This window comes from Trachypithecus francoisi, unplaced genomic scaffold (assembly GCF_009764315.1).
Source record: "Trachypithecus francoisi isolate TF-2019V2 unplaced genomic scaffold, Tfra_2.0 Lachesis_group21, whole genome shotgun sequence".
NCBI lineage: Eukaryota > Metazoa > Chordata > Mammalia > Primates > Cercopithecidae > Trachypithecus > Trachypithecus francoisi.
Window position 1 is genome coordinate 33,316,873 of NW_022681467.1, and position 288,358 is coordinate 33,605,230.

Sequence of the window (288,358 nt, forward strand, 5' to 3'; positions counted from 1 at the left end):
ATCATGGCTCACTGCAGCCTTGACATCCTGGGCTCAAACAATCCTCCCACCTCAGCCTCCGAAGTAGCCGGGACTACAGGCATGTGACACCACACCTTGCTAAGTTTTAAAAATTTTTTGTAGAGACGGGGGTCTCACTATGTTGCCCAGGGTAGTCTCAAACTCCTCCACTCAAGTGATCCTCCAGCCTTGGCCTCCTAAAGTGTTGGGATTACACGTGTGAGCCCCTGTCCCCAGCAGCCCAGAGTTCTTTACAGCATGGCAGCAGGGTTCCAAGAAGGAGCACTCCAAGACATCAAGCACAAATATACCAGTGCTTATGCAGTCTCTCCTGCCTCACACATGCTAATAACCTATTAACCAAAGCAAGTCACATGACTAAGCCCAGTATTCAGTGTAGAAGGGGTACTTCACATTGGCATACCTCAGAGATAGTGAGGGTTCAGTTCCAGACCACCACAATAGAGCAAATATAACAATAAAGCAAGTCACACGAACTTTATGGTTTCCCAGTGCCTATAAAAGTTCTGTTTGCACTGCATTGTAGTCTATGCATTGTGCAATAGCATTATGTCTAAGACCATAGTGTGTATCCCTTAATTTTAAAATACTTTATTGCTTAAACAAGCTAACAATCATTTGAGCCTTCAGCAAGCTACACTCTTTTTGCTGGTGGATGGAGGGTCTTGCCTCCATGTTGTTGGCTGCTGACTGATCAGGGTGGTAGTTGCTGAAGATTGGGGTGGCTGTGGCAATTTCTTTTCTTTTCTTTTTTTCTTTTTTTTTTTTTGAGACAGTCTTGCTTTGTTGCCCAGGCTGGAGTGCAATGGCACGATCTCGGCTCACTGCAACCTCTGCCTCCTGGGTTCAAGTGATTCTCGTGCCTCAGCCTCCTGAGTAGCTGGAATTACAGGCATGCATCGCCACGCCTGGCTGATTTTTGTATTTTTCGTAGAGATGATGTTTCATCACATTGGTCAGGCTGGTCTCGAATTCCTGACTTCAGGTGATCTGCCTGCCTCGGCCTCCCAAAATGCTGGGATTATAGGCATAAACCACCACACCTGGCCTGCAATTTCTTTTTTCTTTCTTTCTTTTTTTTTTTTTTTTTGAGACAGAGTCTCGCTCTATCGCCCAGGCTGGAGTGCAGTGGCCGGATCTCAGCTCACTGCAAGCTCCGCCTCCCGGGTTTACGCCATTCTCCTGCCTCAGCCTCCCGAGTAGCTGGGACTACAGGCGCCCGCCACCTCGCCCAGCTAGTTTTTTGTATTTTTTAGTAGAGACAGGGTTTCACAGTGTTAGCCAGGATGGTCTCGATCTCCTGACCTCGTGATCCACCCGTCTCGGCCTCCCAAAGTGCTGGGATTACAGGCTTGATGGCCTGCAATTTCTTAAGACAACAATGATGTTTCCCCCATCCATTGATTCCTCTTTTCACCAAAGATTTCTCTGTAGCATGCAATGCCGTTTCATAGCATTTTATCCATAGTAGAACTTATTTCAGAATTGGAGTCAATTCTCTAAAACCCTGCTGCTCCTTTATCATCTAAGTTCATGTAATATTCTAACTCCTTTGTTGTCAGTTCACCCATGTCCACAGCATCTTCAACAGAGTAGAGTCCGTCTCAAGAAACCACTGTCTTTGCTTCTCCGTAAGAAGTAACTCTTCATCTGTTCAAGTTTGATCATGAGATTGCAGCAATTCAGTCACGTCTTCAGGTTCTACTTCTGATTCTAAGCTTCTTGTTATTTCCACCACATCTGCTGTTACTTCCTCCACTGAAGGCTTGAACCCCTCAAAGTCATCTATGAGGATTGGAATCAACTTCTAAACTCCTGTTAATGTTATTTTGACCTCCACCCATGAAACATGAATGTTTTTAAAGACATCTAGAATAGTAAGTCCTTTCTGGAAGATTTTCAATTTACTTTGCCCAGATCCATAAGAGGAATCACAATCTATGGCGGCTATAGCCTTATGAATGTGTCTTGAAAGCTGAAATTACTCTTTGATCCATGGGCTGCAGAATGGATGTTGTATTATCAGGCATGTAAACAGCTTTAATCTCTATCTCCTTGTACGTTGCCATGAAAACTCTTGGGTGACCAGGTGCATTGTCAATGAGCAGTAATATTTTGAGAGGAATCTTTTTTTTTTTTTTTCTGAGCAGTAGTTCTCAACAGTGGGCTTAAAATATTAAACAATGGTGAAAAATAAGTGTTATCATCCTGGCTTTGTTATTCCATTTATAGAACATAGGCAGAGTAGATTCATCCTGTGCTAATCTTTTAGTTATTTATAAGAGCCCTCGGGTTTTCTTTTTTTTCTTTTTTTCTTTTTTTGACACGGAGTCTCACTCTGTTGCCCAGGCTGGAGTGCAGTGGCCGGATCTCAGCTCACTCCAAGCTCTGCCTCCCGGGTTTACACCATTCTCCCGCCTCAGCCTCCAGGGTAGCTGGGACTACAGGCGCCCGCCACCAAACCCAGCTATTTTTTTTTGTAATTTTTAGTAGAGACGGGGTTTCACTGTGTTAGCCAGGATGGTCTCGATCTCCTAACCTCGTGATCCGCCCGTCTCGGCCTCCCAAAGTGCTGGGATTACAGGCTTCAGCCACCATGCCCGGCCGCCCTCAGGTTTTCAAAATGATAAGTAAGCACTGGCTTCAACATAGTCACCAGCTGCAGTAGTCCCTAACAAAAGAATCAGCCTGATCTCTAAAGATCAGAAGCCAGATGCTGACTTCTCCTCTCTAGTTATGAAAGTCCCAGATGGCATCTTCTTCCAGAATGAGCAAAATCTGTTGTTTAGTGTGCATCGAAACTCTGTTTTGTTTCATCTACACGAAAATCTGTCGTTTGGTGATGCCACCTTCATCAGTGATCTTAGCTAGATCATCAGGATCACTTGCTGCAGCTTCTCCATCACACTCGCTGCTTCAGCTTTGCGCTTTCACATTATAGACATGGCTTCTTTCCTTAAACCTCATGAACCAACCTCGGCCTGTTCCTAAGCTTTCTTCTGCAGCTTCCTCACAGCCTTCATAGAACTGAAGACAGTTAGGCCTTGCTCTAGATTAGGCTTTGGCTTAAGGGAATGTTGTGGCTGGTTTGATTTCCCATCCAGACCACTCAAACTTTTTTTATATTAGCAATAATCCTGTTTCGTTTTCTTATCATTCTTGTGTTCACTGGAGTGGCACTTTTAATTTCCCTTAAGAACTTTTAGGCCAGGTACAGTAGCTCACGTATGTAATCCCAGCGCTTTGGGAGGCCAAGGCAGGTGGATTCCTTGAGCTCAGGAGTTTGAGACCAGCCTGCGCACCATGGCAAAACACTGTCTATATAAAAAACACAAAAATTAGCCAGGTGTGGTGGCACATGCCTGTGGTCCCAGCTATGGGGGGTTCTGATGCGGAAGGATTGCTTGAACCTGGGGAGGCTGTAGTAAGCCAAGACTGCACCACTGCACTCCAGCCTGGGTGACAGAGTGAGACCCCGTTTGAGAGAGAGAGAGAGACAGAGAGAGAGAGGGAGAGAGAATGGTCAAAGTCCTAATCCCAGGTACTTGTGAATGTGATCTTATTTGGAAATGGGGTCTTTGATGATGTAATGAAGTCGAGAATCTCGAGTTGTAATCATTCTGGATTTAGGATAAGCTCGCAATCCAATGACAGGTGTTCTTATAAGAGAAAGGAGAAAGAGAATTGAGACACAGACACAGAGAAAGGTCATGTGAATATGGAGAGCAGAGGCTGAGATGGGAAAGATGTATCTGCGAGGTAGGGAACACCTAGGCTTGCCCACAGTCACTGGAAGCTGGGAAAGAGGCATGAAACTGATTTTCCCTCAGGGCCTCCAGAAAACCAATCCTGCTGATCTCTTGATTTTAGACTTCTGGCCTGTAGAACTGTGAGAGAATACACGACTGTTGTCTTTGGTCCCCAGGTTGTGGTAATTTGTGACGGCAGCCCTGGCAAATGAGTCCAGAGGCTTAGTGTATGCTGTTCCATTGCCTGGAACATGATCCTCTTCTCTTTCCCAAACGTTTTCTCAACTTGCCCTTTGGTGCTTATAAGTGGACAAATCTGCAGAGAAGAAAGGAGACCTTTTCAAGGAATTGCTCTTACTGCCTCCTCCTTGTCCTGTAACTCTCAGTTCAAATGGCACCTCCTGCAAGAAGCCTTCCCTGGGTTCCTACCCTTCTCTGTGCTCCCAGTTTCCTGGACCACCTGTGCCAATCATGCTGGCACTGTCTGTTGACATGGCTTGCTGTCTACTTCCCTACTGGACTGGGCACTCCACAAGGGCAAAGACTGTGTTCGTCCTCTCTTTGTGGCTGCAGCTGTGACTCGCACAGGTTCAGGCACAGTAGGGGAGTTCACTAATGTTTGCTGAATGAATCAATGAACAAATGTTCCCTTCCAGTTCTGCTCCACCTCTGGACTCCTGCCCCACAGGGGAGAAACCCTTTTTGAGAGCACCTGTGACATAATTCAAGATCACCAATATCAGGCGGGGGTGGGACATGCACGCTGGAGTCCAGCCATACCTCAGCACAGCCCTCCTGCCTGCATTGCCAAGGTCCTGTCAGAGGGGTGACAAACAGCTTGGCTGATGGCTTATAATGTCAGAGATGATGGAAACAGGGAGGCGACGGCTGAAAGAATGGGTTGGGGACGCTTGTCATAACTTTATTTGTGGGAGGTGAGTTTCTGTCGGCTGGGTGATGGATAGTGGCAGGGCAGGCACAATACAGACCCTGCCACTGCCTCTCTCCCCTTTCTCTAAGCCAAATGACTTTGGGGATGAAAAATGACTTTCTTGGGAGAACCTGAGGGAGGGGAACTTCAGGGTGAGGGGGCTGTCTGGTCAGCACCTTGGAGTGACTTTTGCTTTTTTTTTTTTTTTTTTTGCTGAGAGTTGACTTTTTTCTGGGACAGCCTGATAATTTCTTTCCTTCCTTCCTTCTTCCTTCCCTCCCTCCCTTGACAATAATCCCAGACACAGTGTCTACCTTGATTCTCCAAACTGCCCTAAAAAGAGTGTAGACTTTTGCAGAGGAGGAAACTGAAGCTTGAAGAGGAGAAACGACATATCCAGGTTCCCTGTGAAGTAAGCGGAAGACCTGGGATTTGAACCCGGGTCTAGCTGCTCTAAAGCCTGACCTCTCTCCACAATAATGTGATAAAAGGCCACAGGGCTAGGCACAGTGGCTCATGCCTGTAATCCCAGCACTTTGGGAGGCCAAGGCGGGCAGATCACCTGAGGTCAGAAGTTCGAGACCAGCCTGGCCAACATGGTGAAACCCCATCTCTACTAAAAATACAAAATTAGCCGGGCATGGTGGTGCACGCCTGTAATCCCAGCTACTCGGGAGGCTGAGGCAGAAGAATCACTTGAACCCGGGAGGTGGAGGTTGCAGTGAGCCAAGATCACGCCATTGTACTCCAGCCTGGGCAAAAAGAGTTAAACTCTGTCTCAAAAAAAAAAAAAAAAAAAAAAAAAAGCTACAGAAGCAGCAGCACGTGCCATGTTCCCTGGAAGAACCGTGAAGACAGCAATTAATCCAAAAGGAGGAAGTCAGGGAAGGCTGCCTGTCAGAGGTGACATTTGAGTTCGTCCCGAAAGGGGGGAGTAAAATGTTAAATGATAGAGAAATAAGGCAACAATTTAGGAAGAGAGGGTTTTGGGAGTGAGAAGATAAATGGAGAGGATTTGCATACATTTTTGTTTGCTTACCCCAAACCAGACACTGTCCCCTTTCTCTTTTTTATTTTTCTGTGTGTGACAGAGTTTTGTTCTTGTCACCCAGGCTGGAGTGCAATGGTACAATCTTGGCTCACTGCAACCTCTGCCTCCTAGGTTCAAGTAATTCTCCTGCCTCAGGCTCCCAAGTAGCTGGGATTACAGGCACCCACCACCATGCCTGGCTAATTTTTGTATTTTTAGTAGAGACGGGGTTTCATCATGTGGCCAAGTTGGTCTCAAACTCTTGTCCTCAGGCGATCTGCCTGCCTCAGCCTCTCAGAATGCTGGGATTACAGGCATGAACCACCGTACCCGGCCTCTCCTTTCTAATAGAGCCAGAATTTTGGGGGAGTTGGTAATCTATCCTGCTACAAAGAGCCATGGACTTTACCAAGCCATTCATGAGGTTCAAATTCCCTTGTAAGTGGCTGGTTTTGAAACAGGAATGAGAACAATTCTGATGAATGAAATAAGAGGAATGTTTGCTTGGGGACTTCTGGAAAATACTTTTTTATTTGTTTTCTTTTTATTAAACAGGATCTCACTCTGTCACCCAGTGCTGCAGGGGCACAATCACTGTTCACCGCAGCCTCAACCTCCCAGGTGCAGGTGATCCTCCCCCCTCAGCCTCCTGAGTAGCTGGGACTAAAGGTGTGCACTTCCACACCCAGCAAAGTTATTGTATTTTTTTGTAGGCAGCGGCGGCGGGGGGGGGGGGGGTTGTCATTTTGCCCAGGTTGGTCTCAAAATCCTAGGCTGAAGCAATCCGCCCACCTCAGCCTCCCAAAGTGCTGGGATTATAGGCATGAACCATTGTGCCCAGTTTTTGTGGTTTGTTTTCTGAAAAAGAAAGCCCCTCCTCTTTTGCAGGACATGGTCACACACATGCATGATGCCTAGAAGTGTGGCAGCTGCCTTGTGACTACACAGATGGAATTAATACATGGGTGATGACTCAGTGGGAAGATGGGAAGGACATCATTAAGCTGCTGAATGAATGACTGCTACAGCCACCATACCACGGAACTTAATCTTTGAGTTGATACATTTTTCTCACTGTTAACCAGCTGGATTGGTGGTTTCATTTTTGCAGCCTATTCTGGCTGATAGAAGAAATAAAGAGGGTGTCAAGCCTCCCAAAGGCCCCCACCTCTTAATACGATCACACTGGGGATAACGTTTCAACATATGAGTTTCAGGGGACACAAACATTTGGACCATAGCAGAGGGTACATGCATCGGTCACATTGCCTTGGTCCAAATTCTGACTACACCTGGCTGTGTGACCCAGACAAGCTACTTAACTCCTCTGAGCCTTGGCTCTATCATCTGTAAAATGGAAATAGAGAGGCTGTTAGGATTAAATAAGTGCTGAGTGTAGCACTAGCATGTGCTAAGCATTGAAACAACCACCAAAAAATTGAGATTTGAGGCTGGGCATGGTGGCTCACACCTGTGATCCCAGCACTTTGGGAGGCCGAGGCGGGCGGATCACAAGGTCAGCAATACAAGACCAACCTGGCCAAGATGCTGAAACTCCATCTTTACTATAAATACAAAAAATTAGCCAGGTATGGTGGCAGGCGCCTGTAATCCCAACTACTTGGGAGGCTGAGGCAGAGAATTGCTTGAACCTGGGAGGCAGAGTTTGCAGTGAGCTGAAATTGGGCCACTGCACTCCAGCCTGGGCAACAGAGCGAGACTCCATCTCAAAAATAATAAATAAATAAATAGGTAAGAGTGTCTGAGGACTTAGTCAAGGTCACAGAGTCAACCAGTATGGTGGAGGCAGGCTGCATCTCAGGCCTGAGCTCAGAGCTCTGTGTGTAACTGCTGCATCCTCCTGCCTCTGGAAGGCAGATTCACGGTGCCAGCACCAAGGCCAGGGCCCAGAGCTCAGGGTTGGATTTCTGGGTGCTGAATTCTTGCTGTACTCCCTGGTGTTGGCTCGGCCGACTGTGACTAAGAGTTGACTTTGCTTCCCTGCTCTGCATGCCCACCTTCCGCCCCCTCTCCTGAACAGTATTTCCCTGGGGCTCCCATTACCAATTTGCAGAGCAAAGGCACGCACAGGCAGTTCAGGGATGGCGCAAGCTCAGCGACTCTGGTATTATTTTTAATTCAATATTTTGTCCCTGTGCGCCAGCCTCCTTTATTGGATGAGAACACTGTTATTGGATCCTGCCCTGCAGGGAAAACGCAGGCTTCCTCAGACGATGGCAGCTACGTTGTTCTAGAGTCTGGTGAGTCAAGGCAGGGCAAGAAGGCAGAAGAGAGTTCCAGAAAATCTGGTGGTTACAAGCTGTTCTATGACACGCACAAAAAAATTAACATATGTATTATTGACCCTTCCCCTTCCCCTCTCTTCTAGGGAGGACAAAAGCCCAGGAGGCAGCCGTCGCATCATCCTCTTCCTTTCTCTGTACATCCGCTACATCCCTTGGTCCTACTGATTTCACCTGCCCTTTCCTTTATGTCCAACGTTACTCAGTCCAAGTCCCCAAGCATTTCCTGCCTCAACAGTTGGTCTACCCCATCCTCCCCTGCTGCTCTCAAACTCCTCCTTCTTCTTCTTTTTTTTTTTTTTTGAGACGGACTCTTGTTGCCCAGGCTGGAGTGCAATGGCACGATCTCAGCTCACTGCAACCTCCGCCTCCCAGGTTCAAGCTATTCTCCTGCCTCAGCCTCCCAAGTAGCTGGGATTACAGTGCGCACCACCACACCTAGCTAATTTTTGTATATTTAGCAGAGATGGGGTTTCACCGTGTTGGCCAGGCTGGTCTTGAACTCCTGACCTCAGGTGATCTGCCCGCCTTGGCCTCCCAAAGTGCTGGGATTACAAGCTTGAGCCACTGCGCCCGGCAAATTCATTCTTCTTACAGACTATCTTATATGAGTTCACGTAAAAGCCTGAGATAAGGAATTGGATGTACAGAATTTATTTGCATGGCCATCCCAGGAAACACCTGGAAGTAGGGGAGTGGGAAAGGAAGACAGGGAGGGGTAGGCAGCCAGGAAAAGGGTTATTGAGCAGGTTACACTGTGGATAACGGGGGCTTGATTCCACCAGACCTCTGGGAGCCCATGAGTAACACCTCGGAGTTCTCCTGCCTGTGGAGTGGGGGAGCCGGGTATTTATCTACTGAGTCCTATGGGGGTGGGGGTGTTCATTCTCAGGCACCTCTGACCTGCTTCACAGGTGGGAAGAGCGTGCTCCAGAGTTGTTAAAGAAAGTCTTTAGGTAAAGATACACAGTGGGCTGGGCACAGTGGCTCACGCCTGTAATCCCAACACTTTGGGAGGCCAAGGCAGGTGGATCACCTGAGGTCAGGAGTTCAAGACCAGCCTGACCAACATGGTGAAACCCTGTCTCTATTAAAAATACAAAAATCGGCTGGGAGTGGTCACGGGTACCTGTAATCCCAGCTACTCGGGAGGCTAAGGCAGGAGAATCACCTGAACCAGGGAGGCAGAGGTTGCAGTGAGCCAAGATTACGCCACTACACTACAGCCTGGGTGACAGAGGGAGATTCTGTCTTAAAAAAACAAAACAAAACAAAAAGACACAGTGCTGGCAATTGGAAGTCTGCCCAGTGCACACTTAAGTGTGAGGGTCAGGGGGTGTGGGTGAGGAGGCGCTGGCAGCATCTCTTCTATCAGACACAGGCTTTGACTTAAAGCCCGCTGATGGCTTCCCTCTGCTCTTTGGAGTAAAGACCCAAGTTCTTTGGGTTTTTTTGTTTGTTTTGCTTTGTTTTGTTTTAGAGGGAGTTTCGCTCTTTTACCCACGCTGGAGTGCAATGGCACGATGCCGACTCACTGCAACCTCCTCCTTCCAGGTTCAAGCGATTCTTCTGCCTCAGCCTCCTGAGTAGCTGGGAGTACAAGCACCCACCACCACTCCCAGCTGATTTTCGTATTTTTAATAGAGACAGGGTTTCACCATGTTGACCAGGCTGGTCTTGAACTCCTGACCTCAGGTGATCCACCCGCCTCGGCCTCCCAAAGTGCTGGGATTACAAGCGTGAGCCACTGTGAAGACCCAAATTATTTGCTCCACTCTACCAGGCCTCAGTGGGCCGGTTCCTGCCTCCTCCCCTCATCCCACTCTCCCCTCACTCCTTGGGTCCCAACCTCCTCTCTGCTCCACAAAGGTGCTTTCTCTCACCACTCCCTCTTCTTCGTGGGCCCACAGAGAGACTACATTTCCTAACCTTCCTTGTCCTTAGGACTGCTTCCTGGGTAACAGGATGAGGGAGTAAAATACACCACTTGCAGGCTATATACCTCTCACATGATCCTCCATGTGCTCCTTTCCCACCACAGATTGGAAGCAAAAGTCTTCAAGGTCCTAAAGGACGGTGAAGCCACAAAGTGGGAAGAACCTGGATGCCTGACCTGACATGTGGAAGGCCACAAGCCAAGCGTCTACATTAGACTGTTGCATAAGCAAGAAATAAACATCGATTTTGTTGTTTATTACAGTAGATAACTCGAATAATACAGTATTTTCATCCACATTTTATAGATGGCAGAAAAGGGTCTCAGAGAGAAAGTGGCTTTCCTAGGTTTGTACAGCTACAGCCTGCAGAGCTGGGATTCTGACTCCAGAATATGTACAACATGTAGCCAAGGCTGCTTTTCATGTTGTAGGCCTTCAATTAATATTTGTGGAATAAATGCAATTAAAAGTCTTGATTCCCTAGTTTTTATATTAAGAAACTAAAGGGAAAATAGTTCAAAAATAAATCATAGTGACCAATAATAATAATAATAAAATAAATAAAGATGTATTGATCTGCTGCATTAGATGGTAGGTTACTAGAAGACATGCTCTTTTTGTACTCATTTTTAAATCTTTCACGCTGCCTAGCACAACACTTGGTACACTGTGGGTGTGCAAACATGGCTGCTCAACTGAATTCTCAGAGACAGCCTGGACTGGGTGTTCCTCAGCTTTTTCAGATGGTGATGAAGAAGTACTTTTTTTTTTTTTTTTTTTAGACAGAGTCTTACTCTGTTGCCCAGGCTGGAGTGCAGTGACGTGATCTCGGCTCATTGCAAACTCCGCCAGGTTCAAGTGATTCTCCTGCTTCAGCCTCCCGAGTAGCTGGGATTTCAGGCGCATGCCACCATGCCTCACTAAGTTTTGTATTTTTAGTAGAGACGGGGTCTCACCATGTTGGCCAGGCTGGTCTCCAACTCCTGGCCTCAAGTGATCCACCCACCTCAGTCTCTCAAAGTGCTGGGATTACAGGCATGAGCTACCGTGCCCAGCCAAGAAGTACCTTGACATCATTGTCTCTCTTGCATACTACCATAAAATAGTGATAAATTAATGTTAAAATGAGTAAATATATAACTTTATACGAAATCAAATGACATCTTGTACTGGGCTCCACCATAAAAATTGGAAACAGGTGCAAAAGTTGGGGAAGTGCACTGGAGAATAATCACAAATGAAGGTACTTCTCCCTTCCATCCTTCCCTCCCATGATTGGCCTAAGACCACCAGTTCTCTGCTACTGGATTTTAGGGGTAGAATGGCTGGGTCCAGTTCACAGAAGTAGTCTACAGGCGCATAATTTGAAAACCAGTAGATGAGTAGGAGGGATCAGTTAATTAATGGACAAAGTTCTGTTTTCATATTTGCTCATTAGTAGCTTAAAACCAACTCGTGACCTCCCCAGAGCACACCAACAGGACTCCCTGCAAGTGTTTTTGTATTAGCTCCACTTCTGTCTCTATTTTATGCTCTTCTCCGAGGTTTTCTTTCTTTCTTTTTTTGGAGACAGAGTCTCGCTGTGTCACCCAGGCTGGAGTGCAACGGTACAATCTCAGCTCACTGAAACCTCCACCTCCTGGGTTCCAGCAATTCTCTTGCCTCTGCCTCCCAAATAGCTGGGATTACAGGTGTCTGCCACCATGCTTAGCTAAGTTTTTGTATTTTCAGTAGAGACAGCGTTTTGCCATATTGGCCAGGTTGGTCTTGAACTTCTGACCTCAAGGGATTCACCCACCTCAGCCTCCCAAAGTGTTGGGATTGCAAGCATGAGCCACCGCACCTGGCCTTTTTTTCTTTTTTGATATGGTGTCTCAGTCTGTCACCCAGGTTGGAGTACAGTAGCACGGTCTCAGCTCACTGCAACCTCCGCCTCTGGGGTTCAACCTCAGACTCCCGAGTAGCTGGGACTACAGGCACCCACCACCATTCCCGGCTAATTTTTGAATTTTTAGTAGAGACAGGGTTTCACCATGTTAGCCAGTCTGGTCTCAAACTCCTGGCCTCAGGTGATCCACCTGTCTCAGCCTCCCAAAGTGCTGGGATTACAGGCATGAGGAACTGTGCCCAACCAACTTTTCTTTTTCTTATATCTTGTTTTCATTTATGCCACCTTGTTGTGCTTTACATATCTTTGTCAGCAATCTTAAATCCTTTCTGGAATAATGTGGTGGTATAAATAAAAACATACAACATAAATATAAATGAATATAAAATGTAACAAGCTCTATAAAAACCTATTCCTAAAATATCAATAGTGGTTGCTTTTTTTGCAGAAAGAAATCAGATGATTAGAGATGTGCTGGGGGGGAATGTGCATCCTGTGGGGGCTGATGTGTGTGATTTTACAAAACCCAAAGTGTAAGCATTACAGATCACTTTAAGAAATACCATGGAGATAAAAACATTTTTTTTTTCCTATTTTTTTATTTTTTATTTTTTTTGAGGCAGGATCTCACACCCATCAGTCAGGTTGGAGTGTAGTGGTGCGACCACGGCTCACTGCAGCCTCAACTTCCTGGGCTCAGGTGACCCTCCCACCTCAGCCTCCCCAGTAGCTGGGACTACTGGTGTGTGCCATGATGCCCGGTTAATTTTTTCTATTTTTAGTAGAGACAGGGTTTCGCCATGTTGCCCAGCCTGGTGTGGAACTCCTGGGCTCAAGCAATCCACCCACCTCGGCCTCCCAAAGTGTTGCGATTACAGGCATAAACTACCATACCTGGCCAAAAATTATTTTCATTACTTACTTTTATAGATACAGATTTAATATATTTCTTTTATTATTTACTTCTCTAATACTTGTTCATGGTAGAAATTGAGGAAATACAAATAAGTAAAAAGGAACAAAATAAAAGTCATCCATACATATTTCACTAGTCAGAGATCACCACCACAAACTTCTTTAGGTGAAATTTGGATAGGGGGTAAAATTTTTGTATTTTTTTGTAGAGATGAGGTTTTGCCATACTGCCCAGGATGGTAGTGAGCCTCCTGCCTCAGCCTCCAAAAATGCTGGGATTACAGGCATAAGTCATCGCACCAGCCTTTTCATTTTCTTTACTCAAGGTTTGGAGAGGGGTTCCCAGCAGGGCTTAGAATAGGGCTTGGGGTCTGATGGATAAATGCTCCATCAGAGCAGGTAATGGGGGATGATGAAGAAGAGGAGGAGAAGGAAAAGGAGTACAGGAGGAAGAAGAGGAGGAGGGGGAAGGGAAGGAAGAGGGAGAAGGTAATGATGGGAACAGAAAGAATCTTTGAGGCTTGTGTGTGTGCCTTTGAGGCATTTGAGGGTAAACTGGGAATTGAGAGGACTGGACAGTATCTGCTGCCTGGTCCGATTCAGGGATGAAATCTAACCCTCCTAGGGTGAGATGTTGTGGACAGCAGAGGTGAGAAACAGGGTAGAAGCAGAACTGCCTTGGTGCCCAGACAAATGTAACTCAGCACTGAGGATGGCTGCCTGTACTCCACGTTTCTACAGGGCACAGTACAGCTCTGCTGCTATGGGCACCCAAGCAGAAGGCCATGCCCCTTCAGGGTCCTGCAGCTACTGAAATGCCTGGGAGCAGAGCCCTAGGTAGGGCAGCAGTGGCAGGGGTGAGGCTCCCCTTTCAAGTGACATTGGGGCTGCAGATACCAACGCAGCACCTGAGCAGAGAACCCCTGGAGAGGAGTATAGATGAGGCAGGAGTATACACGAGCTTAAGCACATGCAGAAAGAACACGGTTGTTCATGACAGCTGGGCTCAGATTCTTTTACTGGTGCATGTGGAAGCTCTTGAGTCAGAGAAAGTTAATGAACATCAATGCAGAATCATGTATGTGCTCAGAATGTCAGGCTTGGAAAAATTTAGATCTTTTAAATATATACATAGGCATTTAATTAATTACTTTAGAGACAAGGTCTCACTCTGTTGCCCAGGCTGGAGTGCGGTGGCACTGCTAGCTGTAGCCTTGACCTTTCAGGCTCAAGCCATCCTCCTACCTCAGCCTCCCAAGCAGCTGGGACTACATGTGTGCACCACCACACCTGACTAATTTTTTTCTAAACAAAAACTTGTTATTTCTATGTTTTCAATGTCAGGTTTATTTTCAAGAAAATGAAAGAACAGGAAAAAGATGCGTAATTTTCTGAAACTTCTGAGGTTGAGGTAGATCAGTTTTTCTTAAGGTGTGTCTTTCATAACACTAGTTCCACAGGATGCTAAAGGTGTTAGATGAAAAATAGCTTCTGTTATCAAATGGGTTTGGAAAACATTGGGTGAAACAGTTAAACAGTTTTCTTCCTACAAGACCGCACAGGGCTTTTCATATATTCATGTGCATAATGAGTCTCCCTGAGAAGATGTGAGTTTAACAACTACCCCTCTTCCCAATCTGGGGTGCTGGGACATTCTTTGCTTTCACTGTTGCTGGTGTTAATTTCACTAATAGCTGCTGGGAATGATTCAGGGCATCTAATTGGTGTTTATCAATTGCTCTGTTTATCAATAGGTCACAACGGCTACCAATGATAGAATTGCCACTTTTTGGTACCTAACCTGCTTGGACTTTGTATATCTCTTGCTACACCATAAATTGCCTAAAACGTAGGAGGTTAAAACAACAAAAAGCATTTATTATCTCACCGTTTCTGTGAATTAGGGATTTAGGGATGGCTTAGATGGGTGATTCTGGTTTCGTATGTCTCATGAGGTTGCAGTCACCTGAAGGCTTGGCCGGAGTTGAAGTCTCCACTTCCAGGATGGTCCCAGTGAATCTCACCTCCTGATATTCATGTCCTGTTTGGTTCCCTCCCATAATGAACAGGCCTGAGCTGTGCACTCCATAGGATATCATAGAAATAATGGACTGTGAATTCTGAGGCTAGATCACAAAAGATACTGTGACTTCTGTCCTGTTCTCTCTTGGATCACCTGCTTTGGAGGAAGTCAGCCGCCACGTGAGAACACTCAGTCAGCCTGGTAAGGAGACCTGTGCATCAGGGAATTGAGGTCCCCAGTCAACAACCAGTACAACTTGCCTGCCATGTGGGTGAGCCATCCTGGAAGTGAACGACATCATGACTACAACTTTATGAGAGACCCTGAGCCAGAACTATCCTGCTAAGCTGCTTCTAAATTCCTGGTTCACCAAAATTGTGTAACATAATACATGTTCTTAGTTTTTTTAAGCCACTAAGTTTTGGGATAACTTGTTACACAGCAATAGATAACTAATACACATACTTAGTGCCAAGGCTGTGTAATAAGCAACAGATTCGGCTCACTAGCTAAGGAATCTGCTTACTTCCCAAGCCAAAAGTGGTCTTGACCAATGTCCTTTCACTGGCCCCAAATGGTAATAGCACAAATAGTTCTCCCTGTCCTTTCATATTAAGCATCTCTGAAAGGTCTGACTCATGAGGGTTGTTGGTATGGAGCACTGATGACTGGCACTTCTCAGAATTAGGGGTTTATGCAATTTGTTTGACTCTTATGACTCATTGTGAGTCTGGTTTCATGGTTTTTCCAGCTCAATATCGTTTTTTATTATTTCTGTTTTAAAATTGGCTTTCTCGGGGTTGATAGCCCAACATTTTTTTTTTTTTTTTTTGAGATAGGGTCTCTATTGCCCAGGCAGTAGTGCAGTGGTACAATCGCGGCTCACTGCAGCCTCCATCTCCCAGGCTCAAGCGATCCTCCTACTCAGCCTCCCAAGTAGCTAAGACTACAGGTGTGCACAACCACATCTGGCTAATTTTGGTATTTTTTGTAGAGATGGGGTTTTGTCATGCTTCCCAGGCTGCTCTACAGCTCAACATTCTTGGCCATGGAATACTTTCTTTGTGCAATGGACACAGTTGGTCCTTACCAGTATTCCTTCTCCCTTCTTTCTAAGAGAGAGCCCCAGGAAAAGATGATCTCTCTTATTCTTCTTGCTGTTGTTGTTCTTGGAATTGCTGCTGCCATCCCATTTCCAGAAGAATAGTAAAATGAGCTCCAATGTATCTGTTACCCACCTTCAACAATTACAACTTACCAATAATTCTTTCATCGATACTTCCACTCAAATCCATACCTCTCCCACCTCTGACAATTTTGAAGGAAATTCTAGTCATCATATTGTTTCATACATAAATTTTAGTATGTATCTTTAAAAGATGAGGACTCTTAACACAATCACAATTCCTTTATCATACCTCAGACTCCCTTTCCCTCCCACACCAAATAATTCCTTTTCATTGCATATCCATGACTACTGAGTTTGTACGTGGCTCACAGTCTGTCTAGGGACATAAATTCTCCTTGTGTCTAAGTGAGATCTGTGCCTGCTGGGAGAGATAATTACTCGTTAGCAGTCAATAATCTCCTGTGCTTGGATCGTAAGTGTCAGTACTATTTGAAAGGTTAACTGAGCCCAAATCCCTACTGTGAAATGCACAGTCAGACAGACTTGGATTGGAGTCTTGCCAGTTACTAACTATGACTATGGGCAAGTAGCTAAACTCCAGATCTCAGTTATCACAATTATTTAAAAATATGACAGTACTGGGGACTCATGGACCTGGATGTTGGGAATAAGAAGCAGAGGGAACAGACTCTTCCTGAGCCCCAGAAATTGCATTCTGCTCCCCAGAAAACAGGTTCCCCTTTCCATTGTCCACTCTGTAACTCTTCCCCACCATTCAGGCACTGATTGGAAGGGTCAGGATTTCTTCGGCAGTGTTGTGTTTCAAATCAACCCAAGATTGTAGGGTAGGAGCTCAATACTGATGACAAATATATTTTATGAGTGTTTTTTCTTTTTTTTTTTTTTTTTTTTTGAGATGGAGTCTCGCTCTGTCGCCCAGGCTGGAGTGCAGTGGCCGGATCTCAGCTCACTACAAGCTCCGCCTCCCGGGTTCACGCCATTCTCCTACCTCAGCCTCCCGAGTAGCTGGGACTACAGGCGCCCGCCACCTTGCCCGGCTATTTTTTTTGTAATTTTTAGTAGAGACGGGGTTTCACCGTGTTAGCCAGGATGGTCTCGATCTCCTGACCTCGTGATCCGCCCGTCTCGGCCTCCCAAAGTGCTGGGATTACAGGCTTGAGCCACCGCGCCCGGCCGAGAATATTTTCTTAAAGGCTGTTCCAATAAATAATTTACTGGGCAATGAAAAATGGAGAAGGTGACTCTGATGACACTTTGGAGCATCTAAAGCGTGAAGTTTAGGGAACCTAGGCAGTCCATGGCTATTTAAAAGCTTTCTGGAAGGGGTAATTCTTTCACATTTCTTTAAAAGGTTACAGCCCAGCAGTTGGCTTCTTGAATGGTGCTCTTCTCCCAACTCTCTCCTGGATGCCACTCTGAAATCATTATCATCACGATTTCATTCTGCTTGGTGCATAGCACATAGCTCTTCTGAGCATTCTTTTTTTTTTTATCTTTAAAATTGATATAGTCACATTGTTAGGATTTTGGGTGAGAAGTAAAAACAAATTTTTTTGAGACAGGGTCTCGCTGTTGCCCAGGCTGGAGTGCAGTGGTGTGATCTTGGCTCACTGCAGCCCCAACATCATGGGCTCAAGCAATCCTCCCACCTCAGCCTCCTGAGTAGCTGGGATTCCAGGCACATGCCACCACACCCAGCTGATATTTTTATTTTTATTTTGTAGAGACTGGGTCTTACTTTGTTGCTCAGGCTGGTTTCAGACTCCTGGCCTCAAGTGATCCTCCTATCTTGGTCTCCCACAGTGTTGGGATTATAGGTACGAGGCATCACACCCGGCCCTTGGGTGAGAATTTGAAGGTATTCGAGATTATTATGACCAGGAATTAATGCATCAATCAGTAGATTAATTGCTTCATTTATTAAATCAACAACTATTTAGTGAGTACCAATTAAGCGCCAGGTACTGTGTTAGGTTCTGAGGTTATTGTGGTAAATGATGTAGCAATGTTTGGCCTTCTGGAGCTTAGAATCTGGAAGGGAAAGCAGTTCCCAAATGAGTAAAAAGCAAACAAATATAAAAACAAAAACAATAAGTGTTCTGAAGATAATAATCAGGAATGCTGATAGAGAATCTTGAAGGAAAGGAACTGTCTTAAATCTTGTGGTCAGGAAAGATTCCTCTGATGTGTGCGATTAAGCTGAGACCTGAAGAGTGAGCGCCCCAAGTCTCATCCCTGGGGGTTCCCAAAGAATTATTAATGGACCCTCTCATCAAAATAAAATGAAAATATCTTAATCTGGCATTCAAGTTTCTCCAAGATTAGGGTTGCCAGATAAAATAAATAATGCCCATTTAATTCTGAATTTCAGATAGGCAACAAAAAATTTTTAGTATGGTATTAAATATTGCATGAGACAAATTTATAAAAAATTCATTGTTTGTCTGAAATTCAGATTTAACTGGGTGTCCTGTATTTTTATTTGCTAAATCTCTTAACCCTCTTCATGAGCTTCTCCAGCCAGCCTCTTTTGCCTACTGTCCATCATTTCTTCCACACATTTGAAGCTCTCTCCACAAGGAAGGCTCCAATTGCCTTGTCTTTGCTTATGTGGTTCCCTCTGCCTGGGTCACCATTCTTCTGCCGTATCTTCTTGGTAAACTCTTCTTCCCCTTTAAACCCCTGTCCAGATGTTACTTTCTCAGGGAAACCTCTAGCAGAGCACATTACCCCCAGTTCAGGGTGCTCACCAAACCTGGTTCTTACAGGATTTTTGCCTTATAATTCTATGTTTTAGAACTAGTCTCTACAAAAACAGACAAGACTGAATGCCTAAAAAGTAAAGGTTATAAGGAATTATCTCATTCTTCCTGCCCTCTCCTTTGCCCCCCTCCCACTCAACCCCCTCCCCCCCCCCTTTTTTTTTGAGACAGGGTCTGACACTGTCACCCAGGCTGGAGTGCAGTGGTGCAATCTTGGCTCACTTGCAACCTCTGCCTCCTGGGCTCAAGTGATTCTCCAGCCTTGGCCTCCCGAGTAGCTGAGAATACAGGCACATACCACCACATCCAGCTAATTTTTTTTTCCTATTTTTTTGTAGAGACAGGGTCTCATTATGTTGCCCAGGCTAATCTTGAACTCCTGGGCTCAAGGGATCTACCCGCCTTGGTCTTCCAAAACTCTGGGATTACAGACATAAGCCACCATGCCCAGCTGTCAGCTCGCTCCTTATAATATTAATATAAGACATTCAGCACTTTTCTGTGCCAGGCGCGGTGCCAAGTGCTTTGCATAGAGCATTTCATGTCAACCCTCCGTAACCTTATGAGGTAGATTTGGTTGAATCTCCACTTTGCAGGTGAGAAAATCAGGTATGTAGAGGTGAAGTTCCTTGCCACTGTTTCCACATCTGTAAAATAAGACTCATATCAACATTTTCTCTATGAGGTTTTCTCCCAAACTAGAATGTAGGTTTCCAGAAGGCAGGAGCTTTGTTTTATAAACTTCTGTATCCTCACAGCCCAGAATTGGGCCTAGCATTGAGTAGGCTCCCAGTAAAGACTTGTTGAATGAATGAATGAATGAGTTATGTTACAGACAAGGAAAGTGTAATTTAGAGACAGAGAAAGTAAGTTACTCAAGGACCCATAGCTAGATGTGGTGGAATTTCCACTAGAACCAGAATCAGAGTGTGTTGGTAGATGTTTAACAACTGGCTCGGCTGGGTGCAGTGGCTCATGCCTGTAATCCCAGCACTTTGGGAGGCCAAGGCCGGTGGATTGCTTGAGCTCATAGTTTGAGACCACCCTGGGCAGCATGGTGAAACTCCATTTCTACAACAGCAGCAACGACAACAACAACAACAAAATAAGCCAGGCACGGTGGCACACGCCGGCAGTCCCAGCTATTTGGGAGGCTGAGGTGGGCTTGAGCCTGAGATGGGGAGGTTGCAGTGAGCTGAGATCCCACCACTGCACTCCAGCCTGGGTGATAAAGCCCGAGCTTGTCTCAAAAGTAAACAAAAAAACAATAAAACCCTACAAGTGGCTCTCTGGAAACACAACATTAACAACCCTGATTTGTAGCATTTGCTGATTTACATTGTATAAATAATCCTAGCATGGCTGATTTCAAGCTATCAACCTGGTGTCAATCAGCTTGCAAGTTTCCTGCAAATTTAACCATGGGCTTTTGTAAACCTGTCTATGCAAGCTGGCATTAACATACCATGAACTAGAACACAGGGGTCTCGGTCCGAAGGGTACACCCTCACCATTACTCTCTCCTGTCTTCCTGAACAAGGCACAGTCTATATTCTTGTTTGTTTGTTTGTTTGAGACGTAGTCTTGCTCTGTCTCCAGGCTGGAGTGGCACCATCTCGGCTCACTGCAACCTCCACCTCCCTGGTTCAAGCTATTCCCCTGCCTCAGTCTCCCGGAGTAGCTGGAACTACAGGCACGTGCCACCACACGCAGCTAATTTTTTGCATTTTAGTAGAGACGGGGCTTCACCATGTTGGCCAGGATGATCTTGATCTCCTGACCTCGTGATCTGCCCGCCTCGGCCTCCCAAAGAGCTGGGATTACAGGCGTAAGCCACCACGCCCGGCCCAGCACAGTCTATATTCTGATAGAATATAAGTAGGAGCGGGGAAGACACCCAAATAAATTCAATTCAATGCAGATTGCATAGGTGATCCTTTAAAAACATAAGCCCAATCACAAAACTACCTTGCTTAAAACTTTCCTTATGCTGTTAGCATAAAATCCAACCTCTCTCCCTCTCTCTCTCTCTCTCTTTTTGAGACAGAGTCTTGCTCTGTCACCCAGGTTGGAGTGCAGTGGTGGAACCTTAGCTCACTACAGCCTCTGCCTCCTGGGTTCAAGCGATTCTCCTGCTTCAGCCTCCCAAGCAGAGGCACGTGCCACCATGCCCAGCTAATTTTTGTAATTTTTAGTAGACATGAGGTTTCACCATGGTGGTCAGGCTGGTCTCAAACTCCTGACTTCAAGTGATCTGCCCACCTTGGCCTCCCAAAGTGCTGGGATTACAGGCGTGAGCTACCACGCCCATCCACACCTAGTCAAAATCCAATCTCTTTACCATGGCACACAAGGCCCATTATGAAACCTCTCCCTCTACCAGGTACTGTACTAGGCTCGGGGGATACAGTGGTGAACATGACATACACATGTCCTGCTTGCATGGAGCTTGCAGTCCAGTAAATGAGGCTGTCAAGAAACAAATAGTTAACCATTAAGCACAAAATGACAGACTGAGATATATATGTAGTGGAGAAGGTACTTGGAAAAAGAATAATGAGGAGAGAGGTTGCTTACCTGGACTGAGGGTGAATTGAAGAAGCCATTCTAAGAAAGTGACATTTGAGACCTGAAACATGAGAGAGTTGGATGAGGTGTGGGGCTGATGGCCAGGCAGAAGGGGAGAGGATTCATCATTTTGAGGAATAAGAATAATTTCTGTAAATTGGAGCCAGTGGAGATGGTATGGGGACCAAAATTATAAATATGAAGGGCATATAAATATAATGTATAAATATAAGTATAAATATAAAGGGCAGGGGTTTATGGAAGGAGGTTTATCCTTTGAAGAGGGAGCCTTAAGTCCCAGGTGCACTCTGATCTTGTTTAACTTTCTCCTCCAGACACCTTTTTATATCACCTGGGTAGCAATCATCTAGTGACCGTTAGACTTTGCATAGATGAACAGACACAAGCCTAGAGAGGGACATGTGATCACCAAGTTTCTCAGCCAGTAATAGTTGTATAGCCTTGGGACAAGTCACTTTTTGAGCCAGCACCATCTGATAGAAATTAGTGGGAACCACAAATGAGAGCCATATGTGTAATTAAAAATTTTCTACCAACCACATTTAAGAAGTAAAGAGAAACAGGTAAAATTCATTTTATAATATATGAATTTGACCCAATATATCCAAAATATCATTTCAACCTGTAATCAATATAAGTCTTAGAAATCTGGTGTGTATTTTATTTACACTTATGGCACATCTCACTTCGGAGTAGCCATATCTCAAGCGCTAGGTAGCCACATGTGGCTAATGTGTAAAGTGTTGGAAGGTGCAGTTGGCAGCGTCAGTTTCCTTTTCTGTGAAATGAGGATAAATGACTGGAAGCTCGCGAGAGCGCACACCAAGCACCCGGCACTCCGCCCTGGACACGGGGGGCGCGCCTTTAAGTTCGGTTTCTTCTGGTCCCTGCTCTCCCCTCCCATCCCTCCTTTAAGTCTCTGCCCCCGCCCCCTCAGGCTCCAGGCGGAAGCAACCCTGTTCCGAACGCAGCGCGCTTTACGGCGGCGCGTCCTTTTACCGCGGTGTGGCCGCCTCGCTTGTCGCGCGCACTTTTGCCCTATTGGCTCTGCGGCCCCGCTCGCCGCACTTTACGGCAGTGTGGCTGGAGCGGCGGCTGACGGGCCCGCGGTCTGGGAGTGAGTGCAGGGAACCGCAGTATTTGCTGGGCCGGGTACCATGGACGTGGGCGAACTTCTGAGCTACCAGGTATGAGGGGCAGGGAGGGTCGAGCGACCGCATTCTCACCTGGGCAGGGGTCGCAGGGGCCAGAGCCTTTTCATCTCACCTCCTCTCGCCTCACTCCCGGGCCCTCTAACTTCTCATGCCACCCAGGGTCTCAGCCCTTCGTTTTCCTTTCCTCTCCGAAGCCCTCCTGGGCCCTTTCAATTCATCCCTTCTCAAGACCTGCACCCTTCACCTCCTCTTCCTCACCCTGGGACCTGATTCCCTGAAACTCCTCTGAAACCCCGGACTATCTTTTTTTCACAACCGTGTCCTCTCAGCTCTCATGTCCCCCCAGTCATTGAGGTGATGGTGGTGGCGGCGGTGGGAGCGCCCTGATCGCTCTTGGATTTGATCTCCAGCTTCTCCACTGACTGGCTGTGTGGCTTTTGGGCAAGTCATTCACCCCATCTTTGAACGAAGTTTTTGTATCTATATGGTGGAGACACTAATAACTGCCTTAGTAGGGTTGTTTGAGGACTGTACCGTAAACTGATGTATATGAAAGCTGGTTTTAAAGTGTGGAGAGCTGTGCTTGTGTTTACTGCGATTTGGAGGAGATGTTGGGAATTCTAGCATGGGATGAGTTTCTAGGAATCTTGCTCAGGGTCCCCCTTGGCTAGGATACTTGTGGGGAAACTATTTGGGACCTAGAGAGCAGAAAGGACTTGTCCAAAGTCACTCAGAAACAAGGAGCTGGAATTTGAGCTCAGGCGTACTGACTTCCACCCCAAAGTTTTTCCCCCGCTTTGATTCCATAGGAGGGTCATTGTGAGGGGCAGTAGAGCTGCATTGTCGAATGTGATAGCCACTAGCCACATAGGCTGTTGATTGCTTGAAATATGAGTAGTCTGAATTGAGAAGTACTGTAAGTGTAAAGTCACATTTGGGTTGGAGATGAGTATGGAGAAAGTAACATTTTTATATTGATTACATGATCGTACTGATTATATCAATTACATTGGTTATTGGTCATATTGATTACATGATCATATTTTTGATAATGGGTGAAATCAAATATACTTAATTAAAAATTTTTATGTTGTTATTTAGAGACAGGATCTTGCTCTGTCGCCCAGGCTGGAGTACAGTGGCACGATCATTGCTCACAGTAGCCTCAAACTCCTAGGTCTAAGGTATCCTCCCAAGTAGCTAGGACTGCAGGCGGGGCATCATATGCTTGGCTGATTTTTAAATTTTTTGTAGAGACAGGGTCTTGCTATGTTGCCCAGGCTGGTCTCAAACTCCTGGCCTCAAGCAGTCTTCCCACTTGACCTCCCAAAGTGCTAGGATTACAGGTATAAGCCACCACACACCACACCCAGCCAATAAAATATGTTTAAAACCAATTTTAGGCCGGGCGCAGTGGCTCAAGCCTGTAATCCCAGCACTTTGGGAGGCCGAGACGGGCGGATCACGAGGTCAGGAGATCGAGACCATCCTGGCTAACATGGTGAAACCCTGTCTCTACTAAAAAAATACAAAAAACTAGCCGGGCGTGGTGGTGGGCGCCTGTAGTCCCAGCTACTAGGGAGGCTGAGACAGGAGAATGGCGTAAACCCGGGAGGCGGAGCTTGCAGTGAGCTGAGATCCGGCCACTGCACTCCAGCCTGGGTGACACAGCGAGACTCCTCTCAAAAAAAAAAAAAAAAAAAAAAAAACAATTTTAACTGCTTCTCTTGACATTTTAATGTATTTACTAGAAAATTCAAAATCACATATATAGTTCAGCTTATATTTTTGTTGGACAGCTCTGCAATCAAGAATAGGTGATTAAGAGCCATGAGTCTGGACCCCTAGGTTGCTGGCAATCTCTGTTTTGCTACTAACTGGCTGCTGTAACCTTGAACAAAATACTTAACTTCTCTGTGCGTTGGTTTCCTCATCTGTAAATGGGGGACAATGACAGTAGCTGCCTCACAGGGCAGTTGTGAAGCTGTTGAGAAATGTAAAGTGTTTAGACAATGCTTGCCAAAGAGTAAACATTCAGTAAATATTAGCAGTTATTTTCATACCACTCCCTCAGCCAACATACAAGAAATTGACCCTGGACGCTTAAGACATCATGGGAAAGAACAATTCAGCATGGGGAGCTATGTAGCCAAGAGATTTTTCTTTTAAAGACAGTTTAATTGATCGTGAAAGACGAAGGGAAATAGGAAAGTTATTAAATGAGTGATTGTATGCCTGCTTGGAATTTCTAGAGTGGCTAGCCCATTAAAGCTAGAAAAGGTTCATTCATTTGCTCAACAAATATATATTGAACACCTACTGTGTTCAAGGCAGTCTATCCACTGAGTATATAACACTGAATAAAAGACAAGATTCTTGCCTTTGTGGAGCATCTGATGGGAAGTTACAAGATAATAAGTAAACAAGACATTCAGATTGTGGTGAGTGCTAGGAAGGGAATATAGCAGAGGATGCTATACAATTGCACTGCTGGGTATAGTAGCCACTAGGCACATGTGATTCTTGAACACTTAAAATGTGACTAGTTTCGAATTTAGATCTGCTACATGTGTAAAATACACACTGGATTTCAACGATTTAGTATGAAAATAATGTACAATATCTTTTTTTTTTTGAGTTGGAGTTTCACTCTTGTTGCCCAGGTTGCAGTGCAGTGGCATTATCTTGGCTCACCACAACCGCTGCCTCCCGGGTTCAAATGATTCTCCTGCCTCAGCCTCCTGAGTAGCTGGGATTACAGGCATGCTCCACCACACCTGGCTGATTTTGTATTTTTAGTAGAGACGGGGTTTCTCCATGTTGGTCAGGCTGGTCTTGACTCCCGACCTCAGGTGATCTGCCAGCCTCGGCCTCCCAAAGTGCTGGGATTACAGGTGTGAGCTACCGCCACTGGCCACATGAAAATAATGTACAGTATCTTAACTTTTATGCTGATTAGATGTTGAATAAATAACACTTAGGATGTATTGGATTAAAGAGAATATATTATTAAAATTGATGTTGCCTTTTTAAAAACTTTTAAAATGTGACTACTAGAAAATATAAAGTGGGCCAGGTGCGGTGCCTCATGCCTATAATCCCAGCACTTTGGGAAGCCGAGGTGGGCGGGTCACCTGAGGTCGGGAATTTGAGACCAGCCAGACCAACATGAAGAAACCGTGCCTCGCTGGCCAGGCGCGGTGGCCTATGCCTGTAATCCCAGCACTTTGGGAGGCCGAGGCGGGCAGATCACGAGGTCAGGAGATTGAGACCATCCTGGCTAACACAGTGAAACCCCGTCTCTACTAAAAATACAAAAAAATTAGCTGGGCGTGGTGGCGGGCACCTGTAGTCCCAGCCGCTGGGGACACTGAGGCAGGAGAATGGCGTGAACCTGGGAGGCGGAGCTTGCAGTGAGCCGAGATCGCACCACTGCACTCCAGCCTGGGAGACAGAGCAAGACTCTGTCTCCAAAAAAAAAGAAAAAAAAAGAAACCCTGTCTGTACTAAAAGTATTAAAAATTAGCCGGGCGTGGTGGTGAATGCCTGTAATCCCAGCTACTTGGGAGGCTGAGGCGGGAGAATCGCTTGAACCTGGGAGGTGGGGGTTGCAGTGAGCTGAGCTCGTCCCATTGCACTGCAGCCTGGGCAACAACAGCGAAACTCTGTCTCAGAAAAAAAAAAAAAAAAAAAAAACCCACAGAAAATGTAGAAAATGTAAAGTTAGGTGTTTTGTTTGTGGCTTTTGTTGTATTTTTATTGGACAGCACTCCAGTAGAAAATAACCCCTGGGAGTTGGGGACAGGACCTTTTACTTTATGTAATGTGTTTGAGGAAGGACACAGAAGAAAGGATATTAAAGGACTGAAGGTTAAGAGGGAGCCAGTCATGTGAAGGGAGCAGAATGATTGAGGCAGCGAGAACAGCAAATATTGATATAGGCTATTGGTAGAAGCTGGTGCAGCCTCGTAGGGGACCAGAAGGAGGATCGATGTAGCTGAAACATGGGAAGTGAGCAGGGAAATGGTAAGTGACAAAGTTGAAGATGTAGGCATGTGACAAGACTGTGTAGCCTTCCTTGTGGGCCATGATGAAGACCTTGACTTTTGAGAGCTATGGTAGGTAGCTTCATTCAACCTACTTGTTCACAGATGAAAAGTGAACCTTAGTCTGATAAAGGGACTCACCTGAGGTTGTGGGCCAAGGTGGTGGCCAGAGTTGAAACTAGAATCCTGGTCTCCTTATTATTATTTTTTAGTGTTTACACATCTTACCACATTTAATCTTAATGACAGCACTAAATATGTTAATATAGGAACCTTCATTTTAAAGGTGAGGGAATAGGTATAGAGAATAAAAAACGTGTCCAAATTCACACAAGTGAAATGTACCTCAAGGATTCCAATCTAGGTAGCTTTGCTTCTTGAATATCAACACTTGTTTATTGTGTTATTCCAGAAGTATTTCACTTTGTCAATCTGACCCCTTTCCCCCTCACCAAGAGCAAATATGCCTAGCGCCTGCAGGTAGATTGGGCTTGCCGCAGGTTAATTTTCCTGAACTACAAAACTACTACTTACTTGCCTTCCTTATCCTGGATCTTGGCGTTTACGTTTACATTTTCTGAGGGTTCAACCTAAGAGTTTTAAAATGCAAATATGTTGGTTGCACAATAAGGAACTACAATAGTGGAACTCATTTAATTCAGGTTGACAACACTGAACTGAACCGGGTGACAGGGCTGAAACCTGCTAAGTCTGCTACTGGAGAGCACTTTCATCTCGCCAGCCTAGGGCAGGCATGCTCATGTTCCGCTGGCTAGCCAGGAGCGTCTCCTTCCCCATCGCAAGTTCCCCACTTTGGCTAATTGACCAGCCAGAGCCATTCGAGAGGTGAGAGGCCCACCTGTTAGGCACCAAAAACCAGCTCTGGGCCTTTGCTCAGCGAAATATCCTCAATTCAAGGGTAAGTTTCAGAACCCAAATTCAGAATTATGGTCTAAGGCTTGGAAAGCAGCACCGGTCCCAAAATCTACTTCAGGACCTTATTCAGGCCCTGGCTTCCTTATACCACCTGGCCTTATCTCAGAATCCTGGTCTCCTTATTTCCAGCTCTGTACATTCCCCTTGTGTTCTGTTCATTCAGTTTCCTTTTTGTAAGATCCATGTCCCTCTTCCTGTTCCTAAAAGATGGTGAAGTCTGGAATCTAGTTCATAATCGGTTGCACCCATCGTCTTGCAGAAAGTCATGAGTTTATGGATGCAAAAGTTCTTTGAGACCAAGCGTGGTCATTCACCCCTGTAATCCCAGCACTTTGGGAGGCCAAGGCAGGCGTTATCGCTTGAGTCCGGGAGTTCCAGACCAGCCTGGGCAACATGGTGAAAACGTGTCTCTACAAAAAGTATAAAAATTAGCTGGGCATGGTGGTGTGTGTCTGTGGTCCCAGTTACTTAGGAGGCTGAGGAGGGAGGATTACTTGAGCCTGGGAAGCAGAAGTTATGCTGAACCAAGATTGCGCCACTGTGCTCTAGTCTGGGTGACAGAGTGAGACCCTGTCTCAAAAATGAAAAACAAACAAACAAAAAAGCTCCTTGAAAACAGTAACATTTTGTAGACATGAAAGATGCTTTACTAACCAGCATGATCTATCTAAATCCTCCTAACAACCCTATGAGGAAGGTACTGTTATTAATCCCTGTTGTACAGATAAGGAAACTGAGGTACAAAAAAAGCACCTCCCTTAAGGCGTCTAGCCAGGTAGAGGAAGGCCAGGGTACCTGGGCAGTCTTACTTCATAGCTGGAGCTCCTAACTACTGTACTGCCTGCCTGCTGTATGCCAGATGCAGAACCAAAGTGTTTTCAGACAAGTTATCACATTTAATTCTCAACATGCCCTCTGAGGTCGGCAGCATGCCTGTATTATAGGAAAGGAAACTCAAGCTAGGGCGGTTAAGCTGCCTGCTGAAGGCCAGACAGCCAGTAAGGAGCAGGGCCAGAACTGAAGCCAATTGAACACCCAGAGGTAGTTTTCCATTTTGTTTTCAGATTTGAAAACTTTTTAAAGTTGAGGTATAGTCCACATGTCAAAGAATGCATTCATCTTATGAGCCTTTGGTTCTAGTTATCATTTACAAAGTAGACTCAGCACGACCACTGAAGTTTGCTTCTTGGGGACATAAAGGAACAAAATTGTCTGATTTAAACATCCCCATCCCTAGAGTTTGATTCAGTCTCCTGTGGGACTTTAGATTCTGCATTTCTAACCAGATCCCAGGTGATGCTGACACTGTACTTTGTGATCCCCTGGTCTGAAATGATCTACCTTCCTTGAAAAATTTTTCCCCAGCTGAGACATACTCCTCCCCTCTTGTGGGCATTGGTTTGCAGATTTTTGAGCTTAAGTTACACTTTTTCCCTGCCATTCAAGATATTGAGAGCAAATCACTTAATCTTCCTGGGCCTCAGTTTCCTCATATGCCTAATGAGGGGATTAAGTACGCAACTCTCTCTGAGGCCCCTTCTAGCTTTAAAATTCTGTGGTACTAATTATTTAGACCGGGGCTCCAGAGATTTCAAGGGATAAAAACGCTTCATGTGGTAGACTGAGTGGGGCTGAGAATCTGGGAGATTTGCGTTTTAATCCCACTTTTATCATTACTTATCTGGGTGACTCAGGACAAGTCACTTTCCCTTTCTGTACATCTTTTTTTTTTCCAGTTGCTTGTAAAATGAGGAGACTGGGCGATATAACTTCTGGTTCTTTTCATTTCCAAAATGAGAGACTAAGATGGATGCTGTATCTAAAATTCAGAGACTTAGCCAGGAAAAATATCATGCAGTGTCAAGAAATGTTTATTAAAAGTATTTAACATTTTTTGGGTGCTTACTACTTTTCATTTTTGAGGCAACTTGGTGGGGAGATTCCAATTTTCTGCTGAGATTGGTTCTTCTACAAGTAATAGAGATAGGCACTCAGCGCCTCAGTATATGCCGTATATCCTTGACATATGTTAACTATTCATTTGTGGAGATAGGAGAATTACAATATGGGCAGGAGGTGGTGGAAAAAGTCTTCAAGAGGAAACCAGTTATGTTCCCAATATGGAAATGTACTTTTTTGATGCCTTCAGGCTTAGACATCTCATCAAGAAGTGTGCCCAGCAGTGCCTTGGCTGAGAAGTTTCTGCTGGCATAGACGCGTGTATGAACTCCAGGGCACTCTCATTAAATCTAATTCCACAGATGTCTGGAAAAAGTTCTTACCTCTGAAGTTTTCCAATAAAGAATTCACATTTAGTGTGGCTTGTGACATGAGAGGTATTCTTTTTGAGGCAAATTGGGTTCAGGGACCCTTGGTTTTGGTGATATTGCAGACACCCACTTCTCTTGTCCTCTATCAGTAATATCTTAGCATATCTCTTGGATTGCAGGAGCTTACAGAAATATCTAAACTTGCTCCTTTCCCCCCTTAGTCTTTTCTTTTGAAATAAAATTGTGAACAATAATAAAGGGATATAAATAGTATTAAAGAAAATACTTGAGAAGCGGGAAAACTATTACCCTAATTCAATCAATATTTTTGTGTTCCCAGAGTCCTTACGTATTATGTGAGGCTGGAACCATTGCATATATACTATTTTGTGTTCTGTGTTTTTAATTTAACATTGCCAGGAATGTTTTCTGCGTTTCTACATAGCCTTCATGCTATTTTTAATATTTGCATACTTTTTGCTTGAGTGATAGACCATTTTCCCTAAATTGTTCTTCTATAATTGGATATTTAGGTGGTTTTCTGGTTTTTGTTCTTGGAGATAACATTGTAGTGAAGTGCTTTGTTCGTGTAGCATTTTTTCTTTCCCATCTGTCATTAGTGATTACCATGTGCCATCTCCTGTACCAAGTATTGCATGCACTGAAATTATTATGACATAGACCGTGGACATTAAAGAAGAATTCATAATGTAAGGAACAAGACAGACATTTAAAAAACTAGCTGTATGAATAAAAGTATTGTGGGAGCACAACGGAAGGAAGGATTGGGTATGGAAGGGGGATGTATTGATGGGGATGGATTTGGTTTGGTCATTGAAGAAAAGGGAGATGACACTGGAATCCTAGCCTTGATGAATGGGTAGGGATTCTGTGGGTGGTAAAGGACACTGGGGACAGTGATTCTTGACTGGGGTTATTAAGAGCAAAAGCAGGGGAGTGGTATGTTCAGAGCATTGGGTAAATGCAACAGTGGGTAAAAAGCAGGGAGTGGCCGGAGACGATGGGGGTCATCTCAGCTGCAGATGTGTGGCGCAATACATCGTACTCACGTGGAATGAATCATTGGTTGTTTTACAGTGCTAACAGTATACTGTTTGTGTGTGTTCCAATTTTATTACAATCTTTTTTAAAAAAAATAGAATCAGGGTCTCTCTGTGTTGTCCAGGCTGGTCTTGAACTCTTGGACTCAAGCTATCCTCCTGCCTCAGTCTCCCAAAGTGCTGGGATTGCAAGCATGAGCCACTGTGGCTGGCCCCAGTTTTATTACAATCTTGATAGAACTAGTTGTCATAATTTATTTTTTCCACTAATCTAGTAGGTATATAAAAGACTAGTTCAAGGTTGCTTTAATAAGCATTATTTTTTTTTCTTGTGTGAGTTTATCATTTGTATTATTGTGTGTCTCATAAGGTAGTAGTTGTAATTTCATAATTGAGTTTTTCTGTTTTATGGGTGTTTTGCTTGTTGTTGTTGTGTGTATAAGAAACATTACTGAAAATCTAAAAACTGGTGCTCAGATACATCCTTCATTCTGTGAAGGCCTCGTCCCAGTAGCCCTAAGAATATGATTCTAATCATGAAGTCATATTATATAGGCTCTTTTTGCATGTCAGTTTAGTACATTTTGAAGTTACTTTTTGTTGGAAGTATGACTATAACAGATAAGGATACAGAGCTATTCTCATTGGTAACATTTCAGACTGTTTTTCTCTTTCATCTCATGAGGGATTTTTTTCCTTAAGGTCACTTCCTCCCTTTGCATTCTTCTCATCATCTCTTTTTTCTGGCCCATTCTTCTCACACTTACACACATTCTTTACTAAACTGTAGACTTAGTATATGTCATCTGTGAAGGCATGCCTTTGTATATGCCCTGGTTGTTTCCCCTTCTGGAAAGCTCTTGCTCTACTATCTTGTTAGCTTGTTGGCTTACATCTCTGTGCTTTCATGTCAGACTTCAAGAAAATTGGGTTCACACCTGATACTTCAGTTGCTTACTCATTTTCCTCTTCTTTATTATCATATCTTGCCACTCTTGCTACAAAACCTACATTCTTTGCTTAACTTTTTATTTTGAATTTTAAACTTAGAAAAAATTATAAAAATAGTGGAGTTTCCATATATTCCTCATCCAGCTTCCCCTAAAGTTAACATCTTATATAACCATTATGTAAAGATCAAAACTAGGGAATTAACATTTGTGTAATACTAGTAACTAAACTGCACACTTAATTCAGATGTCATCAGAGATGTCTGGTCATTTTTCTGTTCCAGGTTTCGATCCAGGATCCCACATAATGTTTGTCATATTTCCTTAGTCTTCCTTTGTCTTTGATGTTGAAGAGTACTGGACAGCTATTTTGTAGAATGTTCAGAACCTACATTCTTGAAGTTGTCAGTGCTGTCTTTTGCCAGAGATTTTCTTGGGCCTCATTATTCTGGAATCTTCACTAGAATTTGACTCTGTAACCCTCTTCTTCATCATTTTAGAAAAATTCATTGATTCTTCTCCTTTCAGCATCTTTTTGCAGACAGCTCTTAGTTCACCATTCCTGATTGACGTTTCATGTGTGTACTGAACATTCTGGCCAGATGTTCAGATATCACATAATTCTCTGCTTCCTCTCCTGCCTATCCCCATGGCCAGCTTTGCATTTTAGTCAGGGGTGTTGACATTCAGCAGACTTGAAAGGAGCCTTGGAGCTGTTTCTCAGAGATGAAAGGGCTCAAAGATGAAAGACAAGCCTCTTTACTTTTTTTTTTTTCCGAGACTGAGTTTCACTCTTGTTGCCCAGTGCAGTGGCACAATCTTGGCTTGCTGCAACCTCTGTCTCCTGGGTTCAAGCGATTCTCCTACCTCAGCCTCCCAAGTAGCTGGGACTACAGGAATGTGCCACCACACCTGGCTAATTTTGTACTTTTGGTAGAGACAGGGTTTCTCCATGTTGGTCAGGTTGGTCTCGAACTCCTGACCTCAGGCAGTCCACCCGCCTCGGCCTCCCAAAGTGCTGGGAATACAGGTGTGAGCCACCGCGCCCGGCCGTGGTTCTTTTCTTCGTGGGTTATACAGTCTCATGAGCACAGAGCCTGCCTCTCTCTGAGAGTAAAGAAGGTGTTAGGATATGAAAATGATTAACTCACAGTTTTTGCTCTCTTGGAGCTTGCAGTCTAATGGGGGTGTATCCCAGATTTGAAATCCAAGTACAGAGTGTCAGTGCTGTCAGTGCTGTTATGGAGCCATGAACAAGATGTGGTGGCACAAAGGCATAAGCAGCTCTGCCGCTGGGAAGTTGGGAAAGGCTTTATGGAGGGAACCCTGCGTCTTCAGGAGTCTTCTCTCCATCCCTTCCTTTCTGCTTTCTGTTCCAACCACCACCACCTTAGTTTAGACTCTTAAGACTTTGTTGACAGGGTGTAGTGGTTCACACCTTTAATCCCAGCACTTTGGGAGATTGACGTGGGAGGATCTCTTGAGCTCAGGAGTTTGAGACCAGCCTGGGCAACACAGTGAGACCTCGTCTCAAAAAAAAAAAAAAAAAAAAAATTAGCTGGGCTTGGAGGTACGCACTTATAATCTCAGCTTCTGGGGATGCTGAAGTGGGAGGATTGCTTGAGACCAGGAGATTGATGTTGCAATGAGCAGTGATCACACCACTGCACTCCATCCTGGGTGACAGAGCTAGATTCTGTCTTAAAACAAAAAAAAAGAAGACTTTGTCAAGTAAGTAGCCTCCTGGCTGGTCTTTTACCATTGTGAATCTCATATTGGCAAGGTGAGATCCAACAGAGGCCAACAGAGAACACTGTTAGTCCTACCTAGTTCAGCTTCCTTGGAGACAGGTCTTCTTACTAAGCTGCCTCACTAATTTTGAAGGTGAATTTGATGAAGACAGCCATGCCTTTCTGCAATCTCTCAGTAGTTGTCATTGTTTAAATTCAGGGATTGAATTTATAAAGTTTAACTCAGTAGAGAAGTTTTCCTATATAAAAATGACTTTACTGGAGAATGTGGATGGTTCACAATAACTTGTCAGCGCTGTTGGAGAAAATACTTCAAAGCCTGTTAGGCATCCCTAATGTTTAGCATAGTGCATGAACATGAGCTCTGGGTCGGACGGCCTGCATTGGAATCCCAGCTCTGTTACTTGCTAGCTATGTGACCTTGGGTCCGTTAATTTAAGCCTCAGGTCTTCATCTTTAAAATAGAGATTGTATAGTAGTGTCTATCTCTGCCCAACCATCTTTAAAAAAATTTCTGCTTTCCTATCTTTCTTAAAAAAAGGATTAAATGAGACAATTTGGATAGTGTTAAGTAGTACAGTGCCTGACACATAGTGAGTGCCCAGTAAGTATTAGCCATTAATTTTCATTATTCATCTCATTACTAACAACACACATGCTACAGCAACATGGCGAAAATTTTTTTTTAAATTTACTTCTATAAAGCTGCCTCAGTATTCCCAAGGTCATTGGTCCCTTGGAGATTAAGGTTCAGGATCCTATAGAAAGAAGTGAGAACAGTTTGTTACCCACACGTGCCACAGTATAGAAACGTTCACAGTAGGTTAAAATACAACCTTATTCCACCACAGTTAGCAGCCATTGATATCAAGAATTATGTCATCACCACAGTAATTATTTTCCCCTGGTCTCTTTAAATATTACTAAGATATCTCAGTTTTCCTATTTTCTAGCTCCAAGAATCTCATTTACAAATTACTCCTTCCTTTGTCTTTTTTCCCCCTTAGTGTCCTAAAGGAAGTGGTTGGGTTTGGTCTGAGTCTTGTGTAGCTGTAGAGAAATTGGAATTAGGAGAAGATGTAGTAGGAATTCTGATACTGCTTTTATCTTCTCCAAGGTCAGCCATTTAGCTCTTTAGTATTTCAGCTGAATATTGGCATCCCTTGGAGATATTGAGGGTTTGGTTCCAGACCACTCCAGTAAAGCAAGTCATTTGGTTTCCCAGAGCATATTAAAGTTCTATTTACACTATACTGAAGCCTAATAAGTGTGCAATAGTATTATGTCTAAACAATGTGCATACTTTAATTAAAAATGCTTTGTTGTTAAAAACTGCTAACCACCATCTGAGCCTTCAGCAAGTTGTCATCTTTTTGCTGGTGGATGGAGGGTCTTGCCTCCTTTTGCTGGCTGCTGACTGATTAGGGTGGTGTTTGCTGAAGGTTGGGGTAGCTGTGGCAATTTCTTAAGACAACAATGAAGTCTGCTCCATCTGTTGACTCTTCCTTTCATGAAAGATTTCTCTGTAGCAAGCTGTGCTGTTTCATAGCATTTTACCCACAGTAGAACTTTTTTCAGAATTAGGGTCAGTTCTCTTAAACTGTGTGCTGCTTTATCATCTAAGTTCATGTAATATTGCTTTATCATCTAAATTCATGTAATATTCTAAATCCTTTGTTGTCATTTCAACAATGTCCACAGCATCTTCACTAGGAGTAGAGTTTATCTCTAGAAGCCACTTTCTTTGCTCATCCTTAAGAAACAACTCCTTATCCATTCAAGTCTGATCATGAGATTGCAGCAATTCAGTCACATCTTCAGGCTGTGCTTTGAATTCTAGTTATCTTGCTGTTTCCACCACATCTGCAGTTACTTCTTCCACTGAAATCTTGAACTCCTCAAAGACATCCGGGAGGATTGAAATCAACTTCTTCTAAACTCCTGTTAATGTTAATATATTGTCCTCCTCCCATGAATCATGAATGTTCTTGATGGCATCTAGAATGATGAATCTTTTCCAGAAAATTTTCAATTTATTTTGCCCAGATCCATCAGAAGAATCACTATCCATGGCAGCTATAAACTTATGAATGCGTTTCTTAAATATTTAATAATAAGACTTGAAAGTTGAAATTGCTCTTTGATCCATGGGCTGCAGAATGGATGCTGTGTTTGCAGGCATATAATAACATTCATCTCCTTGTACATCTCCATCAGAGCTCTTGGGTGACCAGATGCATTGGCAGTGAGCAGTAATATTTTTGAAGAATTTTTTTTTTTTTTCCTGAGCAGTAGGTCTTAACAGTGGGCTTAAAATATTCAGTAAACAATGCTGTAAACAGATATGCTGTCATCCAGGCTTTGTTATTCCATTTCTAGAATGCAGGCAGGGTAGATTTAGGATAATTCCCAAGGGCCCTAGGATTTCAAAATGGAAAATGAGCATTGGCTTCAATTTAAAAGTCACCAGCTGCATTAGCCTCTAACAAGAGCATCAGCCTGTCCTTAAGCTTTGAGGCCAGGCATTGACTTCTCCTCTCTAGTTGTGAAAATCCTAGATGGCCTCTTCTTCCAACAGAAGGCTGTTTTGTCTACATTGAAAATCTGTTGTTTAGTGTAGCCACCTTCATCAATGATCTTAGCTAATTCTTCTGATTAACTTGCTGCAGCTTCTACATCAGCACTTCTGGGTTCACCTTGCACTTTTGTGTTATGGAAGTGGCTTCTTTCCTTAAGCCTCATGAATAAGACTCTGCTAACTTCAAACTTCATGTGCAGCCTCCTCACCTCTCTTAGCCTTCATAGAATTGAGGAGAGTTAGGGCCTTTCTCTGGATTAGGCTTGGCTCAAGAGAATGTTGTGACTGGTTTGATCTTCTATCTAGAGCACTAAGACTTTCTCCATATAAGCAGTAAGGCTCTTTAGCTCTTTTACTATTCATATGTTTACTGGAGTAGCACTTTTAATATCCTTCAAGAGCTTTTCCTTTGCATTCACACTTTTCTGTCTGGTATAAGAGGCCTCGCTTTCGGCCCATTGCCACTTTCAACATCCTTTCCTCACTAAAGCTTAATCATGTATAGCTTTTGATTTAAAGTGAGAGATGTGAGACTCTTTCTTTCACTTGAACACTTGGGGCCATTGTAGGGTTATTAATTACTTAATTTCAGTATTGTTGTGTCTCAGAGAATAGGGAGACCTGAGGAGAGAGAGAGAGAAAGGGGAAAGGCTGGTTGAGGCAGTCAGAATGCACACATTTATTGATTAAGTTTGCTGTCTCACATGGGCGTGGTTTGTGGTGCCCGAAAACAAAGTAGTAATATCAAAGATCACCCATCACAGATTATCATAACAAATATAATAATAATGAAAGAGTTGGAAACACTGCAATTATCATCAAAGTGTGACACAGACATGAAGTGAACACACGATTTTGGAAAAAAGGCAGCAATAGACTTTCCTTTTCTTTTTTTTTGGAGACAGAGTCTTGCTTTATTGCCCAGACTGGGGTGCAGCAGCGGGATCATGGCTCACTGCAGCCTTGACCTCCTGGGCTCGAGCAATCCCAGAGTAGCTAGGACTACAGGTGTGTGCCACCACGCCCAGCTAATTTTTGTAGTTTTTGTAGAGATGGGGTTTTGGCATGTTGCCCAGTCTGGTCTCAAACTCTTGGGCTCAAGTGATCTGCCTGCCTCAGCCTCCCAAAGTGTTGGGATTACGGGTATGAACCCCTGTGCCCGACTGATAGACTTTCTTGATGCTGGGTTTCTACAACTCTTCAATTTGTAAAAAACACAGTATCTGCAAAGGGGAAAAAAAATGAGGTATGCTTGTAGTTCAGAACTAGTTTCTTTTCCATAGAATTCTAGCAGTGACTGATCTGAAAATGCTTTAGCCTAAACTTTAGAACTTCAGTTCCATTGTGGGTTGGTAAATGAAAATTAGCTTTTCTTCATCCTGGGGTTCAGTGAAGGATCTAGTGAGACTACTGCAGTGCCTTTCTATCTTTTAACTCATTTTGGATTATCAGCTGCTTGTAAGCAGATTATGTGCACTGGCTCTTTGGACTTCCTTTCAACTAGCTACCCAGCAATATCTAGAGTCGCTGAACTAAGAAGGAGTTGAAACTGGCCGGGTGCAGTGGCTCACACCTGTAATCCCAGCACTTTGGGAGGCCGAGGTGGGCGGATTATGAGGTCAAGAGATTGAGACCATCCTGGCCAACATGTTGAAGCCCCGTCTCTACTGAAAATACAAAAATTAGCTGGGCATGGTGGTGTGCACCTGTAGTCCCAGCTACTCAGGAGGCTGAGGCAGGAGAATTGCTTGAACCCAGGAGGCGGAGGTTGCAGTAAGCCGAGATCGCGCTACTGCACTCCAGCCTGGCAACAGAGCAAGACTCTGTCAAAAAAAAAAAAAAAAAAGAGGGAGTTGAAACCAAGCAGAGTATCATGATGCTTCTCTCTGAATATATCTGACTTTATTCCAAAAGCAGGCATGATTGATTATTGAACACTTTTGTTGGCATTATTATTTTTATTGCAGATTCTGGCTTCATGTTTGGCATTATTCATGTACTCATTCTGTTAATACATAAAATTGAGGATTGATGACATTTCTTTATTTGAATCCCTTATTTCCAGTTAAGAGCATCTCAGTTTAAAATTTCTTTTGGGATCCTTGATAGAGTTAAACATTAGCAGCACATCAGTCCTCTGCTGGTACATAATGTTGGAATGTGATTTTCTTTTCAGCTTTGCATAAAAAGAAACAAATTGTAGCTATAGTTTGTCATGTTATCTTTTAGCAGACGCTCTCAACACCAATGCTTCCATAATAGGATTAATGATGAGGGAAACTTTTGAGCATCTTAGGGTTACACAGTTATTCACAGAGAAGCTGAAACATGAAATGGGGGCTCTGGCCAGGAGTACCTCTGTTGGGCAAGGGAAGGTAAAGATGCCAAAGGATTAACAGAATGGTGAAACTCAGCAATAAACAAGGACATGAAAAAGACGTTATGATTGATCGAGGGTTGTAGCTGAAAGAAACCCATAATGAGGTTCCTTTTTAAAAAAAGGTGGCACAGATTGTATTGAATTGTACTAACTTCTTGTTTCTCTGGTGTCTTTGGAAAATGTGGTGCCCTTCAGAAACAGACTTTCCAGGTAACTGAAGCTTTTAATTGGTGAGATGATCTATTCCAGCTTCTTCTTTGTACACATGGGTAAACCAGAGAGCCCAGAGAGGGAATAACGTTAGGACCCCAATGATTTGATGACAAAATGGGGTTCAGGGCAGTGCTGTGTCCATGATGATGCTTCCTCTTTTCCATGTGCAGAACATATATTTTTCATCATTTCATATGAAGATCTTTCTAAAACATAAGCATTCTTGCCTTTCTCAGTAGGACACACTGTGATCTCAGGAGCATCACTATGTACGTGTTAGTTGTGCCTGGATTCTCTCATGACCTTTTGAAATGTAGAAAGCTTTTACTCCTGCACTGTGGAATGGTAGGGATTTTGAGTTCTTGTGCCTACTTTGTGGAGTTTGCATTCTTTTCCTTGGTGTGAGCTGTCACTCCTTAGTGTTATTGTTTGTTTGATAAGATATCTAACCTCTGAGGCCTTTTTTGCCTTTTCTTTTAATGGTGTTTTGAAAAGTTGAGGTTGTTGGATGAATGAAGCATTAGTATTCTTGGTCATTTTTGGATGAACTGCAAAACGTTTTAGAGCTCTGTTGCTAGATTCCAAAGTCTGCAAGATACTAGAAATCATTTTAGCCTGAGTAGTCTTTATTTTCCGTGTAGCTTTTCCTCTAGCATCTCTTTGCGCCTTCCCTGCTCCGCCCCCCGCCATCCTGGGGACTAGAGAACATCTGAGCAATTACTGTTGTCCACTAATCGTGAGTCTTTCAAGAGAAGCTAGCACTCACAAATAGGGCCTTTAACCTGGCCTTCTGTGGGGTGCTCCTTTCTTTCATGATTACTTATCTTTCTGGAGGGTAGCCATTTACCTGTCTGGTTGCCTAAACCCTGTATCTTTCAGTCAGCCTTATATCCAAATACACACACCCACAGGCCTGTGAAATCTAATTGTATGTCACCTCAGATGCTGTATGCTTGTTCTTCACCAGTTTATGCCTCTGCTCACTTCTTGTCTTGTGTCTGACTCTTGGCTCTCTGTCATATCCTACCTCTCCTTTCCCCTCCTCTCTAACACATACCAGTTTCTTTGGGCTTGGTATGTACATGTGCTCTCTGGCTCCCAACCCAGAGTCTATTATTAAGGGCTCTGCATGGTTGGGACGGCAGCTGCCGTATACAGTGTGCCTCATATGGTGTACCCTACCCTAGCTGGACCTGTAAGACCCAACCTTTGGCCCTAGCCCGTTATCTGACCCATCTGATCCTCCTGTGAAAGGACAGTTTGAGCAAAAACCCTGCTTGAGAAGCTTACAGATTTTCCAGTTCTGCACCTTTGACAGTCTGTGAGTTCTCCTTCTTGGTCTTATCTCCCTTTGCCATAGTTTCCTAGTCATTCACCAGCGGTTGGTGAGGAAATAGGATGTTATTTACCACTGTTTCTAGGGCATTGTGACATATGCTGCTACTCAGGCTGTGAGACAATTCAGATTTTGGGGGGGTTAGCAAATTTCATTTGGATTAGTGCTCCATATTGAACCTGTCATTCTTTAATCATTCCACAGGTATTTATTAAATCCCTACTAAATGTAAGGTATTATACTAGACACTGGGAATAGAGTGCTAAACAAGACAATTGTAGTCACTGTCTTTATGGAACTTACATCCAAGGAGGCAAGACAGACAATAAATAGCAATACCTAAACAAGCAAACACCTACTAGATAAATACAAACAAGATAATTTCAAATAGGAACATGAAGGAGAAAAATAGGCTGATGTAACGGTGTTGGGGGAGCAGTGGCTGTTTATTTTGGAAGATTCTAGAAGGCCTCTCTGAGAGGTGATATTTGAGCTGTGAGCTAAATCATGAGGAAGATCCAGACACATGAAGAGCTGTGGGGCTAGCAGTAAAGATCAAGGGAAAAGCCAAAACAAAAACTCTGAGGTGGGAACAGATTTGTCATGTATGGCCAGAGCTTGGTGAGTGAAGAGGGGACAGTTGATAAGGACAGAGGGGCCAGCTTCAGGAGGAGGGAGAATCCTAACATTTTTGAACTTTATTCCTAGCACAATAGGAAGCCATTAGGGATTTTAAGCTGTGGAGTGACACAATTTGGTTTATGTTTTAAAAGATGGCTGCATCTACAGAGGGGAGAGTTGTAGAGGAGCATTCTGGCCAGCTTAGCTGTTGGAGGGTGTGGAATTCACCTTTGTGCTGCAGAGGGCTGCAGCTGAAGCCGTGCTGTCCCTGGGATAATTGCTTTCCCGCCTAGGTTGTTTTCACAATCTCCACTTCTAAACATTTAATCTGTGTTCTGGCTTAATCAAGAAGCAGTGCTCTCCTTGTGCCAGGCTTGGCTCAGAAAATGTGGGCATGGTGCCTTTTGTTGAGCACCCTGGCCTGGAGAGAATGAAGAAAGCAGCCCCTTGTGGCCTGAGGACAATGCAGCTGACCCTCAGCACCTGGTAACTTGTAGGAAGCTTTAGAATCTATAAACTTGATGTGCTTCTGCAAAACAGTTGCAGATGGTCTGAAGTGATGATTAAATATCACTGCCGCTTTGCCCAGATCTGCTGTGGCCATCCTCTCCATGTCTGGTTTTACATTACAGTGGGTAATTAAGGGGGCACAACCATTTCTAGTTACTTCCAGGACATCTTTTTCAGTTGGCTTATGGGGAAATTACAGTTTCTGTCAGTTGTGTTAAGTGACTGCATTGAGCAGCGATTGTGAATGGCTACTTTTTGTGTTCAAAATAATACTAATACAAAACACTCAAACTTAAAAAGAACTGTCCTTAATGAAAGGGAATAATTGCCTGCCTCTGCTGTCTCTGCTGGATCTCCAGTGGGAGTTCTGCCATCAGACTTGTCAGAGTTGGTTGGCAGGGACTTTTTCTCCTGAGTTAGCACATAGAGTTCTGAACGGACAGAGATAACACAAATTAGCAAAGATACAAGCATATCTGCAGAGGAACAGATTTCCTTCTGACCAGAGGTGCCGTTGGTGGGCACCACCCTAATTTTCAATGCGTCTCTTAGCGCTGATGACAGAACTTTTCAGCAAATTTTAAAAAATGGCTTAAGCACCACCTGAGCTGGGCAGTTTTTATAAGATTTCAGAGTTTCAAAGGGCCTCAGGCTGCTAAGCCTGCCAGTGTAAAGTCACTGAATATTATAATCTCCCTGGCTCCTCACTGGGGATCCTCACACCTCACTCAGTATGATGAACTTGGAGACAGAAATTCGTAAGCTTCTGCCCCATTTTTTTGACTGAAGATTTCTTCTTCCATTACCACAAAACTTACAAGGACACGGAAGACTCAGTGGGGGAAAAAGATGGCATGTGCGTCTGGCTGACATGACGTGTGCCAGTGGTCGCATGGGGATTCCATAATGAAGATTGCAAATCACTTCCCATCCTCTTGGAGCCTGTCCCATAATTAGAAGATGAAACATTTTGTTTAAATTGGTAATTTCCCCCCCTCCCTTCTCTGAGTGCTTGAAACCACCATTAGAGCAGGCTGGAGACTGGTTAACTGATTCTGGGCTCCATGTTCTAGTTGTGATTGTCAGCAGGCAGTTGAGGAAGTCTTATTTTAATTAAAAAAGCAATTTTTAGCTGTGCTTCACCTTGTGTGAGGCAGAGGCACCTCTGACCGTGTGAACTTTCTGGTTGCTGAACGTAGTGAGCATGGCTTTTCTCAGGAGCATGACACCAAGCCTAGCCAGATAATATCATGAGGTGGGTGTGCGGCTGGCCTTGAGGTATTGTCTCTGCACTAATGGCAGATTTGCCCTTCATTTGACAGATTGGCTTTGTGTTTATGGGAAGGGCGTCACTTACAGGGATAGCGTGTTCCTGACTTGAAGTGAATGCAAAGCAGCTCATAGAGGAGCATGGAAATTTTCCTACTTTTAATGAAATAAAAGAATATTTGTTTTCGCCTTCCCATGAAACCAAGCCAAAAGAACAAAACAAAGGGCGGGGGACTACTCGGTATCAAAGCCCACTGAAAGCCAGGCTTTGTGCTGTTCAACTTATGTATGTTATCCCTTCTCATCCTAAAGGCAACCCTGGGAAGTCAATATTCTTAGTTCCATTTTGCAGATGAGGAAAGGAAACTCACAGAGGTTTAGTAACTTGCCCACCCATTACGTGGACGGTGGAATCTTCTTCCTAGAAGAGGGCTCCAATGGATGAAAGTAGGTTAAAAAAAAACGAAGAAGGAGAAGGAGAAGGACCTTCGGGAATAAACTGCCGCAGAATCCTACCATTACTCTACCTTGTGCTTGCCTCCAAGTCTACTCTGCCTGCCACTCTCTGTTGGAATTACTTGGTTACATACTTTTCTTCTCATTGGACTGTGAGTTGCTCAAGGACAGTGACCAGATCAGTGCCTGCCATTGAGTAAATGCTCAAAAATATCTCTTGACTAAAGAAAGGAAAGGATGAGGATGAATGAATGAAGCAGTGAATGAATGATTAAGTGACTGAATTTGAGTCTTCTCTAGGTATCTTTTTATATTGAGGCTTAGCACCTCCCCGGTTGCCTTTTTTCTTGCCTTTTCCTTGATGGGAGCAGATAAAGGTGTTTTGGTGAATGATAGTAGCCCTAGTCATCGATAACTCGGGGTTGAGTGAATCTTGCTTTAGGTAATAGTAGATGATCTTCATAAAAACCTGATTCTATTATTGTGTAATCTGAGAGTTGACTGGCATTTCTTTTAAAGGCTGATGTTGTCTCTGACACTAAAGCAGGAGATTGATTGATTCATTTATTTGCCAAAGATTTGTTGCAAGTCTACTGTGGACCATGATTGCTGTTTTCTCTTTAACCAGCCTTATAGGCAAAAAGTGAGAGTTCGTACAGAACAACCAAGTTAGGTTTTATTTTGTGTTGGTTGGATCTGGCCTATTCATTTCCATTTGATATTTTTCTTTCTTTCTTTAAACATTTATTGAGTGCTTTTTTTGGGGGGGTTAGGTACTTCCACAGCACTAGTACCCCACAACACTAGGATGGTTTTTTCCAGGGATGAAACTAAGGCTGAAACGGTGGTTATTTGTCCAGGGTCACACACTAGTGACAACAAACCCAGGGATTTTGACTACCAAAGTCCATTCTCTTTTCACTGTACCACACTCCCCTATTCATGGGACTAGTTTAGCATCAATTCCTTGTGTGTTTTATGTTTCTTACAGGCCTAGGACAAACATGGATTTCTGGAACAAAGTACTAGAGCTTGTAACAGTTCACTTGAGTTAAAGGAGCCTCAAGAAACAGATCTGTAGTAAACGCAGAAACCAGTTACAGCAAAATGATTTCTCAATCTCGTGGTGGTAGTATGATGTCGTAGAAAGAGCTTTAGGCTTAGACTAGCAGGCAGCATTTGAGTCCCATCTCCACTCTTTTCTAGCTCTTTGGTCTTTGGCAGTTTGCTAAGCAAGCCACCGCCCTTTGGCTTCCTTACTTGTGGAAATGAGAAATGGTATCACCTACCTAGAAGAGTTGGGTGGAGGTTAGAAAGATAATGAAAATGTTAAGTTCCTGGTACAGAGTAGGCACATAGTTAATGGTAACTATTGAATAGTTTGTATAATCGTTTGGTGAGGAAGCTGTAGGAGGAATTCTTTATGGTTTCTGTAAACCCCACAATGCTGTGACCTCGGTGCCTTCTAAGCAGTTTTTTGTGAGATTTATATCTGACTTTGCCTTTTGAGGCCCATTCTGGCTCACGTATGCAGCTTTATTTAAAAGAAGTGGCCGAATTCCCTTATGTACAGGGTTTTTCAGGCCATGCATCTTTGTGGTTTTTTGGTATGTTTACTGGAATTCTCAGGTTTCTAAGTAATTTCAGTCTGAGACAAGTGAGTAGAATTGATGTCAGGCTGCCTTAACACAGGTGTTATAAACAAGATTAAGAGGTTGTTGAAAAGATATCAGTGGAGCTCTGAGGCTAGCTCTCTGAAGTCATTCTGAATTGACAGCTAATGGGTAGTTTGCCTTGATGGCTCTCTTTGAGTTGGTTGTAACTGACTGGAGATTCACCCACAGAGGAAACTTGCTTATGAAAATTCACTTTACATTCCTTTATCAGAAAGTAAAGCTATAGTAATATGTAGTATTGTCTGTGCACTGTTTTTAGATTTTTTTTTTTTAAGGCAACCAATTCTTAAGTATTTTTGATACCCTAAGGCTGCCAAGCTTCAAAAAAAACTTTAAATAGGGGAAGATGGGTCAAAATAATTATTTTATTCTACTATTTATTTGTTTTTATGTATAAGACACTTATTTTCTTATTTATATTACCTTTGGTAGATCTTCTTCCTGCCCAGCAAGGTATGCATTTTGCCTATTTGGTCTACAAGATGCGCTTGCTAGGAAATTGAGTATCTTAAAATGTTCTTGAAGTGAGCAAGTGTTAATTTGAAATCACTTTGAAATCAATTTTATAGGTTCCCTGAGAGAAAGTTGTGGCGGTGTGGATAGAACTTGTAGGGAGAATTTGTAGGTGGCCAAGACGCATTTGTCCAGGCTGCCAGAGGATTCCTTTTGATCATCTACATGGCCAGGAGGTCAGGGTTCTCTTTGTTTTTTCCAGGTGGGGAAGTATTTCTGACACTGAATTGTCTTATGTAAGAATAACTCATTCACCATCCTTGTCTTTATTGGGAATGGAGGTATTTTGCTAACTTTAGTGGTTTGTAAAGCTTCTAGAAATAGTAAAACCTTTGAGTCGAGGAAAATAAAGTGCATCTTACACAAAAGCAGACATTAAACCATATCTTTTCGTTGTCTTTGATGGACCCATCAACAGGCATGTTTTGAGGCCATAACACCAGATACTTCATTCAAGCTAAGGGGGATAGGTAAATCAGCACTCAAGTGCTGGAAAGTATATTATATAATCTTGCTACATTTTCAGACTCTAAAGTACTGCCCATAATGTTGAAAAATATTCTTCTTTAACAAGATACTCAAGGGAAAGTTTCATGTGCGTTCTATCTTCCTTGAAATAAAGGTGGCAGCTATTGAATAACAGACTTATATGGATAAGTTTTAAGCTTTTGAAGAAACAGTGGTAGTGTGTAAGGTCCTAAGCTTTCTGAGACCAAAACCATATAAGAAGTCTTAAGGAATGAATAAGCAGGTGTTTGTAAGTGAATAAAATGGTTAGTGTCTCACACATGATCTGGTTCTCACTCATTCAGTCCTGGATCATTCATTCCTCTCTTCCTATTTCCCCAAAACATCTTTTCTTTTTTTTTCCTGTCTCTACTCCTGGTAGTATACATCCTTTTCCCCCAACTACCCCTGTTTGAAAAAGGAATGCAGTTTTACGTTTTTAGTCTTGGCAGTGACCTCAGAGGTAACTTGTAGAAAAAATAATTAAATGTTTCTTTGCCCACTTTGGTCTTAATAAAATCATGCATTGCTAGAGGCAGTCTTCCACTGGCTGGAGACTTCTCTGTTAACAGATACGTCTTGTAACATGTAGAAGCATTGTGTGGGTTCGCTGGTTGCAGAATGCATACTCCACCCTCCTCTCTTAGAAACTTATAAAGTATCAGCATTTGTATCATCCTAAATAGTAAAGTAAATTTATTGTATCTGAGCCTTGGTTTAAACCTATAAATAATTTTAAATAACTTTCCCATATTAATTTGTTATTTAATGTTTAAAGGTTCAGAGTGGACTGGTGTCAATGGTAGGTGACCCAGTGCTTAGTGTGGGTTCCTCTAAATGATATGGGGGAGGAATTTCTTACTGAAATCTCCATTTAGACAGATGACACTAGTCTATTCTGGACAGCAAAATTGCAAATAGGCAAGGAACAACTGCAGAAGGAACTCACCTGATTAAAAGCATGGGCAGAAAAGCAGCAAAGGGATTTTGGTGTTGGCTGAAAGATGATGACAGCAGGGAGAGCTGATGCAAAGTATGCCTTGAAGATGATAATTTCTGAGGTCTTGACTGAGGAAAGGAGTCTGGAGGTTGTGTAATACTGCTCCTACTAAGATGAGAGTTAGATTCCAGGCCCAGTTCTATGGCTTCGGTCTCAAGTATTGTCACTAATTTGAGTCTCAGTTTACTCATCTGTAAATTACAGGATTAGACTAGTATTCTTTGTCTGAATCTGAGTTTTACTATACTTAGCCTCTGAATATCCTTGATGCCACCATTGGAAAATTTGCCAGATTATATATAATTATAGCCCAGTGTGGTATAAAGTAAGTAGACAGGTAGATGGAGAAGAGATGAATTCTGCTTGGAGAATTCACCCTAGTGGCCCAAGGAACTTGGATGAATTCTGCTTGCCTGCAGTCACCCTAATGGTCCAAGGAACTTGGAGAATTTGCATATATTTGCTAATAGTAAATTATGATTCCTGGTGAGTTCATTGGTGTTACTTGTCCTCTCCCCTTGAATTATGCCACCTTCCTTGATCTCCAGTCTGATACAGATGCCCCATCCATGGCCTCTCTGTTCTCTATGCCTACTCAGCCACAGCGCTAACCAGAAGTTTCAGTAATCCTCCATTGACTTGTCAATGTTGTGGTTCCCAAAAGATTGAAAGCGCCTTGAAGGAAAGAACATGCCTTTTTTGTTTCTTTGTTTCTTAAACCTTGTGCTCCTGGCATGGAGCTGTGTAGGTGCTTAGTAAGGGTGCCCTGTAAAGCTCAATGAGGATAGTTCCTTTCTCATCTCCCCTTCATGTTCACAAGGGCCCGTATACATGACACCCATTGGCTATCAAGTAGGATTTGTCTTACTTTTTAAATGTAATAACCTCAGAAAAATGTTAGAAGACATTTTATTTTATTTGAAATGAGGTATAATCTGTAGGCAGAAAGATTTTGTTTTGTTTTCATCCTGCATTTGTTCATGACTGATATTTATACAACTTGTTTTTCTTTTTTTCCTTTTTCTTTTTTTTTTTTTTGAGATTGAGTCTTGCTCTGTTGCCCAGGCTGGAGTGCAGTGATGTGATCTTGGCTCACTGCTGCCTTGGTCTCCTGGGCTCAAGCAGTCCTCCCATCTCAGCCTTCTGAGTAGCTGGGACTACAGGTGTATGCATGTATCACTGTGCCTGGCTAATTTTTTAAAATTTTATTTTTTATTTATTTATTTTTTGAGACAGAGTCTCGCTCTGTCGCCCAGGCTGGAGTGCAGTGGCGTGATCTCGGCTCACTACAAGCTCTGCCTGCCAGGTTCACGCCATTCTCCTGCCTCAGCCTCCCTAGTAGCTGGGACCACAGGTGCCCGCCACCACGCCCGGCTAATTTTTTTGTATTTTTAGTAGAGATGGGGTTTCACCATGTTAGCCAGGATGGTCTCCATCTCCTGACCTCATGATCCGCTCATCTCAGCCTCCCAAAGTGCTGGGATTACAGACGTGAGCCACTATGCCCGGCCTCAATTTATTTTTTGTAGACACAGGGTCTCACTGTTTCCCAGACTGTTCTTGAACTCCTAGGCTGAAGCAGTCCTCTTGCTTTGGCCTCCCAAATTGCTAAGATTACTGGCGTGAGCCACATTCCATGGCCTATATGACTTAAAAACCTTTTCAACAGGATGAATAAAATAAATTATTTTTAAATTAAAAACAGGTGATGGTAAATTATTGTTTTGAAAAACAGAAAAATAGTTTTCATTTAAATTGGGTTAAGGCCCGGACATTGGCTACGAGAATCTTAGAGGCCTAGAGAATCCAGCCAGGAGGGCCTGTTGACAGCAGCATGACATATAATTTGGACTCTGTTGGGACACTTTCAGTGAATGTGTCTTTTTCTTTTTCACTTTAGTGAGTATGTATATGCTAATATATATGGAGCCAAAAATCTGTCTCTCATTGATTTAGGGTTAAGTGCCTGCTGTGAACAAGGCATTCTTAGGTGCCGAGATATTTATGAGATATTTATTAGGAGCAAGGGTCAAATCCTAGGATCCCTACTCTTGAAGACCTAGCTCATGATTTAGTAGAGGAAACAGAGACTTACTCACACATACATGGTGTACTGGGAGAGATCTGATACACCGTTGAGGAAGCTGACAAGTCTTACTGGAGTATGTAGAGGACTCTCAAGGGAGGTGACATTTGAGCAGGAGCTTAAGACTGAGTACGACTTCTCTAGTTGCAGTGAAGGGGGATGGAAGGTGATCTGCCATTTTTTGTAGCACTGTTTGCACTTACTCTATTCTAAGGCATCTGTTAATAACCGATGGCGATTCACTCCTGGGTCCCTCCCTGACTCTTCTTGGATTCCATTATTGATTTTTCCTATAGCAAGGCTTCCAGACCCTCTGCTATCCTGCTCATATATTCTCCAGTTGGTAATGTCTCTTTTAACGCACAGTAGCTAACTCACTGCTGTCGAGCTAGGGTGAGTTGGGTTTTATACTTCTAAAAGTGCACCCATACTATGCATTAGCTTTAAAAATAATTACAGCTGGTCATCCTGTTGACTCACTGAATAACTCTGTGAGAGATCTTGTTGACTTTCAGGTACCCTGTGAGTATTATAAACCCTTAATCTTAATCAACAGTAACAATATCAAAGAAGCACAGCCAGTTGGGCATGACTTGGTCTGCATGATCCTTGCTAGCTTCTGGTGGTCCCCCCAACCTTTCTTTCTTCAGTGTGTGCATAATCACACCATTTTGCCAACTTTCCTTCAGATCTTACTTTAAGAAATAAAACATTATAAATATAGATAAAGTCTCCTTTGCACCCTTCCCTAATCTCGTTTCATCACATACTCCTCCCTAATCCAGTTTCTCTCTTAACCTCCTTTAGAAGCAATCACTATCCTGAATTTGGTGATTATTATTCTCATGTACTTTTTTCTTACTGTTACTATTTATGCATGCATCCATAGATCATTTAACTTTGTTTCTTATTGTCCAGTGGTCATTCTTTAAATAACTCCTTGTGTATATGTGTGCCATTTCTCTAATGTCTATGTCCCTAGTAGTAGAACTACTGAGATAGTCATAGAATATATGCATCAGTGGTATTTGGCCTCACCAATTTGCTCTGTACTCATTTATACTTCTCTGTCAGCAAATATTAACAGTTCTTGCTTCCCCCTATCCTCACCAACCCTTGATATTATCAGATTTTTTATTTTTTCATTTTTGTCAATCCGATGATAACTAATGGTTTTATGTACATTTCCCTGATTTCTAATGAGGTTGGGCTACTTTTTATATGCTTATGGACTACTCAGTATTTTTTCATCTACGATCATCTTCTTATGTTCTTTGTCAAAAGCTGGCTTTAAATAATTTAAAGTCTGGCCAGGCATGGTTGCTCATGCCTGTAATCCCAGCACTTTTGGGGGTCAAGGCAGGCGGATCATTTGAGGTCAGGAGTTTGAGACCAGCCTGGCCAACATGAAAAAACCCCATCTCTACTAAAAATACAAAAATTAGTCAGGTGTGGTAGTGCACGCCTGTAGTCCCAACTACTTGGGAGACTGAGGCAGGAGAATTGCTTGTACCCACGAGGTGGAGGTTTCAGTGAGCCAAGATCGCGCCACTGCACTCCATCCAGGGAGACAAAGTGAGACGCCATCTAAAATAAATAAATAAATAAATAAATAAAGTCTGTTGTATATACAGGGCTTTGCAGTTTGCAATCAATGAGAGAAACTGTATTCTGTGCTTTCTTTCTGAAGTCCTGTATTTTTATCTCATTTTAATCTTCCTATCCCTTAGCCAACTAAAGTAAAGTTAGCCCTGTGAGATAGCAAAGCAAGGGCTGAGCATTTTTATAAATGCAGCATTGATAAGTCTAATGACTTATCCAAGGTCACGTGGCTCTTAAGTGATTTACCACTAGAACCCAGATTTTTCTGATTTTTGGTTTTCTGCTATTTGCATTGTACCACCTTACTTCTTTTAGATCAGTGCTGTTTTGTTGTTAAATTGATGTCTAACAGTCCCTCCAGCACCTAATAGAGTGATGTTCAGGTTCTTTTAGCTCAGTAAATACTTCCTTAATGAATGAATGGATGCTGATGGTTCTGGTGTAGCTGACAAAACAGATTCATAAGTGTGCTAAAATGGAGATAGTTTGCCTTCCAATAACTTTACAAGTAATCTGCCTATGTTAGTTTTGATAAAGGAACTGAATCAACATTCAGCTTTCTGATGTAGCTGTAGAATCAATCAGAGCAGATGTCAAAGTAAATCATGGACATTAAAGTATAGTTTGTACTTCTAAAAAAGAAATCTATACACCCTTTGGCGGTGAGATGAATGTATATTCAGGCTTTAACAAGGAATAAGAATTTTTTGGTAGGAAAAATGGATTAAGTAGTCTTCATGACTAGTGATTTAAATCATAAATCACATCCATCTTAGCTGTCAGCCAATCAGATTACAGATCATAAGTGAGACTGTAATTTTGCTTTTTGATACATTGATATTTTCCCCTTCATTGTGAACATTGATAAAGACCATATTCTCCAGTAATTACTGTAGTCTTATTGCCTGTAATTTTTTTTTAATTGGGCATAAATGGTGGTTCTCTTTTATATTTTGCAAAGACTCTCCTTTGGGATTTTGAGGAGCTCTTGATACCTATTTTTTCCTCCAGTAAAAAAGGTAGTAGGTTGACATAATTCATTGATCTTTTTTTGAAGCTAGTCTTGCAAATTTGCAGAGGTGTAGTATATATTTATATATTAATATCTGGCATTTTCACTCAGACGTTTCCTAAAAATATGATGATCATAACACCTTTCATTGGTATAGCGATTTGTAGTTTACCTAGGGCACCTTTGTAAGGTGTATTGTTTAATCATCACAACAACCCTTTGAGGTGAGTGGCATTTTCTGTCTCTGATTCCTTTGATCTCTAATTATGAACTTTGGCTGATGATAGTTGCAGCATTAGAGAGTGTGAGCTTTTTCATTTGTGGTGCCTTAAGCAAATTTGCAAGGGAGCCCTGATGTTAACTTTGGCAGGTTTCATGCCTGCAAATATTGATTGAGCCAGAAGTCCTAGTTGTAAAATGTCACCAGTGAATGTGCAGCCAGTAAAGGCAAGGGAAAACTCATTACTGCAACTCATCTGTAACTTCTGGGTCAGGCCACTCACTACCATCTGGTAAAAATGAATGTTTGAAAACTCCCTTTTATTCTGACAAAAGGTAATCAGAAGAGGTTAACAGCAGATGATTTCTGAGCATTTCAATTTGGTTAGACCAATGCATCCACAAGCGGGTTTGCGACATTCCATATGTCTAATTATTCCAAGAGGTATTAGAAAGCTTTAAAATTATGAAATTCCAAAATAATGGTAGGAAGGAATATGATTATGTGTGTACCCCCCTCCTCTCCTCTGTTGCCCCTTGCCCAACCGTCTTATTGAAAGTGTTTATTCTGAAATAGAAAAGGCAATTGGGAAGGAAGAAATAAGAAGCATTGCTGTCTTGAAAAATGTAATTTTTTTTTTTAATATGAGCGGGACTAGACATGTTTTACCTTTCCTTAAAGGGAGAAGTATTAGGAACCATGAAAGGAGAGTGTAAGTGGAAGGGTTTCTCCTCAATTGAATGAGCTTCCTAACTGAGTGATTCAAAGGTGGAGGGGGCACAGTTTAGGGAGGAGGTGAGTATCTGGTCACTGGAGGTGTTAGGAAAGCCCTGGTATATGCCTGGGCAGAGATATGTTAAAAAGGATTCAAGCCTAACATAGATAACTGGGTGAGATCAAGGGTGCCTGATGCCTGAACTGTCTCTAGATAGCCTCAGAATTATTGCAAGAAGTTGTGGATCCAGAAGTACACAAGCATTTTCTGAGAAATGAATACATAATCTCTCTCTCTCCTCTCTTTTTTTGTCAATGTGGACATTAAAAACACAAATTCAATGAAAAATATTACCAAATAATATACAGTAATTTATTTGTTTGTCGTCATTGTGTCTTAATCATTGGGTACCAAAAAATGGAAGTCTGGGGGACAGGTGGTCCTGTCATTTTTTTTTTTTTTTTCCTTTTTTTGAGACAGGGTCTGTCTGTGTCACCCAGACTGGAGTACAGTGGCACGACCTTGGCTCACTGCAGCCTCCTGGGCTCAAGTGATCCTCTCACCTCAGCCTCCCGAGTAGTTGGGACTACAGGTGCATGCCATTATGCTCTGCTAATTTTTACAATTTTTTGTAGAGACAGGTTCTCACTATGTTGCTGAGGCTGGTCTCGAACTCCTGAGCTCAAGCGAGCCTCCCCACTCTGCCTCCCAAATTGTTGAGATTACAGGCGTGCGCCACTTCACCTGGTTGGTCTTGTCAAATATTTTGACATTAGAAAAGGGATCCACATATAAAAACCTAACTGTTAGTGGTCAGAGTTCTTTCCAACCTTGAGCCTCTTTGATTTTTTTTTTTTTTTTTTTTGAGACAGAGTTTTGCTCTTGTTGCCCAGGCTGGAGTGCAGTGGCACGATCTCAGCTCACCACAACCTCCGCCTCCCTCGTTCACGCAGTTCTCCTGCCTCAGCCTCCCCAGTAGCTGGGATTACAGGCACACGCCACCATGACTGGCTAATTTTTTATTTTTAGTAGATACGGTGTTTCACCGTGTTAGCCAGGATGGTCTCCAACTCCCGAACTCAGGTGATCTTCCCGCCTCGGCCTCCCAAAGTGTTGGGATTACAGGGTGAGCCACTGCACCTAGCCCGCCTCCTTTAATCAAGTATGTCAGGAGAGATAGGGAGCTCAGTGTGGTGTTTTCTATGGACCAAACTGCTTCTGTACTTTAGGAACCCAGGCGTTTAGACTGGGCGCAGTAGCTCATGCCTGTAATTTCAGCACTTTGGGAGGCCGAGGCAGGCTGATCATTTGAGGTCACACTTTCGAGACCAGCCTCGTCAACATGGTGTAACCCCATCCCTACCAGAAATATAAAAATGAGCTGGGTGTGCTGGCACATGCCTGTAGTCCCAGCTACTTAGGAGGTTGAGACAGGAGAATCGCTTGAACCCAGGAGGCGGAGATTGCAGTGAGCCGAGATCACACCACTGCACTCCAGCCTAGGTGACAGAGTGAGGTTCCGTCTCAAAAAAAGAAAAGAAACATAGGCTTTTATGTACATGCATACATATATGCATACATGTCTGTGTGAAAGAGGTTATTGTTCTCAGCTTATAGACTGAGAAAACTGAAGCGTAGAGGGAATAACTTACTTTCCAGGGCTGCTGAGTAGAGGTGCTAGGATTTGAGTTTAGGAAAAATTGACTTTAAAACTCATTCTCCATACAGGTTATCACCGTTGCAAGCAGATTAGGAATCATTAGCTCTAGCAGTAATGAATTGAAAGCCTTTTCCTGTTGATGGTGGTTTATTTCTAGTTATATCCTGTCTAAAATAGCCACTAATCTGTGTTCTTATATTTTAATAGTAGCTTTGTTTACTTATTTACTAGTGGCTGCTTCTGGGTCCTCTTATTTTCTTACCAACCAGTTTTAAGGTAAGATGGAGAAAAAGAAAAAGCACTATATTGGGATTTAGAAGCCTTGTGGTCTTGCTCACCATAGGCAAGTAGCTTAAACTCACTCATCTCAGATTTCCCTATTCTATTAATATAAAGAGAGAGAAAGACTAAATTATCTCCTTCTCCTGGCTCAAATTACTGTCTTTCCTGTTGTCTGATATCTTGGAAACAGTACCTCATGCCCCATTTGGAAGATCCTTTTCTGAAGTTAGCCAAGCTCTTAAGTTCTAGATGAAGAATTCTTGGTTTGTTACAAGGTTTAGAAGGTTTCCTTTGACTTTTTCCATTTTCTTATTAGAATTGGACATCTTTTTTCATAAAAGTACCTTTTACAAATTATCCCCTTTCTTAGCCAGGGAACTTGGAATGTTGAGCTGTCTTTAGACACACCACATGCACACATTTACACTCGTACATTCTGATACAAATGCGCTCTTCACATTAATAATTGCATTGTGTGTTTTCATAATTTATCATAATGATGCTATTATTGCTCATTACAGAAGTTCTCTCCCCCACCCCCTGCCCCCAAGCCTAATTGAGGTCGAGACAGCCCATAAATGTGATAATATAGATTGCACGCTCAGAGGAAATGGGGTTGGTTTCATAGTGGAGTTTTAATTTAGGATTCGTTCTGGTGATGTAGCCTCTTCCTATGGTACATTACTTTGAGCTCAATATAACTGCATGTTCCCACAGCCCCTCATTATAGCTACAGCTTCTCACTGCTTTTTAATTAAAAAAAAAAAAAAGAGGAAAAAATGAAACCCAAAGCTTAGGTTGGATATTGTCTGGGTACGCAGGGAGTATCCTAGGCAGATTGCTTAATTTTTTTAACTCCTTCAGAGCTCTCATGAAGATGTCTTGATTTCTGTTTGCAGGGGTATGGTTGGAGCCACACACACACACACACACACACACACACACACACACGTGATAAGCCTCAAGATTATTGGCGAGTAAAGGCATCTGTCTATTATCGTGAAGCCTACTCTGAGCTTTGAGTGAATGGGAAACCTTTATCCTAGAAAGGCTACCAGCTGTGTGGTTGGTTGGTGGGAAATGCTTAGCTTTTATACCACTTACCACCTATTGGGAGTAAGGCAGGGAATTCTAGAAGATTGTAAAAACCCTTAAAGGCTGATGTTCGGAAGTTAAGAGTTAATCATTTTTCTCTAGTCCTGTGGGCAGCAGAGGCAGAGAAATGACTTTATTAAGAACAGTTGCTTTTGTCATTCCTTCATCTTGAGGGATTCCAGATACCTTTCAGATACCAAAACAAATTAGTCTCCAGAGGTGACTGGTAAGAATGGCTTAAGCCTGTTGGGATTGGTTGTGTAAGACACAGGGAGAGCTCAGCCTGAGCTGTTGACCTCTCTGACAGGCTGTGAGTATTACATTCTTTCTGTGGATCAAGAGCCCTTTGGCTTCCCTTTGGTGAAATCAGTTTGACAGCTCTGAGCTTCTTCCCTGCTTACAATTCTTGTTTTGTTTTATATAACCCATTGCTCTCTCAGTGGTGAATATTGGGTAAATATAAATTAGGAAGTTTATTTCTTGGTCAGGTTGTTGAGTTAGCTTCATAATTTTTAGTGTGAATCTTTCATGAACAGGCAGGACTTCAACTTTTTTAGTCCATATTTCATTCAATGTTGCTGGAAAGGCAAATCCATTTTAGCTTGTATCAGGGAGCTGGAACCCCTCAGTTGGAAATCCCCTAGGCCTGTGCTATTCAGTACTGTAGCCACTGGCCTCATATGACTGTTGAGTATATGAAATTGGGCCAGTCTGTATTGAGATACACCATAAGTGTAAAATACATACCAGATTCCAAGGACCTAGTGTGAAAAAAAAGAATGTAAAATAACAAATTAGTAATTTTTAAATATAGATTACATGTTGAAATGATATTTTGGGTATGTTAGATTAAATAAACATATTATTACCTGTTTCTTTTTAAATGTGGCTACTAAAAAATTTAAATTACATCTGTGGCTTGTACTATATTTCGATTGAACACTGTTCCAGATTGTTAAGCTCTGATAACAAGGCAGTGTTTGTCTTGTTCACACTTATGTGTCCAGTACCCATCACAGTACCTCATACAGTTGGCACTTAGTTGAAGAAATGAATCCTAACTCTTATTATTCAGAGTGGTCAAATCTCAGGAATGATTCAAAACTTTACAATTTGCAGTGTTAGTGTTTGAAAAAGAGACATTTGAGGGTTAAGAAGAGAAATGAAGAGAAGTTCTTACAGTTTTTGCCTTTAGAAGAGAAATGTGGAAATACACCATATCAGGGCCTTTGCATGGCGTATTCTCTGTTGGAGAGGGAGGTGGGAGCTGCTGTGTTGCTGAAGGAGCTGTCGCAGCTGGGTTCGGCTATGCCGGAGAGTTGTCATGAGGAGCTAAAGCTAAAGCTGAATACTGTGTGTGAGGGAGAAGGTTGGAGAAACAGTTGGTGAACTTAAAGGTAACCCTGTTAGGGATGTTATACTTACACACTATTGATAAAAGTTAACAGAGTTATTCTTGTCTCAAGAATCCACACTGGGCCTGTTTATCCCTGTGTCCCTATTTATACATGACCCTGTTGGAAGCCTGGGACTGGCAGCTGATTGCTTGAAGATCCTTCAAGCGTTGTAACTCTTTAGTAAGTTATTTGTTGAATTAATGATTTAAAAAGTATTGTTTTAATGTAACCAAGGTCTTATATGACATATTTATAGGTGAATGTTCTTGCCTGAAAGTTCCTCAGATCTGTCTCAGTTAGGGTCCTGGAATCTTGGCAGATTAGCAGTTTTCCAGAGGTCAGATTCAACTTTGAGAAGGGAGCAGGTTGTCTTTGCAAGAGTTTATTAAAAGATCTTAGGCATCCTGTCTTCCTGCTTATAAAATAGAGCTGTTAACTACTTCTCATTGCCAGAGATGTGGTGAAGATTGAAGTTCTGCAGAAGAAAAGTGCTATTTTAATGGGAATTTAATAAAAGAAACTCCTCCACTGACTTTTTTTTATTTTTATTTTTATTTTTATTTTATTTTATTTTTATTTTTGAGACGGAGTCTCGCTCTGTCACCCAGGCTGGAGTGCCGTGGCCGTCCTCCCCGACTTCTGAAATGTTTGTTTTAAAGAAGAGGATTGGAAATGTGTTCAAAGGAGACATTGCTAGTGTATTTTTCTATTTTGCATTTCTTAACTGTGGCAATATTTAGCTTTCTTCTTTTAACTGTGGCCCACTGCCTTTTCTTTCTCTCCTCGGAGATAAACAATCTAGAAATCTCCTTTCCGTGGAGAACTATGGAGCTCATGCCTTGACTTGGCTGCTGCAGTAGGCTCACGCTAATCAGAATCGCAGCAGGGCTTCTTTTATGAGCTTGAAAGAATTAGTCTTCCCAGAGGGCTGAAGTTCCTTACCTGCTGAGGAGCTACAGATTTCCAGTTGGAAGCCTGCCCTCCTTTAGGACGAATCTACCTTCCTTTCCTCTTCTTACATGTAAACCACCACCTCCTTTTTTATTGTAGCCTGTCTGTGATTACTGGCATGTTGCTTTCCTTTTTATTTTTCTTTTTTAGGGTAGAGTAGTAATGATGATAGTAGATTTTTGTAATTTTTGTCCTTATGGAAAATAGTGTGTGTTCATATGAAATTATCATCTAGCTCAGGGAGACTAGGAAGAGAGTGAAAAATAGCAGGTGGTACCCTACAAACGAAATTGTCGAATGTGAGTTTTCTCAACAATGTCATATGCTCAGACTTACTAAAGCACCTGGGATGTGGAGCAAGCAGGAAACATGAATAAAGAGGGGAATGACTTTCTACCACTGGCAGAGTACAGTTCAATAAAAGTCAAAAGGGGAGATGTGTAACATGTATAATAGAAAACTTTCTCTTATTACCAAACAACTTAGCAGGCTGGCAGTGAAAGTGGCATTTTCTTCTGTTTGGTAGTAACATACCACATTGCACCAAGCATATTGCTGGTGGGTGTGATTCCTATATCAGATAAAGAAAATCTCATTGAAGAATCTAACACAAATGTTTTGTTGGAGAAGACAGAATCATGTGGATTACCTCACAGTGATGATTTTATGTATTTGTTTAATACCATTATGGTTTAGAGTTCTTTCACTTGAAGTTCACAGAGGAAAGAATTATAATGTCCATTTACAGATAAGGAAACTAAGGTTTAGAGAGGTAGGCGACTGGCCCAGAGTCGAATCAGGAGTAAGTTGAGCTGAATGGAGACACTGGGCTGTTTGGTGTCTGGGCAGTGTTGTGTCTCTTCAGCTCTGAAGCCCCTTTCACTACTGCTCTGTTTTATTCTAATTTAATGGAAAACAACACTAAGAACTTCTTAATGGATTGCATTGTGAAAGTCAAAATGAGTAGCTGTAGTCTCAGCTACTCAGAAGGCTGAGGCAGGAGGATTGCTGGAGTCCAGAAGTTGAGGTCCAGCCTAGGCAACATAGTGAAACCTCATCTCTAAAAAGTAAACAACAACAACAATAAAAGGCAAAATGAGGTCCTACCAGAGTATGGTAGAAAGGTCCTTGGACTAGGAGTCTGGAAGTGCCAGTTCTGTTTTCAGTGGTGCGCTGATGGTTTTGTGATCTTATGTAATACTTGGCTTCTGGGCCTTTATTATTATTATTATATTTGATTTAAAAACTTTTATTTTTAATTAGCAAATAATTGTATATATTTATGGCGTATAAGGTGGTATTTTGATGTATGTCTACAGTGTGGAATGATTACATCAAGCTAATTAACAAATCCATCACCTTTAATATTTTTTCTGTGGTGAAAATATTTAAAATCTGTTTTATCAATTTTTAAATGTACAGTGCATTATTACTTATTCAGCATACAGTGCAATAAATTACTAAAGCTTATCTTCCTGTTTAACTGAAACTTTTCTTTTCTTTTTTTTGAGACGGAGTTTCACTCTTGTTGCCTAGGCTGGAATGGCACGATCTCAGCTCACCACAACCTCCGCCTCCTGGGTTCAAGCGATTCTCCTGCCTCAGCCTCCCGAGTATCTGGGATTACAGGCATGCACCACTACGCCTGGTTAATTTTATACTTTTAGCAGAGACAGGGCTTCTCCATGTTGGTCAGGCTGGTCTTGAACTCCCGACCTCAGGTGATTTGCCCATCTCGGCCTCCCAAAGTGCTGGGATTACAGGTGTGAGCCACCACGCCTGGCCTTACTGAAACTTTATACTCTTTAGTCAACATTTCCCTCCATTCCCTTCCTCCACAGCCGTTGGTAACGATTATTCTACTCTCTACTTCTATGAGTTCAGCTTTTTTAGATTCCACATACAAGTGAGATTACGAGGTATTTGTCTTTCTGTGCCTGGCTTATTTCACTTAGCTTAATGTCTTCCAGGTTTATCCGGGTTGTCTCAAATGTCAGAATTTCCCCGCTTTTTAGAGCTGAGTAGAATTCTATTGTGTATATATACTTTTTTAATCCATTCATCTAGTGACGGACACATAGGTTGCTTCCATATCTTAGCTATTGTGAATAATGCTACAAGGAATAGGGCAGATATCTTCTCAGCATACTGAATTCAATTCTGTTGGTTACATACCCAAAAGTGGGATTGCTGGATCATATAATAATTCTGTTTTTAATTTTTTGAGGAACCTCCATCTGTTTTCCATCATGGCTGTATTTATTTGTATTTCCACCAACAGTGCACAGAGTTCTCTTTTCTCCACACCCTCAACAACACTTTATCTTCTGTCTTTTTCATGATAGCCATTCTGATAGGTGTGATGTGATAACTCATTGTGGTTTTTCTTTGCATTTCCCTGATGATTAGTGATGGTAAGCATTTTTTTTTCATATATCTTCTGGCCATTTGTGTATCTTCTTTTGAGAAGTGTCTATTTAGGTCCTTTGCCCAGCCTCTAGGCCTTAACTCAACTCTTCTGTAAAATAGAATTGGGAGTGCAGTAGACATTCAGAAGTTACATATGTACTATTTTATATTTGGACTACTTGTGAGTAACTGTAGAAAAGGCTTTGTAATCTTTTGTAGATGTGAATTAAAACCAGGTGCTAAGAGGTTGACATTGGGAGTTACATCTTTTTTTTTTTTTTTTTTTTTTTTTTTTTGAGACAGAGTCTCGCTCTGTTGCCCGGGCTGGAGTGCAGTGGCCGGATCTCAGCTCACTGCAAGCTCCGCCTCCCGGGTTTACGCCATTCTCCTGCCTCAGCCTCCCGAGTAGCTGGGACTACAGGCACCAGCCACCTCGCCCTGCTAGTTTTTTGTATTTTTTAGTAGAGACGGGGTTTCACCGTGTTAGCCAGGATGGTCTCGATCTCCTGACCTCGTGATCCGCCCGCCTCGGCCTCCCAAAGTGCTGGGATTACAAGCTTGAGCCACCGCGCCCGGCCGGGAGTTATATCTTGACGAGTACGTGAGCCTAACCCAGCGTTGCCATCTTAAGATAGCTTTGTTGCTATTTCCATATACATAGGAACTTTTGTGAAACGGCAAAACTGTATATAAAAAAATTCCCACTGACTTTCATGGTATATTTATAGAATCATTAAGGATCTGAAAAATGACCACATAGAGCTTTACTCCATGTGGTGGGAGAAATTGTATGCTGCCTGCTTTTGAGTCAGAGAATTCTTGAAAGCTTTTAGGATATTTGCTGTCTGTGCCCTGCAAAGTCTTCTCTGTTTTTTTTTTTGTATTTTTTTGTAGAGTCAGAGTTTTACCATGTTGCCCAGGCTGGTCTCAAACTCCTGGGTTCAAGAGATCTGCCCTCCTTGGCCTCCCAAAGTGCTGGGATTATAGGTGTGAGCCACCATGCCCAGCTTCTATGTCATGTCCAGCTCTAAAATCCTATGTTTCTTTTCTCTCAGCCCAATAGGGGCACAAAACGTCCCCGGGATGATGAAGAGGAGGAGCAGAAGATGCGTCGGAAACAAACTGGTACTCGAGAACGTGGCCGCTATCGGGAAGAAGAAATGACTGTGGTGGAAGAAGCGGATGATGACAAAAAAAGGCTGCTTCAGATTATTGACAGAGATGGGGAAGAGGAAGAGGAAGAGGTAACGTGGCAGCGATGGGTGGGAGCTGAGATGGCTGGCCCTGTAGAATGTAATTTTGGGCCAAATACTCGGCTTGTCTGAGCTTCCCATCTTCATCTGTAAAATGGGGTTAAGAATTCATATTTCATTGCGTTAATGTGAAGGTTAAGTAAGTTAGTGCAGTTGGGGAAGCATCTTGCGAGATGTAAAGAATAAGACAGAGTTTTCAAATTATTCCTTATTATGTACTGTAGGGGAGGGTCAGGGCAGGCTTCCTGGATCTTACTGAGGACACATAGAAGGCACTTGTGTTATTACCTTTGAAAGAGGGGTCAAATTTTATCAAGTGGAAGGAAGGGCTTTTTAGGCAGAGAAAATGGTGGTATTAGCAAAGCAACAAAAGTGGAGAAGTTTAAGGGGGTGCCACATTGTTAGGTATTTAGATGTGACTGCAAAAGTACAGCTTAGGGAAGGAGACTCCTCAGGGCCTTTCTCTTTGCTGTTCCACAAGATGCCTTGGGGCCTTTCCACTGCTTCCTGCCTCTGGACCTTCGGACCTCTGTGCCCTCTGTTGGAATGCTCTTCTTCCTTGATGCTTTGTATGGCTGGTTTCTTCACATTCAGGTCTCAGTGAGATGTTTCCTCCTCCAAGAAGTCTTTCCTGTGTAGCCCTGCAAGCCGTTCTCTCATTCCCTCATCACTGTATTCTGTATATTGTCTGCACAGCACGTATCATGATTTGAAATTCTAGTTGTTTATTTGCTCATTGCTGTCCTCCTCCCAACCTCCCATGAAAACAGAGACTGGCTCTGTTCTGTTCACAGCTCTATCTTTGGTACCCAGAGCAATACCTAGCTCTTGGTGGGCCCTTAATAAATATTTATTGATTGAATAAATGAATGAAGCTGGGAAGAGTGGAGGTAAAATATCAGTGATTAAAAACAAAATGACCTTACCTCTGTGTCTTTTTAAATCTTTAAGTGTTAACTTGTATGTTATTTCACTCTGGCATTTTGTTCAATATGAATTATGGAAATAGAGTCTTAAGAGCCAGCTGTTTTTTGGTTCCCTCAAAGACACGATGCTAAGTTTGGATTTAAAAAATGAGGCTGGCGTGTGAATCTGAGAAGAAGAAAAAATGGATTCATATTCCAAAAAGGTCTTCACTGTGCTGTGACAGTAGCTATTTCCTTATTAGGATTTGTACTAGTGTTAATTTGGGGGGTCTGCCCCTAAAAGATCATGGCACTTTAGAAATATGTGGTGGGAAACAGTCCTGAATTTTTGAATTTCCTCTCTGAGGGCATCAGCCTTGCCAGGGCTTAGACAAACAGTGTGTGTAGCACATCCTCCCTCCTTTCCCTCCTCACCAGCTTCTGCTCAATCTGTTAGCCCTGCAGCAGCAGTTAATTGGCAGGTATAATTCCCATGTAGGGCAAGGCTGGTACTGGAGGATTAGGATAGTAGCTGTCATGGGTAAGTGGTTTCTAGCCTGGGAGACAGAAATGTAATGTGGGACCAGCCCTTCTGTTAAGGGACAGGGAAAAAGAGATCACTTTGTAAAAATGACACATGGAAGGCTACAAGTCCAGGAGTTATTTTCTCACTGCCACCAAAGTCCCATTTGATGAAAAACAAGTGATGCTTGCCCCTGTAAAGTCATGTGAACTTGTAAAATATTATTGTCCTTTTTGTGCTACATCACCAGCATTCATCTTTCTGAAATCTCCCTCTGGTTTCTGACGTTGAGCTATTGGAGATACTGCTGTGGCTGATGACTAAGACTGATAATTCAGTTTTCCCCTAGTGTTGGAGAGAAATTAAAAGAGGGAAGGCCAAACCCTGGAGAGGCTAGGACTTCGGAAATCCCGTGAGAGCTGTGTTAACATTAATGTGGTTTTTCTCCAGAGTGGGGCAAGATGTTAGCTAAGAAAAAGAAAAGTAGCAGATATTGAGCTTGCTTGAAAGTGAATTAACCTTTTCCTAGAAATGTTTTGATTATTTTAGTTAAATTCTAGTGGGATGTTGGATACATTGTGCCTGTTGCTAATAATAACCATAACAGCTTGCATTCATGTAGTTTACAAAGCACTTTTATGTACATATTTTCTTTAGGTCATCTCTATGACCTTGAGAGATACAGGTAACATTTTCATCCCTCCTCTCCCCTCCTCTCCCCTCCTCTCCCCTCTCCTCCCCCCTCCCTTCCCCTCATCTCCCCTCCTCTCTTCCTCCTTTCCTCCCTTCCTCCTTTCCTCCTTTCCTTCTTTCCTTCTTTCCTTCCTCAGATCTTCACTGAGTACCTGCTGTGTGCCAGACACTGGAGAGTCTACTTGTGCCACAGAACAAGTAGATATGGGCTAGCAACGGGGGTCTTTGCCCTGGTTTGGGGTTGGAGAGATTATCTGGGCAGATCCTGCCAGATCCTTACATAGATCATGTGAGGGGTTTGGGATTTTATTCTAAGTGTGTAGTGGATGAATTTAGGAAAGACTTAGGAGATAGAATTAGCTGGACTTGATGAAGCTTTGAGGAATATATTCAGCAAAGTAACATTGTCACATGGCTAGTAAGTAGTGAAATTAGGCTCTGAGTCTTGACTGAGCCAGGACTCTGATTTGTTTTTACCACATCAGGGAACCTCTCTTTAAGCTGTAGACCCTGGGGAGGAGGTAGGGGTTCGAAAGAGAACCTTGGGATCTAGGACTCATTGGTATAATCTAAGAAATGTGTCATGCTGAAAAGGAATTTATGGGTAGCTCCCACTTAAAGCCCAATATGTGGAAATAGAAATTTAATAATAGAATAATAGCTAACATTTTCGAGTACTTATAAAATTATGGAATGATTCAGTGCTTTCCAAAAGGATCTATTTCAGGTTCTCTTAATAGCAGTTTCTTTATTGCTTTTAGGCGTGAGTTATGGTCAATGACTACAAAGCTGTGAAGCTTTGAGTTGGGATAGTATTGAGAGAAGCAGGGTGCATTGCAGCACATTAATTTAAACTGGAAGGTAAACTGAAGATAAAATGTGAGAAATTTTAGTGTAGAATTTTTGGAGAAAAAATGATTTAGTTTTCAAATATTCGTTCTATTTGCTTTCATAGGTATTATTCCAATATATGAAGCCAGAAAATTCTGTATGGTCTACTAGCTTTTTTCTGCATTCTCTAGGCAGGGTTACTAAATGCTTGATGCTACTTCAGGATTCAAAGTACCTGTCTGAATTCCTTCTCAGCATCTGGTAAGGACCAGGCAAAGTAATATATAAGAAATGCTAAGCAGTGACTATAGCTAATTAGCAACCATTCTTAGTTTACACACTGTACAAAAACAGGCAGTAGGTTAGATTTGGCTCATGGGCTGCGGTTTGCCAACCTCTGCTGTAGGAGAAGATTAAGGGTCACTGTCACTGACTCAGAGCTTGACCTTAAACAATTCTTTTAAACCTTTCAGTCTTATCTTACATGTATAGCAAAGGAAGACAAGGTAAATGTATAATAATATTACCTAATATTATTGCTTACTCTGTACCCTACTGTGTGCTTAAGAAATATTTGTCGAATGAATGAGTCTTTAACACCTTTTCTTTTTTTTTTGAGACAGAGTCTCCCTCTGTCACCCAGGCTGGAGTGCAGTGGCACAATCTCGGCTCACTGCAACCTCCGCTTCCAGGGTTCGAGTGATTCTTGTGCCTCAACCTCCTGAGTAACTGGGACTACAGGCGTGTGCCTGTATTTTTAGTAGAGATAAGGTTTTGCCATGTTGGCCAGGCTGGTCTTAAACTCCTGACCTCAGGTGATCCGCCCATCTTGGCCTTCTGAAGTGCTGAAGTGCCGAAGTGCCCAGTAAGTGTTTAACACCTCAAACTGAATTTCCTGTGTTACAGAGAGTGGGCATTATGTGAGACACCCAAAGTGATATACCCAAAAAGAAGCATGTGATTACAGGCCCTTACTCCTCATTGTAATTGGGGAGACAAAGTGTGTACTGTGGCTGGGCACAGTGGCTCACACCTGTAATCCCAGCACTTTGGGAGGCCGAGGTGGGTGGATCACGAGGTCAGGAGATCGAGACCATCCTGGCTAACACGGTGAAACCCTGTCTCTACTAAAAATACAAAAAAAATTAGCCAGGCGTGGTGGCATGTGCCTGTAGTCCCAGCTACTCGGGAAGCTGAGGCAGGAGAATTGCTTGAACCTGAGAGGTGGAGGTTGCAGTGAGCTAAGATCGCACCACTGCACTCCAGCCTGGGCGACAGAGCGAGACTCCATCTCAAAAAATAAGGTGTGTACTGTACATTTAACCCAGAAAGATCAATGGCAGAGTGAGGTGGGGTATAAGAGCCACAGGAAAGTAGTGACAGTGAATGTGAAACCCCCTGGGGACTGAAGTTGTTGCATTTGTCTCTTTGTACCAGGAGGAGCCATTGGATGAAAGCTCAGTGAAGAAGATGATCCTCACATTTGAAAAGAGATCATATAAAAACCAAGAATTGCGGATTAAGTTTCCAGACAATCCAGAGAAGTAAGGTTCTGTTCTACTGACACCCTGTCTCCTCTGTGGCGTTTCGTTGGCTACTTTTGTTTTGGGTTTGGTTTGTTTTGGCTTTTGTGATTTGGGTCAGGAATCCCAGGATGACTCCCATGTTTGGGAAATCACTAGAAGGACTCCTAGGACTCAAAGTCAGTGATACTCAGGGCTGTGGTTTATTACACAGGGCACACAACAGGATCAGCAAGGGAAAAACACAACATCAGGTGGCATCTGGAGAAATTCAGATACAGGCTTCCTATGTTTTCTCCTTCCCAGTGGGTGGGATCATACAGACATGCTTCTTTCTTCAGCAATGAAATGCATCAACATGTGTGCAGTGATGCTGTCCAGGGAAGACCATTTGATTGAGACTCTGAGTTCAGGGTTTTGTGGAGGACTGGTCATGTAGGCATTCTCTGCCAGTAATAACTAACAAAATTGTAGGCTCCTGGAAGGAAAGCAGCTGTTCAGTGCCCTGGGCTGACAAAGCAGCAACCTTATCACGTAGGGAACATTTCAAAAGCCAAGTTCCTGGCTGCCAGCCTAGGGCCAGCCTTGTAAGCCAGCCCTTTTCAAGATCAGCCCTGCTATGTTAACTCTCCTGCATTATTCTTTTCAATGCCCAAAGAAGACTAATTGTGCCTGCCATTAGTGATAGCTTTACTGTGGAGATCATGTCAAAGACTCTGAAGTTAGACAAATATTGGTGTGATACACACATCTCTTTGAATAAGTCACTTCCCCTTTCTTAGCCTTGGGTGTCTCATCTGTGTAAAGAAATAATGCCTTCCTCACCGGGTTGTATGAAGATTAAAGGAGAATAATGGTAAATGTTTAGCTTAGTACTTGGCACATAGTAGGTGCCCATGAGATGACAGTTAAGGTGAGTTTTACTGCACTAGCACCTTGGTGCACTGTGAAGTGCTAATATGAGGAATCTGGCATCTTTCAGTCTGTCTTGAATCCTAACCAAGGGGACTTTCACATTTATACAATTTTAATGTTCTAAACCTCTTTCTCTCCCTATCTTTGTCCCTCCCAGGACATACAATTTTAATGAATCTTAATATGCCCAAGGCCCCCAGGCAATTAACAGTTGAGTAGTACAGTCTTTGCACTCAAGTTTATAGGTTACTAGGGAGACTGACTCTAAAGGCAAGGTAGAAGGAAACAGACACTTGAAAAGAGATATAAGCAGAGTTCTGTGGGTGCTTAGAAGAAGAAACAGTATATACCAAGTTGGGGGCTATTGAGGGCGTCACAGAAAAGATAGTAGTTGAGTTGAGCCTTGAAGATTAATTTTTATTAGGTGGAAAATAACACAGAAAGGCATGCCAGGCAATATGAGGAGCATGAACAGAGGCACAGAGGTGTCAGAGGGCACAGAGTCTTCACGGCAACCTAGTGAGGCCAGCGTGGTCAACTGTGTTGTCCCTATGCTGTGAATGAGAAGGCAGGGTGGGGAGAAGGTGGTTACTGGGCCTAGGGCCACAGCCCTCTTTGATAGTAGGAATAGCTATTAATAGAGCAGGGCCCAGCTTACCCAGCACCAGAGTCCTATCAGGTTTTGTACTGATCTCCACCATACAGGAGCACTGTGTGTGTGTTTGTGTGTGTGTGTGTGTAATTACATGAGTAATGCATGAATAGATTGTCATTCTGAAAATACCAGTGGTACATGAGTAGGGTGAAAAATGAAAGTTCTCCTTCACTGCTCTGATCTCTTTCTATTCCTCTGCCTAGAGGAACCTTGTGAACAGTTAATTAAGCAAATGTATTTGTTTCTACTTAAATCACACCGTACATATTCTGCACGTTGATCTTTTGGGTCATATAACAGATCTGTACAGGCATGTCTGTAGCACAGGCATGTCTACCTTGTGTTTTTTTAACTGGTGCATAGTATTTCATGGTTTGGAAATACCATGACTTATTTAATTATTTTCTATTGATGGACATTTGATTATTTAAAATATTGGCTTTTATGAAGAATGCTATAGTGAACCTACTTGTACGTGTCTTTGTGTGCATATGTTTCCATAGGATAGATACGTAAATTTTGAATTCCCGGATTGAAGGGTATGTACATTTTAATGATGGCTACTGCCAATTTTCTCACTCTATTTTTAAATTCTCGTCCAGCAGCAGCATCTCTTTTCCTGTGTTCTTGCCCACAATGCATGTGATCAGTCTTTAACATCTTTGCCATTTGTTTTGTTGTTATTTCTGTACTCAGTGGTTCCTGCATTATACTCTGTTCCTTTTAGGAGATTGACTGTGTCTTGTTTGTCTCTAGTGCCTACCACAGTACTTGCCTTGCTGTAGGTGCCCAATAAGCATAAGAGAGCTTATGTAGTCCCTGTTGTCTTTATTACGTCCCCATTGCTTGAACCTAAGGATACATTATAAAGAAGCTATGCTGCAGGTTAATAACACGGGAAATGTAAGAAATTCAGCTTACTTCTTTGAACACCAGTATTTCCTTTGCCCACTTGGTAGATACATGTCTGTCAATATGGAGCAGAGTTTCTGCAGGTTATGTTCACCATCTACATCTTAGGTACTTAGTGTTATAGTTCATTAACTGGCTTTAAGACAGTGTGATTTTATTTTAAAAAATCAGTAGTGTTTTTCATTCAGACAATGTATACAATATTTTAGTTTTAAAATCTGAACATATGAAAATTGAAATTATGCATAAAGAATTTTTTTTTTCATGTCAAAAAGTGGTTAGGAAACTACATTGTGTTTTAACCTTGAGTTCTTGAATTCTTACTGATGCAGTGTCTTTCATAATTCTCTAGATCAGCGAGGTGCAATTAAGATGAAAATTGCTAGAGCGTATTCGGATGAAACTTTCCGGTTGAGATCAGAAACATTCAGATTTATCTTCCCATATATCCAATTGTCATTTTGATTGCGTACCCAAAAACGCTTCTCTTCATTGGACTGCATTTCAGATTCAGTTGACAGTTCTCCTTATGCAACCTCCAATTTGCACTGCGCGATCTTTCTCCCAAATACCACATTGACTGGAGTGTGCTGTTTCCCTAGAAAGTCCTTTCATCATTCTTCTCTTCATTTTTGCAGGGACAGAATTACTTAGTTTACTGATTTTCAACCTTTTTGGTCTCAGGATCTCCTTGTACTCTTAAATTATGGAATATCCCAAAGTGCTTAGGAAATTCTGGAAAATACAAGAATAGACAAGCACACATTTCATTAGCCATCAGGGCAATGATGTCATCATGTCATGTAGCCCTTCAGAAAACTCCATTGTACACTCCTGAGAGAATGAGAGTGAAAAAGGCAAATGATGTCTTAGATATATGATAAAATAGTTTTGATCTTATCGTTCTCTGAAAGGATCTTCAACCACCCCGCTACCCCATCCTGGGGTCCTAGGACTACACTTTGAGAACTGCTGATTTAGTTCGATGGAGGGAGCATCATGTTTCCCCACCAGTGATTGCATTTAGGACTTGTCAATTTCTGCAGCTTTCCCAGTGTTTTTGAGCTTTGCTGGTCATTTGCTGATATTCACCCCTGTGGTTGAAGGAGAATATCCTGCTGGTCTGAAGCAAATGCACATGGGCAGGCTAGGAAAATATTCTCTGTCATATCAGATGGAATCGATGACCCCATCCTCAGCCTGGGTTACTGTTTTAATATGTTGCTCTGTTGCTTTCCCGTCACCTCTAACTTGATGCTTTCCCCCAGCTGTGAGTCATCTATTGCTGAAAGTATGCTTAATTCCTAAAGACAGTTCTCTGCAAATAGTAGTGTGTGCTTTAAATGAATAGGCTCATGAGTGGGCTGTGCTTGGTCAGGCAAAACAGAAGACGACTGTGACAGCATAACAAACTTGAGGGTACATAGATTCATTGAGTACTTACTATGTGCCAGCTATTATTAGGCACTGTATATATATTATCTCTTTTAATCCTCACTATAGTTTAGGAAGATAAAGAAATCAGGGTCTAGCAATAAGTTAGTTAATATTCTGTGTCTTCCTTGATCAGGTTGGGACACCACACTTTGTGTTCCAGTGACACTTCTCTTGGGTAGTGCCAGGCACCCTTATAATTAATTGTTTGCAATAGATTATTTATATTTGATGGAGGCCAGAAACAGGGATTATTTTATCTGTTATATCCTCAGTGCCTAACACAATGACTGGCACCTAGTATGTGCCCAGTAAATATTTGTCAATTCACTGTTCATGGCCACACATCTAGTAAATAGCATGGCTGGGAGTATGACCCAGGTCAGTCTCATTCCCAAGCCCAGCATTTCTCATGATATCTTGTTACTCACTTAACACTGGACCCAGTAGATTTTTGTAATATTTCCCTGCTTGCAATTTTATTATCTGCTTGTTTGTTTTGTTTTGATAATTTGCTGACTTCCTAAACTTAAAAGCATTGGGTTGAGACCATATTTGGAAGACGAGTCTCAAAGTTGGAAGGAACTTGAGAAGCACAGTCTATTCTACCATCTAACTCTTGTTATTATTATTTTTTTTTAAATATTACCCTTTATTAACTATCCCAGTGAGAAGGATCTAACTTTCCAAAGAAAGCTATTCCATCATTTGGCATCTTTGGCTTTTAAAATTTCAACTCAGAATGAGAAAGCATTTCAACAAATTTGTGTATGAAATTATCTAGTCTCCTTAGAATCTTGGTCATTTCCCTGAATTGGTTTCCACATCCCTCCTAAAAGATGGTTCCTTGAACAGACGTCACAAAGTTTTAGGGTCATTAAATCAGTGTAACTCTGTATTGTTCTCTTTTAAGTACCCTAAAACCACCTTGTGGCAGCTGTTTTCATCTCTGCCCCCATTTACAGGCATCTCCCAAGTTTCTGTGTTGGACCAAGGCCTGCGTCAGGTGCTGGATGTCCAGAGATGAATAAGGAATTGTCTCTGGCAGAACTGTCTCATGTTCTGATTTGTGTCACAGTTATGGTTCACTAAAGCCATCAAGTTCAGAAAGAAACATATGTGCCCTTATGAAACTGTGTCTCTTCCAGCCTTCACATTTGTACTTGACTTTTTGGTTCACTGCAGTTTTCTGTGTGGATCCCAGGTAATTTTCCTTTGGTTAGATTTGGCACATCATTATTGCCTGTCAGGAACTTTTGAATTGATTCTGTCAGCTGCTATGCTTACTGTCTCTTTAAGCTTTGTGTCATATAACATTTTTTCGTTTTGCCTTTTATATATCTTTGCTCATGTTATTGATTAAAAAATAATAATAAAATACTTGATCTAAACAGGCCTGAGCACAGACCCCTCCAGGTGACTGACAGTCTTTCACTTTTTTTTTTTGAGACAGAGTCTCGCTGCATCGCCCAGGCTGGAGTGCAGTGGCACGATGTTAGCTCACTGCAACCTCCACCTCCCAGGTTGAAGCAATTCTCCTGCCTCAGCTTCTCAAGTAGCTGAGATTACGAGTGTGCACCACCACACCTGGCTAATTTTTGTGTTTTTAGTAGCGATGGGGTTTCACTGTGTTGGCCAGGCAGGACTCAAACTCCCGACCTCGGGCGACCCGCCCACCTTGGCCTCCCAGAGTGCTGGGATTACAGGCATGAGCCGTCACGTTCGCTGTTGATCACCCAAATCACCAGATCTTGTCCTGCACTCAGCACGATTTTGTTTTTTACTGTTTAGTGCCCAGTCTCCCTTGCCGGTTCTTCCAAGTGAACTGGAAAAACCTTTTGTCAGGTTGTTCTCCAGAAATCTCGTATACACACATTCACATAAGGCAAATAAGCCTTAGAGGTTTGTTGAGGCCTTTGGGTTCAAGGATTATATAGATCTCCTGGCCCATGGAATATGTGAATCCTTCTACACCAGCCTTACTGAGTCATGATTCTGATTTAGCTTCCACACTTCAAGTGATCTAAAACAAATAATCTATTTGCAAGCAGAGAAGGGAGCCTTTTAAAAAAAAGGTATTGGGGGAAAATCTTGTTAAGATAATTATGAAATTTACTTGGAATAATAAGTGAGAACAGGCAAGGAAACACTAAAAGATAAAAACAACAAGGGAGTGTTTTGCAGCAACAGACATAAAACATACTATAAAGCTATAACAATGTGAAAGTATGGTCCTGACTCAGGAATTCACAGATGAATCAATGAAATGGAGTGAAGAGCCCAGAAACAGATTAAAGTACACATTAAAATTTAGTGTATGATAGATGACGTTTTTTTAAATCTGTGGGGAAAGGATAGATTATGGTATTGGAGCACTTGGCCAAATATTTGCAGAAAATAAAGTTAGATCCATGCCCTCTATCAATACACTAAAATAAATTTCAGATGGATTAAATATTTAAATATATAAACATAAAAGTACACCATAAAATATATCTTCTTTTAGCATAGAAAATATTTTGCTCAGGATACATGTAAAATAGAGTTCATAAAGGCAAAGATTTTGCTACTTGAACTTTTTAAAACCTTTATGTCAAAAGGAAAAAAAAACGTTATGTCAGAAAGCACAATGTACAAATTAAAGACACTTTATTTTTTTGCAACATAGAATAGAGATTAATTTCCTTAATATACAGTGTTTATAAATCTATAAACAAAATGAGCCTCCTAATAGGAATGGACAAAGAATAAATACAAATAGTAAACATTACAAGAATATTAACCATCTTACTATCAGAAATGCAAAATACAAAATGAGTTTTCTTTTCTGTCTCAAATTGGAGGAAATACTCTTTGTGAAGAGAGTCAGGGGAAACAGGCACTTCATGTGCTATTGGTACTTTTCTGGCAAAATGTATCAAAATCTATTTAAGTCATCATACTTTTTGACTTGGCCCTTTCCTTCCTGGGAATTTATCCTAACAGAATAATTAGGAATGCATATACATCTTAGTGTCATCTGTTAAAGGGGAAAAAATTGGAAATGATCTGAATGCCTGACAAAGGGGGATTGGTTAGTTAAATCACAGTATATCTACTCAAGGGAATACTACATGGCCATTAACCTATGATTTAGAACAGGGATTGTAGATAAGCTTAATCTGCCACACCCAGCCTGTGATTGATTCATAGTCTGTTCTTGGAACACTGTGTTGAAAAGGATTCTGAGGCCAGCCATGTCAGCTCAGCAGGGAAGAGTGCTGTGGTGAGTGAGGGATTTTGCCATGTAGAAGGAGAAGGACTTATAGCAGTTTGTCAGGTATTGGCTTATCCTATTGTAGTAGAATAATGATAAGGGGAATTATTTAGCCTATATTAACAACAGCAAAAATTGAATATAGAACTATATACTATATAGGCTTACTTTTGTGGGGTAAAGTCTGTGAGTTGAGAAAAATGACTTAAACATACAGGCAAACATACATGGTATTAAAGCAGTTGGTCAGACATTCACAGAAAATAAAGTTAGATCTTTGCCTTATATCATACACTAACATAGAATTTAAAAGTCTGTGAGTTGAGAAAAAGGCTTAAACATACAGAGTATTATCAATGGTTATTTTTGGTTAGTAGGCTTATGGATGATTTGTTTACGTTTTTGAGGGCTTGCTTTTCTTTCCCTGGTTTTCTACTAGAAGTATATTATAACTGGGAAAAAATATATAAGCATATAATTAAAAATACTAATGGAGAAAAACAATAATAGATGTCTAAAATATGGGCATGTTTTAAAGAATTCTAAGTCTCTAGATTTTGTTCCTTACTGACTGCAGATTTTTGGAGAAGCTGTATCTACCCAGACCCACAGCATCTGGAAGTTGATGAGTCCTGTGTGACTTCAAGAGTCCCTGCTTGTGTTGCTTTTCTTTGCGCCCTCGATTTAATTTAGTAGGCATCTGTGGATATAAGAGACAAAGATATAGTTCCTGTCTTTAAGAAGTTTACTTTCTAGAAGAGAAGATAGACATATTACAGTAATAGTAGCAGCAACAGTAAAGAGAACAAATAATTACATAGTGCTTTTTTATGCTAGACATTGTTCTCAGTGCTTTATATGTCCTTACTCATTTACTCCTTACAGCGGCCCTGTGAGACAGGTAACATTATTGTCCCTATTTACAGAAGAAACTGAGGCATAGAGAGGCTAAGTAGGTGGCTAAGCCAGGTTCATACCCAGATAGTCTGACTCCAGAGTCAGTTTAAAAACTGCTTCCTCTCAGTCACTCTCAGTCGGGTATTGTTCAATTGCCTTACGCCAGATTAGCTCATTTCCATCTCAGAACAAACCCTCCTGTCTTGTTCATCCAAGGCTTAATCGGCATTTCTTATATGTCAAACACCGGGGGAGGGCATGCAGCGTGAATGCAAAGTAGTTCTGTTCTTAGCGCCTGGGCGTAGGTTTGTTGAAAGGTTCAGGTGTAGAAATGTGAGTAAAGTATCATGCTGTGTAAAGTTGGTGGTGATTGTAGAATGCCAGAGACTAGGTCTGCTTTTCTTTGGTATCTGCCTCTGAATCAGCTCCAAAGAGGAGGGAGAGGGAGGGTATTTTTAGATACAGAAAATCTTATCTTCCTTTGGGTAAGGGGAATAACTGGCCCTTGATCTGAAGTGGGAAGTAAGAGAAACCCTTTTTGGATGGGTAGTAGGATAACTATGTTCAGGGCAACAGAGTGAATTGCCACACCAAGGGGTAATGGTAGCTAATCTGTAGAACAGGTGGGCAGATCGTTTAGTGCTGCAAAATGCTTTGGGAGCCTCTGAAAGGCAGCTTGTGACTGCAAGAGTAAGGGAACCCTGTAATGAGATCTGAATCCAAGATTGATTTCTGTAATGAGGAAATCGATTTCCCAAGGAAATTGTGTGACAGTATGATGTTTGGATGAGTGTACTTCTTGGTTGGTCTGTTACAGACACTTTGACAGATCGTCTTGTTGTCTAGATTGTTGCTGTTTGCTCCTCATTGCTGATAGTGCTCCTTTACTTCTAATGATGTCTTGTTTTCCCTCCTAGGTTCATGGAATCCGAGCTGGACCTAAATGACATCATTCAGGAGATGCACGTGGTGGCCACCATGCCAGACCTGTACCACCTTCTGGTGGAGCTGAATGCCGTACAGTCGCTTCTCGGCTTGCTTGGACATGATAATACAGATATCCTTTCAGATCTGACCTCAGTAGGAAAGCTGACATGGTGGGGAAGTGCTGTTTACTCTCTCTCCTGTCTCTCTTTGTAGATGTGTGCTGTAAAATCTGATGTTCTGTTTGCATTCTAATTATCTTCTATCTTGAAACACACAGTGCTTTTTACTCATTTGAAAATAAGTAAAATGAGGTTTTTCTCTATTAACAAGTCTTGCAAATCTTGGGCAATCCTTAATTGTCCTATTTGCTCTTATTATTACTAGAATTCATCGTGATATATCTGTTCACACATCAACAACTTTACTTTTTAGGATGTGGATTGGAAGGCCCCTTATGGGGGCAAAGCCAGACAGATTCGAATCTGTTAATTTAGGCATCTTTCTTCTAACTGATGGTCCAGTGGAGTTGAGACTAGAGAAGATAGTGAACCGTGGTAGAAAGCACATTTGGATGTCCAGGAGGACAGGGGAGCTATTCTGTTTTGTTCATTCCTATATTTCCAGTTCCTAAAAGCGACGCTGGCTGTAGTGGCTTATGCCTGTAATCCCAACACTTTGGGAGGCCAAGGTGGTTGGATTATTTAAGGTCAGGAGTTTGAGACCACCCTGGCCAACATGGCGAAATCCCATCTCTAAAAATATAAAAATAAAAATTAGCAGGACGTGGTGGTGCACGCTGGTAGTTCCAGCTACTCGGGAGGCTGAGGCAGGAAAATCTCTTGAACCTAGGAGACAGAGGTTGCAGTGAGCCGAGATCATGCCGCTGTACTCTACCCTGGGCAGCAGAGTGAGTGAGACTCCATCTCAAAAAAAAAAAAAGGACTGGGTACAACACATAATAAATAACATTTAATATTTGTTGATTGCATGTTAGACCTAAACAGACAATCTAGGTTTGACTTTCAGCCTCATTTTTGTGTGAAAGATGGTGCCTCTCCACAGCTTGTATTCTTTGCACAGGTAGAGTTAATAATTTTTGTCTTTCAGTGTTATTTTTATTTTTATTTGTTTTTAGAGACAGGGTCTTGCTTTGTCACCCTGACTGAAGTGAAGTGGCATAATCATAACTTACTACAGCCTCAAACTCCTAGGCTTAAGTGATCCTATTCCTTAGCCTCCTGAGAAGGGACTACAGGTGCATGCCACCATGCCTAGCTAATTTTTTTTTTTTAATTTAATTTTTTGGAGATGGGTCTTGCAACGTTCCCCAGGCTGGACTCAAACTCCTGGCCTCAAGTGATTTTGCCTCAGCCTCTGGAGTAGCTTTCCGTGTTACTGAGAGGATCAAAGGAGTGTATAAATGCTGAGCACAGTATTTATACATACGTAGTAGGCACTTAGTAAATGTTACTTGTCACTGAATCTGAATCGTGACTTCCAAAACCATTTTATACTTTATCTTGGCTATCAGATGTGCAGTAGCTTTATTGCAAAGGCTTTTGATGTGTCTGTGGACAGGGTTATGTTCATTAAACCAAATTTTCTTCTAGTAGTTGTTCTGTTTAAATCCAGATTTCCAAAGGTAAGAGACAAATGAAGTTAGTCTGCTTGAGTGATATTCACAGGGAATCTGCTGCTGCTTCATGTTATTTTCATCTTTCTGGTAATCTCTCTCCTGAGAGCATGTCTGACTAAGTTCTTGCCTGGCTGATAATTCTCATAGAAATAAATCAGTGCATAATTTTAATGCAGGCTTCTTGAAGGACTGTCTTAAGACATTTCTGATGCTTCATGTAATGTTAGATAGTATCAAGAATTGATCTGTTAGCTCCCAGATTTATGACTTTGTTCACCAGGGTTCGCTGTGGGGTTCTAGGTTGTATAAGGACCCTAGTTAGTTACCTTGTTACTGAGTGAGCTCAGTATATGGTCTCATGAAATTTCACTCAGTAGACCTGCTGTGAGTGCTCATGATGTACCAGGCACTGTGCTAGGCCCTTGGGAACCATAAGCTGTGCTGGTTGCTCAAGTAGCATCAGTCAGTAAATATATATTGGGTATTATCTTGGTCTGTTTGGGCTGCTATAACAAAATACCATGAACTTGAGTGGCTCATAAACAACAAAAATTTATTTCTTACGGTTCTAGAGGCTGGGAAGTTCAAGACCAAGGCACCAGCAGTTTTGGTGTCTGACGAGGGTCTGCTTCCAGGTTCCTAGATAGCTGTTTTCTCACTGTGTCCTCACATGGTGGAAGGAGTGAGGGAGCTCGCTGGGTCTCTTTTTAGAAGGACACTAATCCCGAAGGCCCCACCTCCAGGTACCATCACATTGGGGATAGGCTTCAACATATGAATCTGTGGGGGGATATAAACATTCCTTCTTTGGCGGGTAACTGCCATACGCCTAGCTCTATTCAGGGTACTAATGATCTTCACAGATTCAGAGACTACGAGTTCTAGTTGTTACTTCACATTTCAGTTCACCTACAGAAGGATAGATTTCAGAATCTGATCAGACCTTAGAGAGGACTTAGCTGAGCACCTTGTTTCTTTTTACTTAGTGACAAGTGTGAGGTCCAGATGTTGGATAGCTAACTTGAGGTTAAGATGGGCACTCCAGGTCTGTGATTTTCAGTCCAGTGTTCCTCCAGTGCACCTCGAGTCTTCCTGTGAGATTTACGACATTGCTGACAGAGTCGCATGGTCACCTGTTACCCTATGTATTAGTACAGAAATGATTTATTTTCTTTCTGGAAACACCACTCATTCTTTTTTCTATTCCTGCTAACTCAAAATAATAGTAACAGCTTTTGGAAGATACTGACATTTTGCTGATTCACCAGCCTGGCTCCTGCTGGGGAGAAGACTGACACACAAAAAAATGCTGTTCAACATCGGCATATTTGGGAAAGGCAAGGGCACAGATGTTCTAAGTTGTTAAGTTCTGGTCTTTAAAAAGGGAAAAAACACATCCGCCTATAATAACTTTGACAGATTGCCATTTCCCTCATGTTTTCTGAGAGCTAAACTGTTTTTTTTTTCCTCTTGTATGCCAACCTGCACCCAACTGCCCTAATGATATTTTTTAAAATCTGATTTCTAATTATGCCTTACATCAAATTTAAAGTGCATTTGAAATTTTTAAAATTACCTTAATTTTAATTAGAGGCAGCAATTAGGGTAAATGTCATCCTCCTCAAAGTACGATTTTTCTTGAAAGTGATTTCAGGAAAGGGTAGGTCCTCTTGACTTGCATCGACCATATTCTCTGTTGGTCGGAACGTTGCTCTCCCTGCAACACTGCACTCTGCTGCTTGTCTTATCTGTGATCTATAATGGAAATCTTTCTTCAGGAAACGGTTGTTAACAATTTACTGTTGTACAGCTGTAACTGCCCAAAACACCTTACCATGAATAAACAATTTCATGGCAGTAATGACTTAAATTTTTAATCTTTTTTAACTCTTCATTTATCAACCAAGACCATACATGGCTGGTTATGTTCCCAGCAAGCACTGGTCATCTTTGCTTTGTCCTCCTCTGCGAAAACATAAACTGTAGGGATTTTAATTGGATCAGAGGCTGGTTTGTTGTAACCTTAAGAGGCAGAGGATGTGAGAAAACAGCTTGTACCTTATCCTTTCAACCGTGAGAAGCAGCTTCAGAGTTTATTCTGGCGCTCTGCATCACTGCTGCTGGTGAGGGCTTGTCAGCGCTTCTGTGCCTCATCTGCCCCCTTGAGAGACTGGAGCCCAGCCATCGGTTGGCTGCAGAATGGATTCTGGTCTGTGGAGAGCATATCTTGGGGGTGGGGAGCACATACTTCACGTGGCTTTGGAGGGTTACTCTAAATCCAGTCGGAGGGAGCAGAAGGTGGAACCCAGCAGCTGCTGCCTTTTCAAAATAATGCTTTTTAAACACTTTTTCCTTTAAAGTAAATCATTAAACGTGTTTAGAGCTCCTTTCTTGTGAACCTTTTAGAGTGTTTCTATGGAAAAATAAAACCAAAAGTACATTTAAAGATATTAAAGTATTGCTAAAAAATCCATTTTTGTGGACTGCTTTAAGCCAGATTTACTCTACTGGCCCAAAGGAACAAGGAGGAATAAAAGGGAAAAAAACAAACAAACCACAACAACAATCACATGGTGCCAAATGGATAAATACTCTGTTTTTGTATGTCGCTTGCCATGTTCTCAATTTGAGTGGTCAGTGGAGTCCCTTCTAAAGTCTTTTTGGTAGATCACTGTTATTTACTGGGTTCCTCCTTTGTATGATAAGTGTGTTGGATGCTAATAAAAAATAATAACTCCAGTTTAAAGCAAAAACCCTCTAATTACCCCCACCCCCCACCCCCATGGTGTGTGTGGACAGTGCCTTTGGAGCAGTATGCTCAGGAAATACCACTGACTGGAGCCCTGACAAGGTGTGTGTCATCCCTGGCTTGGGGGTGTGGGGAGTGGAGATGGGTAAGCTTTTGACAGACGTGGAGATTAGCATGCATTTCAGGTTTATTTTTGTAGCTTCTCCCTTTGCGATGGAAATTGCCATTCCTCATACTTCGGATGGAAGCTGATGTGGTCTTGCTGGCTGCTCATGTCGTCACTACAAATTTATCAAGGTATCAGGTCCATGGCTTAATTAAAAACAAACAAACAAACAAAAAAACAATGACTACTGCTTCCCAGCTAAATGCCTTATTCTTTAATTAAAATTAAAAAATCCAGTAATCTGAACCCAATTTTTTCAAAGTCCTCTTTCTCTCCACCCCTTTGTGAGACAGAAAAATGAGGTTTCACTGTAATGTTAACTTAAGATACCAGTACATTGGGTTGAATGCTAATATTTAAGCAGGGAAAAATTTGTAAGTGGCAGAGTAGATCATTGTGCTGATGGGACAGCTCTTTTTGGTGTGGAATAATTTTAGGGAGTGGTCATTAACACTGCTCTTTTCCAAATGACTGTTTAGTTTTCTTCTGATTCTAGAAAACCAGGGGAACTTACAGAGTTGTCAAGTGAGTTTTGTGAAGAATTACTGTGGGAATTTGGAAAATAAGGAGATCGGTGTTTTAGATCAACAGGGATCAACTGAACTTGAGTAGTCTGGGTCTGAGAATACTAAAGTGGAACAAACTGACTGAGACTCACCATGTTGTCCCAGAGGGTGTTTACAATAGTCAAGGGTGCCTTGTGTTGCAGACCCAGTGCTAATGAGCAAGAATAGGGCTGGGAAGGGTTTGAGCCTCCTAAGGGGCTTTCTTCTAATTGGACTGGGAGGGAGTTGGTGTTTGCTCCATTGCTTTCCCGCCAGCACTGTCTAAGAAGACTTACGTATTTTGAGCTGTTATTTTGCTAGGAGCTATATTTGTCTTGATATTTCCAGAATTAAAATTACATTTAGAAGAATTTACTTCTTTTTCACATCTGTCATCTGACTTCCTTGATATGTATTGATAAACCACTTATTTTTTGGAGCCAATTAAATGTGCTCTGAAGATAAACACCTTAGGTTAAAAGTGCCAAAATGGCAATGTAGAAGAAGGATCTTTTAATGTAACTTGAAACAAACAAACAAACAAAACCTGGTACCAGATTAATGCAACTTTTGGTCTTGTTTTAGGTGAAATCTATGTCCCCGGAAGATTAGGGTGGTTGTAGCCTGCTTTGGACATTTCTCCTGTGGCATATTACTCCCCACTGGCATTTAATAAGGACTTAATAAATGTTGAATGAGTACATTTTCTCCTTCATATTAGTTTGATCTAGGATTGGAATAAGTGTCCAGTTTCATTCTAGGTAGCTTTGTGCCAGCTGCTTTTAAAGGAGAAAAAGACCATTTTGTCTGTTGTGAAATTCATCTGCATTAATTGAGCTATATCTAATTACTGTCCTAGTCTAGAACTTAAAGAAAAGAGAATTTTTTAAAAAGCTCACATTTATTACATTAACAGTTATATTCTCTGAATCTATACTGGTTTATTTGTCTTAAGAAAGCTTTTTTGAAATGACTTTTAAAAAGCCATCTGCTTAATACATCTTATTTCTCTTTCTTTGTTGTTGTTGTTTTTAATAACTTTGTTCCTTGTGGACTCATCTCATTGGAGATTAATGAGATTAATGCTTAGTTTCTGTACCAAGACTCTAAGTGGGATATGACCCCAAAACAAATATCCAGAGCCAAAAAATAGAAGTAAACACCACTCTTTTTTTCCAAGAGCCATTGTGTTATAGACCATTTTGTGCCCAGCTGGTCTTTTCTGCTTTACCTATTATTACACTAACTTATTGCCCCAGTAGTGGACAGGTACAGAGGGAGTGTGGGGGTGGCGTTTCTACTCGACATGACAAAACAGGCTATCAAAAACTGTGTTTTAGTAATTCGCAGGGAGACAGGCTCTCTCTTTTCCTATTATACTTGGACAGAAGAGCCTTTTACCTTGTGAAATGAAATTGTAACTACAGTGGAAAAACCTATCACCCATGCCCAGAGTCTGCTTGTGAAGAAATGCTGGAGGGATGGCCAACCATGCTGAATTTTCTCATCAAGATTGAGAGTTTGTCTGTCTTTAGTTTTGATTCTCATTCCTCTTTCTGGTCTTCAAATGACCTCTGTCTTCTGGGTCATATTATATTACCCAGGAGTTGATGATGGCAATTACAGACTTATTACTGCCTTGCTGAAATGCTGTTTTGTGACAGTTGGGAATTTATATAAAATCAGTTAGTGGTAGGATTGATGAGATGTTTACCAGGGCTGGTGGGTAGCTGATTTCTTGTTTGACTTCTCAACTGAGGCAGGAAAGGAGGCAAGTAGATATCCATTGAAACATAATAAGAAGCAAGTTTTCATGGAAAAGCCATTTATGCTTTTCTATAAAATCACCTTTGTCTAAAACGTTTCTTATTTTTTAAGTTTCTAGGTTTCATGTGACACATTTGTGAGCATGGTGTAAGAATAATCAAAGAAAAATGTGATATCTTGCCCGCAAGACCTGAGAGGCTGAAAAAGGACTTGATCAATCTGAATCTCTGTGGCATAGCTGAGATATAAAATTAAATCTTCCAGCCCACTGTGGCCCAGAAAGGGGGGACTATGCTGTTGTTAGCTTAAACTTTAGATTTTAGAGGCTTTTGGAAAAATGAAGGCAATAGTGAGGGCTTTGGGCATTCTGTGGGAAGACTTGACTAACAATCTATATTATAGTGCTTTTACATTTCTTGAGTATTTTAACGTCCTTTGCCTTTGACATACCTGATCTCATTTATTCCTTATAGCAACTCAGTGGAAGAGGCTGGGCAGAGACTATTACCCCAGTTTTACGGATGAGGAAATTAAGCTCTAAGGAAATAAAGGGGCTTGCACAAGATTACATGGCTGGTGATAATTTTGGGACCATTCAGATCATTAAAGATGTGAGGCAAAGATGAATATGATATGACCCTTGTCCTCAAGCCTGCTTTGACTCTTCATCTGTTGGTCTTTCAGATATACTCCACTTGTCTTTTTGAGGCTATCGCTTAATAATCATCATATACAAGTTAATAAGTACTTAATCATTCATGGTGTTATTCAAGAGATGTAAAGGTGACACTACTTACTGCATTATTGCATGCCTGATTTAGATCCTTTTTCTATAGACATTTATTTATTTGCTTTTTTTTTTTTTTTTTTTAAATAGAGACAGGGTCTCACTAGGTTGCCCAGGCTGGTTTCAAACTCCTGGACTCAGGCAATCCTCCCACCTTGGCCTCCCAAAGTGCTGGGATTATAGGCATAAGCCACCATGCCCAGCTCAGTTGTCCTGTAGCCATCTGACTCCACAGTGAGGGGATGGATGGATGGATAGATGGATGGATGGATAGATGGATGGATGGATGGATAGATGGATGGATGGATGGATTTAGGTGAATGTTGCCATACATATTAAATAAGCTTTTGAATGGGTTATGAACTTTTCAAGAGAATAAATATGGGAGTTTCTTGGAAGAGTGGGAAGGTGTCAACATTTTATTCTTTTCCCTGAGTCTTTTACTAATTTATGGTGGAATTAAATGATAGTTCTTTTCTCTGTGGTTACAGCAGGGTCAATAGCTAGAATTTACCTGAATGTAGCCGTATTTAAACTGAATGTATATCCCCTTGTGCATTAATATGAAATATAGTTGGCAATAGCATTGTTATTGAAATCAGGTGGACCTAACATTTCTCCCTTACTATTGCAGTGACCTTTAGATAACTTTTTTTTTTGAGACAGGGTCTCGCTCTGTCACCCAGGCTGGAGGGCGGTGGCACAATCTCAGCTCATTGTAGCCTCCACCTCCTGGGTTCAAACAATTCTCCTGTCTCAGCCTCTCAAGTAGCTGGGATTACAGGCATGTGCCACCACACCTGGCTAATTTTTGTATTTTTAGTAGAGACAGGGTTTCACCATATTGGCCAGACTGGTCTTGAACTTCTGACCTCAAGTGATCTGCCCACCTTGGCCTCCCAAAGTTCTGGAATTATAGGCATGAGCCACCACAGGCCAGAGAAGTTAACAACTGCTAGCTTTACCTTTCTTATCTGTTAAATAGTGCTTACACCGAATCTTATAATGCTGCTGAAAGAATTCCAGTAGCATAGCACCAGACATGATGCTGTGACTTTTAAAAATGGCGGCTATTATGATGATGACTATTTTAATTTTAGAGAGGGAGAACTACTAATTCCTACTAGTCAAGGGTAGCTCTAGGGTTTCTAGGGGTTAATTTGGTAGCCTGGTTATTTTTGCTGTTTTTTATTATAATTGGTTCAAATAATTTGTGTGTTTCAGTTTACTCTATATCAGGCACATATGTTGACTCTGTCAACAGCTTTCTGATTATTTTTTAGGTGAAGATGTTAAGCATGAAGGATTTTTGTCCAAAGACCTTTAAGCTCTTTGCTCATACTAAGTTTTGGGTAAGTATCACCTTTAAGAGTGAAGGAGTAGGACACAGAAAGCTTAATTACTTATTCATGATGGTCAGCTGGTCAGTTAGAAATGAGTAAAGCAAACCTTCAAGTAATTTTTCTTTCAGCAAAAGACCTGCATATAATACCCAGAACATCAGTTGTCAGCTAGCAAGTCCTGTCATTTTTGTTCATATGTTCTGCATCTTTTATTTTTCTTTTTAGTAAAACTGCCCTGATTCTGACCTTTGTTAAATCTTCTGGATTCTGTTGTATGTGGTAGCTTTGGAATAGGCCTTTCTCCTTCAGGCTGGCTCCCACAACTACCCACACATGCTGTCCACATGGTGGCTCCTGTGTGCCACCCCCATCCCTCACGCTTACCGTGCTTTAATGCATCCTGCACTCAGCTTTTAGCTTATTCTTTAAAAATGTTATTTTCTTCAGCTAGTTGCAATTTTCTCTCCCCTTTCCACTTCCCTCCCCTCTCCTCCAATCCTTTCTTCTCATCAAATGCTTTGTACATTCCAGTCTCTCTGCTTTTATTCCTGTGGTTTTGCCTTCTAGTCTGCCTGTCCTCATATTTTTAGTTGCCTGTTTTCTGAGCCGTCTTCTTCTTGCAAGTCATTACTAATTCCCCAGCTCCATCTGATTGCTCCTTTTCAGGACGCGTGTGGTTCGTATTGTCCGTATGTATTCTTCATTTGTTACGTGTTGGTTATTGCCTGTGGTGTATGGTTTTTAAAGTTGTTTTAGATGATCTATCTTTCTCATTTTACAGATGAGGAAACTGAGGCCCAGAATGAAGAATGGATTGGCCTTTATCATGTTCAGTGCTTTAGTCATCATGGGCATTCAATAAATGCAGTTTGCTGGAGCAAAGTATCTGTTTCTCTCTCTCTCTCTGTCCCGTTGTGTGTGTGCACCCGTGTGTATGTGAGAGAGAGAGAGAGAGAGAGAGAAAGAGAGAGAGATAAGAGAGTTTTCAGGTGAGGGAAAGGAAGCTTAGTTATAAGTTTAGTTCTGCCACCCAGTTTCCAAATATAACTCTCTCCTTCATGTTTCCCTTTCTTTATACTTCCCTTTCTTTTCTTTTCTCTCTCTCTCTTTTTTTTTTTTTCCTTTGAGACAGGGTCTCACTCTGTTTCCCAGGCTGGAGTGCAGTGACGTGATCATAGCTCACTGCAGCCTTGATCTCCTGAACTCAAGCAGGCCTCCTACCTTAGCCTCCCAAGTAGCTGGGACTTTAGGCATGTGCCACCACTCTTGGCTGATTTTTTTTTTTTTCCCTAAATGTTTAGTAGAGACAAGGTGTCACTGTGTTGCCCAGGCTGGTTTCAAACTCCTGAGCTCAAGCAGTCCTCCTGCCTTGGCCTCCCAAAGTGCTGGGTGTTATTACAGGCATGAACCACTGTGCCTGGCCCTGTACTTCCCTTTCCTTTTCCTATTTTTGCACAGTTTTAAATTCTCTATTCTTCCTTTTATGTTCATAGCAGTGTGACATTTGAGGGGACAGAGGTTGATGGGGACTAGCCCAATTCCGTATAAATTTTTCCCTTTGTTTTCAACCAATTATATCATGTCCTGATCTCTGAAGACTCCTTGGTGAACATCAGCCACCTCTTAGAAATGATTACTGCCTTCGAAGGTGAACTGTACAAGGTAGTTAAGATTATAGTGAGTTTCAAGAATTTAAATTATGAGATGAGGTTGAGGGTGTTGGCCTATTTCTCACTGGAAAAGTGACTTCCCAGGTGATCTATTTAAAATGTTGCAATCTGTGAAAATTCAGTGAACCTATGGACTAAACAGCCAGGAAGGCAGCGTAAGGAAAGAGACCGAGTGAGTCAGTTAACATTTAATGAACACCCACTGTGGGTAGAACCCTGTTGAAGAGTTGTTAATAAAACCGGAGTCTATTAAAGGTAAATGGTGATAAAGCAATTGAAGAGGAAACAGAAGGGAAGAAAAGTGTCGGTGCCGTTTCAGTGTGTGTGTTATTCCCTTAACATTTTTCACATGTGTCCATAGCCGTGGTGGATTTGCTTCAGGAATTAACAGATATAGACACCCTCCATGAGAGTGAAGAGGGAGCAGAAGTGCTTATCGATGCTCTGGTAAGTTGCACACCCTCTGGGGTTTTGCAGGTTTGTATAAGTTGTTGGCATTACCACTGCTATCGTCTCTGAGAGTGGGTACCAGGTGGAACTCCACAGTGAGGCTGGACTATGGTGAGACTGGAGTGAATAAGGAGAGAGAAAAAGTAGAGATATGACTGGGGCAGTGCTTTATGCTTTGGAACTGTGTCAGGCAGAGGCCTCGCCCTCAGTAAGTCTCTGCTGTGGGCAGGGCCATTTCTCATTCTTCTCACCACATCCTTTCACATTGGCATTATTGCTGCTGTTCCCATATACAGCCATGAAGCTGTGGCTTAGAGAGGCCAAACAAATGGCCCGTGGTCACACAGCCAGGATTTGAACCTGTGGTCTCCTAGACTGTATATTTTCTGCCCCTTTCTTTCCTCCTCTCTTTTGTTGCTACTGGCCTTTTTACAAAGAGCTTTCACAAATGTTTTTCTCATCTGGACTTTCTAATCCCAAGTGCCAGTGAGAACAGGTATTATTACTTATTTTACAAATAGGTCATCAGAGAGGAATTGGAGAATGTTAAAAATGAGAATAAACCTTATAGCTCATTGAGGCCAGAATGTCTTTCCCTGCCTGTAGAAGACAGGGCAGTCGATGTCTGTAGTCTTTTGAGGAGCCTTAGGCTAGGCCTCAGAATATTCTTCAGCTATTGATTCACGCAGCAGCCAACCCAGAGGAGTTGGTCTGTGAGGTGCAGCTGTGGCCAGGTGCCAGCTAGTCGAACTGCCTTACATGCGAGGAAAACCAGCTGCAGAAGTGAAGACTCCCACTGGGTTGCTCAGCCAGTCCTGTGACAGCTGATAAAACAGCCTGCATGTTCTGATCCCCCCCACAATCTGTTTCTACCGCCCTAGATTTCCTAGTACACTGGTGATCAGAGAGGGCCACAAAGCTGAAAAGGCACCCCAGCTGGCCAGTGGCAGAAGTGCATCTAGTCCAGCCCCTACCCTGATACCACCTGTGGAGCTCTGTCCACCTGCAGAGCTGTATCCTTCCTCAAGGCTCTGTGGATTGTTCTTCCTTCTGTTGTCTTCTCTTGTCTTTTCTCTCTGGTAAGGATGTTGGTATTGGTTTTGATTCAGTTAGCAGTTTATCAAAGATCACTACAGCCACTTGTATTAGAAGCACTTGGGGTGCTTGTTTGGCTACTTTCTAGTCCTACCCAAGACCCACTGAATCAAAATGGCTGGGCCTGGGGTCCCAGATGATCTCAAAACCCACTGCTACACTGCCCACCTCCTCCTCACCCTTTCTCATAATGTTCTCAACACTAGAAATTTCCCATGGCCCGTGCTCGCTGCTGGCATTTGGTGTGAATGAAGGGGTTGTGAACCCACTGGTTATGAAGAACTGGCTCTTACAGGGAGTGAGGCTGGAGTCCAGCAGGGCCATTTATGACTGAGTATAATGAAAATTTCTATGGCCATTTTTCTTTCAGGCTCCTTTAGAGAGCAAACTGCTACTTTTATAGAATTCAGGGCCTTTATTTTTCCTTTGAACCACTGTGCAGAAAGAAAAGGATGATGTTGGGAAGTCCTTTTGTTTTGAGGGGCATCTGAGGAAAGACTGTGGCACTTGCTCCTACTCTGTGTCCCCGCAGTGTCGTTTGTGCAGTCTTACCTTCTAGAGGTTAATTACATGGCCCTGAATGAGCCTTCCTGCCTGGTCCCTGGGCTGATTTTAATTACCATCCTTTGCCTGTCTGAATAGGGAAGACGAGAGAGGAACAGCTAGTCTGGCTGTTGCATGTAAAACGTACCCAGAAACAGCAATTCACATAAAAGTCCCCTTTGTTTTTTCCATGTTGCCAAGCCCACCGACAAAAGCTGCATCTTGGCAGATTTTATTGTTTGTTTGGAAAGAAACAGTTCACCCTCAGTCTGGGGAGCCATTAGGTAACTGCTATGCAGGATGTTCTGTTTGTTTAGTTTAGTTTTTATTATTATTATATTAGTTTAAGATTTTGACTCTTACAGGTTTATCCTGGTGGGGCTGGTAGGATTCACAAGCACTGAACATTCCTGGACTCCAGTAGATTATTTGCTTGTCTGCAACCAGTCAGAAGTCATCAGTAAATATCAGAGAACAGAACTGGCGGTGGTCTTCCATTTACTTTTTTTACTCTTGTGCTGCATTCGGGAAGAAATTTGATAAGTACTCTCATATTACAAGGGTTGAGTTGTCTTTGTAGTTTTAATTTGGGGCCAATATCTGAGGCCTAGAATTGCATGAGCAGAGGCTAGAGGGCATGTGGCAGAATTTATTGTGGTGTGCAGTTTGCAGTTATTGCTTTGGTCTTTTTCCCAGTTGGAAGTCCTAAGCAATAGGATAGCACATTTGTGGGGAAAGAATGCTGTCCTGGCATTCTCAGGGATCTTCAGGGTTTTAAAATTTGGTTCATATCCACTGTTGTTACTTAGGCAAAAGGCAAATATTTGTGCTTTGTAACAAGTTGATCTGGTAGCCTGTAAAATGGACTCTTTTCTGAAGAGTGGTAAACAAGAGGGTATATTGCTTTGATGGCAATTCTCTGGCTTACCTCTCCACAGATGACTTTGGACTTCTTGAGAGTGATGATTAAATTACAGTCATTTTTCTACTTGCCAGTCCCAAAACTTGCCGTGTGCTAGGTAGTCCCATGCCTTCGCTCATGCTTCGCCTTCCGCTTGCCTAGCCTTGCTTCTCTGGGGCTCCCTGGAATACTGCCTCTCATCTTGTGAGGCCTGACTTAAACTTCATCTCTTTCCTTTTGAGTTTTTTCCAGACTCATCACCTCAGCAGGATGTGTTGTTCTAGCGCTTTGTACATCCTGGCACTTGTCACATTGGATTATAGACGTCTGTTTATAAGTTTGTCCTTCCTGAGGGGTGATCCCCATCAGGAGAGTGGTCAGAGCAGTGGCTTTGTCACTTACCAATTCTGTGTCCTTGGGAAAGTTACTAACCTCTCCATACTGTTTCTTTTTCTGTAAAATGGAGATAACAGTAGTGCCTATCATACAGTACCAAAGTGAGGAACAAGTGAGATATGTAATAAGTTTTTAGAACAGTCTGGCACAGAGTAAACACCTGATAAATGTTGACCATTATCGTTATAAAGGTACTATGCCTGGCAGATATTAAGCGCTTAGCAAATGTCAGGTTAAAATTGTATGTATCATCTGCCACACAGTAAGATGTCTGTGAATATTGAGTTCAACAAACATTTTTTTCAGTTTAAAAAATATTTCAAAAACATTTTGTACAAACACTCAATAAAACCACATTTAGATGGGATGGGCCTAAATAAGACATGAGAGGATAGAGCTGTAGTTTTTTTTTTTTTTTTTTTTTTAAAAAGGAAGAAATAAGTCATGATAATACAAGGCAGAACATTGAAAACAGCTATGAGAGAGGCATGCTTCTGTGGACACGAAGAGGAGGGAGTGCTCGCTTCTGGTGGAATAATCAGGAAGGGCTGCAGAGCTGCAGGTATCAGCAATGGCCTCTGAAGGGGGCCTTTAATATGAGAGCATGTGGAGGTGTCCCAGCCTATGGAGATGGAAGTGTGGCTGGGTGGTGTAGCTGGCCAGTGTCTAGGAGCCAGCATTTGCTTTACAGAAACTCTTTATAGAGTTCCACAAAAGTGGCTTTGATGTGGACTACCAGGGGACTACCCTCCATACCCATTCCTGCACTCAGTTAACCCTACTGAAATGTTAAACTTTGAAGCCCCATCTCGGTTTGCCTTGGACTTGGTTGACGATGGATTTGTGCTGCCCAGGCGAGACTGAGGTTGGCCAGGTTTATGTTGCTGTAAGGGTACTTACTGTGAAAATTCCTGGATCTTATTCCTTCCCATTTCCATTCATGTTCTCACCTTCATCTGTATTTGTTTCAAAGCAAAATTCATTTGTTCACTAAATGTTTATCGAGCACTTGATGTGTTCCTGATTCTGGAAACCAGGTGTACAGCTGTGAGCAAGCCTGACAAAGCCTCTGTTTTTGTGGAGCTCACATGGTATGAGTGTAGGGAGAAATAGTAGATACATAAACAAGAAAACTGTCAGAGAGTGGTTCTCTGTTTAAGAGAATTAAAATAGAGTGATGTGAGATAGAGTGGCTGGGAAGTCAGGTTGGATTAAATAGTCGGGCCAGGCCTGAGTTCTGAAAGAAACCAGCCATTCAGAATGTTCAAGAGCAAGATGGGAAAAGGGCAAAAGACATAAGGCAAGACTGAGTTTGACATATTCAAGGAACAGAGAAGGGGCCAGTCTTGTGAATGTACAGCTGGGGTGAAGGGAGAACGCAGAGTCAGGGCCAGACCACATTGGGCTCTGTGGGCCTTGGTGAAGAGGTTGGGTGGCATTGCCAGGGTGAAGAGAAGTAATTGGAGGATGTAAGCAGAGGAGTGGTGTCGTAGCCTGACCAGCGTTTTAAACAGGGCATCTAGCCGCTGTGTGGATAATGGACTGGAGGGACAAGAATGGAAGCTGAAAAGTTACAGCTCAGATACAAAAGGCCTGAGTTTTGTATTATGACCATGTTACTGTATTATTCTCAAAACTTGTTTGATCAAGATTCAGTGGGTATGGGTTTTATTGTTATTGCTGTTTTTTAAATATGAAATTTCTGAAACTCCTAGTAGGCAGAAAAACCCCAGTCTAACTCTTGAGAAAGCTTATTGGCAGATTGTACCAGATAGAAAAAGAATCCTTCAAACCCTCTCATCTGTCTCTTTTTTATTTCCTCCTCTTCTCTTATATCCATCCTCTTTGGTCAAGTGAAGATGATGTCTGATCGTGCCCTTGAACTTTATCTCAGTCGGACCTCCCGGAATATTGTTTGGGAGGCCTGCTAACAATCAGAAATAACAAATGACTTATCAGAAAACATCACACCCAAGACAGTCCTGATTTCCAAGGCAAGGGTTCTCTGGCTGATGCTTTAATCCCTAAGCAGGATTTGTTTTTAGTTTCAGACTTTGTCACACGTCCAGAAAATTGAAGGTAGGCCTAAGGGGCTAGAGGGAATAGATCAGAATGCTAATTTGTACTTTTACTCAATGATATCCAGAGCTATGCATAATATAAATATTTTTTGAAGGTTTTTCTGAACTAAATGTATTTTTACTGCTTTTGGCCTTCCTGCAATCAGATAAAATTGCATTTAACCCAACTAAACTTAAAGTTTCACAGTTTGCAAGCTTAAAAAGGGGTTGGATTTCCGTAGCAAGAAAGAAGATTTTCCACTAGCCGGAGGCCCGTTATCCATAACCATTCAGCTCTAGGACTTAAACGCATTGCTCACTGACAGTGTCCCCACCACCTTCTAAACAGCAGAGATGGGAAACATAACTAAGAATCAAAGAAAGGGAGAAAAATAATGCAGATAAAGCGGCAATAAGCAATTGAAATTGGTGAAGCAGTTTGCAGAACTGGCAAGCAGTGTGATACCCACTGGAGTAGTGGTGTCTGCTGCTTTAGGATTCAGGGAGATTATAAGTCAATCAGGGTGATTTAGGGAAAAACATACTGTGACATGGTTCATATTTTTCCCCCAGATGTTTTTCTGTTTTCTCTTACATACTCAAATTGTCCAGTTAATTAAGGAAAACATTGTAGTGGATTTCTTTAGTGAAGCTTTTGCTGGCTGTGAGATTTGAGAGCAAGATTGTATAGCTCTTGGCACAAGATGGGAAAGCAGCACTTTCCTGTGTTTACAGGCTCCCAAATCTGGCATCAGTGTTTCTTCAAATAGTATCCCCTCCTTGTTCCTCACACCAGGGCATAAAGGAGAGCCTAGAAAAATCTAATTCATTTGTGATTCAGGTATCACAAATTAGTCAATAATTTCATGTTTCCCTTGTCCACATATTTCCCTTACATCTCACCCAGACAGAGTAAAGAGTCCATGTTTCAAGATCTATGCCGCCTGCCATTGCTTGCCTCCTTAAGCTCGGTTTGAATTGTGTCTATAGAATACTTTACATGCAAGGGCTCTGGAAGTATTTGGTTGGATGAGATCGTTTCCTTCTTTTTTCTCCCTCATTCTCTCCCCTCATTGAAATAATGGGGGATTATGGGAAAAAGTAGAGTTGGAGTTGGGTACTTCTGCCACCAGCTTTGTGACTTCAATCAGACTAATTAACCTCTCAGAGCCTTTACTTTCTCGCCTGTGAAAGATGTGAGAATTACATGAGGATAAATGGAGCAATTACAGTGCACAAACTATGTGTTCCATCAGTTTATTTAAATTTAGCAAGATTTACTGAGTATCTGCTGTATAGAGCATTGTAGTAGACTTAGGATATAGAAAGATGAATGAAGCAAGGTGCCTGTCTTTCAGGAACTTGGCTTTTTCTTAGCCAGTGGAAGAGAGGAACAGTGAATAATCAGTTATCAACAGGGTAAAGGGCTAGATTCAAACCTTCTACTTGATTCTTTGAGCAGCTGCCATGGACTAGACCTAGGGTAAGGCCTGTCACATATTTTCATTTACTCTTTAGAACTTATCCCCATTTCATAAGTGAGGAAACCAAAACACTGAGAGGGAGGATGACAAAAATATGCAGCAGACCGTGTCTTCAGATGTGGCTTTACTTATTGGCTGTGCTTAAGAATCCGTTACCAGATGGATCATCCCTTCTCGATGACAGAAAACTAGGTGTTTCCTTAGTTATCTTCTTTGGTGTGCCTCAGGGCTACCTAAGGGCAGTCTCCCTAGGACACAGATTGTGCACAGGAGGTACATGAAGTAGTAAAAGCATCATTTCACCTAAGGAGAAGGAAGCCTGGTTTTTGCCTTTGCCTCCACTGCTCCATAGCTGTGTGGTCTTGGCTGAGTCACTAACGTCTTGAACATCAGCTATATGGTGTGGCTACTGAAAGTTTCTTGTCTGTCTCAACATGTCTGACTCCATTAAGGGAAATGCAGTAGCTTTCTGTGCATCCCATACAAATAGAAGATATTTTATTGTGTTGATTATTCCTTTTAAGAGGGAACTATAAATTCTTTATAAGTAGTAGTTTCATAAAAGCTTAGCAAGGAAACAGGAATGTTTTGAGGTCAACATAAAATGTGACTGGTGAACATTCCAGCGAAACATCTTTTGGTGCATTGGCCTAGAAATGTGTTTTGGCTTGAATGAACTGCTGACCTGACTTAAGATGGCATTCTCGTGAGTTGTCTGAGTACCACAGAGAAGGAGAAAGAGCACAGGGCTTGGTTTCAGATGGTCTGTGTTCAAGTGCTAACACTGTCACTCACCAGCCTTTTAACCTTGAATTTTACTCTGTCTCCTTGAGCTCCAGTTGACTCATCTGAAGTTAGAGAGAATGATGCCTGCCTTTTACTTACCTCAGGGTCACTTTAAGACTTAAAAGAGATAATGGGATGGAAGAGCACCTTGTAAACCATAGATTGCTGCTTTTTTACTTACTTTGTTCATTCAAATAGTGGAGAAGTAAGTATGGGAACGGGAACATTTTGGGGACCATTTTGTAACATCCCTCTCTCCTTTTGCTTCGCTGTTCTTGCAGGTGGATGGGCAGGTGGTAGCACTGCTGGTACAGAATCTGGAGCGCCTGGATGAGTCTGTGAAAGAGGAGGCAGATGGCGTCCACAACACTCTGGGTGAGAGGAAGGGTGCTTGCCATTGCCTGAGTTGCTTTGTGTTTGTTTTGGGACTTTGTGCTCATTTCCCTTCCTTCTTCATAATAGAGTCAATAGCAGGAGTGTTTTCCTTCCTTCTGCTCCCAAACTGCCTTCTCAGAAGTGAAGACCTTTGTGTAAATTTCATATAACTGCAGCTTTGGTTTGGCTTGTGGGTAATAAAAACAGAAATCCACGAAGTAGGTAACCTTCCTAGTCAGAAACTGCTGGCTCTGGTTAGCAGGCCTTTGCCTCCAAAAGTTAGGATGAAGTCTATGCTGGTTAATTTTGTTTCCTTTGGAATGTGTATATTTAAACATTTTAAATCATTTTAAGTTGGTTTTTCTTATCACTTTCCTTCAATGGAACTGCAAACTTGTGGGCCACTCTGTACCTTTGTAGGACATTTTATTTGAAAAAGAGTTAGTGTTTCTTTCTCTTCTTAGGTATAGACTACCATGTAAACTGTGAGTTGAAATATTGCTACTACTTGACTGTCCCTACATCAGATTTTCATTTAAAATGAATCCTCTGTAGTATTTCTCCTCTTCTCCTCCTTAAATCTCCCCAGTCTTTCCTTTTGTAAAGTTGTTGAACCAATATCCTATTTAAAATTGTGTTTTGGGGGTAGCCCTCTTTATTACTGGTCACTGTCTTGTAAAACCAGAGATGACATATCTGTAAGCAGAGCTTGAGAAATGAACGAGGCCCAGTGGAAGCAGAAAATTTGATGAGATTAGATTTTTATTTTTAGCTCCCTTGTGTACCACGTATTTCTATTGTAGTTCTGGACTCTTTTCCTTGAGGATTATCATAAAGAAGGGGAAAGATGGGCACCTGGGGGTAAGAGGAGGATCACAACACTCTGTAATCTGAGTTGGCTGTAGTCTAGAGCCAGAATTTGGCATTGCCATTTGTTAGCAGAATGCTGGATTTTGTGGTATCAAAAGTCTGTTAACTGACTTCTGACTGTCTGTTAATAAAAAGTACCAGCCTGCCAGTCTACAGAGATCTTTTTGCAGCTCGGCCAGCTACTAACAGTTCAAGAGATTCTTCCCTCTCTCTCGCTTATTGAGTGCCTGGTGTTTGTCAGGCACTGTGCTAGGTCCTAGGGTAGATTATGGTAAAGTAGGCATGGTTCTGCTCCTGACAGGGCAGACAGATAGGTGAGTCTTGAAAAGAAAGGAAAGACAATGCTGGGTGACAGATGGTATCATAGGAGTCAGTGAAAAGCACTGTGGGAATGAAGAAGAGCCTCCAAATTGCTGGATAGGAGCAGCTAGCTCCTGTGCGTGACTGTGGCTGAATATGAAGACAGGTGCATTTTGACAGGTGGAGGAGTGGGAGAAGGGCCTTCAGGCAGGGGAGTATCATTTGCAAAGTCATGACTGGGGCTGGGATTTGAGGAAAGACTGGAAATGGCCTGTGACAGTCAGAGGTGGGAGATGGAACTGGAGGAGTAAGTTTGTCCAGATAATGGAAGACCTTGTAAACCATGGCAGGAAGCTTGGATTTTGTTCAAGTGAACAATAGGAAACCATCTAAAATAGAAGCAGAAGAATAGGATAAAGGCATGGAAGATTAAAACGAATGAGTTGATTTTTGTAGGAAATGGCAGAAAGTAATTCAGGGTGTCGTAGTGCTCTTCATCTCTCAGGGTTTCATTGCTCCTCTGCTCCCACAGCTTCGTGCTTCCGCTGCCTGGTCATCCTTTAACTTGCCACTGTGGAGGCTGATGTGGGCAAAGGAGTGAGAAAGAAGATAGGAGGTGTGGTGATTTCTTCAGCCCTTTCTTCTTCAAAATTCACACCCAGTGTGTTCTGGGTATTGTGCGTAGGGAACACAGAAGGATAGCTGTTTCATGATAGTAACATATTCCAGGATATGGAGTGGAAGAGGGGCTGAAAGAAATGAAACCGTTTGATATTAAGGACTCCAGGTGATTAAAAAAAAAAGTTCTCCTTTTTAGTATCATAGTCATGCAATAACTTTTTTTTCCTCCTAGTTTTTAATTTTTCTATTAAGCAACACTTTGGCTATTGTAGGAGATAGCAGGACCATATATATTTGCTTCCTAGTACCTGGGAGTTACCTCTGCCAGCATGACCTTTCTCCTCTGTGCATGTTATTTTGTTCAATTAAAAAGACCATACTTGCCTGCTTTGCAATATTCTTGCTTCCACCTGATGCAGGGAAGTAGAACTGCAAAAGGATGAATCAGGGAAGGAAGAGACTCGGAGTTCACCAGCCCCTGATTTTTCCCTAAGGCTTTTGCCTAACTCCCTGTCTCTTTGGTTATGGGTTTCTGGGACTCATTCAGGACTGGGTGGAACTTCTTAGGCAGATATCCACCCTTTTGTGTGTTCTGCTCTAGTGTTCCCTATTAGCATAGAAAATCTATCACTTAGCCCTTTTGTGAGTTCCACCATTTTCAGTTATGAGTTTTACTTATAGCATAACTGGAAGAAGAAAACCACAGCAACTCCCTGGTTAATCTGAAAATGACAACCCAGCATCTGGCTGGGAGGAATGCAGGGAAGTGGGGAGAGGAATAACATGCCTGTCATGGGAAGCAAGCTTGTTGCAGACAGAAACAAAGTTGTCCTCCCAAATGACTGGTGTCTGTCTCCCTTCAGCTATTGTGGAAAACATGGCTGAGTTCCGGCCTGAGATGTGTACAGAGGGTGCCCAGCAGGGTCTTCTACAGTGGCTGTTGAAGAGGCTGAAGGTGAGTTTGGCTGGGGGAAACTGCAGCTCACACCTGTCTTTGCTCTGGGCGTGATTGATGCTGGGTTATTGGCATAGACTGTTATGCTGGGCCATATGATCTAGTTTGGGAAGCTTCTGGTACCTCTTGCTTCTTTCTTCTCCATTTTTGTTTGTTTTAAAACAAGAGGCTTTAAAAATAGTCTTAGTACCTCTGAAAATACAAACATGTTATAAATACAAATCCATGTGATACAGAAGGTATAAAACTGAAAAGATCCCCTCTGCGGATCGCTTGTAGTCCCCCTTCCCGGAGGCGTCACTGTTAATATCATACCCATTTCCCAGAAATCTTCTGTGTATGCAGGGGAATGTGTTTCTCAAACAGAATTATATACTATTTTCTTATGCAAGTTGATCTTCTCACTGAACTAGTTGTTGCCTAGTCAGTATTCCACCACACAGATGTACCAGAATTAATCTCATCATTCCCACTGGTAAGTTTGTACTGTTATCAACAGTGCAGCTGTGAATACAGTAGTCCCCTCTTATCTGTGGTTTTATGTTCCGCGTTTTAGTTACTCACAGTTAACCATGGTCTGAAAACAGGTAAGTATAGTATATACTAAAAGGTATTTTGAGAGAGAGAGACCACATTCACAAAACTTTTATTACAGTATGTTGTTATAATAGTTCTATTTTATTATTGTTGTTAATCTCTTACTGTGCCTAATTTATAAATTAAACTTTTTTTTTTTTTTTTTGAAACTAAGTCTCACTGACTCTGTTGCCCAGGGTGGAGTGCAGTGGCGTGATCTCAGCTCACTGCAACCTCTGCCTCCTGGGTTAAGGTGATTCCCCTGCCTCAGCCTCCCAAGTAGCTGGGATTACAGGTGTGCGTCACCACGCCTGGCTGATTTTTGTATTTTTAGTAGAGATGGGGTTTCACCATGTTGGCCAGGCTGGTCTCAAACTTCCGATCTCAAGTGATCCACCCGCCTCGGTCTCCCAGAGTGCTGGGATTACAGGTGTGAAACACCGTGCCTGGCCTATAAATTAAACTTTATTATAGGTACATATATAGGAAAAAACATAGTAAATATGGAATTTATCTGTAGTTTCAGGTATCCATTGGGGGCCTTGGATCCTATCCCCCACAGATAAGGGGGGGACTACTGTATATACAAACTTTTTAAAGTACACATTTGTCTCAGTTTATCTGTATAATAAATTCATAGAAGTAGAATTGATAGGCCAAAGGCTATGCACATTAACATTTTTTGTAGTATTGCAAAATTATTCCCACTGATTTATCACATCCCACTGATAGATCAGCTGCCCCACTGATTGAGAGTTATCTGTTTCCCTCTGCTTCTAGCTAATCTGATGGTGAAAACTGGTATTATTTTAATTTGTAATTTTAAAATCAAGTGAAGTGTGTTGGCTTCTTGTTGATTAGCCATTTGTATTCATGTCTTTTAGCTTCATATTTATATTCTTTGTCCATATTTCTATTGGATTGTTCATTATCTTTCCTTCTTAGCATAGTCTTTGTGATTGTCTTTTTAACAGTTAGTACTGTCTAATAGAGTAAATGGGGGAAAGAAGAGGCAAGAGCTCCTCTCAGAACAGTTTTAACCAAAGGTGTGATGGGAGGCAGTTTGGAACTGCTTATATGCTACTGAAATGGTCCTCAGGCAGGCAAGGATCCCAACTTTTTGGTGAGAAGGAGGCACTTGTTTGTAGCTAAAGTCATGCTCTAATGAATGGCTTTGCTCTGCTTCAGAGTGTCATAAACATCCAGAAAGTCTGGGCTGTATCAGGTCAGATTTGTCCTGCACTGTCTTGGCAGGGCTAAAGGAGAAGGTTCTGCCTAAGATATCATATGCTCCTTGGTTTTCTCCATTTTTAACACTCTAGTCTTTTCCAATCGTGTTTATTCAACCATTTGTTCCCATTAAATCTGTAACCTTGATTTACATAACATTGGCTCAAGGATGCTCAGCTAGCCCAGCTGCTACCATTAGTGGGTATGGGCACATTTGCCTAGCAGAGGTCAGTAAACTATAACTCCCTCCAACCCCCATCCCTCTTGCCTTTGAGTCTTGCATCCAGCAAGTAGTTAATTCGTGCATTGTCATTTGCAACTTCCTTTTGACCTCCTCTCTTGAGTCTAAATATCCTTTGGTTTTAGAACTAGACTTGTTTCTCATTTAATTTCCTTTACATCTCTCTAAACTCAGTTTCTTCTTTCCTCAGTATTCAACACGTTTTTATCCTCCAAAACCTTGAGATGTTTTGGGAGCAACAAGTGGAAGAGAGGAAAGTAGAGCACTGAGTTTTAAGGGGGTGGCGTAGATGTCAGGGACCTGAGTTGTTGGGGGAGTAACCACAGGTTAGGGATGCAACCTTAAAATATACAAAATAATTCAATCCTTTTTTTTTTTTTTGTCTCTGTTATGTCAGGACAGATTTTTCCAAGTTACTTGAGACTTAATACTCATTCAAGGATCTTCATTAAACTAGAATGTCAGACCTTCTGCCTTTTGAAAGTTGTTGAAACTTCCCAGAGTCTTTTTTTTTTTTTAATTGGTAACATTGGAAGGGAAATTGACTTTTGAGTGTGTGACTTGGATGCCATTACCCTTATGATCATAATGAAGGGGCCCATTTGATAGTTTAGCAAACTATTGATTCTTGCCATATAGGCACTGCATTGGTGTGATCCTCAGGGCATAAACAACCAGGTTGCTGTCTCTGAAACAGTTTTCAAGCTTTTGGGGATATTTAAACATCAAAATGCTGTTTGGGTTTTTTACTGGTAAGCAAGTGCTTTTAGAAGAAAACTGTACTGCCCAGGCTTAATTAATTCTTTCATTAATTAGTTAATGAAATAAAGTCCTGCTTAAGAGTGAGGCCAGCAAGAGGGCATGTCCTTCACAGCAATGCCTTGCTCTTATTTCTCATAATCGAGGGACGTACTTGTTATAATCTTCACTCTCTTCAACATCGTGGTGACTCTTCGTGAGTCCTGGACCCAGATCCTGACTTTCACTTATTAGCTGTGTAACTGTGGGTAACGGCCTCTTAACTTTTCTGGCCTGTTTTCTCCTTTGAAAAACGGGGATCATACTCCCTGCCCTTCCAATCTCACAAGGTTATTGTGAAATCAAATATGAGAATGCTTTTAAATTGTAAAGATGTTATAGCAGTGGGTTTCAGCTGGGGGTTTGTATTAAGATCACCAGTGGAACTGAAAAAATAGATTCCCACACTGTACCCTAGACCTACTGTCTTAGTCTCTGTCTTTGGTATATTTTAGAAATGTTTCAAACACGTGATTCTAATGTACAACTCTCACTGAGATCAACTTGTCTCTGGAAATGTGGACCTTCTTGTTAACGATTTTACTCTGGAGACAAATTTAAAAATCCATTTTCACTATGCCATTCCCCATTCAGAAACTTACCTGGAGTGATGCTGTGCCTTCTACATCAGATCCCACCTTCTCTGCCTCTTACCCTGACCCAGTTTGACCTTTTCATTTTTCAGTTTTGAAACATTGGCCTTTGTTACCTTTTAGATACCTTTTTTTTTTTTTTTTTTTTTTTTAAATCTATCCCCTGCTCTGCAAAGGTCAAAATTATCTTGACCTCTGTGTCTGGCTTTGTTCCTGCTCCTGACTCTATCAGGAATGACTGGCTCCTCTCTTCCATTCGTATTTCTAAATTTTACACACCCTTCATGAAACAGCTTAAATCCCTAATCTTCACTTTTAGAACTAAAAGGAAATCTGTAAGTTCTACTGTAGATAAAAAATTTAAAATTGAAACCTGTCGATATTAAGTGCCTTGCCCAAACCCCTGTAGCTAGTTAGAGATAGAACTAGGATTAAGACCCAAGCCTCCAGAATTTTCTTTATGCCCCCTTTCCATAGTACTTCGCCTCCAGCCTGTACTGCCCACTTTCTTTTATAAAAAAATCAACCCCTTCATCTTTTTCCAATGGGTTCTCTTGTGAGAGTTAGCCTATCTGGGTTCTAGCATCTACCCGCAACTGTGTGATGCTCTTGGAGCATCTTCTCTCCATCTGTAAAGTGGAGATGACTCCATCACCTGGCCAACTTGAATATTCTTATGTGTGCTGATTTTCTTTCTCCAAATATCTCTAAATTTTATAATTACAAGGACTGTGTCTATGTCATATCTGTATCTCCTTCCAGCTGTTCTCAAACTGTGTTTCCCAACCAGGAGCATCAGCATCACCTAGCACCTTGTTAGAAATGCAAATTCTTGGGTCCACCCAGACCCACTGAATCTGCAAAGTTGGAGTAGAGCCTGGTAGTCTGTGTTTTTGTTGTTGTTGTTGTTGTTGTTGTTTGAGACGGAGTCTTGCTCTGTCGCCCAGGCTGGAGTGCAGCAGTGCAATCTTGGGTCACTGCAAGTTCCGCCTCCCGGGTTCACGCCATTCTCCTGCCTCAGCCACCTGAGTAGCTGGGACTAGAGGCGCCTGCCACCACACCCAGCTATCTTTTTGTATTTTTAGTAGAGATGGAGTTTCACCGTGTTAGCCAGGATGGTCTTGATCTCCTGACCTCTTGACCCACCCTCCTTGGCCTCCCAAAGTGCTGGGATTCCAGGTGTGAGCCACCGCGCCTGGGCCAGTCTGGGTTTTAATAAGCCCTCACGGTGATTCTGATGTAAGCTAAAGTCTGAGAACCAAGGTCCTAGAGTACTTATGTCTAGATTACTTGATAAAACCTTGCAATTTGACTGATCATCCCATATTTATTCAGTAATCCTTGAGTAATTCTTAAGTGAGTGACACATTGGTGACAGCATTGTAGTGTTGGATTTCTCCTTTTTGTACTGGTAACCTAGCAGTATATAGAGATATTCATGGATCTCTTCATCCAACAAATCAAACCTCACTAATTTATTCTAATGAGGATAAAAACCACTGCAGATGATTGCATTAAATGGATTAACAGATAAGTAGATAACAGTAGTGTGAGAGATGCTGCATCACAATTAATGTTTTTAATGGGGAATACAAGCTTATTAGGATGTTACATACTATTGAAAATAACAGCAAAACCAAGTGTTATTTTTCTTTTCTAAAGAAACAAAATTAAGATTACCTCTTGTTACCCAGTTAAACCAATGCTTCAGAAACAGTTGCAACATTCAGTTAAGTTGTATTTTATGTACAACTGGTTGATGCTAAAGTTCTTAGCCTGTATGACCAGAGGTTGGGATTTTGTAGGGCACAATCTGCTTTGACAATTGTACGGTGCTGTAGATATGTCTGAACCTGCCCCATGTGTTCCAGGTATCAGAGGTGAGCTACAAATATAACCTGCAGCTTCTGGCTGTGGGTGGTAGCATAATTGTTTTGTACTTTCCAGAAAAGCAGCAGCTCCCAAAAAGGTGAAGTTTAATTTTATTCAAGGCTAGTACATGCTGAGTACAAACCTATGCATGACTCTATAATTACTCTGACAGCTGAAAGATTTAAGAGAGCCAGGCTCCTGGATGGAAGAGAACCCTGCAAGTTCCAAGTCCCGCTGATTAACTTTGCAAAATCCAAGAGACTATACCTGCTAAGTAAAATCTCCTTTCTCCTGATTTTGATTAAATGTCTTTGAAATTTGGCAGTTTGGTATTGTGCAATCTCTGGTTGAGATTTAAACAGAAATAAAATATCCTTTGTAAGCTTTGTCTTTGGCTAGACAGGAAAGATTACTTTCCTTTCTTCCCACCTGGCCTAATTTCTTCTATTTCTTTTCTACCAGATTAAAACATCTGGTTGTCATCATCATCATCATCATCATCATCACTAAGTTTTCACCATCTGATATGAGTTTCATGTATTGACTGCGCACTACATGCTAACGTGTTTTTCTAAAACCTTCTTTCCTTCCTTTCTTTTTCTTCTTTTCCTTTCTTTCTGTCTCTCTCTCTCTTTTCTTTTTTTTTTTTTTTTAGGCAGGGTCTCACACTGTTGGCCAGGCTGGAGTGCATTGGTACCATCACTGCTCACTGCAGCCTCTACCTACCAGGCCCAAGTGATTTTCCAACCTCAGCCTCCCAAGTAGCTGGAACTTCAGGTACACACCACCACACCTGTCTAATGTTTGTACTTTTTTTTAGAGATGGGGTCTTACTATGTTGCCCAGGCTGGTCTTGAACTCCTGGGCTCAAGTGATCCTCCCGCCTCAGCTTCCCAAAGTGCTGGGATTACAGGTGTGAGCCACTGGGCCTGGCCACATACATTATTTCTAATCCTCACAACCCTGCCAAGAGGGTGCAGCTATCCCCAGTTTACAGATAAAGAAAGAATCCCAGAGAGAGGAAATGGTGTTGCTCAAACCACATGGGAACCACGTGGGAGAGCCTGTGAGCACTGGGCCTTGGCATCTCTGAAGCCACCTCCTCTCGCCAAGCTGCTTCCCAGCTGGTACTGCTTTTAGATTCTGAAGCATTGCAGAGCTCAGCGTTGGGGAGTTATCAGGCCTCATCATTTTGGTTTCCTGATTAGATTCTTCCTTCATTCCAGTTTCTCAATCAGAACTTACGTTTTAATTAAAAGATGATGAAGTTATCAGTCTGGTTTTTAAAAACTTACTTTGGGTAGATTGGAAACTCTTAGTAGTGTCTTACAGCAGAAGGTGGAGATTTTCTGCGGAACCAGGAATTCTCAATAGCAAGAAACTCAGCTGGTCAGTGCCTGTTACGTATATACCAGTTCCCTTAGTACAGCCACTTCATGAGGAAGATATTAATTTGGCCAGTCACATAGCTGGTAACTGTTAGAGCTGAGATTCTAATGCAGATATTTCTGGTTATAGTTGTCAGAAAAACTTGTGGTACCTACTGTGTGTTAGGTACTTTCATATTATGTTTTTAAATTGTCATAGTAACTCTCCAAATAAGTGGGGTTTTTTTTTTTCTATTTCTTCTTTCTTTTTTTCATGTCAGTGCCCTTAATTTAAAAAGTGCTATTTTTTATTTTCATTTTACAGATGAGGAAACTGAGATCAAGAACGTTCCTTGGGTCATGGATTCCCGTTGTCAATTTACGATGTTCTTAGTGTCTCAGTAATTTTGTTTTTACAGCACCGCTATGCCAAAAAGTACCTAATAGTCTCGTTTATTAAGTAGTTATGTCCAAACCATTTAATATGTATTTATGTCCTTACAATTTGTTAGCCATCTGAGAAGATAATACACACAAATTGAAAGAAAAAATATTTTTATTTCATTTTTAAATACCATAGTTACTTCCTAATGGTATGTGTGCCTTTTGGGTACTACTCAAATCCTCCAACTGAACACCACCGCCGTCATTCTGATTTCACATCCATTTTCACAGTTATTTTTGTCAGAGCAGCTATCCAAACACAGCTCCACAAAGATATGATGTCACCGGAAGAAATGTACCTTGAGCTTCTAGTTAATGCAGTGCCCAACAGATGTCACATTTCACTGTGTTCTCCATGAAATTTTAAAATATCCTGTGGTGAGTTCAGTGTGGCACCCCAGTTGCCACAGCACATAGTTGGAGCACTGCAGACTTGTTCACATAGGCAGTGGCGTGCTCATGAGTCAGCCTTAGGTGTGTCTAATGCCAGATCCGTGTGTTTTTTATCTTTTTTGAAATTTGACATTTCTACAGAATTAATTTTAATTCAATGTAAGGTTTTTAAATGCCACAACAGTGGACAGGGTTCAGATCTAAGTCACCCCTGTTTGTTCTCTTGCTTAATTCTGTGTCTTCCCTATAGCAGGTGCCTAATAAGTATTTATTGAAAGGAATAAAAACTGCCTCCAACTTGAAAATAGGAGCGTACAAAATTGAATAAAGGACAAGAGGCATTAGATCCACAGAAAGGCCATGGCTCTAATGACCTACTGTCTTTTGGCTTCTTTCAGTTAAGTATCTTGTTTTAAACAAGAACCATGGCCCTTGCAAAGCTAACGTTTAAGTTGGTGCGGCTTAAATCTTTTAAAATATAATAGCAATACTTGGCACTTATATAATTTGAGTGGGAAATTTTATTCGCGAATCCTTGATTTTGATAGGGATGCTTACTCCTTGGCTTTTCACCTTCATGTTTTGATTTTCATTAATATGAAACCATTTTACTTAAAGTGAAACATACCACAGATTGCATTAAGCCCTGACTATTATGCTGAATTTCTTGAAACAAGGCTTCAAGCTTGCCCCGGGAGCATATCTTACATTTAGCACATGTAAGACCTTGCATTTATAGATCTTTTAACCTAAGATGGTCATACTTGGTCGACCTCCTGAAACCCTGTAGGCTGCACTTAGCTTGATGAGGGAGACGTGCACAGAAAACTGAAATGATGCTGAATATTGCTTGATTAGGTGCAACTCTTCCTCTTTAAGTACAAAACCAGTGTCTAAACAGATCTGTGAATGGTGGTAAGGTGATGGAAGTGTTAGTTCCAAAATAAATACTTCCCTTGTCTTTTCCAAGTACAGAAATTCTTTGTCATTTCGAAAACACAGATAGGTAGCAAAGGTTGCTGCTGATTAATAGTCATTGTTTACGTGCCTGCATTTTAAGGATCATGGACACCATAAATAAAAGCACATCACTGAGACTCGCTCCTCTCTGTGCACCTTCATCCAGGGGGCAGTGATAATGGTGAGATATTTAAGTCTCACTACCGAAGCAACAGTGAGGACAGCCATGAAAGATAGTCTGTGCAGTAGATGTGTCCCCTCTGAAACTCCCAAGTAGCAGAGCATGCAGCAGGGAAAGAATGGTGGGTAGTAATTTGGGTGTTAAAATATTAACACATTTTTGCATATTTAATGTGGTTTCCTTTTTAAATAGTAGGCAGATTATGGCATGCTAGCAGATAGGTTTATGATTTCACATTAAATTTTAAGCATTAAAAAAATCCAGAAGGAACTACTTTGTGATAAATACATTCAGTTAATCAAGAATTGCTTTCTTTTCAACTTCTCTGCTCATATATTAACTAATTTATAGCCTAATTTCATGATTGTAGCTTGTGAATTAAGCTTCATGGTGAGTTTTAGTCTTAAAAGTTCAAAACTCTCATTCTTCTAGTTCACATTTGAGTACTATGGGCTAGACATATATAATCTCTGGACTCAAAATGGGAAATCTTGGAAGTCTTTACCGAGGAGGTAACCTTAATACCTGGGCATTAAGAATGTGAGAACCATTGTTTCAGTCTGTCACTTTACTTGGTTCTGGTCTCTTGAGAGCAGAGGCCAACGTTTTCCCCCTTAACTGCCTTTTCCCTTTCTAACTTCTCCTTCTCTCTAACTCAGATCGTAGTACTCATGAAAAATTTGTCCTGGGGAAGGAAGCAAGACCCCTTAATATTTTTCTCATTTCTCCTGTTTCCCCATAGGCAAAGATGCCTTTCGACGCCAACAAACTGTATTGCAGTGAAGTGCTGGCCATATTGCTCCAGGACAATGATGGTGAGGCGCCCTCTCAGTATTGATATTCTGTTAGGATAGGAGCCAGGCTTGTTTCAGATCATGACAGCAAGCTCTCTTGCCTTTGGCATCCCCTTGCTCTCCCTCTTGCTCCCTGTGCTGCTTTTGTACTCTGTCAAGCTGTATTGATTTTGTTTGCTGATGTATCAGTGTTAGACGGCTGTAAAATCTGACAGTTAGGTTCATTTTTTTTTTCTTCCTCTATTTTTTTCCCCCTTTTAGAAAACAGGGAATTGCTTGGGGAGCTGGATGGAATCGATGTGCTTCTTCAGCAGTTATCTGTGAGTAATTCTTATGCTTCCTCTCTGCTGTAAGATACATGGCCTGCTTTGAATGGGAGGTGGAGCTGGAAATTGTGGGAAGGAATGAGTCATGTGCTGCAAGCCATATGGAGTATGTTGGCAGATTTGAGGGTTATATGGAGGGACATGGTTTGCCTCCTTTTCTTAGTCATTTGCTCTTTATGGCCAGACATCACTGTGTGTCAGATATGAATTTTCTTCGTCTTCTGATATGATATTGTCAACTCAAAAAAGATGTGCCTCCTGCTTAAGTGTGTATGTTTTGGGCCAGACATACCAAATTATTTTCATTTGATCCACTCCCAAGATTGTTCACCAACCTTCCTTTCAGTCTGCTGTGAAAATGGAGTATGTTCATTTAGGATCTGAATAAGCTCAAGGAGTCCAAGTTCCACTGCAGTGGGGTGGGGGTCAAGGGGAGGATAGGGGAGGATGTGGTGCTGAAGGCTGGAGTGAGAACTTGGAAACTGCCATTTTCTCACTGTAAGAAATGTAAATCCAGTTGAAATGTTATTCTGCTGGCATTCTGAAAATACTGTTAAGATTTCCTCTTACAAGTTTCATCTGTGTTATTCTAAAAACAGGACTGAAAATAGATCATTTGGATAAAATCTTGAGAGTGTTGGGAGAGTCTGAGATGTCAGTTTGCATACAGCTTCCATCTTGGTGCCAGCAGCCTGAGTGGCTTGGCCTCCACCCCAAAAATAGAGCTTTGAAATGCGAATCTGTTTCCAGTTCTGGGAAGGTGCTTAGTCCTTTTCCTGTGAGACTATTGATCTTCTCGTAGTAGACTGTATGGGTATGCATATACTGTTTAAAGGCTTCTCTTAACATGCCTTACATCTCTGGCAAAAAGAAGGCTTCTGCTGTAAGCCCCCCATGAATTAAAGCCCCAGCTCCCCTGTGAGGGAATTCAGTGGCCTTGATTGTCAGGAAACGCTTCCTTATATTGAACCATGATTCACCCCCCTGGATTGTGGTTGCTTTTAGAAGGGGAAGAAATGAGATATGGTTGGGTTGGGCAAGTGGAGGGCTTTGAGGGTAGTTGAAAGTTGTTTCTCATCCTGGATAATGATTTCAGGGGTGTTCACTTCATTCATTTAGTTTTATATGTCCTTTATGGAGTTGTTCTGTATCTGTGTTATATTTCACAATAAAAAGGTTTTGGTTTTTATTTGGGTTTTGGTTTTTAAAAAAAATCTGCTTGCCTGGAACTGTCAATTACTGATGGACCCAGTGGTCAGTTGAGTGTTTTGGCTTTTTTTTGTATTTATTTAATATATGTGAATTGTTTAGTTTCTTTAAAATGGAAACTGATGAGAATTTTGTTTGTGAGCTTCTGTTTCTTCAGCCGTAGAGTTATGACCCACAGGTTTTAGAAATTGTTGGATGGAGGCTCATGAAAAAACATTCTCTTACAGTTCTGTGCTTTGTGCTGTTTTTGCTTGACAGGTGTTTAAAAGACACAATCCCAGCACGGCTGAGGAGCAGGAGATGATGGAGAATCTGTTTGATTCCCTCTGCTCCTGTCTAATGCTTAGTTCTAACCGTGAGCGCTTCCTGAAGGGCGAGGGTCTTCAGCTGATGAATCTCATGCTCAGGTATGTTTCGAAAGTCCTAGTTTTCCCACCTTTTTTGCCTGACTTTTCACTGTTAGCTTGAATTCAAGAGCATGTAGCTATGGTCATTTATTCTGTTGGGTTTCCTAGACTTTACCCTGAAGAGTAAAGTCTTCAAGCATGAGGATGTGTTTGTGTAGGTATGTGGTCTTTCCTAAAGTTAGAGTAGATGAATAAAAAGTATATTGTGTTCTGTTTGTGCCCTACTGTGGTGGTTGCTAATATGTCCACTCCATTGAAGGACGTTGGTGTTTTTCCTCTCCTTCCCATAGTGTGTTAGTTTTGGGGAAATCTAGTCATTACTTCTAAACTTGGACTAATTTTCTGTATATATCACATAGACCTATCTATGCCATATGTTTTTCTGTATTTTTATTGAAAGCAGTATATCATTCGTATTTTTCACTCCTCATTCAGTAATGAGTTGTACATGTGCTATATGCCTCGCTTAGGAAATATGAAAATGTGCAAGATAGTTCCAGAAACTTTTATTTATAGTACTTTCCTTGTATGTCTTATTATTTATACTCTAGTTCCTGAAATTGGATCTTATATTAGTTTCACAGTTATTTTGTAGAATCCTAAAGTTAGAAGCAAAAAGGGAAGAGGAAGCTTATACTGATAATTCTTGAGACCCTGTCTAGGAAGGGGAGTAGAGAAGTGTGTGGGGAAAGGCTGAGAGGATAACCAGAGTGTGCCATAGGGTCAAGGGACTTTAAAAAAAAAAAGAGCATGTTTATGTGGTTGGAAGATTCTAGTCATTATGAAATTGTGCCCTACAGAAGGAGCAAGTTGAGATTTAAAGAAAAAACAAGAAAGAAAGAAATGGAGCCAGAGTCTGCTGTCTTAAAACTTCAAGTATACTGAAAGCTCTGTTGAACTAAGATATTTCTTTGGAAAGGTTTTTCAGAAATGTGATATATATTTGTTAAATAGAATTTAGAATACTAGCATACAAAACTGCTATTAAAACATTGACAAGGTACTATGTTAAGTGCTGGGCATACACAGAAATACCTAAGACAGAATTTCTGTCTCCACAAAGTTAGAAAAACAGTTCTGTGACCTAAACACAGCCTGTCTTTGGGTGTATATTTTCTTCTAGTCTTTTCTTCTATAATTTTTAACAACTTTTTAAGCCTGCCACACATACGATTTTCTATATTGCGACATTTCAAACATAGCATGCTGTTTCCCGTGCTGTGAATAATCTTCATGGGAGTTTTCAGTAACTGCATCATGGCCTCCAAGGGACTGTAGCTTAGTTGGTATTCTTCTGTTGGCATTGAGGATATTTCCAATGTTTTACCATTATAACAAATTCTACAGTGACCATTTTTGTGTTTAAAATGATGTTAGGATTATCCAGGTACAGTAAGTCCTCACTTAACATCATTAATAACATTCTTGGAAACCACAACTTTAAGCGAAATGATGTATAATGAAACCAGTTTTTCTGATCATTGTTACAACGGTATTATTTGAGGATCTGACCTGCTGTATCCCGTTTTACTTAAAGTTGCCATTTCCAAGTCTATCTGTGATGTTAAGTGATGACTTATTGTGTATATTTCTAAAACATCTTAAAAGGCTTCTGAAGGGCTGGAGGCACAGTAGACCTCTTCATTTGTCCAGTGCGTACCAGACCTTGCATTGACCAAAAGTCTTCCTTTGAGGAATTGCTTTCAAAGACAATTTTTTTTTAAAGTGCAGAGCGGGGCATGAGAAATTACTCAGAGGCCTTTTGTGTTTAGCTGATTTTTGCTAGCTTTACTCTCTTGAGTCTTTTGTTTATCTCCCTTACCCTTCGAATTGCTTGTCCTTTTGTTGAAATGACCCACCTTCTCTCAAGTAAATAGCATAAATAGAAGATGCATTTGGCTTCTTGAGTCTTCTAACCTTAACACAATGGTCTGAAGAGACTTTTCCTTAAGCTTCTTAAAGGTCTGAATTGCCAGTGTCTTTGGATGGTTGAGTGCAAATATGAAGTGATATATTTCTGTAGCATATGGCTTGGTATTGCATAGCAGTGGGGAGCTGAATAAATAACCAGAAATATGGATTATTCAAACAGGAATGCTGAGATTCAGGGAGGCTAATTAAAGGAGAGCTCCAAAAGACTTAGAAACTGTACCTCTCTAGATCTCCTAACTTTTCATTTTTGAATGCTGAAGTTGCTGTTATATTCATTCTTTTGCATTAATTAGCTATATTAGCAGATTCAGCATTTCCTTTTTTCTCTTTCCCATACTCTTTGTTCTGTGTTATTTTTCTTCTTCAGACTCCCAAATGGAAAGTTTAATTGGGATGGAATATTTTTTTCCATACTATAGTCACCCTTTCTGATCTTCTAGTAAGAGCTGCCAGGTGGCTCTTTGTCTAGAGAGAGCCTATTCAAGACTAAGAAGCTGTAACACTAGAGGTTCAGGAAAGTGTCTGTGGTTCCATTGCCCCTAAATACAAATCTTTACTTTGACTCAGTCTTTCATCAGACAGTTGTGAAATGCCTACGTGGAGAGGTGGCAGTATGGAGGAGGGTGGAAGAATGGGCCTGGGACTTGTAAGTGTGGGTTTGGAACATGCTGTTTCACTTATTAGCTCTGGATATTTGGCACGTTACTTTAACCTTTGTGACCTTCTCATTCTCAGTTTTTCATCTGAAAACTGGCACTAATAATACCATATTTACAAGGATTTTGACAGAATTAAACTATATGAAGTATCTGGGAGAATTCTACCGTTGCAAAACACTGCTAAGGTACTATGTTAACTTTCTATGTTAAGTGCTAGGTTTATACAGAGATGCACAAAACAGGGTTCCTGCCTCCAAGAAACTCAAAGTCTAGTGAGGGATGCACACATTAAATAACTATAATATAATTTAATATGGTGACTCTTCAGAAGAACAGTTACTTTTGCGTGTATGTACTCAGTGAATTTTTTTCCTTTCTGATTATTGATAAGGAAAGATCACAGACAAGATACTCATTGATACATACTCCTTCCTTCCCACATATGCCCTCCTTCCCACACATATGTGCACACACGCACAAGCATATATTCGCTACCAATTCAATATTTTTATCTACTTTATTGAGGCATAATTTTTATACAACAAAATGTATGCATTTTAAGTGTACAGTTTTGACAGATGTTTCCACCACCACAGTGAAGACGTAGAACAGCACTATCGAGTCGAAATGTAATGTGAGATAGGTAATTTTACATTTTTAGTAGCTACCACATTTAAAGGGTTAAAAGAAACAAAAATAATTTTAATAATATATTTAACAGTCAAAAATTATTTCAACATGTAATCAATATAACAAAATTATTAGTAAGCCATTTCACATTCATTTTTTTGAGACTTAAGTTTTCAAAATCCAGTGAACATTTTACATTTACATCTCAATTCAGATGCTAAATTTTCATCAGAATACTTGATTTGTATTCAGGTTTCATAAAATTTAGAGTTGAAAACAGATTCTCATACTTAAGTTTGTCCAAAGAAACTTAAATGTTTTCCAGTAAGTCCGGTATCAATTTTTAAATTTTAAACTTAAATTTATTTAAATTGTATTTAAAATTTAGTTTCTCAGTTACAATAGCCACATTTCAGATGCTCAGTAGCTACACAGTGGCTACCATATAGGATGATGTATCTACAGATCCTTTTTATCACTCCCAAAAGTTCCCTTGCATGCCACCAGGCCCGGCTAATTTTTTTTTTTTTTTTTTTGAGGCGGAGTCTCGCTCTGTTGCCCGGACTGGAGTGCAGTGGCCAGATCTCAGCTCACTGCAAGCTCCGCCTCCCGGGTTTATGCCATTCTCCTGCCTCAGCCTCCCGAGTAGCTGGGACTACAGGCGCCTGCCACCTCGCCCGGCTAGTTTTTGTATTTTTAGAAAGATACTTTTGGCAAAGATGGGATTTCACCATGTTGCCCAGTCTGATCTTGAACTCCTGAGCTCAAGCTATCTGCCTGTCTTGGCCTCCCAAAGTGCTGGAATTACATGTGTGAATCATTGCACCTAGCCAAATGCCTCCTTTTTCATTTCTGCTTTTTATTTATTTGATCTTCTCTCTTTTTTTCTTAGTCTGGCTAAAGGTTTGTTGATTTTGTTTATCTTTTGAAACCTTTCATTTTGTTGATCTTTTGTATCTTTTTTTGTTGGTTTGTTTGTTTCATTTATTTCTGCTCTGGTCTTTATTATTTCTCTTCGTCTACTCGTTATGGGGTTGGTTTGCTCTTGCTTTTCTAATTCTTTAAGATGTTATGTTGTTTATTTGAAGTTTTTCTACCTTTTTGTTGTAGGTGCTTATTGCTGTAAATTTTCCTCTTAATACTGCTTTTGCTGTATCCAATAAATTTTGGTATGTTGTGTTTCCATTTTCATTTGCTTCAGACTGTTTTAATTTCTTTCTTAATTTCTTCATTGACCCACTGGTTATTCAAGAGCCTATTTTTTAATTTCTATGTTGAATAGTTTCTAGAATTCCTCTTGTTATTGATTTCTAGTTTTATTCCATTGTGGTCAGAGAAGATACTTGATAGATTTCAGTTTTCTTGAATTTTTAAAGAATTGTTTTGTGGCCTAACATATGAACTATTCTTGAGAATGACCCATGTGCTAAGGAGAAGAATGTGTATTCTGCAACTTTTGGATGATATGGTTTGTCAATATCTATTAGGTCCATTTAGTCTAAGTACAGATGAAGTTTGATGTTTGTTGATATTCTGTCTGGATGTTTGGTCCAGTGCTGAAAGTGGGGTGTTGAAGTCTCCAGCTTTTACTGGGATCTGTCTCTCTCTTTAGCGCTAATAATATTTGCTTTATCTATCTGGGTGCTCCAGTGTTGGGTGCATATGTATTTACAGTTGCTATATTCTCTTGCTGAATGGGCCCCTTTACCATTATATAATGACCTTCTTTGTCTCTTTGTCTAATTTTTGTCTCGCTGTCTATTTTGTCTGATTTAAGTCTAGTTCCTCTTGCTCCTTGTTGGTTTTCATTTGCATAGAACATCTTTTTCCATCCTTTTATTTTCAGCCTATATGTGTCTTTATAGGTGAAGTGTGTTTCTTGTAGGCAATGGATTGTTAAGTCCCATTTTTTTAAATCCATTCAGCCACTCTATATCTTGTGATTAGAGAGTTTAGTCCATTTATATTCAATATTTTATGTAAGGACTTACTCCTGCCATTTTGTTATTTGTTTTCGGGTTGTTTTGTGGTATTTCCTTCTCTTCGTGAAGCTGATTTTCTCATATGGTATGTTTTAATTACTTGCATTTTGTTGTTTTGTGTATCTGTTCCATGTCTCTTGACTTGATATTACCATGAGATTTACAAATACTATTTAATAACCCATTATTTTAAACTGATGACAGGCTTCACACTGACTGCAGAAACAAACTGAGAAGCAAAGAGAAAACTAATAAAAACTCTACACTTTAACTTTACCCCTCTACTTTTTAACTTTTTTGTGTTTCTATTTATATCTTATTATATGGTCTATGTCTTGAAAAGTTGTTGTAGTTATTTTAATAGGTTCGTCTTAGTCTTTCTACTCAAAGTATGAGTAGTTTATACACCACAATTACAGTATTATAATATTCTGTGTTTTTCTGTGTACTTGTGGTTACCAGTGAGTTTTGTCCCTTCGGATGATTTCTTACTGCTCATTGGCATCCTTTTCTTTCAGATTGAAGAGCTACCTTTAGCATGTCTTGTAGGATGGGTCTGGTGTTGATGAAATCCCTCAGCTTTTGTTTGTCTGGGAAAGTCTTTATTTCTCCCTCATGTTTAAAGGATATTTTCACTGGATATACTATTCTAGGGTGAAAGTTAGTTCCTTCAGCACTTTAAATATGTCGTGCCACTCTTCCCTGGCCTGAAAGGTTTCCACTGAGAAGTCTGCTGCCAGACATATTGGAACTCCATTGTATAATTTATTTTCTCTTGCTGCTTTTAGGATCCTTTGTTTATCCTTGACATTTGGGAGTTTGGTTATGAAATGTCTTGAGGTAGTCTTCTTTGGGTTAAATCTGCTTGGTGGGTTTCTGTAACCTTTTGTACTTGGATATTGATATCTTTCTCTAAGTTTGGGAAGTTCTCTGTGATTATCCCTTGGAATAGACTTTCTACCCCAATATCTCTATCTCCTCTTTAAGGCCAGTAACTATTTGATTTGCCCTTTTGAGGCTGTTGTCTAGATCTTGTAGGTATGCTTCATTCTTTCTTACTCTTTTTTTCTTTTTCTTTGACTGTGTATTTTCAAATAGCCTGTCTTCAAGCTTACTAATTCTTTCTTCTCCTTTATCAATTCTGCTGTTAAGAGACTCTGATGCATTCTTCAGTATGTTGCATTTTTCTGCTTGATTCTTTTTAACTATTTCAGTATCTGTAAAATTAAATAGGATTCTGCGTTCCTTCCGTGTTATCTCAGATTTCATAAAGCTTCCTCAAAACAGCTATTTTGAGTTTTTTATCTGAAAGCTCATGTATCTCTGTCTTGCTGGCATTGTTCACTGGTGTCTTATTTAGTTCATTTGGTGAGGTCATGTTTTCTTGGATGGTCTTGATGCTTGTGGATCTTTGTCAGTGTCTGGGCATTGAAGAGTTAGGTATTTATTGTAGTCTTTGCAGTCTGGGCTTGTTTGTATTCATCCTTCTTGGGAAGGCTTTCCAGGTATTTAGAGTCTTGGGTGTTGTGATCTAAGTCTTTGGTTACTGCAGCTGTGTCTGCATTAGGGGGCACCCCAAGCTCAGAGCTCTGGCTCTTGTAGACTTGCAGAGGTACCAACGTTGGGTAAAATCAAAGAGAATTCCCTGCATTACTAGGCAGAAACTCTTGTTCTCTTCCCTGACTTTTCCCCAAACACATGGAGTCTCTCTCTCTCTCTGTGCTGAGCTGCCTGGTGCTAGGGGAGGGGTGACACAAGCAAGCACCACCGTGGCCACCACTGGGACTGTGCTGGGTCATTCCTGAAGCCAGCACAGCACTTGGTTTCACCCAGGGCTCACATTGACCACTGCCTGACTACTGCCTCTGTTCATTCGTGACCCAAAGGCTCTACAGTTAACGGATAGCAAGTCCAGCCAGGCTTGTGTCCTTCCCTTCAGGACAGCAAGTTCCCCCCAGCCCCAGGCAGCTCACGAGATGCCACCTGAGAGCCAGAGCCTGGAGTTGGGAACCCTAGAAATCTACCTGATGCTTTATTCTATTGCGGCTGGGCTGGCACCAATTGGATTTGTTTTATTGGAGGGCATCTTTTTTTAGAGAACCAACTCTTGATTTTGATGTAAATATGCATATATATGTGTGTGTGTTTACGTATACATATATGAATATATGTGTGATATAAATATGCATATGTATGCATATATATGTGGTCTACAATGCTTATAGCATTTTGTATATTTGTATACCTTTCCCCCGCCTTTAATTCTTCTTTTTTACTTTTTTATTTATTTTGTTGCCCTTTTTCCAAGTTTCTGAGTTAAACGCTTAATGCTTTAAAAAACAATTCTCTTATTTAAAAATAAAAACATTTCAGGTGAAAAATTTCTTGTCAATATTGCTTAGTTTTATTCTCTATTCCCAAGTGATTAAGTCTTATTTTCTTATTACATTAACAGAAAATAGAGGCTGTAAGATACTTTTCTGAATTTGAGATTTTGTTTGTGGCCTTATATATGGGTAGTTTTTATAAATATTCCATGAACATTTGAATAGAATTTGTGTTTCTAGGGTATAAAGTACTATAATTATATCATAAATCAACTTTGTAAATATATTCCATTCTTTTCTGTCCTTTTTATCCCCTAATTTGTTTAGTCTGTAACCATGGTTGTGGATTTTTTTTTTTTTTTCTGTTTCTTCTGATCCTTCCCGTATCTTTAGCATTTTTTTTTTTTTTTTTTAAAGAGACAGGATTCCACTATGTTGCCCAGGCTGGAGTGCAGTGGCTGTTCACAGGAGGCAATCACATGCACTACAGCCTCGAAGTCTTGGAATATGATGATCCTTCCAAGTAGCTGAGACGATAGGCACCTGCTGCCACACACCTTTAGCCTTTTATGTCATTTTGTGTTACATGTAACTCTTGTTAAGGACACATAACTGTGTTTTTTAATCCAGTGTGAAAGTTTGTCTTTCAGTAGATGAATTTAACTATTTGATTTTATTGTAATTACTATTATGTTTAGCCCTTTTCCTGTTTATTTTGTTTTATAGTTTCCTTGGTGGTTTGATTGTGTTTTGTCTTATCTTTTTTCACTTCCATTATTTTCCTCCTCCTTTGGAGATGTGGAAAATACTATTCTTTCTATTAGTGATTACCTTTAGTTTTTTAGAAATGTGGCTTTATTTCTTTGTCTATGAACATTTGAAATTGTTTCTAGTCGCTTCAGGATCTGGCCTCTGCCTCATCCTCCTGCTGCCGTCTCTCTCATTCTTTCCTTTCTGCACATTTACATTCCACTCTCTAAACCAAACTATTTTAGATCCCTAGACACATTTTGTTATTATTATTATTTTGATGAATCTCCTTTGATGTTTAGGCTTAAACTTCTTTAAGCAGCCATTTTCTTCCATGTCACTTCCCCCATGTCTGTCCTCACATCCCCACCCCTAAGTTTTGAAGGCTGGATGCTAGCCTCCTTTGCTTCCTCTGCCGGAGCACTTTCCGCGCCATGCATGGTAAGTTGCACAGCTGTGTCTTCAATTGTACTGTAATACTTTTCAGAGCAGAGACAGATTCTTCTTCCTCTTTGTATCTCCAGTATCTAGCAAAAGATACACATTGGTTTTCTGTGGACATTTTCTAAATTAATGAGAAACATTTTGCTGTTTAGAATCATTGGCCCAAGGAATTTCTGGCAAACCCTGTTCATAGACCCAAAGAAGGAGGAGTAAAAAGCCTGTTGCTGAGAACTCAGTCTCTTGCCTGGACATATTTAGTTCTGTTTTCCCTGTCAAATTTTTCAGTGCATGGAGAGCACAAAACAGGGCCATAGTATGGTTGTAATCCTGATCTTGAGGCTCAGGGGAGGCTAGGAGTCCACTCGAGTCCGGGGCTTGCTGCCCCGTTTGGCCTGTGCCCATGCTGGGCTTCCGAACAGAAGCTGCACAAGCTCCACACGTGAGCTTATTCCCCTTTGCCTCTCAACTCTCTTCTTCCATTATCCTGCCAGGTATTTAGGGTTATTTTGGGTTTTCAGTTCTTATCACCTTTCTTCTCGAGGTTCAAAGAAGTTCCTCATGCAGATTTGTGGTCTCTGAGCTTTCGTTTCCAGGAACTGTTTATGAAGCATCATACCTACTCGCCCTTACCTCACAGCCCTCTCTCCTCTAGTTTCCCTGTCACACAGATGACTTTTCTCCATTCCTGTGTTCAGACTGTCTAGATTTCACAGTGCTTGACAGAATCAATAAGAAGAAAAGCTTTCTTGTTTTTCTGTCTTTGCCAAAGGACAGATGAAGACATCTTGGAAAAGAAGAAAAGATTGTTTAGGTGATGTTTAAAAGTGGAACTAGTGCTGTGAAGAAAGCAGTGGGTAGCCATCCTAGAGTACAGGAACCAAAAAAAAGAAAAGGAATTGCTCATTTGGTCACGTTAGTGTTTTGATAAATGAAAAGAAAAGATGAGGTAAGGGTGGAAGACACAGAACCTCTCAAGCAGTGGAGAACCGTGTACTGAAAGGCAGAGAGGACCAGTTTGATAGTCAAGAGTTAGGTTACAGTAAGAATGTTTGGATGGTCTTTGGCAAGCAGCAGAAGAATTAACATATGAACATGAACCAAGTGGTAGTTTTATAGTCTGGGATGTTTGAGAGTAAAATAAAATTCAGGAAAGTCACAATTTATTGTGCTGTTTAACAAAGTGATCAGATTCATCAGATTCAGAGGTTCCAATCCACAAAAATAAGACAAAATTATACTTACTTGGGGTGGCCATTTTAGAATTAGTCAGGAAATGAGGATGGAACTATAACAGTACCCTCATTGTCCCCGGAGGGAGACTGGTTTGCCATTTCCGTTTCTTCGTTACAGATACCTCTCTTTGGTAAGATGGTTGCTACAAATAGAAGATTCCAATATATCAGGTTTAATTATAGCCTGCACTCTAAATCATTTGCTTCTTGCCACCACAAAGCACTTTTTAACAGTACGTCCTTGTATCAGAATACTTCAGTGTTCTGTAAAGAGCAACAGAGCCAGTGGGAGGCAAAAGAATTATATTGTCAGTTTCCTTGAAAATGTTGACATGAAGCTTATTACTTCTGCTGTAAAACCCTGTTCTGGTTAGAAAGAGAAGAGACCACTGTGATCCCAGGGGATGTGTACAAATGCAGCTTTGGGTTATGTAGAATAAATACAGTGAACCGATCTTGGTTATTAACTGTAAAGGCAAAAAGAGAAAAAGGAGGATACACAGCCACATCTGTTCCAGGAACCACCAGTTTTTTTTGTTGTTGTTCTAAGGTTTTCAATAAGATTTTCCTTAACCTAAAGAAAAATGTCTCTGATAAAGAAAACAAGTAAAATGGCAATGGTATAATAGGTGCAGGGTAAGTTTTTGCAGGCCCAATTCTGGACTGTGAGCTTGTGGCAAAGCACATAGATAGGCCCGCCTGGGGAGCTTTGGATTTTTATTCCCTTGTTCTTTTCCTTACTCTACTTTGCTTTTGTTCCTAATGAACATCTGAAGGTCCAAACTATGTTGCATTTTATTCTTGTCATCCTTTACAGTTTTTCAAGAGCTAGAGCTTTTCTTCTAACCTCTAGTCTGCCGGGATTCAAGTGCAAAAGCAAAATAATAATGGAAATCTTTTAGAAGTCAGCTGTGCTTCTTGATGGGGCCGTATACAGGTTGTGTTACGAGCTGCACACACAGATCTTGCTGGTTTGTCTAACAAGGAGCATTCTCTTTCCTCTTCAAGCTTAATATTACCATTCTCCCTTAGATGGATAGTAGTAGTTTGCACCTGTTCTCTAGGAACCAGAAAAATACTCCCAAACACAAAGTAATCCTTCCAACAGTCCTCCAGGCTGGCATTACCTTTTAATAAATGGGAAAGTGCTGTGGCAAAGCAGGTAGATAAACTGAATCAAGATTACCTGGCGGGAAGTGGTGGAAGGCCTGTCTGGGCCCTGCCATCAGCCCTTGTAGCTAGTCAGCATTCCAGTGGAGTTTAAATTGTACGTATTTAAAGTATACAATTCGGTGAGTTTTGCAATGTGTATAGACCTATCATACCCCCACTGCAAGCATGACAGTGAATATATTTGTCACACCCAAATGTTTCTTTGTGCCCCTTTGTAATCCTCTCCCCCTGCCTCAGTGTCTTCAGGCAACCATTGATTTGCCTTCTGTCTATTACGTATTAGTTTGCATTTTCTAGAATTTTATGTAAATGGAATCATACAGTATGTTCTTTTTTTGGTCTGACCTATTTCACTCACTGTAATTATTTTGAGATTCGTCCATGTTGTGTATCAATAATTAGTTCCCTTTTCACTGCTGAGTAGTATTCCATTATGTGGATATATTGCAGTTTGTTTATTCACTTGTTGAAGGATATTTGGGTTTTCAGTTTTTTGCTCTTATGAATAATTCTGCAGCGAGCTTTCATGTGCACATCTTTGGGCAGACGTTTTAAATTGCTCTTAGGTAAATACTTAGTTAAATTGCTGAGTCATATGTTGGGTATACAGTTAACTTTTTAAGGCACTGCCATACTGTTTACAAAATGGTTATAGCATTTTAAAATTCCACAGCAGTGTGTGAGAGTTCCAGTTGCTCCACATGGAGCAGTATAGTCAGTCTTTTTTGTCTTAACCGTAGTTTTAATTTGCTTTTCCCTCATGACTAATGATGTCAGGTATCCTTCATGTCCAAATTTGCCATCCATATATCTTTTTTGGTGGTATCTCTTCAAATCTTTTGCCCATTTTGGGGGTAAGGGGTTATTTGTCTTATTGAATTTTAATAGTTCTTTATATGATTTATATCAGACGTTACCCACCTTACCCCTAGAATGCACAACAGAAGTTGAGCGGCAGGTGAGCGAGCATTACTGCCTGACCTCTGCTCCTGTAAGGTCAGCAGTGGCATTAGATTCTCATAAGAGTGCAAATCCCATTGTGAACTGCGCGTGCGAGGGATCTAAGTTGTGCGCCCCTTATGAGAATCTAATGCCTGATGATCTGAGATGGAACAGTTTCATCCTGAAATCATCCCCTGTCCTTGTGGAAAAACTGTCTTCCACTAAACTGGTTCCTGGTGCCAAAAAGGTTGGGGAACACTGATTTATATCGTGTAAGACCTACATGTTTTACAGATATTTTCTCCCAGTTCATGTCTTGTTTTTCATTACAATCTTTTGGAAAATTTTCAGTTTTGATGAAGTATAATTTTTTATTTGTTCCAGTAGTCTTTTTCTGTTGGTGTCATTGAAGACATTTATTCATTTTGTCTGTTGTCAAACTTGTTGGCAAAAGGATGTTCATAAATATTCTCTTATTATCCTTTTAAAATCTCTAGAGTCTGTATTTGGTGTGCTCTTTCTTATTTTTGATGTTGGTAATCTGTGCCTTTTTTTCTGATCAGTGTGGCTAGAGGTTTATCAGTTTTATTGATCTCAAACTATCAGTTTTTGTTTTTGTTGTTTTTCTGTTTCTGAGTTCAGTGATTTCTGCTCTGGTCTGTATATTTTTTCCCCTCTCTGTGTGTGTGTGTGTGTGTGCGTGCGCGTGTGTGTGTGTGTTTGAGATGGGTTCTCGTTATGTTGCCCAGGCTGACCTCTAACTCCTGGGCTCAAAAGATCCTCCTGCCTCAGCCTCCTAAGTAGTTGGGACTATAGGAATGCACCATGATGCTGGACTTTTAATCTTCATTATTTCTTTTCTTTACATTACTCGGTGTTTTATTTGCTGTTCTTTTTCCTGCCAACTGCTCCGAAATCTGAAACTTTTGGAACATCAACATGATTTTCAAAGGAAATGCTCATTGAAGCATTTTGAATTTTAGATTTTCTGATTAGGAAATCTGATTAGGGATGCTCAACCAGTTTAATGCAAATATTGCAAAATTGGAAAAAAGATATTGCAAAACACTACTTGTTCCAAGCATTTTGGATAGGGATGCTCAACCTGTAGGTGTTTACTGCTATGAATTTCCCTCTGATTGCTACTTTAGCTATGTCTTATGGATTTTGATATGTTGTATTTTTATCTTGATTCAGTTCAAAGTATTAATTTCTCTTCTGATTCATCTTTGACCAATGAGTTATTTAGAAGTAGGTTGTTTAGTTTCCAGGTATTTGGAAATTTTCTAAATATCTTTCTGTTACTGATTTCGATTTTTATACCATTCATTGTGGTCAGAGAACATACTTTGATTTGAACCTTTCAAAATTTATTAAGACTTGCTTTTGGCCCAGAATACATTCTTATGTTGCTAAATATTGTATACGTGAATATGTATTCGCTGTTGTTGGATGGAATGCTTTATAAATGTCAAATAGGTTAAGTTGCTCTTCGTGTTGTTCAAATTGTCTATATTCTTACAGATTTCCTGTCTTATTCTATCAATTATTGTGCGAAGAATATTGAAACCTCTGACTATAATTCTGGATATATCTATTTTTCCATTCAGTTCTATCAGCTTTTGCTTCATGTACTTTGAGTTCTTTTAGCTGCTTAAACTTTTAGGATTATATGTTCTTTTGTTTAATCGACCCTTTTATTATTATGAAAATAACTTTGGTTATCCCTGGTAATGTTCTTTGATCTGAAATCTACTTTGTTTTATATTAATATAGCCATTACAGCTTTCTCTTAATTAGTGCTAACGCATGGTATCTTTTATCTTCTGTTATGAACTAAACTGTGACCCGCTCCCCACCAAAATTCATTTGTTGAATTTGGAGATAGGGCCTTTAAGAAGGTAATTAAGGTTAAATGAGGCTGTAAGAGTGGGACCTTAATCCAAAAAGACTGGTATCCTTGTGAGAAGATGAAGAGGCACCAGAAGTACTTGCACATACCTGTGGGGTAAAACCTTATAGGAGTGAACTTCTTTTTCTCTCTCCAGGTTTTTATGCTTCTGTTGTCATACATTTTTATTTCAAAATGTTATTAGCCCTGTTATACATTGTTATTTTTGTTTAAGTGGTCAAGTGGTCAGTTATCTTTTTTTTTTTTTTTTTTTTTTTGAGACACAGTCTCACTCTGTCACCCAGGCTGGAGTACAGTGGTGTGATCTCAGATCACTGCAACCTCTGCCTCCAGGGTTCAAACGATTCTCCTGCCTCAGCCTCCCGAGTAGCTGGGACTACAAGTGTGCACCACCACGCCCAGCTAATTTTTGTATTTTTAGTAGAGACGGGTTTTCACCATGTTGGCCAGGCTGGTCTTGAACTCCTGACTTCATGATCCACCTGCCTTGGCCTCCCGAAGTGCTGGGATTGCAGGCGTGAGCCACTGTGCCCGGCCAAATGGTTAGTTATCTTTTTAAAAGAGATTTTCGAAAATAAAGAGAAAAAGTCTTTTTTATTCACCCAGTTATTTGTCATTTTACTTGCTCTTCATTCCTTTGTGTAGATCCAGATTTCCATCTGGCGTCAGTTTCCTTCTGCCTAAATGACTCCCTTTAACATCTCTGGTAGTGCTGGTCTACTGGTGATGACTTCTGTCAGCTATGTATGACTGAAAAAAATTTGCCTTCATCTTTTTCTTCTCTTTTGAGATACAGTCTTGCTCTGTCACCCAGGCTGGAGTGCAGTGGCACAATCTTAGCTCACTACACCCTCTACCTCCCGGTTTCAAGCGATTGCTGGGCCTCAGCCTCCTGAGTAGCTGGGATTACAGGCATACACCACCACACCGGACTGTTTTTGCTTTTTGTTTTTTTGTTTGTTTCTTTTTGAGATAGTCTCGCTCTGTCACTGAAGCTGGAGTGCAGTGGTACGATCTTGGCTCGCTACAACCTCTACCTCCCAGGTTCAAGCGATTCTTCTGCCTTGGCTTCTTGAGTAGCTGGGATTACAGGTACCCACCACCATGCCTGGCTAATTTTTTTTTGTACTTTAAGTAGGGACGGGGTCTCCCCATGTTGCCCAGGGCGGTCTTGACCTCCTGGCCCCAAGTGATCTTCCTACCTCAGTCTCCCAAAGTGCCGGGATTACAGGCGTGAACCACCATGCCTGACTGCCTTCATCTTTGAAATATATTGTCACCAGGTATAGCTTTCTAAGTTGATAGGGTTTTTCTGGGTGTTTTTGTTTTGTTTTGTTTTCCTTTCGATACTTTCAGTTGCTCCACTGGCTTCTGGCTTTCTTGGTTTTCAATGAGAAGTCTCCCATCATTCATATGTGTGTTACTCTATATGTAATTTGTCCCTTTTTTCCGGCTGTTTTTAGGATGTTCTCTTTCTCATTGGTTTTGAGTTTATGATGTGCCTTGGTGTTTTTTCACATCTCTGGTGTTTGAGTTTTGTTGAGCTCTGGATCTCTGGGTTTATAGTTTTAATCATAGGTTGAAATTTCTCAGTTATAGGTATGTATGGATATAAAATTTATTATTTTATTTTATTATTATTTTTTTGAGACAAGGTCCCACTCTGTTGCCCAGGCTGGCATGCAGTGATGCAATCTCAGCTCACTGAAGTCTCTGCCTCCTCCTCTTGGCCTCAAATGATCCTCCCACCTCAGCCTTTCAAGTAGCTGGGACTACACAGGCATGCCCCACTGTGCCCAGCTAATTTAAAAAATATATTTTTAGTAGAAATATGGTTTTGCCATGTTGCCCAGGTTGGACAGTTATAGTTTTCAAACATTTTTCCTGCCCCCATCTACCTTTCAGGGAGTATAATTATATATTTGTGATATAATTATAAATTATTATATAATTATAAATTGTATATTATGAAATCATTCCATGTATATTAGGCCATTTGAAATTTCCCAACTACAGTTCACTGATGATTTGTTCATTTTTTCCTGTATTCTTTATTCTTTGTGCTTTATTTTGGACAGTTTCTATCCTTGTGTCCTCAAATTCAGTCTTCCGTTTCTTCTGCAGTGTTAATCTCATCTACTGTATTTTTCCTCTGTAGATGCTCAGTTTGGTCTTTTTTTCTATGTTTTTAGTTAACACGCTGAAGCTTTTCTCGACCTTCTGCATTTTATGTATCAATTGTAGTTATAATTATGCTTTTACCCTCTTTGTCTTCTAATTCTGTCACCTGTGTTATTTTTACTGATGATTTTTTTTTCCCCTCTCTGTGGGTCATATGTTCCTTCTTTGAATCCCTAGTAATTTTTTTTTTTTTTTTTTGTTGAGACGGAGTTTCGCTCTGTCGCCCAGGCTGGAGTGCAGTGGCCGGATCTCAGCTCACTGCAAGCTCCGCCTCCCGGGTTTACGCCATTCTCCTGCCTCAGCCTCCCGAGTAGCTGGGACTACAGGCGCCTGCCACCTCGCCCGGCTAGTTTTCTGTATTTTTTAGTAGAGACGGGGTTTCACCGTGTTAGCCAGGGTGGTCGCGATCTGCTGACCTCGTGATCCGCCCGTCTCGGCCTCCCAAAGTGCTGGGATTACAGGCTTGAGCCACCGCACCCGGCCGAATCCCTAGTAATTTTTAATGGAAATTCAAATATTGTGAATTTTATCTTGTTAGATGTTGAATTTTTTTTTATTTTTGGAGGAGTATTTCTGTAAATGTTCTGGAGCTTTGTTCTAAGATGTAAAGTTACTTGGAAATAGTTTGGTCGTTTTGAGACTTACCTTTAAGCTCTGTTAAGCAGGACCAGATTAGTCTATGGCTAATAATGCCTCACTACTGAAGCACTACCCGTCTGAATACTCCACCAGGTGCACTGTGAGTTAATAAGGTTTTTCTACCGTAACTGGTGGGAATACAAACTATTCCTGGCCCTCTGTGAGCTCTAGGATTGTCTTTTCCTACTTCTCTTAGGCAGCTTCTCTCTGCAGCAGTGATTAGTTTCCTCACATGCTTGCGCTTGTCAGTACTGGAGACTGGAAGGGGCCCTCTGCAGACCTCTGTGCAGCTCTTTGCTCTAGTCCTCTGCCCTGTGAACTCTAGCTGCATTGGTCTGCCCGGACTCCTAGCTCTGTCTCCTCCCTTCTCCAAGGCCTGGAAACTCTCCAGGCAGTCAGTTGGGCTTATTGCATGTGTTATCCTCCTGATGTAAAGTGTCTAAGAAGCATTGTTTTGTTCATTTTTTTTTTTTTTTTAACTTTCAGGGTTAGGGAGGATGTAAACCTAGTCCTTGTTACCCCATTTTGGCCCAGAGTGGAAGTCCAGCACTATATGACACTTTTTAAACTACGTTTTCTTATTCTTTATTCCTGGTGGATAGTAACGCAATTAACTTTTGTGTATTGATCTTATATTTAGCAACTTTGCTCTATCACGTATCAGGCATCAGTCATAACATTGTTATTTGTGGAATAACAAGCCCAAAATTTCAAGGACTATCAATGACAGGTGTTTATTTTTTACTCATAGTTCATTCATCACTGGCCATCAGAAGCTCAGCTCTACACCTTCTTTATTTCAGGACTTGGGCTGAAGGAGCAGGCCTATCTCATGGTGCAGGGAAGAGACCACGTAATGCAATAAGTCTTAAAACTTCTCCTCTGAAGTGCACGTTACTTACATTCACAGTTTATTGGTCATACACAGTCACATGGCCAAGTGTGAGGTCTGTGGTGGCAGGGGTGTGATACGAGCGGTGATGTGTTGGAGCCGGCTCATATAGGTTCATGAGAGCTGATGGTGCACATCTCTTCCTGTCACTGCATTTAGTGATATCATATTAGTCACTTGAAATTGCCTGTGGTCATATTTATTGTTTATTTATTTTTTGTTTCTGTTTTTCTTTTTCCACCCACCCCACCCTCTGGCTGTGGTCCTATTGATCTTACTATCTTATTCATAGAAATCCTGGATCCTGTAAAGTGATCTTATATTTCAGGCTGTGTAATGTAAGTGAACTTTATCATGCACATTGTAAAGCAAACAAAATATGATCTCATGTGACATTATCCAGATTTCTTGCCAGGATTACTTTTGGTTCACAGAATCTTTCAAAGAACACCTTGTTGCTTTTTTTTTTTTTTTTTTTTTTAATTATTCGTTCTCCCTTATCTGGGAAAGGAGAGGATTTTACCTCTTTCATTTGTCCTTCAAATAAGTTTCCTTCAGGGTCCTAGTCTTCTGTTCTGAATATTTTCTGTGCCCTCCCAGGGTAATCTTATTCACACCATGGATTAATTACTGCACATAGATTTGATGACTCTTTCAAAATTGTCCCTGTTGGTAACTTCATTCCTGGACTTCAGACATATAAATTCAAGCTGGACATCACTGCCGTGTTCCACAGGCATCTCAGGTTCAATCAGAGCTCAACCCTTTGCACCCCCGCCTTTCTTACCAGTCTTTCTGCCTCTAATATTGTTTCTCTCTTCCTTCTGCTCCCCTGTCCCCATCACTGTCCAACACACTGTGGCAAGCATAATCTTTCCTACACACAGAAGTCAGCCTGTCTTATGTTTTGCTGCTGCCCCTCTTACTCTTTATATTCTAGCAGTACCATGCTCCACTTCCCTGAATGTCCCATGTTATGCGTGTCTTTGCATGCGCTCTTGTTTCCTTCTGCGTAAAATACCCTCTCCCTGTTTGCCTATCCAAGAAAAACATCCCCTGAAGCTTGGTTCAGGCATCATCTCCTTTGTGAGTCCTCCCTGACTCAGACATGGTCAGCCCTCCTTCCCGCATTCACTCTCTGCTTTGTATATACCTCCACCATAGGACTTAGCTTTTCTCAGTCTGCCTATTCTCTGCATATCTGTCTCCCCTGTGGACCAGACTCCTTGGGAGCAATGAGCTGTGCCTAGTCTGCATCCTGGACTTAATAACTGGCACCTGCTAGGTACCTCATAAATATTTGATGAGGGAACAAATGAACAAAGAAAATCATACTCAGAATCTATGTTTATAGCAAAAGTGTTTTTGCATAATAAAGAAGAATAAGCTAATTAAAACTACAACAGAAAACGTTTTCTCCCACATCGGAAGGCTCACTGTTAGCAGAATAGGGAGCAGTGGATGACTCTCAGCCATTTCCCACAACCCCCCAGTTTTATAGAGGCTAGCATTCACATTGGTCCTGGCGTGATCGACAGCCTGATGAACCCAGACAAGACTAAGATAAACTACTTGTCCTCCAGTAGAATAAATATTTCAAATAAAGTCAACCCAAGAAAGTCAGGCCAAACAGCTATTGATTGCTAAAAGCCTGAACTCAAGCCCAATGAATATTCCAAAGTTCACCTCCATGCTGCTTGCCTAAATGGTGATCAATATGCAATTACTGCCCCCTCTAAACGTGTCTTACACTGCCTACCTGAAGAAGGATTTTACTTTTAAAATCTTTTGTTTGTTGAATTTGCTTAGGCAGGAAAAAAAAAAAAAAAAAAAAGAGAGACTTGGCTGCACCAGAGTCTTTTGAATTGTATTTCAAACAGTTCTGTGTTATTTGTGAAATGGTTTGAGCGTATGCTGAATGGTAACTGAAGGCGCTCTATTTTATGACCGCCATTCATTTCAAGAGGCCTTTTCCTGAGTGACTAAACAATACAGATATTATATCTCAATTTCCTAAATTTTGCTCACATGGTTATCTGCCCTAGTCATGACCTTTATAAATTCAAGTTTGTAAGATGCTAAAATCCAGCTGTAGTGAAAACAAGTTTCTGTTGGAATTTTCATCGTAATACAAAAAATTCCTTCCTACTGAATTTGGAGCCTTGTTTACCTGGCTTCTCATATTGAAGATTTCATGCTTTTCTGAAATAGGCCTTTTTCATACCATTGCCATAGTCAGAACCTTTGGTCATTTCTCATTTTTGTTGTTGCCAGAGTCTCCTAACTGTCCTCCCTTACCCCCAAGTGCTGTCATTCCCATCCCTTCTTCACACTGCTGCCGGATTAAGCCTTCTAAAATGTATCTGTCCAGGGCCCTCCCTTATTTGAAATTCTCACGCCTTCTCAACATCTACAGGATGGAGCCTGGGTTCCCCGACAGCACCTGTGGAGCCTGCCATGACCGTGTTCCTCGCCGTCTCTCCTCAGTTATCTTCCACCACTGGCCATTTGCAACTACCTCTAGTTCCCTGGCTGGCACGCTCCTACAGGCTGCACACACCTTTGCACATGCTGTACACCCGCCACTCCCAACAGTGTCCTCGCTCTTCCTTCTCTGCCTGGCAAATACTCATTCCTTAGACTTGGTGCAGAAGTCACCTGCCATTTGGCACCTTGACTGACTTCTCCCAGATAAGGCAAATTATCTCCTCTTCTCATCATCTTGGACTTAATTTCCATTGCTTCAGACTTTTGAAAGCATTTTTATTTACCTCTTCTTAAATCGCTTAAAGACCTTATAGTTCCTAGCAGCTAGCATTATGCCTGCTGCATAAAGACATACACTCAATAGTATATGCCTTTTTTCTTTGAAACTCAATAGTTGGATTGACGGGCATTTGTGAATCTTTGTATTGTTTTGATTGATCCACAAGGGAAATAAAGATGGGAATAGGTTAGCATGAAGTAGGATGACCAGCTCTCTCTCTTTGCCCAGGATTGAGGAGTCCTGGGATGTGGTACTTTCAGTGGGACAGTCCTGAGTAAACTAGGATGGCCTGTAGCTCCAAGGGGCATTGTCAGCAAGCTTTGTACCTACTCTCCTTTCCTCCACTGTTGGGACCCAGTCCTGGCTGGCTAGTCTGACCCAGGATAGCACTCTTTGTGAGCAGTAGCACTTTAATAGTGCAGTGTTTTAATAGTGTTGTGTCTACAAAAGACTGTCCAAAGGGGATATTATTTATGATTCATTTTCTTTGGCTTTCACACGAGAAATTCGATAAAAGGCTCTGGGTTATTACCCCGTTTTTGATGAGTACTGCCTTCTCTTGCAAGACCAGTCACTTCCTTCCAGCTGTTTATTTCTCCCTTGTTTATCTTTGGTCTCCTCATCACCATTGGCTGTTCTTAAAAATAGTAGTTTAAAAAAATTTCGACCCGGCTTCCCTCTCAAACTGATGGGATTCCTCCTCCAGGCTTTACTAAGGCGTAACCTACACTCACCCCTCTTACTTTCTCACCTCCTTTTACTTTTCGCTCCACTTCTGCCCTACTGCTGCTTTCTGAAAGGTTGCTAGTGGCTTCCTGATGGTGGAATCTGGTGGCCGTTTCTTTTGCTCTTTTGACAGGCTGGAATCTCTTCAGAAACTGTCTCCTTCCTCTGACTAAAGTATTCCTTGCTTGTGTGCCCACTGTACTTAACTTATTATTTTGTTACCTAGTTATTTGTTCATTTATTTTAAATATTTACATATAGATTATCCTTTCCCCACACTCTCCCAAGTACATGTAATTTGTCCCTCTCACTTTAATGTAACACATGACAATCTCAGAACCAACATGTTGAATTGCATTCCAGAAGTGACTCCTGGAATCACTTCTTCACTTGGATGCCTTCTTGTGACAGTCTTTGATCCAGCCCATCTTTCCCTCCCTGAACGAATCTAGGAACACTCTGCTCCTTGGTGTTCCCCAAACACACCAGTTGCCTGTCTACAGCTCATTTCTATTTCAGGACCTCTGTGCTTGCTGTTCCTCCTGTCTTGAATGCTGTTTTGCCCCTAAAATGTACATGACTGATTCGTCTTATCACTCAGTTCTCAACACAATGTGACTCCTTAGGAGGCTTTCCTTAATAACTGAATCTAAGAGATCCACGCCAGTCATTCCTTCACATGGCCTTGTTTTATTTCCTTGACACTAACCATTATCAAGTATCTCAATTTCTCTTTTGTCTCCTGCCGTGAGAATGTAAATTGCTTGAGAACCGGGACGCAGTCTTTCCCAATCATGTGAGAGTTATCCAGTAAATATTTGTAGATTGAATAATACATGGGGAAAAATTATATGCTGATTTATACTTTTCTCTGATCCTTTCATATTACTCTGAGATTACTCTCTCCAGATTTAGCTTCTTTTTTGGAAGCAGGACCCACTTCTTACTGTTTTCTCTTGTGCCTATTACAGTGCTAAGTAAGTGCTCAGTAAATATTGCATATTGGTTTGGTTGGTTTATTTACCAGCTGTAGCAAGATAGGAAATGACTGACTTGCTTCTCTCTGCTTCAGAGTATTTTTTTAAAAAAAATGTAAGATTGTAGAAAAATTATAATCCCTAGGGAAGTATCTGCAAGAATAGCAGCCAGTGGCACTATTGTTCTATGACCTTTTGCTTCAAGAGGAAAACACCTTTTTTTTTTTTTCTTGAAAATAGTTTATCTTTTTTAATTCTACATGTTCATTATGGAAAAATGAGAAACTGAGATACAGGAAAAAGGAAAAATAAGATGCAGAAAAAGCATCTGACACAACCCAACATTCTTTGATACCAACAGTTCAGCTAGGAATAGAAGATAACTTCTTTAACCATTGGTGAAGAGCTTCTGCAAAAAACCCATAGCTAACATCCTACTTCATGGTGAAAGAGTGGATGTTTTCCCCCTAAGACAAGGACAAGGATTTTCACCCTCATCACTGCTACTGGGCATTGTCCTGGAGGTTCTAGCCAGGGCAATTAGGCAATAAAATGGAATAAGAGGCATCTTTATTAAAAAGGAAGAAGTAAAACTGTTTGCAGTTAACATAATATATATAGAAAATCCTAAGGAATCTACTATAAGATTATTAGAACTAACAAAGAAGTTTAGCAAGTTTGCAGGAAATAAAACAATTTTATTTCTATTCACTTGCAATGAGCAATCCAAAAATGAAACTAAGGAAACAATGTTGATAGCAGCATTATTTGTAATAGCCAAAAGGTGGAAACAAACCAAATGTCCCTCAACTGATAAATGGACCAATTGTGGCATGTGTTATTTGGCAATAAAAAGGGATGAAGTACTGATACATGCTACAATGTGGATGAACCTTGAAAACATTGCCAAGTGAAAGAAGCCAGTCATAAGAGAACACGTAATATATGGTATCTACTTACATGAAATGTCTAGAATAGGCAAATCTGTAAGACAGAATGTACATCAGTGGTTGCTTAGGGCCGGGATGGGAAGAAGAGGGTAGGGGGTGATAAGAGTAGGTGGTTTCTTCTCAGGGTAATGAAAATGTTTTATAATTGTGGTGGTAGCTGACATATCTGTGAATATACTAAAATCCATTGAGTTGTACATTTCAAATGGTAGAAATTGTATAGTATGTGAATTGTCTCAATAAAGCTGTTAAAGAAAAAAGAATAATGAAATGTCTGCAATCTCAACACCATGAAATAATCTCTTATAATTTTAATCTCTTTCTTTCCAGTCATTTTTAATGTACATTTTTCATGTGTAATTGTGGTAATGCTTCATAAAGAATTTTGAGTATTGCCTTTTATGTTTATCATTCTGACCGTAAGAATTTGTCCACCCTATTGTAGATGTCTTCTCCTAATTGTTAACAAGTATGTAATATTTCCATTTAGATAGACAATGTGTACGGCGGCAAATACCTTTTTTTTTTCCTAAGCACTATAATTTCCCCATGAAATACCTCATCTGAAACCTCTTTTGTTCACAGGGAAAAGAAGATCTCCAGGAGCAGTGCCCTGAAAGTGCTGGACCATGCCATGATTGGCCCCGAAGGCACAGACAACTGCCATAAGTTTGTTGACATTCTTGGCTTACGAACCATCTTTCCCCTCTTTATGAAATCTCCCAGGAAGATCAAGAAAGTGGGAACCACTGAGAAGGAACACGAAGGTAGGGTTCACTGGACAAGTCAGCCTAATGTAGGTGCGTTAGGAGAAATAGGGAAATGTGAACTACTTTGAAAAATTCTGATGTGTTTGGGGGGTAGAGAGGAAGAGTGCTACCTTCTTCTTACTATTTTCTTATTTTTCATGAATGAAAACGAGACCCCAGGTGACTGATAGCCTTTGTTACACCAGTTCTCTGCTTGTTTGAATCCTGGTGGTTCCATTTCCTTCTGGACTGTTAATAAGTCTGTGTGTGAGGGTTTTGTTTTCTTCACTATCATTTGTAGCGAGGTGTCTCTCTGATGGAAGACCCTTTTGAAAAGAGTAATGAGGTGGCAACACATGTCACCTCCAGAGTGGTGCTTTCATGTATTTCTGTACTGAAGTGTGATTCAGCCAACATCAGGAATTGCTGAAATAAACTATTTATAGGCCAGATTCCCCTTTTTATGTTTCTCCTCCCTGATGGTGCACACTCCCAGCAAAATGCTGCCATGAATCGCGACGCTGTAACCGGAGTAGTTACTGCTAGGCCAGTCTCTTCCTGCTGTTGTCTAGTGGCCTGCTGCAGCCCTCTCCCCAATAAATAGCCACAGTGCAATCTGGAAGGCCAGGGATTTATGAGCATTGACAGTTCTGCTGGAGCCTGGCAGACACTTGCACCAGGGAATTTACATGGTTGGATGGTTATTTTAAAGTGTGGGGAGCGGGTGGAGAGGAGTGGGGAGGTAGTGTATTGAGAGAGAAGGAGAAGCTGAGCTGACTGGCTCATTCGGTTGTCTTCTCAGAAGCAATGTTCGTCCCATGGTTTAGGAGGCTTTTTTTTTTTTTTGTCAGTGCTTGGTGGAATTGGCATGGGTATCTGCAGGATCTTTTGTATTCCTCACCCTCGTAGACAAAGTTTGAGAACTCCCACCTCTCTCTTTTCTTTTCCAATTGACTTGGCTTAGTCTCTCCCAACTAGAGTGGCTAAAGGGAAGGTAGTGTGACCTACCTTCAGTGGTTACCTTCAGTGATACCTTCTCTATCAAATCAACTCTCCAGAGACAACAGGAAATCTGGCTGGAGCAAAGGAGGAACTGGCCTTGCAAATACTGTGGCCTAGAGACCTGAGAACAAGTAGAGACTTCAGTTTAACTCGTTTTGACCAAACACTAGCTATAAATATGTTAACCCCTTGCTAGATTTTCCCCGCTGAAAATTCAGCAAAATGAGTCCCTGGGAGAGGGAATGGAGGGGGTCTTGGAGATCTAGAAGATAAACTTTTCAGACAGTCACCATTCTTTGAAAGCCTGCCAGTTTCCTGGCCCGGCTGCACTATTGGCTATCATATTTAAAACTCACAACCTATGAAGTATTGGTGGCATCCTTATCTTTTTTTTTTTTTTTTTTTTGAGACAGAGTCTCGCTCTGTGGCCCAGGCTGGAGTGCAGTGGCCGGATCTCAGCTCACTGCAAGCTCTGCCTCCCGGGTTCACGCCATTCTCCTGCCTGAGCCTCCCGAGTAGCTGGGACTACAGGCGCCCGCCACGTCGCCCGGCTAGTTTTTTGTATTTTTTAGTAGAGGTGGGGTTTCACCATGTTAGCCAGGATGGTCTCGATCTCCTGACCTCGTGATCCGCCCGCCTCGGCTGGGATTACAGGCTTGAGCCACCGCGCCCGGCCATCTTTTTTTTTTTTAGAGGAGATGAACTGAGAAAGCAACCGAGCTGTGGGTTCTGCAGCTAACTAGCTGTGTGACTTTGGAACCTTGGCTTAACTTCCCTGCACTACATTTTCCTTTCTGATCTATAAGATGAGGGAAGTGGACTAGTGAACTAGAAGCTCTGATAGCCGCACCTTCAGATTCTCAGGAACAAGCCCTGGTTGTCAGGGTTGCCTGTGAGCCAGGACACTCCTCAGGGTCAATGCTGTGGCTGACCTGCGGGGTTCCACTGAGAGACCTGAGGCTGCATCTTGAGTGTGCTGGAAGAGAGTGTGAAGGAAAACAGACCTTAGCAGGTTCCTGCTCTGTTGGCATGGCACTGAGAAGAGGAGGAAGTGACAGATTCAGTGAGCAGCTACTTTTTTTTTTTTTTTTTTTTTGAGACGGAGTCTCGCTCTGCCGCCCAGGCTGGAGTGCTGTGGCCGGATCTCAGCTCACTGCAAGCTCCGCCTCCCGGGTTCATGCCATTCTCCTGCCTCAGCCTCCCGAGTAGCTGGGACTACAGGCGCCCACCACCTCGCCCGGCTAATTTTTTTGTATTTTTTAGTAGAGACGGGGTTTCGCCGTGTTAGCCAGGATGGTCTCGATCTCCTGACCTCGTGATCCGCCCGTCTCGGCCTCCCAAAGTGCTGGGATTACAGGCTTGAGCCACCGCGCCTGGCCGAGCAGCTACTTTTCTTCTGAAAAAATGTGCCCGGTGGCCTGCTGGTAACAGTACATTTGCTTTAGAGTACCTGCATTAGGAATGTGATAGCATTATGTTAGTGAGGGCAATGACTTGGTAAGACATCTCCTAGATGGCATGTTTGGGCTGTAATGGCTGGGGAGGATGTGCTCTGCATCCTGAGTGGACCAGCACCCAGACAGCAGAAGTGAACCCCAAGAAGAAAGCATGGCCCTCCACTCCTGCCACCCCTGCCAGCTGCTGCCACTCCTGCAAACCGACCTTCGGCCATGAATGGCCAAGTGAGAATGGAGGCGGAGCAGAGCAGTGCATACTGTGCATGGTTTTTTTTGTCCTATCCTCTGGGTAAGACTGTGCTCTTCGTTGGCCTCTGTGTGCCAGCCCTTCTCACGTAAGTGGGCCAGATTTGTGTGCTAAGCTAGAGCACAGTGGTCCCAGAGCATCAGGAACACTGGTGGGTGTGCCCAGCTCATTCCTGCCCCCGGGCTTCCACCATGCTCTTCCCTCCATGTGCAGTGATTTTCTCTGACCTGTCTGCCTGGCTATCTTTTGGTTATCCTTGATCCTTAGTTTTTCTTTTTTTCTTTTTTATTTTTGAGACAGAGTCTCACTCTGGTGCCCAGGCTGGAGTGCAATGATATGATCTCGGCTCACTGCAGCCTCCACCTCCCAGGTTCAACTGATTCTCCTGCCTCAACCTCCTGAGTAGCTGGGACTACAGGCACCTGCCACCGTGCCCAGCTACTTTTTGTGTTTTTATTAGAGATGGGATTTCACCCTGTTGGCCGGGCTGGTCTTGAACTCCTGACCTCAAGTGATCCACCTGCCTTGGCCTCCCAAAGTGCTGGGATTAGATTATAGACATGAACCACTGGGCCTAGCTTGGTCCTTAGTTTTGATGTCACTTTCTCTGGGAAGCATGTCATGAACCCCTAGACTAGGATAGAATCTTCTGTTCAGTGGACTCTTGGTCTCAGGACTCTGCCTTCATAGCCCCTGAAATTATGGAACCAATGGCCTTGTCACCTCTAGATCCCATTGCCTGGTCCCATGGTGCTTGGCATGTGGTAGATGCACAGTAAATGTTTCTTGACTGTGTAATGAACAGCCATTTCCCTGAAAGGCTCATTGAGGACAAACATGGGTTTGGGGCTTTCCTCAGAAACTGACAAGGTTGAAGTCAATACAGTTGATTTCAGTTCAGATTGATGGTTGTCAGTCAGTCATACACATAGAGTGAATGGTGTTTCCCCAGCTTGTTTGGAAGCTGAAATGAGTGGGTTGTTAACCCTAAGTTTTACTCTGTCACATTGACTTGGAGATTATGGCAGAACCCCCACTTTAGAGCCACACGCTTAAGAGCTTTGCTATACACAGACTTTCCCTACAGGCAAGGCCACCCTGTGACAGGCACCTCGGGGTAGCCCCGCTCCTAGGTGGTGGAGCACTGAGGCCTGGGAATCAGCTCGCCAGTCCAGAAGCTCTAGAGAGCTACCCCACACTCTTCCCTTTCTTTCTTGTGAAGCTTCAGGGGCTTGTCGCTGTTGTCCACGGGAGCACCAGGATGGCTAACTAGCAGAAAGGAGAGGTTTATTGATGATAGGAGTTTGTAAACTAGGAAGAGACAGTCTGTGGCATGTACCAGCAGTGCTCTGTCTTCAAAAAGCGAAAGGGCAGGTTGGGTTTTAGACCTCACAAGGTCTGTATTAGACAATAGTCATACACATTCAGCAGTTTTGGGGGGAAAATTACACATATTATGAGAGGATTCAAGTGCATGCGCAATGGGTAAACATGTAACACATCCCGCGTTCACTCTGGGGCGGGGTTTTAGCATTAAAATGAGGTAGCATTTGGCTCTTTATGTCAAAAGGCGAACTGTAAGACACAAAGTTGGTGTACAGTCTCCCTGAGCTTGTTGAAGTCTGCAGTTGCTTATCAGAAAAGAATGCAGAGCCAATCCTCTGTCCAGTCAGAGTTAGGAGAGGTCTGATAATTTGCCTGGTATTGTTAGGGAGTTTCACAAGAGGGTGTTTTTTTCTTGTAGCCATGGCAATGCAGGGAGTTACTCTGCCAGCTGAGCCCCGAACCCTCCACCTGTAGGTAACATTTATTTCCTTAACCTTAGAGTCCATCTTAGTTGAAAAAGGGGCATCTGTTTGGTCCCTCCAAAATATCACACATCCTGGTTTGCCTCTTGAAGTCCATCCTGGTCCAGTCATAGCCCCTGTCACCTCCTAGGGCCTTCCCCTGACTCCCAAAGTCACAGTGCAGCCTGAGGTGGTACAGATGGATCTGCTGCTTATCAGTTGTGCCATCTTGGGCAAGTTCCTAAGCTCCCTGGGCTGCACTTGTCCTATCTGTAAAATAATGAGGCTAGAATCTACCATGAAGGGTGTTTGCAAGAGTCAGATGAGATGACATGTAGATGCTTAGCATAGGCCCCAGAATAAAGCAGGCACCGTAAGAGACCTTAAACTGTCTCCACCTCTGCCCACCCTGGCTTTAGTCACACATACCCGTGGGGATGGCCAGGCAGAGAAAATGCCCACACCTCTACTGTGGGAGGACTAGGAGAGGGTAGGTCGGTTTTACTGGCCTGTGGTCTAATTGCTCCATGATAACTGTGGGCAAATGGGCAAATCCATTATTGATGGGAATGTGAGGAGTCAAGCTATGCTAGGTAGTGAGTGACATACAAACAGCTATGTTCCCGAACCAACGGAAGGGTTTGAGAGATGCGAGTTTCTAGATTAGGGCGACTCTAAAGAGGGAAGTAAAAGCAAAACTGCCCTTACAACCTAGAATGCCAGTAATGTAGTTCCTCTTTTGTGATTTGGGATGGGGAAGGAAAAGAATTATTATAATTGAAATCCATTCAGGTTTGCATAATAAAACCTTCAGAAATAGATCAGGGCAGGCACTAAGCTTGGGGGATGGGTTGGAAAGAAATGATTTGCCCTTGGGTGCACGAGCATGATTGGCTGCCTCCTTGGTTTTAAAAGAATAGCACAGTATATATTGTCTCCTTGGTATTAACTGCTTCAGAATAGGAGGGAAAAAGAGAAGAGGTGGAAGAAGAAAAGAGGTGGGATCCAGAAATGGCATCTGACCTTTACTTCTTGTCTCTTTTTAAAATTCTTATTAAAATAAGTCCAGTTTTCCTCGTATTGCTTCATTAGGTATGTGAGTTATTGAGTTTGTAGCAGTTCTAGTTAATTGCACTGTTTTAACATAGTTCCCCTGGAGGCTGTTAAGAGCTTTATGGGGGTGAGCCAGTGAGCAGCGTGTAGGTGTGTGGTGTGCATGCTAGGTATATACATGCATTTTTACCTTTTCAGCAGTGACAGCAGTTGATAATAGGTCAGTGCTTTAAAGAATACTTTTCTGTCATCAGCAAAGAATTATAAGTGATTCCGGTGGACTCCACATGTCAGGTAGCATACAGCTAGCATACAGCTGCCTTGTGTATCTTCCTAATAGAGAGGAAGTTGGGTCAGAGCGCCCACTCCGCCTCCTAGGATTAGAAGAAGGAAATGGCAAAACTTTTCCTGCAGTCAGAAAAGACGGGAGTTTAGCCAACATAGACAAAATGAAACATTTTTAAAAGTCTTCGTGCTGGGCTGTAATGACATGGCGTTGTTTGAGGCCAGCTTTTACTGGGGCTCCTGCTATGTTCAAAATATAACAGAGACCTAGTATGTGACAGGTCCAGTGGAGACAAGGAACAGAATACAGTGCTTGCCCTGGGGGAGACTGCTCTTCCTAGTATTCCATCTCCAGATCCTTTTCCTCTGCCTGGCCCTCAGGCATTTGTTTTTGAATAGATTGGCAGTGTCTTCCCCTAGTTCCCTTTTTTTCCTTCCATGCATTCTCCTTGGGTGATCTCATCTACTCCTGCAGCTTTAACCTTCATCTATCTGCCATTGACTCCCAGATCTTCAATCTAGTTCTCACTCCCAAACTCTGGTTGACACAGCTAATAATCAGCAGACAGCACCAGATATTCAAACTCAGCTTGTTTAAAACCATTCCTTCACTGCCATCATCTTTTCTGCTTGGTAAATGGCACCAGCCTCCTTCCCACCACTCTCTGTGGAAATCAACATGCCATGCTTAACTCTAATATTCCCCATGTGTCATTGATCATCAGCCCTATGAATTCACCTTAGAAAATCTCTTAACCAGTCCTTTTCGTTGCCACTGTCTCTGCCCTCATCATCTCTCCTGAACTTCACTGCAATCTTAAGTCTGTCTGCTTTAGTCTCCCAATTCTCATGTCCTCTCAAAGTTACCACCCAGGTAGGAGAGACTCCCAACCCTCAGCAAAGTTACAGTTTGAAGAAGGAGGAAAACAGACATGGGGAAAAAGCAATTTTATAGATATTTACCACAAAACTATATTACAATTACAAAGACATACTCAGCAAGAATATTTCATTGTTAGAGGGAACACAAGAACAGAAATGCTTACAGATGAAGACACTTCTGATAGGGATATTATGGTACAGACTGAAACAAAAAGGCATTAGAATTTCAGCCAATATGTTCATGTGTTATTCCCTATATTCAGCACCTGTAGGAGTGTCTTTACACATCTGATCATGTTTGAGCCTTACAATGGCCCCTCAAGCTTGGTGTTATTTCTCATTCTGAAGATGGGGTCATTGTGAGACTCACTGAAATCATGGCTTTAGGTCATACAGTGGGTAAGTGGCTAAATTGGGAGTCAGGTCCTTCCTCAGCTCCTGATCACAAATGTCACACTCATTTCACAAAGTCATTGCCTTTGTTATTTGTTGTCATGGGTCCAGACTAGCCTGCTCTTCTCTGAATTGCTGATAGTCAGGAGTTCTTGATCAGAAGACCTTGGTGCTTTGACAAGTCATCGTAGTGGTAAGGACTCATACCGTTTCAAATTATAGAAGTTATCAGGAGCAGATGGCAAAATAACTTGATGAAATTGTTGTGTGGCATTTCTACCGCCTATCATAGTGCTTGGTGCATGGTAGGTGCTCAGTAAATATTGAGTGAATGAATAAATGAATTTACTTAACACCTTTGTATCATGTACTGGTTATAATCAACATGAGACACATGCTAGTCATTAAGAGCATTATGAAAGTCAGAGTGTTGTTAATGAGTTAACCAATTTATGGTTCTACCATAAGGCTGCTCAGCATCTGACCTGTGGTAGTTTTCAATATATGTTTGTTTATTTGTTTATCTTTAAGATCAAAATTAATACCTACCTTCTTGGGTAAGAATTATTTGAAGTAACTGATGCAAATCTAACACAATGTCGGGGGTATCTTAGTCCATTTTGTGTTGCTATAACAGAATACCTGAGACTGCATAATGTATAAAAAAAAGTAGTTCATTTGGCTCACAATTCTGGAAGCCGGGAAGTCCAAGATCAGGCAGCCCATCTGGGAAGGGCCTCGTGCTGCGTCAACTCATGGTGGAAGGCAAAAAGGGAAATGATTGTGTGCAGACAGCAAGCACAAGAGACAGACTTGCTTTATGACAACCTTCTCGCGGTAAGTAATCTAGTCCAGCAAGAGCAAGACTTGCTTCATTCCCACCAGACTACGTTAATCCCTTTGTGAGGGTGGATCTCGCATAGCCAGATGCCTTGTAAAGGTCTCACCACCTCTCAACACCATTACATTGACAGTGAAATTTCAACATGGGTTTTGGTGGGGATAAACCACATCTAGACCATAACAGCTGGGTTGATAAATGTTGGTTTAGATTGTTTTAATACCAACTCTAGACACCACACTATAATAAATGTCCCACTAGTGGTTGAAGAAGCCCAGAGAAAGGAGTATCCTTAGGGATTCTGGGAAGGCTTAAGAGATGAGATAACATTTGAGTACTCTTCAAAGGATAAATAGTATTTCATTATTATGCCAGGGAAGGAATGGCAGAGGCAACAGTGGGCACTCGGCATGTATAGCTAGTTATTGTGATATGGATGATGAAGAACATGGGTTTTGGATTAAGACAGGACTTAGGTTGGTGTCCTGGTTCTGTCATTTACCAGCTGTGTGACTTTGGAAAAGTTGCTTAACCTCTCTGAGCCTGTAATTTTTTCTGTTGTAAAATTGAGTTATTCTTAGGATCTATCTCATAAGGGTGACAAGTGAAGATTAAATAAATAATACAGATCAAGTGCTTAGCATAGACCCTGTTTCATTAGTATTAGTGGCTGGAATGAGGATGAGTTTCCAATTTGTATTCCTCCTCCTTCTATGTTGGTAATTTTAGAAGTACTTGCCAGAAGAAATTCTTTTCCTTCCTGAATCTACCAGTCCTAGAGGCCGGCTGTAAACTTGCCAGTTCTATGTAGAATACAAGATAAAAACCTTCCCTGAGAGGATATACCAAGGAATCTCAGGTCCCTATTTCTCCTCTGTCTAACCTATAAACAGAGGATTCAGAGGCTGCCCCCACCACCCGTGTGCCCATATTTGTATTCTCTAAGCTTGATAATCACAGAGTTGGTTATAGTGGTCAGAACAATAAGCCAGTGAAGAGTGAACAGTATTTAAGGATGGCATTAAACCATGTACTAGCAGCAATTTATGTTAAATAAGGATGAAAATGTCTTGCTGTTGTTTTTTGTTGCTATTTGAAAATCTTATAATTGAATAGTTTCTGGATCAATTCCTTTTCTTTCCCTCCAGCTGCTTGTCTTATTCCTGACCTCAGATGACAAAATGTAGGGATGCTGAAATAAACAATGTGTTTGGATCTGGGGTTCCTTTCATCAGGCTTGAGGGGATGATTTTGAGTGGTGCACATCTGGTTTGTTAACTGGTTCAAGTCATATTAAGGATTTACCCACAGGTCTTTCCCAAGTAGAGCACAGCATAGCTGTTTGCCATTGAAGAAGACAGTGAGACAGGATGAATTTGCCATTCTGGAAGCAACTGTTCTCTTTCGAGGGAGTGGGGAAAACTGATGAATGGTTGCTTCACATTTATTGGGCATCTGTCTACTAAGCCTCAGGGCTTTACAGGTGCACATAAGTACCTTTATGAATTAGGCATTTTTGTCTTCTTTTCACAGGTGAGTTTCAGAGAGTTTGTCAGTTACCAAAATACCATTTAGCACATTAGTGACAGAGCAAAATTTGAGCCTAGGTCTACTTCTAAAGCTTCTTCCAACACCAGGGTGGCTCCAGTGGTTTTCTGGTTGGTATTCCAGAGGCAGCACAGAGTCACAGAAGGCAGATTGCTTTTGTAGGCAGATAGGCCTGATTTCATACCCAGCTCTATCCACAAGCTAGCTAGTGGCCTTGAGCAAGTTATTTCTTCTCTCTGGACCTTGAATTCCTCCTCAGTCAAATAAGCCTGGTAAAACCTTTCTTAGAATGTTTTGTGACAAATAATGATCATAAGTGTCTGATGTAGTGTCTAGCAGGTCAGCATTCAATATGGTAATATAGTTATTGCACATTTGCCTTCTTTCAAAAATAGAATGGGTCCCTACCTCTTCCAGTTTTCATGTTTACATGCAGGATATAAACCTCTTGCCTTTTGTGGGTATGAAGCCCAGCTGTAACCCAGGACTTTATGTGTGGATAGACTGGGTTGTAACAGGGGCTTCTTGGGAAACGGGACAGCCACTGTTTTGCATGATGGCATATTACCCTGGACCCTCAGTTACCATTCTGGTTATGCTAGCCCTTTTCAAATTCATTATGTCTCCAAATAGGTACCAGACTCTTCTGTTTCAGTTTGAAGCTCCCATTTTAGACTGCCCTTGCAGAGGGTCTATTTCTATGGATAGATGCCCCAAAGGTAGGTCAGTGAGCCTTCATTCATTCTTATATTAAACAAACCACTAGTCCCTGCTTTGTGTCAGGCTTGGTGCTGTAGTTAGAAGGTAAACAGGCTCACACAGCCTCGCTAGGGAGACATAGAAGCCTGCATTTCTGTTACGAGGTAAAAATGTAAGGTGAATGAGCTGACAGCTCAGCTGGGAAGACAGACACAGAAACCTGCATTTATGTTACAAGATCAAGATGTAGAAGGAAGTATGAGGCACTGTGGGAGCACAGGAGGGGCTCCCCGTCCGACCTGGGTAGTGAGAGTGGGTGATTAGAAACAGCCCCACCCTAGGAATGTGGCCCCCTGAGCCAAACCTTTGGTAAAAGTTAGCCAGGTAAAGGAAAGTCAATGGAAAAAGCAGCATGTATTTAAAAAAAAAAAAAAAGTTGGGAGGGACAAACTGCAGTGAGCCTTAAACCTAGCTGACCATCAGAATCATTAGGAATCTCATGGAAATGTTGAGGATGTCTTCTCAGAGTTTCTGATTCCAGCAGTCTGCATAAAGTCAATGAATCTGTATTTTTACCAAGTTCCACAGGAGCATCCTCTGAGACCAGTCTGGTACCAGTCCTTGCTGAAGAGAGTATGGAGATTAGATAGTCGTAAGCAGAAGCCAGACCTGGAAGGACCTGTAGAGCTATTGCAAAGATTGACTTAGTTAATCTCTGGACAGTGTTGAGGACAGTACTGGTGCCCTAGTACCTAGTAAGTGTTCATTAGGTGTTAGTAGTCATTGGTGTTGGGCTAGTTATTTTAACTATGCTGTGCTGACAGAGGACTCTCCCAGAGTTTTACAGGTCATAGGTATAGTACTAATTTCAGTTATTTTGATAGTTTCAGCTAATTAGCCCAAATTCAGTTTTGATATTGAGGGCTCGGTTGGGGAGGATGAAGGAGAAACACTTACCACTCCTGTTTTTCTTTTGTGTTTTTCATTTTGCCTGGTAGAAACTTGGCTTTTTAGGGGCAGCGTTACCAGAATTCTTATTTTAGAAGTAGAATTTTCCATTGATGCTCTGTTATTGTGTCAGTATGACTCTGTTAGTTTTCATTTATAATCTTGACTAAGTTTTATAGAAATAGTTTAGGGTATAGTATATCTCTTTTATAGATAAAACAAATGCCAGCAATGTAGAAACAAAAGTAGAGAAATAGCCAGACTCCTTTAGTTATTTCTCCAGCATTTGTAAGTGGTGCCAAAATGGGGAAATAACTTAGAAACTAGGAAGTAATTAACTGTGGGATCTGGTTTATTAAAAGTAAACACTTAATCTTTACTGGGATATGCTTCCTAATGTTGCCATTTGGGGGCTTTTTTTGTTCTTTGTCCGCTAATAGGCTTTTAAATATATTAGCTCATTTCACCTAATCCTCACAATAACCCTATAAGCTGTGTATTATTACCCATACTTTATAGATGAGAACACTGAGGCCCAGATAACTTGTCATTTTCTGAAGGTCACACAGCTAGTACCTGGCCTTCCTAGGAACTGAACCTGGGATTTTCCTGCAGCTTCCAAAAACTGAATCATGGCCGGGCGCGGTGGCTCAAGCCTGTAATCCCAGCACTTTGGGAGGCCGAGACGGGCGGATCACGAGGTCAGGAGATCGAGACCATCCTGGCTAACACGGTGAAACCCCCATCTCTACTAAAAATACAAAAAACTAGCCGGGCGAGGTGGCGGGCGCCTGTAGTCCCAGCTACTCGGGAGGCTGAGGCAGGAGAATGGCGTGAACCCCGGAGGCGGAACTTGCAGTGAGCTGAGATCCGGCACCTGCACTCCAGCCTGGGCGACAGAGCGAGACTCCGTCTCAAAAAAAAAAAAAAAAAAACGGAATCACAAGCAGTGCTCTTCTGTTTTTGGTTTGTTTTGGTTTTTTAAATCATAAATTAAAGTTGCTAACCTGTAGTGGGACTAATTTAAACTGTTTGGTGTCTTTTCTCTTCAGTGTCTTAAGCTGTCAGTAGTCTTGGCCCCAGTACTGCATAAATAACCTTCATCTCTCAATCCCAAACATTTTGCCCTGCCTCACTTTGTGTGCCTCTTCTTGGCCTTCAGACCTTAAGATGTGTCTGTGTACCCACTGTATCCACTCTACTCATGGTCTTCCATACCTGATGCCCAGCACTGCTCAGCCTTCAGTTTCTGCTCCTAACCATTCCCTGCTTGGTTACCTTGCAAAGTTACGTGCCTTTAGGTAAACACTTCGCTTAGCATTCTGGCCTTTCTCCCTGTCGTCCCCCTCCTGAGAATGAGACATAAATGTGTAGTTTCTACCCTGACTGATCAGTTATCACCTAAAGAACTTTGACAAAATACATGTCCCTCCTCCAACAATTCTGAGGACTGAGGCTCCAAGCATCTATATTTTTAAAAAGCTCCAGATCCTTCTCTAAAAAGAGAATAATGAAAGAAAAAAAGGAGGTAGGGGCTCTGGGTTCTGTTGCCCAGCTAGTGTTGAGAGCTACTGGCCAGAATTCTTACAGCACAAGCCTTAGTAAGCACCCTTTTTACTTTCTCTCTGTGCCACTGGAAGATTTTTGAATGGTGGGTCTTTGGGGAAGGCTTGTTCAACACAGCTTTATTGCTTTATCTGAGTATGAATAAAATAAACTCATGTAGAAAATTTTTAAATTGTGAAAAAAGATGAAGGGAAAGTAAAAATCACCCCCAATCCTACCAGCCAGAGTTAATTACTGAAAACATGATGGACGCCATCCATTCAAACACCATGTTAGAGACTGTGTGTGTGTGTGGTGTGTGTGTGTGTGTGTGTGTATAATTTTGTATAAAGGGAATCATGATGGATATACTGTTTTTACTCACTGCATCTTGGGCATTTTCTAGCCAGGGGTAGGCCTTTTAATACAGTTAGGAACTAGACTGTATTTTTAGAAGGCAGGATAAATTTCAGGTTAAATGATTAGGTTGTGGAGGTAATAGCAGTTTGGAAAGGTGAGCTGGGCTTGGATGGTGACATTGGCTCCTCTTTTTTTTTTTTCTGAGATGGAGTTTTGCTGTCGTTGTCCAGGCTGGAGTACAATGGCACCGTTTCAGCTCACTGCAACCTCCGCCTCCTCAGTTCAAGTGATTCTCCTGCCTCAGCCTCCCAAGTACCTGGGATTACAGGCATGCGCCACCATGGCCCTGCTAATTTTTGTATTTTTAGTAGAGACGGGGTTTCACCATGTTGGTCAGGCTGGTCTCAAACTCCTGACCTCAGGTGATCTGCCCCCCTTGGCCTCCCAAAGTGCTGGGATTACAGGCATGAGCCACCGTGCCTGGCCGACATTGGCTCTTCTAAGTGTTGTGAATGTGTTGGGACTTCAGGGTAGTAAGACAGTGAGCTGTAGACTGAAGGCTAATGCATCCAGGTTCATTTGGTTATAGCATAAGAAGGGGAAGTGAAGATGCCTTTCAAATGGAATTTTTTTTTAATGTGTGAATACTTGAATGTGTTAGACATGTTGGCATCTAACAGAAGATATAATGTGGAAGGGAGTAAACTGAAAATAAACTTGTATACATTTCACTGCTCATAAAGAATACAATTACGTGTGTGAGATGTTTGTTAGTGTCTACCTTCCTGGACTCTTGTAATATTGGATGTGATTGTTATATGCAGCACCCTGCAGGTTGCTGGGGAAATGTTCTGTGTATTTAATCATCTTTCAGTCTTACTTGTTTTTTTTTTTATGGTAAGAAAATGTTGTTGGCTTGCTTTTGTAGCCAGATTGATTTTGCTTGTGGGTGTCCAGATGCTGATGAGCTGTAATTAGCATAAGAAGGAGGTTGAAAAGATGTTGAACATTGTTTCCAGGTAGCCAAACAAAGGATCCTCAAACAGAAATTATTCTCAAGTATCAGGTTCAAGAGAAGCAGCCCCTTTGTCTTTTAGGAACAGTCCATGAAAGGGTGTGTATGTTAGGCTGGGTAGGTCACCTCTGCGGATGGGGCTGCAGAAACTTGCTGGGAACTGGTCCTGGGGGTGATTTTCTGACGCTGAACATCTCTCTTTGTGAGAGTAGTAAATTTAAATCACTTGGGTAGTCTAGTAGAAAGTAGCCCAGGGCTGCGTTCAGAAGATTTGGGTTTGTGTTTCTGCCATGACTGTTGTGCTTAGGTTCTGTGACTTGAGTGTCGTTTGCTCTCTTAACCTCAGTTTCCTCACCTTTAAGATGGAGACAGTGTTTCACAGTATGTGAGAATTGGATAAGATAATACACGAGAAAGTGCTTTATATACTATAAAATTATGCACATGTATGACATGATAGTGTTGTGGTGTGTATTACGTTCATTGTTTTTCCCCTCTCTCTTCTACATTCCTTAAACTTTTTCTGAATAACACTTTTCTTCCTTGTCCCTGGCTCCAAAGTAGAAAGAAAAGTATGGTTAATTTGGTCCCTGTTAGCTGCAGGGTTATTATAAAATAAATTAAGCATGTCATTTTGATAATCACTAAAAAAAAAAAAAAAAAAAGCCTACAACTTTCTTAAATGTATTGATTACTAATAAATCATATCTATGTTAAGTACGCCTGCTGGCTGGCAAACTTCTGGAATAACAATGTTTGCTAGCCTAGTTAACTGGGTGGTTTTCCCGATGATGTGTCATCTGGTCTGAGGCTGCGGTAGATATTGATGATGGCAATAGTGTGATAGTGTCTTACATTACCGAGTATTTGCTGTGTTCCAGTGTATACGTGATGTCATTATCCCTAACATCAACTCCATGTGGGTTATCATTAGCCTGCTTTATTACTGAGAAAACAGCCCCAAAGAAGTTAAGTACTTTTTCAAATTGTGCAGACAGTTTAATGTCTGCTAGGACCCCCCAAAGCCTGTGTTCTTGATCCCGGGCTTCAGTCTCTCGAGACATCGGAGAACTAAGAAGTTACATGAATTTTAATCACCAAGGTAACAATCCAGTACCTTTAGCTGTTTTAGAAATAAACTAGAAAGATTTTTAATTCTGGCATGCCAAGGCAGGAAACCTCTATGACCAGGATTTTTGTATTTGGTAATGTGGGATGTGAACTTTTTAAAATAACTTTATTCTTCAATTTTGAAATAATGAACCATGCTGTAATAAAGTTTTTAAAATAGGTTTCATACAACGTTAGATGTGTTTTTCTAAGCTACAAGCTTGGCATGAGTTTCAGTAGCAGTGTGGTGGGAAATACACAGCCTTTTAGAAAATGCAGACATGAGTTCAAATCCCAGCTCACACCAGCTGTGTAACCTTTGGCATGTTAATGACCTTCATTGAGCCCAGATTCCTCATCTGTAACAGTGCTTCTTAAAGTTTGTACCACAGACGAATCACCTGGAGATCTTGTTAAGATGCAGATTGTGCTTCAGTAGATCTGGGGTGAGGCCTAAGGTGTATTTCCAACCAGCCCCCAGGTAACGCCAAGGCTGCTGCTCCTCTGACCACACTTTAAGTAGCAAGAATCTATAAAATGGGATATTAATAGCTGCCTCATAAGTTTATTGTGGCATGTAGTAGATGCTTAACAAATGTAAGTCCTCTTCCCTTCTCCTCACGTACCTGGGAGTCTCTTGGGGATGGCCTTTAAGAAGTGGATCTGGAAATATTTATTCCTAGCATGTCTTATCTTTGTCAAAAGTCCCAGAAGACAGAAAGCATTTGGCAAGTAATGAGCTCAGGATTAAGCTTTAGGATGAAAGAAGCCCACATCTGATTCAGAGGCTCATCTTAAGGAGTTAGCCCAGAACTGGAGTCATTTAGGAAGTGCAAACCTTTATAAGGTGGCTCAAAGGAAACCTCAACTGACTTCTTCCATGAGTTCATCATTCTTCAGTTCTTCAGATAATACCTGTTGAACACTTAATGATTCCAGGCAAGGTTTAGATCCTGGGAGACACAGTGATCCACCTCAGACCCACCCTAGAGGCACTTACCTTTCTATGGGGAGACGGCATGCAAATAATGATTACAATACATACATTAGAGGTTATGAAGTTGTCATTGGAAGCACCGAAGGAGGAAATGGACTTCCAGTCAACTTTGGGAGATCCTCCAGTCTCCCTGAGGAGATTAGAAAGATTGAAAGTAGGTAGAAATTTCCCAAGTGGACAAGAAACAGGAGAGCTTTTAGGCCAGGGAATAGTGTATACAAAGGCACAGAGAATGTGTTGGGACTCTGGGAAAGGCAAGTATTTCAGCTTTGCGCTCTTGGGGTTTGACCTAAAAGCTCAGTGAGCCAGACTGCTGTCTTTGTCAAGACTTAATAGGGGTAACCATGCAGGCAGAGTACCTGGACCAGGACAACCTTCTCCTAAATGGGTTGGATCATAATCCCAAAAGATACAATCCCAAATGCCATAATCCTGAATGTTGAAATCCCTGAACTCTAAAATCCTGAAAATCAGAATCACAGGAATCAGAAAAACTTCCAAAAGAGCAGCACCAGAGAAAATGAATGTGAATATACTCTCCGAGGAGAGCCACGTCCTAAAAGAAAAAAGTAGCAATTTATTATGATACAAGACTTGAAAATATAGTTAATGATCATGAAAGTCGACCACCTCTTATGGACTAGCTTTGTGTAATTGCCCATAATCTGTCTCTGTAATATACTTTTCATATGTCAAATTTTCTTTCTGTTGTTTTTTTTTTCCTTTTTTAGGCTCCCCCCCCACCACTATTTTAAATTGTTAGCCTTATTTCTTACAATTCACTTTGCTGTGTATTTCATCTTTGCATCATTTCCAATACTGCAGGTATAAATTGTGTAGGGACTTTTACAGAGTTTGAATTCATTTTATGCATTTTTTGCAAATTTGACTTGACGAAAGTACGTTATCAACATTGCCTTTGTGTATAAGCATTGTGTGTGTATGTAAAAACGTTGAAACTTCCTCCATAAATGAAGAGATGTCTTTTTGTGTATCTGCATCTGTTCAATGTAAAATTTCTCAAGATCTAGGCTCTTTGGGTGACTGCGTATGTACAGTGGTGACCCAGCATCATTTTTGATTGATCTCATCAAGATTTAGGTTGTTCATCACAATATTTCAGATGACTGAAATTGTAAAGCTGGGTGCACACCATCACCAACCCTAGTGATATTCACCTGTACATTTTCCCTTTTTCTTACCTACCTCATTATGAATAGGGTTTGTCTGCTTACAACTGTCATACCCATACCACTGTCATTGGTATACCTGAGTATTTATGCTTACAAAAATACGCATGTAATTATTGCCTATTTTATTGTGGAAAGTGGCCTATGAAGTATTCTGTCATGTTTTTATATATTTCTCAAATAAACCCCTTTTTAAAATGTAAATAAGTATCTTTTAAGAATTTTGAAACTATTTTTCCCAGAATTACATTTTTGAGATTTTAACATGCAGAATTATGACTGGATTTCCTCCTACACCAGCCTGAACAGACACTTCTAGCCACAGTGTCATAGCTTTTGTATAAGCCTAAAATCTTCAGAAACGGAGAGTCAGGAAGGAATCATAGTCCACATATTATTGTCTTCCTTGAGTACCATCTTTAAATCTACTAAATTCATTTGATCTTTTAAGATCTTTTGTAGATTCTTCTGTGTTGATTCTGGTTTTGGTTTCCTTAAGGCAAACATTTCCTTCTGTCTCTGCTTTGGAGTTCACTTAATGACATCAGTTAGGAATAACATAATAACATAAGTACCTCTTGAATTTAATCTCTTTGCAATTCATACCATCTCCAGTAACCCTGCTCCCCTTAGTTCTTCTCTCAGATAACGATAACCTTCTTCTATAACTGGCTTACTATTGGGATTCTTGCCCCTCTCCAGTCTATCCTATGCTCCTTCCAGCGTCCCAGAAGACACAGATTGATATGGTTTGGCTCTGTGTCCCAATCCAAATCTCATCTCAAGTTGTAATTCCACGTATCCAGAAAGGGACTTGGTGGAAGGTGATTGGATCTTGGGGCCGGTTTCCCCCAATCTCTTCTCGTGATAATGAGGGAGTTCCCATGAAATCCAATGGTTTAAAAGTGGCAGTTTCCCCCATGCACTTTCTCTCTCTCTCCTGCCACCTTGTGAAGAAGGTGCTTGCTTCCGCTTCACCTTCTGCCATGATTGTAAGTTTCCTGAGGCCTCCCCAGCCAGGCAGAACTGTCAGTCAATTAAACCTCCTTTCTTTGTAATTTGCCCAGTCTTAGGTAGTATCTTTATAGTAGTGTGAACAGGAACTCATACACAAATGAACTGCCTCTGGTGGCTGTAAAGTATGAATAAGATCCCGAGATTCTGCTGCTTAATCCTTTCAGGGCTTCTTAATACAGGTCTAGGATAAAATCTAGATTTTTGCATGACAGAAGACCTGCCCCTTTGGCCTTCTCTTGTCGGTACCCGCTTGCTCATCCCCTGCCCTGTTTCCACCTAGTCTAAACTAGGGAAGCCCCTCCTGGTGTTACTCTTTTCTCTCCTCCACGTCTTGACATTGGATGCGTCCCCTCACTGAGATGCTCTTTTACCCATGTCTCTGTAAGACTGATTACTTATTCTTTGAAATCTCGCTCATTCTACTTCCTCCTTGAAGTCTCTCCTGATTTTCCATTTCTGTTCTGAGACTGCTGCCTTTCTTCTGCTCCCGGCAGCATCCATTTTGTACAGTGGTGGTTGGCTTGCTTGTTTCCACTCAGTTGTGAGCTCCACTAGGCAAGGACTATGCCTTACACGTGGGGGAATCCCTTTTGTCCTTTATGTCCCTTTAAGTATACTTAAAAGGAAAAAATAAACCTTTTTATTAGGGAAAATTTCAGAAATATACAAAGGTAGAGAAAATTATATATTGAATCCTTACGTACCCATCACTCAGCTTCAGTGAATAACATTTTGCCAGTCTTGTTTGTTCCCCTCCCCTCTTTTTTTCCTGTAATACTTTAAGGTAACCTTAGACATCATGTAATTTTACCTTATGTGGAATTTTTAATTTATACAATCAATGGCTGATATGAGCAAGAGCCTTGGATTTAGGCATTTTCCTAGCTGGAATATATATGTTAGCAATAGAATCTATTGATAGTTCAGCTGTATACCATTAGATGCCGTAAATAACTTAGATCAGGGTTTCTCACCCTTGGCACTATTGACACTTTGAACCAGATAATTTTTTGTTGTAGGGGTCTCTCCTTCGCACTGTAGAGCGTTCAGCAGCATCCCTGGCCTCTTGCCACAGCTGGATGCCAGTAGCAACCCCCAGTCAGTCATCACAAACAGACACATAAAAATTGCAGAATATCTCAAACGCTGGAATCCTCCCAACCCTCCCCTGCACAACTCCCCACTGAGGACCACTGTCATAGAGAAAGGGAAGAATTTTATAGCTGTTGAGATCTTCCAGATCTCAGGACTGTTCAAGAGACAGTTGGGGAACTGAGTCCCAGAAAGGAAGTGTGCCTTTCTGATTATTACTATGCTTATTAATATCATGCTAGAGAATCAAATCTGTGTTTTCTGCTTCCTGTGCCAGCGTGTGTCTCACTCTACCACAAGTGGTTTCTCGGGGCTACCAGGGTGATGTCAGAGGCTGCCTAGGAGCAGGAAGAATTCCCGTGGCCCTGGTGCGGGTGTCTTCCCTGAACAGAGAAGACGACATGGCCAGGCTGAGGGGAGTTATGGAATACTGCTGCCAGCAAGGACGCACTGCTGCTGATTTGCACCCGTGTCCAGCATCTGCCGAGGCTGCCCATCATTCCCTTTTACCAAATATTTATGATGAAGCGGGCTGGGGAGCTCTTTCCTTGGGAATGCATCTTGGATTCCATAGTGGTAGACAAGTAGAATTTGTTTCACAGAAATTACTTTGAAGTTAGTTTTTGCCAGAAACCATCTGTTTTATATAAAGCAAAGGGACATTGGAGTTTCAGTTTATAGCTTTGTTCAAAATGGACTCTGTGCTTATTTCTCACAACTCATTCTGCTAAGCAGCGCCCTGGAAAGCTGGGTGCTAGTAAATTTAGTTTGCCACTAGGAAGGCAGATTTAGGGTGGTAGAGAGACAGCTGGCTCATGAAGTGAGATCAGAGACTCTCTGGCTCTCAGTATCTCTGAAAACTTGGGGAAGGTGCATAACCTCTCTGGGCCGTATTTTTTCACATCTGTACAATGGGGAGAATAATTCAGTCCAGGGGTGGTCATGAATATTAAGTGAGGAAGAGTATATGAAGCACCCAGCATGTGAATCCAGCACACAATACTAATAAATGGTTTTTTGCTCCTCAGAAAGACCTGTCTGGAAAGGCACCCAGGTTTTCTAGGCCCTTAGTTCTTTATTTGTACAATTCTAAAATGGTTGCACTCGGTGTATAGAAAGATTAACTTTGGAGGCCGGGTGCGGTGGCTCAAGCCTGTAATCCCAGCACTTTGGGAGGCTGAGACGGGCGGATCACGAGGTCAGGAGATCGAGACCATCCTGGCTAACATGGTGAAACCCCGTCTCTATTTAAAAAATACAAAAAAAAACTAGCCAGGCGAGGTGGTGAGCGCCTGTAGTCCCAGCTACTCGGGAGGCTGAGGCAGGAGAATGGCGTAAACCCGGAGGCGGAGCTTGCAGTGAGCTGAGATCCGGCCACTGCACTCCAGCCCGGGCGACAGAGCGAGACTCCGTCTCAAAAAAAAAAAAAAAAAGAAACATTAACTTTGGAGAAAATGATGATGGCAACAAAGTACTTAATATATTTACCAATATATATTGTTGATTGTACCCGGTTAATAAAACACCATGGACTCATTCTTCACAAATGCAGTATGTTCTTTAGGATTAACTGGGTTATTTTATCTCCTCTCTGTGATGAGTCTGATCCCTGTTAGAATGTGGTCCTGAAGCATTTTCACTACAGAGATGACTGCCTGTTTTTCCAGTAGTCTCTGAGCGTGAAAGATTATAGGATGGTTTCATTTGTTAGTCTGAGACTAGGAAAGAAAGAGCTATGTTAGTGCAGCACTGAAATTCCTCCTGTCCTCTAACTGCCGCCTGACTGGCTGAAGGAAGAAGGGTCAAGAAGTCAGACTTCAAGAAAAGGAACATAAGGCCGCCTTGGGTCTGCAGCAAGCTTTTCTGGTTTCTGTGGAAATCAGCTGAAGCCCTGGAGCCTGGAGAGAGTGTGAGTGTGTGTGGAGCTCAACAGTTGGTGAGGCTGCAGCAGCTTCAAGGAGGACTTTGCTGCTTAATGTGGGAAGAATAGGAGGAGGAGGGAGCGGCTGTTTGAAGAGCAGAAAGGCAGGACTGTCGAGTAAGATGAAAGCAGTGAAGAGGGAGGTTTAGATCATTCCTGGAAGGCCCTGGAAACAGGCCCCCTCCCCCACCAACTAAATTTCTGTCTAAAGCAGGCATCCAGGGAGGATTTTCGGAGGAGTGTGAACACCTTCTTCGCATTGGGACTGTGGTGTTCGGCTCTCCTGCACCAGGGTAGGTTGATGCTTGGACATTGGGGAAATGGAAGAACAAAGACATTGCTGATGAGGGAGAATGTGGGGAAGTTCCCAGCTGAGCCTTCATGCTCAGCCTTGGGTGTGTGGCTCTAGGCCCTGGCATGCTGTCCAGGGCTAGTGGAGAAGACAATGAGCAAACCACTGAAAAGGACTCTACAAAAGACCAAAGTCTCATTTTAAGATCTAAAGATGTTTTATGTGTTTAGTTGGATGGGGGTAGAGAGAGGAGTGGTAACTATATAATATACTTTTCAAATCCTGAAAGAGCTTCCAGGGCACAAAGTCAGTTTAAATTACTTTAGATGAGCTATTGCTAAAAGTGATGCACTGCAGGAAACGAAAGTGAACCAGCCGCGCTGACGTATAGCTGTCTTCATTAGAGGACTCGGGCCGAAGCTCAGAAGCCAGCCACATAGCACTTCTTCAGCATACTGCCAGGTGTAGGTGCTGCTAAGGTGAGTCAATGTGGAATACAAAGATAAAATAAAGGTGCTGAAACTCCAGGCATTTATTAATATTTCTTCCATTACAAGGATGTGAGTTAATAAGAAAAAACTGTCGCCGCTTCCAGCCAGGTTCTTCGGAGTCCATGTATAATAATGGGAAAGAGGCCGGGCTCAGTGGCTCAAGCCTGTAATCCCAGCACTTTGGGAGGCCGAGACGGGTGGATCACGAGGTCAGGAGATCGAGACCATCCTGGCTAACACGGTAAAACCCCGTCTCTACGTAAAATACAAAAAACTAGCCGGGCGAGGTGGTGGGCGCCTGTAGTCCCAGCTACTCCGGAGGCTGAGGCAGGAGAATGGTGTAAACCCGGGAGGCGGAGCTTGCAGTGAGCTGAGATCCAGCCACTGCACTCCAGCCTGGGAGACAGAGCCAGACTCCGTCTCAAAAAAAAAAAAATAAATAAATAATGGGAAAGAGTTCTAAGGAGACCCTTGAGAGTGAGACGAAAAGAAGGGAATGCACCTTTTCACCAATGGTTATGTTTGGCACTAGGACCTTCCCCACTGGATTGTGCAGCTGCTTCCAAAAATGAGTGTGACTGTGCACTCAACTTTGCTTGGGGTAGACCCCTGAATTCTCAGGGCTCTCAGTCTCTCTTTTGGCCCTACTTAGGACTTCCTAGAAAAGAACCTACTGGGATAGCGTATCAGGAGTTGCAACTGATTGTTAGTAACAGAGACTAGAAATAACAATGATTTAAACAAAATAGATCACATAAAAGTTTATTTCTCTCTCGGGCAAAACAAGTACAGAGGTCAGCAGGACTGGAATGGCAGCTTCGTGGTGTCATTGGGAGCCCAGGTTCCTACTGTCACTCTATTCTGCCATTTTTATCACGGGGCCAGGGATGTTTGTGTGCTTTTTAATGTGCCCCAAGCACCTGTAAAAGTGCCTGGCTTCTATTTTCAAGATTGCCTCGTGGTCCCAGATGGCTACTAGAGCTCCAGTTATTACGTCTATATTCCAAACAGCAGGAAAGCAAAAAGGAGAGAAGGAAGGGCAGAAGGACACATGTCTCCTCCGGGAAGTCCCAAATACCAGTTCAACCCGAATCTCTGACCTGACATTAATCACATGGTCATAACTAACTATAAGGGAAGTTGTAATTGTTGTGTGTGTGCTTTTTAAGCTGGTCACAGTATCCCTCCAAATAAAATTGGTTCTATGACTAAGAAATAAGAGAATGGGCTGGGCATGGTGGCTCATGCCTGTAATCCCAGCACTTTGAGAGGCCGAGGCAGGCAGATCACCTGAGGTCAGGAGTGAGAGACCAGCCTGGTCAACATGGTGAAACCCCATCCCTACTAAAAATACAAAAATTAGCCGGACATGGTGGCAGGCACCTGTAATCCCAGCTACGAGGGAGGCTGAGACAGGAGAATCGCTTGAACCTGGGAGATGGAAGTTGTAGTGAGCTGAGATCACATCGCTGTACTCCAGCCTGGGCAGCAGAGTGAGACTCCGTCTCAAAAAATTAAGAAATAAATAAAAAGAGAAACTGAGGCCGGGCGTGGCAACTCATGCCTATAATCCCAGCACTTTGGGAGGCCAAGGTGGGTGAATCACTTGAGGTCAGGAGTTCAAGACAAGCCTGCCCAACATGGTGAAACCCCGTCCCTACTAAAAATACAAAATTAGCTGGGCGTGGTGGCGGGCACCTGTAATCTCAACTGCTCGGGAGGCTGAGGCAGGAGAATCGCTTGAACCCAGGAAGTGGAGATTGCAGCCGAGATCGTGCCATGGCACTCCAGTCTGGGTGACAAGAGTAAAACTCCATCTCAAAAAAAAAAAAAAAAAAGAAATAAGAGAATGGATATTAGGCAACTGACAGTCTCGGCCAGTCTGGTTGCTGCCCTTTGGTGTATAGGGTATCTCTCTTGAGCAGAGTTTAGACAGACCTTATCTGAGTTCCTCCAGTCACTGGTGTCCAGCTCATTCTTCATGGCACTCCCCAGAATTAGCATTTTTCCTCAGTCCACACTGCTGCCACTGTAGCGATGGGGTTGATTTCACTGACAAAGCCCATTGTAGGAGCCATAGAAAATGAGATAGGAAATTACAGGCTGGAGTCTCCTTTTCCATGGGAGGTGGCTGTGTACACACATCGCAAGCACTTAAGACTTCGTGGACCTCTCCTTCAACCCATCTGAGATATGGGCCTTCCCTAATATACGAACGCTTGACCTAGGAAACTTCATGCCTTCCGCCCAAACTCTGAAAGGTGATGTCAGATGCCACATCATTCCGGTCTGTTCACTCTGCATTCATAGAAAGAAGTAATGTAGCACAGAGAAGCATTTCCTGAGCATACATAGTCACTTCTTGCTGCAAGGCACGTTTTCCCACAGACACGGCACTGTAAATTAGTTAAGGTAACACTTAAACACTTTTAAAATCCTTAATGCACTGGAATATTCTGAAAGAAGAGAATGGAATCCCCTGGGAACAGTGAAAACAAGTGAGTTAACCAAAGGCAACACCGATCATATTGCCTTGCATCCAGTAGGTGCTTAGACAATGCTTGTGGAGCCTCATCACAACTGAAAGATGAGACTACTGAGTTAATTTTGGCAATATTTCACATTAAATGGGTTTCAGTGGACCTATTTCAATGGAAAAGGCATTCAAAATTTCAAACAACAGACATAAAAACTGCTTTCTGGAAAAATAGCCTTTGGGTATCTCATCATTCATATTCCAAGTGCACACTTTTTCTTGCCTCCTTCTCAACATTTTCTTAAGATAATTTTCAAACATACGGAAAAGTTGGATGAGCTATACAGCAAATACTCATGTACCTGACACCCAGATTCTACAATTAACATTTTGCTGTATTTGCCTCACCACGTGTTTATCCATGTCTTTCTCTGTCATCCATCCATGTTTTTTTTTTTGATGCAGAAAGTAAGTTTCAGACAGCATTACGCTTCATCCTTAGACACTTTAGCATGCATATAAATTAACTGAGTTTCATATGTATAATACGCATTTTTAAATAAAAGTAAAATGCACAGATCTTGAGTACACCATTTGCGTGATGATAAATACAAACTATGTCAAGATACAGAACATTCCCACCACCCCAGAGCATTCTCTCATGCCCCTTCCTGGGCAGATCCCTCCCCGTGCCTCGCAGAGGTAAGCACTGTTCTGAGTTTTTACCATAGATTAGGTTAGCCTCCTCTAGAACCTCATATCAATGGATTCATACAGTGTATGTTCTTTTTGGGTTAGGCTTTCACTCAGCATACCATTTTTGAGATTCACCATAGGCTGTTACATCCATTGGTAATTTGTTCATTTTTACTGCTGGGTAGTATTCCAGTGTGTGGATTTATTTTTCCATTCTTCCTATTGACAGGCCATTATGAACAGAACTGCTATAAACATTTTTTGTACAAGTTTTATTGTGGTAATATGTTTTCATGATCTCTTGGGTAAATACCTAGGAGCGGAATTGCCAGGTCATTGGTCTTTTGATAACTAAGATCTTGTAATTGAACTGAGAAAGGACCTTACAAATCATCCAGGCCACCTCATTTTATAGACAAAGATGTTGAGACCCAGAGAATAGGTAGAAAAGAGACCTGTTCAAAGTTACAGAGAAGATTTTTCTCAAAGTATGGACTAGAAAGCCTTGTCTCCTAACTCTAGTGTTCTCTATAGCAGACTTCCCTTCTTCCCCTGAGAAGGAAGGAAATCCGGATTCTTTCCAGAAGATCATTAACCATTTCTATTATTGCTTGGAGAGAATTAACTGTTAGATATACCCGGGTGCAGGAGATTGTGCTTGATGCCTGTGCTTCTGTAGTATCTGGATCTGACCCTGCTTCTCCTCCAGTGTACATCCCTGCAGCTGTTCCTTCCAGGATGGTCTTTGTGGAACACAGACCTGGTCATGCAGCTTATCTCCATCATCCATCCTACAGGGCCTGTGAGAGAAAGTCCAGACTCTGTAGTTGAGTGTGCAGGCCTCCTGCTTCTCTTGCCTCACCTTCCATCTTATTGCCCACCCCCTGCAGCCCACCCTATGCCATGTTCCTTCATACCTCCGGGCCTCTAAGCCTCTTTTGTTTGGTCTGGAATGCGTTTCCCCCTTTGTTTCCCAGATAAATTCCATACTCTTTATTCAGGATTTGGTTCATCCAGACCCTCTCAGAGAGCCAGTTACTCCCGTTTTATACATATGTACCTCTTCAAGCTAACTTACCATGGTGGTTTCTTATGATATCACATTCAGCATTAGTTGAACTCATAGCACAGGACTAGACCCTGAAGGTACAGATACGACTGAGACGCGGGCCTGGCCTTTGAGGAGTTTACCGTCTATTGAGATTCCTGTAACAGGGTAGTTTCAGTACAACACGATAAGCACTCACATGTGTTGCAGAGAATGAGAGCTCATCTTCTCACATCCTTCCAAGCGTTAGGTGTTTTGAAAGCTTCACCACACGAAACTATCTCATGACTTTACTTTCATTACTAGTGAGGTTGATGCTTTTTTTTTTTTCATATGCCTATTGGGTATATTTTAACTCTTGAGGAAAACAATCAAGTTGTATTATGGTGACGCTCACTAGGTCACTTCCTAGCTGTGAGACCCTGGAAGGCAAATTTCTTTTCCCAACTCAGTCTCTAGTTCCTCGTCTACAAAATGGGAAGACTAATAAAATGTATTTCATAGGATTGTTGTGAGAATTAAATGAGATAACGTGTAAAGCACACACAGGCATATAGTAGGTTTGCAATAGATGTGGCCTCTTGAAGTTCCCAGCCCCTAGCCCAGTGCCTGCCACTTATGCAATATTCAGTGTTTGTGAAGAATAGGAATATATGTACACTGTGTATGTGTTAAAAGGGGCTATATATAGATACTCACACAGATCCATCTGTCTTGAGAAGGGTGTTTGATTTGACTTACATCAATATTCAGCCAGAATGGCTGAGCACACACGCGTGACTCTTCTTGGGTTACCACATCCCCTGCTAGGCAGATGTCCATTATAATGAAATGTAAGAAGGGAAAAAAATAATAATAAAGGCAGAGGAGTGTAATGTTACGGCTTGATTTGACAGGGCCTCCTGCTACTTCAGCTGCCAGTACCAGACATGGAACAGATTAATCTGTATTCCAACACACCACTGCTGAAGTCAAGATCGATCTAATTAGGGTATTTTAAACATCCTGTTTGCATCTAGAGTCTTATCAGAAACCAGGACGTCTGTCCTTCTGGGGGGCAGGGGGCGGGTGGGTGGCAAGGTTCGGCAATAAAACAGACACAGGCTGTAGTTTTGGAAGTGAGAGAAGAACACTGCTGTTTGATTTCCTTAAAACAAAAGAGCCAGTGGCCTTAGATCTTCTATGGAAACAAAGGCAGCTCTGCAGCATGGCCTTGAATTTTAAGGTGGCCCTGCAAGGTCTTGCCAAGATGTGGGCCTGATGGTTGGAGTGCAGGGACCCTTTCCATCCTAAGAATAGAACTCTGGCTGACCCATGTGTGTCTTTCGTAAGCATTTGGGCTGTGGAAGGCAGGTACAGGCTCTGAAGCTGGGTGGGCAGAGCGACCAACTAGGCTGGGCCAGTAGGTAAATGCCAGGACATCAGGATGATGGTGAGGGTCTGCTTTTCATAGTCCAACGTTCATATTTATGTGTGATCTGCACCCCATCTTTCCAGCCTCATTACTTTTCATCCTTCCTTCCCTCCTGCGACATTGATCTCTTTCCAGTTCTTTGTCCATATCCTGTGCTTTATAATTTAATTCTTTACTTCATGTTGGTCTATCTGCTTGGGATATCCTTGCTGTCATTTCCCCCGCTTTCCTGTACCTGTCCTTCAAGTCTTAACTCTGATGCTACCTTTCCTACCATTCTTAGCGCCTCTGGCTGGGAGAGCATTTTATCCACCATTAGTTTCTGCCCCTGTCATTTTCTATAATGTAATTTTTTGTATTTATTTAGGAGATAGGGTCTTGCTGTGTCACCCAGGCTGGAGAGCAGTAGTGCGATCATGGCTCACTGCAGCCTTGACCTCCTGGGCTCACGTGATCCTCCCGCTTTAGCCTCCCAAGTAGTTGGGACCACAGGAGTGTACCACCATGCCCAGCTACTTTTGAGAGGCAGAGTTTCACTGTGTTGCCCAGGCTGGTCTCAAACTCCTAGCCTCAAGCAATCTAACCAGTCTTGACCTCCCAAAGTGCTGGGATTACAAGCATGAGCCCAATTGTAATTTTATTTTTTTTTAAATTTTAACAGCTTAATTGAGATTGACATATGAAAAATTTATATATTTAAGGTATACCACTTTTTGTTTTGATATATGAATAGTATATATTATAAAACGATGACCACAATCAAACAAATTAACATATCCATCATCTCGCTAGCATTTTCTGTCATGAATCTTAACACACTGTAGGATTCTTATACCTATTTTGTAAGTAAATGAGTGAGTCTGTGCCAAAGATTCCTAAAAGCCTCCTCCTGTGACCCAGCTCCACTTGCTAGGGCCTCCTCTTCCTTTCTGGTGAGCAGAGCTTTCCCCTGCCCCGCCATATTAAAACTTCAACAGAGGTTCCAGCAGGACCCCTCTAGAATCTGGAGGCACCTCTCTTGGCACAGAGGTTGAGAAAGTCAAAGTTAGGGATTGTTACTGTGCACCTTGTCACTTTTTTCCTTCTATTCTCCCACTCACACCCTGGGAGACTTGTTAGTGTACATAGGACTCATGCTTCTCAACGTACCAGGGGGTTATGTCCCAAAAAACCCATCGTGAGTTGAAAATACGGTAAGTCAGATATGCATTTAACACACATAACCTGCCAAACATCATAGCTCAGCCTCACCTACCTTAAACATGCACAGAACCCTTACGTTAGCCTACAGCTGGGCAAAATCATTTAACACAAAACCTATTTTATTTTTTTTAAAGTGTTGAATATATCACATACTTTATTGAATAGTGTACTGAAAGTGAAAAAGTGATTGTACTTGATGTACAGTTTCTACTGAATGCATATTGCATTTGCAGCATCGTAAAGACAAAAAATAAGTCAAGCCATCGTAAATCAGGAACCATCTGTATTCCATTTATCCCTGACTCCAAGAATGTGGCCCAGTTCTAGGTTCCAAAAACTACATGTGCCCATAGAACCCCAAATCCTGGTTTCTGTCCACCAACTTTACCACTGAAAACGTGAAGCTGCTAGCACACGGCCACTCACCTGCCAGTGTAATACATCCAGCCCTGCGTCTCTCCCAGAGTCTCAGAGGAGAAGGTTTTCCTCAGGTCTCAATTCTGACCTCTTAACTTTCAGTGTGTAGCCACTCCTTCTCAGGCCCTCCTCTTTCCTACCCCAACTGAATTAGGGGCTCTTCACATATGGGCTGAGTATTTTCCATGCATGCCAGTATACTCTATTGTAGTTGTTTATTTCTCAGCCTTAATCATAAAATGATGAGCTTCTCTAGAGTGGGCTTTCATCGCTATTGTCTTAGTACTTGCTACATTGCCTGGCACATAGTAGGTACTCAGAATTTTGAGTAAAGGGAGGGCTGGTGATACACCACTTCATGCCCTGTAATTATCCTAAGATTATAAAACTCTAGAAGAAGCTAATCTTCATTTCTTTACAGATCACACATTGTATTTTCAGTTCTTGCAGGAAGACCAAAAGGCAAATGATTATCATGGCCAAGTACATTTCTTTTTATTAAAAGGTAGGACCATCTCTACTTAGATGTGCTGTGTCCGTCACCTTACTAGTAAATAGTCACTACCCACCTTAGCACTGTCTGCAGGTCTCCCAGAATCTTGTATTATTTGGTGGCTTTATAGCCAACGACACACAAGCACTTTATTTTAATTCATTGTGGGATTAGAGAGTCTGAGCGAAGTTGGCCTTGCTCCATTTTAGGGTTAGAACAAATCTTGAGTTAGAGAAAATAGCCCTACCAGCTGAGAAAGCCAAGCAATCTAGGTTTCTGTTTTTCTCAGCAGGAGCTAGTTAGGATGGCCCAGGCTGACTGAATGTTCAGTGGCAGACATGTGATCAGGTTGCAGTGTGGAAGGAGTTACCTGGTGATCTATGACAGGTGCATAGGTGAGCGAATCCCTTGTGGTTCTCTTTTTCAATACAACAGATCTCAAACTGCTGTCTGTTGAGTGCCTACTATACACATATCTCATTTGAAAGAATGAATTTAATAGATGGGAGGGACAGCCCCATCTTACAAATAAGAAAACTGAGACTCAGAGGCTAAGCTCCATGCTTATGGCTTAACCAGCTAGTGAGTGCCAGAGACAAGATTTGAATCCATGTCTCTCTGATCCTAAAGCCCCACATAAGATTAATTAATTCACTTGTTGGCAGTCTGGAGCAGATCCCAGAAGTTAGTGTTCTCCATATGCCTGTGTGCCTTTTTCAGCAATGGAACCATAATAGGCCTACTTATAAGCAGGCCTGTCTGTGGATAAATAGCTCTCCTCATAGAGAATGGGTAATGTTAACCAAACACCTACTAGAATGTGGAGCATACTTTTTTTTTTTTTTTTTTAAAGAGTAAGGATGAGAAATGCCAGTCCATCCCGCTCTTCACAGAAATGGTGCACACCATTTTGGCTGGTTGGAGTGACTGCCACAGTCTGTGCTGTTCTGGAAAGACATCTGATTTGGGTGTACTAGATCAAGAGTTCTTAACTAAGGAGCCATCACTAAGAGATGTGACTGCTCTGAAACTCCATGGAAAATGTTACATTTGTGTATGTGTTTTGGGAGGGATACGCATGCCTCCATGTTTATCAGTCTCGCAAATGTCTGTCATGATTTGGAGGGGAAAAAAATGCAGATCTAGATTCCAGTGGCCCACAAAGGTACTTTGGACCTGAGGCAAATCACATTCCTTCTCAGGGCTATTGTTTCCATACTCAGAACCCCAGAATCAGGTCAGAGATTTCTAACCCTCCTTCCAGCTCTGAAAATTATAAAACTCGAACTGCCCCGTGGAAAATCAAACTTTTAGCCCTCTCACATAGAAACAGCCATCTAACCCTTTGTTAATCACCCTTGAGAAGCCCTGAAGAGAGCTGAGCTGGGGGAAGGGTAGGCTAGAGCCTCCCTCCAGGCGGTTTCAGTAATTAGTGTCTGTCTGAGGCAGCCAGTTGTCTGACTGTTGAGCAGGGAGCCCAGCAGGCAGGGACTCTCACTGGCACAATTTCAATCCTGGCTCTCTAACGCTCCACCTAGATGCTAGGCTGCCTACCTCCCTACCTAGGGATTTGAAAATGTAGATTTGCCTAGCCTTCCCCTTGGTGGAGCCGTGTTGCTTCCTGTGTGTGTGTGTGTGTGTGTGTGTGTGTACACACGTGTGTGTTTTCTGCACTTCCTGGGCCCTCCTTTAGAGGCTGTTCTCTGCAGTGGGAACTACCACATCCACCCCGTCTGCATTGACAGCTCCATAACCATCCTTCACCTCCATTTTATCCTGTCGAAATGACAGAGCAGCTGAGCAGTGTTGGCCAGCAGATAAACCTGTTATCTCCCCTGCTCCCTGTGCCAGCAGCTCTCCACATCTCCTTGGTGCATGAAAAATTGACACCACCTTGGGCTGAAATCTGTTCTTAGGGAAGCTATATTTATTAGTAGCTAATGAAACTTGGTGTGTGTACATATGTGTAAACTTGGGATGGCTGAAGTGTTTCCCTGTCTGGCAGGCACCAGTAGCCTATGGCATGCCTCAGCATCCAGATAGAGAGGTGGAAGGCCATAGGCATCAATTGGCCTTAAATACCAAGCAAATAGGTAAATGTCATTTATTCTTAGTATACCATTGCAATTGATCATGGTGTATCTTGCTCCAGACTGGGGTGAGCCGTGGAAATGCATGCAAGTGTCATCTGCTGCCAAAGAAGATGGTTATTCTATTTCTTACATTTTTCTCTTTGAAAATTACAGCTCCTGATACCCTCTCTGCACCACCAGCACCCAGCCCTCCCTCCCCCATCTTGTTGAGGTATATAAAGAACATTCTCTTGCAACTCTTTCTCATCCATCTTAATCAGCAGGATTAAAAGAGAAAATTATTGAGAAGTTCTGGTTCAGTATTTTTGTGGAACTGCCTGAAACCCAAAGTCTCTTCTTTATTTAGACTGTGGTAGAAATTGCTTCTGCAAAGACTAATTCTGTAAAATAGAGAAAGACGGTTGTTATTCATGTCTTACTCCATATGGCCTTTTACTTCATTTTATTCTTGTTAAAACTGTTAATTTTTTAAATCCACATTTATATAGTGCCTGTCTTTTGGGCACAGTGAGCCCAAATATGAGGCATATTTTCAGGCTTTGCATGGTCTCATTTACCTTCCTTCTTTAATAACATTGATGATTGCCTTTTATATGTGGGAAACATAACATGGTAGGAAAAGCTTACAGTTTGGAATCAGGCGACTTAGATTCAGATCTAAGATCCAGCCACCTACTCAAGCACATGACCTTAAGTCAGTTAATCTCGCTGAGCCTTGGGTTCCACATTTATAAAATGGAGATGTGGATGGTACCTTTTCCACAGCTTAGTTGTGAGGATTCAGTGAAAAAATTGTGTACAGACTCCAGCCTACTGGCATAGATAAACAATAAAAATGATGACAGTTATTATTATACCCTACTTATGTTCAAATAGGAATTTGAAGGAGCTTTCAGCAAAACAATATGGTGGCACTAAATCTTAGCTTTGAATAAGAATTTGTCAAAACACAAATGTTAAATTAGGGAACCTATTTGCAACATATATGGAAAAGGGTAATATCCTTAATTTATAAAGAGTTCATAGAAATCAAAATGGAACAAAGGATAAGGCCAGGCAGTTCAAGAAAAAGCAATACAAGTGGCCAATAAACATAGTGTGATGGTGAATTTTGTGTTAAGTTGACTGGGCTGTGGGATACCCAAATCACTGGCAAGACATTACTCCTTTGGGCTTGGGTTGGTACTACTCCATTGGCTTTCCTGGGCCTTCAGCCTGCAGATGACAGATCACGGGCCTTCTCAGCCTCCGTAATTGCACAAGCCCATCCCTCATAATCAATCTTTTTCTGTATATTTTTATATTTCCTATTCTGTTTCTCTGGAGAACCCTAATACGCATAGGAAAAGATGTTTAACCTCATTCGTAACAAGAACAAAAACATGCTAATCAAAAGAAGATCTCATTTTTCACCTTGTGGGTTGTCACAATTACTAAGTTGGATGATACGCAATCTGAGTTAAGGATATGGGAAGACAGATGCTCATATATATACTAATAGTGGGTATGTCATTGATACAACCGTTTTGGAAGACAATTTGTCAGTGTCTTTCAACATTTCATATGTAAATTTCTTTTGATGCCCTAATTCCACTACCAGGAATATGCTTTCCGAATATTTGTGCAAAAGTAAGCCAAAATATGTGGACTTGTATAGTCACTGCAGCATTGCTTCTAACAGCAAGAATAAAATAACACAAAACTGGAAACTACCTAAAATACCCAGGAATGGGCGCTAGTTAAAATTGTGATAAAGAAGCTCCGTGGAATTCTGGATAGCCATTTTAAAAATAAAGTGTGTGTGCCGATATGGAAAGATATATGAGGGAATATTTTTATATATGAAACGCAGACTTCTCCCCCTGAAAATGTACACAGGTACTTTGTAATTTTTCTTGGGAGAGAAGAATGGGTTCGTGGAAGGAATATGGGAAAAGAAATAGTATAGATGGTCAGTAAATATCAAGTACACATTGTACCTTTTCATGTGTTTGATTTTTACCTCATACATCCATTGCTTTTATTTTAAACTCCATTGGTAGAGGGTGAAGGGAATCAGTAACAACAAAAGAATAAAAGAAATTGCTTTCTGTGGTTGAGTCTAAATTCATCTTTGAGCTTCCTAATAGCCCAGGCAAAGAAGGAACATTGATAAGGAAATATAAAAAATGTATCAGGAAAGAGAAACATTTTCTTGATCTTGATCTCTGAAAGGACTGTGGCTGCTGAGGAGACTGGTGTAAACTCAGATCCAATGCTGTCTCTCCCCAGCTTAAAATTCACTGGTAGGCCCTTGCCCCTGTTCTCCATAGTCAACCTTTGCCTTCCTCACTGGCCTCCCCTCTGCCACATGGACATGGCACTCCATTCAAACTGATTCAAACTGATCTTTGCATATATTCTGCCTGGAATGTTCTCTCCTTTTCTCTGTCTTGTTGCCTTTGGCTCTTCTTTGTCTTTTAAGATTTTCAGTTGTTGGTTACGTCCTGTGGGAATCCTTGGAAGTCAGTTGTGCCTCCTCTATGTTGCCCACATCCTGTTTGCCTCCCTCAGTAATGGAACTTGTAACAGTGCTGTAATTGTTTTGTTTTCTTCACCAAATGAAGAGCTCCTTCAGGTTAGGGAGGCTGTGTTGTTTGTTTTTGGCCCTGAACACTCAGCACTTGCTAGGCACAGAGGTAAACTGGTCAGTGAATGAGGGAGTGAGTAATCCGAAGTTTGAGTTCTACCTCTTCCACCAGTTAGCTGTGTGGACAAGTCACTTCTCTCTGGGCCTCAGTTTTTCCATCATACAATGAGAAATTTGGCTCAAATAATCGATGAGAGCTTTGGCTCTGATTTTTTTTTTTCTTCCTCTGTGGTTGTCAGATTGTCATGTATATAATACCAGGATGTTGTCACCAGCTGTCATACTAAATAATTCCAAAGTTTCAGAACTGATCTTGTTAGAATTCACTGCATTTGTTATGGCCTGTCCCATATCTGTTCACCAGCTGAAGAAATCACAGCTACTTCCAACTTGGTTGGCACAAGGTTACAGAGTTGATCCTGTCCCTCATTCTTCCCGCCCCTAACCTTCTCTCCTTGGCATACACAAAGGTCGCAGCACTTTCCCTGAAGTGCGTCTTCACAGACGTTCCTTTCTTACCCTACTTTCTCACCCTGAGCTGAGCTCTGTTAGCTCACTGTCCTTACCTTGGGTTCATGGGGTTTTTTGCCTTCCTGTGGAGGCAGGGCCCGTTCTCTCCACTACTTTCCTCCCTCACCCCACCCCAGTGAGTGACTACGGCAGATGGAGGTTCCACCAGCTCAATCCCAGCTTTACATAAAAGTTGAGAGGAAGATACTGGGGGAGCCTGGGGTCTTGAGAAGGTATATAGTACCTCTGTCCACAACATATTTTAAGAAAAATGTTATATTTTCAATACCTAAAAAAATGGATTCTACCAATTAGAAATATGTTAATTGAAATTGATGGCACCCTCAGAAAAAGCCATTTACCTACTCCCAGGTACAAAAACTCTTTAAGGACCATATGTAACTGAACAGTTTGAAAGCATATTAGCAATGCACAGGTAGTATTGCTCTGAATTGGGGATAGGCATTATATATAGAAGTGCAAAAGGTATTTGAAGGCATTTGAAACATATCCAGAATTCAAAAGTGGCCTGTTTGCCCCCACGCCCACCTCCACCACTGAAAACTTTTTTGTTGATAACCTGCTTTCTTCCCATTCATTCAGCAAGTATTCGCAAAACACCTACCATGTGCCAGACATTGTTTTAGAACCAGGGATATGGCAGTGAACAGAGCAGACTTAAAATATCTGCCTGCAGAGAATTTGTATTCTAATTGAAGGGAGATGGTGAACAAAATAAATAAATAAATAAATGATAGAGTATTTTAGAAAGTAACACATGATGAAGAGAAAAACAAAGCAGGTAAGACTTGAGAATAGCCATGTAAGGCATTGCATTTTTCAATAGGGTGGTCAAAGGGAAGCCTTGCTGAGAGGATGAAAGTGGAGTAAAACCAGATTTAAAGAGTAAGCCATGCACATAATCTGCCGAGGAACATTTCAGGCAGAGGAAACAGCAAGTACAGAAGCCCCGAGGCAGGAACAGCCTGACGTTAGAAGCAACATTTAGTCTGTGTTGGGGAGTCACTGGAGTGTTTTAAACAGACCTGACTTTAGGTGTTAACCTAAGGAATCGTGCTGGCTGCTCAGGCCAAAGCAGACAAGGGTGGAAGCAGACGGACTTACTAGTAGGCTATTGACTATTCCAAGCAAGAAATGATGGTGATGTGGACGAGGGTAGTGTAGTAGCAGTGGTGGTAGTAGTCAGAAGAGGTGAGATACTGGATATAATTTGAAGGTAAAGCTGATGAGGTTTCTTGTGGAGCATGTGAAAAAGAAGAGAAACAAGGGCATTTTCACTGGTTTTGGCTGGAGAAACTGGAGATTCTGCTTGCCATTAGTTAGATGGAAACAACTATGGGAAACGGGTTTAGGGAGGAAGATCAGGAGCTTATTTTTGGACACGTTAAGTTTAAAAGAACCAGCCAGGCACAGTGGCTCACACCTGTAATCACAGCACTTTGGAAGGTGAAGACAGGTGGATTGCTTAAGGCCAGGAATTCAGCACCAGCCTGGGTAACATGGCTAAACCCCATCTCTGCAGAAATTACAAAATTAGTCAGGCATGGTGTTGTGTGCCTGTAGTCCCAGCTACTCAGGAGGCTGAGGCAGGAGGATTGATTGAGCCTTGGAGGTCGAGGCTGCAGTGAACCCTGATTGTGCCACTGCCTGGGTGACAGTATGAGACCCTGTCTCAAAATAAAAGTTAAGGAAAAAAGGTTGATAGGATGTTAGGCAGCCAAGTGGAGAGGGCAGATAGACAGCTGAATGTATCAGTCAGCATTCAGAGGACAGGACTGACCTATAGGTTCACATTTGTGAGTCGTCAGTCAGCATATAAATGGTTTTCAAAGCCATAGGACAAGATGAGATCACCAGGGATGTGTATATAGATAGAAAATAGAAATCTTAAGGACTGAATAACTCCAACATTAAGAAATTAGGGAAATGAGGGGGTGGGGAATGCTTATTAAGTGAAGAAAAACACACTGGCACAAAATTATGTCCGTGCTATAATCAGAGAAGTAAGAATGCTTCCTTGTGACCTCAGTAGTCAGGTGACATTCTTGGGAACCCAAGGTAACTTTGGCATAGGAAGATGCTCCTCAGTTTTCAAATAAACTGTTGTTCACACTGTGAGCATTTTATTTCAAAATAAACTTTGTTCTGCCGTTTCTCCACGAGTAGACTTTTGTCACCTCCTTTTCAAGGTCCTTATTCTTGATTTTTTGAAAGTTCTTTTTAAAGAAAAGAATCTCTTTACACCTGAAGCCTGTAATATACCCTTCAATTACCCTCTTCTTCCAAGAGTAGAAGAATAGTATTTCATAATAGAAGCTGCTAGGTTGTTGAACTCAGAAAGCCCTGTTAACTGTTTTGAAGTGCTTACAGTCCAGCCACCTTTAAACTTGAAGCAGGGGTGTTAGCTGCCCCAGAATGCAAGTGATAGCACTGGGTCCCTGTCATATTTCATATTTAATTCCAGGCTGTTTACTTGGGAAAGTTATAAGGTAATTTGAGAATTTGATAGAACATGTCTCATCCATTATTTGTTCATGTCGTGGCTGGTGTTCATATTCTATTCACAGGTTATTTCTGTAAAGGCAGGATTAGTTTGAGATTCTGTTGTGGACAATAAAAATCAATTAATTCCAGACGGAAAAGGAATTCTAACTTAGTTTTGATTTACTTGCTCAAGTTGTCCTTGAGGATATCATCCCTTTTGAATATGTTTTTTGTGCAGTGTGAAGATCGGTTCAGTTTTTTAGTGACACAATTTAGGTTCTTGTCTTATTAATCAATAGCAGCAGTCAGAGAGGCCTACTTATTCCCCCCTCGATAGAACCAGACGAGGTGAAGAGAGGTAATAATTACTGCTCTGATCTCAGCATGTTCTCTTTTCTCTTTCCCAACCCAGAGCATGTCTGTTCGATCCTGGCTTCCCTTCTGCGGAACCTGAGAGGGCAGCAGCGAACCCGGCTTCTGAATAAATTCACTGAAAATGACAGCGAGAAGGTGGGTGACTGTTGGACTGTAAAGATGGGACCAGGACTGATAGAAAGGCTCTTTACCTGATGTGATCTGACAGATACTGGGTTGAGTGGTCCTACCCTAAAATTCTCTTTTCTAGCATCTGGGCCCTGTTGTTTTGCATGTCAAAAGCTTTTCTGGTTATTCTGCTTTTCATCTCCAAATGCATTCTCCTGGGAATAGTTAACACCTGAGGATGATACCACTAGTACTTGAGGGGGATTTTTAGACCCAAAGAGCATGGATTAGACTCGGATTTTTGTTGAGGGGTGTTGCACAGCATAGCAAAGTGATTAAGAGCATTGGCTTTGGATACAGACTTGAGATTTGAACCTGTGTTTGCCACTTTTGAGATGTGTACCACTCTGAACCTCAGTTTCCCCAGCTTCAACATGGAGACATCAATACTCATCTTGAAGGGTCAATGGGAGGTGAATTAGATAAGGTGTTACTAAGGTGGAGGTAATAAAATGAAGATAATGATAAGGAAATGGTAGAGCCTTCCCTAAATGGGCTATGGAAGCTGGGAATGCAATTACATGAGATTAGATGGATCAGGCTATGGAAGCTGGGAACACAGTGACATGAGATTAGATGGATCAGGCTATGGAAGCTGGGAACACAGTGACATGAGATTAGATGGATTGGGCTATGGAAGCTGGGAACACAATTACATGAGATTAGATGGATCGGGCTATGGAAGCTGGGAACACAGTGACATGAGATTAGATGGATCGGGCTATGGAAGCTGGGAATGCAATTACATGAGATTAGATGGATCGGGCCATGGAAGCTGGGAACACAGTTACATGAGATTAGATGGATCGGGCTATGGAAGCTAGGAACGCAATTACATGAGATTAGATGGATCGGGCTATGGAAGCTGGGAACACAGTTACATGAGATTAGATGGATCGGGCTATGGAAGCTGGGAACGCAATTACATGAGATTAGATGGATCGGGCTATGGAAGCTGGGAATGCAATTACATGAGATTAGATGGATATTTTATATCTTTATCTAGTATGCCAGATGATAGGATTTTTAACAGTAATAAGAGCTACCATTTATTGAGTGACTACTGTGGATTGGATAATAGAGCAGATGGCTTTCATCGTTGCATATATTCTCACAACACTGTGGTTTATTGATCCTTGTATAGTTATTATTTGCATTGACAGGCAAGGCAGTTGAAGCTTAGAGACATTATGTAACTTACCCAAGAAAGGTTTAAGACTGTCTCTTTGAGCTACCTCTGACCGTTTTTTCTACCCTCACCAGGAGTATAGCATGATGAAGAGGCCTTCAAGTTAGGACACGGAGCATCTTAGTAGTCACGTCACCCTGGTGACATCATTTAACATCTGTGCTTCAGTTTCCTCATCTTTAAAATGGGGTTTGCTACCTGTCTTCCCTGCACACCTTGTCAGGTGTTTTTTAAGATTTAAGGAAATAATGGTCATGAAAATACTTTATAAGCTGAAACATTAAGGTCTTAGGGTCATCAGTGTTGGCTAAAGAAGGTGTGACCACAGTCTTCTCAGACTATATGACGGCATGTTGATGGAACATCTCCTATTAACCAACCAGTATCAGCTCCTGGGTAAATGAATGCCAGAGTTGCCAAGGGCTGTGATGGTGCCAACCTGATAAAAAGATAAGTCAGGAGTCTGGGCTGGCTTCACAGTGTTTCTTCAGTCATTTTGGAGTCTTGGGGGAAAAAACAAAACTTTTTCAAACTCACTGAGTGTTCCTCAAGCCATGTTTGAAGCATGACTTTGCTCAACTTAAAACTGATTTTTAAGTTACTGCCAGGCAAAAGTCAGGGCCTTTTTTACAGTTGCTGAAGGAGGTTTTCTTGCTCTGTCTTCTGACTCAAAAGCAACTAAAAAATTTGACTCAGGCATTTTTTAAAAACGATCAGCTCTGGGGCAGAATCTGAACATGAAAGGTTTCAGTTTGAAAAAAGAAATTTCTGTAAAGTTGTAAGTGAATATCAAGTATGTAACTTCAAGCTCCATCTTTTGGCAAGAAGGGACTTGAATTTTTATTTATTTATTTGTTTTTAACAACATGCATTCCTGGGAGTTCTAGAAGGGCTGAGAATGCGTAGCCTCCTTTCAGGAATGGGCTGGTTCAAACTGCATTCATCCTAAGTGTTTGCTTTGTTCTGCCCCAGCCCTTTGATCCATTCCTGATGTGTCCCTAAGCAAAGCTTCTCTCGTCTGTCCGCTGTAAGGAGTGCCGGAGCAGGCCTCCCTTTGTAAGGAGCGACAGTGAGATGAATAGGAGCGCCACTGTTGTCTTGCTGTGCGTTGTCTTTCCTTTTCACTCAGGCCTGTGAAATCTCTCTCTTTCAGGTTGACAGACTAATGGAGTTGCATTTTAAATATCTGGGTGCAATGCAGGTGGCGGACAAGAAGATTGAAGGGGAAAAACACGTACGTATCCCTGTCTTTCTTTTTACCAGCTATTGACTTGCCCTCCATTTGGTTCCCTTTTGTTGCTCCTATCTCCCCACAGGATAGGTAAGGGCAGCAGTGCCATCTAACATGTTGTAAAAGTAGAGCAGATGATGGTCTGCCAAGTGCTTATGACTGTCCTTCTGACAACAGTGACAGCCTTTCAGGAAGAGGTATGTGTAGTATCCATCCAGGTCTGACCTGGGAGTCTGGATGGACAGCACAGGCACCCTTGACAAGAGCTTCTCTTCGAAAATCTGGCCAAAGTACAGGGCTCTGACCTGGTACCATGTTGGCAGAGCATGTCTTAGTACTCACACTTGCTGGCTTCTGAAATCCTGAGGGAGGCATGCTGAGGAAGGGTGATCACAGGGTAGAGGAACTGGAAGGAAACTGAATGGTCCTGGAACCCAGTGACCCCATTTACAGGCAGAAAGCTGGAGACCTAGAGAACGGAAGCTCAGACGCATTGCAGCCAAGCCAAACCGCAGGTTCTGAAGGGCTGACTCTTGTTTTCTCATGTTGATGGCTGCTGAGAGAAGAAACACCTGCTGGACATTTTTTCTTGAGGGGCTCTGCTTACTGTGGTGTTGCCCCACCCTCTGTGTTTTTTACTTCCTTCCATTTTGTTCTCCGCCATCTCTGGCCACTGTAGCTTTCCATCTGTGTTCCTTAATCAGGGTAAGTTTTCCTGTCACTGTTTTTTTTTTTTTTTTTTTTGAGACGGAGTCTCGCTCTGTCGCCCAGGCTGGAGTGCAGTGGCCGGATCTCAGCTCACTGCAAGCTCCGCCTCCCGGGTTTACGCCATTCTCCCGCCTCAGCCTCCCGAGTAGCTGGGACTACAGGCGCCCGCCACCTCGCCCGGCTAGTTTTTTGTATTTTTTTTAGTAGAGACGGGGTTTCACCATGTTAGCCAGGATGGTCTCGATCTCCTGACCTCGTGATCCGCCCTGTCACTGTTTAATGTCCGATTCATATTGGCTCCCCTACAAGATACTTCTCAAGTCTTCAGTCACATTATAAAATGACGCCTGGCTTACTTTTTTCCAAGTCTACAGGAGACCTCATTTTCCTTGTGATCTTGTTTTTCTGCATCACTCCATCCTTCTTTTCAGTCTTGTCTTAAAGATACACTTGAGGCTTTTGAACTTCACTGGTGGAAGGACTAATTTTAGAATAGCCCTCCCCTCCCCTGTGTTGGGATCATCCAGCTAAGGCTTTCATGTGCATTGAGAATTACACCAGCATTTTCCCTGAGGGCATGCCTCAGGCCAGAGTGAGAGACTAGGGCTGGGGAGATGTGGGGAGACAGTAACCTTGTTATCTGTGTCCTGTTTCTCTTAGCCACTTCTTATCCACCTCTCCCCTTTCATAAAATGTACCTTCATTCATGAACACCAGCAGATAGGTAGCTGTGCTTTTCATTCTTGTGATTTCTCTATGATCACTAAACTTAGTAAGTCCTCAGAAGTTTGTGGATTGATTGAATTGATTAACTGGGGCTTTCTTCTTTTATACAGTGATACTACTGCAAGATAAAAGGCAAGACTCTAAATTCTGAGGCTGGACTTTAGAGACTAGCATGTTCCACCACAATTCTTTCATTCCAATTCACCCCAACCCCTTTGTTCTTTAATTAAACTTTCCGTTTCCAGCTTTTCTTCCCTATACAGTAACTTGGACATGAAGGACACTCAGTGGCTGTTAAATTGCAGGAGTAATGTACCCCTTCTCTTTATCTGAATGATAATTAGAAACAACTTGAAATTCCCTGGACTTTTGTAAAGAAACAGCCATTAGACAGTTAGAACTCCAGCCCTGACGGAATCCCTGATGTTATCTGCTAGGGAGGTTTTGAGGGATGGTAAAAGGAAGACCTGGGAGTCAGGAGACCTAGGATTTAAGAGCAAACGCCACCTTTAAATCACTGCCAGCTATGGCTTGTCACTCTGCCTCATGTAGCCTCAGTTTCTGGGCTATAACCTGATACTGGGCAAGGTTATCCAACACCTCAAGCTTCCTGTTTTCCTTCATTCCCTCAGGTTAAGTTAAACACCCTTTGGTAACTCTGCCATTTTTGGACAGTAGAATGGATTAAAAGCACAGTGATAGGTTGGTCAGTGACTGACTGGTCTTCTAGATAGAGGTGCAGTCTAGTAGAAAAGGTAATCTTGCCACTTCTAGCTCTGAGGTCTTGGACAATCGAGGTGACTTTCCTAAGCTTTGTTTTCTCATCTGTAAAATTAGAATAAAAACACCTCCCTTTTGGGCCAGATGCGGTGGTTCACACCTGAACTTTGGGAGGCCAGACAGCCTACCTTTTTAGAGTAGGCCTAAAACTTTGGAAGGCCAAGGTGGACAGATCACTTGAGGTCAGAAATTTGAGACCAGCCTGGTCGACAAAGCAAAACCCCATCTCTTCTAAAAATACAAAAATTAGCTGGGCATGATGGCACACACCTGTAATCCCAGCTACCCAGGAGCCTGAGGCCCGAGAGTCACCTGAGCCTTAGAGGTGAGGGTTGGAGCAAGCCAAGATTGTGCTACTGCACTCCAGTCTGGGTGACAGAGCAAGAACCTGTCTCAAAAAATAAAAACAAAACACCTCCCATTAAAGGTTATTATGGAGACTAAGCATAAAGTATAGAAAGTACTTCGCTCAGTAAGTAGAAGCTGCCGCCGCTGCTGCTGCTACTAGAATTTCCTAGCTTCCTTTGGAATTCTTGTGTAACTTTTTAGTAAGGCAGGCAGTCCTTTTCCTGAGAGCATCCTCCTTGCCAGAAGGAGTCGCCTAGCAGAACAGAGTGTTGGCACCGTCAGATGCTTTGTTTGAGGTGCAGCTTAGACATTTTTTGAGGGAGACCAGATAAGTGGCTGGGTGTCAGGGAGCAGCTTGCTCGTAGCTGTTAGGAAATTTGGCCTGCTTCCCAAAAGATTATCTATTATCAGCATTGAAGAGGGTGTGAAATTGATTAGCACTGACGGAGAGTAATTGCTGCAGCCACTCTCCCAGCATTCACAGAGCTGCTGTGTGCCACGGGCACCGAGGCCCTGCCGTTCCCTGACAAACATCTGTCTCCTTGATGCCAAGGCCGTTTTGCTGGGCACTGGCAAACATTCCAAGGCCATTAGTGCTCAGCAGCCTCAGTGTTATGCAGAGAGCCAGGGTGGGCAGGAGTGAGGGATGAGTTTGTGAGCAGCGTTTGCTGCCAGCACTCAGGCGCCATCCTAGCAGATGAAGCCGCCTCACAGGTGTAAAGTGACTTAGAACAACACGACCTCCTTTTCACCTCTGCCTCATGCCGTGTTCTCTCTGAAGTTACAGACAGTTTGTCTCCTCACCCCCATTAAATTTGAATGTCCTACACCAATTGGGAGCTCAGCAAATATTTGTTGACTTGAATTGAATGCTTATTTTTCGGGCATTTTGATGACATTGACTATCAGATCAGTAATGAATAATCTCTCACATACCTCACCAAGTCTGCAACCAAAAAACCTAAGATAACTGGCTCAAGTATTGGTATTTTTATTGTCTCAGCCATCACCTTCCCTGTGAACTTCAGACTTCTCTGGGCGCAGTGCAAGTGCCCATGGTTTGCAGTTGACCAGGTCACTAGAGAGAATCTAGTCATTTGGCAAATGTTGATGAGGTGCCTGCAAGGGCAGGCACCGGCTGGGGGTGAGAAGTAAAAATGCCAAGAAAAGAATGGGCCTAGGGGTGGTGCTACAGCCAAGGACTGGAGGATCCAGGGAGTGGGGAGAGGTCATCTAAGGCTGGAGTCACCCTAAACTCTAGGGGGCTAGTTTTGTGGCTGAACATTCGTGCTGAACCTAAAAAGGTAGGGATGTCTAGGGCATTTCCAGTCTGGAGTGAAACAGCAAAGGAACAGCAGTGGGAAGCCAAGTGAAGGCGGAGAGGAGGGGTACCTTCCACGAGTGGAGGGTGTGAGAGGAAGAGCATGGGCTTTATAGCCAGACTTTTTCCTGGTTCTCCGACTGGGCAAACAATTGAACTGCCCTATCCTTATTTTCTTCCTTGGTGGTGTTTGGTTTATGCTTAAGGTGTATGTCCCAATTTGTGTACTTTGAGAAGTTATGTATGTAGGGATATGATGTCAGTGAATGTATTATGCACGAAAGCTGCTTGCACAGGGCCTGGCACACAGAAGGTGGTCAGAAAACCTTTAGCTTTCTTTTCTCTACAGAGACTGTTTGCGTCCCCACTGCCCCGTCCCCACACACATGCACACACCCATTGTCCTGATTCCCTGCTACAGAAGGTTTTGCATGACTTGACTGTTCCCTGCTTCTCCAACCCCTTCTCCTGCCACTAGGCCCCTCCTGCCACACAGCCTTTCTTTCCTTCTTTACATTTGCCACTCCCTTCTGCCCTGAACCTCCTCTCTCTGCTGTTCCTTCTGCTATCAGGTCTCAGTAAAATGTCACCTCCTCAGACAGGCTTTCAGTGATTACCATATGTAAGAGAGCCCTCTCTCCCGAGCTGCTTCAGAACCTGTAATTATTTCATTTATTTGTTTACTCTGTATCTCTGGGACTCTAACCTCTCTTGTTCATCATTTTCTCAGGACATTGTGCCTGACATTCAGTAAATGAAAGACCACTGCTCATTAGGTGAAATTAGTATCTGTCTGTGAGTATTAAGGAAGATAGGGCGAGTCACCCTGGGCTTTCCACATTATTTCTTAACACTAATTTTTCACCCTGATTTGTGTTTTCTCTGTGATTAGACCTGTCACCAAAAATATTAAGTACGGTTTTGTGGATTCTGTGGCATAACTGTAGCAATATTTAATAAGGAAAAATACTTCGAAGAATCAACAGGACTGAGAGATAATTGTATACACATTTAGTTCAAATCATGTATTACAATAATCTGTAACTAGCAAAGACTTCCATGTCCTGGGCAGTGGCCTTCTGCTCTTATGTTATATTCAAAGTCTCTGAGATTCCAGGGCCATAATGTCTCTGGACATACCCTAGTGGTTTCTGGTGAACAAGATTTGGCCTGGACTTTTCAAGGGCATGTAATTCTTAAGACCCATCTAGTGAGCAGCAGTTCTTGTGATCTGGAAATATCCAGGGTTCTTGTCTCAGCAGATTTCACCTGACTCCCCAAGTGACTTGAAGCCCAGAAAATACTAAGATGCCTGTTGTTGGGAAGGCATCCTGACTTCTTGCGGATTCCTTCCCGTTTCCATTGGCTGAATGTACAGAGCATGCCTGGCTTTTGACCATCAGAAGGAAGACATAATTACATAGGTACTAGCAGGGTTTTTTCTAAAAGAGGGAGGAGAGCCTTGGAGAGAGGTTTTCTCTTTTTTAGTTCCTGGGAAAATTATACTCAGCAGGTTTGTTCAATAAAGTGTTCTTACCACATACTTTACACCGTAATGACTTACAAATGATTTAACTGTGACAAAATGCCAATTTTGTCACAGTTAAATCATTCCAGGATTTACCTGAAAATAAAAAGATGGACTCCTTATAATGAAACAGTATCCACAGGACTTGATGTCTTAAACAGACTTTGTCCTTTGCATTCGAAACTCATTTAAAGATTTATATGAAAGGGGGTGAAGTGCAGGAGTGAATGTGTGGGGTACATGCGCCTAACACACTGGGTGAGATGGTAGACAGTGAAAGTGTGAGGCTGCCATCGATTTTTCTGCTAACTTGCTGGAAGATTCTGGGGCAAGCTTTGAAAAAGAACCCTGCTGAGAGTTCCTACCAGCTCCTCTCCCACTGCCAGCTTTTTTTTTTTTTTTTTTTAGACAGGATCTCATTCTGTCACCCAGGCTGGAGTGCAGTGCAGTGTCATGATGTGATCACAGCTCACTGCAGCCTCAAGCTCCTGGGCTCAAGTAATCCTCCCACCCAAGCCTCCTGAGTAGCTGAGACCTCAGGTGCATGCCACCACGGCCGGCTAATGTTTGCATTTTTTTGTCTTTCTATGTTGCCCAGGGTGTTTACTTAAACTCCTGTGCTCAAGGAAACCTCATGCCTCAGCCTCCCAAAGTGCTGGAGTTAGACCTGAGCCACTGCGCCTAGCTTAGGCTCTTCTTTAAACCTGTGGTTCCCAAACTTTCTCAGTCCGTAGATTTGCCAAAAGACAGCTTACAGCCAGTAAAAGCTAGTGACAAGGGGGCTGGAGGCGGAGGACGTGGTGCTTTTACCTAATACCCAGTTTTGACCATTTGCTCATTCACCCTCTACTGCCTCCCTGCCTGCCCCCTTGCCAATCACAATCATCCTTCTTACTCTTGGAAGAGAAGTCAGAGGACCTGAATTCTTGTCTCACACCTCTGCCACTTACCTTGCAGTATGACCTTGGGCACTGTTTTGCCTTTCTGATCCTCTGTGTCCTCATTCAGTGGTGCTAATAGGCTCTCCCTCTACCAAGCTCATAGGCTTGTTGCAAGGTCTGCTGAGATCGGGGCTAGGTGCCAGGACCTCCTCAATCTCTGCAGACTCATGTAGCCGGCTGCCACCTGGACATCACCCATAGGCTCTTCTGACTTAGCAAGTCTAAAACCAGGCTTGTGGCCCTAACCCTATATAATCTCTTCCCCTACTCCCCATATTAGGGCAGTTTACCAGTTTGACCAGGTCAAAAACCTAGGCATCATCTGTTTACTCCTCTGTCTCCACCTCCCACCTCTCATAGTCTGGTCAGCTTACCTCTGATATCTCTGCAGCCTGTCCACTTTTCTTTCTCTTTACTACCAATACTTACATTCAGGCTACCATCATTTGTTTTCTTCCATTAGTGCAGCACCTGCCTAACTAACTAGTCTGCCTATTTGTAGGTTTGGGCCCTCCAGTTCATTTTCTACACAACAACCCAAGATTTTTCTAAAATGAAAATTCATGTATGCACTTCTCCACCCAAACACAATAAACAGTGGCCTTGCATCACCCTCGGGATGCAGTCTAACCTCCTGCACTGGCCTCATGGTGCCTTGCCCAGTTTGGCCCCTGCCGGCTGCTCTAGCTACATCCCTCACCCTCGTGATGTGCGAAAGCCATTCTGTACCACTCGCGCTTCCTGACCTTGTGCTTTCTCAAACCTTCTAGACATTGGCCCATTGCTCTGAACTCTGCCCAGAATACCTCGCTCTGCCATCTTTTCCACATCCATTTCATGAAGCTGGCTAATTTATTACTCTGTATCCTTCAGAGTTTTGGCAAACAAATTAGTCAATAAACATGTGTTGAGTGTCTGTCATGTACTAAGCATTTTGCTTAGTGTTTCCCTGACAGTTTCTGCAGAAAGTCTTCACTGAGACCACCTGGAGCCCCTCCTGTATGCCCCAAGTGCACCTTGCGCTGCAGTCTCAGGCTGAAGATCAGGGGACTCTGGAGCCAGACTGCATAGACATAAATCCTGGCTCAGACTCCTACCAGCTGGGTGATTACAAGCAAGTTACTTAAACTCTCTGCTTCAGTTTCTTCATCAGTGAAAAGGATGAGAATAATAGTACCTATCATGTAGGATTGTGGGGAGGATTAAGTAAATGTAGTATATGTAAATCACTTGGAATATTTCCTGGCACAGGGAAGTATGCCCTAAGTGGTAGCTATTGTTACAAGTATTTTGGGCCTGCATGCTTATCTGTCTCTCCCTCTAAACTAACTCTAAGTCTTCACAAATAGGGACTAATCTTATTTACTTTCTCCGTTTCTCCAGTAGGGTTGTCATTTTCAGCCTTGTATTATTGTATCTGCTATCACAGAAGTACTGATTCTCTCAAGACCGGAGTATAAGTTGTCAAAATTCAAATGAGCAGTCTGGGTTTTTTTTTTATTGGGGATGTAAATTTAGAAATTGACTGAATTTAAGTAAATTTAGAATTTGCATCACACTTGTGATGGCAACATCATGGTAATATGGAAGGATCAAGAGTATGGCATCATACAAGCCCAAGATTAAATCCCAGCTTTGCCACACGTGATCTCTGTTCACTTGGGAAATGCCTTGCCCTGTGTGTGTGTGTGTGTTCATTTTCATGATAGCTTTATTATAGGGTCATTTTGAAGATTAATGAGATTGTTTGTAAAAGTCTGCCACATGCTTAACGTGCTAAGACAGAACTAACATGTAGCCAGTCTCTTGTTTGTGGGCAAAGCTGTGGTCTGAGAGCCTTGGATTCTTACCAAAGCTGCCATCGGTTAGCTGTGCATTTTTGAAAGAATTTTCTTTTACTGATTCTCCAGCCTCAGTTTTCCAGCTAAAAGACTTGCAGTTTCTAGGATTCTTCTCTAATAGTCCACCCTATTTTAGAAGCTTTTGGAAGAAGATTTGTTTTGCTGGTGTTGATGCTTCTCCCATCTCTAGTTATTTCCCTCTCCCATGGTTCAAGTTTCTCCCCTTGCTTTGGAAGAAAAAAGGCAATCAGCATTTTCTGAATGGTGAGGCAATTCCCACCCATGACTAGAGACCTAGTGGAGGCCTCAGGTTTCAGCTCTGAGTCATGTCCCATGTTATTAAAGCAAGAGAGGTTCGTATTGGCTTCATAGCAGCCTCTTTTATGACTGTCTCCTTTTATCAGCAAGGGGCAGCTCACTGCCTGTCAGGGGCAGATTAGAAATGACATCCGCATGCTTATTTGGAGGGCTTGCGACTTGACTGTTGAAAGAGATGGAGGCGTGTGGAAAGATGGTGATTTGGTAGTGCTCCTGAGGACAGATTAACATTTAAAGTGAGTATGTGGCTGGAAGAGGGGAAAACACACACACACACAACCCTGCAGAGATGGCACCTTGGTGCTGCACATACCACCTCCTTGTGTATCTTTGGAGATGAATCTGTTTATTTTAGCAGCCCCCAAACAGGCTTACGCTGCTGTGAATTGCAATCTGTTCTACTTAATGCGCCATTCACTGAATTACCATCTAAGTTTTTATTCTAGCCCTCTCTTATGGAATGAACAAAACAAAACCTATCAGAGTATCTCTCTGTCTCTCTTTTTTTTTTTTTTTAGCTCTTTCAGATTGCATGTGGAATTTGCTGGTGTAGCTGTAGATTTTTTTATTTTCCTTTTAAAAGTTTCTTCAATGTATGAGGAAATTATAGGCCAAGAAGCTAGGTGATCTTACATTTTAATGCTACTGGTTTGCATTAGTCACCAGATACGGCATAAAGAAAAATATCCCATCTATTTGTTTATACGCTAATACTGTGAAAAGTGCATAAAACAAAGCCTTTTTCCTTTTTCGAACTGTGAATTGAACACAGCCTTGGAGCCAAATTCGCATGGGTTTCTGTCCTGTGTCTGTTCTGTTTCCTGTTCCCCATGAGCTTTGTGACCTTAGGAGAGATTCATCTCTTTAAGCCTCAATTTCCCATTTGAAAAGTAAAAATAGTAATAGTTTTTACCTCTTGGAATTCTTGCGAGGAAAAATGAGAAATCCATGAAAGTGCTTAGCACAGTGCCTGGCACTCAGTAAGGACTTGAGAAGTTTCCCTATTGTTAGGATTCGGTTTTTGCTGTCCATCTCTTGCCAGTGTGAAAGGACTCATAGAAAAGGCCTGGGACTATGGAATCACATTCCACTCAAGTCTCCAACTGAAACCCAATGGTAGTCATTTGGCATCTGTCTCATTTTTTCCATCTGTGAAATCTGAAAATGGTATTTGTTGTACACACCCAACACAGGGCATGTACAGCAGGTAAGGTTAATGCAGGAGCCCTGCTTTGCACAGTAAAAAATGCTGCATGGATGCTGAGTGGTCATTGCTTCACAAAGAAGACAGTCACCTTCAGGCTCTTCAAAGGTGAGAGTTGAGTGAATTGATTTGTGGAAGACTCCCTTTAAATCTTAACTCTCCTGTCTGGTTCAGATACAGTCCAACGTACATATAGATTTTCACTCTGAAGTTTTGTAAAGTGAGAAATATTTACGACACTTAAGGAAGTTACTGGATTCGTGGAACGTCCCTTTAATCTCTGCTCATCACATTCCCATTTGAAGGGTACGTGATTTGCATGCCCCTGTTGTCTTAAAATGGCCTAAGGTCACAGCAGATGCAGGGGTTGTGTCTTTGTCACAGCGAAGATGAATTTATTGATGAAAGGATGAGCTAATCATCAGTGTTGGCCATCATGTCCTGTTGCGGCGGTGATGTGTGGCTCCAGCTTGAGACATTTCTCATAGCGGCTCCTCTCTCTGGGAACGCCATCAGCCAACATCCTAAATACATCCACATACCAATATGCAGGTAGAAATTTGTTACAGCTGGCTATTGAAAGTGCTTTGGTCCTGGACATGCCCCAGATTATCAAAGCCAAAAGGAACCTTCAGGAACACTGAATCAGGGAAACAGGGGTGAGGCACACTGCCACTCTCCCCTCCTGCAGTCAGGGTGGGCATCGCTAATGATTTCAGGGCTGCTTCCGCTGAGCTTCGCCTTAGCTTCACGGCAGATTTTTGTATCATATTCTGTACTCACTGCAGTGGGTTGAGTTGGCACTTGGGATGAACCCTGGCCTTCCCTGATCTAGTGCAGGCTTCCTGTTTCCAAGCAAAGAAGCTGAGGCCAAGAAAAGTTAAATGACTCGCCTAAGGACACTAGTAAATTAGTATTCGAGCTGGGATCTGATCCCATTTTCTTAGGTCTTTGTTCCACCTTGGCAGAGGAACTTATTTGTAGAATTTATAATATATATCATAGTTAAGTGGAGTTCCAGTATCTAATTTGAGTGTTTCCTGCACTCACACAAGGTCTCTTGAGAGGGAAAGAAGGCAAGGGGAAGCTGGGTGCCTTCTTTAGAATGGGATATTTGTAACCTGTTAGTTCAGTCTCCATGTACTAAGGAGGTTGGGAGGCAGGTATGATCTCCACATGAGCCAGCTAACTTCCGTCTGTTCTTTTCCTTGCCATTTTTAAAACATGTCTCATTGGTCGGTTGGGCATAATTCAGTTTTTCCCTGCCACTAGAGAAACAAGTGCAGTTGTATGTCTTTAGTGTATAGCCGTCAGAGTATTATAGATCAGACCGCTTCAGTTCCTCCAGGACCTTTGATGAGGGAAGATATAAGGCAGGGAGAAGCTTGCGGTGATAATTTTTTTCTAGAACTCTTACATTGCTTCTCCAGAGACTGACTCCTAGCCAGCTGATCATGGGTGGAGTTTACAACAGCCATTTTGGAGTTTCAGGCACCCTTCAAAGTTCTTTCAGATGGCCAGCTCTACCTCCTCACGCACAGATAGCCAAGGAATCATCTCGAGTCCTTATCTCAAGATCAGCTTTTTATGTGGCTATGTGGCATCTTGGGGACCCATAAAAGGAGTCAGAAGTGTATTAATCCATTTATAAGTTGACCCTGTCTATATGAAGTAAGATGGGTGGAGAATAAAGGTGACGCCATCTTCTTTAGATAGAGAACTGCCCACGCTTTCTCACTTTCTTATTTTCCATAATCATTCTGCTTATTTTATTTCCTTTTAAACACTGAGTACACATTTATGTTTGGCTTCCCTGAATCCATTCAGCAGTAAATATTCGATGCCACAGAGTTGTAACAGGCTAGATAAGGGCTATCCTGACAACAGTCAACTTCACTGCACGCTGGTTTCTATGGCACTTCTAAAACTGTCAGGGCAGAAACTTCATCTTCAGAAGCCAATCTCTGTTTCATCTCTGTGCATGTTCAATGCAGCAATGGTGATGCCTTTCTTGGAGATGAGCTATAGTCGTATCTCAGATCTACATTTGAAAATTTCACTTTCAAATCATGTGGCCATACGGCTAAAAGTAGAATGTCGAATTGAACATTGTCAGAGTCTTGATGTTCTGAGGAAAGAGAAGAAAATGGAGTTTGGCATTGCTCTGTTGAGTTTGTTCTTTCTACATGACAATATAGAGAAACTAGAAGGTGCAGTGTGTACCTGACTGGTTAAAAGAAGATCAGATGATGGAGAAAAGTATGAAAAAGGAAAAAATCACCAGGGGTACTTCTGACCTAATTAGAGAAACTTAATTTTGCTAAGCTCCATTCGTGAGCCTCCTTATCACGCTAATATTTAACATCTTCCTTTGTTCTCCAGACAACTCTGAAATCTATACCCACACAAACATGGTAGTATGAAAAGAGCATGGACTGGGGTTTGAGTCCCAGTTCTGCCATCCACTAGCCTTGAGGAGCTTGTTCTGCCTGAGCCAGCTTCCTCATGTAAAATGGGGGTAAGAATCCCTGCCTCTCAATATTATTATTATTATTATTATTATATTATTATTATTATTATTATTATTATTTGAGATGGAGTTTTGCTCTGTCCCCCAGGCCGAGTGCAGTGGTGCGTTCTTGGCTCACTGCAATCTCTGCCTCCCAGGTTCAAGTGATTCTCCTGCCTCAGCCTCCCGAGTACCTGGGGTTACAGATGTGCACCACCACTCCTGGTTAATTTTTGTATTTTTAGTAGAAACAGGGTTTCGCCATGTTGGCCAGGCTGCTGTCAAACTCCTGGCCTCAAGTGATTCGCCCCCCTCAGCCTCCCAAAGTGCTAGGATTACACATGTGAGCCACAGTACCTGGCCCCTGCCTCTCAATGTTTCTGAGAGGTAAAGGAGTTAACATACAGAAAGCCCTTGGCACTATCCTGACACATAGTAAGCCCCCAGTAACACGAGCTGCTCCTCTCTGGTAGGTGGGTAATGACAGCAGGAGTTATTATCCAGACTGCCTCACGCAGTGTCTAGTATGTAGTAATCAATCAATCAAAAATAATATGATCTACTGAAAGCTGTGATCTAATAAGCCAAAAAACAAAAAAACTTCCCCTTACCCCTTTCTGTTTCCATTAGTGATACTGGTGTCCCACTGTTGTTCTCTCCAAGTTGACTTTTCTGTGCCTTTATGCATGCTATTATTTCCTCTGCTTGGAATGTCCTTTTCAGCCTATCAAACTCCTTCAAAATCCAGCTCAGATGTTACATTTTCTTTAAGCACTCCTGACCCCACCCTGCAAACAGACTTAGTCCAGCCTTCTTCTGGATTCCCACAGCACTCAGTACAGTTTGAAAGGTCCTTTATAATAGTCATTATTACATTTTTCAAAAAGAATTTCATATTCATTAACCTCATTAGATTATAAGCACCTCGATTATGTAGACTGTTTTATCTTTGCTGTCCCAGCACAGCACCTGGCACAGTTAGCTGTTCAAGACATCTCTGTTGAGTGGGTAAATGAATGAGTTCCACTCCAGGTTCCCCTGTTTGTGACCTCCCGGGGCCTCTTCTCTTCCCTTCCCCTTCTCACATAGGCTGATACCCTGGTCTTCCAGCTATGCATTCTACCTGCCTCTCGATGCTCTAAGCCGATGTGTCCATGATTTGGCTGTTTGCATATTCTGATTCATGACATTTTCCTGCACAGTGCTGGCTGACGGTCTGTAGCCCATCATATCTGACTTCTCTGGCCAGCCTGTATGCCTGCTATCAGCTCGCCCTCCAAGGCACAGTCCTTCCGCATTTCCTGATGTTTTCACTTCTGCCCCAGCCATGCAAGTCTCAGCACACACAGCTCATTAAAAAGCTTTGAACTTCTCCCTTTGTTGTTTTTCAATACTGTTTGGCAAATGCTTTCCAAGAGCCTACTAAGGGCCGGGCACAGTGCCTCACGCCTATAATCCCAGCACTTTGGGAGGCCGAGGTGGGTAGATCACCTGAGGTCAGAAGGGGAGACCAGCCTGGCCAACATGGTGAAACCATGTCTCTACTAAAAATACAAAAATTAGCTGAGTTTGGTGGTGGGCACCTGTAATCCCAGCTACTTGGGAGGCTGAGGCAGGAGAGTTGCTTGAACCTGGCACTCCAGCCTGGGTGATAAGAGCAAAACTCCTTCTCAAAAAAAAAAGCCTACTAAGCAAAAAATGCTGCACAAAGTGCTTCCTAGGTTACAAAAGATGAGCACAGTATAGCTCTTACTTTCAAGGAATGCACACAAGGAAGAGGCATGGATCTGAATGGCTAATTCAAGGGGGACCGTGGGAGGTACCACAACAGAGGTACAAATCCAGGGTGTGGGGATTTGTACTGAATCCCCACTGAAGGGGACTGAAAAATCATATCTGCTTGGGGATCTCAGGGAACATTTTGTGAGGCACATCACATTGTAGACTTTCAATATATGATGATAGAGACTGAGGAGTGGGCGGTACCAACACGAGGAGCAAGGCAAGGAGACCAGGAAGGGAACCCAGGCCTGTCTGGGCTGGGCTGGGGTGAGGGAGAGTGAGCAGAAAGTATGGCCGACACAAGTCTTTTCTTGTAGGGCCTTCACACAACGCAAAGACTATCCCTCTAAGGTGCTCCATTCTTTTGTCTCTGTCCATCATGCACCCTGAAACCTTACCGAAAAGTCACTTCTTCCAGGATGCCCTTGCATTTCACCCAACCCCGATCAGCACCTATCACAATTATTTTAACATGTGGGCACACTATACTTACTTTCTGGCCATTTCCTAGAAGTTTGTGACTTCCACCGACCTCTTCAGTGGTTAAAACCAGGGCTTCCCTTACCTCCATTTTCCTTATTTTACTGCCTTAATTCAGTGCTTAGGGTAGTGTTCTTGCCATTAGGCACTTAGTAGGGCCAGAGGTCTCAACACTGTGCCAAGTTACTCGTTTCCACATCAAAGATGAATCCCACACGATTCCTATCCCTGGGGAATCCGTTTTCTAGCAACTGGTAATTATGAGCAACTTAACCTCTGTGTGCTTTGGTTTCTAATTCATACAATGGGATGAATAATCCCTTTCCTGCCCTTTTAAAATTTGGTAGTAACTGCTGAACACTTCAGAGTTCCGGAGCAGGAAGTCATGATTATGAGTAAATGAGAAACTAAAGAGAACCTTCTATTTTTAAACTCATTGGACATCAGTCCAGTGCTCCATGACTACCTCGTGAACATTAATGCTATTACCAGATTACCAATGAATTTGCTACCAAATGAAGCTAGGAATTAGTGTTAGTGATTTGCCAGGCAGTACAGGGCCTAGCAGTCTGCAGGCCAAAGAGGATTCAGGTTTTGTCAGGGGCACATGCTGCATTTCACACGTCTAACACCCCCCAGTCTAAAGCCCTAATAAGTCACAGGAGTCTCCTCTGTAACCCTAGACCTCTCAGACTTGCTGTCCTCATATCCAGTCCTCCCAAGTAGATTCACTCATTTCCACATCAAAGATAGAGGCCTCATAGGAACAAGATGAAAAGTAGCCTTGTGTTGCTACCGGCTGGCCCCCTGGGCAAATAAAGAAGTGCATTATCTCTGTCTAAATAGTCTCTGAAGGATTCTTGGTGGAGATTGATGACCACAGTGGTGAGTTCTTCGAATGTGGAAGAGTGGAAAGCAGGATCCCAAGGGCTTCCGTCCGTGACAGGAGCCTGAGTTGTCAGAAGGAACGGTGGCCATAAAGCTACTGACAGAATTATGAAATGGATTGTTGCCATCAGAAGCATGTATTGAGTACCTGCCTTCTTAGGCCCATGTGCTAGTCACACAGAACAAGTCCCCACACCCAGTTCTCACTCCTGAGAGCTCATAGCCCAAACCGGATGTCTGGCTGGATGCAATGGCTCACACCTGTAATCCCATCACTTTGGGAGGCCAAGGTGGGAGGATCACTTGAACCTAGGAGCTCGAAGACCAGCCCAGGCAACATAGTGAGACCCTGTCTCTACACACACAAAAAAGTTGTAATTAGCTGAATGTAGTGGCATGCACCTGTAGTCCTAGCTATTTGAGAGGCTAAGGTGGGAGGATCACTGGAGTCCAGGAAGTCGAGGCTGCAGTGAGCTGACATCATGCCACTGCACTCCAGACTGGACAAGAGTAAGACCCTGTCTCAAACAAACAAAACAAAAAAACGAAGATGTCTTTTTTCCTCTCATTGTCTCATTGGCTGCATAGATGTGTACTGAGCTAGGGCCCTACCTTCACAGAGCTCACAGTCCACTCCCACGAAATAAAGGCTGGAGACAGAGAGAGCTGGTGGGGACTGAAGTCAGTGTGAAGATGATGGGGAGGAGAGGAGGTCATGTTGCAGAGTGGTTTGTCAAGGTGCTCTCAGCAGTTTTAGAAAGGAGAGTTGTTGGCCGGGCGCGGTGGCTCAAGCCTGTAATCCTAGCACTTTGGGAGGCCGAGACGGGCGGATCACGAGGTCAGGAGATCGAGACCATCCTGGCTAACACGGTGAAACCCCGTCTCTACTAAAAAAAAATACAAAAACTAGCCGGGCGAGGTGGCGGGCGCCTGTAGTCCCAGCTACTCGGGAGGCTGAGGCAGGAGAATGGCAGGAACCCGGGAGGCGGAGCTTGCAGTGAGCTGAGATCCGGCCACTGCACTCCAGCCTGGGTGACAGAGCGAGACTCCGTCTCAAAAAAAAAAAAAAAAAAAAAAAAAAAAGGAGAGTTGTTAGCCTTAAATAAAAATCAGGAAAGCCTTTGTGATGGACGTAGCTTAGAAGTGATGTGAGCTTGAACCATACCCCAGAATCCCAAAGAGGGAAAGCAGTAGGGCTCTGAGCCATCTTGGCAGAAGTGTTCACAGTGCACAGGATGAGGGGTGGGAGGATTGGGGTTGTGGGGATGGTAAAGATGTTAAAAATTGATTGCACAACTCAATATATAAAAGTTGTTAGATTGTACACTTTCAATGGATTAATTGTATGTGAATTATATCTCAATAAAGCTGGGTTTTTGTTTTTTTTTTTAAGGAACCTACTAGGGAGGACTGGATATGAGGACAGCAAGTCTGAGAGGTCTAGGGTTGTTACAAAGGAGACTCCTGTGACTTAATTAGGGCTTTGGCCTGGGGGGGTTTGGACGTGTGAAATGCAGCATGGCCTCTGACAAAACACCTAAGCCAGAGGGCTTATGTACGCAAGTTGGGTGTCTGTGCCATTGGTTTCAGAGTTGTGGAGAAAGGGGACCTTTCTCTGCTGTGGTTAACTTGATTTGGAAGGGAGATTTAAATATACAGATGTTGCTCGGCTTACGATTACATTGCATCCTGACAAACCTACCGTAAATTGAAAATATCATGAGTTGAAAATGCGTGGCTGCTGGGTGTGGTGGCTCACGCCTGTAATCCTAGCACTTTGGGAGGCTGAGGTCAGGAGTTTTGAGACCAGCCTGACCAACATGGAGAAATCTCGTCTCTACCAAAACTACAAAAATTAGCTGGGCGTGGTGGTACACGCCTGTAATCCCAGCTACTCAGGAGGCTGAGGCAGGAGAACTGCATGAACCAGGGAGGCGGAGGTTGCAGTGTGCTGAGATTGCGCCATTGCACTCCAGCCTGGGGGACAAGAGCAAAACTCTGTCTCAAAAAAAAAAGAAAAGAAAATGCATGGCTGACTGAGAGCTGAGGCCACTACCAGCCTTGCAGGAGAAATACAGTTTCTACAGCATGCCTGTCACTCTCACCCCATCATAAAGTTGATCCATGGTAGGTCAGAGGCCAACTGTATCTTACAGAGAGATTATGGAGGCCCAAACCAAGGAGTAAAAAATGAGTGGAAGCAGATAAATAGCTTAGATTTGTGTCCCTTCAGCTTTTTTTTTTTTTTTTTTTTTAGCTTTTTTTATATGTGGATGAGATCATTTTGGCCCTGATTCATCAGATAGGAAAAAATAGACTTTAAGCTCGCCTCCTGGGGCTTCTGTAGTCCATTAAGAATGAAGAATGTGAAAGGTACTTTAGAGTAATGGGAGATGTAGACAAATCAAAAAGATGAGGTGGTTTTCTTTTGCTGTTGTTGTAGTTGCTATTTTTGTGTGTATTATGGCCAGACTAGGAGTCCATTCTTTCCTCCCATTCACTGTCCAGCTTTTATTCCTAAATGTTCATTTGTTTCTAGGACATGGTCCGGCGAGGAGAGATCATAGACAATGACATCGAGGAGGAGTTCTACCTCCGGCGCCTAGATGCGGGGCTCTTTGTTCTCCAGCACATCTGCTACATCATGGCCGAGATCTGCAATGCCAATGTCCCCCAGGTAGGAGGGTCTTCCCCTGCATGGGCCTATCCATCCCTGCCTCCTTCCTCGCCAGCTGCTTAGGTAGACTCTCAGGGAAAGAAGGGGATTGCACTCTCCTTGAATTCCTTTACTCTATGTCGGCCTTCTTTTTCAGGGATGGGGTGATGTAAATAATTTCAAGGTGATACATTCTGGTGTGTCAGGACAAATGGTTGTCTTTCTTTCTGTACCCATTTTTTCCCTTATTAGATTCGCCAGAGAGTTCACCAGATCCTAAACATGCGAGGAAGCTCCATCAAAATTGTCAGGCATATCATCAAGGGTGAGTTGGATGCTACTTATGTCTGAGGCTCCAGAGGTCTGAGCCTCTGTCAGTATCGCTGGTATTTGGTGCGGAGCATTTTCTGCAACTGAAAGCCTAAGTTGTCCATTTCACTGTGTCCAGGTCATCTTTGTCAGAATACTGAAGACTAGCCTCGTTGTTCTCTGCCTCTGACCCTCCAGTTCCAGAACTTCCAACCGTAAACAAGAGGCACAAGGGCTTGAAACAGTTGTTCATTTTTTTAAAAAAGCGAAAAATTCAATTCCAAACTACACATAGTGGAAGGAAATTGCTTTCTTAGGGAAAAAAGCAAGGAAATGACAAGAAATACAATAGTCTTTCCTTATCCACAGTTTTGCTTTCAGTTACACACAGTCAACTGTCCGGAAATAGATGAGTACAGTACAATAAGATATTTTGAGAGAGAGAGAGGCCACATTCATATAACTTTTTTATAGTATATTGTTATAATTGTTCTATTTTATTTAGTTATTGTTGTTAATCTCTTACTGTGCCTAATTTATAAATTAACCTTTATCATAGTTATGTAGTTATCATAGGTGTGTATCTATAGGGAAAAACACAGTGTACATAGGATTCAGTACTGTGTGCAGGGTCAGGCATCCATCAGGGGTCTTGGAACATCCGTCAGGATGCGGGGCACTACTGTAACTGGGATTCTGCAGTGAATTGAGGCAATGTGGAGTGGTGGAAAGAGTATGCCTGCCTTCCGGGCCTAGCTCTGCCTCCCCTAGCTGCGAGCATGATTACAGCTCTATATTTACCTGGGAGAAATTTTGCAAAGGTTACAGGAGGTACTACAGCGTCCAGTCTGTACCTGGCACACAGTGGGTGCTCAGTCAGTGTGGGTATCCCTCCTTCCCACCCACCCCATGGAGTTCCCTAAATGCTGTTGGATCTTCAACTGGACCTGACTCAGCCGGAGAGGCCTCTGGCCGGTGAGCAAGCCCCCAGTCACAAGGCAGGGCCCCTGTTCTGAGCTCTGGGTGCAGCCCCACCCTCAGCCACCTGGGGACTAACTGGGAAGCACCAGCTGGCACGTGTGGCAGTGGAGGCCCATGTGGGAATTTCCAGTACTGACGACGTCTGAGTTCAGGGAGAGTCCAGATGGACTGGGTGACTGCAGACAAATCAGTGTTCCCCTCGGGCTCTCATTCTGCCCATTTCTAAGATGAAGGACTAGGCTAGATTTACTCAGAGCTTGCCTTTAAGTTACTTCTAGCTCCCATTCCAGGTGGCAGGTGAAATGTGACGATAAATGTAGTCCACACAGTGAAGCAAAGCAAGGTTAAGAGCGTGGGCTCTAGGGTCAGAGGCTTCTGGATCCGAATCATGGCTCTGTTGTTTACTCTGTTACCTCAGGCAAGATACCAGTTGCTCTTGTGACTGCCTAGAATGGGCAAGGGGATTGAATGAGGTGACACAAGTTAAGAGTGAACGTTAGTGTGAGTATTACAAAATACCACGAAGACCATTGCCATCATTATTTTAAGTGAGACATGGCCAAAATCCTGTGGGAAGCCTTGTGAGAGAAGTGGCATTGAACTGGTCTAAGAGGCTAGGACAGAGGCAGTCCAGAAAGCAACAGCACTGTGAGTGAAGGCATAGGGACTGGAAATCTCGTGTCTGCTCAGCCCTCCCCATCCGGGAATGGTAAATCCATTGCGCCCATTTTGTAGATGGAGAGTATGAGGCATTGGAATCTGTTGTTTTCTCCTTAGAGAAAAAGAGAGTAAAGGGGTCCAGTGGACACACTTAGCCCCACTCATGCCTTCTGGAGTGACACCCTGGGAGCTCCTCCTCAGTGTCAGATTCGTGTGAATTACTGCTCAGAGCATCATTTCGCCTCCTCCCTGAGGGGTAGCTGTGGTGATTTGCAACTCCAGCCTTTAAATGGCATTTACTTCTAACGCCCACTTGTTCAATTAGAACTTCTTATTACCCTCAGTTCTACTATCCTGCATTGAGCCTTCTCCCTGCACCTCCGTCCTTGTAATCAAAACAGTGATCTTCCAAGAAAGGAAAAGTATTTTTAATGGGTGCTGACATGTAGTAGTGGGATGTTTTTCTTTCTCACACCCTGCCACACACAACCTAAGTGATTCGCAGTTTTCCATTGTTGTGAGTCCCGGCCTCTGTCTCCCTCGGATCCTGGTGTATTTCCCCAGTGCCTTTTAAGTCGCTGAGCCCACACTGGATAGTGAGTGGAGGGTTGTTGAGTGGGCACCTGGGCAAGCGAGCAGATGAGTGAACCGGTGAAGGGTCTGCACAGGCGCCATCTTCACTCCCACCCCTCTGCTTTTCTCCTCCACTGCTTTCTGCCCACCCTCACCTCTACCACCTCCATACAGACCCTCGCAGCCATCCTTCCAGGCCTGGGCTTAGCCCTTAAGTTCTCTCCCCATCACCCTTCATAGCCAGCTCCTTAGTCCATCCCACCTCTTCTGCCTCTGAACTCAACCTTGAATCCATCCACTTCTCTGCATGCGTTATTCCCATCATAGCACCCTGTTTCTTTCCATCCGAGCCCTTATCACAACCTATGATTGTTTTTATTTATGTGTTTGTTTACTGCTTTTGTCTGTCTCATACATTAAAATATAAGCTCCATGACGGGACATTGTCTGCCTTGTTCACTGTGTCTCCCCAGCATCCAGAGCAATGCCAAGCACATGATGGGAACCAGTAATAATTTCAGACATTGCGGAATGAAACCCTACCCTTGTATGAATTTAATGTGCAAACATTGACTGTGACTCTCCTCGGGGCTAGCTGGGCACAGTGCTAAGTGCTGTGCTAGAGGTGTCACACCGCAGCTGCCCTCATGGAGTTTACGGCCTTCCGGGGACATAGAGTATAAATGATTGACCATAATCCAAGCCCAGTGGAACGCATGCTCCAGGAACTACTCAGCTGGCCCTGCTCGATGCCAGGCTCTGTGTCCAGTCCTAGAGATACTAAAGGAATAAGCAAGATCCCTATCCTTCAGGCGTTCACAGTCTAGGGGAAGAGGCTCAAAACTAATTAGAACATGCTAAGCACTTGTCAAGTTGTGAACAGTGTGCTGAGGGAGGGAGTGTCACAGAGGCAGTTATGGAAGCAGGGAGGGAGTCGCTTCTCCTCCTCAGGACTAGGACTGGTGCCCAAACCAGGTAGAGGGAGCAGAGGCCCAGAGGAGGACAGGGCAGGATGCAGTGGCCTTGGGGAGGACGATAGCCTGGTCAGGGGATGCCAAGCAGAGATGCAGGAGGCTGGAGTGTTGGGTGGGGTGTGGCTGGGCCGGGCTCCTGAGTTCTGCTAGGTGCACAGTGAGTTTGGTGTACAAGGGGTGACTGCATCCCTTGATTGACCAGCAGACAGCAGACATTCCCATTAGTGCCCAGGGAATCGTTTGGGAAATTTGAGGTCATCAGTGTGGAGGTGATATCTAGATTCTGGGAATTGAACGCCATTGCTCAGGTTGAAGAGGCCCCGAACATCACGCTGGCAATTAAAAGAGTTCTCTGTAGATGGAAAGTTGTCATAAAGGGTTCTCAGCCCTGCCACTGGCATGCCCCTGTCCTGTCCCTCCCACACCAGGGGAAGCCAGTCTGCAGCAGGGTGTGCAGCCTGTGTGGTGTGGCCTGCCTCTGGGAGCACCCCTGAACAGGGTGCTGCAAGGACCCTCAGGAGCCCTCACTTGGGTGGAGAGGGTGGTGCTGAGGTTGACAGGGTTGAGGCTCCCATGGAGGTGGGAGGGTTGGGAGGCTGGGGTCTTCTGGGACCCCCGTCCAAAAAGCCCATCTGGTACTCCTTTTCATACCACCCCCACTCCTCCTACCCTTCCTTCAATCGAAAACTCAAGAAAACAAAGCCTCATAAAGAAAACCAGCTCATCAGTCTGTTCTCTTTGATTTTAATTTTGTTTTTCAGTTTGGGTTGCTTCCTTTTTTTTCTTTAACATACTAATTAGATGCAGGCTTTTTTCTTTGATTTTATGGCCTACATATTTCCTAAGTTTTGCTGGCAGGATGACAGCTGATGTATCCCTTGAGGTCTCAGGAAAACGCTGATGAGGCAAGCCCAGCGGGGGACTTTTCCCATTATTTTTCAGCCCCCACTCTCACAATTTCCTCCCTCCTCTGTTGGGGGTGCCAAGAGCACAGGGAATAATTGATGGCTCATTAAAGCACCTCTGTCTGCACACTGCTTACTCGGCACTCCCGACGTCCAGCCTTCCCCAGAACCAGCGGCACCTCTGGCCGGAGGACTGTGGGCCCTCCTAGGGAACCGTGGTCTGAGGACTGAGATTACCACAAAGAGAAGGGCAGATGGGGCCATGTGCTTGCGAGGACAGCAACAGACTTCCTGCCATTTATCGCTGTGGTGCTCGGCGCCCCAACTGGCAGAGAGAAGGAGTCAGTTACTAGTTACTGCAGTTGGGGTGCGTGCTGAGTTGGTGCTGTAGGCTTGTTTGTGCTATTGCAGAAATCCAGGACCACGGTAGGTAGAGTGGTCACTTACCAAGCTCCTACCTCCTCTGGGTCAGACATTTGGGGTACAGTGTCATTACCTCTGGTCCTCACAACAGGCCTGGAAAGCGGGGTAACCAGGAGACTGAGACTTACTGAGCTTCTTGGAGGTACCTGGGTCTCTGGTGATGTAAACTGGATCCAGACTCAGAAGGAGCTGTGCACAGCGGTAAGGAATGTGCCAACTGCTGATCGGCCCATATGCTCCTATGGGCTTTTAGGAGAGAAGAAAAATGCAGGGCACCCGCCTTTAGGGAACACCCATCACAGGGTGCTAGGCAGTCTTCTAAGATAAGTGAGACACCCAGGAGACTCTGTCCCCCGCAGGCATACTTCCCTCACAAGTCAGGTGACCGACTATAGTGCAAAGCAGAATGGAGCCAGTGCTGGGATGCAGAGGTCCAAGGGGAATGAAGATGGCACAGTTCACTCACAGTTAATCTGGCTGGACATGAAAAGGAGCCCAGAGATCCAGGGAGGCTGTACGGAAGGTGTGGCTTCTTTTTTATTTTTTATTATTGTAATAATAATCTATCATTTTGACCATTACTACCATCACTACCATCTATCCACAGGCCTTTTTTTGCATCTTGCAAAACTGGAACTCCCCGTTCCTCCCTCCCCCCAGCCCCTGGCAGCCACCATTCTGCATTCTGTCTCTGTGGCTGCCTGCATGGGAAGGGTTTCTGTAGGCAGCTGTGCACAGGCATCATTGAGCAGTCATCGCCTTGACTGTGGCATTGGAGCTGTGACCTGAGAATGCTTTGAAATATCAATATTTGTGCCAAGGGTTGCCGTGGAAGCCGCTGGCCAGTCTTGCCACTGTTTTAGTCTCCTGGTGAAAGTTGTTGGAGGACCACACAGATGCCCGGGAGCAGCCATGGCTACTGCACAGCGGCTGGTTTGCAGAGGAAAGCCTAGAGGATTACTGACTCAAAACTCTGTCACTGCTGGGCAAAAAGAATGAGCCAGGAACTTAAATGCTTGTAGAATTTGGCCCATGGCCCTTTGATTTGCGAGTATTCTTTATGGCTTAAAATCTCCTCCTAGTAGCTCATAAACATATTTCCATATTGATTTGGGGCTCTTGGTAACCCAAGTTGTCTGTGTGGTTTTAAAGCTGCAGAGGCTGATAGGATTTATCTTTTGATGACATGTTGACGTGTGTGTGACTTGCACCTGGTCATGGATGCGGTGTCCTGCAGGGCATTTGCAGGCAGGAAAGGATCATGGAAAGAGGCCTGTATGTGAGCCCTGTAGCCAGCGGCCTTGACAGGGCTCAGAGGCATCTTAAGGACACCTCGAGAGCTTTTCAGCAAAGATGTGACATTTGCCTTAGGATTGCTGCCCCCAGGCCTCACACCCAGTTCACCCAAGAGGGCTCTCTCGAGCGCTGGGTTGCCCAGGTTCACAAGCAAGCTCTGTCTGTCGCTTTCTAGTGTCTAACCTCAGGCAGCTCTTCCCCTCTCCAAGCCATCGCTCCTGCATCTGTAAGATGGGGAGAACCTGTCTCAGAAGGCTGCTGTGAGAATGAGACAAAGTGCTGTATGTATAGTGCTCACATGGTGGCTGGCACCCGGAAAGTGCCTGTTACATGGTAGCTGTCTTATTATATAAGACATATTATATATTAATATAACTAATTATTGTATATTATATAATATATATTATATATTAATATAACTAATTATTGTTATAATTAGTGTCCAAGCTCACCTAGGATCAGACATGCTCAGACCAGCATAAATTCTGGATCTCTGTGTAACTCTGGGCAAGTTAGTAGGTAACATATTTAAGTCTTGGTTTCCTCCTCTGTAAAAAACACAAACAAAAAACACTTAAAATAAATACTGCCTCTCTCAGGAAGCCTCCAAGGTTGAGATGCAGTTAGGTGCCTGAGACCAAGCTACATACTCAGCGAATGGAAGCTCCTTCCTTCCTTGACCTAATCCTTCCGCCTGGCGTTAGCAGCAGCTTGGACTGAGATACCACCGGGAAAGGCAGTCACCAGCACACAGGCTCGACTTCCCGGGGCCTTGTGGGGGTGGGTGGGTGTCAGTGGGTGCTTTTCCAACCAGGTAAAACATCCATGGGACTCTGAGAACTTGACCGTTAGCATTGTAAGCAAGGGTCTTTCTCTGTAAGCAGGTTTCATTTGAATGACATCCCTGATGAAATTAGAACCTGCAGCCTAGCAAAATGTTCTACTCCTGGAGAAGCGCAACTTTCAACCTTCCAAGTTCATTGTTGTTGTCAAGGAATCTTGTTAGACCTGAAGGATTTTCCTTTCTCGGTTTCTATTTTGTGGTTATATGTACATCTTCAAGAGTTTTCAATGTGAAAATATTGGGCATTCCTCCTCTCTCTTCCCTCTTCCTCCTGCATTTTTAAAAAGATGAACATTTAAGGCTTAAGATTCATGGATCTGAACCAGGCTTGTGAATACCGGTCCAGGTCTCTGCCCTGGAAGATGACTTTTCCCCATCCACCAGCCTCGGTGCCCCCTCCCTCTCCCTCTCAACATAAACAGAACAGCTTGTATTCCATGTCTGAATAGTAAACCTGCTGTCTAAAGTTTGCTTTAATATTTATGTGTTCAGCATTGCTGCCTGTTTCTGAGTTCCATCAAAGCCTTTATTATAAGAGCATTTGAAAATGTGGGGGAAGTAGAGAAAGGAGTTGGCATGTATGCCATCTTTCTCACTCTCCACCAACTTAGCCTCTTTCCTCTCTCCTCTCATCCTTCTCTCCCTCTCCCCTCATCCTGCAGTCTCTTTTCCTCTTATACACACATGCACACACGCGCACACACACATACAGCAAAGAGAACTCTTTCCCGAGACCTCTGGGAGGACTCTGTTCAATATTTATAAACTGCTGCAGCAGCTGTAATAACCAGAGGTAGCTGGCACCACCACGACTTGCTCCAAATAGGACTCTGCCATAGAAACAAAGAATGAGCAAGGGCAAAGGGTGAGGGTGAGGTGCCTGGGGGTGCAGCTTCCCCGGGCAGTGGATGAGCAGTAGGCCAGGTTGTCAGACCTGGTTCTGGGCCTGGCTCCGTGGCTGGCTCACTCTGGGACCCTGGCCATTCACCTGCCCCCTCAGTGCTGCAATACATTCTGAGAACCCTTCCAGCTGTGATATTTGGTAACTTGGCATAAGAGAATGTGACCCCAGCCAGTCCACCCGCATCTGTCCTGGCCACCGAGGCCCCTGTAGCACGAGACATTCCTGTTTTGGAACACTCGCAGAGCAGGGGTTTTTCCTGGAGACCGGGGGCAGGCAGGGTAGCCTGTTGCTTAGGTAATAGGATGCTGCTGTGAGGACCAGCCGACTCGCAGTATGCGGGGCCTTTTTTTTTTTTTTCCTATCCACACATTTCGAGGTTTGAATTCCGGCTCCTCTACATCCTAGACTTGGGCAGGTTGCTTCAGTTCTCTGATAGCCTGTTTCCTCCTGGGTAAATGGGGATGGTGTTCTTTACCTTGTAAGATTGCTGCAAAGGTTACATGTGAGACAACATAGATAATGCAGGCACATAGCAGCGCACAGCACATGTTAGTTCCGCTCCGCTCTGTGTGGGACAGGCTCTCTTCCAGGGGACACCAAGCCATTCACTGCCTGCGGGCCAGTCGGATATCCCCTTTCCAGAGAATGGGTGATGTGACTCTGTTTGCTTCTTAGCACAGTTGGAGTGACGGAGGAGACTTGCGCATGGGATGGGTGGGTGCTCTATGTACCGTCGGCATGTGTCAGTGAGGCCTCAGCACAGGTGATTCAGCAAAGGGAATTGATGCAGGTGTGGGTTCCCTCTGCTTTGTGCATCCCTACAAAGAACTCAAGGAAGCTGGCTTTACTGTTGGAAAATCACTGCCCTAAAGCATCAGACTGGTTCTCCACTTCCCTCCCTCCTGGGTCTGAGAAGACATTAGGAGAGCAAAGTGTTAGCTCAATCCATTAAGACTCCTGCTTCCAGACCATGCCTCCGGGAATTTTAGATGCCATAATGGTCATTTCTGTCTCTCCTGGGGCAGCAACTGTATCATTCACATGTGAGTAAGAGATACCACTGGCACACAGCCCCAGAGCCTTCTCCCGAAGCTCAGTTCCTGTCTCATCACCCCGGCCCTCTCTCTAAGAGGCCTTAATAGGAGGCATCACAACCATTTGCTGTTGGAGGTGATGGATGGGCCTCACAGAAGAGGATGATTTCCGGGGGGAGACACACAGCTGGCACGTGCCTGAATCCCAAATCCCATTTTCCGGCACACATCCAAAGTAATAAAGAGGAACGGGGCAAAATAAAGAGGTCGCAGGAGCAAAATTATTTCCCCAGCATTGGCGGGGGTGGGGCTGACGGGGAGGGGTGAGAGGTCACAGGCTTTGTTTTCTCTCCCCAGTCTTTGTCTGGTTTGGATCAGCAGGTGTTTTATTATGCAAAAGCCTCTTACTAGAGAGTTCTCTCCGTTTTCTTTCTCAAGCCAGGCCCCAGTAAGGGATCAGGGGGCAGAAGTGCAAGCAGCCATCCTAGTCACCCACTGCAGGAGATCCTTCAGCACCCCACTCTGCTGGGGGGCCCTTGGCCAGGCGTAGCTGGGAGGAAGGCTAAAGCCCCTGCCTTCATGCAGCTCTCCAGCTAGGGAGAGAGGCCGGGTGGAGGATGGTCTAGCAGTCAGGGCCATATGCGCTGGAGGCAGTGGGCTGGGGCTGGGCGTGGGAGTGAGAGGTGACCAGGCAGGCCTTCACAGAGAAGACATCTCAGGAGGGGACCCGGAGGGGGTGTGGGACTTCCCCAATGCCACTGCTGACCTGAGCAAAGAAGGCTTAGGGAGGGAGCTAATGCTCCCTGGATGTTTGTTGTTTGAACATTTTCAGAGGGGATCACCCAAGGGCACTTGGGAGTCAGAGCTAGGATTCGATCGCAGCCCTGTGTTGCACCTTTTCCTCCCTGGCTGTGGGCAGGGGACAGTCAGAGGGCAGTGAGGGGATGGACCACCCCATCCTCCTCCTTCCTCTCCCACCAGATCCCCTACACTTGCTCTAGGAGCCACCACAGGAAGTCCAGGGTCACCAAATCACCCCTCGCCATCTCCAGAAAAAACCAGGGTGACCATGTTATTTTGGGTTACCAGGACACTTTTTAAAAAATGAGATGGAGTCTTAAGGATCACTGTGCTGGGACAACGGGGGAGACAAGAACCCAAACCTGCCCACCGTGCCACTCTCCACTGGTATCCTCTGCGGAACTGTTGCCAGAACTGTGCCTGGAGCCTCACCCTCCTCAGGAATGTTTCCTTTCTCTTCCTGGTCTCGCTGAAACCTGGCGCTCCCACACCACTCCTACCACTGGAGACATGGGAGGGGCCTTCCATGCTCCAGTACTTCTAGACTATTCTCTCTCTCCCTTCCCTGAATACACCCAGCTGTCGAAGCTTGTGTCAGGGGACTGCAACCCCCCACACAACCCCTCCCTGTTGCTGGCACCAGCACCTGTTCCCCCCAGTCCTTGGGGGGATTATGGGCTCACTGTCAGCCTCTCCACTGCTCTTGTCGTATTTCCTGGTGACTGCAACCACCAAGAGATTCACATCTCTTTCTCATACCCCATTTCCAGTCTATCTGTAAATCCTATTGGAGCCACCCTCAGAAAACATCAAGAAGCTGAAGACGTCGCCTCACCTCCACCATTACTGCCCAATCCAGGCCACTGTCACGTCGCATCTCCTTGCCCTGCCCTTGCTTCCCCCATGGTGTCCCCCACACAGCATCGGAAGGGATCTGGCAAAAGTCAAATCACGTCACTCCTCTCTGCTCAGGACCCTCATAGGGACTTCCACCCCACAGAAAGGCCACAACCCCTACCATGGTGCACAGGCCACACCATCTGGGTATGGCCCCTCCCGTGGCTCCAGGTTGTGGCCACACGGACCTCTTCGCTGACCCTCAGATAAACCAAGGAAGCGCCCCCGCCCCCCGCCACCTTAGATCCTCTGCCCTGGCTGCCCTGCCACTGGCTCCCAGACCTTTCCACACTCATCTCCTTCTGATCTTTAAGCAGATGCTCCCTGCTGACAGCCACCTGTGTATTTTGTTCACTTTTGGTTTGTGACCTTCACTAGAAAGAAAGTAGGCTCCACACAAGCAGAGATTTGCATCTGTTTCGATCACTCCTTTATTCCCATTCCCAAAACGAGGTTCTCAAACTGGAGCATACATCAGCATCACCTGGAGACTCAGTAAAACCCAGATCACTGGGCCCCACCCCAGTTTCCTGTTAAGTGGGTCTAGGGTGGTCCCAAGATTTTGTGTTTCTAGTAAGTTTCCATGCAGTGCTGCTGCAGCTGCTGCTGATCAGGTCCACACTCAGAACCACTGAGTCCAGAGCAGTGTCTGCCCAGCGGGTGTCTGTCTTAGTCTGTTCGTGCTGCTGTAACAAAATCCCCGAGACTGGGAAATTTATGAAGAACAGAAATGTACTTCCTCACAGTTCTGGAGGCGGGGGATCCAAGAGCAGCACGCCAACCTTTGGTGTCTGCTGAGGGCCTTCCTGCTGCATCCTCACATTGCAGAAGGGAGAAGGGCAAAAGGGTCTTGAGAGTTCCCTGGAGTCCTTTTGCAAGAGTCTAATCCCCTAGATTAGACCTGATCTAGACCTAATCTAATCTTGTAATTAGATGGTAAGAACCTAATCACCCTGTAAAGACCTTCACTGCGTCGGGGTGAGGTTTCAGCATGAATTTTGGAGGGACACAAACATTCAGACCTTAGTAGCATCCACGCGGTGTGTGTTGAGTAAATAAATAAATGAGGGTGAAGTGAATAAATAAATGAGGGTGGAAGTGAAGGGTGTGGCTAGGAGGGGAATCCAAGCATGGAAAGGTAAGTTGGTGCCTTTCCACTGAGGGCCTCGAAGGCAAGACCCCAAGGAATTTGGCTACAGTGGGGACATTAGGGCAACTTGTACCTCTGTGGGAGCTGGGGTTCTGGGAAAGGTATAAAGTGGCACAACCATGGTGGACGCCATGCCTGGGATCCACTCCTGACTCTATCTTTGTCCCCCTAGAGTATGCAGAGAACATCGGGGACGGCCGGAGCCCGGAGTTCCGGGAGAACGAGCAAAAGCGCATCCTGGGCTTGCTGGAGAACTTCTAGAGGCACCTCGGCCCTGCGCATCATGGACTGTCTCAGCTTCCCTCCCAGGATCAGTGTCTACACAACTCTGTGTGGCTTTTGGACAAATTAAAGCTAGTTTTGGTATCCCTGGGCCGATTTTCTTTGTAGTGAAGCTTCGCCTGCTAACCCTCCCTCCCCCTCCCCACAGCAGCTACTTCAGGACTCCCCCAGGGAAGGCCCGTGGGCAGCCTCACTCCGCCAGGGGGGACAGCTGAGGCTCAGGGCATAGTGGTGACAACTCCGCCACCGTGGCTACGCAGGTGGTGCTGCTGTGAGGCTGGAGTGGGGGCCCACCTAGAGTCTAGATGTGGGACCCGAGGCCCGGACCTCATGCTCCAGCTCCATGGGGAGGCCAACCACGCAGCACAGCCCTCAGAGCATGCAGAGCCCTGCCACATGTCAGACCACTCGGGTGGGGGCTGCATGGAGGATTACCAGATCCCAACGTGGGCCCCACCGCAAAAATAGCATCAAATCTCAGTGAGGCCCTGGCATCTGGGCTGCTCAGAGCTCCCCGGTGGTTCCGTGCATCAGGGTGAGAGCCACCGCTTTAGAGTGGACAGATTTGGGTCCATATCCCCACCGCATCATTACCAGCTGTACATTCTGTTCTGGTTTGGGGTTTTGTTTTATTTTTTTAAGACACAAGGTCTTACTCTGTGGCCCTGGCTGGAGTGCACTGGTGCAGCCATGGCTCACCGCAGCCTTGACTTCGTGGGCTCAGGCGATCCTCCCACCTCAGCCCCCCGAGTAGCTGAGAGGGAGGTGCCACCACATCTGGCTGATTTAGCTGTACATTTGGATAAGTGACTTTCACCTTTCCGAGTCTCACTTCTTCACCTGCACAGTGGGGCCACTCACACCCATTTGCCGCTGAGGAAGCCGTGCTCAGCAAGCCTGCAGCACAGTGGCGAAGGCACCGTCGTGGCTTTGTAGCTGCTGCTTCCTTTGGTTCTTCCCACACACATTTGTGACTTCAGAATTGTGATTTCAGGCCGGATGTGGTGGCTCTCACTTGTGATCCCAGCACTTTGGGAGGCCAAGGTGGGGAGGATCTTTGAGCTCAGGAGTTCAAGACCAGCCTGGGCAACATGGTGAAACCCCGTCTCTACAAAAAATAGAAAAATTAGCCAGGCGTGGTGGCACATACCTATGATCTCAGCTACACAGGAGGCTGAGGTGGGAGGATTGCTTGAACCCAGGAGGTCAAGGCTGCAGTGAGCTATGATCATTCCACTGTACTACAGCCTGGGCAACACAGCAAGACCCTGTCTCAAAAAATAAAAAAAAACTGTGATTCTACTCATTTGACATAAGTGATGAGAAGGTTGGTCTCCCCTCAGAAGTCAGCAGTGCTTTAGCATGTTTTTAATCAGTCCTCAAAGAGCAGAGTCCCCATCAGTGAGTAGGCAGAAGAGTGGCCAGATGTAGAAAGCAGCCTTTCATTCCAATGCATTGTGCAACCCAGGGTCACAGACAGGCTGCCGGGGACGCTGCACGCCTGACACTGTGTCCCTACCGCTCTTGCTGCTGCCTAGACCCTGAGGGACAGGGCTCCAAGCGGTCACTGCCATCTGGCCAGAGTTGACATGCTGGGTGAAACCTGTTTGCCATCCCAGGAAGCCACCAAGAGGTCCCTGAAGAAGATGGCACCCGCTCTGTGTCCAGCCTTGGACTGGTGATGGAACAGTGAGTAAGGCAGGCCCTACCCGCTGGTGCTCACTCGCAGCCTGGCGGGAAGACAGTGCATAACCGTAAGCGTCCCTGCAGAGAGGGGCAGGAGAGTGTGACAGGGACTGTCACAAGATCAGATGGCGGCACCGTCACTTTGGGTCTAGTTCTTCCTTGGCTTTTCTGTAACTGTAGTAGCTGGCACATATCGAACGCCCAGTGGCATTGTTGTCCCCGATTTATGTAAGCCAAGGCTGAGGGCTCAGACAGGGTAATAGCTGCACAAGGCCCTGTGGCCAACCAACAGCAGAACGCACATTCTAGCCAGGCCTGTCCCACGGCACAGTCCACACCCTCTCCCGCCGAGCTCCTCTACCTGGAAGAGTCACACCGTACTGGCTGACGCCGTGCTCTGATCCTTTCATCTGTTGTGTGGTTTAATGAATTCACAAAAAATAGAGCATGTCCAGGTGTAACTTAGAGAAGCAGACTTCTACAGCTAAGATCGATACTTTAGACATCATCAGTCCTTCACCTTGATTTTCTTTTTCAATTTTAATTTTAGCCAGGTAATGCTTGCAAACGGTATAGGAGTTCAAAATTTAACAAAAAGCTAGGCAGTGAGGAGTCCACCTGCTCCTCTCCCATCACCTAGGACTTCCTGCCCCTGGAGGCAGCCGCTGCCATCTGATTCTCCTCCAGAGTTCTGTCCGGCGTTCTGCCAGCCGTGTTCGGAAGCCCAGGGCTCCCCACCAGCTCCCAGAGGCCAACATAGGAAGGGAGGGCTGGGGTGGCTCAGGCGCTGCCCCCCAGCCACGGTTGCCACGCCTTGCCCTGCTTCGCATGCGGCAGCCTCCTGAGATTCTGTCCCTTTGCTAAAAGCAAGTTGGAACTCTTCCCTTAACAAGTGAGAAGGCGGTCCCCTTTTCCATCAGTTTTGTGTGGGGAGGGTTGGGGGTAAGAGAGGTGTAGCCCCTTTGGGTGCAGCAGGGGAATACAGTTCCAGGGACCAAGGAGAAAGGGTAAGGAGAAAGCAGCCACCACCACTCCCTGATTTCAATGACCCAAGGCCCCACAAGCTGTTCAGGGCCAGGTAGAGCTGCTCGTTGCCCACCCCAGGCTCCTGGGGCGTGGTCCCAGCTCTTGGGTGCAGGCAGCTGGTCGCCTGCCTAAGAAACTAAGAAACTGCCTCACAGAGCAGCACCTCTCCTCTGGGAGAACTTCTTGGGCTTCCAGGAAGGGCTGCCCTTGACCTGTGTCTCTGAACCTGACTTCTTTGCCCACTGTAGGGGTTCAATCTAAATTTGCCCCTTCAAGCAAAGCTTCTCCATGGTCATCTTCATGTCCATAGCTGAATGGGACCAGACCATAGCATTCAGAGAGGAAGTATTCCTTTTCCAACCTAGACGTGACAATCAGATTGCCTTTTAGCCATATTAGCCAGGGTTTCTTTACAGGGGAAATAGGATTCCACTCTCATCTTCCGTGGCGGCTTGCTGCTCCGTTCGTGGTGGTCGCACGCCTGGATTCAGCAGCAGCAAGATGGGCCGTCTCTAATTCACAGAGATTTGCATGCAGGCCGCGTGCCTTCCTTATCTGGGGAAACGCATTGTCAGGGCCGCTGGAAGGCATCCTTCAGTTACCCCCATGGTAGCACCAGTGCGCAGGTGGCATCTTCTGCCATGACTGAGGGCGTCAATTTAGTGTCAACAGGGAGAACGAGACTCACTTTCCTAAAGGCAAGGCTTCTTGATTAGATTTCCTTACCCAACAGTAGAGGTAAAAACAGACCCGCATTTTTCAATCTGTCTTGCTCTTCGGGACACATGGAAAGTGGCTGGTAGCACAGCGGTGGGCCTTCGTTATCTGTGCTGGGGAAAATGGCAAGCGTTTCTCAGTCACCTTCTTGATTAGGTAACACATGCCCTTGGTGTAAACCTCAGACGGGGCGTAAGGGCACACAGTGCACGCATCTCCCTGCCAGCTGTGTCTCCTGGCCACCCAGCACCTCTCCCCAGAAGCTACCACGGCTCTTGAGCGGAAGTACCCTTTCCCTTTCAGAGATTCCTATGTGTTTCCAAGTGAATAAAAATACGTTTAACACAAATGGTGGCATCATCGTGCCCTCTGTCGTGCACCGTGCTTCTCATTCCCCATCACCACACACAGCTGCCGCCACTCCTTTAATACGCACACCCCATCGCAGAGCTGTACCATGATGTTGTTCATTGCGTTAAAGGACATTGAGACTGTTTCTGATCTTTAGCTATTACAATGCTGCAGTGATCATCCTTGTACATCCTTGCCCTGCTTGGGGGACCACGCACCCTGTGTCTTGAACAACTTTCACCAGAGTCTTAATGATGGCCATGAGCCTCGAAAGCAAGAGGTGGAAAGTCTTTTGAGGCAGAGGGAACTGCCCAGGCAGAGGACTGGGGCACAGTAAAATACAGCGCTCTGGGGACTTCGGGGCTTTCAGCTGCCTCATTGGAGGCCCCAACTACCTTGACGTTGGCATGGCATGGGGGCTCAACGAGCTCCTGGCCATGGCAGAAGCTGACAGGCTCCAGGGTTGTGCTGGTCCAGAGTCGCAGAGCTTGTTCCCAGACAATTCCTGTGTCTACTTCCCCCAGCGCAGGCTCTTTCAGTCCCTGAATGAGGGGGAAGCAGATTCCATTGCAGGGTGACAAGCAGGGCCATCCAGGCAGCGCCGAGGAGCCGCACAAAGTCCACAGCCCCTGGGGGGCAGCTGGGGAAAAGCCACAAGGGGATGGACTTACAGAGATCAGGGCCGGGGGGAAAAGGCTGGGAAAGCCTGCTTGAGCCAGCCCCATCCAGGAAACGCCCAAGAGCGTAGGGGCGGGCACCTGCCCTCAGCCCAGCCACTGTGAGCCATGAACGTGACCCTCACACTCAGTCTCGGTTCTCCTTCACTCAAGGACAGCGAGTGACCAGCCTGGGGAGTCCCACCTAGACCAGTGCCTGTGGCGGGGTCACGGCGCCCAGCTGACTCTCCACCACTCATGGCTTCATCAACTACTAAACACCCCTCATAAGCCACGTAGGGGAACAAAACAGACATTGTCCCTGGCCTCCGGGAGCGTACATCCTCGAGGGACAGACCAAAAGACAAACATGCAAACAGACACATCGAGTGACAACTGAGTGTTATGAAGGGGTCACCAAGGTTCAGCGGGATGCAGTGAGGAACGGGGGGACCTCAGGCTGAGTGGCCTGGAAAGCCCTCTGTGATGAGGGTCTTTGAGCTTGAGTTTGAGCTAAGCTCTGAATGATGTTAAGGAGCCGGGCAGCCAGAGCCGGGGATGAGGGGGCCTAAGCAGAGGCACAGACGCACAGGTCCTGAGCAGAGGGAGAGCGTCGTCGCCCTCCTGAAAAGAGTCCAAAGAGGCCACTGTGGCCGGACCCAGGAGTGAGGCAGAGGACGGATCTCACAGGGCCTTGAGGGCTTTAGGGGAGTTTTGAGTCTGGAAGGGACATGATTTGATTTTGGAAAGATGCCCGTGGCGGCTCTACAGAGGACACTGTGGAGACCAGTGTGGCAGCAGAGATCCAAGAAGGGTCTGGTGCACACTGGACCAGGAGGAGACGCTGGCGCTTTGGACCAGGAACGGGCAGTGGGTTGGAGACAGGGGATTTGGGATACATTGAGGCGGAGCCAACCGGTCACTGCAGAGAGGGGCCCTGGGAGCCTTCCTCCAGCACCGAGAGCTGGGAGCAACTTCACTGGCCCTGCAGGAGTGGGGTGGGGCCCGCAGAAGGAGCTGCTCAGTATATAAATATCTTTAATGAATAAATAGAAGTGCTTTTAGGGCTGGCGGAGTCGTATCATTTCCACCTGCCGTAAAATTTCATTAGAAGCAGGTGCTGCAGGGGAGAGGAATGGCTGCAATAAATCTGCCCGCCCACCCTCAGCCCTGCCTCCAATCTGAGTCAACTCAGCCCAGTCACTGGAGAGTCCAGACCCAGACCCTTCTCCCCAGGCCTTCCTGGGGCCCAGGAGAGCCTGGGCCTTCCCTGCCCCACCCCCACACTGAACAGGCAAGAGGCGGCAGAGAGCTGTGGCTTGTCACTGAAAACCAGGGGCCTCACTCTCCTCAGCTGGGAAATGGGCATGACAGTTTCTGCCGCCACCTAGTGCAGATGCGTTTCAGGGGGAGCAGTGTTCAACACAGGGATTCCTGGAACAGCAGACCTGGAGCAAAGCATACCTTGTAGGTATCCAGTTTTACAAATGAGCAGCAGCCCCAAGAAAGGAGATGACTGTCTGGGGCCAGGCACAGTGGCTCACGCCTGAAATCCCAACACTTTGGGAGAGGGGCAGATCACCTGAGGTCAGGAGTTCGAGACCAGCCTGGCAAACATAGTGAAACCCCCATCTCTACTAAAAATACAAAAATTAGCTGGGCGCCGTGGCACATGCCTGTAATTCCAGTTATTCAAGACACTGAGGCAGGAGAATTGCTTGAACCCGGGAGGCAGAGGTTGCAGTGAGCTGAGATCACACCACTGCACTCCAGCCTGGGTGATAGCATGAGTCTCTGTCTCAAAAAAATAAAAAAAAGTAGGTGACTGTCCTAAGATCACACAGGGTCTGCAGGTCTGGCACTCAGAAACTACCACAGTGACAGCTCCATTCTTTAGCATGAATCAAATGCTTGGCTCTATACTAAGCATTTGGCACACACCATCTCACTGAGTCCTATTGCCAGCCCATTTTGCAGATAAGAACACTGAGGCTCAGAGAGAACTAGGATCTATGCCTCCCCTTCAGTTAGTGACAGACACAGATGAGTATCCAGGTCTCTGCCCTGCCACAGAAGCCTTTTTCTGTTTCTTTCAAGCATGGTGAGGCCAGGATTGTGTTTTCTTGAACCTACAAATCGTCAAAGTGTGAGTCTTTAGAAGGACTGGGGTAGAAGGTTCACCGAGTGCTGGCCGCGCGTGGTGGCTCACGCCTGTAATCCCAGCACTTTGGGAGGCAGAGGCGGGTGGACGACTTCAGGTCAGAAGTCCAAAACCAACCTGGCCAACATGATGAAACCCTGTCTCTACTAAAAATACAAAATTAGCTGGGCGTGGTGGTGGGCGCCTGTAATCCCAGCTACTTGGGAGGCTGAGGCAGGAGAATCGCTTGAACCTGGAAGACAGAGGTTGCAGTAAGCCGAGATCGTGCTATTGCAGTCCAGCCTAGACCCCATCTCAAAAAAATAAAAAAGCTGACCAAGTGCCTACTATGCGTCAGGCAGTCTGTGAACTGAATGAAGGCTGCTGTCCCTAGCACTTCATTACATCCTTGTAGCTTCTTCCAAGGTAGCCATGCTCACTTCCATCTTACAGATAAGAAAAGGAAGCACAGAGAAATCAAGAAATTTGCCCAAGGTCACACAGCTCTGCCTATGACCTTGGTCATGGCTGCCAGCACTCAAAGAATTGGGGACCGTTAGACCCTCCCTCAGCCCCATGGCCACCTCCCCCAGTCAGTGATTGTGAGGCCAGGAACACTGGCGAAATGGACAGGCCCAGCTGGCAACATGCCAGGGCCCATGGTTATTGGTTAAGCTCATTAGGTAGCCGTGACAGGACATGGCCTGGGCCGGCTGCCTTTCCTCCCCACCCACTCCAGCCCTCCTGGGAACAGGGCCTGATGACAGGCACTTCTTTTAGCAACTGCAAGCAGAAGTCTCTCTGTCATGGGGGAAGATCCAAAGATGCACAGACCGAACTTCCCCAGGCTGGCCCCTGGGCCCACCTGCGGCCTGACCTCCTCGGGGCTGGGCCCGTGGACCCGTGTGGGGAGTGAGCACAGGACGTGGACACTGGAGCCGAGCTGCCTGGGCTCAAATCCCAGCCCTGCTGCTCCCCAGCTATGCGAGTTGTTTCACTCCCTGAGTCTCAGTCTCCTCATCTGTGATATGGGGGGATGGTGCTACACAAGACCCCTCACTGTGGAGACCTGCCACAAGCTGATGCACGCAAAGGTCTTGACCAACTGTAAAGTGCTGATCCAGGCTCATGTCATCATTACTGATATTCTTGAAATACTGTAAGATGAGACTAGACTGTTCCCCACTGGACTACAAGGTGATTCATCATTATTTATACCAGAACAACTGAGCAAACCCGTAAAACATCAATCATCAGTAACATCCCAAGGTGAAGTCCCTTAGGAGCAAAGAGTGAGCAGTCTGCCTGTATACAGCAAGCGCTCTGTAAACCAAAGAGCTGTGGGCCCGGGCCGCTAGTGGATTCCAGCCACGGCTTCCAGGCCCCACGGATGCTCCCTCATCTGTCGGCTCACAAGGCCATCCACCTCCGTTTCTACTCCCTGGTCCCGCTACTTCCCATTTCCTCCTGGCCGATTCTGTTCCTTGCTCAGGACTAGCTCTGGGCTGGATGCAGCCCTCTGGGGATTCAGGAGCACAAGTCCTGCCCTGGTAAAGGAGACGGATGCAGACACAATCCGCCATCAGCCAGGTCATGATGAGTAACAGGTCCTGCTGCCTGAGGACAGGGCTGCTTTTCATCCGTTTCTGCACTTGGTGCCCAGCACAGGGCACGCCATCCTGGAGGTGCGTCTCCAACACACCTGCAGCAGGTCGCTTCTGAGCACTTAGCGTGTGAGCCGGCCTGCGCGGGGCTGTGGGGATTTCGCAGCAGACGAGGCAGAACGCTCCCAGCCCCGCTGCCTTCGAGGAGCGGGAGACCCAGAGTAAACAGGCAGGCAGACACACAGCAGCGCAGCTTGAAAATAACGGAGTGACTGGAAGGGAGGGTGGCCATTCAGGCTGGACGGTCAGGGAAGGTCCTCGAAGGAGACGATGTCGGATTGAGAGTGGACTGGTGAGCACAACAGCCGCCGGGGGAAGCTGGGAATAATATTCCAGGCAGAGGAAATAGCGAGGCAAAGCCTCGAGTGTGCCGCACATATTCGAGGAGCAGCCAGATGTGTGTGTGAGTGAGGGGGAGACGAGGGGGCTCAAAGCAGAGGTGGGATCCGTGAGACAGTTCAGTCTCCTCACCTGGCCTGAGAAGAAGGCCACTCCTGAATTCATTCACCCGCCTCTCCCATTAGCCTTCCGTCTAGCCATTCATCCACCCAGCATGTACTGGTCCCTTCTCGAGGCAGCTCCTCCCTGGTTTGGAGGATATGAGAGTGACTCAACTGGCCCCTGGCTTTCTGGAGCAGCTCATGGTCTCATGAGAGAGACCATCACGCTAAGAGGCGATCGCAACCCAGTGATGAGCACACGTGACCAGGGACACAGTCGGGAGAGAGGAAGAGCAGGAGGCGAGAGGAGGGAGGGGTCAGTGCAGCCCGGCTCCACCTCGGGACAGTGGGTCTGCAATGTCATCTTCCCAAAGGACAGTACATTATTAGTATTATTAATTATCATTAGTCTATTTAAATGGCAATTACAATTAAGAACACAGTGACAAAAATGCCACCTTGGATTTAAATGCCTCTTCTCTGGCACTGGAGTGAGTGATTTTTTCCGGAGCTCAGCCCCACACCCTGTCACAGCAGGGCACATGCAGCAGGTGCTTGACCAACCTTTAAGTTCAAAGTCACAGCTCAGGCATCACAAGGCCCAACTCCCCCATCTTACAGATGGGCAAACTGAGGCCCCAGAAGGGGAAGGGACAGGCACCAGGTTACCCGTAAGTCTATGGTGAAGGTGGAGTCAAGCCAAGAAGTCCAATTCCCAAATGCCTCCCAGCTCACTCCATCTCTAACTGCCTTTATTTTTTTTCCAGGAAAAAAACAGCTGTCAGAGGCAGCCGCCCTGTTACCGATTAAACAAGGCAAATTCTATCGGACCAGAATCGGCGGCACTCCGGACACCTTAATTACACAGTCTGGAAGAGAAACACAGGCAGGGAAATAGAAATATGAACAAACAGCACTGCCATGCAGCAGGGGCACCCTCCCCACCACCAGAGCTGCCACCCCTCCCCCTTAAGCCGTGGCGACAAGATGTATCTCCCAGCCCTCAAATAAGATCCCCACTCCCCCGGCGGAGGCTCACACACAGACCTCCCCTCTTCCCCAGAGCACTCATCCAGGGCTCCCAGAGAGCGTGGAAGTCATTTCAGGTTGACAGCCAGGACAGCCCAGCTGGGGCCCAGCAAGATTGGGCGGAGCTGGGCTTGAGCCCACACCTGCTGACCCTAGAGACGGGGCTCTGCCTGGGGTGCCTCCTGTGGGTGCTGCCTCTCTTCTTGCCAGCACACCTGGAGGTCTGTCCCCAGGAGGGTTAGTCCCATCCAGTAGCATCACAGGCAGGAACCCGGACTTGGCTGTCCCTGCCTGCCGCGAGATTCTGTGATTCAATCTCAGGAGGATGCGAGCAGGTGAGGGCAGAGCCCTGGTCTGATTCCATTTCTGTGTTCCCCAAATTGGCCGGCACTAGGGCAGACAGGAAGGAATGTGCCAGGCACAACGCTGGGCTCTGGGGAGACAGAAATGAGCAAAACAGACAAAGATCTCTGCTTTCAAAGAACTCATGAAGAGGAGATGGACACTAAACAACCTAACCAACCAACCAAAGGAAGGGAATTCAATGATATGATTCCTGATGGGAATAAATGGTAGGGCCGGACGCAGTGCCTCATGTCTGTAATCCCAGCACTGGGAAGCCACGGCGGGCAGATCACTTGAGCCCAGGAGTTCAAGACCAGCATGGGCAACAAAGCGAGACCTCATCTCTACAAAAATTTAAAAATTAGCCAGGCATGGTGGTGCATGCCTGTGGTCCCAGCTACTCAGGAGGCTGAGGCAGGAGGATTGCTTGAGCCAAGGAGTTCGAGGCTGTAGTGAGCCATGATGGCATCACTGTACTCCAGCCTGGGCAAGACAGTGAGACCCTGTCTCTTACAAAAAATAATAAATAAATAAATAAATAAATGATAGGAGGCCGGGCGTGGTGATTCATGCCTGTAATCCCAGCACTTTGGCAGGCCGAGGTGGGTGGATCACCTAAGGTCATGAGTTCGAGACCAGCCTAGCCAACATAGTGAAACCCCATCTCTACTAAGAATACAAAATTAGCCAGGCATGGTGGCGTGTGCCTGTAATCCCAGCTACTCGGGAGTCTGAGGCAGGAGAATTGCTTGAAACCGGGAGGTGGAGGTTGTAGTAAGCTGAGATCACGCCATTGCACTCCAGCCTGGGTAAAAAGGAGCAAAACTCCACCCCCAAAATAAGTAAATAAACAAATAAATAAATAAAATGATAGGAAGAAAATGCACAAGCTAATGAGATCCAGCAAATTGGAGTGTGGGTGTAGGAAGGTCTGTGCAAGGCCAGATGGTCCGGGAAGTCCTCTCTGAGGAGGCGAGGTGTGAGCTGAGACCTGAAGGGTGAGTGGGAAAAGCTGTGGGTGGAGCTGGAGGAATGTTCCAGAAACAGGGAAGAGTGTGTGCAAACCAAGTGAGCCAGTGAACAGATGTATCAGCCAGTGAGTAGGTAGATGGAAATGGGGCAAAAGGGGTCTGCTTCGAAGACAGGCCAGAGCCACAGCCAAGTCGGCAGCCTCTTGCCTACCTCTGCCGGGTCCTTCACCTTGGTGGGTCATAGGCCCCTCTGAGGGTCCCCAGCGTTGGGGGTGTCCTCCCTCCAGCCCCTCCATGAGTGGCCTCCTCTGAGGTGCCCATTCCTTCCTCCTGGTGTTATTGGTACACCATGAATAATTTTTATCCTTCCTCTATGCTTTTTCCCTTCTTACCACCTGCTGACTTGGCTCGCAGGCCGAGGCCTAAGAAAAAAGTCCTCTCTCTGAATGGAAAGCGTGCCCGCCACGCCTGCCAGGTTCTGCCTCTTCCGGGCCGTGGGCTCTGACTCCCGCCTTCCTGTGTATGACCTGCAACGAGTAGCCACTCTTCCTGAGCCTCCATTTGTTTTTGTTTTTTTGAGATGGAGTCTCACTCTGTCACCCAGGCTGGAATGCAATGGCACGATCTCAGCTCACTGCAACCTCTGCCTTCTGGGTTCAAGCAATTCACTTGCCTCTCAGCCTCCCAAGTAGCTGGGATTACAAGCACACGCCACCAAGCTCGGCTAATTTGTGTATTTTTAGTAGAGACGGACTTTCACCATGCTGGCCAGGCTGGTCTCGAACTCCTCACCTCAGGTGATCTGTGCACCCCGGCCTCCCAAAGTGCTGGGATTACAGGCGTGAGCCACCATGCTTGGCCCTGAGCCTCTGTTTCTGCACCTGAGAAGGAGAGAGTAACAGCGCTCCCCATCCCATGCTGCTTCCCAGGCTCCGGCTCACAATTCTCACAACTCCCTGCCGATGGGAGCATTACCTGGACCACCCTTCATAGATGTGGAAACCAGGTCTAGGAGGGATGCTGCGGCTTGGCCAAGGTCACATGTCCAGCAAGTGGTGCAGTGGGATTAAAAACAACTCAGGCTTTCACTGGGTTAGACACTAGAGTTATTTCAACATGAATTTCCCACTTCTGGCGGTCGTCTTCTGGTTATATAAGACTGTGTCTTTGTTATAGAAAACACACAGTAAAATATTCAGGGATGAGATTTTGATTACCTAATCTGAAAAATGGTGATACAGCATCAGCCTTGCAGTGTTTTGAGAACGTGCACGGGGCCTGGAGCAGCATCACGAACTGTACCTGCAACTTTTCTATAGGTTTGAGATTCACTGGACATTTCAAAAAATTAAAACATCCAAAATATAAAAGTAAACAAGGACCAGCGCTCTGTCCATGCGGGTCAGTGTCCAGGCCAGGCACGGCGCTGGCTGGGCTGCCTCTGTTTTGTATTCACTGGCTCCTGCGGGGCGGGTGATATGATTTTACTCCTCACTTTACCAATGAGGAAGCAAAAGCTTAGAGTTGCTCAGCCATTTTCCAAGTCCACACAGCCAGCGAGAGGCAGGACGCGCGCTCCTGATGAGCTTTCCCTAGAGAGGTGGGAGGGTCAGGAGAGAAAAACCCACACAAGGAGCTGGGGAGGGCTGAGGCTGGCGACTTGGCATTGGGGGGCTGGGCAGGGGAGGCTTCTGGGCTGGGAGGCGGGATGGAGATGCCAGCTGCCAGGCTGCCAGGGGCCAGGGCACTGAGCCACATGGACCCCCTCCCCTCCCCTGCAGTGCCCCCAGCCCTCACTGGGAAGGGAGGGGAGCCCCGTGGCTCCCACCGCGGTCAAGGGCTGATTGATCCTCCATGGTCCCAGGAGCTGGTCCCCTCGTCCGTACCTTTCACTGGGAAGGGAGGGGAGCCCCATGGCTCCCACCCCGGTCAAGGGCTGATTGATCCTCCACGGTCCCAGGAGCTGGTCCCCTCGTCCGTACCTCGGGCTGCTGCGTGTTTTCCTGTCTCTGACTGTAAACAGATTTGACTAAAGAGGTAAATTAGAAGTTAATTAGAGAGAACATGATTGATGAGGCAGTTTGCTGTGATTGGGAGGCGTGGAAAGGATGGGGCTCCCCGGGTAGAGGCGAGGGATGAGGGAGAGAGGGGGTAGAATTCATAGGCTGGTGGATCTGCAGGGGTGCCCAGCACCTTGAGGGGCCAACTCAAGGCTGCCCTTTCTTCTGGGCTCCATGGTCAAGGCCAGGACCCCCAGGCACGAAGCTCCAAGTGGAGCACTCATGAAACCCCAAAACTGGCGACCGGGCCCCTGCTAGACTCTGGGGACAAAGCACCAACCTGTCACTGATATGGCCAGAGCGTTCATCTCAGAGCTGCAGGCTGGGCTGGGGAAGGCGCTGGTGCTTATTAAACATTGATGCTGCTCCAGGCCCCGTGTACGTTCTCAAAACCCTGCAAGGCTGATGCTGTATCACCATTTTTCAGATTAGGTAATCAAGATTCAGAGAGCTGAAGCAGCTTACCAAGGTCACACAGCTAACAGGGACAGAGAGACTGACCTCTAGAGCAGAGCTTCTGCCTTTTGAGTTCCAGGCTGTGTGCCAGGTCACGTGGTCCAACCTCAGGCTCCCTCTCTCTCTTTTTTTTTTTTTTTTTGAGACGGAGTCTGGCTCTGTCGCCCAGGCTGGAGTGCAGTGGCCGGATCTCAGCTCACTGCAAGCTCCGCTTCCCGGGTTTACGCCATTCTCCTGCCTCAGCCTCCGGAGTAGCTGGGACTACAGGCGCCTGCCACCTCGCCCGGCTAGTTTTTTTTTTTTTTTTTTTTTTGTATTTTTTAGTAGAGATGGGGTTTCACCGTGTTAGTCAGGATGGTCTCGATCTCCTGACCTCGTGATCCGCTCGTCTCGGCCTCCCAAAGTGCTGGGATTACAGGCTTGAGCCACCGCGCCCGGCCAGGATCCCTCTCTCTAGTACCCCTGCTTACATACTTCCAGCAATGGTGAGTATGTAACCTTCCTCCCTCACATGTCAGAACACAGACCCCCAGGGTGAGGAGGAGCCTCGGAGGTCATCCTACCCAACTCTCTCATTCTCCTGGGGAAACTGAGGCTGAGAGGGATACAAAATGCCAGAGGGACACAGTATGCCAGTGTCACTGACGGGTGGGCCTTCCCTGTGGCTGGAGTGCAGGCATCAGCCTCATTGTGCGTCACGTTTCCCCCAGGCGGAAGTTGCTGCTCTTCATTGGCTCATCCATTACTTCCCTCCATTTATTCTGCAAGATTTACTGAGACCCGACCATGCACTAGGGCTGGAGAGGACAGACGGAGAAAAGCAGAAGGATCCCTTGCAGTGCTCACAGCTCAGTCAGGGGTGGGCAGGCAGGATGGCCAGGCCTGCCAAGGAGGACGCCAAGGGCTAGGAGACCCGTGAGAGGGAGAGACAGCCCCTCCAGGAAGCAGCACTGAAGCCAACTCTGGAGGAGATGCGAGGGTATTCCTGGCAGAGGGAACTGTGGTGGGAGGGAGGATGTAACATTCTAGAAACTGCCAGAAGGCCAAGTGGCTGGAAGAGAGTGTGAGGGGGAGCTGGTGGGAGGTGAGGTCACAGAAGGAAGCCCAGATTGTCATGGAAGAAGTTGTTTGGATTTTATTCTATGCCATGAGAGAGAGAGTCATTGAGAATTTGTAGCAAGGGACGGCCGTCGGTTTTGCCGTCGGTTTTGCACCTGTGGAAGAAGACCTTCTCCTTTGGGAGTAGAACAGACCACAGGGTGTGGGTGTCTGCGCAGAGGGCAGGCAGGAGGTTCCTGCAGTTGCTGAGAGACGGGGCTGCGCACCAAGAAGTGCACAGATGAGAAGGAAGTTCCGGGTTCAATGGGCAGGGCTTGCAGGGGTTAGATCTGGGGGTGTGGGTGGGTGATGGACGGGGGTGCCCCTCGTGAGATGGGAAAGGTCAGGAATTTGGTTGGGGACATGTCAGGAGAGGATGTGCGGTAGACGGGGTGGTGCATGGGTCAGGGCTAAGAGTGAGACATTGCCGTGTGTTTCACTGTGGCCCCAGCTGCTGATGCGCTCACCCAGGTGAACATGCCTGGTCTGCGGGCCCCTCCCAGCTGGTGCCGCCTTCCCAGGTCAGCGTGGCAGTGTCCCTCTTAAATGGGCAGACGGAATGGAGCAGAGCAGAAGAGACCGTTCCCCTGTTGCAGGCTGTGCACTCCTGTCAGCACCGCCAGGGGTCCACATGTCCTGGCCCGGTGCCTCGTCCCCACTGTCAGTGGAGCTGGAGTCCTCCCCAGGGCCCAAGGCCCAGCATCTTGGCCTTTCCTCACTCCTCAGATGCCTCCACCCCTGAGCTGGGGCCCAGCGGGAGAACATCCACCAAATCAGGCCTGCGGCACAGGAAGCCGGGTTCTGATGGGCCTGGCTGGTGGTGGTCACTGCTTCCATTTACCGAGCCGGGTGCTGTAGTAAGTAATGATGTTTAACTTGTCCAACAACCCTCTGCAATAAGCACTGTTATTATTCCCATTTTACAGATGAAGCAATAGAGGTTCAGAGAAGGAAGAGGCCCAAGGTCACACAGGCCGGACGAGGCAGTCGGCACCCAAACCTGCATACACTAGAGCGGTCCTCCAGCTGCTTCTTGCCAACCAAATGGGCCCTTCCAGCCTCACTGGGGTGGGGGTGGGGAGTGGGAGAGAACCCCTGCTCGAGAGCCAGTGGGGCCTCACACATCTCATCCAGTGGAGGGGGACAGGAGTGCAGAAGGAAGGAATGGTGACCTTAGGAACTGCCCGGCTGGCTCCTGCTCTGGACACGCCAGGGACCAAGGAAGCACAGGTTTGGTGACTGAATAATGGACGCAGGACATGCTGAGGCCAGGGTCGAGCTGGGGCTCAGAGGACACACACTGGACCTTTGGCCAGAGGTGGCCTCCTTGGGGACACAGGCTTTCCAGCCTCTTCCCCTGGCCAGCGCTGGGCTTCTAGTTCCTTTGGCTACTAGTGGCACAGGATGGAGGACTGTGATGGAGTGGAGTGGAGCCCCCAGGATCCAGGCCTGTCTCTGCCTAAATTAGGAAACGTGACCTCAGAAATCCCTGCGCTTCCCTGGGCCTCACTTACCTTCCTATATAACAAGGTGGTACATCAAGATGATCCCCAGATTCCTCACAGCTATAGATGATCCGAGACGGAGAGGACAAACAAGTCAGCAGCGAACATTTATTGAGCCTCTACTCTGCCAGATGCTGAATGCATGCTTCTCATATGTATCTCATTTAATTTTTATGCAGCTGGCCAGGCATTGTGGCTCATGTCTGTAATCCCAGCAATTTGGGAGGCCAGGGCAAGTGGATTGCTTGAGGCCAACAGTTCAAGACCAGCCTGGCCAACATGGTGAAACCTCGTCTCTACTAAAAATACAAAAATTAGCCAGGTGTAGTGGTGCGTGCCTGTAATCCCAGCTACTCAGGAGGCGGAGGCAGGAGAATTGCTTGAACCCGGGAGGTGGAGGTTGCAGTGAGCCAAGATCATACCACTGCGCCCCAGCCTGGACAACAGAGCAAGACACTGTTTCAAAAAAAGAAAAAAAAGGAATACTTTTCATGAAGTAGTAAAATAAGGATCATAATCTTCACTTTAGAGATGAGGAAACTGAGGCTTAGAAAGGATGAGTCACTTAGAAAGGATCCTCAGGATCACGCAGCTGGGATGCAGTGAGGCTGGACTCATGCCCAGCTCTCCCTGGCTTCAGATGAGACCATCCACAGCTCACTGCACACGTGTGTGACTGTGTGTATGCCCAGTCAGAGCTGCACCCTGCAAGGTGTATGAGGAATGAGGTTTGGGGGGAAAGGGTGCACCAGAGCATGGGGGAAACAGCGCAGTGAATGTAGGTGGAAGGAAGCAAGACTAAGCAAACATGCAACTCTGGCCAAGTTTCTTTATCACCTCCAGTCTCAGTGTGTCCATCAATAAAATGGGGATAGTCACAGCCCCCACTTCAGGCAGTTTAAATGGGATGACACAAAGTGATGGGCACCGTGCCTGTTTGCCAAATGGGTGCGAAGAGTCTATCTCATTTGCTCTTTGCAACAGCCCTGGGGTTGGGGAAGGGGAGGTGCACATCTCTCAGATGGGGAAACTGAGGCTCAGAGAAGTAGCTGCACAAGGCCACACGGGGTTGGGATTTGAATCCAGTGGGGAGCTGTCACCACTACCCCACACTAGCAAAGAGCAAATATCAGACAGATTATCAATATTGGATGGATGGATGGATGGATGGATGGGTGAATGGATGGCCAGAAAAATGAAAATGTGCACACAGTCCCGGGAAATCTCTTCCCGCCAAAGCTGCCTTGGGGCCCTCTACCTGGTTTCTCATGGTGGGAGAGCAGGATAGGTGGGAGGCCTGCAGCTCCAGGCGCCTGGGCCGGTACCAGCTGCTCGCCCACTTCTGCTCCTGGAAGGTCATTGTACCCTGGGCGGGTGAAGAGGCTTGGAAAGCCCCTGACGCTGTGATGCATTCGGGATCACAGCTGGAGATGTTCCCGGATTAGAGGGGAATTTATCCCTTCCGTGAGCTGCTGTGGCATGATTTACAGGCCATGGCGAGTTCCGTGAAAGACCGGAGCAGGTTCCAGCCGTTTAAATATAATTACCCAGCGCCTCCATCCAGATTCTGCCAGTAGATCATGAATACAGGGGACCCGGGATGCCCACTGAAGCCTCAGAAAGCAGCTGGGCCCCCACCCAGGCCCAGCAATCTGGGTCCAGTGGGTCAAGCCTGTTCCAACCCCTACCCTTGCCTGAACTTTCACCATTAGAATGTCATTCCTTTGGCTTAATGCCCCAGCCCTGGGTTTAAAGGGCCTTTGCTTCAGTGGGGAGAACATTAGCCTGGGTCTCTGAAGACCCGTGTTGGAAACTTTGGACACTTTGGTCAAGTCACTACCCCTCTTCTTCTTGCACCTTAGTGCACTGAGCTGGAAATGCTCCCTGGTGATGAGGAAGCTGCACTCCCCCATTCTAGAGATGGAGAAGCGGCTGCATGGAGAGGATGCTGCCAGAGGTGACCTGGAATGCAGAGGAAGCAGAGACTGGCTAGGGCTCAGTGTGACCAGGTCCTAGCCCACATGATGGAGGAAACCGAATCCCAGCATCAGAAGTTGGTCAAGCCGGGCGTGTTGGCTCACACCTGTTATCTGAGCACTTTGGGAGGCTGAGGTGGGAGGATAGCTTGGGCCCAGGAGGTCGAGGCTGCAGTGAGCTATGATCATGCCACTGCACTCCAGCCTGGGTGACAGAGTGAGACCCTGTCTCAGAAAAAAAAAAAAAAAATGTGACCAGCCCGACCCTTTCCCCTCCACTCAGCTGAGATCTTGGCCCCAAACAATGCCTTTGGAGCTGAAGGGGCTTCCTTGTGGTTAAAAGCTCCAGCTCTGCAGACTGGAGGCTGGGGCCACCTCTGCACCTCTGAGTCTCGGGCTCCTCATGTGTAAAGAGTGGTGCTAGCAGTGCACACTCACACAGGGTCACTCTAAGGCTTCAAGGAGAAACATGAGCAAGAGCCCAGCTCAGGGACCAGCCTGCGGCCAATGCAGGAAGCGTGGTTTATGATTTGGAAACAGGAAGATCCGAACCGGGTCCTGGATCCGCCCCTTGCCAGCTGTCAGACCTTGGGCACATTTCTGGGCCTCAGTCTCCTCATCTGTAAAATGGAGATTCAAATCCCTACCTGTCAGTGCTGTGAGCATTGAATGAAAAAACGGGTCATGCACTTGGCACGTGGCCTGATACATTCTAGGTCTTCAGCAAATGATGGCTGCAGCTCCTGGCAATGAGGAAGTAATAACCCCTGCCAGGATGTGGAGTGTCCGGCTTCACGGCTCTGCCATGGCAAAGTGATGAGCAAAATCCACTCAGTCTCTCCTCATGAGCCTCTCAGTCCAGTGGAGGAAACCAGCACAAACACGTTTCAGAAATCACATTTGTGTATTCATTCAATAATTATTTCTGGAGCTCCCACTCGGCGCCAGGACCTCTACTAGGAAACAAGGAGACACAGCTCTGTTGTCATGGAGTTTACACTGTAGTGAGGACACGGCCAAGAAATAGACATGTAATGTGGCAGAGAAGGGTAAGTGTTGAGGAAAATATAGAAGGGTTAGGGGCTTCAGAGGGATGAGGGCTGCATTTTAGATGAGATGGTCCTGGAGCATTTGCGAGGCAAGGAGGCAGAGAGGTGATGAATACAGGCCTCACTGTCACGGCAAGTCTTGTGAGGTGTGGTGAGCACCCTGGTCTTGGCCTGAGTGAGGATACCAGCTTTGCAAAGGGAGGTGCCAGGGTGGGAGCCGACCATCTGCCTCGGGATCCCTGCAGCCCAGCTCCAGCATGCAGCATGGCGGGCACTCCAGACCACTTGGAAGGAGAAAAGGAAAGAAAATCTAGAAAAGGTACTCTCTGGTGGGGGAGGGGGCTGGGGATGCCCAAGGCACAGACAAGTAACATGGAGGCCTGGTCCCTGTTCTCTGGCCCCAGAGGGTCCACCAAGGCCCAACATGTGGATGTCCCAGGGAGGAAGGCGATTTCAACCTAATGATGATAATGAAGGTGTGTGTGGTAAGGAACACAGACATGGCAGAGGACAGAGCATCTCCCATGGCCGTTGCTCTAATCCAAGCACCTCTTGAAATTGGCTCTTCTATCCCCCATTTTACAAAAGAGGAAATCGAGATTCAGCCGACTTAGGAGATTTGCCCAAAGCCACCGGGTACGTCAACGGCAGAGCTAGGTCTCAAGCCCAGGCCCGGGGCTGCCCTTTCTAAGGGACGGTGCCCTTCAGACTTGGAAGGAAATGCCTCTGGAGGTCTGGGGCTCCCTCTGCTTGGAGCCCCACCCTGCAGGGTACAGCTGGCCAAAGGAGGAGCCACATCCAACCTTGAGGATACAGCAGAGAATGAGAGTGGTGTTTTTGCCCGTATAGAGCTTATGGACTAGTAGGGGAGATAGACACTAAACAGCTAGGTGCACAACTACTTATTTGATTAAAATTGTGGTCAGGTGCAGTGGTGCATGTTTGTAATCCCAACACTTTGGGAGGCCAAGGTGGGAGGATTGCTTGAGGCTAGGAGTTTGAGTCCAGCCTGGGCAACATAGCAAGACTCCATCTCTAAAAAAATAAAATTAGCTGAACGTGGTGGTGTGCACCTGTGGTCCTAGGAAGCAGAGGCGGGAGGATCATTTGAACCTAGGAGTTAAAGGTTACAGTGAGCTATGATTGAGCCACTGCACTCCAAGGCAGCAGAGTGGCAGAGTGAGATCTGGGTGGCAGGGCAAGATCCTTTCTTTTCTTTTCTTTTCTTTTCTGTTTTCTTTTCTTTTCTTTCTTCCTTCCTTCCTTCTTCCTTCCCTCTTTCTCTGTCTTTCTCTCTTTCTTTCTTCTTTCTTTCTCTCTCTCTTTCTCCTTCCTTCCTTCCTTCCTTTCTTTCCTTCTTTCTTTCCCCCTCCCCTCTCCTCCCCTCCCCTCCCCTCCCCTCCCCTCTCCTCTCCTTTCCTTTCCTTTCCTTTCCTTTCCTTTCCTGTCTTTTTGTCCCTCAGGCTGGAGTACAGTACAGCAGCTCCATTTCAGCTCACTGCAACCTCTTCCTTCCAGGCTCAAGTGATCCTCCCACTTCAGCCTCCTGAGTAACTGGGAATACAGGCACATGTCACCATGCTCGACTAATTTTTAAATTGTTTTTTGTAAAATTGAGGCCTCACTATATTGTACAGGTGGGTCTCAAACTCCTGGGCTAAAGCGATCCTCCTGTCTCGGGCTCCCAAAGTGCTGCGATTACAGGCATGAGCCACTGTGCCTGGCAAGACCCCATCACTTAAAAATAAAAGTGACCGGGATGATGGCTGTTACTACTGCTGCTGCCACCACCCTGGCGCTGGGGACCTGCTTCCTTTCTGAAGCTGGAGGAGGCTGGGCAGCCCTCAGAGGCTCTCTTTGCTCTGCAGCAGGAAATCTCAGGAAGACGCTGTTACCCAAGGGGAAAGCAAGGAGGAGTACCCCTGAGGTTGCAGGCTCCCTCGAACAGGCCCAGCTTTACCAGCCACCTTGGCAGGTCCTCCCCAAGCCTAAGGTCCTGTCTTCTGCCTGCCTCCACCTGAGGGCTCTCATGGCAGAGGCTGGGGACAGTGGACCTTGGTCCCAGCCACTGTGTGACTTCAGCCCAGCCACTTCACTCCCCGAATCTTTGTGGTTTCAGCTGTAAGATGGAATGAACAGTCCCATGCTTGTCACGAGGATTTCGTGAGATAAATCCTGGTGGCTGGCACACAGTAAGTGCTCAATAGATGCTCATCCCCTTCTCCTGTGTGGAGATACTAGGCCTAGGCCTCCCTTAGAGGCATCTAGCTCTGTGCTGTCCGCTATGGTAGTCAGGAGCCACACAGGCCATTGAGCACTGAAAATGTGGCTGTCCAAAATTGCGATGTGCCTTAAATATAAAATGCACACACCAGATTCTCATGGCTTGGTATGGAAAAAAAGAACATAAAATATCTCATTAATAATGCTTTATATTGATTCTGTGTTTAAATGATAATATTTTGATATATTGGGTTACAAAAAACAGACTACGAAAGTTAATTTCACCTGATTGTTTTTACTTTTTAAAAATGTGGCTCCTAGAAAATTTAAAATGACACACGTGGCTTGCCTTTTACTTTTGTTGGACAGCATCGGCCTAGCTAATTACTCACAACCATGGAATATTTAGACTGGCATTAACCACGCCATTAAAGTCAGTTCAGGATTTTAAAAATACTCCTACAAGCGGGGCCTTGTAAATGGCAGAGACCCTGCCATCCCGCGGTGTTTAATAAGCACTTGGTTTGCAGGGTGAAGGGCCCTAGGAGCCCCTCCCAGATGCAATGAATCGCCTTTGATGGGGATTGTCATTATGCTTCTTGCTGGGACAACACAGATACGTGCCACGTATACTTACTGGCCTTGGTGGAGTGCAGTTTATGGATTTAGGTTCAAATCTGAGGGCCAAAGCCTGGAGGGATACTATGGGCTGAATGTGTCCCCCAAATTCATACGTGGAAGCCCTAACTCCCAATGTGGCTGTACAGTATTTGGGGTAAGGAAGTAAATAAGGTTAAATGAAGTTGGAAGGGCGGAGCTCTGATCTGATAGGATTAGTATCCTTCTAAGAAGAGACACCAGATAATAGGCCAGGAGCAGTGGCTCAAGCCTGTAATCCCAGCACTCTGGGAGGCCGAGGCGGGCAGATCATTTGAGGTCAGAAGTTCAAGACCAGCTTGGCCAACATGGTGAAACCCCGTCTCTACTACAAATATGAAAATTAACTGGGTATGGTGGCAGGTGCCTGTAATCCTGGCTACACAGGAGGCTGAGGCAGGCGAATCGACTGAATCTAAGAGGCAGAGGCTGCAGTGAGCTGAGATCACACTACTGCACTCCAACCTGGGTGACAGTGTGAGACTCTGTCTCTAAATAAATAAATAAAGAAGAAGAAGAGACACCAGAGAACTCTCTTTCTCTCTTCCCTCTTCCACCCTCTCCCTCTGCACACACAAAGAAGAGGTCTTGTGAGCACACAGCCAGAGAGCAGCCACCCCCAAGCCAGGAGAAGAGGCCTCAGAGTGAAACCTGTCTTGCTGGAACCTTCATTTTGGACTTTCTAGCCTCCAGAACAGTGAGAAATAGATTTCTGCTAATTTCTGCGTAACCAGTCTATAGTGTTTTGTTACAGCAGCCTGAGCAGACTAGGACCAAAGGTTCTTTGGGCCTCGGAGAAGTCCCCTCTTTGGGAAGCCACAGAGTTGGATGTTTTTTGAGGAGCTGCTTGGCTGCACAGGTGATGATGGATCCTGTCTGACCTCCTCAGGCAAGCGTCATGTGGAAGAAAGACCTCGGCCTAGAGTCAGGAGACCCGCGTCCTTGGCCTGGCTCTGCTGTTCCCTCATTGTGAGATCCCAGGCTTCTCTCCATGTCTTTCTATACCTCAATTCCTCCATCTACACAAAAGGGACATGATGGTTGATCTTTGATGACCTTCTCTGTTAAAAATTAGAGATGCTGGCTGGGCACAGTGGTTCACGTCTATAATTCCATTTGCTGTAGGAGGCCACGGTGGGAGGATCACTTGAGACCAGGAGTTGAAAACCAGCCTGGGCAATATAGTGAGACTCCTATCTCTACAAAATGTTTGTAAAATTATCTGGGTGTGGTGGTGCACGCCTGTAGTCCCAGCTACTCGGGGGCTGAGGCAGGAGGACTGCTTGAGCCCAGGAGTTTGAGGCTGTACTGAACAATGGTAGTGCCTGCCACTGCACTCCAGCCCGGGGAGTAGAGTGAGACCCTGTCTTAAACAAATAAATAAAAAAGGTGCTTTAAATTTAAATTTTAGGTTTTAGATTATGTCTTCCCTCTGTGTGGTACACTTAGACTGGAATTCAGAAGAAAAATGTCAGGGACACTCCCTAGGACTTCTGGCAAAGGCAGGAGCCAGAATGACTGAATTTCCCACCCCCAGGCCACCCACCCTTCCCCTCCGCCGCACTGTCCCTAGCTCCTAGCCCTTGGCCCAAGCATGGCTGTCAGCCTAGACAGGGCCTTCCTAGGAGGCTCAGGAGCCCTGCGGGAGGCAGAGTGCAGATAAAGGCTTGGAGTCCATCCAGGTGGAAAACCTGGGCCTGTGTCCATCGTGAACCACATGGGGCCAGACCTGGGGCTCCTATGATGGGAACATGATGAGACTGTAGAGGCCAGTCAAGGCTCCTGCCCAGCAGTGAGGGGGACGGATAAAGACATCAGTCAGCAGAGGAGAGAAGTACCCCAGACTGGGGTGGGAGGTCACATATCGGCCTCCTGTGCCCTGTGTCCTCCAGAGGGGAGCTAGGGCAGAGGGGCTTCCTCATTCCAGGAGGCTGGTTAGGCTCAGTTCAAGGAACCCCTGTCCTCCCACCTCTGTTGGAATCCTCACTGCAACACACTGGATCCCTGTACAAGACACACCTGGGGTGCTTAGTGAGCAGGCAGATTCCCAGATAACCACTCCGAAAAGTCAGTCTGAAAGAGAACCCCCAAGGGTGGGGCCTGGGCACAGCCAGCCTCTCCAGAGATTCTCAGGTCCACTAATATCTCGTAACTCTGTGTCTAGGCGAATGGTGTTCAATCCCAGCTGTGTACTGTGATCACCCGGGGATTTTTTCTTTAAACCCTGATACCCAGATCTTACCTGAGACCAATTATGTCAGAACCTCTGGGGTGTGCCCTGGGCATCCATATATTTTTAAAGCTCCCCACTCATCCCAGTGTGGATCCAAGGACTGCCCCAGCTCCAGATCAATTCTAAGAGCCTCAAGACAAACATCCGGGGAAACGGAGAAGTCGTGAGTCTCAGATAAGAGAAATAACTTGCCCAAGGTCACACAAGGAGGTGATGGCAAAGCCAGTCCTGAAACCCAAGCCTCTTTCCTAACCGTGGGCCACTTTCTTCCTGACGCTGCATCTCTTTTTAAAAACCAGAGCCCAGGCAGGCAATGCCCACAGTATTTCACTTTAATAATGTTGGAAACTGGTACAGTCAGGGCCACCACAGTGGTGGGGCGGGAGCCTCGATGGCGATTAGTGGAGCCGTAAGTCTTTCGCTTTATCCAAATCTTGGGCAGTAATTTAGAAAATTTAATTAAAGGGGGAGAAATGGGGACACCTCGCGCTCCCTGCCTCCTGTTATAATGAGTGAAATACACCGGGCTGTAAAAGGAAATGCTGTCTGAGACGCAGCTCCGATGTTTTATTGCCAAGTTTTATTCGCTGATGTAAACGTAATCGCTGGAAACCGGAGCTCTTATTAACACACATATTTTCACACATCCGGGGCCCCTCCTGCTCCCCCTCTCCCTCTGGGTTTGTTCACCCACCTCCTAGGGTCAGCCCTGCTGCTTTCTGGGCATGTCTATGCCAAGCCTGGATTTCCCCACCGGTTTCATACCCTCCCGCAGCAGATAAGACTTTAATAGAATTCCATTGCTCCTCGGAGCTCAGTAATGCATTCTGGAAATTAGGCGGCTACATACTAAAGCCATTGTTCCCCCTTATAAATGGGTTCTCTCAAAGCCAGTGACCATGGGGGCTCTGATAAGCTCTCATGAAGCCTCGCTCCACATGTTATTGGTGTGTTAAAACGTCTAACTCTAGGCTTACATTGCTCATTGTTAGGGGCTGATACATTTAAGTAGTTTCTCCATGAATCAGGCAGCCTAGGTATTTCCCCCTCTTGGCATTGATAGATGAGCGAAAGGAAGCCATTTAGATGGTGCTATATAGGGCCCCAGCCCACCTGGTGAATGATTTCCAATGCCTGGTTTAATTTATTTTTAAATGAAATTTGTTATTGATTCTGGATTAAAAGGACAAATCTTACGGCTGTTACCACTGACAGAGCCACAGTGCTCAAGTGACACCTCTCAAGGAGGGGAGGGAGGGTGGCCTCTCTGAGTCAAGGGGAGGGTATGGAGACTCTCCAGGGAGCTTGGCTCAGCAGTAAGGGGCAGTGCAAGATCCCATGCTTAGAGGGAAGTTTAAAAATATCATCTTTCCCAGTTGAAATACTTGACATGATGCTCACCTCTGAGCCTCATTTGTGTAATGGAAATAGCAGTGATATTTGCCTCATGGCATCCACACACACGACCACTAGAGGCTTGTTTAGTTGTCTCCAGGGCTGGGAGGCTTTCCATCTCCTGCAGCATTCCCAGAATGAAATGAGTGACAGGCGCCACCCACCCCAGTGAATTCCTAGAGACCGTGCGTTTCCTGGGCTAGTCTTTGCTTACCTTCTGCCTCCACTAGGCTCTCGGCTTCCACAGTGCCCAGAAATTACACTTGCATTGGGAAGCAGACAAGAGGCACAATTACACAGGGGAGGAGGAGGGGCTGGGATGTGTCCTTTCACATCCAGCCTCTACCCTACCTTACTGTGCAACTTTGTGCAGGTTACATCATCTTTCTGAGCTTCGTTTCTCCATCCACAAAGGAAGGAAGGGAATAATAGCTACCTCAGGGGTTGTTGCATGAATTATAGGAGATCATGGGTGTGAATGTGATTTGTAAACTGTAAAGTACAGTTTAGGTGCTGCAGGAAATACAAGTGGGGCAGTACAGTATAGTGGGAGGTCCCTGAGCTGGGAGACAGAGGACCTGGATCCAGTTCTGTCATGAGTGGCTGTGTGACTCTGAGACAGTGAATTACTTTCTCTGGGTCTTAGTTTCTTAAGGTGCCAAGAGGGTAGGTTAGAATCAAACATATGAAATGTTTGATTGGCTCTAGAAACAAACACATCATGGCCTTGCTATGTCACTTTGGGCAAAATACCTAACCTTTCTGAACCTATGTCCTCAACTGTAGATAGCAAGAAAACTAGTCAACATGTATCATGTATTCGGTATGTGCTTGGCATTGTTCTAAGTGCTTTCCATGTAGCAACTCATTTAATCCCCACCACCCTGTTGTGAAGGATGCATTATTACCCTTATTTTACAGATGAGAAAATTGAGGCACAGGGAGGCTAAGCAGCTTGTCTAAGGTTACATAGCTACCAAATGGCAGGATTCAAAACACAGAATATGGCTCTAAGAGCCCACACTTCTAACCACACCATCCTACCCTACATGGCCTGGTGGTTCTGAGGATTAAGTGGAATAATGAAAGTTCTTAGGGCCATGCTGAGCATACAGTGATGAGCCAACAGAGGTTTGGGGACTGGAAGAAGGCAGCAGGCATTCCTTCCCATGGGGACTCAGACTGGACCGTTCCCAACTGGGGACTCAGCTAGATAGAGGGGAAGGCATATAAGCACAAGGGAAGCACTGGGAAGGGTAAGGATGTAATGAGGCCAAGGCATGCCCAAGATAGCACAGGATATGTGCAGGAGGTGAGGTTGGGATCCTGAATGCAAACTAGAGAAGTCAGGATTTCTCACATAAACAGGCTGTCAGAGGGCTTTGAGTAGAACCATTACATCATAAGCATTTTCTTCTTTTTTTGTTTTTCTTTTTTCTTTTTTTTTTTTTTAGACGAAGTCTCGCTCTGTCACCCAGGCTGGAGTGCAATGGTGTGATCTTGGTTCACTGAAACCTCTGCCTGCCAGGTTCAAGTGATTCTCCTGCCTCAGCCTCCTGAGTAGCTGGGATTACAGGTGCCCACCACCATGTCCGGCTAATTTTTGTATTTTTAGTAGAGAAGGTATTTTACCATGTTGGTCAGTCTGGTCTCGAACTCCTGACCTCATGATTTGCCCACCTCAGCCTCTCAAAGTGCTGGGATTATAGGCACGAGCCACCGCACCCAGCCCATCATGAGCATTTTCAAAGGTGTACAATCCTTGGACGTCTGTCCTTGAAAGAACCTTGACCTTGCTCCAGGCTTCAAAGAGAAAAGATTTCTGAAGGTCAGCCTGTGGGCTAGGGGCACAGCAGCAATGTGCTGCCATCCCGCCAGACCCCCTTCCTCTGCAGCCCTGAGCAAATTCTCACTTACTCCTCTTTTAATCTCCTCTCCCTCCCTGTCCCCTTGCCTGTGACTGCTCCCTCCAATCTGTGGTTTAAGAGGAGAAAGCACAGGTTTGAGTCCCAGTTCTGTCACCACAGTCTACTGGCAAGGCCTCACGCTGGGGTTGAAGGAGTCCTGGGTTTTAGTCTGGCTAACATGGTGGCTGCTATGTGATCTGGAGGATTTTCAGTTTCCACATCTTTATGATGAAAGCAGTAGTCCGTTTCACTGGCAGCGAGATTCAGGGGAGTTAATGAATGAGAAAACATGTGCATAGAGTCCAAGACGCCTGGCCAGCCCAGGATAACCTAAACACCATCATTGTGTGGGAAGAAAGTCAGAAATGACAGAAACAGGTAAACAGGGCATGTGGTCCAGAAGGTGCGGGGGTCGACACTTGGGACCTGTACTCGGTGCTGAAGGGAGTGTGGGGCTGTGGATGGGGCTGGAACACAGTGCTTGTAAGTGCGGGACATCATGGAGGAGGTGTCCTTAGTTTGGAAGGAGCTGGACTGTTGCTGGCTACCACAGGCCCCATCCGGTGTGCTACCCCGCATAATACTGGAAGGGGTGTGCTAAGACAGAGGGAAGACAGCGAGGGCCTGTGTTCCTTGGGCTCTAACCTCATTCTCAAACTTGGGCGCTGTCCACAGGGCTGGACGCGGGATCCACCTGTGTTCTGGAGTGGGGGGTGGGCTGTCGGAGGGGTTGACCCTGTTCGGCGGGAACAGGGGAGAAAATGAGGGTCTGTTCACGGTGTGAATCCCAGCATCAAAAGGCCAGTTAAAACGCTGTCCACGGTGCCCAAAGGATGGGACCTGGGGACCGGCGCTGTCCTCCTCCATGGTGCTGAAACTGGGAGGACCAGGCTGTGTGAGCAGCGAGGCCTGGGGAAGGGCAAGGGATGAGAGCAGGAGGGACCCCGCTCGGGAGTCAGGGGCCCCGCCCGACTCGCCATGGGACCTCAGAGAAGCTAATTACCTGATTTCAGGTGCTTCTTTATCTTTTAAATGGGACCACAGATCCACCCTCCTGTCTGTACCGAGGGTCTGTCCCATCAGCCCCAGTAACACCGTTTGGGAAGGAATTGGAGGACCTTGTTGGATTCCTGCTCTTGGGAATGGGAATGGTGCCCTATCCCCCTCCCCTGCCACACTCACACACACATACACCGATGCACACGCGCGCGCACAAGCACACACACATACGCACACACACACCATCGAGGCTCATTGGTCTAGGGAAGGAGCCTACAGTCCAGAAGGGGGCGATCCCATCCACCACATAAGGTCCAGTATCTTCAAGAGCCAGGAGCCGCAACAACTGGCCTGCCTCTCTCCCATTACAAAGACTCGAAAACTGAGTCCCAGAGAGGAGAACACTGACAGTAATAACCACTGAGCTCCTATCAAGTAGGCGGCATTATGCTAGGCGCTTTGCGTGCACGATTTCGCAAATCCTCACCAGGACCCCCGCAGACAGCTATTACCCCCATTTCTCAGATGAAGACTTCGAGGTTCAGAGAGGAGTAGACACCTGGACGCAATCACACAGCGAGCCGAGGTCGGCGGCAGAGCTATCACCGGGTTCCCTGTGTCTCGGCTCAGGCTCCCACCTTACCTCGCCCTCACCCCCAGCCCCACTGGCCCCCGACCCCGGCCCCGCCCTGCCGGTAAAGTTAGGAGCCTCTGAGCGCGCTGGCCTGGCGGCGGGTGCCTTGGCTTTTCTCCCTCTCCCTGTTGGACGGTATTTCTGTGGCTGAAGCCCGTTGGGTTGTGCTTTGCGGGAACTGCGGGAACCCAGTCCCTGGGGTGGCTCTCTCCGCCCCAACCCGGCCCCGCCCCCGCACTCGGGCGGGGGAAAGTTGCGGGTACCACTTTAAAAATCCCAGCCTGGGCAAAACTTTGATGATAAATCAAGCGGCAGATCCCTCCGCCGCCTGCTCCGGGCGGGAGGAGGGAGAGGAGGAGGGAGGGGAGGAGGGAGGCGGGAGGAGGAAGGAGGGTGCGGCGGCAGCGCGGCGTGGCCTTCCGCGGAAGGGAAGAGTCCCGCAGTCGGAGGCGGCCGGCTGGGCGTGCGCTCGCTCCCCGCAGCCGGGGCTGGGCCGGAGCCGGGCGAGGGCTGGGAGCCCGGCCGGGCCGGGGACAGCGGGCGAGGGGCAGCTTTTGGAGCCGGGCAGCCAGGCCGCGCAGGTCAGGGGACGGCGGGTGCGGGGTCTGCGGTCTCCGGGGCCCCGATGTGAGGAGGCGGCGGCGCCCCCGGCCCGAGCGCGCACCATGGGGGCCCCGCTCGCCGTAGCGCTGGGCGCCCTCCACTACCTGGCACTTTTCCTGCAACTCGGCGGCGCCACGCGGCCCGCCGGCCACGCGCCATGGGACAACCACGTCTCCGGCCACGGTGAGTTCGGTCGCCGCCCCCGCGGACTTCCCCACCAAGCCCCACCCCGGGCCGCGCCACTCCAACTTGGCCGCCCCGGGGCTCGAACCGGCGGCAGTGGTGGCAGGAATCCCGGGGCGCCCCCTGCCGGCGCGGTGGACCCGCCCTGGCACCCCGACCCTGCGGAGGAGGGGGCACCCGGGGCGCACCCCCGAACCTCCTCCCCCCACACTCGCGCGGATACGCACACCTCTATGGCCACACCGATATGCACAGCCGCGGACGCACAGTCGCTGCTTTCTCACACTCACAACTCCTACCCTGCACATCTCCACACACCTCAGGTTCCCCTCCTCACTGCAAGCCTTTACACTTATGCCCACTACGCACGCACATCAGGCACTGCGCCGGTGGGCTCACTCTGCCAGCTGGCGCACACGCTTCGCCACAACTCTTGCCTGCCCACCTGCAGACACACTGGTGTGCGCGCACACACACAGGCACACACATACACACACGAACACAATTTGCTCACCCACTCCTCTCCGCTCATCTGCCTTTACTCTTCGCGGGTTTAACCGCACAGAGGCCCTTGTCCTCTCCCTGTCCGCACCCACCCCTTATACCACTGGAAAGGTCCTCGGAGGCAGAAGCCCCTGTTTCTTCAGAACTGGTCACCTGAGGCTGCAGCCTCCCTGTTGGGCGGGTGGCATCTGGTGGAAGCCCCTCAGAGCCACCGGAGTAGTTGGGGTTGCTGCTTGCAGCCAGAGGCATGGGAGTGGGAGTGGTGGTGGATGTGGAATGCCTGGTGCTTTTGTCTGCCTCTGGGGGTGGACAGGAAGCCGCTGCCATCCTTCCATAGGGTCCCCCCATCCTCATCCTCGGCCCTAGAGGACTGAAATGTGGGAAATCACAACTCCAGCCGCTGTGGGAGCCGGGGAGCAGACAAGCATTCCCAGCCCTGGCTGGCTGAGTGTCAGAAGCTCCTGCTAGCCCCAAAGGAGCCCAAGTTGGCAGCAGAGTTGGACTGTATGAGCCTGGCAGCTGTGGGGGCTCCCCCTGGCCCCTGTGAGCCTGGCTCTGGGATGGAAGCTTGAGCATAGATGAAACCAAAGGAGACCTTTCTTCCATGCAGCCCTTCACTAGACAGACTCCCAGCCTTGTGGGGGAGGCTGCAGCCCCAGTGCTGGGCACTGTGGGCCCAGGGCTGCGGGGAGGTTTGCACAAAGGCCAGATAATTGGATGATTCATTCTGATGGGAGTGAGTGAGGGGTGTGGGGGGGTAGATAATCAGGGAAGGCTTTGCTGGGGTGTGACACATGAGTGGGATTTCTCCAGTGGAGAGAGGGGCTTCAAAGCCATCCTCAGGGTCTCTGCTTTTAGGGAACCATGACTCCCCACCCCCTTCTGCCTCACCATGTTTGGTAGTAACCACTGTGTGCATCATTTATGTACCCTTCGTACCCCTCACCTGATTTCTACTGACCTGGCTAGAGCGATGGTAAATAAGGAAAGGGTTCTTTTGATCCTCAACTTACAGATAGGGACACCAAGGCTCAGAGAGGTGAAGGAAGTTGCCCAAGGTCACACAATAAGAGAGTGACTGAGCCAGGACAGGCCCCAGGGTCCGTCGGGCCAAGACAGCGCTTTTTTCCAGGACATTCATCTCCCTGTCAGATTCCCTCCCATTCTAGGGAAACTGGGAATTCCTCCCTCTCCACCCCTCCTCTCCTTGCTCCGCTCAGTTCCTTGGCACAGTTGGAACTTTCAGTAGGAGGGGTTTCCATGGAAGGGCTTCCCTGAGTTTGCAGTCCCGAGGGGTACAAGGAATGGGACTCTGAGGCTTATGGTCGTTCTGTCCCTAGAGCACCAGACCCCAGGGACTTGGGTGCCACTCTGTCATTCCTGAGGCCCCAAGGTGGCTCCCCCCATGGAGAAGCAAGGTCTATCTGCCCTTTGTGTGACAGTCTTTACCTGCCCCCTGGTGCCAGGTAAGCTGAGGGGGCACAGCTCTGCCCAACCAGCTGTAATCTCCCGTCTGCACTCTGGAGGGTCAAGCTAAGGCCCAGGGCAGGGGCTAGATGAGAAGGAGGCACCCCTAGTTGCTGGGGAAACTGGCTTCTCTCCTGAACCCCCCGTGTGGCTCTGGGCAACTGAGCCACCCCTCTGGGTCTCCCTGTGTCCCTAAAGGAACAAGGAGGCCAGGCTGCCTTCCCCCGACATTGCCAGGTTCAAAGTCACCAAGTAGTTACTGCCAAGGAGCCCCCACAGCTGCCCCTCTGCCGGGCCAAGCACCCGCCACCACAGGAAGGGTTTGGAACCACTCACTTAATCACAAAAAGAAACTGTTATTAATGATAGTGAGACGCGGCGAATAAGTGGGTCATGTCTAATAAGCCATTTGTGTTCAGGAGGAGAATACCAATTTGATAAAAGCTGTGTGTGCTGAAAAAGCTCAGAAATTGCTGTTTAGCAGATTGGAGCCTGATCGTTTCATTATTCCTGGGCTCCGTGTGTCCTCAGCTGATTCAGGAAATGTGGCCCAGTCGGGAAGGTGTCTCTATGTCTGGGGGTGCGGGATGGGGGCTGGAAGCAGGGACTCCTGGGGAGGGGCACGTTGACCCCAAGTGCTTGGTGGCTGCTCACCCCTCCAGCTCCATCTGAGCCCAGCCTGGCCGCCGGGCTCCTGCTTTCCACCTGCCTGCCCTGGAGCTTGTCACCGGGAGAGCCTACGGTCAGATGGGTCAGAAGGGACATCTGTTTTGCTTCCCATCTCCCTCCCAACTCCACTCAGTGCACTTAGAAGAGGGCTTTTTCGAGGTGTGAGGAACGAATGGGGAGCATGTATCTCAAGGAGGCATCAGGCACTGGCAGGTAGGGTGGTGATGGTCCGTGTCTGCACCTAGTAGGTGCTCAATAAACAGGAATGATTTTTATTTTTTCTTATCAGAAAAATGTTAACTCATTCCCATGGGCACAGCAGGGATGGGAGGAAAAGGTGCAAATATTGACGAAATGCCTACTGTGTGCCCTGTGCTGCCAAGGCCTTGCCAGTGTTAACTCCCTCAGGCTGACCATTCATGCAAGGTTGGTGTTGGAGATAAGAGGAAACTGAGGCTCGGAGAGGGCCAATGATTTACCCAGAGGTGCTGAGTCTGTACAGAGAGCTGGAAAGCTGTGTTTAGGATGAAGGTGCATTTGGCGGTTCTGGGACTGCTTCCTCCAGGACAGCCTTGAGGCAGGCTTGGCCATGGTGTCTTCCTTCGTGTAGCTGTAACCCAAGCTTGCTCCCTTCTAGCTCCTCAGGGAACCAGCACAGCAATGGGTTCCACCAAGAGGAACCAGCCACTCAGAAAGGTGGCAGGTATCTGAGGATACCTGTAGGTTAGAAACAGGCAGCTGGACTGGACCCCAGTATCTTTCCAGATCTTGCCCAGGGTGGGATCCAGAAGGCAGGGTCTTTGTGAAGATCTCTGTAGACCCCTGCAGCTTGCAGAGGACCCAACAAGCCTCACATGGCAGAGTCCCCCAGGGAATTTGTTACAATGCAGATCCCCCCAAACCCACTGCCAGAATGGTTATTTGACGGGACCTTGGAATGTGCATTTTATTATTATTTTTTAAATTTCTCTTGAGACAAGGTCTTGCTCTATTGACCAGGCTTGAGTACAGTGGCACAATCTCAGCTTACTGCAACCTCTGCCTCCTGGGTTCAAGTAAATCTTTCATCTCAGCCTCTGAGTAGCTGGGAGTACAGGCGTGCGCTACCACCCTCAGCTAATTTTTAAATTTTTTGTAGAGATGAGATCTCACTATATTGCCTAGGCTGGTCTTGAACTCCTGGGCTCAAGCCATCTTCCCTCCTCGGCCTTCCAAAGTGCTGGGATTACAGGCGTGAGCCACCGCATCTGGTGGAATCTGCATTGTAATAAGTTCCCCAGAGGATTCTCATGCAGCCTGGGGTTTGGAAGCCACTGTCTAAGTATTTACCCATACCTGATGGGAGATGTAGGGACAGGAAATGTCTGGTGCTAGGGGCTGGCTTGGTTTGGTTTCACAGGGGAGGGAGAGGTCCAGACGGGGGCAGGTGGATGGTCCCTGAGAGAAGCCCCAAGAAGCCTCACACTGCAGCAGACAACACCCCTCCCGCCCCCACCCTGCCCCCTCCACACCCCTACACACACACACCTCTATACACACCCCTACACACCCCTACACACACACATACCCCTACACACACCCCTACACACACACATACCCCTACACACACCCCTACACACACACACCCCTCCCCAGGCAAGTACCTTCAATTATTCATATACCCCAGTGCAGACAAAGATCCTGGCTTGGCCGGGGGCTTTGTCCATTGAGTGATTCACTGTCCTGAGATTCTCTCTGTTGCCAGGAGGGACCAGCAGGGCGCTGGGGGAGGGAGGGGGCACGGGGCCATTTGGCAAGCAGCCTGTGCACTGAAAAATGACTCTGATTTCCTTGCGTTTCTTACTGAACTGTTGGTATCTCACCATCAATAAGCTGGCTAGTTTGGTGGCTGGAAGATGAAGAAAATTGAGTCCTGTCTTCCGAAGGTTATGATGTTAAAAATGTGTTCGTCTTTGTCTCAGGCGTTGGTGATTATTCTATCAATTACGCCTGTAAACACTCTGCCTTGGGCTGAGGATTTTCCGGCCTCCTGTGGGGAACTGGCCCTCACAAGCGGTTTTCCCCAAGTCCGTCACACCAATTGGTTTTGACACCTTGCCCATCAGCAGCTCCCGCAGCCTTTTCCCCAAACAAGAGGAGCCGCAGGCGGCCAGCAGGACGCAGGGAATTCGGTTCCTTGCCATGGTGACAGCAAGGGTGGTGGGCAAAGTCTCCTGTGGCAAACAAGTGGGCAGGGTGAGGGGAGTCAGGTAAGTGGCCCCTTCTGATCCACCAGCTGTGGGGCCAGGAGATGGAGCTTTTGGAATGAATCATCGAGGCCCCTTTGGACTATCGTCCCCAAGCCTCCCTCTTACAGATGAGAAGACAGAGACCCAGAGGCAAGGGGGAATTTGCCCAGAATTGCCCTGGAGGGTACTTCTTGGATTTTGGGATTACCTCATCCAACTCTGTACAAATGGAGAGATTGGCTGGGTGCAGCGGCTCATGTAATCCCAGCACTTTGGGAGGCCAAGGTGAGTGGATGACTTCAGCCCCAGAGTTTGAGACCAGCCTGGACAACATAGTGAGACCTCGTCTCTACAAAAAAAAATAGCCAGGCATGGGTACGCACCTGTTGTCCCAGCTTCTCAGTAGACTGAGGCAGAAAGATCATGTGAGCACAGGAGACAGATGTTGCAGTGAGCCGAGATTGCGCCACTGCACTCCAGCCTGGGTGACAAAGTGAGACCCTGTCTAAAAATAAATAAATAAAAATAAAAACAGGAGAGATAAACATATGGAAGCAAATGTGTGTTGAGTGCCATGCCAGGGCCTTGAATGGTGTCATCTCATTCAATTCTAACAAGAACTCCCAAAGGAAGGACTGTCTCGGGCCCACTGTTTAGATGAAGAAAATGAGACTTGGGGAGGTTAAGTGGCTCACCCAAGGTCACACACCTACCAAATATCAGAGGCTGGACTTGAACTGAAGAATCTGGCTCCAGGGCTGAGAGGCCAAGGAAAGAAGAGGGAGAGGCCCACTTCACACAGTGGGGAAGAGCCGGGCTGGGCCTTGAGGCTTGGCTCCGGGGTGGAAGGAGTGCAATGGCCTCTGCATTCCACACCCAGGAGAGTGCATGGTGGGGAGAGTGCATGGTGTGAACAGCAGCACAGGTGCCCACGTGAGAATATTTGGCCATCACCTTGGACTTTGGGGACCAAACCAGCTGCTGATGGGGTTGTGGGAAGACCCTCTCAGTCCTGAAAGGAGTTTGGGGCCCGCTGGGCACACTGGGGTCAGATTTCCTTGTGTCCTGGGATCCAGGACAATGCCTGGCCCAGGGAGGCGGCAGGGAATGAATGAATGGATGAGAAGGCGGACGAAGCAGGGGATGAGGTCTGAATTCTTAAAGCTTTGCTCATTCCAAGTCAGTGTATTTTTAAACATTCAAATGATTTTAATTTCATAAGGAAACTATGTTTAAAGGGGGAAAAATCACAAAATTGGAGCCCCTTCCTCATCCCTGCTGAGCAGAGAAAGGACATCCTGGAGTGGGCAAGGCTGATGGCACCTTGCAGTGGGTGGTCCCGGGCTCTGACCTTGGGGTGCATATGCGATGCTGCAGTCATGAGGATGGGGGGAGTCCAAGGGTTGTGCCCTCCTCCCCCGACCTCGATGAGACACTTGCATCAGAAAAAGCTGCAGTGGTCCAGCTGGGGAAGAAATCGACTCCTCTCCTTCCTGCTGGTCCCGGGGTCCAGAGCCTGCCCAACTGGCTCCGCCTGGTGCCCACTGCTCCGGAGAGGTGAGGTGGGGGTGGGGAGGCAGAGAGGGGCTGCTGCTCCTCCAGGTCCCCTTCTCACAGCCAGGCCTCCCTTCCCTTCTTTGAAGCCATCAGGGAGTCCCTGGGACTCAGCTCCACCCCCCACCCTCAGTTTCAACCCTCTTCAAAACCCCCCAGGGCCCACAACAAGATTGGGTCCTACCTGAGAGATGATTTTAGGCAGAACCTAGAGAAACCTCTTACATTTTAATAGTTACGCATTTATTTTAATGTGTACTGAAAAAATATAACCAGCACATCAAAACTGTGATTTCACAGATATGATTGCTTAGGATGAGACTAACGGAGATATTAAAAAATGGTGGATTAGTTTATAGAAAAACATTAAGGACATAATAGAGCATACGGCGCGTGGGCACGTCCGTGGGGATCCACGGTGTGGACGTGACTTGGGGACCCAGGGGCATCCGACGGGATGCTGCCATGTTTGGGAAGCTTGGTCATTCATTCATTCTTTTATTCATTCGACAAATATCAACTGGGCACCTGTCATGTTCCAGGCTGTTTTAGACACTGAGGACTTACCAGTGAAGAAGACAGCTAAGGTTCTTGCTCTCGTAGAGTTCTCAGTCTAGTGGGGGAGACAGAAAACTGAACCCATAAAGAATATATAAGTGTAGAGCTGGGCACAGTGGCTCACGCCTGTAATCCCAGTGACTCAGGAGGCTGGGGCCGGAGGGTCACTGGAACCCAGGAGATTGAGACCAGCCTGGACAGCATAGTGAGACCCTGTCTCTAAAACAAAAAAATACAAAATTAGCCAGGTGTAGTGGCTTATGCCTGTAGTCCCAGCTACCTGGGAGGCTGGGGTGGGAAGATCACTTGAGCCCAAGAGTTCAAGGCTGCAGTGAGCTGTGATTGCACCACTGCCCTCCAGCCTGGGTGACAGAGTGAGACCCTGTCTCCTAAAAAAAAAAGAAGAAGAAGAAGAAGAATATATATATGTATTGTGATAAGATTTAAGAAGTTGGGGCCAGCCGTGGTGGTTCACACCTGTAATCCCAGCACTTTGGGAGGCCGAGGCGGGTGGATGACAAGGTCAGGAGTTCAAGACCAGCCTGGCCAAGATGGTGAAACCCTGTCTCTACTAAAAATATAAAAATTAGCCGGGCGTGGTGGCAGGCACCTATAATCCCAGCTACTTGGGAGGCTGAGGCAGAGAATTGCTTGAATCTGGGAGGCGGAGATTGCAGTGAGCCAAGCAAGACTCTGTCCCAAAAAAGAAAAAGAAAAAAAAAAAAGCTGAGATAATTTTAAACACAGAAACACAGAGAAGGACACTTACCTGTGGGGCAGTGAGGGTTCCCAGTAGTGAGCTCCCTGTCACAGGAGGTGTGCAAGCTGAGCCCTACCCGTTACTAGCTAGGGATATTAGTGAGGAGATTTCTGCCTTATTTCCCAAAGGAGCAAAGACCCCTGAAGTAGGCAGAGCAGCCAGAACACAGTGGGCAGCTAATAAAGATCTGTCACACAGCAACTTAGTGATGGTGCTGGCACAAGGGCCCAGGTGGGTGGAGCTCCCAATGCCGAGGAAGTCCTGGCCCCACCCAGGGGTCATGGCAGGGATGGGGCCTTCTCTGTCCCCTGTGGCGTGGGGACAGTGGCCCCTCGGCGACTTCACTTTAGCTCTTAAAGTGCCAGGATGGGGAGAGGGGCTGGGGGATGCTATTTTTTGTCTACCATGCTCCCCTCTCCCACACCCTGTGTTTGCCTTGCTGGGTGACTTGGCATGTCCCTGCCCCTTTCTGGGCCTCAGTTTCCCCACTGAACAATGGTGAGTTTACCTGAGCTCCAAGCCTGTAGAATTCTTCCATCTGTATACTTAGAAACCACATCTTTTGTCCTGCAGCCAGCATGTATGTGCGTGTGTGTGTGTGTATGTGTGTGTGTGTGCATGTGTGTATGTGTGCAGGCGAGGATGGAGCTGGTGGGAGTGGTAGGATTCCATCAGCACCTTAACTCTCAGTGGCCTGCAGGCATCTGTGGACCAAATAGCAACCAGCATTCATCAAGCACTCTCTGCGTTTCCATCGCTTCCCCTGCCTCCTCTCATCTACTCCTCACTATGCTAGGAGGCGGGCACTCCCATTTTACAGAGGAGGACACTGAGGGGTGTGGTGTGACTTGCCTGAGGACACACAGATGCTGAACAGCAAAGCCGGGCTTGAGCCCAGCTTGTGGGACGACAGAGCCAGAGTTCGTAGCCTGCGCATCTGTACTGCTCCGGGCTGCCAAGCTGCGTGTGTGGGCAGGTGCTTTGTTCCGGAGCAGCGCTCCTGGCTTGCTCGGATTCTCACAGGGGTCAGCGCTGCCAAAATGCTGAGAATGCCCTGTTCTGGCTACAAGCACATGGCTCCAAAAGTCTAGGCGCCTGCGTCTGAGTCTGAGTCCAGCACTGTTAGTGGGAATGGTGGGGCCCTGGGGGCGTGTGTGGGACCCTGTGTGTTCCTGCCTGGAGTTTCTAATGGAGGGAGTGGTGTTTCTCTCTGACTGTGTGTGGGGGGGGGTGTCTGGGGGGTGACTGTGTGGTTGGAGGGACAGTGTAGGCTGAGGGGGAGGCTGGGGGTAGCTCAGGTCTGGGCTGGTGCCCTCTGCCCTGTGCCCATTTGTCTCAGTACCAGCCTTCCCTGCCACCTGCACACTGGTGCCCTTGAAGGTGAGACACGGAGGCTATGGAAGTGTCTGGAAGGTTAGAGCAGGAGTCAGAGCAGGGGGAGGGGGCCTTGCTCCAGCGAGCTACCAGCGAGCTGGGCAGCAGTGTCCACCTGTGCCCGGGAAGTGCTCTCCAGCGGCCCCTCCCTCTCTGGATCTCTCTCTCTCCCTACCCTACTGCTCTGTGGGTCTTTCTTTCTCTCTCCCTCTGTCTGGGTCTCTCTGATCTTTCTCTGTCTCTTTTCCTCTCTATCTCTGTCTTTCGATCTCTTTCCTCTCTCTTTGTTCCTTTGTGTCTGTTGGATCCATCATCCCCTCTCTTCTCACCACCCCACCCGTTCCTTCCTTTCTCTCCAGTACGCACACAGCTCTCTTCGATGACATCTCAGGATTACACATACATATATTCCGTATATCATGGTGACACCCACACAGAGCAGGCACTCAGTAAACGTCAGCTGAATGAATGAATGAGTGACCAAATGACGAAGCTGGAGGGGACACTGACGCTTGTCTACACTGGTGGTTCCTAATTTTTTTGGAAGTCATGCTCCTCTTGAGACGCTCATGGAAACTATGGACCGTTTCCTCAAAAAATGCCATGGAGTTTTGCCCACAAGCTTCAAAGGGTTTTTTGAGGCCCCCAAAGCCTGTCTATGGCCCCAAGCAGAAGCAGCCTTCATTTCACAGGAGAGGCCCAGACAGCAGTCACGGCTGGCTTTGGGACATGGGGCAAGTCTGTGGCAGGGCCGGGCTTGGAACCTGGAGTCCTTTCTCTCTCTGTCCTGCAGCCCTCTCATGCGAGCTGGGTGGGAACAAACTTCATTCACTTTTCCTAAGTCCTTGATGAGCATACTCAGAGAATTGGGGTCGGGAAGAGATAATGGGGGACTGTAAAACAGACAGGAGCCCAGGGAACAGTGCATAGGCAGGTGGGCCAAGTGAGGGAGGTCTCTAGAGGGAGGTCACTGTGTCCTAGTGCAGTCAGGGAAGACTTCCTGGGGGAGGCAGGCTCGTTCTGGGCCTGTATCCAGGGACCGCTGGGGCTGAGAGGGGACCCCAGAGGCCAGCCTGGAGCTGCGCCTGGCTGCCTGGGTCTGGTAGAGGCTTCATGTGGAGAACTGTGTGCATTTATTTAGAAAAGCACACTGCAGCTGGAACCTCCAAGAATCGGCTCTGGAGTTTGGTCGTATCCCCTGGAGAAGGGGGCAGCCTTGGAAGCCTTCTGAGTGGGGGGAGCGCACGGCCAGGTTGGCGTTGGAGTGGGTTGGCTGTGGTGAGTGGAGATGGGGAGCCGAAGCAGGACTTGAGGCTGGAGGGGGTGTGCACGGACAGGAGAGGCTGCTCCCGGGAAGGCGCTGAGTTTGGTGTGAGCCTTGCTGAGTTTGTGGTTCATGGGATGCTAGGGCTGGCCAGGTATCCAGGGAGGGTGGGAACGTGGGCTCAGAAAAAGAGGGAATTGGGGGTGGGTGTGCGCACATGTGTGTGTGCGTGTCTGTGTGTATGTGTGTGGTGTGTGTGCATGTATGTGTGTGTATTGTGTGGTGTGCATGTATATGTCTATGTGTGTGTACATCTGTGTGTGTATGTGTGGTGTCTGTCTGTGTGTGATGTGTGGGTGTGTGCATCTGTGTGTATATGTGTGTGGGGTGTGGGTGTGTGTATGTGTACGTGTGTATGTGTGCATGTGTGTGTGGGATGTTTGGGTGTTTGTGTGGGTGTGTGTATGTGTGTGTGGGGAGTGTGTGTATATATGTACGTGTGTGTATGTATATGTGTGTATGTGTGTATATGTGTATGTGCGTGTGTATGTGGGTGTATCTGTGTATGTGTGTGTATATGTGTGTAGGGGGTGTGGGTGTGTGTACGTGTGTGGGGGGAGTATTTGGGTGTGTGTGTATGTGGGTTTGTATATGTGGGGGGAGTGGGTGTGTGCATATGTGTGTGTATGTGTATGTGTGCGTATGTGTGTGTGCATGTGTGTGGGTGTGTATATGTGTATGTGTGTCTGTATTGTGTGTGTTGTGTGTGTAATGCGTGTGTAGTGTGTGTGTGTATTGTGTGTGTAATGCGTGTGTGTGATGCGTGTGTAGTATGCGTGTGTGTGTACACTGGCCTCCTTTCCAGTCCTTGCACACACCAAGTTCCTTCCCTCCTCCAGACCTTTTCTCTCCCTGGCTGTTCCCTCTGCTCCTCGTGCTCTGTTCCCGCCTCCCTGGCTCCTGGCTACTCCCGTGCTCCACGGACCCCTTAGAGAAGCCAGAAGCCCATGATCTGTCAGAGCCGCATGGCACGACCCGCAGGAAACGTGGGGCTCCCATTCAACACGCCCACCTTGCAGAGGGGAAAACTGAGGCTTAGAGAGGCGTGGTGAGCTGGGGTGCCACACCTAGTTCAAAGCAAGGGTGCAGAGCCCAACCCTATTTTCCCCCAACCCGGCATTTTAAGGGTGTCTCTTGGGATGGGGGTGGGGTCTTGACTGACCCCTCCTTCCTCACAGCCCCCCGGCTGGGGCCCGAGGTGGGGAAGGCGGAGAGCTGACGGCGGGCTGTCTGTTCCTCTTTGTGAGGTTTTAAAAAAATCATTTCCGGCGTTGAAGGCGGCGGCAATTAGGGCCTGCTCGCTGGGGAGCTGTTTGCCGCCTGTCATCGGTCCGGGAAAGGGTCCCTAATGGAGGCCCGGCGGCCAGAGCGCAGGGTAGTGGAAATAGTGCTCAAAACAAAGCTTCACTAATGGTCTCCCGGCAGGCAGCGGAGGAGAGGAGGGGCGGGCAGACAGCGGCTGAGGGCCCCTGGGACAGGGCCCAGATCCACCAGCTCCTCTCTCCGCGGCCCTTAGACACCCTCCAGCTAGTGCGGGAAGCCCCAGGCCCCTACCCGCTCTGCTGCTTTCTTGCTCTGTGCTCTTGGCTTGTGAAATTCCCTCCCAAGTCGTGGGAACAGTGCGTGCCAAGGTCCTGGGGTGGGGCCCAACCCCTTCAGCCAGGAATTCTCTGGTTCTAAAATAGCCCTAGGGTTTGATAAGTCCAAGGGGCCAGGCAGGATCCTTGAAGAAGGAGGAGCTAGAGCCAGACTACGTGGGGAAGTGACAGGAGAGCAGCCTGATCCTGACTGGGAGCCCACTGTGTGCCTGCGTGATCTCACTGCAGCGCTGCCCACAGTACCCATTTTACAGATGAGGAAACTGGGCTAGAAGCTCAGATTAGATTCACCTACCTTGAGGAGGTGCAGTTGGGTTGAAATCCAGGTCAGCCTGACTCCAGAGCCCACATATTTACTGCTGCATCCTTGCATTTCGCAGACACAATTGGGCAGGGGTGGCAGGGGCTGGGGTGGGGCATCTACTAGGTCCTGGGTTGGGGGTCAGGTTTGAGCCAGGCCAGGTTCTGGTCAGGCTGGGGCCACACCACCCTACCCATTGGGCACCCTCAGAACCTCTGTTCTGGAACATCCCGAGTGCCTGCCTCCATCTGGACCCGTCCGTTGGTCTCTGGCTCCCCTTTTGCCCCATTCTTCATGTCCCTGGCCCTCCTGCCTCCACCCTCAGCGCCACCCACAGTCCTCACTCTTCTTTCTCAGTGGCTCTGAGGCTGCTCCTTTCTGGGGTTCCGGAGCAACCCCATCCCTGTGGTTGATGCAGCCTCCTTTGCTTCCCCCACTTCCTCCCTTTCAGCCCCTCCTGGCAGCAGGGGATGGCTCTGCGCCTCGGCTTTGGAGTCTGACACTGAGTCTCAAATCCTGCCCCACTCCAGTCTCTCTGAGCCTTGTTATGCATCAGTGCAATGGGCTCACCCCACTAGCTTTGCAGGATGTACTGGGGAGGATGAAAATAAACGGTATCGGTAGAGACGTCGGGACGCCTGTGTGCCTGCTCCCGGCTCCTGGCTCCCTGCCCCGGCCCCTGCCCTATCTCTGGCTCCCTGAGCACTCCCACGCTTGCCTCTCTCCCTCCCACCCACTCTCACTCCTTGTGGCCCAGACATGGGAAGAGGAGGCGGGAATTCCACTGGGGAAACCTGTTCAACTCCCACAATCCTGCAAATGCCAGAATATTTTAGTTCTTCTTAAATCTCCCTAGATTTGTAATTCTACTGCTGTCTCCCTCAATATGTGCTGGTGGCCTTGGGAGGCGCCCTGCTTCCAGCTTGCCGGCTCCAGCACTTCCTGCCCGGCTATGTTGGGGGGCCGGGCAGGGAACCTGGGCAAGTCCCCACCTTCTCTGTGCCTCAGTTTCCCCATCTGTAAGAAGAGGACAATGAGAGTGGACACTTCCCAGGTTATTTTGGGGATTAGGTAAGATATTTTATTGTATTAAAGAAACACCTCTATAAAAAGTAATGAATTACTGATAATGTGCAACAGTGGTAGATGAACCTCAAAAACCCTATGCTAAATGAAGGAAGTCAATCACAAAAGACCACATATTATATGATGCAGTTTATATGAAATATCCAGAATAGGCAAATGTGAGAATGCAGATTTGAGGTTGCCAGGGGTTAGGGGCGAGTGGGGAGTGAGGAGTTTCCTTCTGGGGGGAAGAGAGCATTTTGGGACTAGTTGCACCACATTGTGAATGCACTAAATGCTACTCAATTGTCCACTTTAAAGTGGTTAATTTTGGCCAGGCGCGGTGGCTCACACCTGTAATCCCAACACTTCAGGAGGCCGAGACGGGCGGATCATGAGGTCAGGAGTTCGAGACCAGCCTGGCTAACATAGTTAAACCTTGTCTCTACGAAAAAATACAAAAAAATTAGCCGGACATGGTGGCAGCTGCCTGTAATCCCAGCTTCTTAAGAAGCTGAGGCAAGGGGAATTGCTTGAACCTGGGAAGCAGAGGTTGCAGTGAGCCAGGATAACACCACTGCACTCCAACCTGGGTGACGGTGTGAGACTCTGTCTCAAAAAAAAAAAAAGAAAAAGAAAAAAAATGTTAGCTATTTAAATTTTTACTAGGCAGGGCACCCCCTCCTCCAGCAGCCAGAGACAGGCAAGGACCCACTGGGGTGAAGGTGCTTGTGTGTGTCTAAGACTCAGCAAGGAGTGGGTTCTACCAGGGAACAGCGGTTGTTGTGGACCTTGTGGGTGCTACACACTGAAACAGGCTCTTCACTTGCATTTGTGCATTTAATCCTCAAAATAAGCCTGTAATCAATGACAGTGGGAAACCAGATCTCAGAGTAGTGAAGCAAGTCGCACAATGCCACCCAGCACGTCAGGGAGAACCGTGGCTCGCATCCTCACTGTAAATCCTGGGCTCCGCCTTGCCCTAGTGCCCGACCGCCCCCTGGCCCTTCCCCTGTTAGCCACCACACCAGCACCTCCTGTGGGCAGAGCACAGTCTGAGCTCTGCGGAGCCTGCAGTTGCAGAGAAGGAGGCTTTGGACGGAATGGGACGAGAAGCCCGTGATGGTGTGTGGCCCACACAGGAGAGTAAACAGCTCCCACCAGGGGCAACATTTCTTTGATGTCTCCTATTTCATTCAAAATTTATGACTTCTCTATTCTATCCCATAATATATTCATGTTTGTTTTAATACAAAAATAACGTTCTTGTCCCATGTTTCTGGAGTGAAGTCAATGCCTCAGGAAGTTGCTTTCCTGTTTTGAGCGGCGCAGACCGTAAAGGAGTCATCCATTTATTTCTTTGTTCATTCAGTCTCCAAGTATGCATTCAGGTCGTTCATTCCTTAAGTGGGTGTTCATTCTCACTACCGGCAATGATGCTGTGCCGAGAGCCACACTGAAAGAATCAGCAGGACTGGGATAGGGAAGTGGCAGGGAAGCTCTCCAGGTACGTAGCCCAGCAGGAGCAAGGCTTGGAGGTGGGAAGTAGTGATGGGTTGTGAGATTGGGCCATGGCCATCGGAAGCCAGGGCTGGTGACGGTGCTGGGTGCCCACTGGTGTCCACACTTGAGCAGGACCTGCGTCCCAAGCCCCTTGTGATTAAAAAGAAAGTCTCTGCTTGGTGCTGCTCCAACTTGAACACCTAACCCTCACCAGTCTCCCTTGTTAATGAGAAAAAACGGAGATTGAGGCTCATAGCCTTCAGCAGGCAAGCTTCTTTGGCTAGAATTTACGAATGCTGTTTGGTTTTCATAGCGTTTATTTTTACAGTTACCCTCTATTTATGGCAAGTGATGCTGATTTTTCATTTATGGCGGTAATAAAAGTCTTCTTTTAACCTGAATTTATTTAAGTAAAAAGGGAAAGATGCTTTGAAAATAGATGTTAAGTAAATAATGGTGCATGTGGTACAGGGACCCTGTAAAAATGGGGATGGCGGCTAAAAGGCTGGGCTTGGGAGACCCCTCTCAGGTACGCCCTTTCCTGTTCTGAGTCCCCCCTGACTGTGCAGACCTCCGTCAGCCTTCAGGTTCAAGCATGTCCCCTCCTACTGGTAACCTTCCCTGACTCTCCGGGCAGACATGAGCTTATCTTTCCCCCAGGATCTTCTAGAACCTGCACCTCCTTCCATAGCTCCAACATGTAGTTTGCCCTGCATAACCCTGGGCAACACTGTGATTCATGGCCATATGAACAGTGCACATTCTGAACAACTGTACATGGCGGTCCAGGTTCAATCCCAGCCATTGTTCCTATAGCAGTCTCTGGCATGTGTGTCTCTCCTGGGGACTGCAGGCTCCCTGTGGTCAGGGGCCTGATCTGTGGCATCCTGGGAAGCCTGGCACAAGGCCTGGCTTAGGGTAGGGGGTCCATCAGAGTTGATCTCTTCCATTCCTTTTGAGGGAGGACTTAAGCTCCTACTGCATGCCGACGCAGACACCTCCCACCAAGGCATGCTGCAGTTCCCTAAACTTTCTTAGAAAATGCCTTCTTCTTGGCTTCGTAGGAAGAAAGCCCGTCTGTGTTTGCTTGCCTGTTCCAAGGTGTAACAACCTTCATCAACTCACACCTCCATTCCTCCTGCCGCAGGCACCTGTCAGGGGCCAAGCGCTGCCCAGAAAGAAACAAAGAGAACCCTCGGGTGCCTCCCTGGGGAGGAGAGGGCCTTGGATGGGGCCCTGGACACAGCCGGGCTTCTTTGTTTCTGGAGGGCTTTTCCATCCTGTTTATCTGGGTTTTACTCTTATGGGGGTTTTATGTCTCCTGATTTTAGAAGCCAGCTGAGATTTACAGGCGGTTGGGCTGGGACCTCATTAAATCCTCCCTCTCCAGCCCAGGAGAGCTCTTATTCTGCTTCCCAGCTGGGAGGCAAGGTGGCCACAGGCTTTCCTGAACCTGGAGCACACACGCCCTTGTGGCCCTGCCACCCAGCTGAGCTGGGCATAGAGCAGGCTTCCTGGAAATGGCCCCAGAGAATCACACTTGTTCTAGCTGAAAAGGTTGGGGCTTAGATAAGATTTAGGCTGCAGTGGGGGAAATTTTGCAGCCAGCTTGAAGTCAGGCTGAAATCTAACTTGTCCCTTGATGCTGTGTGATCTCAGGCACCGACTCTCCCTCTCTGAGCCTTGGCACTCCCTCTGTGAAATGGTGCTGATAATAATACCATCTCATCACGTCTGAGAGGATGAAAGGGGTCCTGTGTACAGTGTCTGGCATAGAGGAAGGGCTTCCTTCCTTCAACCCCAGGGCAGGGGACTGGCTCCAATGGCCCCCAGGTTCTCTGAGCTTTGGTTTTCTCACACTGCTGGAAAAGGGCCTGGTATGGAAGTGGGCAGTGGCTGCAGAGGCTGTGGATGTCCCTTACTCTGTCTTCATCACTGCAACAATGGGGCCAGCAGAAACAGGGAAGTGTTTGAATTCTAGAGTCCCAAGGTCTGAGTTCTAATCCCAGCTCCTGCTCCTGATTTGCAGTGTTACACAGTCTCTAAGCCTCAGTGTCCCTGGCTGTAATAAAGGGACAATGATCCCTGCCCAGCAGGATCACTGCGAGCGTCATATGGGATCAGGCACATCACCTTCCTGTTGCGTTGTGGGCTCCAATCAGAAAGGTGGTGCCATGGGGTTGCTAGGCTGGCCTGTAGCCAGCAAGGGTTGGGGAGCCACTGGCAAAGCAGCACCCCCCTCCTGGCACTGTCAGCCTTTATTTATTGTCCTGTTTCTTTCTTGGTTGTGTTGCACAAGATGACTTTATGGGCCATCTCAGGGGAGCCTCCAGCCTGCCTGTCAGTCTGGCTACGTGGCCCCTCAGCTGGGCAGCCAGTGGCCACAAGGGCCAGGAGGAGGGGTAGTGGGGAGGGGGCCAGCCTGCTGAGCCCCACTTAGGACCTCCCTGGTTGTGCGTGTCCATAGTGTCCACATGTCTGTCCCTATCCCTGCTCCTGTGGGCACAGTCCCCCCAGAAACTCCAATCTGGCACATAGCAGGTACCCAATAAATGTTGAGTAAATGAATGAACAGGATGAATGAATGAATGATCTCTATGCTTCTTGGTTTTTTTCCCTTAGAACTTCAGTCCTCTGGGCTTTTGTCCGACCTTCCTTTCTCACTTGATTGATTGATTGATTGATTGATTGATTGATTCATTCATTCATTCACTCATGTGTTTAGCACACGCCTAACCACCTTCTGTGTGCCTCATCTGGGCTGGGCAATGCAGGGTGCCTGACCTGGGAAAGCACCCAGCTTGCAGGAGACCCAGACACCTCAGTATCTGTCATATAACACACTCCAGGGCAGGGAGAGGCAGCCTCGGAGACCTCTGGGGGCACCAAGCAGGGCTTCCACCCTAGCCTGAGGAGGGAGGACACCTCCAGGCAGAGGACTACCTGTGAGTCAGGATTCTAGGGACAGTGTGCAGGCTGTGTCCTTAGGGGAACACATGTAAGTGGCCAAGAGGGGCTGCAGTTGGGGTCTGGGGAGAGCCAGAGCCTGCAGACTTTGGATACCAAGCATGGGAGCCTGATCGTGACCCTGGGGGCTGGTAGTTTCTCAATGAGGCCCAAGTACAGGAGCTTCCTGAAGGCCCCAGGCAGCCTGGGGCAGGGAAAATGGGATCCTCCCCCTGCCTGCCACCAGAGCTGCTACAGCAGCGTGTTCCCTGAGCATCTACTATGTGCGCGGCATTGCTCTGGCTGCCGGGACATAGCAGTGAACAGACTAGAATCTCCTGCCTTTAACTAGAATCTTCATCTTCAATTCTAGTTGGAGTACAGATGATACATAGAAATAAAATGAGCAAACATATAATAGAGGAGTGATGAGTGGTAAGGAGAAATAGGAGGTAGGAAAAGGGAACTGAGAGAGGGTTGGTGGGGGGGCAAGGAGGGCCTCACTGAGGAGGTGACATTGAAGCTGAGGTTTGAAGGAGTTGAAGATGCGGGGAGTGATATTCTGGAACAAGTCTAGGGGATTTTTGTTTTCTTTCTCTCTTTCTTTCTTTTTTTTTTATTTTGAGACGGAGTCTTGCTCTGTCGTCTGGCTGGGGTGCAGTGGCGTGATCATAGCTCCCTGCAGCCTTGGACTCCTGGGCCCCAGCGACCCTCCCACTCTAGGAGATTTTTATTGTGAATCCACTGCTGCAGTCAGCCCAGGGAAGCCAGTAGAGACTTTAACAAAATTCTGGTAAAATATACATAACATAAAGTTTCCCATTTTCCCCACTTGTAAGTAGATGGTTCAACCGCATCAAGAACATTCAGGCTGCTGTGCAACCATCGCCACCATCCAGTCCAGAAATTGTTCATCGTCCGAAACAGAAACTCTGTGCCTGTTCAATAGCAACTCCCTCCCCTGCCGCCAGCCCCTGGCAGCCCCCATTCTGCTTTCTGTCTCTGTGAGTTTCAGTCACACTATATGTGTCTTTCTGTGACTGGCCTGTTTCACTCAGCATAATGTCCTCAAAGTTCATCTATGTTGCGGCGTGTGTCAGAATTTCCTTCCTTTTTAAGGCTGAATACTACTCCATTGCACAGATGGACTAGATTTTGTTTCTCCATTCATCACTGGAGGTTTCTGAGTAGGGAGCATCCCAGTGTGATCTAGTGAGAAATGGGGCCAGGCTGAGGGGTGACCAAGGAGTCAGTGGGGCCACAATGGTTCTCACTGTGCCTCTCTCTAGCCTCAACTCTGCCTTGGTTTTCCTGAATAGAGCTGCCCCTGCCATCAGTCCCCAAGGGGAGTCCTGCTTTCATTCTGATGGGTGTGCTGAGGACCAATCTCTGCAGGCTTCCTGGAGGAGGTAGCCTCCCAACCAGAGATTTGAAGGTTGAAAGGGCAGGAAGGGCTGTGCAGAGGGAGACAGGAGATTCAGGGCTGGACCAGAGGGTTTGGGATGGGGAATCTGGGCTCAGAGATGGAGGGAGCTGAGGGCTGCCTGTACTGGATGAGCCCCTGTGGCTTGCATGAGTCCCCCTGGCTCCCAGGGACCATAGGAGCACCAGAGGAAATGAGCACAGAGAAGAGCTAGAGGACTGGTGGGTGAGGGGCTGCAGGGCCCACGGGTGAGTAAAATACAGATGCGCCCAATGCATAATCCGATGAGGCAACAAGGAAGCATCTTTAGCCATCTTTCTGGAGATGATAGGGTGTTTGAACTAGGAGGTGAAAGAAAGGAGTGCTGTTTATTGAGCACCTACTATGTGCCAGGCATGAGGCACATGTTGTCTTGTGTAATCCTCTCATCAGCCCTCTCATTCTTCCCTTTTTCCAGATAAAGGAACTGAGGCTCTGAGAAACAAAGTGGTTTGCCCAGGTCACACAGCTAGGGAGTAGGGGAAATAGAGTTTGAACCTAGGCCTGAAGGCAAAGCTCTAAGCAGTTCATGCTGAACCAGGGCCTGGGAGGTTAAGAAGGTCAGGGCCCTAGTCTCAAAGGGCAGGCCAGGTCCCCCAGGTCATCTCCTGCCTTTCCCAGAAGCCAAACCCAGTGACTCTGGCCAGAGCCACAGAGCCATTTCCTGCAGCTGATGCACCGATAACCAGGCCTGGGGTTAATTAATACATCGCACCCCCAATTAAAAGCAGAAAGAAAGAAGATGTTGCATTCAATCAAGTCCCGTTCTCCTTCTCCTGCAGAATCCTAATTTGTGGACACCAGTTTTAATTGTCTTCCCAGCGAGCCCAGCCCAACGCAGGCCCTGAGGTTGGAGAAGACAATTGCATCCTTCTCAAAAATCTATAACTATACCAGCCTCCCTGGGGACTGGCTGCGAGGAGTTACTTGAGTAGGGAGGGGGGCTCAGGGGCAGGGTAAGTCAAAGAGGAGAGATGGATTCTATGTCCCAGACTCAGCAGTGATGCTGACATGGGGATTAGGGTCTGGGTAGCTGGAGGGAAAGAGTATGGGTAGGGGGCCGGGTTACAGGCTTCCACTTAGAGCCCTCTAGAACTGGGTTCAGTTTCACCATTTACTCAGTCTGTGGCCTTGGGCAAGTAAGTCACTGACCCTCTCTGAGCTTCAGCCTCCCCATCTGAAAACGGGGATGATAATGAGCATACACACTCCATAGCATCATGGTGGGAGCATGAGAAAATGTATGTAAAGAGCTTGCACCTGGGTGTGGTGGCTCACGCCTGTAATTCCAGTGCTTTGGGAGGCTGAGGCGGAAGGATTGCTTGAGCCCAGGAGTTTGAAACAAGCCTGGGCAACATAGCGAGACCCTGTCTCTAAAAAAATTTTTTAAATTAGCTTGTTGTAGTGGCATGCACCCATAGTCCCTGCTACTTGGGAGGCAGAAGCAGGAGGATCACTTGAGTCCAGGAGTCCATGGCTGCGATGAGCTGTGTTCGGCTCACTGCCATGCTTGTGCCACTCCACTCCAGCCTGGATGACAGAATGAAACCCTGTCTCAAAAAATAAGTAAACATGGCCAGGCGCAGTGGCTCATGCCTGTAATCCCAGCACTCTGGGAGGCCAAGGTGGGCCGATCACTCAAGATCGGGAGCTTGAGACCAGCCTGGCCAACATGGTGAAACTCTGTCTCTACTGAAAATACAATAATTAGCTGGGCGTGGTGATGTGAGCCTGTAATCCCAGCTACTTGAGAGGCTGAGGCAGGAGAATCGCTTGAACCTGGGAGGCAGAGGTTTCAGTGAGCTGAGGTCACACCACTGTACTCCAGCCTGGGCAACAAGAGCGAGACTCTGTCTCAAAAAAACAAAACAAAATAATAAATAAACAAACAAAACAAAGAGCTTGGGACAGTGACTGGCACAAAACAAGTAGTCTATCATTACTTCATCATTACACAGCAGCAGCAGCAGCAGCAGCATCAAAATACACATCAATCACCTTCCAGTTTCTGGTGCTGGTGCAGTATCCTCACTCACAGAGTTAGGAGAGGGAGGAAGACCCTGTTGCTGATTGAGCTGCCTGCTTTCAGTGGGGGTGAGAGGAACTGAGCTCCCCATCTCTGGAGGTGTGCAAGTGAGATGCCGAAGTGTGGAGCCTAGTGGCTAAATTTTACCTGATAACTCTAACCAAATCCTGATAGGGGCTGGGGCAGACCCATGGATCTTGGTCACAACTGCCAGTCAGACCAATGTTTAAAATCCAGCTCTGTGTGAATCTTGGGCAAGTCATTTTACTTTTCTGCGCCTCACTTTCCTCATCTGTCAAGTGGGAGTGGGCAAGAGTGTTAGAGACAATGTCTGCATGGTGTTGGGCACACAATAGCTGCTCAAGAAAGGAAATGGATTTCTTTTTTAAACAAAACTTTCTTTTCTGCCTCCCTACCTTTGCTCACAGGGTTCCTGCTACCTGACACTTTCAGGCCTGCCTCTGCTTGTCAATATCCACCCATCCTTCAAGGCCTGGCTTAGGTACCACCTCCTCTCTGAAGCCTTCCCAGATTCCCCTCCTCCCCCACATGGAAGTGACCCTTCCCCTTCCCAATGCCCAAGGCTCTGCCCTTAGGACATCTGTTACTTTCCCCTTCTGATGATCTGAGCTGGTGGGGCTCTCAGGACCATCAGGATTAACCTGAATTGTATAGAGGAGCAAACAGAGGCTCAGAGAGGGGAGAGAGTCTCTGAAGGTCATACAGCAAGTCTGTTGGCAGAAACAGGTTCCATCCTCCATCCTTGGCTCCCAGTCCAATGTTCCTGGCACTTACCTACGTCCACAGCAGGCTTCTCCCTCTGGGGCAGCTTGGGGCGGGGACCGGGACAGGCCTTGGTGCTGCTGAGTGTGAAGAGGGAGGCCCAGATTTGTCATCAGATGCTGAGAGCCTTGGGTTTCACACTTGTCTTGTGGACACATGGCCTTCTTCACTACCGAGGTCTGAGTCAAAGGGTCCCTGAGGGGGCCTCCCCCAACCCACCCTCAGTAGACAGCTCCTGGCCAGCTCTGGGGATCAGAGAGGCTCTGGGACCACAGCCTCGCTGTGGAGTGGGAGAGCTGGTGGCCGCACCCGCAGCTAACTCAGTTGGCTCCCACGAGGCCTTGAACCTGCTTCTCTCCCTGTCCTCCCACCTGAAGCCCCTCCCTGCTCCCAGCTTCACTACCTAGCCCACTGGGGCTAAGGTGAGGGCAACACCTCCTCCAGGAAGCCTTCCCCAATTGCCTCCAGCTGGGTGAATTGCCTCTGCTGTGCCTGCCCAGGCCTTTTCACTCAGAATGGAACAAACTCCCCACCCTACCCCACAGGAGTCTGCAAGGTTGGCCATTTGAGATTGAGCCCTTTTTTTTTTTTTAGATGGAATTTCACTCTTGTTGCCCAGGCTAGAGTGCAATGGCGCAATCTCAGCTCACCGCAACCTCCGCCTCCCAGATTCAAGCAACTCTCCTGCCTCAGCCTAACAAGTAGCTGAGATTACAGGCGCCCAGCGCCACACCCGGCTAATTTTTGTATTTTTAGTAGAGACAAGGTTTCACCCTGTTGGTCAGGCTGGTCTCAAACTCCTTACCTCAAGTGATCCTCCTGCCTCTGCCTCCCAAAGTGCTGGGATTACAGGCATGAGTCACTGTGCCCAGCCGCGGGACTGGGCCTTTTAAAGAAATATTTAGGGCCGGGAGTGGTGGCTCATGCCTGTAATCCCAACACTTTGGGAGGCTGAGGCAGGTGGATCATGAGGTCAAGAGATCGAAACCATCCTGGCCAACATGGTAAAACCCTGTCTCTACTAAAATACAAAAATTAGCTGGGCATAGTGGCGGGCACCTGTAATCCCAGCTACTTGGGAGGCTGAGGCAGGAGAATCGCTTGAACCCTGGAGGCAGAGGTTGCAGTGAGCCGAGATCGTGCCAGCATTCTAGCCTGGCGAAAGAGCGAGACTCCGTCTAAAAAAAGAAAGAAAGAAATATTTAGGTTGGCGCAAAAGTAATTGCGGTTTTGGCTATTAGTTTTCATGGCAAAACTGCAATTGCTTTTGCACTAACCTATAGCACTACCAGCACAAAGCATTTGAATACTCTGGGAAGAGCATGGACTTGGGCGTCACAGAGGCCTGGTTTCAAATCCAGACTCTACTATGTGGCTGTGGAAGGGTTACTCCCTGGCACTGGGCCTTGGCTGCCTGGTCTGAGCCATGTGAACCTGTGATGGGGGGACCTGAAGCTGGCAGAGCTCACCACCTGCTAAGACGTCAAACACATGTGGCCACTGAGCCCTAGAAATGTCAGGACTGAAAGGTGCCATGAACATGTAAAATGTACTCCAGTTTTCCATGACTTAACACAAAAAAGAATGGAACATGTCTCATTGGTAATTTTCTTTCTTTCTTTCTTTCTTTTTTTCCAAGACAGAGTCTTGCTGTTGCCCAGGCTGGAGTGCAGTGACACGATCTCAGCACACTGCGGCCTCCTCCTCCCGGGTTCAAGCAATTCTCCTGCCTCAGCTTCCCAAGTAGCTGGGACTACAGGCACGTGCCACCACACCCGGCTAATTTTTGTATTTTTAGTGGAGTTGGGGTTTTGCCATGTTGGCCAGGCTGGTCTCAAACTCCTGACCTTAGGTGATCTGTCTGCCTCGGCCCCCCAAAGTGCTGGGATTACAGGCATGAGCCACTGTGCCCGGCCTCATTAATACTTTTCATTACATGTTCAAATAATTTTTTTGATATCTTGGCTTAAATAAAATACATTATTAAAATTAATTTCATGGGTTTTTTTTTCATGTGGCTCCCAGGAGATGGAATATTCCATGCGTGCCTTGCAGTATGGCTTGCAGTCTGTTTCTGTTGGACAGCGAGGCCCTAGACGGCCACTACTGGGGTCCCGGTGGAGAGGTGGCCATGTGGTGGGGTCCTCCCCTGTGCTCCTGCCCACCCCAGGCTGAGACGCCATGCCAGGGCCCAGGAGGTATCTGTTTGGGGGTGAGAGGGTCTCTCCTGGCTGAACCCGGGCTGCTGAGTTACTCCAGACTAGCCCCTGCCCTCTCTGAGCCTTACCTTCTGCATGAGTGGGCCAGAGTCAGGGTTTTCTGCCGTGGGCAGGGGGAGACCGAGTGGGGATGAATTGGAGGCCTGGCCCTTCCCAAGGAGACCCCAGCGGAGCCTCCACCCAAGGGCGGCCCTCTCTGTTCTCCTCCCACTCATGAGACCATGCACATTGTCTCCCGTGCCCCCGCCCACCACACATGGTTACCACCTCACCTGTGTCTGGAAGGAGGAGTCATGCAGTGGCTGAGTCACACCGGCTGGGTCCGAGGGCTGGCTTCAGCCTTTCTTGCTCTGTGTTCTGCATTGAGCAAGATAGCTGATATCTCTGGAGCCATTTCCCCACTGGAAGAGGGGAAGTGGAGGCACTCTCTGATTTCCATGGCTCAGGCAATGGCACCTGGAGAGGCCACAGCTGTGTCCCTCCACTGTCTTTTGACCAGCCAGGGTCACACTGGTGGTCATACCAGATCCAACCAGGGTCCTCACCCCCTCTCCTCCTGTTTGCAAAGGCCCCTGGTGCCCTGGTGTTGGGCAGGAGGGACATGAATCAAGGCAGAATCCACCATCTTGGACGAGGGACCGGCAACCTGCTAGAATCACCTCTTGTGCCCTTCCCGTGCAGGCTCCTCACTATCTCCTTGTGTTCCGCTTGAGGTGGCAAGTGGGTGTCAGGGAAGACTCCGAGGGCGAGACCTGGCCCAGGACTCTCAGGGCAGGGTCCTCCTAGCTCTGGACCCTTCTCCACCACTGCCCAGCTAAGGCTGTTTATTCATTCATTCAAAAAGCACCACTGGGTGTGGTGGCTCATACCTTACCTGTAATCTCAGCACTTTGGGAGGCCAAGGCAGGGAGACTGCTTGAGCCCAGGGGTTCAAGTCCAGCCTAGGCAAAAAGCAAGACCATGTCTCTACAAAAAATTCAAAAAACCAGTTGAGCATGGTGGCTCGCGCCTGTAGTTCCAGCTACTCAGGGGGCTGAGGTGAGACGGTTGTTTGTGCCCTGGAGGTCAAGGCTGCTGCAAGCCTTGAATGCACACTGCACTCCAGCCTAGACAACAGAGCAAGACCCTGTGTCCAAATAAAATGTATTTATTGAGCATCTGCTATGTGCCAGGCACTGCTGTAGGAGCTGGGAGGGAAGGCTGACAGTAAACATACGTAAAATAGGCATATTAGCTGTGCTGTCCAACATAGTAGCCATTACCTGCAAGTAGCTATTAACATTTATGCTTAAACGAAGTAAAATTAAGTAAAATGTAAAATTCAGGTCCTGTCACATGTCACGTGCTCAGCAGACACAGGTGACTGCTGGCTACTGCACCAGCTTGGGTGCAGAACACCCTCCTCACGGCAGAAAGTCCTGTTGGCCAGTGCTGATGGCGTTGGAGGGAAGGGTGGTTTGAAGTGCTGGGTTTAAATGAGGTGGTCAGGGAAGGCCTCCCGAAGGAAGAAGGCTTTGAGCAGGATCCTGCGGCAGGGGAGGGAGGGAGCCATGGGAGGGATGGCTGTTTCAGAGGAGTCTGAGGAGAGGGTGTTCTAGGCAGAGGAATCGGCAGGTGCAAAAGTCTTGAGGTGGAATCTCAACTGGGATGCCCGGGTAAGGAGCTGAAAGGAGGCCACTGTGGTAGGAATAGGAGCAGGGAGTCAGGCAGAGGCCAACACCAGAGGGGAATGGCCTCCCATGGAGGGCCCTGTCAACCATCTGGAGTACAGTGGTGCGTTCGAGGCTCGCTGCAGCCTTGACCTCCTGGGCACGAGCAATCCTCTTGGCTGGGCATGGTGGCTCATACCTGTAATCCCAGCATTTTGGGAGGCAGAGGCAGTGAGGACTGCTGCTACTGTGGGTAGGAGGACGCCCTGGGAGAGTGGTGAGTAGAGCAGGGACAGGGACTGATTTATGTTTTGCCAAGGTATGTCTGGCTGCTGTGTGAAAATAGCTTGTCGGGGAGGAAGAGTGGAAGCGGGAGGCCACTGAGCTTTCCTCACTGTTGCAGGTGAGAGAGGATGGCAGCTTGGCCCCGGGAAGGCAGCAGAGGTGGGGAGAAGGAGCCAGATTCTGGAGGTGTTGGGAGGCAGGACCCACAGGGTTCCTTGAAGACTGAATGTGGGAGGGGAGAGAGGAGAGAGGGAGCCCAGGTTGACTAGTTTCTGGGTTGCTCTCCTGGAAGGATGGGGTGGCCCTCACAGTGATGTGGGGGAGGGACCTTCCCTCTAGGCGCCCGCATTGACTCTTCCTTATTGGGGATAAGAAGGGTCACAGCTTTGAAGTGGGCTGCATGGGATGGCGCCCCACACCACCCCTCGCGCATGTTCAGGAACCCAGACATTTAGTCCTATTAACCAACCGGGCCTTGTTTACAGAACAGCAGCTGGGACTTCCAAGCCTCAGCAAGCAGGGAACCTCCATGAGCTGCTTTCTAAACCCTTGACCTTGAGGATTAGGGACATCTCAAACTTGCTCTCAGCCCAGAAACCCATTGCTCAAGTAGAGCTGCACGAGGAGAAACGGCAGAAGCTTCCAGATGGAGTCCTTTGTCAATTCGCATCAGCATCAGTATCCTGGGGATGGGGACGAGAGAGGTGGCCCCAGAGCAGAGGCCTAAATCTAGGATTTCACCTCCTAGCCCAGGACTCCCTCTTCCTCCTGCCTTAAGCTGAGCTGGGGTGGTGAGGACTCCAGGGGCTGGGAATCTGCCCCTCTGGGCCAGGGGACCCTGTTAGGTTGCAGCACCAGGAGGAACAGGGTGGGGGCTGGGGGATTGACAGCCACAACATTCCTGGGTGACCTGCACGTTGCCAGGCGTCTTTCCAGAGTGAGATAATCTCTCCTGAGAAGAGGAAAGAATTCTAATTACATCTCAGGACAATATTTGTTTGGGGAGACAGGAGACAGAGCATATGGTGGGGAGGGGCGCTGGGCCACATGAAGTGGGGATGTGTTTTCTCATTTACCTGGTGGGATGGAGGATGGCGGATGGAGCAGGGCTCCTGCTGGGCCAGGGGAACCGTCTGCCCTGGGCTGTGGTGGAGAGCTGGGCCCTGCATGGGGCAGGAGGCAGGAGTGGCTCCCACCTCACCCTGGGTGCCCTGAGAGGGTGAAGAATTCTGCACCCATTCCATCCACCGAGCAGCCACTCCACCAGCAACTGCCAGCTGCAGGAGCTCTATGTCCCTGTCCTCCTGGACCTGCCACAGGCAACAGGGCAAGGCAGGAGGTGGGGGACCTTCTTGGGATCCTCAAGGAGGACCTTTTTGGGGGTGACATGTGAGCTGAGCTTTGCCAGATCTGAAGGAGCCAGCCGGGCAAAGAGGGGCGGAGGGAAGGGCATTCCAGAAGAACAGCCAGAGCAAGAGTGAGGCTGGAAAGGGAGGTGTGTCCACAGGACAGGGAGGAAGCCAGGGGAACGGGTGCCGATCCCCATACCTGGGGTCCCAGGGGAGGGTTCTAAGCAGGGGAGAGGCCACATCTGATTTGGTTTTGCAAAGATGGCGCTGGCTGCTGTACATGGACCCTGGAGTAACTCAGGAGGGGAACCGAGCTGGGTGACTGGAATAACCTGGAAGAGCTGATGAGAGCGGCAGCTCCTCCTGGGCCTTCTTGCTGTCCACATCCAGCCCAGCCCTTCTCTGATCCCTGGCATGCTCTGCCACAGCGCCCAGCTGCTGGTGTGGCCTCCAGGGCCGACACCTACTCCCTCATCCCCATCTCACATTGGCTGCTGCACGCACCCTTGGCCCGCCTTGCTGAGCTTCTCGGGTGCCCACCTGAAGCCAGACCACTCCCACCAGCGGGCTTGTGGGTACCCCCACCCCCTCCACCCGTCCCTCACCGTGCAGGGCCAGCTGCTCCTACGTTCTCCACCTTCCTTACCATCAGCTCTGAGCCCCGCCACTCTTCCCCCTGTTTCTTGCACAGCCCTGTTCACAGAGACACCCCATGACATGACAGCACGGACGGGCGAGGACGTGGAGATGGCCTGCTCCTTCCGTGGCAGCGGCTCCCCCTCCTACTCGCTGGAGATCCAGTGGTGGTACGTACGGAGCCACCGGGACTGGACCGACAAGCAGTCGTGGGCCTCGAACAAGGTAATGCCCCTGGGGAGATGCCAAGCTGGGATGGGGAAGTCCTGGTCCCTGGGGTAGGGGTATCTCTCTGCCCCTCTTCTCCTCTGAGGGATGTGGGCTCCAGCGCTGTTCTCCACACCACACAGCTGTCTCCCTCCCTTCTTCCTCCTGGGGTGGGGGTTTTAGGTGATCATGGAGGCTTATCTAGGGGAACGGGCAGGAGGCAGAGCTAGGCTAAACACTTGAAATGGCCACAGCAAGAAGGGCCTTCCAGAGCACAGAGGGCCTCCCTTCAGGGTACAGGTGAGGAAACTGAGGCCAGAGGGACAAGCTGGCTTCAGGTTATGGAGCAAGGTAGGTCTTGTGACTCGCTTCCCACCACTTCTCCAGGCCACACAGGCAGCCTTTTTGTAAAGAGCTCTGCAGATGCTGAGTTCATTCACAGGCACACATGTAGGTGTGCACCAGGCTCCCAGCACACCCTTGGCTGCACAGGTGCTCGCCCCTCTACACGTGCATGCTCGTGTATACACACCTGTAGAGCCGATGCTGTGAACTCTGCCCCATGCCCGGTGTGCAGCATGCCTGGGACCAGCCCACTGCCAACTGCCAGCTCCTCCGGCTCTGCTTGAGGGTTTTCTCTGGACACCAGAGCCTGCCAGCCAGCAAGGCAAGCAGGAGGAGCAGGGGACTCAATAGGCAGAAGCAGCCCCCACCAGTGACCCGCAAAGTTGGAGGATGAATGCCCCAGTTCCCTCGCCCTCAGCTGGGATGACCGAAGCATGTTCTTCACTGTCTCCCCGAGTGCCCAGTGGGATGAAGCTCCAATTGCCTACAGTGGTAACTAACCAACAACATACCTCCCATTATTAACTTTCTTCCCTTTTTTGGTTTCACTCACCTTCTCCCCTACTTGTGCTTCCTGGGATCACCTCCCAAATAAACTACTTGACCTTTGTCTCAAGGTCAGCTCTTGGAGGAACTCCATCTGAATCATCCGCATCCTTACACATATGTATACACTAATGAACATGCAAACACATAGAGATCTGCCCACCCATTCATATACGACCACATGTATCTGCACACATTCACAAACACACATTGGCACACTCATACACTCCCCATGTTCATGAGTGTCTCACATGTGCCCAAAGGCATATCACACTCTGTGTTGCTCCTGGAGGTGTCAGCTCCCCAACACTTCCAGCCCTGCCACATGCAGGCTTAGAGGACTCCAGTGGCCACAGAAAGCCCTTAGGCAAACCGTTGCAAGTGGCTGCGGTTGGAAGCCTCCAGGGTCAGCTTGCGAAGGTGGGGAATGTGGGTAGGGTTCCCACAGCATCTGCACACACGTTCACATGGGTGACACGCCTGAAAGTACAAACACACTCTCAGAGTGATCAAGAGTACAGACAAACAAGCTCCTAACAACGTACCAAGTCGATGCTTAGATTTCTGCCTGTTCACACTCCCTCCAATGCATACCAAAGTACCCTTGTGTGTCTAAATGCACAAATGTGGTCAGTTTTCTACATACTTCCATTATCTTCTTTTGCTCTGACATCCCCTCTGTCCCCTGAGTGGATACAGAAAGCTGAGGGACCCCAACTCCAGACTCCATGGCCCCCGAGCCTCATCTGCTATCATGAGAATCTTAGCTGTTGTCTGTATCCCTATAATGTGTCTCCCCACACTGCCACCCCACCCCCACCCTGTGCTAACACCTTGTCTCTGCTCTCTCCACCCCTCCCCACTCCTAACAGCTAAAACCATCTCAGCAGGAAGACGCAGGGAAGGAGGCAACCAAAATAAGTGTGAGTTTTGATAATGACTTCTCGAAAGGGCTCTAATGGAGGGCACAGCTGTGACTTAAAAAAAATTGGGGTCCAGTTCAGCAGGGAGCTTGGGCAAGAAGATGGAAGAGAAGAAAAAGAGAAGGGAAAAAAAAATGGCCCTGCTCTGTTTTTTAAAAGCCGGAGATTTTTCAAGTTCGTTCAATGATGGGCACGAAAAATGACAGGGGAGAGAAGATGCATTTTCTCCTGTCGGGGCTAAGGCTGTGTGCGTCCTGGTGCCTTCAGGCTTGTTTCAGCAGCATTTTTTATTTGGGGAACCAACGAGGTCTAATGAGCCTAAGCCAGCTTTTTTTGGCCTATCATTACTGAGTGTTACGCCATCTCGGGGTCACTCGGTGATCTGGCCCTGGGGACAGGGTGGGGGCACTCTAGCCAAAGGATTTCAGGACTGGGCAGGCCTTCTTATTTATTGACTCATTTGTTAGTAGCCACCCTCTATAAGAAGGGCCAAGCATTCACCCATTTTGCAGGTGGGGCAGCTGAGGCTCAGGAGGTCAAGGACTTGCCCGAGTCATACCAAGGGTGACTGGTGTTGCTGAGCTACCTGGCTTCAGGGCTCAAGCTCTTTGTCACCGGGCTGTGCTGCAGGTCAGTGCAGCTGGGGCCCAGGGGAGTTCAAGGAGTGACAACTTTTGTGAAGGAGGGGGCACCCAAAGCCGGTCCTGGGAGAGGCAGACAGGAGGGAGAAAGGAGGTGAACGGGGGAGAGAACACGGAGTGGAGGGGACCCGCCCGGGGACACATGTGGCCATGCAATGGGGCAAGATTTGTGCATGGGGCATGAGGTCAGCCTGGCAGGAGGCTAGACATCTACCAGCAACACACTCAGAAAAGGCAGGTGCCCGTGGGGTTATGAATGCGTGTGTGTGTGTGCGCACATGCGCATGATGGGGAAGCCTTTCTAAATTCACCCCTTTTTGCTTGATTCTTCCACAACTTTTCAAGGACTTGTAGGGGAGCTCAGGTCCCCAAGTCCAATTCGACAGGGATGAACAGAGGAGCCGCACCCCCAACCCAAGGTCACCATGTGGAGACTGGGCACAGGGATCATTGGGGTGACATGTCGGGCATCAGAGGTGGCATCATGGAGGCAGAGAGGCCAGGGAGGAGGTTCCTGCAGCCCCTTCAGACGAAAGGGGGTGGATGAGAGAGCAAGGACCTTCAAAGCATCATTTGTGCTGTCTGGCCCAGGGCACCGTTGGGGTCTGAAAATTCAAGCCATTTCCATCCAGCTCAGGGTGGCTGTGGGTCCACCCCCACCCTCTGCCAAGGGCGCATCCATATCGAATGCCCCGTTTCTGGCCCAAACACCCATCCATTAAGCCCAGACAGGTAGATCTGTGTGCATATTAATACCCTGTTCATCACAGCCCTTTCTCCTATAATTTTGCTTGGGGTTTAAGGAGCAGCTCTGGCAAAGGAGAGAATAATCTAATTGACTTAGAGGATTAGAATTCCAGGCTGCTGGGTCCCACATGAGGGGAATGCGACGACGCTAATTAGTTAAATAAAATAAATGTGCTCCGCATGAATGTGCAATTACCCCTACCCACCCACCTCTAGCCCCTGCAATGCCTGCACCAGCTGGGGCTCCTAGGGTCTGGTTAGGAAGCACGCAAACAGGCATGGGCCAAGCTCCTCGTGCAGACAGCGCCATAGAACAACCATTCCTAATACACAGGTACTCTCCCTGGATTCCTGCAGTCTGAGGAGGCAGCCCAAACTTTTCTCCGTGGCCTTCAGAACTGCATGATCGCTCTGCCCACCCTCCAGCCTCACCTCCTCTTGCCTGACCTCACTCCCCCTCCCCTGCCGACCCTGGCAGCCTTTCCACCTTCCCGTTCCTTCCCACCTCCAGGCCTTTGCACAGGCTGGTCCCCCTGCCTGCAAAGCTGTTTCTCTCTCTCTTCCCATAGAGCTCAGCTCGGGGAAGCGTCCCTTGAACTTGTGACCCAGCTGGCGCCCCTCCCATTTCCCTGCTGGCTGTATTTCTGGTTGTCATTATCCACTTGTGTGAGTTTTTGCTTCGTGACCGTCTCTCCCAGAGATGGGGGGCACTGGGACTGAGCCTGCTTGATTCACTTTTGCATTTCCAGAGTCTAGCACAGAGCCTGGCATGGTGTAGTAGGTACCCAATAAATATTTGATGAATAACTATCACACACACAGACATACGCCCAGGCCAATGTGTGTGTGAACCATACACGTATTTATTTTATTTTATTGTATTATTTTATTTTAGTTTATTTTTTGAGATGGAGTTTCACTGTTGTCACCCAGGCTGGAGTGCAGTGGCGCGATGTCGGCTCACTGCAACCTCCGCCTCCTGAGTTCGAGAAATTCTCCTGCTTCAGCTTCCCCAGTAGCTGGGACCACAGGAGCATGCCACCATGCCTGGCTAATTTTTTTTTTTTTGGTATTTTTAGTAGAGACGGGGTTTCACCATGTTGACCAGGCTGGTCTCGAACTCCTGACCTCAGGTGATCCTCCTGCCCCAGCATCCCAAAGTGTTGGGATTATAGGCATGAGGCACTGTGCCCGGCCAGATGTTTGTACATGGACTTGCCACCACAGTGTGGATCCCATGTCTGTTCACATATGCATACCGGTGACATGACGTGAACCAGTGAAAGAGCTCCTGGGGGGGCCTGGGAAGCTCAGACCCTGTGTCTACAGGGAACCGCTGAGCCAGGCAGGGACCTAGGCCCCATATTCCCATGACTTCTAAAAATCCCCATTTTAGTGGAGTATCTCCTGAGTTTTGACTCTTGGGACCTAATTAGATCTTTTGAAAAACACTGTCTAAGCCAAAGAGTGCAGTCTACAGGCTGGTGGAATCCCAGAATCTCATAGGGAGATCATTTACGTGGGAGGACAGGCATCTGTGATCAAATAATAATGGTCCAAGGTTGAGGGTAAGAAAATGCTGTCAGCTTCGGGGGGTTTGGTGCGGGGAGGGCTTCGTGAACCTGCCAGCGTGGCTCTGTTGGCCTTGTGAAGATTCAGACTCTGAGAGTCGGCTGTGCTGGCTGCCAGGCGGGGACTGTGAGGACATGGTGGGGCCAGCACTTAGCGTCCCAGGAGCTGAGTCCTGGTTCCAGCTCTGCCACCTCCTCGACTCTCCCTTTTCCTCAGTTAGCTGTTGTTGAAGGCACATATGAAACACTTTGGAAACTGTAAAGTGCCATGGATTAGGCTATGTGAATGACAGTGGTTCCTACGGTGGAAACTTGTTAATGTGAATTTGTGACTCATAAAACTCTTATTCCTAGCAAGACAGCAGGACGTGGGCAAGGGAATAAAAAAAAAAAATTCAGATGCTGGGCTCAGTGCACACCTGTAATCCCAGCACTTTGGGAAGCCAAGGTGGGCGGGTCATCTGAGGTCAGGAGTTTGAGACCAGCCTGGCCAACACAGTGAAACCCTGTCTCTACTAAATATACAAAAATTAGCCAGGTGTGGTGGTGCACACCTGCAGTCCCAGATACTTGGGAGACTGAGATGGGAGAATCGCTTGAACCCAGGAGGCAGAGGCTTCAGTGAGCCGAGATCGCACTCCTGCACTCGTAAGGACATCATTTATGTGGGAGGATAGGCATCTGTGAGAAAATAATAATGATAATAATAATATAGCAGCTAGCATTTATTGAGTGCTTACCATATGTTAGGAGCCATGACGAGCACTTTACATGAATTATCTCATTTAACTTGGGCCCAGGGAAGGGCCCTGGCTTAAAAATATCTCCCTTGGTAGCTTGCATCTGCTAAGGATTCCACCATTAGGTGGAATCATTTCCGTGGCTCAGGCAAACATTTCTGCTTATTGGCCATTTTCAAGTTCCGGAAGTTTTTCTTTCAATCTAACTAAAGTCCTTTGTGCTAGAATTGAGGTTAATTTTCCTCTTAACCAGTTTTGCAAGCAGAGGTAGTCCACAACTTCCCAGTTTTAAGACGAGGTGAAATTCTCCACACATACCCTCCTTCCTGGGGGACTTCATCACTGTAAACGGCTCGTGGTTGGAAGCTGAGTTAAACAAAGATGACTCTGGAAAGACCATGGTCTCACACACACACCCTCCCTGCCCTCTGAGTGCTCCCAGTCCAATGTGGGAGATGGGTGTTAATCCAGTAATCATGCATGATGAAAAATAGAATTACAACTGTGACCAAAATGAGGAGAGCTGCTATAACGGGGGGTCTGATCTAGCCTGGGGGGCCAGGAGGGCTTCCTGGAGGAGGTGATGTTTGAGGTGAGCACTGAGGTGTGGAAGATTTGACAAGGAGTGGGGAACTTGGCTGGGTGTGGGCGCTGGAGGAATTGCTAGTGGCCAATGAGGCTGAGGGGCAGGCCGGGAAGAGACCTCAAAGGCCTTATCAGCCACCATGGGGGCCATCGAAGAGTTTAGGTTGGGGGCATTTTGAAAAAATTGGTCTGGCTGTCATGGAAGAAGAGGCTGGAAGGTTGTGTGGACCTGGGAGGAGGCTGGGGTGATGGCCCAGATGGGAGAAGCCCTGTACCTTGCTTTCGCCAGTGCTGGGGGATGTGGATTAGGGAGAGAAGGGGAAGGGGTCTGATGGTGTTTAGAGGAGGTCAGTGGGCTCAGGGGTGGAGTGTGCAGAGCGTGGAAAGAACACAGAAACGGCCATTGCAGAGTTTGGCTACAGCAGTAAGACCTTCTGGGGCTCAGGTATGGGGAGACCCTGAGTTGGGTTCTGAACATGCTGAGGGGCCAGTGAGGTGCTGGGTGGAACTGATAGAGGCTGATTACAGGGCCCAGCCTGGGGCAGGAGCCACCTGACCCCTATTCCTCACCCCAGCACCTTCCCTGGGGCCTCCCCCTCTTCCCAGGAGGCCACATGAAGGCAAGGGTTGGCATCACGAGTACATATCCATTCTTCTGGCATGGCTGGAAGAAGATCCCAGCCTGCCCAATGTGAGCTGGCCTCAGGGTATCCCTGCAGTGCCTGGAAAAGCCTGGGCCATGGGGCGAGCAGGGAGGAGGCTGAACTTGGCCCTGGTCAGGGTTCGGCCTTGTCTCTTTCAGCGTAATTAGGTGCTTCATTGCACGGCTAAGGCCTGTCGATGCGTGTGGAGGTGATTATGATTTACTGCTGGGTCGCCATGTGGGGGTCTCCTTTCTCTGTGGGCTCTCCAGTTGCCCTGGAGGGCTGGGCTGAAGGGCTTTCTGCATAGTGTGCGGTGGATAAAATCCAACACGCTGCTCCTGGAGTGGGATATTGGGCCCCGTCCTGTGGGAGAGGCCTCTGATGAGGTTTGGGGCTGGGTTTCCCCAAGACATGGAGGGTTAGGGGCCTCAGAAAGACATGAGAAGACTGACCTATAGTTTACTGTTCAGAAGGCTCCCAGAGGGGTGGGTAGGGTGTGGACTCTGTCACCAGCTGGGTGGCCTTGAGAAAATCACTTCACCTCTCTGAGTCTCAGTGTCTTCACCTGCATCACAGGGTTATTGTGAGGTTTAAATAAGATTGATGAAGCTTGGCTGGGCGCGGTGGCTCACATCTAGAATCCCAGCACTTTGGGAGGCCAAGGCAGGGAGGATTGCTCGAGCCCGGGAGTTCGAGACCAGCCTTGGCAATATAGTGAGATCCCTGTCTCCACAAAAGCATAAAAAAATTGGCCAGGAGTGCTGGTGCGCACTTGTGGCCCCAGCTACTCAGGAGGTCGGGGGGGTGCTGAAGTGGGAGGATTGCTTGAGGCCAGGAGGTTGAGGCTGCAGTGAGCCATGGTCACGCCACTGCACTCCAGCCTAGGGTGACAGAACAAGACCCTGTCTCAAAAAATAAAAGAAAGAAAGAAAGATTGGTGAAACTTATCACATCATCTCACAGTGATCAGGTGCTTCTTAAACATTAGCCACTGGCACTACTGTTGCTGTTATTATTTTTGTTAAAAATACAGTATTCGCCTTCTCCAGATTGTGCTTAGAGGTGTGGACCACAGGGACTGGGAGGGAGTCGTCTCTGACATGTGTCCTCGCCCTTCGTCCTGTTGGAAGTTCACTCGCTGAGTTGCTTGATTGTGGGTTAGGGGTCTAGATTCTCTGTTAGACTGTCAGCTCATGCCAGCATTACCAGGATCTGGCTGGCTCATTGTGGTAGGCACTTGCTAAATGCTTGTTGAATGAATGGACAAATTTAGCCCAAGAAAACCAAGGCCAGAGTGCTGGTGACTTGTCAGGGTCAGCGCCTGGCCTCCCATCACTCCCTGCAGTGCTCCCTGCCCTCCTCCTCTCTGAGAGAGGAAGAGCTTATGCTTCTGAAGGCCACATCTGTCTTGGCAGAGGGGGTGCAAGGGAGGAGGGAGCTGGCTGCCTGGGGAGCCGTCCAGGCCTTCGTGGCCCCGTCTGGGGGATGGGAGTGGGTGGGCTGAGGGCTGGGCCTCGCTTGGTGCTCCCTCCCTAGGAGCGAGTGCTCCCAGCGCTTTGCGTTATTACTCCATTAACGCCTTGTAGGGTTGACAAATGAAGGATAATTAATATCCGTGAGGGAAGCAGATGTTGAGGTAATTCGCTCCCGCTGCACATTTGCAGCAGCATCTCCTAACTCGCCGGGGAGAGCACGCAGGACCACAGGGCAGAGGTGATGGAGTCAGAGGGACAGGGTGGGCTCCAACAGGGCCTGGCACTAGGGAGGAGGTGCCCCCACAGCCAGAGGGGCACCTGGGAGGGTTTCCCACTGCTTGCCATGGGGAAGTCCTGCCTGGGTCCCACCTCCGTGCCTCTGCTGAAGGCTTTCCTTCCATATAGGGGATGATGGGCAGCCGGAAAGGCTCAGCATGAGGGAGGAAGGCCAGGCTCCCCGCTGCTGGACACTCTGCTCTTCCCTGTGGCCGTGCCAGCACTGGTGGCCCTCCGTGAGCCTGTCACACTACTGGGAGGGTGAGAGCGCATGGAGCCTGTTCCCAGTTCCGCCACTCACTGACTCCGTGCCTCTGGGCGAGTCACTTCTTTTGGAGCCTCAGTTTCACTATCTGCAAAGTGGGTATCATTATGCGTATTCACCCTGCCATAAAGAACTAGTGGAGACTGGGTCATTCACAAAGAAGAGGTTAAATTGACTCAATATTCTGCATGGCTGGGGAGGCCTCAGAAAACTTACAACAATGGCATAAAGCTAAAGGGAAGCAAGGCATGTCTTACGTGGTGGCAGGAGAAGAGGAAACGAAGGCGAAACTGCTACTTTTAAACCATCAGATCTTGTGAGAACTCACTCACTATCATGAGAACAGCATGGAGAAAACTGTTCCCGTGATCCAGTCACCTCCTACCAGGCCCCACCCTCAACACGTGGGGATTATAATTCGAGATGCGATTTGGGTGGCGACACAGAGCCAAACCGTATCATCGTGTGCATGTGGCTTAAAATTAGAAAGCATGACATCTGAGTACCACTTCAGTTGGAGAAAGAAGGTCATGGGTCCGTTCATTGCAAAAATGTTGATGATTATTTATGGAGTGCTGGGCTCTGTGATAACCACTCACATGGACAAAATAAATATTGTCCCTGCTTTCATGGCGGGTATGGTTTAGCCAGGGAGAGAACCCAAAATCAAGTCAACAGACAAATACACAATTCAAAATGAGAAGACTGCTATGCAGGAAATAGGAGGGAGTGGGGACAGGGGTCAATTTCTTGGAGGAGGTGACATTTAGGATGAATGGGAACCAAGCAGGTGAAGATGAACAGGGAACCCCACACAGGCAGAGGGCCCAGCACGCGCAGAGGCCATGAGGTCAGCAAGAGTTCCCATTGGGGAGGTTGATGAAAGAGGCCTCCCCAGGGCAGATTGGTGAGATGATTAGAAGTCACACATGTGAGTGCCCAGCCCAGGCTCAGAAACAACTGCAGGCTGCATGCAGAGGCCATGCTTTCTCATCCCAGCCCCCTCACTGCAGGGGTGACCAGCAGGGGCATCCCACCTGGAGCCAGAAGCTGGGCTTCCCTCTCTAGGAGCTGGGGCTTGGCAGGAACAAGCCAGTTCGTTGTCCTTCCAGAAGGAAGAGACCAGTAGGCCACAGGTCTGAGGCCCACTCACCTGAACCTACAAAGCTGTCTGGGAAGGGGATCAGTGACTGGCAGATGAGAACTGACCTCCACTGTTCTGTCCAGGCAGGAGAGGGACTGCAGGTGGGTTTTTTTGTTTTGTTTTGTTTTCTCTAAGAAGAAGGGGCCAGGGAAGGAGGGAAGCCCCCTCCCACCACCATTACCCCTCTCCATAGGCCCAACTCCTTCTTCTTCTTCTTTTTTTAAATAAAAAAACCTTTTTATTTTGAGTCATAGGCTCAGGAAAGTTTCAAAAATAGGTCATTAAGTCCCCTGTACCCATCAGCCAGCTTCCCCAGTGGTGTATCTTATATAACTGTCCGTCTGCTTTTTCTTTTTTAATTGAAAAAAAAAAACACCTACGGCTACTTTATGTTCAGGGCAGGTTTATTCATAAGAGCTTTAATCTGGAAATCACACAAATGTCCATCAATGGGTGATCACATAAACAAATTGTGCAGTATACATGTGATGGAATACTACACGGCAATGGAAAAGAACAAATGGATGGTCGGGCATGGTGGCTCACACCTATAATCCTGGCACTTCGGGAGGCTGAGGTGGGTTGATCAATTGAGGCCAGGAGTTCGGGACCAGCCTGGCCAACATGGTGAAACCCCATCTCTACTAAAAATACAAAAATTAGCTGGACATGGTGGCGGGTGCCTGTAATCCCAGCTACTGGGGAGGCTGAGGCATGAGAACTGCTTGAACTGGGAGGTGTAGGTTGCAGTGAGCTGAGATCACGCCACTGCACTCCAGGCTTGGCAACAGAGACTGTCTCAAACAAACAAACCAATAGATGCAGGCAGCAACATGGAGAAGTCTCACCGATAACAGGTTGTGTGGAAAAAGCCAGGCACAGGAAAGAAGCCACACATACAAGAGTTCCAAAACAGAAAAAAACCTATCTATGGTGGCAGAAGTCAGTCAGAAAGTGGGGGACCCCGGCGGGGGAAGTATTGCTGAGTGAAGGGTGTGCTCTGGGGGGTCACAAATGTCCCATGCTTTGCTCTGGATGGTGCTTACACAGGAAACATTTCCTCGGGCTGTGTGCACTTTACTCTAAAAGTGATGCTCCCATTTTAAAACAGAAATGTAAAAACCCAACCAAATAAAACAAAAAGTCAAAGTACAAAGACAAATATAACAAACATCCTTGCTCCCCTCAAGTAGAGTGAATCGTTATCAGCATCCTGATATATTTGTCATCAGCCTTTATATTGTTTTGTTTTGTTTTTTATTGTGTTATTTTATTTTATTTATTTATTTTTTTGAGACAGAGTCTCACATTGTCGCCCAGGCTGGAGTGCCGTGGTGCAGTCTCGGCTCACTGCAACCTCCACCTCCCAGGTTGTTCAAGTGATTTTCATGCCTCAGCCTCACGAGTAGCTGGGATTACAGGCATGCACCACCACACCCCCGGCTAGTTTTTGTATTTTTAGTAGAGACAGGGTTTCCCCATGTTGCCTGGGCTCAAACTCCTGACTTCAAGTGATCTGCCTGCCTTGGCCTCCCAAAGTGCTGGGATTCCAGGCATGAGCCACCACACTTGGCCTGGTTTGGTTTTTAAAAGACCGGTCTTACTCTGTCACCTAAGCTAGTGCAGTGGTGCGATCGTGGCTCACTGCAAGCCTCAAACTCCCGGGCTCAAACAGTCCTCACACCTCAGCCTCCTGAGTAGTAGCTGGGACTGCAGGCACCTCTATTATTTTTTTTTTTTAGGAAATGTACACTTTCAGACTAAATGAAGACTTTGCTTTGTAGTCTACACCAGGTCCACTTCCTCCCCTGTGTTCTGCCCCAGAGTCCACCACTGTGAGGAGGTCCTGGTGTTCCCTCCTGTCTATTTTAAACTTCCACACCCGGAAGACCCCAAAACCAGTATAGAGTAGGTTTCTGTGTTAATTTACATAAATGGCATCCCCTGGGGGCAGGCAGCAGTGAGAGCTTTCCCCCTGCTGTTTGCCACTGAGCTCACGTGCCTAGTTCTAGCTCTGTCTTTCAGACCACTCTGCAGTGCTTCATGCAGGGAACAGACCACTGCATAGTTATGCAGTCTGTTGATGGACATGGCAGTTGCTTTTACTTTTTTGCTGTTTAACTCACTCTTGTGCAAACCTCAGTGGGCCCTTGTGGGAGTGTTTCTGGGGCTCCAGTCCTAGGATCCTGGGACCCCCGTACTCTTCTTCTCCCCCACTGTCACGGGATAGACAGGTCACGGTCTCTCTGTCACCCCCAGGTGGTCAAGGTGGTGGGCAGCAACATCTCCCACAAGCTGCGCCTGTCTCGGGTGAAGCCCACGGACGAAGGCACCTACGAGTGCCGCGTCATCGACTTCAGCGACGGCAAGGCCCGGCACCACAAGGTCAAGGCCTACCTGCGGGTGCAGCCAGGGGAGAACTCTGTCCTGCACCTGCCCGAAGCCCCTCCCGCCGCACCCGCCCCGCCGCCCCCCAAGCCAGGCAAGGAGCTGAGGAAGCGCTCGGTGGACCAGGAGGCCTGCAGCCTCTAGACTGATGCCCCTGCCCCTAACCACCCGCCCCCCACGCTGTACAGAGTGCATGAGGAGCCGCCAGACCACCGGGGACGGACTGCCTGCGTCCAGCCGCGCCCTATCCCCGAGGCCGCCTGTGGCCACCATGTCGGCCCTCTTTCCACCACCCCTTGCTCAGCATGTAACCCCACCCACCCCTGCCCTTTCAGACCCCTGTGGTGACCTGGCTCAGAGAAGGTGGCCCTGGGCACCAAGGGGCGGTCCGCCCTGAACACTGGGGCGGGGACCATGCTGGGGCACGGGGCCACCCCCTTCCTGTCACCAGCTTCTGTGGAGTCCAGTGTTTTGCTTTGCTTGCTTGTTCCCATCCTGTCCTGAGCCGGGGCCCCCAGCCTCACCTCCCTCCTCCTACCATCCCTCACTTGGACCTGGGGGTGTGGACAGTGACCCCTCCCTGAATATGAACTTGAATCTTCTGAGCAGAACTAGGGCCTCTCCCCTGGTGAAGACCCAGGGAACAGAGTTCCCAGGAGGGCCCTTCTGGGGCAGTGGCTCTGCAGGATCACTCACGGAGGCCTGCGGGAACAGCGAGACGCCCCACCACCTACTGGCGGGTCCTTCCTGTTCAGCTCCCTGTGCGACCCTCCAGGGATGCAGGGGATCCAGGATTCTCTGCCCTGTCACAAGGCAAGTCAGAAGGGAGGGGCCTTCCCCTCGGACCTATGGCCCCAGGCAGAGTTTTGCACCGGCAGGACCCCAGGAGTCCCCCTCTGCCGGCCCCCAATGCCCCAGCCCCCTCTTGGGTCCTGTGCCAAGTCCACCCCAGGGCCTGGGGCTGTTGGGAGCCAAGGGCCCCCTGGTACTCAATTCCCTCACGATTCCCGATCAGGGGTACACCTGGTTATTTGTAAATATTTCTATTGGATCCAATTCCCCTTGGAATTGGCTCGCACCTCTGGCTGCCGCTCAGTGATGATGTGGGGGAGGTGGGCGAGGCCGAGGGCTTTGCCTAGGGGTGGGTTGCCCTGTATACATGACCCAGTCTGTGACTACCAGCCAACCTGAATAAAGCGGTTTTAAAAAAACCTCTGGGCAGTGTCTTTCTGAGGCATTTGTGCCTCGGGGCGGTGTGTGGGGTGGAGGCGGGAAAGCAGGTGGCTAGCTCACACCCACGCCTCACTCAGCATCTTTCTCCTGCTTTGCACCCCAAGCAGTGCCTGGCTTCGCAGTACAGAGCACAGGACCGGTGGGGGCAGAGGGAGAGGGTGGGAGACAACCAGCTTTTGTTCAGCTCCAATCCTGTTACCAGGCACTTGAATTACTCTTTGCTTCTGAGATAATCACCACAGAGAAGACTGCATAAAACATGTTTACACAGTTTTGTAAATAATGTAAAGCAAATACTTGTGTAGCCACTACCTACCAACCATAGCACCCCAAAAGAGAACCTCCCCAAGCCTCATGTGTCACCTCCATCTATCCCTTCTCCTCCCTCTTAGAGGCAGCCAATGTCCCGATGTTTAAGGTAATCTCATTCTTTTTTTTTTTTTGAGACGGAGTTTCGCTCTGCCACCCAAGCTGGAGTGCAGTGGTGCAATCTCGGTTCACTGCAACCTCCATCTCCCGGGTTCAAGTGATTCTCCTGCCTCAGCCTCCCGAGTAGCTGGGACTATAGGCATGTGCCACCACACCTGGCTAATTTTTTTTGTATTTTTATTAGAGCCGGGATTTTGCCATGTTAGCCAGGATGGTCTCGATCTCCTGACCTCGTGATCTGCCCGCCTTGGCCTCCCAAAGTGCTGGGATTACAAGTGTGAGCCACTATGTCTGGCAGTTTTTTTTGTTTTTGTTTTTGTTTGTATTTTTAGTAGAACTGGGGTTTCGCCAGGTTGGTCAGGCTCGTCTGAAACTCCTGACCTCAAATGATTCACCTGCCTCAGCCTCCCAAAGTGCTGGGATTACAGGTGTGAGCCACTGTGCCCAGCCAGTAATCCCATTCTTAATGTTCTTTTTGTAGTCTTACTACCTAGGTGTATGTCATTTTATTTATTTTTTAATTTCCGGGGTGCATTTGTAGGATGTGCAGGTGTGTTTCACGGGTGAATGTGTGCCATGGTGGCTTGCTGCACCTATCAACCCATCAGCTGGGTATTAAGCTTGGCATGCATTAGCTATCTTCCCGCTGTTCTCCCCCTCCCCCGCCCTCCCCTGCGTATGCCATTTTATACAATGTATGTGAGTCTCCTCCATTGTCTGACCTGCATATGCACAGAATCGTACTGTATTTCTCGCATCTCAATTTGTGAGATTCATCTATGTTGCTGCATGTGTCTGTAATTTGTTAACCTTTATTGCTGTACAATATTTCACTGTATGACTATCTCACCATCTATCAACTTACTTATCCATTGTATTGCTGACAAGAATTGGAGTGTGTTCCCGACTGGGTCCTATGACTTACCAGCAACACTGCTGTGAGCACACTGGTCTGGATCTCCTGGTGCACACGAGCCTGAGGTTCTCCTAGTGGATTTCTCGGGTCAGAGGCTTAGGCACTTTACTTTGGGATCTCATTTTCTCTTATAAGGTATCAACAACCCTTATTACAGTTGAGGAAACAGGCTCAGAGAGGTTAAGTAGCTTGCCCAAAGTCACAGAGTTGTTGAACTCAGACCTCCTTTAGCCTTAAAGTCTGTTTGTCTTGTTTCTGCCAGGTCTGGACTACCTCCCGGTCCCCGCCATCCCATACTACACCCTGGGCTCTTGACTTCCCTTGGCTTATTCCAGCTAAGGGTCCCACCCACCACGGTCCTGCTGAGAATCTGCCTGAGGATGTGTCCACCTGGGGCTCTCAGGTCAAGCCCTCATAGCCAGAGTGGCCATCTGGTCCTTGCTCTGCAACTGCAGAAACCACAGGCACCCCTTGGGGACTGGGAACTGTGGAAATGATGACTGACATTGGCCCTGGACCCCGTATCCCAGCCCTGTGCTGATCACCACAGTAGCCCTGAAGCAGGCCTTGCATCTTCTGTCTTCGGATGAAGACAATGAGGTTCAGAGAAGGGTGGGCTGGAGGATGGATGGATAGATGGATGATGGATGGATGAGGACATGAATAATAACCAGGCTATGAAGCAGGCAGGACTCTGCACCTGCAGCAGAATTCAGGTATGCCAGGGATAGATGGTCTATGACCTGTGGTCCTCTCAGGCCACTGGCTTAGCCTGTACTCAATGAATATGGTCTCTTCCAGAATACAAGGCTGGCTCTGGAAGGCCCAGGTCCCTCTAGGCGGGTATGGGAGGATCTATGTCATGCTAGAGTGATAACAACACTCACCAGCCCCGAGCACCTCCTACGCCCCAGGCACTAGTGAAGGGCTTTCCACAGGAAGTTCTGATGTTCCACAGGGTTTCATCCAACCCTCCCAACGGTCTATGTCCCATCCCTGGCCATTTTACTCCCATAGCGGGGTCCCCCCAACCTCCTTAGAGGGATTTTTCTTGTTCCACTGGGAAGACAGACAAAGGAAGAGGGAGGTGCCTGGGTTAGAATCCTGCTTCTGCGCATCTTTGCCCCATGGCCGCAGGCAGGGCTTTTCACCTCTCTGAGCCTCAGTTCCCTGTTCTGTACCATGGGGATGCTCCCGGAGAAGTGCAAATCAAAACCACAATGTGTTACCACTTCACACACACGAGGACAGCTGGAATAAAAAAGACAGACACTAACAAGTACTGGTGAGGATGTGGAAACATTAGAACCCTCATGCACTGCGGGTGGGAATGTAAAAGGATGTAGCTGCTTTGGAAAACAGTCTGGTGCTCCTCCCAAGTTTAGTCAGAGAGTTACCAAATGGCTGAGCAATTCCACTCCTAGGTATCAGCCCAGGAGGACTGAAAACACATGACCACATAAAAACTCATGCCTGAATGTTTACAGCAGCAATATCCATAATCGCCAAGAAATGGAAACAACTCCCATGTCTATCAAATAATGGATGGCTAAATAAAATGTGGTATATCAGCCTGGATGTGGTGGCTCATGCCTGTAATGCCAGCACTTTGGGAGGCCGAGGTGGGCGGATCATGAGGTTAGGAGATCGAGACTATCCTGGCCAACATGGTGAAACCCCATCTCTACTAAAAATACAAAAATTAGCCGGATGTGGTGGTGCACGCCTGTAATCCCAGCTACTCAGAAGGAGAAGAATCACTGAGACTGAGGAAGGAGAGGAAGGCTGAGGCAGGAGAATCGGGTGAAGCAGGGAGTTGGAGGCTGCGGTGAGCTGAGATTGCCCCACTGCACTCCAGCCTAGTGACAGAGAGAGACTCCGTCTCAAAAAAAAAAAAGTGGTATATCCAGACAATGGAGTATTATCTGGCAATAAAAAGGAGTGACATTCTGACACTACATGCTACACTGTGGCTGAGCCTTGAAAACACTGTGCTAAGCGAAAGCAGCCAGACACAAAAGGCCAAATATTGTGTGATTCCACTTATATGAAATGCCCAGAATAGGCAAATCCACAGAGACAGAAATCAGATTGGTAATTGCCTGGGACTAGGGGACAGGAGAGTGGGAAGTGACTGCTAATGGGTATGAGTTTCTTTTGGGGGTGATGGAAACGTTCTAAAATTGATTGTAGTGATGGTTGCACATCTGTGTGAATATACAAAAAGCCATTGAATGCACACTCTAAATGGATGAACTATGTGGGACGTGAATGATATCCAAATAAAGTTGTTAAATGAAACAAGATGCTCTTGACCACAGTGCCCACATCAGGCATGGGGAGACACTTAGGAAATTCTGGCTCCTATTAATATTGCTGGGATTTTTATGTGATGCCAGAGCAAAGTTTGCTTGTCCTCTAGGCTGGTTGGGGGTGGAGATGGGAGCAGTAGAGAAACATGAGGCTGGGGGAGGGAATTTCTTTTTTTGTTTGTTTTTGAGACAGAGTCTTGCTGTGACAGCCAGGCTACAGTGGAATGGTGTAATCTTGGCTCACAGCAACCTCCACTTCCCGGGTTCAAGCGATTCTCCTGCCTCAGCCTCCCGAGTAGCTGGGATTACCGGCATGCACCACCACAACCAGCTAATTTTTGTATTTTTAGTAGAGACAGGGTTTCACTATATTGGACAGGGTGGTCTAGAACTCCTGACCTCAAGTGATCCCCCAACTTGGCTTCCCAATGTGCTGGGATTTATTTCTTAAAGGGAGTCCCCAGGCCCTACTCAGAAGGCTCAGAAAAACCTCAGTGCACCTCCAGAGTAGTTGTGGGCTACTTTCCCTTTTGTGTCCAGCATAAGAATAGCACGGGGCCTGGGATGCTTGTTTTAAGTTCAGATGTCCAGACCCTGTCTTGGCCTTCAGACTCTCACCTGCCAGCACCTATAGTCAACTAGTGACCCCCAAGATGACAATACGTCTTGGTGATGGTTCCACGTGGATTTTTTAATTGCTATAGAATATTCCATTTTATTAGGCTGATCTTGCATTGCCATAAAGAAATACTCGAGACTGGATGATTTATAAAAAAACAAGAGGTTTAATTGGCTCACGGTTTTGCAGGGTTTATAAGCATAGCACCAACATCGTCTTGGTTTCTCGTGAGGGGCTCAGGAAGCTTCCCATCACTGCGAAAGGTGAAGCAGAAGCTGGCACATCACGTGGCAAGAGCAGGAGGGAGACAGCGAGTGGGGAGGTGCCACACATTTTTAGACACCCAGATTTCACAGGAACTCACCATTGCAAGGACAGCACCAAGCCATTCATAAGAGATCTGCCCCCATGACCCAAACACCTCCCACCAGGCCCCACCTCCCACATTGGGGAAGATATTTCGACATGAGATTTGGAGGGGCCAAACGTCCAAACTAATATCACCCATTATATAGATGAATGATGATCCATTTGGCCAGTCCCCAAATAAGGAACATTCAGCTTGTTTCCAATCTTGCCCTATTATAAACAATGTTGCAGTGAATTTCCTAGATGATAAATCTGTTCATACATATGCAAATATGTTCATAGGATAAACATCTAGAAGTTATATTGCTGGGTCAGAGAGTCGTGCATTTCATTTTTAACGTTTAATTTTTTGGGGAGACAGGGTCTTGCTCCGTCACCCAGGCTACAGTGCAGCAGTATAATCTCAGCTCACTGCAACCTCAACTTCCTGGGCTCAAGCAGTCCTCCCACCTCAGCCTCCTGAGTAGCTGGGACCATAGGCATTTGTCACCATCTCCAACTAATTTTTTGATTTTTTGTAGAGAAGCAGTCTTACTATGTTGCCCAGGCTGGTCTTTGGCAATTTGGCAATATCGACCAAGAGTAATTGGACAATATTACTCTTGTTATGAGAATAACTTGTTATGAACTTGAACCACTGCACCCGGCTGACTTGTGCATTTTAAATCTTGGTCAATATTGCCAAATTACTCTCTATAGATGTAGGGCCAATTTACACTCCTACAAGATATATGTGAGAGTGTGCACCTAATCCCTGACTCCCCCAGTCTCTTCAACCCCAGAATCAAACACGTTGGTGCAGTTCTCTAGTGGTTAAAATGGACTCTTTTTTTTTTTTTTTTGAGATGGAGTTTCGCTCTTGTTGCCTAGGCTGGAGTGCAATGGCACGATCTCAGCTCCCCTCAACCTCTGCCTCCCTGGTTTAAGCGATTCGCCTGCCTCAGCCTTTCAAGTAGCTAGGATTACAGGCACACGCCACCACGCCTGGCTGATTTTGTATTTTTAGTAGAAATGGGGTTTCTCCATGTTGGTCAGGCTGGTCTCAAACTCCCGACCTCAGGTGATTGGCCCACCTCAGCCTCCCGAAGTGCTGGGATTGCAGGCGTGAGCCACTGCACCAAGCCTAAAATGGAATCTTACAGTGGTTTCAATTTACATTTCTCCTATGAGTGAGATTGGCCATTTTTTTTGCTTGTTTAAAAACCAAACCACATGTGCTCCATTTTCTGTGAACTGACACCTCATAATCTTTTTTACTAGCTTGTTGATTGCCATCTTATTGATTTGTAGGAGTTCCTTCTGAGATGAATTGCAAACTTTTTTTTTTTTAATCTTTTGGCTTTGTTTATAGTGTCTTTTTGTATTTGTCAAGTAAATGTTTTTAATCGTTAAGTAGTTTAAGTAGTTTGTACATATTAATCTTCCATTTTATCATTTCTGTGTGTCCTTTCATTTATATAAATGTAAATTTGATCCTTCAGGAATTGAAATTGCTTTAAGGTATGAGGGGGGACCCAATTTTGTTTTCTAGATTTTAAACTTTTTTTTTTTTTTTTTTTTTTGAGACGGAGTCTCGCTCTCTCACCCAGGCTGGAGTGCTGTGGCCGGATCTCAGCTCACTGCAAGCTCCACCTCCCGGGTTCACGCCATTCTCCTGCCTCAGCCTCCCGGGTAGCTGGGACTACAGGCGCCGCCACCTCGTCCAGCTAGTTTTTTGTAGTTTTTAGTAGAGACGGGGTTTCACCATGTTAGCCAGGATGGTCTCGATCTCCTGACCTTGTGATCCGCCCGCCTCGGCCTCCCAAAGTGCTGGGATTACAGGCTTGAGCCACTGTGCCTGGCCGATTTTAAACTTTTTCTATCTCATCTTGGCACAATTTATTTTTCCCCCACTGATTTGAAATGCTACCATTATTATATTCCGAGCTCCCACATATATATGGACTACTTCTCAACTTTCTTTCCTAGTCCTTTGATGTCATTCATAGTTCAGTACCACACTGTTTAAATTATTATAGTTTTATAATTTATTTTAATACATTTTAAGGCTGTTTCTGACTCCACTTTCTGTTTAATTTTTATTTCCACAATTTGCCTGGATTCATCTTTGCTTTTCCATGTGAAATAGAATAATCTTATCCATTTTTTTTTTTTTTGAGACGGAGTCTCGCTCTGTCACCCAGGCTGGAGTCCAGTGGCGCAATCTCGGCTCACTGCAAGCTCTGCCTCCTGGGTTCACGCCATTTTCCTGCCTCAGCCTCTTGAGTAGCTGGGACTACAGGCACTCGCCACCACACCCAGCTAATTTTTTTGTATTTTTAGTAGAGATGGGGTTTCACCGTGTTAGCCAGGATGGTCTCGATCTCCTGACCTCATGATCCACCTGTCTCGGCCTCCCAAAGTGCTGGGATTACAGGCATCAGCCACACGCCCGGCCCAATCTTATCCACTTTTAAAAAATTGTCATTTAAGTTGGGATCATGTTAAATTCATAAATTAACACAGGAAAAACTTACATATTTATGACAATGTCTTGCTTTTTTTTTTTTTTTTGACAGAGTCTCACCCTGTCACCTAGGCTGGAGTGCAGTGGCATGATCTTGGCTCACTGCAACTTCCACCTCCCAGATTCAAGCCATCCTCCTGCCTCAGCCTCCTGAGTGGCTGGGATTACAGGCGCCTGCCACCACACCCGGCTTTTCACCATGTTGGCCAGGCTGGTCTCAAACTCCTGAGTTCAAGTGATCTGCCTGCCTCAGCCTCCCAAAGTGCTGGGATTATAAGTGTTAGCCACCATGCCTGGCCTATAGCAATGTCTTTCTATGTTGTCTCAACATTCTCCTCCTTGGTACTCCCTCTTGTTTTAAGATTTCTTGACTGGACACGGTGGCTCATGCCTGCAAACCCAGCACTTTGGGAGGCCAAGGTAGGTGGATCACCTGAGGTCAGGAGTTCAAGCCTGGCCAACATAGTGAAACCCAGTCTCTATAAAAATACAAAAATTAGCTGGGCATGATGGCAGGTGCCTGTAATCCCAGCTACTCGGGAGGCTGAGATGGAATAATGGCTTGAACCCGGGAGGCAGAGGTTGCAGTGAGCCGAGATCATGCCATTGCACTCTGTGCGACAGAGCAAGACTCCCTCTCAAAAAAAAAAAAAAAAGACTTTTTTTTGTGCTTCTCTAAAGCGTATTTTAAAAATAAGATAAATGTTTGCATGACTAGAGGGCAGTAGATATGCATAGATATGTGATAGAGCTATGCATTGATAATAGTATGTGCGGAATACAGAAAACGTTAATTTTAGAATCAAAATGGTGAGTATAAGAATGTTCTACCAAATTATTTCAACTTTTATGTATGTTTAAAATTTTTTATAAAATGATGCAGAGGAGAGAGCATTTAGAAGTTTTCTTCCTATTGCCCTTTGTGATGCGCCCCTTCTTCAACTAAGATCCCCCCAAAGGTTAAGGAAACAGTTACTTATGGGTTGAGGGTTCAGGGTCTGGCTGGCCTGGCATATTTTTAAATTCCTATGGCAAAACTCCCTAACTGATGGAGCTATCAGTTCTGATTTACAACCCAGACCACTGCAACTCTGACTGCAGAGGATCTGCTTTACAATCATTCTTTTCTTTTCTTTTTTTGAGACAGGTCTCACTCTGTCACCCAGGCTGGAGTGCAGTGGCACAATCTCAGCTTACTGCAACTTCCACCTCCCAGGTTCAAGTGATTCTCCTGCCTCAGCCTCCCGAGTTAGCTGGGATTACAGGCCCATGCCACCAAGCCTGGTTAATTTTTGTATTTTTAGTAGAGATGGGGTTTCACCATGTTGGCCAGGCTGGTCTCAAACTCCCGAGCTCAAGTGATCCGCCCGTCTTGGCCTCCCAAAGTGCTGGGATTACAGGCGTGAGCCATAGCACCCAGCCTACAATCATTATCTTCTGATAAGCAACTGCAGACCTTAAACCACTTTCAGCAGTTTATAGAGGCTGCAGATACCATGTACCTGGTGGGGGAGGGAGGAATCAGGTGAAAAACCAGTACAAGCAATACAAATTCAATACAGTGGCTGGACACGTAAGTTAAAATACAGAAAAAGGCAGGGCACAGTGGCTCACGCCTGTAATCCCAGCACTTTGGGAGGCCAAGGTGGGTGGATCATGAGGTCAGGAGATCAAGACCATCCTGGCCAACATGGTGAAACCTCGTTTACTAAAAATACAAAAATTAGCCGGGCATGGTGGCAGGCACCTGTAGTCCCAGCTTCTCGGGAGGCTGAGGCAGGAGAATTGTTTGAACCCAGAGGCGGAGGTAGCAGTGAGCCGAGATCACACCACTGCACTACAGCCTGGCGACAGAGAAAGACTCCATCTCAAAAACAAAACAAAACAAAACAAAACAAAACTAAACTAAACAAAACCACAAACATACTATCTTTGTGTCCTATACTTTATCTTTTGATAAAGAGAGCCATATTCCACTTCCTTTTCATGCTAAAACCCACCCTAGCCAGATGTGATGGCTCACACCTGTAATCCCAGCACTTTGAGAGGCTAAGGTGGTCAGATCACTTGAGGTCAGGAGTTCAAGACCAGCCTGGCCAGCATGGTGAAACCCTGTCCTACTAAGAATCCAAAAATTAGCCAGTGTGGTGGCAGGTGCCTATAATCCCAGCTACTCGGGAGGCTGATGCAGGAGAATTGCCTGAACCTGGGAGGTGGAGGTTGCAGTGAGCTAAAATCATGCCACTACATTCTATCCTGGGCAACAGAGTGAGATTCCATCTCAAACAAACAAACAACCCACCCTAAAGTGAACATGGGATGTATGTTTTATATATGCTTACCCATTATGCATGCACTCGACTCCCCTCATAAATACATGCAGCTTTCCCCCTAAACCTGCTGAATATGTATGATACCAGTACTGTGAGTTGTAAAACCCAACCTGTACTTCTCTTTAAAGACAGGGCACCTTTGGCCCGTGCTAGAGACCTTCTCTTTCTGGTATGCAAACTGATATCACCAATAAAGCTTTCCTTCCTATTTAGCCATCCTGGTGGTCTTGTGGGTGACACCTTGGATATTTTTGTTGAATTAATTCCCAAATACTTTTTGTTGTTACTATTATCTATTATAATTAAGTGTTTTCTTCTATTATGTCTTTTTTTTTTTTTTTTTTAAGAAGGAGTCTCGCTCTGTCGCCCAGGCTGGAGTGCAGTGGCCGGATCTCAGCTCACTGCAAGCTCCGCCTCCCGCGTTTACGCCATTCTCCCGCCTCAGCCTCCCGAGTAGCTGGGACTACAGGCGCCTGCCACCGCCTGGCTGGTTTTTTGTATTTTTTTAGTAGAGACGGGGTTTCACCGTGTTAGCCAGGATGGTCTCGATCTCCTGACCTCGTGATCCGCCCGTCTTGGCCTCCCAAAGTGCTGGGATTACAGGCTTGAGGCACCGCGCCTGGCCTTATTATATCTTCTAACTCAGCAGTTCCCAACCTTTTTGGCACCAGCGACCGAGTTTCACGGAAAATAATTTTTCCATGGACCCGGTGGTGGGGCACGGAGTGGGATTTGGTTTGGAAATAAAACTCTTCCAGCTGAGATCATCAGGCATTCAATTCTCATAAGGAGCATGCAACCCAGATACCTTACATGCGCAGTTCACAATAGGGTTCACGCTCCTGTGAGAATCTAATGCCCCTGCTGATCTGACAGGAGGTGGAGCTCAGGCGATAATGCTTGCTTGCTGCCGCTCACCTCCTGCTATAGGGCCCGGTTCCTAACAGGTCACAAACTCGTATCGGTCTGTGGTCTAACTAGTTGTTCTTTGTATAACTGTGAAGGCTATTGGCTTCTGTATTTTCGCGTATGTATTGGCCACTTTATTGAATCTGTATTGCTTGCACTGGTTTTCACTTGATTCTTCCCTCCCCCACCAGATATCTGATATCTGCAAGCGAGATGATCTCCCTCATTTCTTTCCAAATCTATATACTTTTTATTTCTTTATTTGGTCTAATTGAACTGGCCAGTATCTCCAAGACAATGTTAAATGATAGAACTGCTTTAGAACGTCTTTGTCTTGCTTTTAACGTTAATGAGAATGCTTCTTTTGTTTCTTTTTTTTTTTTTTTTTTTTTTTGGGACGGAGTCTCGCTCTATCGCCCAGGCTGGAGTGCAGTGGCCGGATCTCAGCTCACTGCAAGCTCCGCCTCCCGGGCTTACACCATTCTCCTGCCTCAGCCTCCCAAGTAGCTGGGACTACAGGCGCCCGCCACCTCGCCCGGCTAGTTTTTTTGTATTTTTTAGTAGAGACGGGGTTTCATGGTGTTAGCCAGGATGGTGTCGATCTCCTGACCTCGTGATCCGCCCGTCTCGGCCTCCCAAAGTGCTGGGATTACAGGCTTGAGCCACCGCGCCCGGCCACTTCTTTTGTTTCTAATGCTGACTTTGAATATACTTCTGGAGTCTCTTGTGAATGTTTTAGGAGACTGAAACCTGATTGATAGGCACACAAACACTTCAGTATGAATGTTCATTTCAAGTTGGCACCATTTAAGCCAGGTTCTAGGAATATGTCCATACTCCCCACCTCAACCTCACCCCACCACCACCTCCTAGACAAAAGGAAAACATTTTTGGAATGACACTCAGTACTTTGCCTTAGTTACCTTCAGGTGAGGCCCTGGAAGCCATCAGGTATAACATTTAGAACAGGGGCTTTGGGGTCTGATAGACATGGGTTTGAATCCCAGCTCTGCCACCTTTGAGGTATATGGCATTTGATCCACTTCCTCCCATTTGAACCTTGGTTTCCTTGGAGAATTTGGGGGGGACACTGAGGTCAGCATCTAGCACAGTGAGGCTGCTCTCATTTACCAGCATGGGGAGTCAGATGAGCAGGGCCTGGGGGATCTGCATTAATGATAAGTTTCATTTTTTAAATTAATTTATTTTGAGATAGAGTCCCACTCTTGTTGCCCAGGCTGCAGTGCAATGGTGCAATCTCAGCTCACTGCAACCTCTGCTTCCCAGTTTCAAGCAATTCTCCTGCCTCAGCCTCCCAAGTAGCTGGGATTATAGGTGCGCACCACCACGCCTGGCTAATTTTTGTATTTTTAGTAGAGACGGGGTTTCACCTTGTTGGTCAGGCTGGTCTCAAACTCCTGACCTCATGTGATCCTCCCGCCTCAGCCTCCCAAAGTGCTGGGATTACAGGCGTGAGCCACCGTGCCTGGCCATTAATGATAAGTTTCCTTCATGCTAAAGTTTGTGAGGTATTGGAAATCACCTGTGCATAACAAGTCATTGGAAAAGACAGACTCCATGCTGAGCACTGTGGTCATTTCTGAGAAGTGGGATAGAAGAGATACATACATCCTAGGAGGCTATTTGTAAAGGGCAAGGATTACATCTGTAACTTGAAACATCTATAAATATTTAGAGAGAACCAATCGGGAAACAAAAGTAAATAAAATGGGGGAAATGAAAGAATGCCAAGGTTGGCAGGAATCCTAGTATGTGCACCATCTGGTGTCTGAATCCCTTTGACAATGTCTCTCCCCCCAGGGATGAAATGCATTTTCCTTCTGAAAAAAGCCCTTACTGACCCTACCTAGAGCAGACCCTGGAGCTCTGTCCTACTTTGCCTCCAGCCTCTCCCACCCTCTCCCCAGTCCTACTTCTTTTTTTCCTTCTCCTCTTCCTTTTTTTTTTGCTTGATTTAGTCCCATTAGTTTAGGTTTTTTTTTTTCCCACTCTTTTCAGACCACTTGTCTCAGAAAAGACTTGCCTAGTCTCAGCGTGTGTATCTTGATTGGTCTAAGCCAGGGGCCCTGAACATGCAGTCCACAGACTACCTCAACCAAGGAGTCTGTGGATGGAATGCACGGGATTTACAAACTTGGATGGGGGGAAAGGAAAAGAAGCTACACCTTTATTTTCACTAACATTTAACTGAAATTTAGCATTTGCCTCTCTTATGAATGTAAGGAACAAATCATAGTTGCAATAGCAGTATTTGTGACTTTGTCACCAAAAGAAGTGAAATATTTTTTCATATCACAAAACATTTGTTGCAGGTATCTCACAATACTGTTTACACTCATTGCTGCTTCAAATGCTAGTTGTTAGACCAGCTGCTAGATTTTATTTAACATGCTAATAAAGAAGCATATTTGTTCCTGTAACATACTTTTACAAATTTTGAAAACTGTATTCAATATAATTGGTTTTCTTTGCAATTCTATCATTTTATTTATTTAGTTTTCATTTTATTTTATGTAGTTAAAACAGTATTTTGAGAAGGCATCCGTCCACAGGCTTCACCAGACTGCCAAAGGGGTCCACTAAACAGAAGAGGTTGATAAGCCTTGGTCTAACCCCATCCTACAATTTCATTTTTCTTGCTTTTTTCATCTTTCTTTCATTTTTCTAAGGACTGGCTTAGAAGTGTTATGTGACCTGAGATGAAATTTGAGGGCACATGTGCCGGAAGGAAAAGAGAGTCCCTCTTGGAAAGGGTTTCTTGTGATGTGAGGGGACATCTGCTGAAGGGAAGGGGGAGTCCCTCCTGGAAAAGGTTTCTTAACTTTTTTTTTTTTTTGAGACGGAGTCCCGCTCTGTCGCCCAGGCTGGAGTGCAGTGGCGCGATCTCGGCTCACTGCAAGCTCCGCCTCCTGGGTTCACGCCATTCTCCTGTCTCAGCCTCCTGAGTAGCTGGGACTACAGGCGCCCACTACCGCGCCCGGCTAATTTTTTTTTTGTATTTTTAGTAGAGATGGGGTTTCACCATGGTCTCGATCTCCTGACCTTGTGATCCGCCCGTCTCGGCCTCCCAAAGTGCTGGGATTACAGGCGTGAGCCACCGCGCCCGGCGGTTTCTTAACTTTTAAAAGGAGACACAAGGAAGACATGCTTTCCTCCTCTGCTTCTTGGTGTCTGACCACGTTAGGCTGGGTGTTTCTTCCACCACTAGGCACCCATGAGGAGAGCTACTGACCTACTGAAGATGGCAGAGATGATTGACGGTAAAAGCCTGGGTCTTTGAGGACACAGTTGAGTTGCTGGCGTAGCCAGACACATAACTACTCTACCTTTGGACTCCAGTTATCAATTGATACATCCCGTACAATCAAGGACAATTTGGGTCAGTTGTCTGTTACTTGCAGCCTAGAGCACCTTCTCTAATCCACCATGCTATTTTTGTTGCCCAGTGTTTTCCATTCTTGGTCCTAACTATCTCTGGGTTGACACAGAGAACAAAGCTGGCATCTTCTTTTATCTGATCCTCACTTGGATTGGTCAGATCTTTTTTTCTTGAGGTTGAACATCTTCAGGTCCTTCAACTAGACTCAAGAGGCATGGTTTTGAGACCTTTATCCATCCCTACTACGTGTGTCTATCCAGGTCAGTGGTTTTCAAACTTTAGCATGCATCAAAATCATGCTGTTTGTTAAGATTAGCTTGTTAAAATGCAAACTTTTGGGTCCCACTGCAGAGTTTCTGATTCAGTAGAACTGGAGTGGTACCCAATAATTTGCATTTCTAACAAATTCCCATATAATGCTGATGCTGCTGGTCTTGGGGACCACAGTTTGAAAACCA

General features: G+C 45.5%; 2 protein-coding genes and 1 long non-coding RNA gene across 3 annotated transcripts; 2 read left to right on the plus strand and 1 right to left on the minus strand.

The window, feature by feature from the left end:
- The first annotated feature begins 22,287 nt into the window (after window positions 1-22,287).
- Window positions 22,288-202,205, plus strand: CTNNBL1 (catenin beta like 1). Its single transcript, XM_033186386.1, has 16 exons — window positions 22,288-22,485; window positions 61,010-61,198; window positions 65,597-65,703; window positions 74,669-74,808; window positions 85,691-85,788; window positions 93,338-93,431; window positions 96,086-96,177; window positions 105,575-105,647; window positions 105,888-105,946; window positions 107,420-107,568; window positions 131,269-131,450; window positions 169,501-169,598; window positions 171,974-172,054; window positions 189,965-190,102; window positions 190,334-190,406; window positions 202,005-202,205. The coding sequence occupies exons 1-16, from the start codon at window positions 22,456-22,458 to the stop codon at window positions 202,091-202,093; spliced, it is 1,692 nt and encodes a 563-aa protein (XP_033042277.1). The 5' UTR covers window positions 22,288-22,455; the 3' UTR covers window positions 202,094-202,205.
- Window positions 183,505-185,599, minus strand: LOC117068754. Its single transcript, XR_004431227.1, has 2 exons — window positions 185,399-185,599; window positions 183,505-183,894 (listed from the first exon to the last, which is right to left on the minus strand). It is a non-coding gene; the product is annotated as an uncharacterized LOC117068754 (long non-coding RNA).
- A 29,536-nt stretch (window positions 202,206-231,741) lies between the features above and the next one.
- VSTM2L (V-set and transmembrane domain containing 2 like) lies at window positions 231,742-274,085 on the plus strand. Its single transcript, XM_033186387.1, has 4 exons — window positions 231,742-232,117; window positions 260,433-260,602; window positions 262,348-262,398; window positions 272,746-274,085. Exons 1-4 carry the CDS (start codon window positions 231,997-231,999, stop codon window positions 273,016-273,018), a joined length of 615 nt encoding a protein of 204 aa, XP_033042278.1. The 5' UTR covers window positions 231,742-231,996; the 3' UTR covers window positions 273,019-274,085.
- Window positions 274,086-288,358: the final 14,273 nt, after the last annotated feature.

Excerpts from the sequence above, each read along its gene's own strand:
- CTNNBL1 (XM_033186386.1), top strand. The coding sequence starts at position 22,456 with ATGGACGTGGGCGAACTTCTGAGCTACCAG. Across the intron at positions 22,486-61,009 it reads GCGAACTTCTGAGCTACCAG|CCCAATAGGGGCACAAAACG; the intron begins GTATGAGGGGCA and ends CTTTTCTCTCAG. Across the intron at positions 74,809-85,690 it reads GCTTGGACATGATAATACAG|ATGTGTCCATAGCCGTGGTG; the intron begins ATATCCTTTCAG and ends AACATTTTTCAC.
- VSTM2L (XM_033186387.1), top strand. The coding sequence starts at position 231,997 with ATGGGGGCCCCGCTCGCCGTAGCGCTGGGCGCCCTCCACTACCTGGCA. Across the intron at positions 260,603-262,347 it reads AGTCGTGGGCCTCGAACAAG|CTAAAACCATCTCAGCAGGA; the intron begins GTAATGCCCCTG and ends CACTCCTAACAG. Across the intron at positions 262,399-272,745 it reads AGGAGGCAACCAAAATAAGT|GTGGTCAAGGTGGTGGGCAG; the intron begins GTGAGTTTTGAT and ends TGTCACCCCCAG.